This window comes from Pomacea canaliculata, linkage group LG6 (assembly GCF_003073045.1).
Source record: "Pomacea canaliculata isolate SZHN2017 linkage group LG6, ASM307304v1, whole genome shotgun sequence".
Classification (NCBI taxonomy): domain Eukaryota; kingdom Metazoa; phylum Mollusca; class Gastropoda; order Architaenioglossa; family Ampullariidae; genus Pomacea; species Pomacea canaliculata.
The window spans coordinates 30,535,037-30,790,503 of record NC_037595.1 but is presented as its reverse complement, the minus strand read 5'-3'; the positions used below and the strand labels follow the sequence as shown (position 1 = coordinate 30,790,503).

The 255,467-nt window shown below is 44.8% G+C and overlaps 12 protein-coding genes, 1 long non-coding RNA gene and 1 other non-coding gene across 25 annotated transcripts; 7 read left to right on the top strand and 7 right to left on the bottom strand.

Annotated features, from left to right (window-relative positions):
* Nucleotides 1-47,672: 47,672 nt before the first annotated feature.
* On the bottom strand, nucleotides 47,673-59,652 carry LOC112566123 (G1/S-specific cyclin-D2-like). The gene is made up of 5 exons (XM_025242087.1): nucleotides 58,819-59,652; nucleotides 57,427-57,642; nucleotides 54,881-55,040; nucleotides 52,186-52,319; nucleotides 47,673-51,832 (listed from the first exon to the last, which is right to left on the bottom strand). Exons 1-5 carry the CDS (start codon nucleotides 59,014-59,016, stop codon nucleotides 51,647-51,649), a joined length of 894 nt encoding a protein of 297 aa, XP_025097872.1. The 5' UTR covers nucleotides 59,017-59,652; the 3' UTR covers nucleotides 47,673-51,646.
* A 78,376-nt stretch (nucleotides 59,653-138,028) lies between these two features.
* Trnag-ucc lies at nucleotides 138,029-138,100 on the top strand. The gene has a single exon. It is a non-coding gene; the product is annotated as a tRNA-Gly (tRNA).
* Nucleotides 138,101-141,112: 3,012 nt separating this feature from the next.
* On the bottom strand, nucleotides 141,113-164,829 carry LOC112566641. 4 transcript variants are annotated; one of them, XM_025242915.1, is made up of 19 exons: nucleotides 164,741-164,829; nucleotides 162,079-162,572; nucleotides 161,630-161,778; nucleotides 161,336-161,479; nucleotides 160,757-161,093; nucleotides 160,202-160,489; nucleotides 159,792-159,848; nucleotides 158,950-159,087; nucleotides 158,497-158,624; nucleotides 157,699-157,852; nucleotides 156,521-156,622; nucleotides 156,158-156,283; nucleotides 148,467-148,642; nucleotides 148,217-148,345; nucleotides 147,736-147,902; nucleotides 147,250-147,369; nucleotides 146,880-147,036; nucleotides 146,183-146,375; nucleotides 141,113-143,703 (listed from the first exon to the last, which is right to left on the bottom strand). In XM_025242915.1, the coding sequence occupies exons 1-19, from the start codon at nucleotides 164,818-164,820 to the stop codon at nucleotides 143,522-143,524; spliced, it is 3,321 nt and encodes a 1,106-aa protein (XP_025098700.1). In that variant the 5' UTR covers nucleotides 164,821-164,829; the 3' UTR covers nucleotides 141,113-143,521. The 4 variants fall into 4 exon arrangements, with proteins under 4 accessions (XP_025098700.1, XP_025098701.1, XP_025098703.1 ...); XM_025242916.1 differs by lacking the exon at nucleotides 164,741-164,829 and adding an exon at nucleotides 164,216-164,604; XM_025242918.1 differs by lacking the exon at nucleotides 164,741-164,829 and adding an exon at nucleotides 164,082-164,163.
* A 3,720-nt stretch (nucleotides 164,830-168,549) lies between these two features.
* LOC112566354 (PLAC8-like protein 1) lies at nucleotides 168,550-176,139 on the top strand. 4 transcript variants are annotated; one of them, XM_025242508.1, is made up of 4 exons: nucleotides 168,550-168,700; nucleotides 172,193-172,582; nucleotides 173,078-173,214; nucleotides 173,495-176,139. In XM_025242508.1, exons 2-4 carry the CDS (start codon nucleotides 172,267-172,269, stop codon nucleotides 173,585-173,587), a joined length of 546 nt encoding a protein of 181 aa, XP_025098293.1. In that variant the 5' UTR covers nucleotides 168,550-168,700; nucleotides 172,193-172,266; the 3' UTR covers nucleotides 173,588-176,139. The 4 variants fall into 4 exon arrangements, with proteins under 4 accessions (XP_025098293.1, XP_025098291.1, XP_025098292.1 ...); XM_025242506.1 differs by lacking the exon at nucleotides 168,550-168,700 and adding an exon at nucleotides 168,735-169,324; XM_025242507.1 differs by lacking the exon at nucleotides 168,550-168,700 and adding an exon at nucleotides 169,565-169,899.
* A 535-nt stretch (nucleotides 176,140-176,674) lies between these two features.
* On the bottom strand, nucleotides 176,675-180,613 carry LOC112567006. Its single transcript, XM_025243439.1, has 2 exons — nucleotides 180,153-180,613; nucleotides 176,675-177,843 (listed from the first exon to the last, which is right to left on the bottom strand). Exon 2 carries the CDS (start codon nucleotides 177,809-177,811, stop codon nucleotides 176,675-176,677), a length of 1,137 nt encoding a protein of 378 aa, XP_025099224.1. The 5' UTR covers nucleotides 177,812-177,843; nucleotides 180,153-180,613.
* Nucleotides 180,614-188,483: 7,870 nt separating this feature from the next.
* On the top strand, nucleotides 188,484-190,915 carry LOC112566356 (alpha-crystallin A chain-like). Its single transcript, XM_025242511.1, has 3 exons — nucleotides 188,484-188,721; nucleotides 190,204-190,380; nucleotides 190,605-190,915. Exons 1-3 carry the CDS (start codon nucleotides 188,587-188,589, stop codon nucleotides 190,731-190,733), a joined length of 441 nt encoding a protein of 146 aa, XP_025098296.1. The 5' UTR covers nucleotides 188,484-188,586; the 3' UTR covers nucleotides 190,734-190,915.
* A 603-nt stretch (nucleotides 190,916-191,518) lies between these two features.
* LOC112566355 (asialoglycoprotein receptor 2-like) lies at nucleotides 191,519-194,062 on the bottom strand. The gene is made up of 5 exons (XM_025242510.1): nucleotides 193,919-194,062; nucleotides 193,262-193,353; nucleotides 193,063-193,153; nucleotides 192,689-192,911; nucleotides 191,519-191,948 (listed from the first exon to the last, which is right to left on the bottom strand). The coding sequence occupies exons 1-5, from the start codon at nucleotides 193,971-193,973 to the stop codon at nucleotides 191,912-191,914; spliced, it is 498 nt and encodes a 165-aa protein (XP_025098295.1). The 5' UTR covers nucleotides 193,974-194,062; the 3' UTR covers nucleotides 191,519-191,911.
* Nucleotides 194,063-194,574: 512 nt separating this feature from the next.
* On the bottom strand, nucleotides 194,575-196,790 carry LOC112566722. The gene is made up of 3 exons (XR_003099685.1): nucleotides 196,288-196,790; nucleotides 195,914-196,028; nucleotides 194,575-195,330 (listed from the first exon to the last, which is right to left on the bottom strand). It is a non-coding gene; the product is annotated as an uncharacterized LOC112566722 (long non-coding RNA).
* A 222-nt stretch (nucleotides 196,791-197,012) lies between these two features.
* Nucleotides 197,013-198,740, top strand: LOC112566085 (perlucin-like protein). Its single transcript, XM_025242034.1, has 5 exons — nucleotides 197,013-197,131; nucleotides 197,383-197,468; nucleotides 197,639-197,729; nucleotides 198,075-198,288; nucleotides 198,518-198,740. Exons 1-5 carry the CDS (start codon nucleotides 197,074-197,076, stop codon nucleotides 198,540-198,542), a joined length of 474 nt encoding a protein of 157 aa, XP_025097819.1. The 5' UTR covers nucleotides 197,013-197,073; the 3' UTR covers nucleotides 198,543-198,740.
* Nucleotides 198,741-199,160: 420 nt separating this feature from the next.
* On the bottom strand, nucleotides 199,161-205,366 carry LOC112566083 (low affinity immunoglobulin epsilon Fc receptor-like). Of its 2 annotated transcripts, none has more exons than XM_025242030.1 (5): nucleotides 205,209-205,366; nucleotides 204,762-204,853; nucleotides 203,216-203,303; nucleotides 202,839-203,061; nucleotides 199,161-199,229 (listed from the first exon to the last, which is right to left on the bottom strand). In XM_025242030.1, the coding sequence occupies exons 1-5, from the start codon at nucleotides 205,318-205,320 to the stop codon at nucleotides 199,208-199,210; spliced, it is 537 nt and encodes a 178-aa protein (XP_025097815.1). In that variant the 5' UTR covers nucleotides 205,321-205,366; the 3' UTR covers nucleotides 199,161-199,207. The 2 variants fall into 2 exon arrangements, with proteins under 2 accessions (XP_025097815.1, XP_025097814.1); XM_025242029.1 differs by lacking the exon at nucleotides 199,161-199,229 and adding an exon at nucleotides 202,361-202,455.
* LOC112566084 (perlucin-like protein) lies at nucleotides 200,238-207,513 on the top strand. 3 transcript variants are annotated; one of them, XM_025242033.1, is made up of 5 exons: nucleotides 200,238-200,379; nucleotides 200,615-200,700; nucleotides 200,878-200,968; nucleotides 201,314-201,527; nucleotides 201,767-201,977. In XM_025242033.1, the coding sequence occupies exons 1-5, from the start codon at nucleotides 200,322-200,324 to the stop codon at nucleotides 201,789-201,791; spliced, it is 474 nt and encodes a 157-aa protein (XP_025097818.1). In that variant the 5' UTR covers nucleotides 200,238-200,321; the 3' UTR covers nucleotides 201,792-201,977. The 3 variants fall into 3 exon arrangements, with proteins under 3 accessions (XP_025097818.1, XP_025097817.1, XP_025097816.1); XM_025242032.1 differs by lacking the exons at nucleotides 201,314-201,527; nucleotides 201,767-201,977 and adding exons at nucleotides 206,757-206,970; nucleotides 207,257-207,513 and having other exon boundaries at nucleotides 200,239-200,379; XM_025242031.1 differs by lacking the exons at nucleotides 200,238-200,379; nucleotides 200,615-200,700; nucleotides 200,878-200,968; nucleotides 201,314-201,527; nucleotides 201,767-201,977 and adding exons at nucleotides 205,630-205,785; nucleotides 206,023-206,108; nucleotides 206,309-206,399; nucleotides 206,757-206,970; nucleotides 207,257-207,477.
* Nucleotides 207,514-208,781: 1,268 nt separating this feature from the next.
* LOC112566082 (sodium/potassium-transporting ATPase subunit beta-1-like) lies at nucleotides 208,782-215,301 on the top strand. Its single transcript, XM_025242028.1, has 5 exons — nucleotides 208,782-209,374; nucleotides 210,225-210,335; nucleotides 210,650-210,822; nucleotides 212,272-212,388; nucleotides 212,657-215,301. Exons 1-5 carry the CDS (start codon nucleotides 209,032-209,034, stop codon nucleotides 212,927-212,929), a joined length of 1,017 nt encoding a protein of 338 aa, XP_025097813.1. The 5' UTR covers nucleotides 208,782-209,031; the 3' UTR covers nucleotides 212,930-215,301.
* A 6,105-nt stretch (nucleotides 215,302-221,406) lies between these two features.
* Nucleotides 221,407-229,761, bottom strand: LOC112565637 (pre-mRNA-processing factor 17-like). 2 transcript variants are annotated; one of them, XM_025241207.1, is made up of 14 exons: nucleotides 229,563-229,761; nucleotides 229,165-229,251; nucleotides 228,086-228,215; nucleotides 227,299-227,373; nucleotides 226,635-226,774; nucleotides 226,248-226,344; nucleotides 225,702-225,916; nucleotides 225,327-225,474; nucleotides 224,734-224,849; nucleotides 224,390-224,523; nucleotides 224,160-224,236; nucleotides 223,874-223,974; nucleotides 223,435-223,478; nucleotides 221,407-222,999 (listed from the first exon to the last, which is right to left on the bottom strand). In XM_025241207.1, exons 1-14 carry the CDS (start codon nucleotides 229,725-229,727, stop codon nucleotides 222,822-222,824), a joined length of 1,707 nt encoding a protein of 568 aa, XP_025096992.1. In that variant the 5' UTR covers nucleotides 229,728-229,761; the 3' UTR covers nucleotides 221,407-222,821. The 2 variants fall into 2 exon arrangements, with proteins under 2 accessions (XP_025096992.1, XP_025096993.1); XM_025241208.1 differs by lacking the exon at nucleotides 229,563-229,761 and adding an exon at nucleotides 229,325-229,486.
* Nucleotides 229,762-230,258: 497 nt separating this feature from the next.
* On the top strand, nucleotides 230,259-253,137 carry LOC112565636 (wiskott-Aldrich syndrome protein family member 2-like). Of its 2 annotated transcripts, none has more exons than XM_025241205.1 (8): nucleotides 230,259-230,415; nucleotides 241,993-242,103; nucleotides 243,133-243,340; nucleotides 243,818-243,971; nucleotides 244,416-244,545; nucleotides 245,032-245,133; nucleotides 245,551-246,619; nucleotides 246,961-253,137. In XM_025241205.1, exons 2-8 carry the CDS (start codon nucleotides 242,041-242,043, stop codon nucleotides 247,143-247,145), a joined length of 1,911 nt encoding a protein of 636 aa, XP_025096990.1. In that variant the 5' UTR covers nucleotides 230,259-230,415; nucleotides 241,993-242,040; the 3' UTR covers nucleotides 247,146-253,137. The 2 variants fall into 2 exon arrangements, with proteins under 2 accessions (XP_025096990.1, XP_025096991.1); XM_025241206.1 differs by lacking the exon at nucleotides 230,259-230,415 and adding an exon at nucleotides 240,751-240,884.
* Nucleotides 253,138-255,467: the final 2,330 nt, after the last annotated feature.

The following is a 255,467-nucleotide window of genomic DNA, read 5'->3' as shown; positions in this document are numbered from 1 at the left end:
CACTCCTAAGGAGCAAGCTTCTAGTGCTTAAGAACAAGAACAAAACATGGACAACATGCGAGGGATAGGAAAACAAATAGCATATGAGCTATACAAGAATAAACAACAGTACTAACAGAATAAAATCAAATACAGAAGAACCCAAGAACAAGAGCTGAGAGTAACATGATATTGCAAAAGGAAAGCTGTAAAAGGAACTGGCATTATGGGAAAGGTTGTTAGGAGTAATGTTTACGGAAGAGGTGTGTTTTCAGTCCATGTGTAAAGGATTCAATAGTGGGTAGGTGGCAGATATGGAAAGGGAAAGAGTTTCATTGTTTCACTGCACAATAACTAAAACTGTGGCCACATGTTCCGGTGACAGTAAGAAGATGAGTGGAGTTGTCTAGCTGGAATGTAAGGGAGCATTTCAGAGAAATAATCAGGGCAGGTGCCAGCAACAAAATTAAAACAGCACGGACAGTGCAGAAAATGAAGGAGTTGGGTGGCATGGTCCTGTTTCCTAGCTCTAAGCACCAGACGTGCAGCAGAGTTCTCTACTTTCTGGAGTTTGTGAAGAAGGTATACAGGGCAGCCAGCAAGCAAGGAGTTGCAGTAATCAAGTCTGGATACAACAAACGCACAGACAAGAGTGTTGGTAGCTCATGTAGACAGAATGTGACAGATGGCGCTGATCTTGTGTAGCTCATAATAGACAGACTGACAAACAGCTGTAACTTGTCTATCATAATAGACTGACAGCTGTAACTTGTTTAGCAAGAATCATGTCTTCCGTGACAATGAATACCTGGTTTCTGATGGAGGATGCAAAGGTGATGCTTTTTCACCCACCTTGATGTGACTTGGTGGACAAATGAGTGAAGATGGATTTGTTCTAGAACAGGAGGGTTTCCATCTTGTCATTGAGTTTAAGTTTGTTTGTTACCATCCAGTCTTTGACATCATTAATACAGACTTCTATGGTGCTGGTAGCAGAGTGAGACAGCCGGTGGAATGGAGCAGTACAGCTGCATATCATCATGATGAGAAACGTTGTGAGACTGGATGCAAGATGAAAGTAGTTTCATCTATGGAATAAAAAGAACTGGACCAAGTACTGAGCCTTGAGGGATGCCACAAGAAAGTGGAGCAGGATGAGATGCTTGACCACCAAAAGCAAAGTCTACGTCCTATCAGTGAGATAGGAGTTGAACCATGCTTCTGCAGGTCCAGAAATCCCGTAGAGGGTATGTAGTCTATGAAGGAGCAGAGAGTGGCCATGGTGTCAAATGTAGCAGACAGGTCCAGTAGAGTTAAGGCAGAAATATTACCGCTGTCAAGGGCACATAATATACCGGTGTTCACTTTAATTAAAGTAGTTTCAGTTCTGTGAAAAGGTCTATATGCTGTCTGAGCATGAGGGATGATCTGGTGCTCTTGTAAATAGGTACAGAGCTGTCAAAATTACTTTCTCTATGATCTTTGAGAGAAAAGACCAGTTTGAAACTGGGCAATAATTGTTCAGCACATTGACGTGGATTTCTTAAGAAGTGGCTTCACCAGGGCATTTTTAAACAAAGGTGGTAAACATCTGATGACAAGCTGACATTTACAATGCTTGTGATGGAAGGAAGTAAAATATCTCAGCTCTTAAGAAGAAGCCTTATGAGTATTGGGTCTAACTGGCAACTTGTTGGCTTGGCTTTCAGAATAATTGCCTTTATATCTGCATCAGAGACTGGTCAAAATTTGGTCAGAGAGCATCCCAAGAGAATATCACAAGAGATGCTGTCAGGCAACAACATCAAGTCCAATGTCTGAAATCTTGTTAGCAACATAGTCACAAAACACTTTCGACAACTGTGAAGCAGGGTAGGCTGTGTGCAGCGGCACTGCCTTGCCGATTCCAATCATTCGACTGCAGATGTCGAAAAGTGTCTTGAGGAGGTGCAATTATTTATTTGGGCCTGGAGATATGATGATATAATGTGGAAGTGTCTGGCAGTATAAATATATAGTACATGAGCTTCAAAGCTTAATGATGCAAAATGTAAGTTGAGTCATGCGTGCAAAACATGCTTTGATCTGCATCAGATAGCAAGCAGGGATAGCTTTTGGGGGACTTATCTGAGCCTCTTTATATATATATAAAATGCTACATACAGCAGACAGGACATACAAGTTTCAAGAAGCTAACATGTTTATGGATAACAGCTAATAATAACATTTCAAATATTTTATCCATCATCACTACATACAAATGTAGTTGAGCTGCTTTTTTTTTGTTTGTTTTTTGTTTTTCCTTGGCATTTTATATTGTGTTGATCAGTAAAGCTAATAAGTAGTGGTTTGCAAAATTTGGGAAAATAGTATTGATAGTATCTGATTAATACATTATCTAATTTTCTATTTAATTCTACCTATTAGTTGAAAAAAAATGAAAGTAAACTAACGCTGATATAGTAATGCTTTTATAGTTCTGTTTGGAAGGGGAATAACTGTCGGGTTTTATACACGAGATATTCATGTTAAGGTTTACCTCCCTTGAATCACAACTTTCAAAATCTGGCTTCCCACCCCCCACTCCCCCTGCAAAGAACGAGAGAAAGGGTTCCCGGGTACATGAGATTGTAATGTACATGTAATCTCTGATATCAAAGCCTGAAAGTCAATTTGTTGACGAATCGCATGCCTACATGTCTGTGTGAACATGCTCTGCCAACGGGCGACATCACCAGGTCGGGATACCCGGATACCGTGACCACGGACGTGTACAGGTTAACCACGAACTAATATCCGTCCATGGGTTGACTGCTGTGTGTCTGCCGATGCTTAGCCCCTTGTTCTCTGTTAGTCTCGGCGAGCCTAAACAACAAATATGACTAAACCGGAAGCTTTGTACACACCAGCCTCGTTTTAGTAGTTAACTGGAAAAAAAATCGTCTGAGAAGCAGTCCAGTAATACAATTTCGTGCTTTTACTCTCGAGTAGGAGTACATGTACTCCTAGTTTCAGGATATAATAATAATATTATGAGCAGTCAGAATCTGTCTGTTCCTGAGATTAAGAAACAGACATGTCAGCCAAAATGAAAATAACTCCGCCGTGCCACATCTAAGGTCAATACAATTCGATAAAAGTATTTTGTCAACGAACCTTTTATTGAAATCTTTAATGCGCGAGTGCCTTAGGATATACTACAGCACTATTTGCTGATTTGGTGAGAAAAAAATGTGCAAAAAAGCAGTGAAGTAGTACCGTTGCTGATTGAAGTGGAGGTGGAAATACAATAATTATGTGTGCGTCATGTTGCTGATTAAAATGGTTGAGGAAACAGTCGATGGATTTGTTCAAATGACATCGTGTAGACTGTACAACAAATCGCTGAGTCGGTGACCTGTGCAAAGTTCTGCTCCAGCATCTCTGTACAGAGCTCTTGTAGCACAGAAAGTTTGAGGTCCGATGTGCTGAATGCTCAACTAGGAAGGAATGAGACAGTGAGCCAGCCTCACTCACATCCCGACGACCTGTAGTCACTCGCGTCGAGTGCTTGGGAACCAACCCCTGGCTGACTGTTGAGGCCGAAGCCGGCAGTAAATCGCCCGCGACATGAGCTTCTGACAGTTTCCTGCCTTTTGTAGTCACTCTAACCAAAGATAGTAGTCTACACTCTACATTCTACAGTATCTTTGCTCCAACTCTCCAAGGAGGTCAGTTATGGACTCCAAGAGGCGACTTCATGCCCACAGGGCCCCACAACTGTTAACTAATCAGTTATCACCAACTGAGAGGGTTGTATAAAAACAAATATATTATGCATGATGTAGCCGTTTAGAACTGATTGAAAAAAAGTATATCTTAGTAAAAAAAAATTACTAATAATTCTGTTCTTCACTATTATTCTCTATTTAGCCTTTTCTGCGTTCTTGTACTTGTTATTGACATGTTCTTATATTAATTTTTTTAACTGCGACCCTGTTTGAATTACCCTCTTGGCAAAATAGTTAACGAGGCAAGATATTCATCCAACAGCCGACATGGATCTCACCGCTAATGTCTCTCAACACACTCCAGTGACAATGGATGCTGTAATCATGGACTGGACCATGGACCGGTATACAGCGCCATCACGCTAGTACATCGCGTACTTCTCGCTTGGCTCTCGCTCAGCGAGACTCCATTGTGATGGCGATTCTTCGAGACACTCGTCTCCTTTAACATTTCCTCAAGACAATAAAGTGACAGGAAAGTTTGTGTCTCCTTTTTTTTTTTTGTCAACTGGTCGCACCTTGAATATACGGCGACAGCTCCACGTGAGTGAGATGATACAACATGGCGATCAGCTGATGACCTCAGACTCTTGAGACAAACTGTCGTTATCACTGTAACATTTGAAAGGTTGACGTCATCACCTGCGAGTGACTTCCCTTAGTTGGGGTAAAGACTCCAGTTTTGTGAGAACCAAAAACTATAAAGCCTAGACAGTTTTGAGCTAAGTGTTCAGAAATGTGACTGCACCTTGTGCTAAACATGGACATAAATTAAGTAGTGGGTTACCTGTACTCGCACTTGTTTCTTGTTAAAAACTCTGCGTTAGCTCAGGTAGCTGACGAAGTGCAAGTGATGTTTACAACACGTGACCGATGAGCCGTCTGTACAGACATCGCTCCACCAACTCTTTAACCAGACATTTTCACCATGGACCTTTAGTCTTGCACTCGTGTTAGACTGTAGCATATCTACATAATACATATTTTATAATATGATAAAACATCATATAAAAGATATCTATCTTCCATTTTGTTAGGTAGAGTGATGTGTAGTTTTCAACAAACTAGACAACATGAATGTCTTTCAGTTCATTAAGATGTTCATAGAGTGCGAGATGTCATATTTGACTGTTGTTGCGACTATATTGTCATCAAGTTTGTCAACCGATCTCTCTCTTTTTTCAACATTCTTCGGGCTTGTCAACCAGTGAAATTTGTGTGTGTGTGTGTGGGACGTGTACTGTGAGCTGTGTACAGCCTGACAGGAAGTCCATCAGTGTGTACTAGAGGTGCGTACACTCGCAAGCCTGTCAACGTCAGGTGAGCTTTGCCTCCGCTCGCTGAGTGTCATGTAGCGGCTGACTTCAAAGAGCCCGTTTCACTGCTTTCAGGTGTGTTTCCTGTCCAGTCTGCGATAACTGTGTATGGGGCAGATAACCCTGCACCCCAGGCGAGGTGATAGGAGCGTGCTTGGTGACAGGTCGTGACCTCTGACCTGTCGACCCGGGACAGTTGTAATTTGCTGCATACAAAACAGTTTTTGAACCTCACCCACACCTAGGATGGGGCAGTTAGGTGGCGCAGTAGCAATCATAACAGAGCTCGTCACGGGCCGTGCATTTATCTCCCAGTGTGCAGCTATTGGTACTGGCCGTGGGGGGATGTCTCCTCATTTCTTCGTCTCTCTTCAAACCCCACCTACCATGTAGATTGGAAGAATCACGTGAATATCAAGTAGACCAATCAACTCATCATCTCACCATCCTGAAGTATCACATCAATAGCTCAAGCCTTTTCCGGTTTCCCTGCTGATGGTTGCCATGGTCATCAGAAATTCTTCATTATACTTGGGGTGGGGGGACGAGCACGTGACCGCTGGGCTCTCAGTGGGTGGCGAGGTTGGGGTGGAGAATCCCGCTTTCCCCCCAGCCAAGCGCTGAGCTTGACAACTTCTTCGGATGTGGCTTCACGATGGTCTCCTCATCCATCACAGAAGATCAGCCAACGTCTCGCTCATCGCCCTCTGTCTTGCTTCCAACCCTCGTTATTCATATTCTGGTTCCACTCCCGTCTCATGCCCTGAAAGGTCGCTGGTGACGAAATGGTGTAGGAGAGAGAGAAGCAGATAAATATCAGATTCGTCTCGAGAGCTGCAGGCCTCCAAATAAACAACAATAAGTGAAGGACAACAAGTGCGCTGGGGACGCGAGCTGACCCTTGTGCCACCTCCACCAAGAGAGAGAGAGAAAGAGCGAAGTCTAGGACATTCCAGTCCCTAAACTGATTATAGATATTTTGTTTCCATTATCTAAAGACAATTTTCTTCTAGCAAGTGTTGCAGTCTCTCAGTTTTTCCCACTTCACCGTCCGCATCTTGGAACGCAGATATGTCATCTAAACGTCGTTGGTGACGACGACATGTAGTGTATTCATCTTTCCTGATGGAAGAGCCATTCAAATTACAGATCATTCCATATTTCATCTTAGAATCTTTGCTTTTTTTTATGAATCTCGTACTTTGTTTGTTGTCTCTGTATGTTATGTCTGCACTATCGGCGGTATGTAGTACTTAACCCTTGAAGTGATCGTCATCATCGCAACAGATCCAAAGGTTGTCATCGACTCTCTACCACAACTTCCCTCCAACAAATGTTTGCAGCACAGTCCTCCCCTCGAGCCTAGAGGTTGCTGGGATCGTTGGCCCACACCTCGCCAGTCTCAGATTGTCTACTGCTGACCTCTGCACAAAAATGTCCGAAAAGGGTGAAGGTCACATATCAAAAGGTTAAGCAAACATTTCCTGTGGACTGCTGACCTCTGCCCTCTGACTGTCAATCATGTAGAAGTCGGGCCTCAAGGCCACCCACTTTCTCTGTGTTCAAGTGCCCGTCGGGTCTGGCTGGGTGCATGAGGGAACTTAGTTTAGTTTATTCCTTGTCGCTCCTCTGAGGAGCGTAGGGCCGCTGAAGGAACTTAAGTATGAACAAACATTTCTCGAAGACTGCTGCCTTTCAAGCATAATCCCGTACTTACCTGAGTCGGACAGTAATTGCTAATTCAGACTCCCTAGGTTTCAACTGAAGAGGGAAAAAGATGAGAGATGAGAGTTTTACGTGGATGTTTATAAGATGTTTGAAGAGAAAGTTCTTACCTTAAGACGGAATCCATTTCACGTGAACGACGACATGGAGTTGTAGGCAGGATTTCCATTCCGATGGCCCCAACTTCTTTTAACCTACCTACTCCTCCTTCTCTGCTCTCCCGAACTGTTGTCCTTGCCTCTTTTTCTGAGCAGTCGATGTGTTGGAGAGTGATGCAAACAAGTCTTATTTGTGGTCTTTAATAAGCAGTCGAATGTCGCAGTCCTCCAACTTTCTTCTTGTTCACATTAACGAGTGTTCAAGACAGCTTGCATCCTTACACGTACTCAGTGGAATGTCCCAAAGTGAGGGAAATGTTCCTGTTGATAAAGGTGGAAGTGAATGTTAGCAAACTTTTTTATTAATTGTTTGTAACGAGGGCAACCCCGTCATTTTCAATAGGCAACATGCACACCCCTTTGCTGAGCATACACTCGGCTAAGTCGACCTTAAGTCCCAGTCGCTTATAAGTTAAGTCACACTCATGCACACGAAAACTCCGTAAGCAGGTGGTAGAGGGAAACAGGACAGACACCAAGACTGGGATTAACGTGAAGTTAACAATCTACAGATTACTGATTAAACCAAAGGGATGGGTGATAACACCGTTTACATGCTTTGCCAAGGACAACATAGAGCTGAACTTGTCTGATAGACAGAGCGACAGACAGACAAACTCTCGTCAGACTCCTGATCATCCGTGCGTCTGTCAAATACATGAATTCAGTACATGGCCTATCCCGGGTATCTGATGCACACAGCACACATGCTACTTAAAACATTACTAATCACAGCAGACAATATTGTGTTCTGTGTCTTATTTCCGATCTGTTAACATCGTTCGCTCTGTCTGAGGGCCACAAAGCAGGAGAGAGCGCGAGGTGAAAAAGTCGACACACCATGGTGCTGCACTCTTACTGAGGTTTGTGTCGAAGCAATGTAAGGTAGAAGTCGATGAAAAGCGTGACGTTCACGTGGGGCAGTGGGGGTGGTGGTGAAAAGTCGGGGGCAGGGTGGCTGATAGGACGAGGGCGGCACGAGGAGGGCACGCGACGAGGGGGGAGAGGGATGGAGCCTGTGATTGATGACGGGTGGGCTGGGCCACCCTGTGCCGTCTGGGTCCCAAAGGCAATTACTTGAAGTTCACCTGACTTGCTACAGGTAAAGTAAAACTAGGGCAAAAATTTCCACCTGCTGCTAACGACAGGTGAGCTGCCGAGAGAGGCTCGGTTAGGGTTGGGGCGCGAGCAAGTACGGGGGTCAGCTGATCGCACCTCCAGCCTCCACCTCGGGCTGTCCATGGAGCACTGAGTGCACGTGCGATGTGCCGGCAGCCGGGTACAGACACACACACACATGAAGCGGGTACTTAATGTAATGAACGTCCTCTACGTTAACCTTAATGTCCCTGGCAAGGCCTCAGCTCGCTCATCAAATCATCGTCACACGTGGCGCCGGCTATTGGTTCTTTCGTCTGCCACCTGCCTGGCGCGCTGCTCCCTCCACGTAGACGGTTTTTTAAATTGAATAACTGGGTATGAAATTATTACATGACATTTAATCCTCCACACAGTTACACTTGCAACATCTTTCCGGTACAGATAGTTTGGGCCACACGTGCAGGGTAGACGTTGACCTCCTCCCACTCCCCCACCTTTTTAAAGTAAATTTCATGTGATGCGCTCAGCGACTACAAATTACTTTTCGACAGTTGGTTTCAAAGTGTTTGCCTGAGGTAGCGTGAAGTTGAGAAGGAAAATAATAAAAAGGGGGCAAAAAACCACTGTTCATTGAGGGTGCGTGGCAAACACCTCCAGAGTTGGCAGCAGGCACGAGGCGTGTCAAAGGTCGTGTTCGCTCGTGCGTGCTGTTGGTTGAAGCGTAAAGTGTGAGCACCGATCGTGGAGTGAGATACACGGAGTGTGAGATACACGGAGTGTGCATCTCACAACTGATCGGCTACAGCAAGCTCCTTCCTCACACAAACTCACTGTGGTCACTAATGACAGCGTGTGCGTGTGTGTGTGTGTGTGGAATTTTTTTCTGTTTTTCATTTTAAAGACAACACATTTTTAAAAAAAACAGAAGAACGCTGATATGGGAGTTGATTGTAGCACGCCACCTGTCACAAAGTCTCGTCCTTTCACTGTGAGCCAATGGAGAGGTAAGCATAACGGTTCTCAGCTGCCGCGCCTGGGGGGATCCCGCACCCCCCACCTATGGATGATCCCCACCCCACCCCTTGGTGGTGGTGGTGTGTAGGGGGATGCACTGTAACCCTGATGTCTGTGTGACCTCACAGTTACCTCGTGTACAGCTCGTCATAAGATGTTGCAGACATCAGCACAACGCCGGAAGTCACGGGTACTTCTACCCGAACACGTGGAGTTTGCCTGAGTACGCTGAAGCTAATTAAAAGACTGAGTACAAGCGTTGACTCATTAAACTTACACACTTTATTCACGAATAAACAGGTTTGAGTACAGTTCTAACCACTGTCAACTCATGGACAGCAGAACTGAGGAGACAAAGAAATAATTTCTATATTCAAACGATACACGAGGTTTTGACTGAAGAAATGATTGTGTAGAGTGTAGACTGTAGATACAAGCAGCAACTGAGAGCGGACTACTGTACTTGTAGGCTCCGCATGCCCCTTGACCTATCGCATGGGTATTTTCACCCAGTCCTTCCACACAGGTACATCGGGTGGGACGGGGGTCACGGACAGCCTGGTGGGTGGGACAAGGCCAGGTAGGTGATTACCAACAAGAAAAATAATAATAAAAAAGGCGACGGAAGAAAGCGAGATGTGAAGCGTGCCTGTGGAGGAAAATGGATGGGTGCAGGCCAAAGGTCACGTTCCGCTTTTCTCCTTTTAGTTTTGGTTTATAGCCTCCCTCTAGCCGCCACCCGTCGAGTCCCTTCTACCACCCGGTCCGCATTCCTACGAGTAGCTCGCTCCACCGGAGAGGGAGCACAAAAAAAAACAACAAAAAACCAGCAAAGATCAATCTGTTTTTCTGTAGCCACAGGAACTCGTGATATTTGATAAGAATGGCTCTACCCACAGATGAACTGGACAGTAAAGGTCAGCCTCATCTGGTCAGCCCTGAGCGGATGAGTTGGGTTTTTTTTTGGGGGGGGAGGGGGGAATTAATACAAGTAGGAAGGGGAAACAATGTCGTCTGCAGGTCAGTCACATGACCAAGAGGTGACAGAGGAGCTGCTGTCTGACCGGATGAAGGCTTCCTCCACGTGACCTCAGTGACCTGGACACTCCGGACTAACGGAAACTTGTCTTCAATCATTCCGTTGAAAACTGAAACTGTGAAGCCTCGACATGGTGTACTGTAGACCGGGTGCAAACTACGAAAGACAGACGCAGTTAGGGTGGCAGGCAGGTACCCGAGGCCACAAACAAGTGGGACACCACTCGAGACAACCGTAAAGTATGTGAAGTAGGACAGTAGGTGAGCTGCCATCACCGGGTATCAAGACCTCGGTTATCTGCAACAGCATTTGTGTGAGAAGTGCTGAGTACAAAACCTCTCTCTCTTTAGTCGAACATTGAATTTTTCCTTTTTTCCTTATACATGTATGAACAATTCTCAGTCACAACTTTCACGAAGACTCGTCGACGACAATGCGAAAGGGCGATGATGTGTGGACAGTCGTATCCATGGACACTGGATAATCTGTTATTATTGTTTGTTATCGACATTCACACTCATATCAAACGACTTTCAGTAATTGGACACAAGGTGTACACGAGTACTTTACTAAATGTTCAAGTAGATCAAGGTTTTATTTAATGCTGCAGGGTTGGAGCGAAGCCATCGCATTCTTCTGTCGTTCATACAAGGAAAAGAAGAAGAAAACATTGTTTATTGGCTAGATGTGTGTGGTGGTCATCTGTCTTACTGACACTGTCATTTTGTTTTACTAATTTACGAATTTTGGCAAATGTGTGGTGCCTTCTAGCCTGCAATGGGCTTTCTTCGTTGGTCAGTTGACTGCTCTCCACTGTCGTCAACTGAGCGGTCATCGGGTTTGGCTGAGGATTATGGGATTGTTGGTCCTGTGTGTTGTGCGTGGGTTATCGCGCTGTGCTTACATTATCTACTCGTTGTGATTGTAATCATTATACAAAGATTATTAGTTGACCTAAGCATGTTACCTGCCATGTCTCTAATCCACAGAATCGTGACTGCAGCCACAGCACTGACAGCTCCAACCTGTCGCACCATGCAAAGGTATGAAGGAAGTGTGTATGTATGAACGCACACACACCCACACACACACTAGCATGTGTACTATAGAAGCTAAAAAGAAGCGAGTGTGTGTCTACACTGTGCTTGACTCACCTCGGGGTGTGTACAGCACGTGCAACACGGCAGCAACAAGAGTCAGCACAAAGAGCTCACAAGTCGGGTGGATGGCTTTCACGCCGTGCGCCCACCTCGGGTGCCTAGAGGGGTTAGGAGTGGGATGTGTACTGGTCGGCCAAAGCTGGGGGAGCTCAAGATGAATGACATTCCAGGGCCTTGCGGCGCTCACCCTCGCCTCCCGTGATACGATCTCGTCTTTCGTGGACCGACCGTCCATTCATGAAGCGCCGCGCAGCCATGGGGAGCTGAGGGTGAGGTGAGGGTGGCGTCTCTTGGGCACCCACCCTGCTAGCAAGGGCCTTCTCGTCGTCCCAGCCTTCAAGGCAGGTCAGGGTGAACCCTGCAACCCTCCGTGTCACGTGTTGAGCAGGGCCAAGGGGCGCTGAGGGGGTTGAGAGTCTCCACAGGAAGGGAGCCAGAGAAAGGCAACTGGAGGTCGATCCCTTCAGCTCTACATCCGCCGCTGTTGTTGCAAGAACTCTCCATTTTGTTGAGTGCAACGACGATACTTACAAACACACCACGTGATATCACCCGACAAAGTGAAAGTTTGTGGCAGCAAGCAAGGCTTTTGTGTGTCTGTGCGTGGGACGGGTACACCCAGTCAGGACACTACCCTGCATGCGTTCTCACCTCGCCCACCTCCTTTCACTCTTTACTACCAAATGGCTGCACTGTTGTTTAGCTGTTTACTTTATGTCAGCATGTTTGTTGTGTTGTTTGCTGTTTGCTGTGTCGTGCAAAGTGCAGGTTGCTGTACACAGCTCCAGCAAGGACGTGAGACTTAGTTCTTGGTTGTCATCATCACAGGTCTCTCTACAGCTGTTGTATCTCCCTTCTCTACTCTTCTTGTTGTTTCCTTCCATCTCTCTGCTTATCTAGCCGGCCATCCATCACTCTTGTCTCTGTGTACCTACACATCTCACCGTGTGTAGGTGTGTGGCCGTACACGTGGGGGTGTGAGGGTGTGAGGGAGGGTGGTGATAGAAGGAGAGGGGGAGGCTGGACACGTCCTCCATTTTCTCAGCACACCGCTCCCTGTCCACTAGCAAGTCCCTGGAGTTTGTTCAAACTTTCTGAATTGGTGGTGTGGGTGTTAAGATAAAGTGTGTATGTGTATGTGTATGTGTTTGTGTATGTGTATGTATATGTGTATGTGTTTGTGTTTGTTTCACCAAGTACACCTGACCTTTATTATGTTTGTTGCTGAAGCAGCAAGTCCAGTCCATTTTTCACCTGTGGGCCATTTCTCACCAAACTGTCTCGGACATCCAGTCTCTGACAACTGATGGCGGCTTGTATCTCTGTCTGTCGTCCCCACAGGCCACAACAACATCATCTGTGCATCACGTGTGTATAACATCTCCCACAGAGCGAATGTTTATGTCAACAAACGTGTTTCGCTGATTAAACTGTCAGAGAGGACCAGCCGAGGCCACTGGCAGGAGGAGATGGTGTGGAGCCCGTGTTTGATAATTTCATAATTGGATTGTTTAAAGTAGTCAGTCCTTGTGATGCGGACATGGGATGAACGCTCCTCACGCTTCTAAACATCACCGACACACACCCACGCAGTCCACGAGCAGTCACCGCATATATATATAATTAATATTACAAAATATAACTAGATACACTGCAGCTCTTCTACAAGATAGACAACTCGGGAAATGTAACTGAGATAAAGATATGGAGGAAAGGAAGGAGAGAGAGAATAATTATGAATACAAATAGTTTGTGAGGCCTTTAGGTCTATTGCAAAAGACAGATAGAGGAAGCACCAGTAATTTAAAGTTATGAGGTCTGCTGTAAAACTGTTTTGTTGCTCTCTCAGACATGGGCATCATACAATGAAATTCATCCTTTTCATTGACAGGAGACCTGGGGACATCTTCTCACATTGTTGTAGACTGCTTTGTGACATAATGTCTAAACTTCCAAATGGCAGTGGCGCCAGTGCATTGCTGGTGAACATATTGCTGTCTCAGTTGAAATACATCTCCTGTGTGACCTCTCTGTGTGATCTCTCTGTGTGATCTCTCTGTGTGACCTCCCTGTGTGATCTGTGTGCTGCCAACCTCATGGACATTGTTGTTGGCTATAGAATTCTGTTCTTGCCAGGCCAATAAAGAATTGTCATTGTCGTTGTCATTGTCATTGTATTTGTATTTGTAGCCAACACCTCCCACAACTAATAAAAGGCGGGTAGCTTCCCAAATCACCGTGTATCACTAGGAGTAGGTGTGCATACACCCAACAACTGTTCAAAGTGTATGTGTGCACTTTTCAAGTTGCATACACACCAGAGAGGGTGGACATGACATGTCATACAACATTCACTGAGGCCCTGACGTCTGCTCTGTAGCACGACTGCGCTGACTTGCACATTAAATAATCTGGAAGTACTTTTTCAAGGGACAGAATCAAATGCTTTTTCAAAGTATTGCTGATATACTTTAAGAAATATTCTAACACAGCGTCTGACGATGGCACAAGTTTAGGATTGTCATACCAAGAGGGGAAAAAAGATATTCCGTGGCGAGATGCGATCCTCAACTGTCGTGCTACACACACCACTGTGTGGACTGCACTAACCACTCTGGTTTCCTCCCTTCCCCCCCCCCCCCCGATCTCTCCAGATGTTGCTCGGGACCACACCCGAGAAAAGAGAAGCAGTCTCTCACACCTACAACCACGTGACCGCCATTGTAAGCCACATCGGAATGTCGACTGCTGGGGGCTGGGTGTCACCGTGTCGGTGTACTTGAGTGTATGTGTCAGGTGTGTCAGGTGTGTCAGGTGTGTCAGTACAGGACCGGACTATGACTGAGAGGTGTTACAGGTGATTGAACAGTGTCAGTGATTAGAAATGTGTGACATGTGTCAGCAGGAGGAGTAGCATGATTAGGGTGTGTGTGTTGCGCGTGTGTGTGTGTCACTGAAGTTTATGTGCTGCTACCATGCACTTCAAGCTGTGTATGTGCATCCGTAGGCTGTTGATGTGTATCGTGTGACAGAAGCTCAGTTGTGAATGTGAACGCCCGACAGTCCTTTGTGGAGGATAGAAGTCCGTTGCAAGTGGCTGACCGTTACCATGAACGCCGGACAAAATGATTTCAAAGCTTCTACTCCCTTGGACCGAGCCGTGGCCGACCTGGGTTGCGATCCTGGCCTGTAGGATTAGCACTACAGTCACTACAGTCACTACAGGCACTACAGTCACTACAGGTGGCAGCCACATCTCTCACCCTGTACCTGAGGTCTGGAACATCGACACTAGCGACTACTGTCAGAGGTACAGGTAGATAGGGTAGATACCATGCCGAGGGCTGAGCCAGCGCTTCTTGTCGAATGTCTTGCACCTGAGATTTCAGTTGAGTAGTTGTGTCGTCTGCTACACACAGGTGCTGTCCTCTCACCTGCTCTCATCGTGCAGTGTGTCCGTGGTCCTGTGTGCGAGCTCTCTCCCTTGTACACTCACACCTGTATTTTATTTGTGTATGAAGTGAATAAAGTGACAGTCAGGTGAGAGCGTGAGACGAGAGCCACGAGTGTCACACCGGAGAGCGCGTCTAGTTATGGAGTTCACTCCCTTGAACCATTGCGTTACACCAACACTGACAGATGTGATAGCGTTACCTCCCCTGTTGCTTCATCACAGGAACTAAAATCATCTAAACTGACAGTCCTCCTCCTTCCCCCACTACCCTTTAAAAAGGACGAAGTTTGTGAGGGTTTTGTTCACTGGGGAAGTTTGCGTAGGACGACATTTGGACTTGACCACTCCTCCACTCCTTCACTCCATCCTGCAGGAGAGATTGCTTATCTGCCCTGAGGACAATGCTCGTCTTGAGCCTCGCCACACATCTGGCAGCCGTCCTCTATCACAGCCTCACAATAGAAGCCTCCTCTGTTGAAGGCGGCACTGGGAGGATTAAGAACTCACCCCCACAACACTCTCTTACATCGTCCGAGGGCATCGACAGACACAGGGTCCGGGTTTTCCCACACCACGTGATCAGTGAGCGTGAAGTTATCGGAGGTTAGATTATAGGTGCGTGCACACACTGCGTGTACTTGGTGTTATCTGCAGGTCTTGTGTGTGTGTGTACTGCGTGCACCTGTGGCCTGATTCCAGTCTTTTCTTGCCCCATCTACTGCAGTGCCGCGCTTTTCCTTTGAAGTCAGTGACGCAACAATCCAACGGTCAGATCAGTATGCGGCCACACGGCTCTGGGAACTCTTAAAAGTCTCATGTAGTCAGCAAAGAATGCCCGTCCTCCCACCTGTTCGCTGCTGTTTGTCCGTCCGTCTGTCACGCATGATCTGTGCTAGTGTGGAGGTATATAGGTGTGTGGTGCTGGCGCTGCTACCTGTAGTCACACGGACGCCAGTCGCTTGTAGCAACACGTTCCACGCTTGGCTGAACTTTGACTGTCCAGAGGTAGGAGACATGCGGTGCAGGAAAGAAAAGTCAGACGGAAGTGGAGAAGGATAGGGTTGACTCCGTTTTGCGCATGTCTACCATGTCAACCGCTTCCGTTCACTCTTTAACCTTTTATCTGTTCGTATCGGAGAACTGTGCCGGAACCGGAGCCGATGGGCATAGATAAGTCAGAAGTGGAGAACTGTAGAACACGGATGTGTAGGGATTGCAGTAACCTTTGCTGACCTGTCAGGTTGATGTAAACCGCGATAAGTCCACCACAGACACGCCACTACGTCATTAATAACAACAACAATATCACAGTCTATAGGTAGGCACAGGCAACACTGGCAAACTGCATGATGATGATAATGATGACTCATTGATGTTAAGAGTGACCTTCACCTTGTTTTCTGTCAGTGGCATGAAGGTGATGTCGTGACCTGCTGGTGGACAATCAGACAGTTGACAGGAACGAGCATTTTGTCTGACATGACTTTTGTCTCTCTTGTCTCTCTTGTCACTCTTGAATCTCTGAACTTTACCAGCTACTAGTTGTAAGAAAGACAGTGAGGACATAAGACATAAGTACAGTAGTCAGCTCAAGGGCCTCAGACACATGTTGGTCTGCATCAGCATCAGCATCTTCATCAGCATCAGTCAGATGAGTGTGAGCGACATGGTTCACTGAGATACCTGATGTCAGTCATTACAGACGGGTGTGCACTCACACAAAGCTTGCTGTGACACCTCCACATTGTGAAGCCACTGTGACACACCATCTCACATCTACGTGACGACAAGATGGCGCTGGTGTGACAGTAGAAATAAAACGGCCCAAGAAAAGATGAAAAGTGGCGCAGACACAGAATCCATTCAGGAACATAGGAAATATGGTACAGATATACTGATGAACACTAGACACACAACTTCACGCATATCACTTGACAAATAGGAAAAGTAAGGGAGAGCAGTCAGGCTGCAGCCAGTGAGGGAAGGGACATCACTCTCGTGACCTGTAGTAATCGTAGGGTAATACCAGTGGCCATTCGTCAAGACAATGGTAGGCGTGACACTGGTCACAATGGACAATGGCATTCTTCCCGTGGAGGTGATGCTGATGTCACGCTGCTGTCTGTGACCCATGGCAAGCTGATCCTGTCTCGCTCCGTGGACTTGCAGGAGGATGGTGCCACTGAGGACAACTTGCCCTAGGTACACGTGTCGTGCAGGAAACTAATCAGTGAAGGAGGGGACAGCACATCTCTGAAGTTTCACAATTTGGCCACCTGTTCACATCCTGTCAAAGGCTTTTTGAAGATCAGCCCATGCAGCAAGTACTGGCTGGTGTTCGTGGAATGAATCATCCGTCTTGAGACAGACACACTACCTGTCGTCTGTGCTGCGGTGATACATGAAACCTTCCAGTTCAGGTATCGGAATATCTCTGACTTCCAGATGGGCACTGGTTGGTGAATCGTTCTGAGGTCCTCACCACGCAGCTCGTCAAGCTGCTTTCCTCTCTTGTTGCTGCCAATCACTGAGTTTCTCTCTACACCTGTGCAGTTGTTCCCGTTAGGTCCCTCGCCAGATGACCCAGGACTTAATGGTCCAGGCTGGTCTGATTACATCTCGGCTGTACGAATTGTCTGCCACCCGTGACCCACTACCCGGATAGCCTGGTCCAGCTCGTGATGCTGGCGCCATGATGTGTTGGAACTGACCGACTGCAATCTGAATGTAAGACACTAAGTCTGATGGCGGATGGTGTGGACATGGAACGTCTTAGTAAAGTCACTCATTCACGGGGAGGGAAACGCTGCTGCAACATGTACAACCTGCAGTAATGATGCGGTGAAGGTGAAGGTGAAGGTGAAAGCGCTGCTGACAGCTGCGGCACAAAAAGGAAAATCGTGTGTCAGCAGCAGACGGGCTGATGGGTGGGTTTCCGGCATTACCCTCGACTCGAAGTGTTCCTAGAATGTGAGCGTCAACGGCTTAGGACAAGAGGAAATGCTTACAAGTAAGAGATAGAGATAGAGTGAGAGAGATGTGTGTGTGTGCGTGCGTGCGTGTGTCTGTGTCTGTGTGTGGTGCGCGTGCGCATGCGTGCAGTACCCACCCTTCTGTGCGATGCAGGGAAGTGAAAGTGAGGTAGTCAACACTTCACGCGGGAGGAAAAGGTTGGTGTATGTACAGTTTGCTGTGAATCACATCAGTGACGGTGAAGGTGAAGGTGAAGGCTTTTCTCACAGCTACGGAAAAATGAAAATCGTGTATCAGCAGCAGATATGCTGATGGGTGGGTTTCCGGCATTACCCTCCACTTGAAGAGTTCTAGGAATCTGAGTGTAAGCAGCTTAGGTCAAGGGGTTGGGTGCATTGGTGTTTTTACGCCGAGTCAGAAACTCAGGCAAGCAGTCAGCTCTGTAAACATGCCACGTGCAGAGAAAGAACAGCGTGCCCGAGACGAGAGCTGAACCCAGGACATCTAACTTTCACTGTACTGGTGACAGGCGCTCACCGTTGCGCCGCTGTAGCAGCTTAGGACAATAGGAAATGTTTAGAGACAGAATGAGCGAGAGTGTGTGAGTGTGTGTGTGTGAGTGGTGTGTGTGTGTGTGCGTGTGTGTGAGAGTACAACTACCCCCTCCCTGTGTGTGACGTGCCAGGAAGTGACAACAGACAGACAGACAGAATCACGCTCTGCTATTGGCTGTGGATGTAGGCCATGATGACGAGTGTTCACTGCAGTGGCCCCGAGTTCTGGGAATTGCCGGGCCGCCTGTTCGCGGCCATATCTGACCGGCCACGGGGCGCACGCTCCGGACATCGACCTCGGCCAATCGGTCATCGAAACACAGGCGCGGGTCACGTGATGCAGTGCGGCGCGGCGACAGGCCAGCGGCCATTGTTTCCGCCACCTTGCTTCCGCTGCGTGTAGACGTAAGCTGTGAGAGAGAGAGAAGGAGGTGATGAGTGTGTGAGCGCCATCACATGCTAGAACTAGAATAAAGTCGACGGCAGGTTACTGAAGAGGTTGGCTAAAGGTTATTTGTGATTAAATGTGTTTTGTAACTCCATGTACATTGTCTCGTACACTTGAGTAATGAGTCTCGTGGACAGCATGCTGCACCACTTGTGTATTTTGTCATTTGTACAGACCAGGACAGACAAACCTCATACAGAAAACGGAGAGGGAAGGGGGAACTAGGCATACAAAGACTGAGAGACGCAGGCCGGCTTAAGGAAAAATACATTTAGATAAATAAATGTTAGACGGACGCAAAAACATAAACACGCATATACTCTTACAGTTCACACTTTCCGTTACAGTCGGACACACACACACACAGGGACAGATCAGTAAACTATTTCAAGTATCAACTGTTCCACAAAGATGCCAAAGTAGACTGAGTGTCGCTGCTTCTTTCAGACATACACCATCGGGTACGGGTACGGGTACACTCACTGTGAGAAGGTCCTTCACGGTCTGTTGCTGAGCATGAGAAGACCAGGCAGAGGCCCACCATGGAGGCCATCGTAGGGGCATCTACACTCTACATTCTACAAGCTTCCACAAGGCTGGCGGCTAACATCGATGTGGAAGGCTTGGGACGGAAGGCGGATGACGTGGCAACTGTAGACGGCGGGTAGAATGAAGGAGTGAGTGTCTTCACCTGCTAATGAGGAAGATGGCGAATGGTGCAGGAAGTCAGCATGTGTATTATTTTAAGTGCAGTCCTTTGATTTTTTCTTTCTTGAGATTGCCCTTTGCCCTTTTTTCCCTTCTGACTGCCGCTCCTTGTGTGTGTGGCTGCCTGTCTATTGCTGTGTATAACTATTTACTTCCACCTTTGTCATTCTTGGTATCAAGGGAACTAAGCAGACATGCCCACACATCAAATGTCCGTGCCGCTCAAATCACGTGTCAATGTTGTCCATCCAGTCGTGAGCAAGTGGCTCTCAGGGTCAGTGGAGGGCATAACTTGATGTCTACACTCCAGACAGGTAAGTCCAGATCAAAGGATGGCGCCGCCGGTCTGTCGGTATGGTCCAGGTAACCCCACCTGTGACGTAGACAGCGCCACACCGATGTCGTTAACACCGTGAAGACCTGCAGTCGGCAGACGCCACCTGGTGCACCGTACAGACAGATGTTGAGTCTTCATGGCTTGGACAACACAGTCAGCGAGGTGTGAGCACCTGTGGAAGTAACTACAAAACATCTTAGAACTGCTGTAAACACAATCCAGTTATAAACAACACCAGGTATGTCGACTTGTATACACACATGTGCCAAGAACTCTACACATAAATATAGATACACTTCAAAACACAGGTTTGTTTCAAAACACTCCCCGCCCCCCCATCACTAGCGTTATCATTGTTTATTTACTGTTTCTACACGCCAAAACACAATCAACAACGACACACGCCTGACGATGCTTCCAGCTACCCGTGCTGCCCACCCGACTCTCTCCACCACCTGTTGCCTGTCTGTCTGCTGCTTCTGTTCCCCATTGGCTGTCAGGGCTAATACACAATGTACAGAGCATCTAGAAACATCTAGCATCTACTCGTCACGCATGCGCTCTCGCACCGGACACTCTAGGCACCAAGGCTTGCGTGTGGTCAGGTTACCGGGTCCGATACCGGGTGGCTACCTCATATAAATGGTTAGAACTTTACATGTCTGTTTATCCCCCGCGACAGGTGAACCGCATCTTGCCGTGCGAACCTCACAGAGCTAGACTACTATATGTACACAGCATCCTGTCAACAATCACAGACACGACGATGGCGGCCTTAGTGTGACACTGTCACAGGACAACAGGTGTTTGTTGGTACAAACAGTCGAGTCAACACATTAGAGAACTTTGAGCACTGAAAGTAATGAATGCATAGATCATTCTCTCTCTCAGGTATACACCCAGTGGTGGCTGCACTCTGACCTTTGCGCGTGTACCTGGCGCTGTCACGTCACTGCAGGTATGTGTGTGACACTGAGGGACCAGGAGCTGTGATGCAGTTTGCATTCCCACATGGCCTGACCACCCGGTGTTGCTGCTGAGGCCAGCATGTGAACATGTCAATCAGATGCTTGCCGGGCTTAGTGGGAGCGAGGCCACAAATTTGAGGAGGATTTGGTGTGTTGACTGTGCTGTGCTGGCTATGGGCACTATGCCGACTATGCGGCTAGCTATCCCATTCACATGATGGCCGGTGAGGCCCACTGCTGGCCTCCCTGCCTCCGCAGCTATGTAAGGGTGTAAGGGTGCGGGGCTCAGAGGTTCCTGACCTCAGCAAACTGTCCTCCTCACGTGAGCCTGCAGCCTGCTGTCTGCTCCAGTCTGGAAACTTTGTTGTATCTGTTGCGCCTGGAAACAACTATCCTGTATACTGGAAACTATGTTGTATCTGCTGACGCCTGGAAACAACTATCCTGTATACTGGAAACTTTGTTGTATCTGTTGCCGCCTGGAAACAACTATCCTGTATACTGGAAACTATGTTGTATCTCTTGACGCCTGGAAACAACTACTGTATCCTGTATACTGGAAACTATGCTGTATCTGCTGACACCTGGAAACAACTATCCTGTTTACTCGTGTCTGGAAACTAGTGATCTGTCAGTGCTGTGATCATAAATCGTCACGTGGTTTACTGACTTTGGAAAAGCGCACAGCCTGCTGTAAATTAGGGAAAATACGCTAGGTAAATCGATGATGATGATGATGATGATGATGATGATGCAAGGGTCAGAGCTTGTTTCTGTACACACAGAAGCCATATTGTTCACATCCCTGTACGGACAGACTCGTTCTGCTACACAGGGCTGATATGATTTCGACACAGACTTTTCCAATAATGACAATAACATCATCGTCAACATCATCACCGTCGTCTAAGCTTGAGACTGTCGTTAGGTTAGAAAGATTTGAGAGCTGCGTTAATCTCAGCAACAAAAGCAACCAGTCGCCATGACCACAGCCACGTGACAGCTGCTGACAGTCGTCACAAAGAAGCACCTTCTTCATCTGCCACCGCGGGAGGGACCAGAGTGAGGACAGGCGGCAGCCTCCACCTCGTCTGTGAGCATTGTGGAGGACAGGCAGTCAGCATCTGGCAGCAGACATTTCCTGTCCAGCCTCAATAGTCTGCGGGAAAGGAGGAGGTAAGAGTGTGACCACGACTGCCCCCAGGGTAGAGGGCGCTGCGTGTCTGCTACATCTTTCCTGTCCTCAAGTCTCATCAAGTCCCGCGTGTGATGACAGAAAGACTGCAGGAGACTTCAGAGACAAGAACACTGCTATGCATATTTCTACTACTTACCTGTTTATGCTCACTTAATTTTTTTAAATTTACCAATCTCGAACCAGAGGGCGCTAACGTCACGACGCCATTGTCGGTTAATAAGAGAATTAAAGCGTTTAAGATAGAAATTAAAAGTAGGGTCAGTTGAGTTTAAACCTGTTCTGTTCTGTTTAAACAGTTCTGCAAGTAGTTTCGCCACATCGGTGTGCACACGATGCAGAACCACCTTTGTACCGTCAGGGTGAGTGCATGCAATCCTCCTACTGACCACTGCAGGTTACATGGGGTACGTGTGCGGGTGTCCGGGTGTACCCGCATCTGTATTTGTCTTCATTTAGAATGGAAAGACTTTGGGAGAGATTGTGTTGGGCGTTTGATTGTTTGTCGATTTGTTTAATAGAAGGGATGATTGATGTGTGTGTGATGTGTCAAAGTTAGAAGTCATTCACATTCACATTCACACACAGCTGCTACCTATGTACCTACAAATATTTGATAATGGTGTGCTTGGGCTCAGCGCTCTTTTCTTAATAAAGCTTAATTTAATTTAAAATTGAAATTAATTATTTAAAATAAAGTATTATCTAAGCTTACACAGCAGCTATGATGCTAGTCGCGATGTGACTCGAGCACAAACACAGAAGTGGAAAGCTGTTCAAGCATAAAATCCATTTTCAAGAAACTCTGATCTTCATTGTTCAGTGTAAAAACTGTAAATTATCAGATAATGTCCGACAGCCTTCACCGTCATTCAGAGTTTTACTGACTGCGGGGAGAACAAGATTTCTCACAGATAAAAACGAATTAAAAATTGTCTGAGGTCAACGATGTTGCGAAACCGATTTGGTTGGCGTGGTAACCATATCCAGTGAGTATGGCGTGGCGATGACGACGATGATGATGATGATGATGACGTCGTGCGTGTACATGCCGGATGCTGTGTACGTCACTACGGGTGACTAGGGGATGGTGGAGCAGCGCGCCTTCCATGTCGTCAACACCAGAAGAGACGGGGCAGCAGTTGCTGGTCAATATTGTCCTTCAGTGGAAATTCCTCACAAAAGCCACTGACTTCCGGTGAACATCATGACTGGAGTCACGACAAGGTCTTCTTGCTTTTTCCGTAGGCCGGCCATAGCGGGCAGGGGGGGCACAGGGCAGAGAGCTGAGGGCTGAGGGCACACGGCACAGGGCAGAGGGCAGAGGGCTGAGGAGGGCCCAGGGAGTCCCTGACCTGTGACAGCTGCAAGTGACGGCTGGGGCGGGCCGTCAGCCCTCGCTAACACACCGCTCCGCGCCGGCGCTCCTTTGAAGTGCTTGTGATGTACCTGCCATTTATGTGGCCCACAGGTAAAACCAACAGGTCGTCAAGACCAGGGTTCAGGACACGGTGGAGGCCAGGCGGCCGGGGGTCTGTTTTTGATCATACAGATTAACATCAGTCGTCACAAATGTGATGGAAAAACACAAAAACATCAACAGCCGGAGGAGTGTGAATACAACTGGATGCTGAGGACAACACAGAGCAAGTCTAGCAATGCCGGGTGGCTGGCAGACAGGAGGTTACACGGGTGTACACTGAAATACACATGTGTACTGACTATACACATGTCTACACGTGTACTGACTATACACACATGTCTACAACTGTCTAAACCAACACTCAACTGTCTCTATATGCGCGCTGTGTAGAACTGAAAGAAGGAGCAGGCAAGTGGTCAGACGAAAGGTCAGTAAAAAGGTTGGAATGTTTGGTGCGCCTGGTGCGCGACATGCTGAACTCGCGCGCCATGAAGCTGTTCACGTGACCACGAGGTGGGTGGGTGGCTGAGGAGAGCAGGGGGGTGGGCACATAGCAACATGTTTCCGCGCCTGGGAACAATGTCTAGGCTAGTGGCAGCAAACTGCTAGCATGGCGGTCAACAGCGGTTGTGTGCCTGGTGCTGCCTCGCCGCCATCAGTGTCAACACTCGCCCTCAACAGTTCCTGCTCGCCCAGCCCCTGCTCCGGACCCAAGCAGGCGTCCTCTTCCACACTCTTTCCTTCCTGACAGTTTCACTGTCACCCGACTGTCTCCATGGCCGCATCACGTGTGCGGCTGCAGAGGGAGGGTTGTGACGGGATGCGCTGGGCTCGCGAAGTCGTAGTCGTAGTCGTTGGCGTTGTCAAGGAAGCGTCTCTGGCATCACACAATACCTTAAACATTCGGGTCCCGTAGAAAGTACATGGGACACATGCCCTTCATCAGGGGACCGGTGTATCTATGGCATTGGATTAACTGACAAAAGACAGGGAGCACGATGGAATGTTTCAAGGGAGCACGATGGAATGTTTCAGCCAGTCTGTAGCGACACGCAGACTGTACCTACTGGAGTTCAATCATCGAGAACGACACAAGACTTCAATTCTGAAATGTCAACTCATTTGCGGTGAAGGAAGTGGACGAACAAACCAAAAAGCAAGAATTTATAGTTTGGAAGGTGAAAAATAACTTCAAACATGCCGCCTGCCGGCCCGTGGGCAGGACTGTGACGTGGACAGCCTTTAGGGTCAGCATGCACGCGGAATGTCAAAGGTCATCGCTCTCTCGTCGCCACAGTCCCGCTACCACAGCCTCGTCTTACACCATGAGAAATGTTTACTGCAGTCAAAACAGCATGTTTATCTTTGTTTATTTACTGTTTCTACATCATCTGTTTATTGGAAACAGTTTAAACGACTGACTGAACGCCGTCCCTTCACCTGTGTGAATGTCGTGCCGCTCACCTGTCTGTCAGTCCCGTGCTGCTGACCACGATGTTTGTAGAAACATTCTGCTCATCGTTTGAGTATATTATAGTCGGGTATCGTCCATTACATTGACCTGTAGTGCTCACACTCCTTACACTACATTTGTAGCCTGAACAGTGTTTTAAACTGCGCGTGCAGCGCCCTCCGTGTGTCACTAAGTGCAGTCAAGTCCAAGAGTCAAACACATTACAAAATGTCTTCTGCGTTTACAAGTTTGGGTATTTTAGACTGGTTGAACTGCTGACAGACGGGTGGTCAGTGTGACGTGGTCACTACACCGTGCACCCACAGCGACTGGCGTGCAACCACTTGGTGACCAGGTGTGAGGAGACAGCCTCACAGGTGAGGACCACACGGGCCTACAGGTATGTGTGAGGGAAAATGGAGACGGGGGGGAAAAAAAACCTGACAGGAATGTCTACCCGCCTTTTCCTTCTCACTTCTCTGCCTCCGCTGGCCCAGCATCACGCTACACTGCCAAGGTCAGGGGTCAGCACAATCAGGTAGCTGTCCTGTGGTGAACTCAGTGTGATGTGATGCCGCTGGCTTGTTATTAGGGGCCTGACATCCTGCTGGCGTCCTCCTCTAGTGACAAAGTACACACCTCACTCTCTCCATCCAGTGTTTGGCTGCTGCACACGCCGGGTAGCCTCACCTGACTGGTCAAAGTCGCCACCCGGGTGTCGTGCACAGCAGGTAACGGCTAAGGCTGGCACCACGAGCTACTGTAGGCTGCAAGTCGGAGGTCGCTAGGTTCAGTGCTTGCTGGTCTAAAGGAGATTATTTTCCCGCCTTTGAGAGGAAGTTATGGCGGTTGGGGGGTCTGTGAAACACGTACACGTCAATGACGGTATTATATATATATTGTCAATGATGATGGCTCAAAATAGCGCTCCAAGAATGTACGTCACAGCTGCTTTGATCTCAGCACTGCCAGGTGTAGTCGGACTGCAGCAAATCATCAGAGGCGAGAGAGCTGATGACAAGCCAGTGACGTGTGTCATCACCCTTGTGACATCTGCATGCGCCTCCCTGTCCTCTGTGTCCCCATCTCTCCAGCATCTGCTGACTCAGGTGAGGGGGAGGCTAGCGCGTGCAGCCATGTGTACACGTCACTGCCGATGGCGAGGATTGTGCTGTAGTGACGACACACTGGTGTAGTGACTGCTGTAGTGACGACACACTGGTGTAGTGACTGCTGTAGTGACGACACACTGGTGTAGTGACTGTACTCTAGTGACGACACACTGGTGTAGTGACTGCTGTAGTGACGACACACTGGTGTAGTGACTGTACTCTAGTGACGACACACTGGTGTATAGTGACTGCTGTAGTGACGACACACTGGTGTAGTGACTGTACTCTAGTGACGACACACTGGTGTAGTGACTGCTGTAGTGACGACACACTGGTGTAGTGACTGTACTCTAGTGACGACACACTGGTGTATAGTGACTGCTGTAGTGACGACACATTACTGTGCTCGTGTACAGCACCTCCAGCGTCACGTGACTCCACTTGTGTCCACTCACCACAGCACGTGTAACACAGGACGGAGAGAGCGTGTAATCAGACGAAGGAAGACTTACCTTGCATACCCATGACGTATCACGCACACTACACACGACAAGTCCCAGCAGATGACGATGACGACGAGGATAAAGAGATGTGTTGGAGAATCGAGTTGAGAGGAATGTCACTGACAGTCACAAAGATGGCGGAGAAGACCGTTGTTCCTGCTCACGTGACCATCATTTTGTTATTGTTTACAGCCACTGCTGTTCTCTTATCTATGACGTCATTTTGTGCTGTAGGTGACGTGGACTAAATGACGTACACAAGACGTCAGCCACAAGACACCATTGGTACAGGAGACAACACGTGACCTAGCACACCGCACTACCGTAGTCTGTGTTGTCATGTGTTGGTATGCGTGTCTGCGCGTTATGATATCTGTGAGTGATTCTCTCCCTTTGCTGTCCCGCTCCGCGATCTGTCGTCTGCTGTAAGTAACGTCTGCTGTACACACGGCGTCACGTGACAGCTCAGGCCCCCACACCCAGCATTCCGCCAGTGTCGCGCTGTGACCGTGACCTAGTTTCCGCCCTATATTTAGCCTGCAGACGGTGCACTCACTGACCCGCTGTGTCTCGGGCCGCGCGCACGGCAAGTGAGGCCCTGTCTGGGGGCAAACATCCAGCGAACCATGGTAAGCATCATCAGCAGTCTTCTCTCCCTCCTCCAGCTCATCCACATCTATTCATCTGCAACGTTCGGAGTGTCCCGTGTCCCCAACGACAAACGAACAGCGCTCAGAGACAGAGAGAGACAGAGAGAGACAGAGATGGAACAGTTTGACGGTTTGTCAACTACGTCACGTGCTGACTCGTCACTTTGCTCTCCTGCTGCTCGCCTCCACGTTGTCAAGCTTCTCTCCTGATTCTCTCTGGACATCAAAGGTGGGCAGGTGAGACGGGAGGAGGGTAGGCACCTGTAGGTGTCCACTAGCGACAACGCGAGGACGTGTTGCTGTGACTGACATTCACAAAACATCTTCAAAAATAAAGTTGACATGTTAATGAACATGACGTGAAAACACTCCAGTCACTGTAGGTCTGAGACTAGAAATGTACATCACCATCTGCTCTATGTACATCAGTACATCAGTATGGCGCACATCCCTCCTCAGGCCCGGAGGATCGTTTGTGGAGGAATGTTGCTGCCCCAGCTCTCGGCCACAGTCAGCGGACTAATTATGAAATAAACAGTTTGGACTGAGTGTTTGTTGTAGTTGTGTAAGTTGGTGGTTGGTGTTATATTTTGTGTTGTGTAATTTAGACCGTGGTTTGTTGTGTGTAATGTGTATGTCAGATTTATTGTAATTGTGTGTACAGTTTGGTTTATTGTGTATGGTGTGTACATTGCGATGTTTATTGTGTATGGTGTGTACATTGCGCTTTTAGTTTGTATAGTTTGTATTTTAACCCCGGTGGTTGCGTGCACGTGCTGGCAAACACCTGAACACGAGGAAGGACCAGGTGCGTCATTCTCCTGCAGTGTACGTCACATCACGGGCATGTCACCCGATGTACGGCAGGGAAGGAATAATTTGTGGAACAACAATATGGCGGAAACTTCAGAAAATCTGCTGAGAACTGGAATCAGTGGCGAGCATCACGTAATTATGACGGATGGGGCGTCAGACCACGCGCCGTAGTATTGACGACGTTGACACCTTGATTGACGAGCTGCACCTCTCTCCTCCGCGCCAGCGAGTGTTGAAGTAACCGTTGATGTAGTCACAATCAATTGGGTGTTAATGACTTCACACCTGGCGGATCCTCTGGTGGCAGTTTGAAAGTGTGTAAATTATTAAATTCACAAAGACCGGCCTCCCTCTCTACCGCGGGGCCCAAACATGGGTTCCAAACATAGTTCCATAGTTCCATAGTTCCAAAACATAGTTCCAGTCAAGCAAACTTCAGCATCATCTCAAAATAAGTTCGAGTCTATTGCATAAGGTAGATGTTTCACTCCACAGCCTCTTTGTCAACATGTCAACATGTCCAGTCTGCGCCTGCTTACCATGGATGCCTCTAGAATGAGTTTTGTTTGGGATGCTCCAGCTGCTGACGTCACATCCGACATGTCGTTCTTTGACTGGATCCCCTGCCCACATCTCCATGGATCCCCTGCTCACATCTACACGGTTCCTCGGTTATATATTGCATATTTTTCCATTTTTCTACACGTGCGTGTCTATCCGACCTTTCATGTGTCTGTGTTTTCAGATGACGAACGTCATCACTGGTGGACCACTGAGGACCGGGTGCGCCATTGCCAACACTGAGCACGGCCTGGTGTCTGTCCCGGGATTCGTGCTTCAGTCGCATTCACGGGGGAAGACGGGAAAAAGCTTCAACAGTTTTATGGAATTCTTCCCGTCAAAATAAAGGAATACTGTGTGGTGTGGAATGTGGATGGGCGAGCGAGAGTAAAACATGCAAGCACGTCACCTTTGCACCCGACTCGGCCTGACTGTTCCTGTCTGAAAGCTGAGTCATACACAGCTCCGCGACATGATGGGAGTTGTAGACAAAGACAAGCATGAACTAAAGTGACGGACTATAAAGTTGACGGAATGTATCTACATATCTACGGCTCTGCTCTCTCTTCTTATCAACGGAAAGACAAAACCATCCATCAATCATCATCACCACCATCAAGAGTTTAGTAAAGTGCACTCATTATAAACTCTTGACTAGATGATAAGTTGATAATAATCAACAAAATATTTGCTGCGTATGCTTTTTTAGTATTTATATATATCCACGCACGCGAGAACACACAGAAAGATAGTGAACTGAACAAGAAAATAAAAGCGAGCATACCAAAGCAGAAATCTTGGAAAAAAATTAATCAGATTTGTTTAAAATTTCATTTTAAATATTTCTGAGAAAAAAAGCTATTGTAACCTTTCAAAGTGAAAGAGAGACACACAGAGACGAAAAAACAAAGCAAAAGTCAGTCCATCAGTTTCTCTTTCTGTTTAAACACTTCTAAGAAAAAAGATATTTCCCGCCTTCAAAGTGAATTAGAAACAATTGTTAATAAAAATGGAAACATTTAAAAAAATGTTGGCAACAGCTGGTAGCCTGTGGACAGACCGTGAGGGCCTTCTCTTTCTCGCTGGCGGGCACCGAGTAGATCTCACAGCCAGCGGACACCCGGGTAAAACTAGATTAGAAGGTCAGGGTCCGTCATGGCAGGTTGGATGGATGGACTGGCTACAAACTAACCTGTCTGAGCGAGGAGGAGTCAGAGGCCGAGAGAACCTGACCTGGCCACTATTGTCTGGCACTGGCGTGGGATGAGGTGTGGACCGAGGTCTGACAGTCCAGTGACTGCTGGATGACCGTTACAAGCTGTCCTCAAGCTGGGGTCTGGGTGGTCGCTACCTCAGGTCACTCACCTTGTCAGACAGAGGGCGCAGGAGACAAGATAACCGGTAAACCGAAGACTGGAAATCTCGCGAGACAATCCTTGCTTCGTCCTGCGAGATAAGGTTCTTGTCTGAGGGCGGGCTGGTCAGCGATGCCATGGCAACGGTCTGGAGGTAGTGAGACCTCCCAACATCAGCAAGGTGAAGGTCGCATGGCGCCCGTGCACTGTGTACTCCCACACTCGTCATGTCATCACTCCTCATGTCATCACTCGTCATCTGTGCGGGAACTGTTAGGGGAGTGTGTATCAGGATGTTCTACCATGGCCTTGACATTGTCGCTCATTCTCCCTACCTTGCGTGTGTGTGTGCGCGCGTGAGGAAACCATGGTAACCGCGGTACGAGATTTTAAAAAATCAGACTGCAGGCTCGAGCCTAGGTCTCTGTAAGACTTGACAAACTGTGAGGCCAAAGCCCAGGCTGTGCGGATTGTAGCTCAGATGCCTTATGACAACACAGAACAGATTGAGAACAAAGTCGTCCATTTACTGATACTCTGTCAGTCCTGGAAGCCTTTTAAACACCTCGAACAGCGAACTGAATGCCCTTGCAACATTCCTGAGCAACTTTCCAGTCTTACAGTGGATTCCCTCTCACTGCGACATCCCAGGCAATGAGACAGCTGACAGACTGGCAAAGGAGTGAGAGATGTGGGCCAAGTGACCCATCGGTATCCAGTCGAATTAAAAAAAAAATGTCCTTCCTTTTTTAATCGTTGTCCACTAAAGTGATTATATACCTAACAAAAAAGTCGGGAACAACATTAGGCTGATGTATGGCCTCATACAATACGGGTACGCTGAGCGTTTACCGGGATTATTTTCAGTCTTGACTTTGAGAAAACGTTCCAACACTATAACTGCAGCTGTATGCTGAAATACTCAAATCAGTTTGTTTTAGATAAGGTATTAGATAATAGATGTATCTATTTTATAAAAAATTAAGTTAGTTTGACAAGTTTATAATAGAAAGACGATTTAGTCAATGCGATTCAGTCTCATTTATCTGTTTACCTTTTTGTAGAAATTTTAGAACTTATAATAAGTGAAAACAAAAGAAAAAAGTAATTTCTGTAGAAGGACACAAAAATTGCAATTTACAGATGACACCTGAAGTTTTATGACATAAAAAATCTTTAATCATACACCAGGTATAGTAATTAAATTTAGTAGTATATCACGACTTCTAGCAACTTTTGACAAAACTGAAGAAGTTAGGTTTTATAAAAAAACCTTTACAGCAACATTTATCACACGCACTTTTCTAAATTTATAGTGGAATGCACCTTTCATTTCTGAATCACCACACCCATGGGTTGACTAGCTTTTCTCAACTCACTAGTTTTAACTAAACTTTTTACTTGTGGATACTATTTCCAAGTCCTCCAAAGCAATAGACTGAAGGTTTACAGCAGCTGTGCTACAAATTTCATTGGGATAAAAAACCTAGTGTGACTGGTTGATGTTCAATGGCAGCCTCCTGGTGTCACGTGCTCACGCTCGGTGGTGACCTTCCTGTGTGACCTTCCTGTGTGACCTTCCTGTGGTGCTACCGTCGTCAGTGGTCGCTGTGCTTGGTGTACCTGGTGTAGTACAAGTGGAGCAGCACCAGCACCACACGGAGGAGTCAGCACGCAGATGTCTTTCAGGTGAGAGAGAGAGAAGTGAAGTGTACTCACTCTTTAGACCTGGCGGCCAAGGCACTTGTTGTATGGCGATGGCCGGCGGCGGGGAAGAGGCAGGTGCCTTACAACTCATTGTTGGTGCGAAAATCGTGACGGCTTGCCCCCAAACCTTCTTATTCTCCAGTTGCCATAGAAAGTGCCTTGGCAAAGAAGAGTCGAAAACAGCGGGAGGCGGCCTTTGTTGAATGTCCCTCACGAGCTGAGGGCAGGGGAGTGGTTGTAATCAAATGTTGGCAAACGCTGGAGGTACACTATCCATTAAAAGAAAGAAAATAAAATCCAGGAGTGCTCAAAAGAATAGAATATTGTACACTTTCTACACAGTTCATTCGTGTGAGTGAAAGACACTCGTGTATAACAACATCTGTAAGATGGCGCTACTCTCACCGCTGCCAAAAAAAAAAAAAAAAAAAAAAAAAGAAAGAAAGACGCGAAGATGAAAATCAGATAATGAAGATAGTCCGTTGATACAAGTAAAGAAAAAAACACAAATAAAGGTCTGTGTGTACGGGGAAGGAAAAAGGAGGAGAGTGGGATAGACAGACAAAGGGAGAGAGAGACATAAAGAGATCAGTAACAGGTAAGGAACAGGTACAAACATCAGTACCCGAACTAACACCACCACCCGGTGCAAGTTCTCGTCTTTCTCCAGCAGGACTCTGCTCGTGAACGCGGCCAGCGCCACAGACGATGCATTGAACACAGCCGCAGTGAGGAGGACATATTGAAGGTTCCAGAAGCCCAGGGAGGAACACAGCAAACTCCAGTAGGACAGGCCTCCACACAAACCATCATTTCATTTCCAGCTTTGTGACACTCGGGTGGGCGGTCAACGGGGGCGAAAACTAAATTATGGGATGTTGCTTCCATTGACACTGTGGCAATGGAGGAGAGAGATGCTGTCTTCTCTGATTCTCTGGTGATAAACACCGACAACATTTTGCTTATTGATGAAGCATTTGCTTACATTTGCGCTTCCATGTAGATTACCTAGATGTACGCACATTAAAATGTCAGTCACTCCACACCAGAAATGTCATTCTCCGTATTTTGCATTTGATGAAAATAAATTTCAAAAGTTAACCCAGCAGCTTGGTGTGTAACGGATGAGAGCACGAAGAAAGATTACCATTGTCGTTCAATTGCAGTTACTACCTTGAGAATGGGAAGCAGAGGTGCAGACAGCAGGTGGACACCTTAATTAAGTGACTAAGTGGAAGTACAGGTGAACTCGACAGGTGAGAATAAGACAGGGCATCCGAGTGACGGGACGAGGGACGAGCTGGTGCAAGCTGCCTCATGCACAGACTTCCGAGGTCTGTGGACAAAGACAAACATGGATATTAATCTGTACTGTGCCTGCAACTGTCCCAGAAACAACGACAACCTGTTGCAGTGACAAGTCGAGAAAGCTTAGAAAAAAAAATGACTGGGAGTTCGACGGCAGCACCCCTTTAATTTCTTCTGTGACACACCCTGACCTGACCTGACATGACTTTCACAGCTCTACTGTCACATCCATCCCTCAGATAGTGTGCCCCCACAAATGCCCCCACTTTATTGTTGCTGACTTTTCATGGGTGGCTGCAACATTTACAGAATGGCTGTCTTCAGAGATGGTTGAGACACAGTCGATGGCCGGTGGTCGTCGGTGCAGGCAGCAGGTCGGTGCTTCCAGTGGCAGAGTTCGTGACCACCATTACCTGGAAAGGAGGCCAAGCTCGCTACCCCACACTTATCATGCCTCCTTGCCCCTACAGGCGACCACCTGTCACGGTGGGCCCCATCAGCTGTCTGCCCCAACTGCTGCTCTTTCTCCCATCGCGTCGTCTGCTTTATCTTCTCTGCTCCACAGCCTCTACCTTCTCCTCGTCTGCTAAATCTGTCTAAATAATTCTCTTTGAATTCCCATCACTTGATCCATCCGCTGAACTTCACGCTAATAAATACCCGGCTACCCGACCTCCGCTGGCCCACCCACTTGTCTTTTTAGGCTTCTCTGCCCCCGCCTCGCTAATCTTTCATCGTCTCTAAACTACCACCTTCGGGACCCCTACCCGATACGCCGAGCACTCTTCCCTGCACATATTTCGCTACCCGTCGACTCTTCGCGCACCCGCTTGACACAATGCCTTACCCCAGCGAGGACAAACTTCTTAAAGTTCCTTTACTTTCGGCCGGGGTCAAAGCGGAATGGCTTGCTGCTTTCTCCACAAAGAAGATTCTTTTTCACCAGCAGCACAAAGCCGGCGGCTGATGGCGGGTTCACGACTGTCCTCACAACCTCTTCTCCTCTTTCCCGTCCACGTGAATTGACAGGCACGAGTCTCTGATTGTGGAGGGCCTCGACAGAGCGAGATGGGGCGCCGAGGAGCGCGAAGAGTCTGGCTGAGGGAGGGATTTTTTTTTTTTTTTGTCGTTCGCCTCTTTCACACTTGGAGACCAGCTCTTGATATGAAATCGGTGGTCTTCTGCAGAGACTCCACCGGCCCGTACAGCTTGTTGTGCAGGGTCTCCGACTGTGGCCACGTCTCTTTTCTCAGGGCACGGAGATTCCCACAGTCCTGTAGGATGTGTTCTACAGTCTGGTCTGCCTCTCCACAAGAGCATCTCGGGGACGGCACTAGGTGCAACTTCCTGTGTAGGTGGTGAAGCAACCTGTTGTGCCCAGTCCTGAGGCGGAAGATAGCGACCTGGTCCGGTCTGGACAGCTGATGGTAACTGTCCAGTGGTTGCTGTGGCCTGTACAGAGACTTAATGATGGTTTTCATCTCTGACATGTTGACTGCATTGTCTTCTTGCTCGTCCTCTGCACCCAACTTAGCCATCCTGTCAGCTTCCTCATTCCATCTATCCCGCAGTGTGATGGAATCCACTGCAGAGCCGTTCTGAGGCACTTGATGTTTAGCAGCGCGGCTTCCAGGTCTGGCAGTTTGTTATTGTTGACTGCCTGCAGCACCGACAGAGCATCGTCAGGAAGACGACCTGGCTGTCATGGTCTGCTCTGCTGCTGATGATGTTTGCTGCGTGGACCAGGGCTTCTACTTCTGCTCTATAGTTTGTACAGTGGAGGCCAGTTGGTATTGCTGCTGCCTGCCACTGTCCATTTGGGAACTGGATGTACACTCCGGCCCCTCCCCTCTGGATAGCGTCTGTGGCTGACCCGTCTGTGTAGGCCCTTATCCATGATTCCTGGGGGTACCTTTCTTCTAGCATGGCTAGCGTCAGGGCTCTCTTGCTCACGTCGCTATGCTCATCCTTTGTTGTGAGGTGAGGAACTGTGGTGCAGATGGTAATGTTCCCTGTTCTGTCTTTCCAAGGAGGAGGATCGAGGTAGAGAGTCGGTACCTGGACCTGTGCAGGAAGCTTTGTTTGGTATTTTCTGTGTAGTGCCTGCGTCTCTCGCACAAAGCTGGATCTTTTCAGCCTTCCCGAGGACAGCTGTTTCTGTCTGGCACTCATCAGGTGGTCTTCACTGTGCCTGTACTTGGTGGCCTGCACGAGTGCTTTGCATTCCCTTCTCTTGTTTAATGGGGGTATGCCTGTTATCTGCTCCATCTTGTCTATTGGCGTAGATCTCATGGCGCCTGTTATGACTCTCAGTGCTTGGTTCTGCACCTTGTCCAAAGTCTGAAGGTGTGACTTGGCTGCTGTCATCCAGGTGCTTGATCCGTACTCAAGGTGTGGTCTTACAGTACCTTGGTACACGGTCTTCAGGATCTTTTCGTTGGCGCCCCAGTGTGTTCCTGCCAGCTTTCTCATGATGTTCAGCTTTCTTCTGGCTTTTGCTTCTGCGTTTAGGATGTGTTGCTTCCATGTCAATCTTTTGTCAAAAGTGACTCCCAGGTACGTCTGCTGTCTTCAAGTGTCAGTGGAGTGTCTCCCAACTTTAGTCTGCCAGCTTGCGCTTTGGTGGAGAGAGAGAAAGAGTGGCTGTTGTCTTGTCACGGTTGATGGTAACGCACCAGTTATCTGCCCAGGCTGCCACTTTGTCTAGTGCAAGCTGCATCCTGTAGGTTGCTGTTGTTGCATACTCTTCTGAGCACCATATGACCAGGTCATCTGCATACAGTGCTGCTTGGACTCCCCTTGGAAGCTCTGGTACCAGGTCGTTGATGAAGAGTATGAACAAGGTCGGCGAAAGTACTCCCCCTTGTGGTACTCCGTGTCGTAGCAGCACCTTACGGCCACAGTGTCCGTCTACAAGCACCCTGGCTCTTCGGTTGTGCAAGTAGGACTTGATCCACCGGTACATGTTGCCGCTGATGCTGCTTCGCTGGAGCTTGACCAGGAGTCCATCCTTCCAGACCTTGTCGAAAGCCTTCTGCATATCAATGAAGACCGCTAGGGTGACCTTCTGGGCTTGGAAAGCATCCTCTATGACCTGCGCTAGGTGCGTTGTCTGATCTTCGGTGCTTCTGTATCTTCTGAAGCCTGCTTGTTCTGGGATGATGATGCTTTCAGATTCCAGGTACCACTGCAGGCGCTGATTGATGATGCGCTCTATGGTTTTACAGACGCAGCTATCAGGCTGATGGGGCGGTAGCTCAAGATTCGTGACTTGTTCTTCCCTTTTTTCAGAACAGGGATCATCCTGGCTTCCTTCCAGCACTGAGGTACCTGGCCTTCTCTCCAGCTAAGGTTGAAAATGTCCAGTAGTTTAGTGAGGGCTGTGCTGCCAAGGTGTTGTAGCATCTCATTCGTTATGTTGTCTGGACCTGGAGATTTTTTCTTCTTCAGCTGTTTGATGGCATTCTTCAGTTCTTGGATGGTGATATCTTGCTGCATCGACTCATGGACATCCCCATTTGTTTTCCTTTCTTTCTCTTCTTTTCTGAATTCTTTTTGCAGATGCGGTGGGATGGTGATGCTGCTCTCCTTTGCATATGCTTGCGCAAATGCATTTGCTGCTGCCTTATCTGTCAGTGTCTGTCCATCTTCTTCTTCAAGGGTGATCTTCTGTCCCTTGCTACCCTCATCATTTAGTGCCTTGGTCAGCCTCCACAGCTTGGTGGTGTCTCTCTCCATATTCAGCCCTGCTGTCTTTTCTCTCCAGCTTCTTCTCTTGCACTCTACTTTTGTTCTTAGCAGTTTGGCATTTGTTTCTTGCAGCTTGATGTTGTTTTCTTGATTGGGGTTGGTTTCTGCTTCTTCTCTGGCTTTTGTCAGGTCATCGTGAGCTCTCTGAAGTTCTGCTGTCCAGTACGGAGTGTAGTCCTTTCGCACCCCTCGTGGGATAGTTTCTTTGGCTGCCTTGATGATACTGGCATTGAAATCTTTGACGACGTTGTTGATGTTTAGTCCTTCCACCTTGATGTCTTTCGTGAGCTCATTTGTTCGTATTCTGAACAGCCCCCACTGTGCCTTCTTATGATTCCATCTGGCGTGCTGCGGGGTTCAGGTGTCGTACTTCCTGTGATGGTAAGGAGTACTGGGCGATGGTCACTTCTCCCAGCTGGTCTAAGACTGTTCTGCTCAAATTCTTGTGGATGTCGTCTGTGCAGAGAGCCAGGTCTGGTTTTGTTGTTGTGTGCCAGCGGCGCGAGTAGAAGGTTGGTGGATCTGTGGGGTCGTTGACAAGGATTAGATGGTTCTCGTCTTGCCAAGTTTCGATATCTTCTCCTCGCTTGTCAAGGATGTTGTATCCCCAACTCTGGGACTGGCTGTTAAAGTCTCCGGCGATGAGGAAGCCGCTGTCTGGAACCTGGATAGTGTCAAGGGACAGCATCTTGTCACTGGGGCAGTAGTAGTTGATGACATGGAGGACGCTGTTTGTGATGGTGACCTTGACTTCTATGTATTCTGCCTCGTCCATGTAACTTTTCGTTTCACTTGCATTCATGTTGTTTCTGACTAAGGTCAACACTCCACCTTTCTTTCTCCCCTGACGATCACTCCTAAATGTCTGGTACCCTCTGATCTTGAAGGGCTTTTCTTTTTGTAAATGGGTTTCCTGTATACAGCAGATGTTAATGCTGTTCTGGTACAGGAACTGTTCCAGTTCTATTTTCTTGTTGGCAACCCCTTCTGCGTTCCAATGTATGATGTTGATGGGGTTGTCCTTGGGTTTGGGGTACTCTGGCCAGTCGCTTTCCTTCCTCGTCCCCTGGCTCCACGAGACGAGTTGAAGGACCTCCAGTAGCTGAGGTGGGCTCCTTTGAGGCACGGAGCCCGGCACTGCACCTGCCTGGCGGATCTTCACAGGGCGAGCACCATTTCTATCGATACTGTCTTCAAGTGGCATAGGCAGTTTTGCGTGGTGGTGTGGTTATTTCAGGGTGCGCCTTGCGGCCCACCACCTCCGACTTCAGCACTCATGGACCACTCTTTGTCTGGTCTCTACCCTTCGACCTGTCCGACTTGGGTGACCCTGCTAGGAGCTGATGCTCCTGTCGGCATAGCTCTTAGGGTCATCGAGACACGCAAGCCCCCCGACCGCGGCAAGGTGGTGATCCAACAGGGGGGAGGGAGGGATGATGGAGGTAGCAGGAGGGAGGGTCTCCGAAGGTTAACAGTACTGTAGTGAGACCTTGCACCTGTATGCCGATGAGACGTGACGTCAGTGACCCCATCCTCACCCACAGCGGGCTCCGTGCACGGCACGAGAGTGGCTCGAGGTCTCCACGTCTCTCCCCCCCCCGACCATCCTCGCTCACCACCCCCACCATCCTCTCTCACCCCCCACCCCCGACTGTCTGGACGCGTGCCGAAGCACCTGCCATCCCACGCGCCGACAGCTTGCAGCGTTGTGATTGGTCCGTCTGGAAGCCAGAGCCCCGTATGGACAAACTCTTGAGGTCCTTTGATGTGGGTGCCCATAAAGTAGGTGCTGCTAGATGTGTAGATTACAAATAAAAAATGAAGCGGAGGGAGTAAAGGGGCCACGGGGTGGCTGGAGGAGCCGGAGGTATCTCTGTGGGTGTCGGTGTCGTCACGTGGCTGTGGGCTTTATGCTGACAATCAGCAAGCACACGGGAGGAACAGTCACATGAATGAACGGCATCATAAATAGCGGCGGATGCGACAAGTCGAGATAAACAGGTGACGGGGCGACACTCGCGCACACTCTCGGCACGTGACGCCCACTGTGACGCCATGCGCTGAGGCAGAGAGAGAATGGTGCGTGTAATCCCAACTATTTGTACCTGCATACAGAACACCTTGACTCCACCAGAGAGCAGTGCTCACTGACACACACACCTACTGTAACTGATTCAACCACACGTCACCGGTATCCCCACTACTAGTCCCGGTGTAAACCTCGAGGACACGTCACCAAAGACTGTATTGTAACGACTACCTGTCAGTCTACTGACACCAAGGTTCAGCCTTGCGTGAACTCACAGGGTGTCAAGTCTCGGCCAGCCACGATGAAAGCCAACATCCGGAACCACATCCAGCGGAGGACGAGCCATGCCGAGGTTTCCAACAGTATATTTACCATCTGTTTGTTGCTAATTTAAAAAAAAAACTTTTTTCGTTATGGAAAGCGTTGTCCACCTTCCCTCCACACCGACTTAGTAATCATTCATCCATTAAACACAAACAGAGCTAAAAGCTCTAACCCTAACCTAAACCTTGCACCACGAGACCTCACGTGCTCTGCTCGTTCTCTAATGTCTGCTCGTGCCATGACACTGCTGTGGTGCTGGCTGTGGGCTTGAAGTACGATGCTTACATTCATTGTGTGTGGGAGGGGAGTGGAGGTAACCTGATTACAGTCACGTGCTCTAGTGCCATAAAGTAGTCTACCTGTCGAAATAAAATACCTGTGCAGCTACAACAGCTCCGACCTCCACGTTGCTATGGTAGCCAGCGACTGTCTGTGAGTCTGTGTAGATGATAGAAGGGAGGATTATTTCTACCTGTGCTGGGAGGGGAGGCCAGTGGCCGGCAAGTACCTCGGGTGCGTATGTAGGTGACTACAGTACCTCAGACCAGAAGGAAAGAGCATATCTAGACTTACACTTTAAAGGGGTATCTCTCGGAGGTAAGGGAGAGACCTCCCCCCCCACAACCACCTGCCAAGTTCCCTGATACTGTGAAAGCGTCAGCGGTTGTGCTAAGGTCTGGAGTCCACCAGCAAGGTGTCCACCCAGTTTACCCTCACCCACCCAGCCTTACTTTACCTGGGATTCCGTCAGAGACTGAGTCCCTCGCACCCTCTTCCCCCACCTCGAGATCTTACCAGCTGACGGCCACTGCATGCAGCGCGCGCACCCACCTGCCACACTCACCGGGTGGATGGTACGTGTTATCGCCACCCGACTGCCTTCCTCACGTTTCGCACGATTGGTGGTGGTGATGGTGGTGATGGTGGTATGCGTGTGCGGGCGCGCGACCCCGTGTGGGTCATGTCTGACGAGTGCACAAGAGTCACGGCTCATCTTCAAAGGACACCTACCTGTCTCCGCACTTTGTTCTGCAAGGTTTCGTTGTCGTCTTGTCCAGTCATTACAGACGACACCTCGTAGGCTGTCGCTTCCACTCGCAGCGGCAGGTGACACCACGAGCCCAGGTGAATGGGTGGATGGGTGGCGAGACCCGCCCACGTGCACAGTCGTACACACGCCAAGCGGCAGGGAGAGTAGGGGGGAGGGGGCTGGTAGTGGAGGGGGGCAACAAGTAGCGGGGCAAGAAGTCTACGGGGCACGACAAGTAGGAGACCGGGTGGACCAGGTGAGCGCGTGTCCCCTACAGTTTCTACTATCACAATGCTATTGTCGAGCGCGTGCCCTGCTTCTCTCAGGGTCAGCACGCGCGCACGCGCAGCGGGTAGCAGCGAAATGTTATCTGCCTCTACCCTCCCGTCGCCGTGCACCCTCCCTACAGCTGCCTCCACCCCGCGATCTGCTTCGCTCCTTCCTGCAGCACCGCAGACTTTCGCCGCTTATCAGCCCACGAGTGATGCCGACAAAGGTGGGCAACGGGATGCGCGTGCGGGACCTGAACTGACAGGTGAGAGAGCGGTGTACAAGAATGGAGGGGAAAGGTCACGCCTGCTGCTCGTCGGCACGGACTGCATGGGGTGTGCACGTCCTGTCCGACCCCCGCCTCTACCCCTCTCTCCCCCTCTGTCCCTCCCTCTCTCTGTGCAACAGACGGCGAGGCTACAAGCGTGCTAACGGGACGAGCGGGTGGAACAGGTGGCCCACAACTGTTAGACACCCAGCCTCTCAAGACTCCACCCGAGGCTGAGTAATAGTAGTGATAACAATCAGTCTGTCAAAACACACTTTCAAACAGCAGTGTCGATGAAATAAGCACACACACACACAGCACATCGAATAATAACATTCAGTATATTCAAAAATTAATACAGAAGGATTGGAGAAATGATTGAATTCGATTAAAAAAATATGACCTTTGACTGGGAAGTGACTAGTTAACGAGTTATTTATGGAATATACAGGAGCCAGAAGAGTAAGGCACTAAAATGAGGAACGTATCATAGTAAAGTCATGAACACCGCAAATATATTATTATGGTTAAGTTCTAGTGCTGGTGTTAACAATAATAATAACAACAACAACAATAATAAATATTAGCATCATTACAAGAGTTGTATCCAAACACTACACCCTACATAGCGACATGTCATCATGTCATCATACTCTGTCCACCTACAGTTCTACACGCATATCCGGGTCTCTGTGAAGTTCTCAACCAACACAACTTTCATCATGTAAATCTGTCGATTAAAATCAATTGAAAATAGCATATATATATATTTAGTATTTCTCGATGCACACATATCTATATCGACAAAGAAAGCTTTCATAGTCTTTTGTTGACTCGTTGTAATAAAAAGAAACGCACTGAGCCATTAACAAGCAGTCCCGCCCACATTGTCTAACAAGACAAATGACGACAACAACAGATGACAACCTCCACAAGTTGTAAATACGACAACTAATTATTTGTGCTCTCGTCCATGTTTCCCATCCCAAGGTCCCTCCACACTGTGCCGTGGCCCCGTTCCTACACGCAGCCTTGTGGCGCCATCTGCCTGCGATAGGTTTCTGAAGGAGCCACGCCCCCTCCCAGTCTATTACCACGCCCCCTGCCCTGCAGCTGACGACAAAGGCGCCACCTACAGCTGCACGACACGGGACGTCACCACACTAACGGTGCCGTGGGCACAAACACCAGGCAGCGATCAGCAGCCCCGGAGGCAGTGGACGACCTCGTGGTTATCAGGACCAGTGGGCGGGCTGCAGCCTCCAAATGCCAAAGGGCTTCACACGGTCCTCTGAGAGTTACCTCCTCCTGGCCGCTTGTTGCCCTTGCCAACAGACCATAATCTCTCATCTCCATCCGTCTTTCTTTCCACAGAAGAGCAGTTTCGAGTGTTTAATTGTAAAAAAAAATATATTCCAATTACTTGAATAAAGACATCGAGACCAGTGTGTTTTTGTTGTTGTTTTTTGTTGTTCTTGTTTTTTGTTTCTTTTTTTTTTTTGACGGTCTGAGCCAGAACTTTCTTCCTGTGAAATTACCGATATCTTGTCACTTATAAAAATCGCTTAAAAAAGTTAACATGAATGAAACATGTGCAGGTAATTTTTAAAAAACATGCGGCAGCCCAAAGTCGTTAAACATATGCAGCAGTTGTTGTTGTTGTTGTTGTTGTTTTTTGGTTCAATCTTAGAAGATGAATAGTTTTCCTCGGCAGAAAAGAAAGAAAGTTCTTTGCTCGAGCTCCCTGTCCCATCCTGTCAACTCGGAGTTGAATAGTCACAGGCCCTATTGTCATCTTCCGCTCGCAGCCTGGCGTGTCGGGTAGTCGGCAGCTGCAGCTGCTGTGGCTGTTACCATGGTGACAGAGTCTGGATGTGTGGTTATTTCTAAGTGTCGGAATCTGCAGCTGCCGTTCTCGGCGTTGACGCAGTGCCACCCGATCACAGGGAAGGGGAGGTGGTTACAGCGGGTGGTGGTCACGTGCTGCAACATCGAAATCCTACAGTCAGGGTAGCCTCTCCTGGGCACAGTGTGTGGGCATGCCACCCTCCGTGACATGCATAGACATGCACTCGCTACAGTGTATGGGCATGCAGGCCTTACCACGTGGTTTGGGCATGCAATCCTCCAGACAGGTAAAGGTAAAGATTGTCCTCCAACCATTTTCTTTTTATTGGTCTTTGAGAAGTGAGGTGTTACAGACTTCACTGTTACCAGATATCCATCATACCCATTACTGCCAGCTGGGTCGACTGGTGAAAGTCTGTATCCACACGGGTATCGAACCAGTTCTCCTCGCTTGGCTAGCCGCCGCTCAGCCCCACAGACAATGGACTTGCAATCCTCACACATTGTGTACGTGCTGTGTACAGACTGAAGCACACACATACACATACACATACGCTCGCGCTCTCGCAAGAATGAAAACATTTCTACAAAGAAGAAAATGTTTTTATGCTATTCTTACATACAAAAGCTTTGACTTATAATACCCAGACAATGATGCACACGTTTATACACGTGTACCAGTTGTATACAATGTATATTTATTATTACGAGGAACCCTGATGATATTTATAAACTTAACTAATTATAAAGGATAATGTTATGCTGATTATGAAAGACGATAATACTTTAAGGCAGAATGTCAGAGAAGAAAGAAGCTAAAGTGAAGGAAGAAGATGACTAAGATAAAAAAAAAAATCTCATTATATGTTTGTATGGTTTGTTATTTGTTTTAGGTTTGTCTTCGCGAAATCCTGTCCCCGTGTCACACAGGTCGTCCGCTGACTATATTCCTGCCTTTCACCCGAGAGCCTGGTGTTTCTTTGTGATGGAGGGGCGGTGTTTGCAGATATTAACGGCACCACAAAAAGAAACGGTGTTGAAAAGACAAGCCAAGAGGGCAGGTGATGAGCGGTGACGTCCGCGCCTTTGTCCGCCATGTTGGAGGCAGATGCCCCAGCCCGCCCTCAGTTGAGGAATGCAGCATGAATAGCAGGCTCTGTGCTGCCATTTCTGAAAACACTCGCCAAAGGAGTCGAATCCGCGACACTTTCTGAATGCCATTAGTCCTGGCTGCTGCAGCCAATCGACAGCCCGACATCCAATCAAGCTGACCTATCGGACTGCGCCGTCTGGCTCACGTGACTCGGAGACGGTTTCAGGAGTGTCACCTGCCGCCTGGGAGCGTCTGTGGATGAGTAGAGCGAGCAGCCAGAGGCTGGACTGTGGTGTGGAGGGCTGTACTCACGGAGGGACCCTCACAAAGGAAGCGCTCTGATGGCATGCGCGACACCAGCGCCGTGAACAACGACCCGGCATCTGCTGTCAACTGCCAACCAGTCTCCGGCACAGTGAGCCCCCGGCACCCTCACTCTCACAGACAACCTCTTTGTCCAAGAGGACCCAAGCAGTGCTGGAGGTGATGAGGGTACGGGGGGCCGCTGTGATAATGAATATAATTAGTGGGAACAGCAGCAACTGACGCCGCTTCTGATGGTGGTGGCGATGACAGCAGTATTCGTGTTGGAAGTTTGGGCTTTTCTGCTCCCTAATTCTCTGTGCTTTCTACGAAAAATAAAAATAAAAATCGTCGAAGTATTAAATCGTGATAACTTTCTTGAATAAGAGCAACCAAAACTGCCGTAACTGTCACAGTTCTCAGCAGACGACCAACGGCTTTTTCTGGCTAATCGTGCTGCTTCGTTAGTGTCTACATCACTTTGTCTTTTACTGTGAGCTGCTTTGGACGACATGAGGTCCATGAACAGATTATTAAGATATAAAAAATGTAGCGTGTGAGAAACTCAAGAAAAGTTTATATGAGTGTAAACAAAACACGTGGACACGATCCCCGCAAAAGAACAAAATACCAACACAAATCTTGTTGGCAGCAACACCATGAAGAAACAACGAATCACTAAATGAAACAGAAAGAAAAAACAAATATAATCAATGCTACAAGACACAATTATAATGAATAATACAAAACACAATTATAATGAATACAAGACACTGTCAGTGGCGGGCCGTTAGTAACGGTGCAGGGTTTGTCATCAGAATCACTCAGGTGTGCAGAGGCTCCATGACAAACATTGCAGACAGTCTTTGTGTTTATGTTTCAGATTCAATAAACACTTGTGTTGCAATAAGTCATTTAATGCTTACTGAGAGTATGGAGGTTTGTGTTAAATTATGCAGACGTTGAGACAATTGCAGACAACTGTCACTCATCAGGCATTCATGTTACCATGTTACCTGGGCTCAAGTCCATTCATCTTTCAGTGTCGGATTTATGTGTTGTGGTCTAATGTGGGACAATATTTCGGTCATGACGGGGTCAGGCGGGAGGTCGATATGGCTTTGGGTCGAAATGACTGGCCCACAGAAGTTGTTTTGTTTACCAGCTTTGCACATCAGTCGGTTGTGCTTGATTAACGATCTTTTGCAAAAGTCTATGTTTAAAAAAAAAAAAAAAAAAAAAAAGAAGATTCTTGTGACCGACTGCCGACTGTTTGTGTTATCCTGGAATCACGATTAAACAATACATAAAGTGATTTTAAAGAGCCTTGACGGGTTCAGGTGTATCCGTCGATTGCTCTTACCTGGGAGCTGACTTCCCCTGTCGATATTCAATCAAGCGCGACAATGGCGAAAGAAGTAAGCAAGGCAGAGCGAAAGCGTAAACGACAAACAAGCAGGATTAGGATCTGGTTTTAAGAGCTTTATTCTGAACATTTAAAACAAATAAATATGCATTTACAGGTGTTGGAAGTCAGGGTTAGTGGAATGTACACAGACTGATTTCCTCACTAAGACCCTGTCAGTCACGACTTGATTGTGGAGGATTCTAGCAAGTCCTAACAGAGAGGTTTGACTGTATATAGTTTGTACAATGATGAGAGGACAGGAGTTTATCCACTGCCCACACCACGTACGGTCGGTGGTTTAAACCTTGTATTAGAAACGTCACTTATACGCTACGCAACATACGAAGTTTCGGAATTTAGACTCTAGCACCAGGTGGTTGCCATTGGACTAAACTGTTGACCGTGGTAGGCAATAGCTTCAAGCCCACGAAAAGGTCTTCGTCATTAAAATTATTATCAACTGTCTTCTGGAGGACGAACATTGACGATTTCCCGACGTCACGCGGGGCAGACTGTGACGTACCACCTCCTCGGTGTTCTCTCCTGTCACACGTCACCGAGGTCAGCACACCGGGAAAAGGCTGATAGTACGAACGGGAAGAGAGAGATGGGAGGAAGGTGGTAACACCGAGGGTTGGAAAAACTACGTAACATGGGATGGACACAGAATAAGTTTGTAGGTTGTGTTGAGGTGCTGTTCACATTACAAGCAAAATGCCATTCAATTGTTTAAAAGAGAAGAAAATTATCTAAAATTAATTTTAAAGAACTGAATCCACGTGTTCCGGTGAACAAAATCATGGTCACGTGGCAGTCAGTGAGGCTGAGAACACTAAGGTCAGTAAATAGCTCCTTCATTAAAGCCACGTGTCTGGCTTCCCATAAACACTGTCACATGGCGGACTTCACACGTGACCAGTCATTTCAGCAGATGGTTGTTGACTTGAAACACAGGACTGATATGTGAACTGCTGTATACAGCTGGGGAGGGGCAAGGAGGGGGCTATGATGCTAGAGAGACTAACGGGACAATACATAGTTGCTATGGTAGCGATTGTCTCTCAGTCAGTCAAGCGTTTTGCTGCACAAAGCCAGTCAAGCGCATCTGACAGTTTGTCTACACAAGGCGCCAGCCTCCTCCTCACAACCCACAGCCGTCTGCGCCTGTAGTCATGGAGACAAGATACATCAGCATTCCACTCTCCCCTCCTCCTACCCTGGGGTTTCTTTACCTGCGCCCAGTACTGACAGCCCTAGCAAGGTGTGGAGTCCGACTGTGGACTGTATTCACACCTTCACCTGTCAATTAGCACCTGACCTCTGTCAGCGCCTGCTTGCACGAGGCACAGCGCGTGGGTCCTGAGCTAACCCCGAGGTAGCCTCGTACTTCGTGACTTAGCCGCTGTTGCCTCACATTGGGCTTGTGGCTGCTAGACTCCTACACTTCACACTCACTGAATTTAGTCAACAGTACACTTGACACAGTTTAAATAGGTGCCAGAGGAACTACTTTATAATTTACACACACACACAGACAGACACACCTGTGAAAACCAGAGCTGAACAATTGATGAGAAGGGAGGCATAACCTCTTGTACCTCTACCCTAGTAGTCACTCGACCTGCCATGGACAAAGCTATTCCAGGTAAATATTTACCGAGCACTACATTGTGTTGTTGTGTGCGACAATGTTATTGCATCACGAGGGTCATCGGGTCAGAGATGAACAGTCTCACACGAGGCTCTAGTAAAGGTCAGCCATGGTTGTAGATAGAAGTCAGACAGACAAAGCTACCTTACACAACTATTGTAGCCTCTCGGGTATCGGTTAGTTCACATGTGTGACTCGGGCAGGTGAGCCACATACACAACATAGGTGAGGATAGAGAGAAGGCAGGTGGCAAGTGACGGATTCCTACTATCAATCAAGCAGGCGGTGCTGTAGCTCTGCCTTTGTACACCCCACAACTCACAGAAGCACCTGAGGTGTGTAATGTGTCTATTTATAGACAGTGACATCACTGCCCGAGGTGAGGGCCGGCACCGGGAAACAATGCCGCTGGTGGTGTGTGGTGGTGGTGGTGGTGGCTGTGCCCCGGTGGTACAGCGACTGCGACACACAAACACCACACGCCAGGTCAGTGACCCAGTCGCTAAGAGGATTGTGTGTGGCTTTGCCTACAGTTCACTGGTTTCGAACTCTCCGGCTCAGGGAAGTCAGCGCTGAGACAGACTTACCCAAAGGTTAGAGATGAAGAAAGTGGGTTAGCCTGAGATGTCATCTACACTATCCTCTATCACATCGTTGATGCGCGAACGCAGGGTGTTTTTTTCTCGGTAATTTGTAAGATACTGTATAAAGTATGAGAGAAACATAGTAGTTATAAATATAGGAAGACAGCGGTAATGTAAGTATTTCACATTAGGGCCAGAAATAGATGCCAGAGACCAGTTACTGAAGTTTCCGCAGCTGTTTCCACAGTATTTTGCAGCTGCAAGAAATAGAAAATAAAAAACGTTGACACGCGACCACACACACAAAAAAAAGCCAAGCTGGTAAAATTCTGTAAACATTCAAATTTTATTTGCGTACTTTAAATTTATTATGTACATGAAACTGTACAAACATAATTCCATATTGGCTTCCGAAAGATAGCCGCTAGTTACTTAACAGCTCCTCAACAAAGCCCACAGCAACGGTCGTCGTCGTAAACACATTGTGTGCATCGTCGACTGGACACGAGAGGCTACGAGAAGGGCAACAAGAGTAGCAACAGCAAGCAGCTATCTTTCAAAATCAAAAATCTCCAAAATGCATGGCTAACGGCGCATCTGGTGTCACGGGACTCCCCGTCTTGCTGACAGACGAGTGTGACGTCACAGCGCGCCACAAAGGCATCGACGTTTTTCATTGGTCGGTAAGTCCGAGCCTCGCATCTCGAGATCCACACCATTTAAACGCGTTAATAACATTTCATCAATTAACAAAATCTTTCTTTAATGTCGAGCAAACACTAGTCACCAAACATCTCACACAAACGACTTCCCGTCGTCACGGTCGCTGAACTCGACTACAACGACTGACGAGGGTTCGCCGCTCCATCACTTTCTTTCGTCCATCAAATATTGGTTACATAAAGGTCGTAAAAAGTACTCCCAGCTCAATATAGTCTCTTCATCAGGCTGCTAGGTGACACCACCAATACAGACACATAGATGCTGAACAGCAATCACCGCAAGCTCCGTGATATTGAAACGTCAGTCTGTCCGCCTGATGCACCCGTTTAGTCTATTCCTCCGGCTTTTGTATCACAGACAACATTCTGACCCTGCCTGAAAGACACGTCTTCCACAAACTTCGACTTGATTTTCTGTCAAAAATGGAAAGAAATCTGGAGGCACTCTACACAAATATACAAGGCATACGTGTCAGAACGTCCTTAGCTAGCACTATACACGTAGAGGTCTGAGGTAAATGACATTTTAGATTATCTGTGTCGCGGGGGGCACGTGCTGTGGCTTATAACACAGGCACACAGTCGTCTATCACCTAAAACCTTCATCTGGCATTCTGCTCGCCGGCAGTTAGTCGCTTTAAAAATGAACATTCCAGTGCCGTCAACAAACCGACAGCTCGTTGCATTTTTCTGCACGTCCACATGATTCATCATCACACACACACAAACTCTCACAACAGCTGCACCATGGAAGGCTGCACACGTTACAGCTGCTGACGGCAGACACAAGTGCAGCCAGACCAGCCAGAAGGTGCGTCAGCGCGACTGACACAGCTGGCACGTGATCAGGGCGTCAGACATGTGACTCAGCTGATGCCATCTGCAAAAGTGCACGCACGTGTTCCGCAAGGTCATCCAAGAGTGAACTGTTAGGAAACACAGAAGGACTGCAGTGAAAAAAGACACGACAGAAATTTATCTGAACACATGACAAAATGTCGGCGTGAAAATATGGCGCCCTATGTAGAAAAAGTCAACTGGACAGAGGGGCGTGGAAACAGAAATACCTCTGATTCCCTCCGCCCCTTCCAAGCAAGCGGCAAGGTACATGTATACATAAGTGGTTCTTGAAATACATCATTAACACAGTACACAACTGTCGTGTCAACTCTCCTTTCAACCAGAATAATTTATGATACTACAGGTAAAAAATACTGAGTCATTACACTTGATCCTTGCTGCCAACACTACAAGCGGTTGTTATGCGTTCACTGTGGCGATCCCTGGCCTAAGCGTGTAACAAGTTCAGAAAAGGTTACTTCAGTCACGTGGCTAGTCAGAGGGCAAGCACGTGGGGCATACAGAGGTAGAGTGGACAGCGCACGGACAGGTGTGAACCTTGTACAAGTGGGCAAGCGTGGTATGTAGCATCGGACAACAGTGATAAACACTTGTAGGCTTTGCAAGGTCACAAGCAGGGTCAGCCCGGTCATGGTCAACCTCACCTACCCCCTCCCCACCCGCAAAATACCCCCTCCACACCACTCTAGCACTGTAACCCAATGACACAGGCTGGTGCTAAGTTGAGTACCAACAAAGGTCTCAGGCTAAGTTAGAAAATGAAACGGATATGCTGAAGAATGAAGTAAAAATGCAAAGACGAAATAGATGAACAAGATTTCATGGTTACACGAACTAGAGTTGGGAGGTGACTGGAGAAGGTGGCCTGGATGGGTGCGGCCAGTCTACAGTGCAATCGGTGGGACAAGGCAGCAATGCGTGCTCTCACAGTTATCAAATATTTTACACATGTATTCCAATGTTGATAAACTGACATTTTAAAATGTCATAAACGTGTAAAAGAAAACTTCGTCGTCTCAGAACCTCAAAGTATAAACTTTCATTAATTTGCACACAATCAGAATGTGCAATGATACCGTTACTTCATATCATTGCACCTTAATGAAAGTAAGCAATAGTTATTTCGGCCTCGAACATTAATGAAAATACTATATACACAGAAAGCTAGTCCCTTTCAACATAGTCACTTGCTTCATATTGAACACATTTTTTTGTTTTTGAAAAATGGCCAAAAATGGCCTCCTCAATAGAAGAGACACACATCACAGAAGTCTTGTTTTGTCCTTATCACAAAGTTATAATAGCCATGACACTCTTATTGATATTACACAAGATGTGTCACGTTCACATACAAGCCTCTGTCACACAATCCAACACAGTTTTAAGAGTACAATGTTCATTTTGTCCTTTCTTGTTTGTGCCACATGATAATTCATCTGCAGCAGTTTTTACCTGCTTTGGTCGAGTCTATCTTAGTCTCCTGCCACCTTCATTGTTTCAATACCTGAAGATTTCCACACATGAAGAGCTTAAAATGTTCACCACAAAGACATCCCAACCCTCATCCATTTCCCTCCTCCACCACCAAACCAAGGAAAAAAAAAATACAGGCACCAAAACATCGTAACATCTTTTCAAGTCTAGCTACTGGTTGCAAAAATTGGTGATCGAACCAATCAGGTTATTGACAATGCTCAAGTAATACATTCTGTAAGTTTTTTTTTTTGTTTTTTTTTTAAAAAGTGTAGTGCAAACCTTACGCACAAACTTGTTTTAAAATAATGTGGAGGAATAAGAACTAAATTTCAATCTCGCATCCATCCTTGACAATGTGTTTACTGTCAAACAGGTTTCAGTCATTAAAAGTTGATTTCCACATCTATATGACCATACTGTCACTCGCCGAACTTCCACACATTAACTCTCAGCTATAATTAACAACCACAAGCTATACGTGCAGTCAACACCGACAGCCATCTTGTGATAGCCTCATGACCAGTCCTTTAACCCTCTCAACAGATTTTCTTTTAATAAGGTTGTAAGAGATTATGGACAGTAGACTAGGATCTGGTTCTACTTTATGATCACTGTGGGGAGTAGACCTATACATCAGCACTTGCAAGTAACAGCATCTTCTTCAGTTCCCTCTGTGCTCCGTATCATTTGGTTTGAAATTTGTGGCAATGGCCAGACCTCATCCATCACATCTTACAAACATCTTCTGTCTTGGAGAACACACACAAAAGGCAGATGATCTATGGTGTGGTACTAGTAACTAACAAACCACCATCTCTTGGCCTGTATTACTTTTTTGGCCAGCAAGTGTTCTCTCCTCAAAGTTTTTTCAGTGTAGGCGAGTTACTCAAAGGGTGTTGATTTATTTTTAGAACTACCACTTGAGAAAAAGGAAGTGTCCAATTTCACCAAAAGCTTTTGTTATAATTCATTTCAATTCATGGCTGGTAATTACTATGTATCACCTAAGCTTTTGACGGGTGTTGCAAATGTAGATTTCCACTGTTGTCCTCTTGGCAGAAATGGACTGTCCTCTGATTAGGCGACAGTCTGATTTTCCTGTCACATCAGGGTGATGTGGCTAAAGTAGTCTTTATCAGTTCCCAAAGACTGAGAGGCAATTAATGTAATGGAAAAATACACCAACAGCCACAAGTGTGTGGCTCTCTTTTGGTAAGGAGAGTGGCTGCACGTCTGGCTGGTTCAGAGAAGCAGATGACTGTTCTCTTCATCCACCACCGCAAGGTTGATGTCTCTCACATCTGTTGGTGTAGTTGCCTGCTCTGTCATTGTGTCCGACTTGGAGTCCAAGGATGTGCTCTGATTCAGGCTGGACAGACTGCTTGTCACCAACTGTTCTATGAGTTCCTGGCAACCCCGCAGGCAGTCCTGGAAAAAGCAGGAAATCAGAATGTCAGACAGTTTTGAAAGTGGACATCCAGCACAGCAAGCATTGTCTCTTCTACATTACCTTCCCCTTACAGTTGCCTACTCCAACCCCAACCTTAAAATAAAAAGCAAGGTTTGCATGGACGAACAATAACTTCATAAATGCTGTTGTGGCCAATCTGTTGAACCACTCTTATTTTCTATCATCAGCTTAAAAAAAAAACAACCTTGAAGATTACTGCACATCTCAACTATTGCTGTGTAAACTGGTGGCACTGGGTTGTGTGAGGGGGAGAGAAAACATCTGTAACAAGTTTGCCATATATCTGCTACATATCACTCATGCAACTTACTATTTCTATCCCTGTGATCTTGTGCAGACGTTCTGTCAGCGACCCATCATAGGAAGAGCCCAGCAAGCCTCGGATTGCAGCCCCTATGCAGCCAGCAGCAATCATTGATGGGGGGAACAGCATAAACTTGCAGTCTGTAAAATAAATACACAATAAACTGTAAACATAACAAAAGAAAGCTATTCACATAAACCTGTACTCTGCGATACACAAACAAAAGCACAAAATAAACAGCCTGCTGCACAAACACTGTCACACTCACCGAAACTTAAACTAGTCTGATTATTAAATTATTTATAAATATAATCCAAGTACACCCCTCTCCCCATGTCGATAATCTAGGAAGCAGGTGAATAAAATCCAAATTCCTAGCAGTCACAATAGCCAGATGGGAGTTTTTGCAGGAAAATATCTGTGGCCATGCATCATGCGGAGCTCGCAGGCTATGTAAGGGAGACAACTCTTGGCGTCCTCAGCTTCCAGGGAGGGCGAGCGGTGGGCGCTGGTGGAGATGCTGTAGGTCACGTGCCATCTTTACCTCCTACACCAGCAGTGACTGTAGCAACCACCAGAATGCATGTAACCAAAAGTTCACACGTTTCCTGCTGCATCAGGCACACACACTGTGACTGCAGACCTCCAGTTGCAACAGTTGCGGCGACAGGAATTTACCCGAGGGTCGCCACCATCACGGATCCTCCCGTCGCGCTGAAGTGCGCAATATCACCGTCGCCATGTTTGCTTCACCCACGGCACCTGCCAGTGCAGCACCGCAGTGTGGATGTCAACACACACACATATATCACATCCCACGGCCTGCGGATCTGTCGTGACGTGGCAGTGGAAACTTGCAACACCTCCACATCACCTCCGCCTGAATCCTGCGACATCCTCTTCAGTCCTTTACGATTGACATCCGTCCTGGCCACTGACACAGCTGTGCCTGGCTGCTTGACACAGGACACAGCTGTATGGCTGCACGACACACGACACAGCTGTGCCTGGCTGCACGACACACGACACAGCTGGCGGCCTGTCCAGCTGGCAGTCAGTGGAGAATGCGACTGGATGCTTGCATTCGTCGTGGTTGCCGCTGCACCGCGCGGAATGTTGTGGGTAACTAGGCCGCCGACAGGCAGACAAGTATGCGGTGGAGAGCCCAACGTCTGGGGTCAGGGGTCAGGGCGTGAACTCAAGGTCGCTATGCATGTGTAGGCGACGTGTATGCCGCTCGTGCTGTGCCGGCCTGTCTCTCCATATCGTGACGTCAGTGTGTATTTCAGGTGTGCCATGTGTTTACTCATGTCTGTACCTGCGTGCTGATGTGTCCGCCAGCGCGTGCACGTAGACGAGAAGACGGTAACAGCAAGACGTCAGAGGAAATACCTGGGGTGTGTGAGGGTGAGGGTGAGGTGGGGTCAACGTGTCTGACCAGGTTAATCACACGGCGACACGGCGGAGACAAAACACATTAAAGCCTTACTCATCTCTGAATTGTGAATGAACGTTCGCTACTCCCACCCTTGCAAGGGGGTGTCTAATGGTTAGTCATCGCTGAAACTGCTGAAAGTGCAATTTGATTTTTAAACAAAGACTAAAGAACGCGAGAAAACTTTTATTTCAAGACTTGCTTATGAACCGATGCTAGCAACAATGCTTGGTTGTCACTGTCCTGTTTGTGTTTGCATCTGGGTAACTGGCAGTGGCGGGCATCGGGTGGCCAGAAAAACTGTCCACCCTCGGTCACACGTTAACGACAGTTCCATCAGTTCCCCATGACTAAAACATTTCTAGGCACGAGGCTTTCACAAGTAACCATGGACAACACTGGCATCCATAACATCGTTTCCGATTTCAGATTACCGACAAAAGCGGGATTGACAAACCACCTCTTTTGCAAGAATCAAACAGTTTGGCGATTGTGTAGAAACATTTGCCACCGCGACAAGAGCTTGCGAGTGAGTGGGAGAAATTATTCAGTGTTGAAGTCAAGTATGGCTCCGACCCCGGAACACCAAGCCGGCCGACCGCCGCGCCGCACCACGCCGGGATGTCGCAAAAGGAACATCCATCCCCTGCCGCCCTGCGCCCCCTGCCTCCATCCCCTCGCTGTTCTCGTCATCGCCACCTGACATCTCGGACACACTCGGCATCTACTGGGACGTCAAGCCTTCTCTCTCCTCTCGTCGCTTCTGTTATCCATAACTGTTTCTGCCATCGAGTTTACAGCTTCAAAGCCAACAATCTGGAAATGCCTGTTGTCTGTATTTCTCTCTTTCATCAGTCTTTTTTAACTGTCAAACCATCGGTAAAGCCACGTGTGATATCAAGGTTAATTATACATTCCACCTCATAGGTCGGAACTTGTGATCATGGCGTGCGTGGCGTGAGTAGATGTGAGCCTTGGCTCTGTGTTCTCAGAAACTAAGTAGGCGGGTCGTCGTCACCTGACACTGGCAAGTACATCACTAGAGATATCATCCATCAGCAAGCAGCTCGCACTTACTGATCAGCTGTCACGTGTCGCAATATTTCCAGCTTTCCTTTTTATTTTTATTTAAGGGACCACAAACATCATTTTCTAGCTAGTCCATCTACATTTTTTTTTCCAACACTAAATGTAATAACACGAAAAAAGACGCAAAGTCAAACGACACAAACATATATTTACACAAATACTGAGAGTTGTGCTTACCTGTAGCACAGAGGGCCATGAAAGTCTGCGCGTGCTTTTTGACAGTGTGCACGTGCGCCCGGTCCAGCGGCAGGCGACTGGTGATCTGCACGAGAAAGTCATGGGGCGTGACGGCCGACAGGTCCCACCTCAGCACGTGTAGGATCTGTGACTCCATGTCCTGCACAGTCACAACAACAACAACCACATCACGTGACGTCCTACAAGACTACACTCGGCGAAATGTCTCAGTCAAGGCCCACTGCTACCCGCCTTTAATCGTAAAACATCAATGGACTTCCTCTCATTCCTACTACTCTCGGGGTATTGCTATCTTCTCTTAAACACGACGAAGCTAAAAACTCAACCTGCGATCACCGACGAGGGCCGAGGCCGACGATGTCGGATGTTTATTTGCCAGACGACGGACCGTGTGAATGGCAGTTAACAGAGCCCCGGGGTATATCACCACCGGCGAAGAAATTACGAATCGTTTGTTTTGCTTTCATTCAGTGATGAAGTCTGTCCCTCCCACACACATATGTATATATAGACATCTTTGTTAAGGCGGGTGTAACGAAGCCAGTTACAAGAGATAAGTGAGCGACCGAGACATGACCGACACGGTTAACAGCACTTTATGTTACAGAGACGTTCTCCGCCATGTTACATAACAGCTTTTTAAGATGCTGACGTCATCCCTCATCACAGAATGCAGTGTTGGTGTTGAGAGCCGCGCGTGCAGAAAGTGCAGGGCGAGCTGCTCACTCACTCGCCCTCGGGTTACAGCGGAGAGCCGCGATGGCTCGCCTGTCAAGAGACAGCTCGTCAAGCGCACATGCGCACGTGTCAGGCGCAGCGCCGCCGCGTCCAGATGTGTGCAGACTGGCCTGACCTCGCATTCTGATAGCGGCGCCACGATGGAAGGAGTCGAGAAACCTCAACAATGATAAGACTGTTTCACACAAAATAAGCTTCATGTGCAAGCTTTGCAAAGATTGCGCCTACAACAGCATCCACCTCACACAAGTTGTCGGATGCACCGGACATGGGGAAAGTGGGGGTGAGGCTGGCACAAGCTGCCAGACTGTGATCTGATTTCAGATTTTTGGCTAGAACGCGGCAAAAAATAAAAATAAATAAACAAAAACAAAGCTGCAGGAAGAGAGCCTACATAAAGTTAACACTGTACAGCGGTTTAATGAAGTGCAAGTAGAGGGCGGCGAGCTGTGTGTGAAGTTCGGCGACATGATATGAAATGTTCACAATGTTCTATGCACACACACGAGGTAACTGCACTAACACCACCGATAATTGGGCAGCAATTAAAACACACACACAGTCCCATAGTATGTATGTAGCTTTTTATTTACTTTTTAAAGCTACGAAAGCACCGTCCCTATCTTATCAAGCTGTCAACACTACAGGACAGTCGCCAAGCACTGTTTTCATCTTGATGGCTGGAGTTCTAACCACCTGCGAGCCCCGCTGCCCGAAATCGACAAAGTGAACAAAGTAAACAAAGTGCGCTCACACCGACCATCCCAGCCTCGCCATTGTTCACACATGACGGACTGGACACGAGGGTTCTGGGCATCACAGCCACAGCGGACTACACTGGCCAGTGCTGGCATTTGGCACTGGACACACCACCTCCATCATCCACAGCTGTCAGAAGCACCTCCCACGCCCAGCTGTGTACTCGTCAGTGATGGAGGTTCACAACCTGCGTGTGCACCCGAGGAGAGGTCGGCTCTGTGCCTACTGGGCATTACCGGCAAACCGATCAGAGAATTTCCACTGCCCACACTATCGCCCACGCCACAAACATCTCCTTTGTCACAATTCTCTTCCCACAACAACACACTGATCGTCACCTGGCTGAGACTTGAAACACTTGTTCCCTCCCTTGCACCGCCCGCACCCCGTGTAACGCTCTAACACCTTGGTGATGCCACTAAGGTAAGAATTCATGTTATAAGCTTACCAAGGCTAACATATGCTAGCCACTGTACTTCACAGACACCGTATCGACCTGCGCTCTTGCATCGCCACCACCACCACCACCCGCCCTGTGGGGGTTTTCCCCCTCTTGGCTGATTCACATACTTTCACTACCCATGGTGCACAGCATACCTATCTCGCCGTGTAACGCCTGTCGCACTCCACTGTGTTGACTAGTCCGACACCCATCCACCCGCCCACCCCCGACTCCGCCGCACCCGACACCAGCCAAAGTGTTTTTCTGTTACGTCAGCGAAACCGACAATCCGAGTCGGGGTGCTTATGACATCAGAACAGGTGGGAAGTACAGGGAGAGATGAGTTCTTTTGTTGACTAATGATTGCCGCACACATGATAAGCTTTGTCAACTGTCTTATGTTGGCCACCCGCCTTAAGTAAGTCGGAGGTCTGCAGGCATCTCTCTCTCTCCACACTCTCACAGCTTACTGAGCTACTTGTCCCAGTCCCAGCTCTAATTATATAATGTGACCCACATCCCTAGAGCCAGCCACTATTGATTGTACAATTATTATTACTGATAACTAATGAAGAAAAAAAAGTACCCTCAAGTCCGACTGGGTGATGGAGTTGTCAGTGTACATCACCAGTTGCTCTGCCATGATCGGGTAGGTTTCCTTCAGTTTGGAGGCAAGGAACATGCAGGCCGCCCCCAGGCACTGAAGACGATTGCGGTCAATACTTTGCACACACAAAAATCTGTCCAGATAGTTCATAGCCAGTGGAAACACCTCCTCCTCCATGTTCTGCTCGGCGCAGACCTGTAGATGAGACACGAGAAGCTACACCTATCACCCAGTACAAATGTATATATAAAAAAAATGCGAGTGGGTGACTAAGCTACGGGCGTTAAATAACTGAAACTAGTCTTTGCGGCACCCAGTTAATGAACCCATCAGCCCCACAAGCAACCCGCACTTGCCACTTCAAGTCCGAGATCGCACAGTTCCCATATGTCGTCCAGCCCCACTGACCTCCCAACCCCACCCCCGCCGCCTCGCATCAGAACAACTCAGAAATAAAGAAGTCGTCTGCTACAAAGGGCGTAAGCTTAGCACGAGCACGTCAGTCAGAGGTCAACCGAATGTGACGAAAACGTGGAGAGAAAAAAAAGAACAAATAAAACTTTTTTAAGTTATCCAAAATATTATTAAACTACAAACTGAAATATTTGAACAAAGCACAATGTACCCGACAGTCGGGTGTCAAGAGAAAATCTCAATGGAAGACACGAAAAAGTTAACTAGCTGAAATCCGTCTTCACAGTTTTTCGCCCTCTATACACTCATCTCAGAGTTTCTAATTTATGCACCTAAGAGATATACAACAAAATCTCCGACACACTTTAAAAACTACCGCAGAAAGCATGGAAAACTGGTGAAAACGTGTATAATTATGCTCAGATATAGAAAAGCGCACTTTGCTTCTTGTCTTTTACAATAATAAATTAAAGTCAATATTTATAAGTCACCAGCATTCCACAGGGAATTCTTTTTCTGTCTCTTTCCGACAGCGCCACTGGGTAATGTTGGCAAAATGCCCAGAGAATTGACCGTCCGTGGGAGTAGCATAACTATTAGAATAATATTCATATCACTATGCAAAATGCAACTTAACAAAGTATAATTAATGCACTTTCTGCCAAACTGGAAAAATGCACACTTGAAAATTGACTGTATGAAATATGCACTTGCCAATAATGTACATGCCCACTTATTTCCCGCCATGTTGAAACTGAAGGAATGCGGCCCGACATTTGCTCCAAAAAAATTCGAAAAAAATCTGTACATGAAGTTTTCAAAATGTGTTTTATATAAAAATCGAAACGTAAGCCTCTTCAGAATCGATTTCGAGCAGTTTGGTTCATTGGATTTTTGCTTTTTAATGCAAAAATAAGTGATTAGTAAGGTGACGTGCACAAAGTGAAGATGGCTTACCTCTGCCATCCAGTCTGAGACCATCTTGCGCATGTAGGGACGAATGTCCTTCTGCACACACTTGAAGTAGCATGTCGTCGGCACATATCTATCCTCCGTGGACAGCAAGTTCTGTAGAACACGGTTGTCTTTGAGCAATACGGGATCTTCGTATGCTCGGTTCACAACCCCCGACTCGAGACACAGGAGGCGCTCCATAGCGAAGTCTCCACTGGCTTTCGTGCCTCCGCCTGCTGACAAGCACCACACTCACCCTGGTGTTAGCACCACACACACCACACCAACACCAACACAGCAACTGCAGCACAAGTGGACAGGCCGAGGTGAAGTATGAGGTAGATAAAAGCAGGTTGACGCTCGGGAGGTGACGATCCACCTTCTCTGGCCCAACGGCTTCCACCACTGAAGCATAGGACTGCGCCCTCGTGCTTTTAGTCCTCTGACCTGCTGACGGCTCGCGCATGCGCACTGCAGGGACAGCGACTCGCAGCGCAGACTATCCGCTGAATTATGACAAAATCAGCCTTCAAAACAGCTTGTGGCCATGTTTATCGATGTCTCAACTTTAGTTTTTTCCATAGACGTGCAAAAAGTGGACAGTTTCTGTCAGCATTGGGCGTTTGATCGTTTTCTTCCCCGCCCGGCCTGTCTGATTTATTATTCATTAGGCAGTGAATGAAACAAAGGCTGGTGCGGCTAGCGAGCAGGCTGTCGACACAGTGCGAATGAAGTGCTTTTCCACTCTCGCCTGATATCAAACTAGTGCATCCACGATACGAACAGGTTCTGATGACATGTCGTGTTCATCTTAGTGGGTGTCGGTGGTGAAAAGTCCACTGGTCTTCTGCTAATTTGACTTTCTTCGTTGTCTTTTACCGGTGCAGGCTGCAAAGTGACCTAGATGTGTAGGATGTTTTATTTGCATGGAGTGCATGGAATTTCACGTGGAAAACATCGTTATGTGGTTCCAGTACTGCTTGATATTAGTGCTATCGTTAGGGATGCATTTATAGCGTTAAAAACTGATTTTTGCTGATTTTTTTGCGTTTGACCGGCGGAGTTGCCCAGGCTATAGACTATTTTTAGGGTCTTCCGGGCTCCTTAAAGTTTGAGCCAATCAGAAAAGGTCTAACGTTTGAAGCTCAGTCAATGAAATGAGGCTAGGGTAGTGGAGTACACTCCAGCGTCGTGTATGAATGAAGTCCTTTCTGCGCTGCCCATCACAGCTTGGCTCCGCCCCCCTGCACGCCGCGTGGCGACAAGCTTGAGGCTGGGCGGAGCCTATCGCTACCTGCGGGCGTCGTTGATTGGTTGAGGCGCCGCTAGCGCAGCTGATGGTGCGTCAGGCCAGGCGGGGCGTCAGCTACAGGCGCTGCGTAAGCTGCCGAGTCAGCAAACATCGCTGTTGGCGTCGCCGCTGATGGAGTCGGTTTGCGGTGGAGTGAACATCCACAATAGCGGTTACAGCGGCTGTAGTCTGTGTCCTAGGTCCTCGTCCACCCGCTTCAGTACCCGGCGATGTCGCGTGCTGACCTTTTACACGACAGCTGTTGACAGCACGCGCCTGACATGGAGTACGTTACATCTCGGTGTGAGTGGCTCAACGTGTCTGCTGTCGTCATGCTGCACATGGGTCTGTCTAACTGTGCAACTATCTGCACTTTAGTGCATGAAAGACACGTGGACGAACAAACCTCAAGCAGCCTGCGGTGAGCGAACGAGCACGTGTCACCATGGGCTGGAGCTGGACTAGAGACATGTCATGTCACAGCTGGTATGACATGTCATGAAGGGCCGCTAGCATACATCAGTACAACAGTAATGACTGCGATCTACACACAACACACAGTAATGTTAGTACTGGCACATTATAAATAGTAACTTTTTCTTCCAAAAGTAAAGGTAGAAAAATACTCGCAGGTACTGTTGTAATTATTTACCCAGGTAGGCAGACACGCATCACTAAAATAAGAAGCGTGAGGTTGAGGTTGGTTAAGTCGTACAAAAGAAGGGGTTCACTTGGTCACGTGCAGTCACGGTGCCGGTGAAGTGAAGCAGAGCGAACGTTGGAATCTTGACAACGTCCCTCATGTCCTTGTCACACTCCAATCAATCCTTTTTTTTTCGGGTGGGGGTGAGGGTGGCTGACGGAGGCCGAGGAAGGGATGCAAACCGACATTGTCACTATTGCTCATGAATAAAAATGGAGATGGTCCATTGCTCGTATATTCAGCATCGCTTTTACTGTAATGAATTAATTATGTTATATCCCTCGCTAATAAAAGTAATTTAGCCGAACAAGAGGAAACCATAGAAATTTTTTTTTGAAAAAAAATCTGATAAGCGGATCCTGGCAGATGAGGATGGAGGTGCCATTTCCGGGACTGCGGGGAGACACTAATGCTACCAGCTGTCCAGAGGGCGAGAGGTCAGGTCATCTCTATCGTCACCTGCTAGTGGCTACGAGGTGAGCTGACAGCCATCATCCCTGGCTTGACCAGTCGTGACGCAATAGTTGGCGGCCACTGACACTGACTGGTCAACCGTGATGTCGCTGTGGTCTAGACACAGAGAAGGATACGTGACTTTCACCCTTGACCTGTTCCAGTCACGCTCCGAAAACAAGCTCACAGGCGTTAACACAAATCACAATAGACATGGTATATAAGATCCGTGTCTTTCATCAATACTATTAACAAAGAAAACGGAGACATTCGATTTCTCTGGGTTCCCTCCCATATTGAAATAAAAGGAAGGAAGAGGCCGATACTCTAGGTAGATACTCTAGATACTTACTGGTGGTAAAACAAAACTGAAATCACCAATCTACACATTGCTAGAGAAAAGTAGCCACAAGACTAACAAGAAGCTGGCAAACCATACAAATGCCGGTTTATAAAGACAAAAGCAACATTAAAAAGGAAACTATATCAAACTAAAGGTCCTTTAACAGTAGAAAGTAATGTAGCACCTACATGTAGAGAAACATGTAGAAAACGACAACATCAGAGATCTGGCGACCAGCGCATTACCACCATCACGGACTCAACACCAAGAGCAAGAGACCACAACAGGAAACGACGGCACCAACAACAGTAAACAACACCTACGACCCTCCTTCCACACCTCCCCTACCCCTTCCCCTCCTCTACTCCCCGTATTTGCCCAGATCCCCAGCCTGTCAGTGCGAAATCGCATTTACGTGGAATTAGATGAATTTTTTTCTCTCCCAGAATCAACAACAACAGTGTGTTGTAGTCGGAATGGGAAAATAAGTATTTATGTATACATTGTATTTGCGACATGTAATATGTAAATAAAGGATTTTTCCTTCAAAAAGCTTTAAAAAATAATCTAAGGTTGATAGGGTGGGCAAAGATTGACAGAATGTATTTCTTTCAGGATGGTGGTCCCAAGAACATAAAATCCTTAAATTTCCACTGCATCAGAATATTTTTTTGAGTGTTCCGTAGGTAGGAAAATCCACCCAGCACAATGTAATAAAATATCGGCTGAATATAGTCTACAACCACGTGACTGTGATCAACGCCACTGATCTCAAAGGGAGACAAATATAAAATTATGCTATGATAGCTTGGTATGGAGCCCCACAGCCCCGCTGATCATAACGCAGTACTCGGACTAACTACACCTCGCACTCAGTTCCAGAAAACACTGTGCACCACATCCACCCTCAATACCACCACCCGGCGCTTTGCTGTCAGGATCAGAAAAAAAAAAGTCGACCGCATCTGGTTTATTTTCGAGTATCGAGCGAGGAAGAGCGAGGTGCTGATGGGAAGGAGACAGTGTCTGTGTGTGTTAAAAGGAAAGAAAGAGAAACAGATGAACAGATACAGACTAACAGAGCGAAGGAGGAAGTAGATGGGTGTCTACCCCCCGCCCCTGGCTGGTGTTGGCGCGGGACTAACCAGGTGTTGGTGCTGCACGTGCTGCGCTGTTTGTGTGCGCAAACACGGGGCGATGGTGTCTCCTCCATCAGCTGTGCACATCCCCAGTCTCTTCACCTGCTGCCTCAGATGACCGCCTCCTGACTTTTCCCTCAGTCTTCCTCCCACCCCAACCACCCACATCCTTCAACTGACCTCTCATCCTGTTTCCTCACCATCACCACCTCTACCCACACAGTGCGCGTGCGCCTGTGCGATTTTATCTCCTCGACTCACTGATTAGTTAATGTTAATGATCTTGTTCTTCACATTATTAATTTTCTTGTTAACTAAGTAAAAACTTTGCCAGCAGCGCGGGGCCTAGGCAGGTCAGTAACGGCCACAGGGTAGGATGCTAGTCTGGCAGTGGGCCTGAGGTCCGTGATGGGGGTTGTACAAAGTGCTGTCCCACAAAGTCTGAGAGTGTGGAGGTGTCAACGTATGGCCAGTGGGGAGGAAGCCTGGGATGCCTGCATGCAGCTCGACATGTCTTTTAGTTTCCCCCATGTGTCATGACACAGGACACAGGACACAGGACACAGGTAGGTCCAGACACAGCCACGTTCAATAACACGCGCAACAGAAGTCTCGCTTGAGTAAACTATTTACGACACCTGTGGTAGCCTGACCTATATCGATGGGGTCACGAGTCACGCCGTAGATTGTCAACCCGCAGGTAAACTACAGGTAAGGCGTGTGACGATGCTGCACGCTTGGCCTGAGGCCGCCTATCACGAGCGCTAAGTGATTTCTGTGCGTCGCAGTTGCTTGCCTGGTGTGGAGGGTCAAGGGTCGCGCACTTGTGAGGTGCGTGGAACGCGCCGCCGGCAGGTGAGTGTGGACAGCGCCGACGCGGAGCGAACCTGAGGCGCAGAGACGGAGCGGCATGCCGCGCGGCAACAAGGCGGGAGCGGCGGTGCCGGCAGTCCAGCGACGACGACGCCAGCAAAACACGCTGCGACACGTCTGACCAGGTGACGACAACAGCATGCAAATGTTCCCGCGCTGTGGCGGCCACCATTGGCAGCCATTTTTGGCGTATTTTCTTATGCAACGTGGCGCGGAGGGCCGGCCACCCCATTGGCTCGCAGAGTCTGCGAGTCTGGACTTGCCTCCCTGTAGAATTCCAGGCACGGTGCTCACACACACACACACACGGCGGCCGATCAGTGGCCGCAGAGGTAGTGGAGGGACCATTGGGGGGATCGGGGTAGGGTGGGTAGTTGCCGACCCTGATTACGGGTAGATCGTTGGCTCCGTGCGTCACGGACCGGGCCAAGAGCGAGCTTGTCTGCAGATCAATAAGGTGTCAAAGTCACCTGCAAGCACGCCAATAATTAGGTCACGACACCAGCACACCTGTGTACAGAGAAAGTGGGTCAAGATTTCTCAGGCCATGTTTGTTCTTAGTACATTCCTCCCCTGTCAGGAATGTTCACAAGAACACTTGAATGTGAGCTGAGTATGTTGCTCACTTGACTGAGCAGCGGTATTGTGAGAGATGCTGTTAGCAAGACGAAATGTCGGAGTTTGTTACTATTTGTTTTGTTTTGCTTAATCACAAACATTAGTTTCTTGGGAAAAGCTTTGTAAGACTTGCAAAGGGAAAGAGACAGAGAGACCTCATCACCTTCCTCACCCAAAGTGTTCTCGCCAGTTTTAGTTGCATTGTTTATTGTGAATATATTTCCCGTGAGAGATAAGTAACTTATTAAATATTATATTACTAGACTTAAAAAACTTCCTTGTCCGTCCGTCATCTCCCCTCCCCCTTTTGACGAATATTGTTGACAATATAATGAAATTCACAGAAAACAGGTCAGTGAAACTCATGGTAGTTGCGCAACCATTGCACTTGAATCACCCAAACAAAATCCGACTGGCGAGCGAGTGAACAGTTCGTAACGACAGTCACGTCACAGTGACGTTTCCTCTCTCCTGGGCTTTGAGCCCCACAAGCTGTCCACCTACACCTACACCTACACCTCCACCTACATATTCACATTCACATTCACACAGGCCTGGTCATGATGGCCACTGACATGTAGGCCGATGTCAGCAGGCAGGACGTCACCACTTGTCAGTGACCAGGAACTACAGGTGACATCACGGCACAAGCTCTCCCCGGCTCTGGACACCGTTAGAGACGTTGGAATGTCGGAGATGACGTAGCTATGCTATGCTACAGTGAGCTAACGAGAGAGCAAACACACGCACTGCTGCCAGTCCACTGTTTGTAACTGGCGGTGACTACTGTTCACTCTACTCTCCAGGTGTTCACACAAGTGCTGCCATCACACTTTCCTTTAAAATGAAAACAACGGTCTTGACCTGACTGCACTGCACCGGCTCCCAGTTTTACTGGCATTGAGTATAAAACTCACATCCTGTGTTACACGTGTCTGAGTAGCTTTGCTCACTCCTCACTTCATTTCTTCACTCCGTCCTCTTCTCTCCGCTCCTCCGACACTATCAGGTTTACATCCCGGGAACCAGACTTCTTACATTGGTTCGCCTTGCTTTTCTGTGTCTGGTCCTCTTCAAAACAACTGTTGTACATTTTGTCCTCCCGTAGTATGTCTGTGTGTATGTATCTGTGCGCGAGAATGAGTTTTTGAGTTCGTTCATGTGTGCGCCATGAATTGCTGTTATCACGACTGGGCGGCTTGTAAATACATTATTGTTAGTATTGTCTCGAGTAAGACATTCCGTCCGTCGTCAGATGAGATAGGGTTTTTTGTTTGTTTGTTTGTTTGTTTGTTTTATTTGATTTTGCAGGAAGATACACTAAAGTTTAACCTGCTGTAATCAGAACCATTCACACGATGTCAGCGTACGAACGGCAGGGCAGTGAACCTGATCACGTGACGGGACCTACGGGAGCGACACACTCCTCACTGACACTCCGGTCGGCTATTATTTTATTGTTACCTCGCAATATTATTCGTCTGTTGATGAGGCTCGTTGTGAAAACTAAGCATCACATTCAGAAGACGAAGACTTACAAAGGAACAGGAGACGAACGGATCTACAGCCAGCCAGACATCCAGACATCCAGACACACATCCGCTGTCTCCAGTCTACAGACGCTCGCTGCAGCTATTTTGGTACTTTCCCCCCGGGTACCAGCAGCTGACTACAGCAACATTGTTGACATTCCTCGTGAAACTGTGTCAGATCATGACATCTCTCCTGAACAAAGTTGACAGTGGAGCTTGCTGCGTCCTGAGTGTAACCATGTCACGTGACTACCAACTGACACGGTGTCCTTGAATAACGGCAAGATCAACAATTTTAGGTGACTACCAGGGGTGAGAACTCTGATCGTCAGCAGAAGTCAGATGCTGGAGATGCTCAGCTCATTAGGATGACGATGCACCACCACAGCAACCAGCCACCAGCTGACACCAAGGACAGGTGGCGCTACACAGTTCAAACCCTGGCAGCTCTGTCTCCATCACAGTGCAAATGTCATCCACACCTCATATTTCTCAGCAACTTTTCAAATATCGCTTACTCAGTCCTTCGTTCTTCTCCTCTTTCTCTCTCTCTCATTTCCTTCCTTTCGCTGCGACCTGCAAGGAGTTTATAAAATACTTGCTTGTCTGTCATGGCGGCGATGAAAGGTCTCAGGGAAGTACATCACACAATTATTACCTTGTCCTTTGACTCTCAAATATCCCTGAAGTGAACAATGATGAACAGTTTCATAATCCAGAACAATACCTAAATCTCCCACAGTTTCGTAACACGAAAATAGTCAGGACGAGGTGAGGGGCGATGGCTCCCGGTCGTCTAGTCCTCGTCGTCGTAGTCATCTAACAACAGATCTGCTTGTGAAATATTTTACAAGAGTGTTGAGGATATGTTTGAGCTGAATTCTTGATACATGAGGGTAGATGCTGCAACTGAGTTTAATTCCGGAAGTGGTGATGGCGGAGGTTCATGAAGAAGTAGAGCAGTACTGAGAGAAAGTAGTGATGGCGAGACTGTACACGTCACATGCAACATCACTGTACCACTGCGCTACCGGGGCCTCCCTGATGTACATCGAGAAGATGGATGTGCATGTAGTGTCACCAGCAGTTCCTGTCTATATTCTACTTAAGGATGTCAGCAGTGGGTGAGGATGATGGGACCAGTTTTGTATCCTACACAACTACACAAGACATTGAACTTGTCTGTGAGCCAACACCTACCCTAGCCTGCAGGCACCCAGATACCACCCAGTCTCTGCTTCTCTCGCTCTAGTCAGCTCGGTCAACTTCTCACCAAAACAAAACCGTTCTCTAGTTAACGGAAAATCCTTTTATCTCAAATCGAAAACAGGATCTGGTCTGGCAGACGAGTACAAGCCTGAAGCAGGACCTGGCTCTTGGATTACCCAGAGAATGGCGTGTGTGTAATGCGGGTGGAGCATGACAATGCACCCCGAGGTGTTGGCGCGTCATCCACCCGGTACCGGATCACTGACAGACCCACCCGCAGTGCCTCAGTCTTCACACCCACTAAATCGTCCTCACCTTGCACGCGCCTGTCACTTTCCGTTGCAGACATTATTCTGTGATTAGGGGAGGGAAGGAGCCTTTGGCGGTCTGGTCGTTAAAGAACCCGGATGTGACTGACGGAGCGTGACAAATCGCGACACCGTAAGAGGTTTGATCTGACCGTTATTAACAGACAACACAACAAGTACCGTTATGCTTTCATCGATAGCGACACGAGCCTGTCAACCACACAGACGCCGCGCCGCCAACTCCACCTTCTCAGGTTACCTCCCTTTTGTTAATGGCGCGGTTGTTGTTGTTGTTGTGGAACTGGTAGATCGACTTTTTTTTTTTTTAAAGGTTTGTTTGTTTTGGCGGTGAAGTGGATAGTCGAGTGGTTAGAACGTTGACGTCCGGACTGAGAGCTCGTTGGTTCAATACCCGATTACCGTAGCAACCTCTCCTCAGTGGACCCAGCCGACAGGAACGGGTACCTGACTCAATCAAGGTTGGGGAAGGTAAGAGCGAAGGCAAGGTGAATAAAGACAACATACGTCAGCCTGATTGCCACCTTCATCCGATGAACGTGTGGCTGACATTCCACTTCCCGATCTCGTCTGTGCCCCCCCGACAATCCCCCGAGTTCACGTAATGTGTCCACTGTGGTCGTCACTACCCAGGGTGGCTGTCTGCTCTACCTCCCTTGTGCAAAGACCCGAGATACAGATAGATACCCGCCATCTACATGGTGGGGTGGGTCTCTCGTGTGATGTGTGAATGTCGCACGCAAAACATTCCATGATATCCAATAACAACTGTCAACACTGCCCTGGCATCAGAGTCGTCACATGACGGGGTCACCCCGTGACGTCACCTGTGGTCACGTGGCTGTCAGGGGCGAGCTTGGAATCGGCCTCAACATTGTTTGCACAGGGCCTCGCATCATAGTCATTATATATATATAGACACACGACAAGTTACACGGATGTTTTAGTTTCACACAGATACATAATTTTATTAAAGTTATTGAAATTCTTATTCACCATACTTGTTAATATTCGATTTTTAGTTACAATGAGTAACTGGCGTTTATGTTTCAGTGTCTTGTATTGTGTCTTGTAATTACATTTTGTTTACAAACTCAGCAACAGTTTTATCTCGTGGTGGTTAGCAATGTATTGCACTCTGGAGTCGAGAATACATAGTTCTCCTCAGAACACACTCATACCTTAGTTGTTTTTTTTTCGTCACAAGTGTGAGAAGGAAATAAAGGAAAAAGAAAAACGGAAAAAGCTATAGTAAATCCCTCTCTCTCCCTCCATTTTGTGATGTTATTCTATTTTTCTGCTATCGAGGGATGGCCCTAGATACTTTAAGTACACTGTATGGACATGTCTTTAAGACAAACATTGAGACAAATAAAGTTGCTGCTACCTTGACCTTTAGTCTTGCTGACCCTGACCCTCATCACATAATGGAGGCTGAAGGCGCTTCGCCATTGTGCTCATCATGTTATCAGCAAATGTGCAGTTGATAATGAGACAGGAGTGCATCAAATGGAAGTCCTCCCAAACCTCTCCTAATTCGCACGAAAATACATTGATGTGTCGACCTCTGAGCACAGAGCAGGTGGGACTTTCCCCTCCGCCAACAACAACAACAACAACAACAAGTGCAGTCTGACAGACTGTCAGAGACATTGTCATTGATACAGTGGCGTGTCCACGATGTGTGCAATGTCTGACATGATAGCTGTCAGAGCTCAATGTGTGACTACGAATGTCAGACAGGCTGACAGCAGTTAGAGCGTGACGTGCTCTGGGGATCGTGACAGCGAGACGTCACTAGTGTGACGAACACTGACAAACACGTGACACGTTCTGTGCCATACAGGACCACAGACAGGTAGGGCCCAGCAAGAGCAAGGTCTGGCCAGTAAGTGATTACGAGGACTGCGACCATTGCGAGGTGGCAACATTATTGTATATCCAAACCTTTCACACACAAAAAAAGGTTCGTCGTTCTTTTCTTTTTCTTTATTCTTTTTGTTGTTGTTGTTGTTGTTGTTGTTGTTGTTGTTGTTGCTGCTGACTGAAGCCAGCTGTGCGGCCAGCAGACCGCCGTCCATGTGTAGGAGAGGCGAGGACGGAGCTCGTGCATCCAAATTCCCAGAAGTGAGCGGAATGGTGAAACACGAGTTGGTGCCCAGAGTTGGTCATGAAAATCCTTGTTGACATGTTCATGGAAAATGTGATTAACTCCATGCAGCTCTCGAGAGGACGGATGCCTGACGAGTAAGGGGTTGGGGATTATGTATTAATAAGATTGTTGTTGCTATCTTTTCCTTTCCAAGGCCGCAGCGGCTTTAGCATTAAGCCTCAAAAAATGTTTCATTGACAATCCAGCAGACTGTACATAGATGATAGGTTAATAACCCGATGTCTGCCTTACATTGGCGGTGAGTCCTAGCAGCCTGGTGATAACAGTAGTACAGCCCTGTGGGGACTGGGAGGGACTGACAAAGACACAAGCACCGCCAGTCCACTGCGGCTGATAACATATCACAGCTGGTGATAAATGGTCTCAGATGTGGGGTCGGCAGTGGAGGTTCTTGTTTTGTTATCACTGCGCCAAGTAGTCCGCAAACGACATATCAGTCGCATTCTCTGATCTTTCTATCGAAATACTCCGCTTTTGAAATGAGCGAGGGGGGCTGCAATCACTTGCTGGAGATAGGCATGGGGCTGAACATTGTCACGGGGGCTCCTTGGGGCTCAGACCACTAACCCTCGGGGTGATGAGCCTGCCCTGTGAGCCCTCTGACTGTGTGATCGATGACTTGACATATCGAGGGGATCAGTGTGAACTCCCAATGGCCGGGTGGTCGACAGGACGCGACAAATGCCAGCAACAGACCCTCAATTCTGTTACAGCTGTTAGTGCTTTACGACAAGTGCCCTCTTCTTGAGCATCCACCCTAAATTATAATTCATATTATTGTAATCTTCCAGCTTTTCTGACCATAAAATGATCTTGAATATAGTAGGAAAGGGTTCATGTTGGTATTTTTCTGTGGAAATTGAAACAAACAAAAAACCCTAGGGTTTACAGCACCAGAGGCCCACCGGTTCGATACCCGACTGGAGCAGCACACCTCTCCCCTCCCCCAGTTGGTCCCCCTATCAGGAACGAGTACCTGAGTGTCGGGCAAGGTGAAACAGCGAGGGTGAGGTGGCCAGCCCTATTCACACCTTACAGGTAGTCTAAACTCCGTAAACAGAAATAGGGAAAAGCCGTTTATTCACAAAACATAAATCATACACGTGAAATGATTTACAGGACGGTGTCAGTCTGTTCGCCATCGTGTTCAACCAACATTTCACGGGGAAGATACGACACCACAGTCCATGCTAGTGTTGACATCATGTTGACCGATCCTGTATTTTCTAACCACCGGAAGGTTAGGCCGTGAATAGCCGTTATCTCCCCAACCCCGAGGTGTACCCCGTCAACATGTCTGTCGACATTCTCGTCTGGTTGTGCAGGTCACTGACGGAGGTGCGCACTAGAGCGGCTTGTGGTGCCGACAATGACACCAAGACAAAAGCAGGCTGATCACGATGAACCACTCTACGTGCCTGTTGACGAGTTGGCAAGAAGCAGTCAACAAGCTCACGCCACGTCTCGCGAGGTCACGTGACCTCCAGTTTGGTAGCAAATGCACCCGAGGAGCGAGGGAGGGACAAGAATTTATTACCCACTTTAATTTTTTCCCCTTGTCGCCTGTCCTGGACAATTCGTGTGTCTATCGGGGTTTGCTGGGAAGCGCCACGCACCCGGAATGTTGGCTCTGGTGGGTTACTATACCCGGGTGGCAAGTGAAAGTCGTTAACGACCATTGGCACTGAGTCAACGACCGCTAGACCAACCCATTAGTTGTAAATATAAGCACCACACTCGGTACATACACATCACGAGTATATGGCGAACCAGTTTTTTTTAAGTGTTTTTATTTGTCGTTAGTGACTGTCTGCAGCATGAAGGAATGAACAGAGTACAAGTACAACTGTCGTCTTTACCGCTTGTGGGTGAGATTGAGAGCAAGTGAGAGTTGGCTTGATGCTGGGGTGTGTTTGTGTGTCTGTGTACAATCATGTATGTGTGTGTGTGTGTGTGAGAGAGAGAGAGGGTGTGTCTGTCGGTAGATGAATACGGGTACGTAGGTACGTAGGCTGAGAAGATTCCGGACTGATCCTATTCTTTCTCCTACCCTGCGCTCTGATTCACCCCTAAACAGTTCTGTATGTGGTGTGGGTCACCTCAGTTCTTGTTGTACTGACCTGTCTCTCTGTCATTTTAACTCTCTTCTTCCGTTGTTTTGTCCTTATTTTTTCAATTTTTTTTACTCCTTCACTCTCAAGTTGCATTTCCTGTAAACAAAGTTTCACCCGAGTTACTCAAAGGTGCTTCAGCCCTGAAGACAACCCTCTGGGTATTTCAACTCTCGCCCACCCCACAACCCTGGCGAGTTCGTTTTTTCAGTCGCTTGTCTTTGTTTTAACCGCAGCAGGAAGGCGGGAAGAAAGGAGGGAAGTGCATGTAGATGGGTGACCACAGGTACACTGATGCCAGCGCCCCCTGTCAGGAGTGCAGGAAGGTATGAAGTGTGACAACAGACCAACAGCTAAGGGTCATCCAAGGGACACGATGACTGCTGTGCCATGGGATATCCGCCATTGTGGGGAGGAAGCACTGACTCAGCCTCCCTCACTAGAGAGCGCCACCAAGTCAAGCACTCCTTCCGAAACATCAGCGGCCAGTGAGTGTGCTGTGAACATATTTTACACTTCCTTGATTACAAACTTTTCTTTCATTTCATTTCACGAGTGAAATCATTATTTCTAACCACTTCAACAACGTCCTGCTTTGTGATGCTCCCCCTACCCCTCCACAAAAGTGTCCCCCGAGTGCTGTGACAGTTAAGCAGACGCCTTTTTTTTTTTTTTTTTTACAACTTTCGAATCGTCAGACAGCCAATCAAATGTTGAAGTTTGGATTGCATGGTTCATGCACCTGCACGCATACCTACGTTGATACCTGCTGCCCATCGTGCCAGTACCCGGGTACCCGCAGGACAGCAGGCAGACAAGTACCCCGTGAGGGGAGGGCAGGCCCCGAGGCAAGTCTCCTTTGACCGAGTGGATTAGGGGCCAGAAGCCTGCAGACTTTCTGCAAGTTGTGATCACCCTCGTGACCAGGATATCAGGCCTTCGTCACGAACTCGCCATTCACTTGCCTCAGTCGGAATGTTTCTACCCGCTTATCGCAACTGCCGTTAATTCTCTCTTGACAAATCGTCTCCACAAAAATCAAACTCGCCAGAAATGCAGTCGCGTGAAAAATCTGTAGTGGCTGACCCCAGGTCATCGCTGTTTTCTTTGTCGGTGATCACAATGTTCTTCTTTGTTTGTTTATTTGTTTCTTTCTTTCTCGGACAGCCGCTGTCAGTGTGGCAACGTCAGCACCATCACGACCACTACCACAGCACCAACGTCAGCACCATCATGACTACCACAGCACCAACGTTTTCACCGTCTGTCAGACAGAGATGCAACTCGTGCTGCTGGCCTCGGTGAAGTCAATGAGGAGCCTGTCACATTAAAAACAAAAGTAGTTGAGTTGATTGCGCTGAAGGTAGACTAACTTCTGACAAAGCGTCCATCTCGTACCTGTGTGCCAGGTGTGCAAGGACAGGTGTGCAGCGACAGGTGACAGTGTCTCAAAAACTGGACACTCGAGCATGTGTGCGTGTGTGCATGCGTGCGTTCGCGTGTCCGTGCTTGTGTGTGTGCGCATGCTCACAAAGGTGTAGTAGAAGCCTACCTATCAAGGTGTGTGCTCGAGTACCCGTGTATGTGTGTAAAGCGGGTAGAGTGCGGCTGGTGCTGTACACATGCGCTAATTAAATTAAGCTGAGACCAAATATAATGAGTTTGGTTTCTAATTACTGCTGATGGTTGTGCGCCGCAAGAAAGGTTTTTACTGATCTAGTGCTAAAGGTAGCGATATCAAACTGCTGGCGACCTCCCACCACAGGTAAAGTTCACAGGTGACGTAGAGCAGTGTTTGGTGATTACCTGAGTACAGGATTAATGTCAGGTGGGGGACACGTGACCCAGGCTTGTACTGCAATCCTCTAGAGGTGGTGTTGCTAATCTGCTGTCAGATTGTCAGCCCCCTCATTCACTAGAACCCCCGTCCAGCCTCCCACACAATCACGCACGTGCACAGAGAGAGAGACAGGGAGTGACAGAGAGACAGAGACAGGGAGTGACAGAGAGAGAGACACACACAGAGCATTGTGACAGATATGTTTTAAGGAAGTGTGTTCATATTGTGACTTCTCATTATTTTAAAACAACTTGTATCCACTAACCCACTTTTTTCACCCGTGTTTTTTCCCGAAGATGTCGCTGTACAGCGAGGTGCAGTTGTACAGGGGAATGTTGTTAGTGTGACGGTGTCACGTGACCTGTGAACACGGGGAACACAGCTGCAGGGAGAGAATGTGAATGTGAACAAGTTAAATGTGAATTGCTCATTTTATTAAAAATGATTAAAAAAAAACTTTTCTCGCGTGGGTTTTTTTTGTTGTTGTTGAGGTTTTCGTTTGTTTTTATTTTGTTTGCTGGAGTTTTTTTGTGTTTATTTTTTTTTACATTTAGGGGTGAAGTACAGACTGAACCTTCTGGCTGGCTGACGCCATTCGTTCATGCACACCAGCGCTCACAACAGCATTGTCCATCTCCATCCTCCGAGAATGTAACGGACAACTGCGTAGTAGAGGGGGCAAGAGGGGATGGGGGAAGGTTGACATCCGGTGTTGACAGTTTGTTTTTAGAAAAAGCTTGCGACGCAATTCAGGGAAGACCACGTGCGGGCCGGGCAGTGCTGACACCTGGTCTAGAGGGACTGGGGTGGGTATATTTAAGCCCGACCATGAGTGGCCAGGGGGCGGCTGATGATAGTTTGGTGGATTTGTGGTTTTAATTCACCGACTGGACGATCTCTGTGGACGTGATACTGTGTATGTATTACGGGAGAAGTACTTTGTGGTTGTACTATCTCTGTGGACGTAATAATATGTATGTATTACGGGGGATCTACTTTGTGGTAGTACCATCTCTGGGGATGTGATACAGTGGCTGTATTACGGGAGATGTACTAGTGCAGATGTACTACTGTGGATGTACATCGTGTTTCTGTAGTCCGCGTCATCGCCGTGGGAGCTCTTTGGTGAGAGTATCCGGCCGTGCAAAGTCTTGGGGGCCAAGAAACTGCACACCGACGGAGTAAGGAGAGGCTACCCTGCCCTTCCTTACGCGGACGTACCGACCACCACCAGGGAGGGTGCCTGGTCATCTGAAACTAAATCATCGCCGTGGGAGCTCTGTGGTGAGAGCAACCGGCCGTGCACATTCTTGGGGCCAAGAAACTGCACACTGACGTGGCGAGCTGGAGCAGTGGACTCGGCAGTAAGGGGGCTTCCTTACGCGGACGTACCGACCACCACCAGGGAGGGTGCCTGGTCAGCTGAAACTAACCGCCGGAGGAGGGATGGTTTCCCTCTTAGTTATCCCAGCTGCATATTGTTCTACCCCGCCTGACAGTAACTTATCGGTATGGTAAAAACACTCTTTTATCATTTATGAAACTGTAGAAGAAAGGATTAAAGTGGACTAAAAGAAACCGGGACTGGAGAGCTGCAGGACTAAACGTTATTAACATGTTGAACTTTGATGGTGTGTTATTATGGCAATTCTTCATTTGATGCCGTGTGATTCCGGCTGAGTGACATGTTAAACTTTGATGGTGTGTTATTATTGTAACTTTAAATTGGTGCCGTGTGGATTCCGGCAGTGACTTGCTAAAACTTTGATGGTGTGAACGTGATGGAGTGTTATTATTATTGACTGTGGATTACTGTGCATATTTTGTCTACTTGTAAAACTTGTGTTTGGTTCTAATAATTATTGGTGCCTCTAAGGAGGGACGCCCACCCTTAAGCGATCTTATATTGGTTTTTGGAAAGAATGCGCATGTCTGCGGATGGTCCGTGACATTTGGTGACCCCGACGTGATCGCTTTAGGGTGAGGCTGTACGAGCGAGCCGAGTTTACACTCAGTCTGTTGAAAGAGTTTTTACCAGCATCTCGTGCTTTGTTTTGTTCCCGTCTCCCGATTACACGGGTCTGCCGGCGTGTATAGTTCTGCCGACAGAGAGGGCAGTAGGACTGGTCTTGCTGTTAAATGTGTCTATTTTTCCCAGCTCTAGTGAATGTAGCCTAGAATCTTTAATTGTGTGTTATTTGTGTGTGGGCGTTCCTTTTTGAATTAGACACGTTTAAGTTGTAAATTGATGTGAATGCTACTGTTCATGTTTGGACTTTAGCATTATGTTCTTTTAGTTGCTATTTTTGGACAGTAATGTTAACTGGAATTAATTTTGTGATAACAATATTGTTTGCAATAAGTCTTATGTTGTGAAACTGCAAAGATATTATTTTGTTATTCTATTATTGGTGATTATTTTGACCAATTGTATTGCTTTTGTAAATGTACATTTTTTGTATATTTTTGTTCTTGAGAAAACATGGAGTTACCGGACGTAGATAGTTTTATAGCCCAGGGACAGAAATTTGGCCTATACTGATAGTGACCTGGAAAAGTACGTCCAACAGTGTATAGAACGTTTTGATAGATATAAAGAAAAGAAAGAGAAAAGGAAAGAGAGGAAAGAGAAAGAGAAAGGGAACAAAAGGAAAGAGAGGAAAGGACAAAGAGAGAGAGAGAAGATAGGAAAAGAGAGAGAGAAGAGAAGAAAGGGGAAAAAAGAGAGAGAAAGGAGTTTGAGTTAGAAAGACTTAGGCTACAAGCAGAAAGCAGGACAGAAGGGAAGTAGCTCAATCCACGGGGGGTCCGCGTTGGTAACCTACCCAAACTTCCAATCTTTCGTGAGGATAAAGATGATATAGACTCTTTCATCTTTAGGTTTGAAGCGCATGCAACTGCTCTTAGGTGGAGGAGCCGCGATGGCCTTTGCTTATGTCAGCTCTTTTACAGGTGAGGCTTTAACCCTGTATCATGCACTTTGTGCAAGTGGGTAGCTTGATTATGAAACACTCAAGCGGGAACTACTTCAAAAGTACCAGTGTACCGCGGAGGGATTTCGGGAACGATTTAGATCCATCGACCCGAACCGCAGGAATCAATGCGGCATTTTTCTCTAGTTGTCCGGTTTAGCAAACCGTTGGATAACTTTAGCCGAGGCGACAAACGTATGATGGTCTTTTGGACCTCATGTTACGAGAACAGATTCTCCAGAGGCGTAGCGAAGGAATTAGCTGTCTTTCTGCAAGAACGTGAATTTAAGTCCGCAGCCGAGATGATAGCAAGTGCAGAGAAGTACAGGCAGGCGCATGCCAATAAAAGTATGGCGAGGAGAGCCGAGACGTATCGCGGTTGTTAATACCGGGGTGAATAGGCGTCCTCAGTCACCCAAATCAAGGCTACCTAATAGGCCGACTAGTTCTCGTAAGTCTAGTCCTAACAGAGCCTATCCCAATGGAAGTAGTGGACCGAGAAAGCAAGGAGATGAGGTATGCAAAAGATTTAGAGAGACCTCACTTGCTTTGCTTGTAATGAAGTTGGACATTTTGCCCGTGAATGCCCTCAGGTTAGATGGAAAGGTAAAGCGGAAATATCTACTCCTGTAGTAGACGATACTGGCGATATCTAAATTTGTCCCGGGTGGAGTGGGACCAATTTATTCCGTAGACGTAAAAGAAAGAAAAACTGTTAAATTGAGTTTTCCGTTCTTTTTTCAGGAGGGAGGAAATGTAACGGACAACTGCGTAGTAGAGGGGGCAAGAGGGATGGGGGAAGGTTGACATCCGTGTTGACAGTTTGTTTTTAGAAAAAGCTTGCGACGCAATTCAGGAAGACCACGTGCGGGCCGGGCAGTGCTGACACCTGGTCTAGAGGGACTGGGGTGGGTATATTTAAGCCCGACCATGAGTGGCCAGGGGCGGCTGATGATAGTTTGGTGGATTTGTGGTTTTAATTCACCGACTGGACGATCTCTGTGGACGTGATACTGTGTATGTATTACGGAGAAGTACTTTGTGTTGTACTATCTCTGTGGACGTAATAATATGTATGTATTACGGGGGATCTACTTTGTGGTAGTACCATCTCTGGGATGTGATACAGTGGCTGTATTACGGGAGATGTACTAGTGCAGATGTACTACTGTGGATGTACATCGTGTTTCTGTAGTCCGCGTCATCGCCGTGGGAGCTCTTTGGTGAGAGTATCCGGCCGTGCAAAGTCTTGGGGCCAAGAAACTGCACACCGACGGAGTAAGGAGAGGGCTACCCTGCCTTCCTTACGCGGACGTACCGACCACCACCAGGAGGGTGCCTGGTCATCTGAAACTAAATCATCGCCGTGGGAGCTCTGTGGTGAGAGCAACCGGCCGTGCACATTCTTGGGGCCAAGAAACTGCACACTGACGTGGGCGAGCTGGAGCAGTGGACTCGGAGTAAGGGGGCTTCCTTACGCGGACGTACCGACCACCACCAGGGAGGGTGCCTGGTCAGCTGAAACTAACCGCCGGAGGAGGGATGGTTTCCCTCTTAGTTTTATCCCAGCTGCATATTGTTCTACCCGCCTGACAGTAACTTATCGGTATGGTAAAAACACTCTTTTATCATTTATTGAACTGTAGAAGAAAGGATTAAAGTGGACTAAAAGAAACCGGGGACTGGAGAGCTGCAGGGACTAAACGGTTATTAACATGTTGAACTTTGATGGTGTGTTATTATGGCAATTCTTCATTTGATGCCGTGTGGATTCCGGCTGAGTGACATGTTAAACTTTGATGGTGTGTTATTATTGTAACTCTTTAAATTGGTGCCGTGTGGATTCCGGCAGTGACTTGCTAAACTTTGATGGTGTGAACGTGATGGAGTGTTATTATTATTGACTGTGGATTACTGTGCATATTTTGTCTACTTGTAAACTTGTGTTTGGTTCTAATAATTATTGGTGCCTCTAAGGAGGGACGCCCACCCTTAAGCGATCTTATATTGGTTTTTGGAAAGAATGCGCATGTCTGCGGATGGTCCGTGACAGAGAACCATGTGTGTAGTCACCCGGGACTCACCCCCACCCCTACCCGTGCAAGTGTCCCGATCTTCCAAAAGCGCTAATTAATTCTCGTGGCACCACTTGATCACGTGATCAGCCGGACACAGCGCTTGACGCTCCTCCACGGGTTGACAGAACTGCTGTGCACTCTGGGGACTATTTGCTACCCGCACTTACAGTTTCTAAATGATGATGTACCCTGTCCTACCCAGAAGTATCCTGTCACTGGGTATTCACACACGTGACTAATTACCCACCAGACGCCATGAATCTACCCGAGATGATCATTCAGCCGCTGCTCTTTGTGGCGGTCAGGCGCACACAACTTTAAAATATTCTAATTTATGAACTTTTATTTACTTTTACTTTTTAACTTTTTATGACTTTTGTTTTCTCAAACCACAGGTGGTGAACTTGCGATTAGGGGTGACGGGGTTGGGGTAAACACTGTACAGCTTTTCTCTCATATCTGAGAATTCTCCCGACACAGACATTTGTACTTATTAAATAAACCCAGCAACCTCACACAAAGGTTAATTACTCTAGGACTCTAGGTCAAAGGTTTCCACGACTGACCTCAGGACGATGTAGTCTAATGTTACAAAGACAACACAACAGACAACAAACCGTCTGGTACCGAGCTGCTGGGGTAGAGCATCAGTTCCACATCACCGGGTGGGACCTCATACCCGACTGCTGGGCCAGCCAGTCAGTGTATAGATGCCTTGACCATCAGTCTGCTGGTGTGGCTGTAGTTAATGACTATAGTTAATGACTATGAACACTCATCACAAGACATGACTAATGCTAAATTAAAATAATTAATAGGATTGCTGTGCTTTTCTCAGATTTACTGAGAGCAGAAAGAACAGAGAGAAGAGATTAACTTGCGGCTGTCTGTGTCGGTGTGACCGAGTGCGTGTCCGACATGACTGCAGGTCAGTGGGTCAGCAGGTTAGTGTGTTGTGGGGTGGATGGTGACCATAGGGTGGCCAGTGACATCCCACACATCATCTGTCTGAGGACTTAGCAGCCCGGATGTCGTCTGCTCCAGTGGATTGTGAGGCGAGAGAAGGAACTGCGCGGACAGCAGCTGCTGGACCCACTGTGGGCTGGACTGCAGCAGACGATAAGATGCGAGCCGGCTGGCCGGCTGGCTGGCTGACTGGCTGGCGATATTAGCCTCTGTATCTGTATTAGCTCGAGTGTGTGGTCTCTCTGTTTGTGTGGAGTGACCAGCATCCTTGGTACTTGCTGGGTGACACGTGTCATTAACAGTTTCTCTTCTTCATCCTGTTCTCCTGTTTGCTTGAAGTACAGGCTGTACAGGCAGGTAATATTGACTGTCAATACAGGTAATTAAGCACCAAAAGTAAATGCAGGTAATTAAATACAGGTTGTTAATACTGGTAATTAGTATTCGCAGCCTTTGTGGGCAACTGATAATCATTTGGAGAGAAAGAGAGTTCATTACTGTGACAACAGAGATGATAATGATGTGAAGATGACAGCTAGTGATGGCGTTGAGAACGATTGTTGGAAATAAATAAAAAAGACGGAAAGAGAGAGGAAATGAAAGATTAAGAAGACAATGATTAATGTTAATAACTAGTGATGGTGGTTGAGGAGATTAGGAGAGAGGTATAAGCGATGAGAGAGATCATGCGATTACTAATTAAGGGTTAAGGGTCAGTTCTATTCATGGAATTCTAAGTGGATTCTCCACGTCCCGACATCGTGGTCACACGAATTGGCTTTGTACATTTTATAATATCTATAGTGTATACCAATTCCCCTCCCCCAGACAGGTAACATGATTTCCCAAAAATAAAAATCACAGCAAAGCAAACTCACGCCGTACTTGGAATAATAATAATAATAATAATAATAATAATAATAATAATAATAATAATACCCGCAGCATCACGACCAAGATAGCTCGCATAGTAATTATACACAGTCTAATTTTAGCCAAGATGGCGAGGACATTGTATTACAAGAGACAAGGCTGAAAGGTTGATGGGGATTTGCTTTCCTAAGGTTTTTCCTTCACTAAGTAACGAGCAGTAGACGACACAGGGATGTACGAGATGGAGCGAGACTGAACGAGATAGAGCGAGACTGAACGAGATGGAATGAGACTTTGCGAGACTGAGCGAGACTGTGTGAGATGGAGCGAGACTGTGCGAGACTGTGTGAGACTGTGCGAGACAGTAGGGAGAAGGGGAGGTTGTACGTGTAGAAACTCGCTGTGACGCGCCACGTTTCCAGGCGTCACGTGCAGCACAAAGGTGCAAAGGTCAATCCGTTTAGACGAGCGAAAGCCGCTTACATCAGCTTTTGTCGCCTGAGTGCGGCTGTCCTTCCACATCAAGAGATCGATGGCGCGGCGATGACGTGGCGCTGGTGTCCAGTGCCTCAGACAACACACACACACACACACACGTCAAAGCACACACACACACACACGCGCTTGTGCACGTGGTCCGCAGTGACAAGATGACGCCGGTTAGACAGCCCCAGAATCTTCGGACGTCGCCAGGAGGAGTTGTGGCAGTGATGATTTGCTCCCTCAGCGCATTTCTACCATGTTAAACAGTCCACGCTAACCCTGATTATTATGATAATTATTAATTACTTATTTTAACATGTTTTCTGCAAACAACATTCTAACCTTTACATCTTGTTTTTTTTAAAAAAGAAGGCGAGTGTAGTAATTACACACCTATGCCATACCAACAGAAGTAAACAGTAGTGAGATTAAGATAAATCAATGATGACAGGTGGTAGCATCCAGGTAAATCGTAATAAGCGTGATACAAATTCAAGTATTAATAAATGTCATACGTGTTACGGTGAGCAGTAATGAGAGTAATCCTAATGCAGGTAAATATTAGTGAAAATAAAGCCTTTCACATTCACAGTGAACAGATGATTTATCGTCCAACTGCCATACAGACAAACTCCAGTAAGCAGACACAGGGTCGATGTGATCATGTGCGATTGTCATGTCGTTCATTCTGTCTTTGTATTTACTGTGAGATCAATCAGTGATCAATAATGTTCTTTTCCTGTTTCTGGGTGTGCACACGTCTCCACGGGTGAGCTCGGGTGGAGCAGATGACGAGGCAACGGGTGTAGCGACCTCAACCGACGAGAACATTGTGGGCTGACCACATTCTCAGAGCAGGTTGACCTGCAGGTTGACCTGCTCTGCTAAGACCGTCACTGACGTGGCTCATCCACCGGTGACCATTTCTGGCAAAACTTAGTCGGGTGCGTACCCGCCTTTGGCGCAGACAAACACGTGGGCAGTGAACACAAACCTGTGACCAGGAGTCAATCTGCCATTGGTGGAGCCGCTCACCCACCTCGGGTACGGCAGACAGAGAGCCCCGCTGTCAATCATGTTTCATCATATAATTATCTAGATATATGTAAGACAGACAGACAATGCTCTATACATCCCACAATTAGCTGACAACAATTCAAGGGTCAAAAGTTCAACATCCTCCCTAGCTTTATGTATTCTTGGTTTCTCTGAGCCTCGCTGTGGAGTTCGTCTTGACACTCTCGAGCCTCACGTGCACACAGCCACCCGTCCCCACACCCGTGCTACCCGTGCAAAGTATTTCCTCAGCTTGCCAAGGTCACCAGAATGTAGACGGGTGGAGTGACAGAAGGCAAGAGAGACGGCCGTGAGGATCAAGAAATAACCTGAATAATCATCGTCTCGTCACCTGAAGTGTTGACACAAACAGTGAATGAGACTTTGTAGGTGAGACCGTTTAGGCTTTAGTCTCCATCCACCCGTGACATACCCAGCTGGTCGCATCGAGGACGGGTGGACTGAAGGACAGACACTTGTGTTTGTTGGGTGAATGGTATCGACTGTCACCGATACCCGACTCTTGTACAATGCGATCGTCTCTTGTGTTGCGTCACTGGCGCTACAGGTGTGTGGTTCAAACACCTCGACATCGAGCTCTACACCTGTCGCCCGGTGCTGGGGTTGCACCCGTGTGTGACCGCAGACCCCAGTTGAACACTTATCAATAAACACGCCTACTCACTTTTTTCCTTTTTTTTGACAAGCAGCCAGGTAGCAACGAGATATCTGAAGGGTAGACTTCAAGAAAGAATGTGAACAAGTCGGTCACATGTGACGCACGTGCGACACGGGGTGGCATGGCCAGGTCTGTAAGGGTCTACATGTTCCCCCGTCACTGATCGTGTTCGATATCAGCCCCATAATAGTAAGACATCTTATCTGCCAGAAAAGCCGATCAGACCTGCAACCTGATACCTGCACCCGACAATCTTGACAATCATAGTGTTTACATTTCAATTATGGCATAACGCTGGGTATTAATGCACCCGGGACAAGAAACGGTCTTCACAGGGAATCGTCGCTTTCTTCGTTGGCCCGAGTGAATGATGTGATCTTATCAGTGTGTGTGTGTGTGTGCGCGCGTGTCTGTGTCTGTGTGTGTGTGTCTGTGTGTGTGTGTCCGGTCTCATAATGTCGCAATCCACATTGCAGAGAGCGATATGTCATGATGTCATGTTGATGTTGAGTACAAACAATCTTGTGTCTGCTGACGTGTTGTTCACATGTCTATGTAACGTCTGTCCCCAGGAAGCTGACTGACAGTGACGTGTTGTGATGCTGTGAACATCTTTGTGTGTGTGTCGTAGTCAACAGTCAAAGTGTTTGTGGAGATGAAAGCAGTGCTGATGGAGTCACGGAGCTCCCCCATGGAGGAGCCTGCAGTGTAGTAAGTGTCAGAGACACAAGGTGACGTGCCACTGACAGACATCTGTGAATGTCTGGCACCACTGACAACACCGTGTGACAGCGACACCCGGGCCTCCACCCTTAGTTCATTTCTTGTGGATCCACTGGGCTGTGGGCTGTGTACTGTGGGCTGTGGGCTGTGTACTGTGGGCTGTGTGCTGTGTGCTGTGTGCTGTTGGCTGTGGGCTGTGGGCTGTGTACTGTGGGCTGTGCTGTGTACTGTGGGCTGTGTGCTGTGGGCTGTGTACTGTGGGCTGTGGGCTGTGTACTGTGGGCTGTGTACTGTGGGCTGTGAACTGTGGGCTGTGTTACTGTGGGCTGTGGGCTGTGTACTGTGGCTGCTGTGCTGTGGGCTGTGTACTGTGGGCTGTGGGCTGTGGGCTGTGTGCTGTGTACTGTGGCTGTGGGCTGTGTACTGTGGGCTGTGTGCTGTGCTGTTGGCTGTGGGCTGTGTGCTGTGTACTGTGGGCTGTGGGCTGTGTGCTGTGTGCTGTTGGCTGTGGGCTGTGTGCTGTGTACTGTGGGCTGTGGGCTGTGAGCTGTGGGCTGTGAGCTGTGGGCTGCTGCAGGTCGCAGCTTATCGTCAGCCACGAGATGTGGGTGGCTGTACCACCAGGGACAGTACGCACACGTGTGTGTGTTTGTGGTTCTAAAAAAAGTCTCCATGTTTATCATTTTATATTTTAATTAGTGTTACTCACTCCGTCTTGAAAGATGTTCTAGTCCAGATGTCATGACCTGAGATTATTTTTACCTATCTCTACACGCTCCTCGCTCCCTCCATACCCCTACCCCTCGTCTGCCACAAGAGCTAACCAGTCTCAAAACTCTTCATTTCGTGTTTCAGAAAATGCGAAAGGTACCCGTGACTCTCTTTCAGTCTACAGTTTAAAACTAGGAAAAGCAAAATATTTGTAGCAGTCGCTCAACATGTTTTTCATTCACCTTGATGATTACTGAACTCCAAGGCGCCTACATCACGAGATGCTGTGAGGAGGGAGGGGAGAGTGCACAGACCGTGGAGTAGTTTCGTTCTTCACTAACAGCAATTCGTTAGCATCTTTGTGACAAGGTTGTGGGTGACTTGGTGGCCATACTACAGTCACTCAGCCTCACCACCCTTCTCCCAACTTCCGTTGACACGTGCGCACGGAGCAGCCAGCATCACTGATGACACCAGCGATGCTCCAGTGCAGGTCCGCCCCCACCTACCGGAAGTGAGACATGTTACTCCAGCAATGGACGGAAAATGTGAATCATTTTGGCATTGAACGAGTGTAAAATACTTCAATGGCGCACTGCTGTAGGAGTGAAACAAGTACATGGTGAATGAGATTGTCACTGGATTGTCATTCATCCTTTGGCGTCCTCCACACTCCACAGCTTGACCTCTCGTGTTGTCAACCTACACCTCGCCCTCGTTACACTTTTATTGGGTTCTGGTCCACTGCACTCGCCCTCGTTACACTTTTATTGGGTTCTGGTCCACTGCACTCGCCCTCGTTACACTTTTATTGGGTTCTGGTCCACTGCACTCGCCCTCGTGCAACTTGTTGATGACTTGGTTATGTTGGTTGCCAGAGTCTTTTAAATGTCAGGAGCCTGGAGTTTGGTTGTCTTGGTCACAGACATAATGTCCGTAACTGCTGTGTGTTTGGTGTCAGCTCTAGTGACGTCACATGACATGGCGTCACGCCTCGCTTAACGACGTCACATGTCAGTGCAGTCACGCTACTGTACTGTAGTTTGACAATATTGTGATGCAACTGTTATGTAACAGCAGCGTAGTCTGACTGTAGTGTAACAGGACTGTAATGTAACTGTAGTGTGACTGTAGTGTAATGATACTGTAACGTAACTGTTATGTAACAGCAGCGTAGTCTGACTGTATTGTAACAGGACTGTAATGTAACTGTAGTGTAACTGTAGTGTGACTGTATTGTAATGTAACTGTGTATACTGCCAGCAGACCTTGACCCTCACCTTACCTGACCTGCACACACACACACACACAGACGAGGCCCACTGACCTACTGCCCCCACACAATACGTATTAACCTGAAAACAAACGGTGACAATATTGGTGTTTGTGTTTAGTCTTCCTCAATGTAACTCACTCAGGAGGAGGGATGTGAAACTGAGACACCACGACGTGCGACTGAAACCGGAAGTGGCGTGAATCAGCCCTATAAGCAGGTCTTGAGATAGATATCTGCAGCACGCCAGCCCAACAAACAGTCTGTAGAACATTTCACGCGCCAGTCCGTTGGCAGCACGCAATGTAAATACTCATGTCTACCCTTGCCCACCCCGAGTACATGTTGTTTTCAATGTCGGACACTAGTTAACATGTCTACTGTTAATGACTGAAACAAAGTCTTACAGCTGTTTATAGGACTGCGCACTAAATCATACGATTCGTCATTGGTGTGAAAACAGCTCACTCTCTTCCTTAAGCCTCATCCACCTTTAGAACTGAGAGAAGTGAACCACGAGAGACTTCACAACTCAGTACCGAAGCCTCTGTGTGAGCATCGCTGTGCACCCAGTGCTTCTGTCCTGTGGTGACCTCCTGCACCCGGTCACACAGCCAGTCAAACACTTGGTCTCACTGGCTGACAGACCAGTAAAACACTTACAGTCTCACTAGTCAAACACGTGGTCTCACTAGCTGACAGACCAGTAAAACACTTACAGTCTCACTAGTCAAACACGTGGTCTCACTGGCTGACAGACCAGTAAAACACTTACAGTCTCACTAGTCAAACACTTGGTCTCACTGGCTGACAGACCAGTAAAACACTTACAGTCTCACTAGTCAAACACGTGGTCTCACTAGCTGACAGACCAGTAAAACACTTACAGTCTCACTAGTCAAACACGTGGTCTCACTAGCTGACAGACCAGTAAAACACTTACAGTCTCACTAGTCAAACACGTGGTCTCACTGGCTGACAGACCAGTAAAACACTTACAGTCTCACTAGTCAAACACTTGGTCTCACTGGCTGACAGACCAGTAAAACACTTACAGTCTCACTAGTCAAACACGTGGTCTCACTGGCTGACAGACCAGTAAAACACTTGCAGTCTCACTAGTCAAACACTTGGTCTCACTAGCTGACAGACCAGTAAAACACTTACAGTCTCACTAGTCAAACACGTGGTCTCACTGGCTGACAGACCAGTAAAACACTTACAGTCTCACTAGTCAAACACTTGGTCTCACTGGCTGACAGACCAGTAAAACACTTGCAGTCTCACTAGCTGACAGACACTTGTCTCGCGAGTAGAACACAGGTAGGTGTCGGTCTGAAGTGTCTCCCTCCCCCAGGCCCCAACCACCCATCTGTCTGATGCATATACATATACATATACATATACATATACATATACATATACATATACATATACATATACATATACATATACATTATTTAACTCTGTATATCTCTGCTCTCGAGTGATCACAAGGTATGCTGACAAGGACTGACTACAACAACAACAACTCCCGCCATCGGACACAATGAAGTCAGACGTTTCATGTGACCAGCCTTTCATGCTCATCGCTCATTTCTGGGAAATGAAAAAAAAGCCTTACAGACACCCTGCCTGCTCACCCGAGGGTGAGAGAGATTACAGAGAGAGGACAGAAATATAGAGGAGACATACACGGGTGTGTATGAAGTGACCACGTGTTTATGGCGGCGGACAAGGGAGGCAAGTGATGAGGGCGGTAGAGGGGCGCACGTGCTGACCAGACACAGATGGACGTTCTTGATGCCTAGACATAGACAGTGGGTAGCAGGCCACAGACACCAGTCACCAGGACACGTAGACATAGATACCGGGTACCAGGACACGTAGACACTAGTCACCAGGACACGTAGACATAGATACCGGGTACCAGGACAAGTAGACAGCGGGATCTCGGATAAGTGGAGCGTGCAGCATTGGGTATGTGTTCCCAGAGCGTACCCAGGGTATGTCGCGTGCAGGCACACGCACCCTCTCATGTACATCTACACAGGACAGACGTGTGTTGGCGCTTGCCTGTCATCTTGTATCCATGGCTACAAAGACGAAAAGAGGACTGGGTGTGTGGGCGACCTTTGACCTCAAATGTTCTGCATGCTTGGATGGAACTGACCATTGACACTCAGTCTCAGACTCAGTTTCCTCTGATGTTGCTAAACGCACCGCCACAAGTTCTTGTACACAAGACGGCGTCGGGAAGCTAAAGATAGAAATTAAATAAAAAAATTGTAAGGTATGAGAAACAGACGACAACAGCGATGATGATAATGACGACGACGACAACGTTTAGCTTGAATGAGAACATTCCTTAGCACCTGTGGAGGTGGCGGGTGGAGGAGGTGGTGGGGTGGGGTGGTGCAGCGTGGCATGCAGGCCTCTCAAGGAGGAGAATTTCTCACTCAATCACACGAACTCATCTTCCCAGGGCGTGCAGCTCCGCCGTCACAGCGTCACAGGGTGACGTGCGGAATGTAACCCTGCAGATGACGTACACAGCGCCCCAGGGTCACGTGACCTGATCGCTGCAGTGTCCTACCGTCACGTACGCACGCACCGCGGTCATTGATCTTCATGGCTGTCTCCTGGTCAGGACACCCTCCGCCATAGAAAAAACCAACAAACAAAAAGAAACTCAATCAAGTGCAGCGGCCAGCAGCTAGTCTGTTAGAGTGACGTCACACTTGTCTGTGATCTCTGGCGACACGCATCGCTGACCACCGCTACCCGCGCTCGTCATGGCGGGTGGATCACGTCAACCAGCGCCACCACGTGGAGCAGAGCCGAAACTCGAGCATCCTACGTGAATTGTTAGTGATCATAATAGTCGCTCTTTCACACACACACACACACATAAACACACACACTACACAAATACACACACACAGAGACACACACACAAACACACGCAGCACACACACACAAACACACGCAGCACACACACAAACACACACACACACACATCTACAGGTACTAGAAGACATTTGTAGACAAGAGGATTCCATGGCTGAGGAGGAAGGAGAGACGGCGCTCGCCAGTGTGAAGCCAGAGAGACAGATGGACATGTTTGTCGCTAAATATTATTTTGCAGGAAATTATTATTTTGCTCGCCACGAGTGCGGTGGGTGCACAAAGGACGAAAGACAGCAACAACAACCCTGACGCCATTTGAAAGCCACTCGTCCACCCGAGTGTCGCCTGCCTTTGTCCCCCTCGTCACGGCGATCGTAGGTGTGCCTTTTATCGGGTAGCGGCTCTCCTGCACCCGGCGCTGTCTATGTGACCCTATAAATGATGTTTACATCTACCTTCACTTTGCTTTCTCTCGCTTTCTCTCTCTTTCTCTCTTTCTCTCTCTCACAGAGAGCAGTGCAGCTCCAGGTACCCAAGGTGCCACCACCGACAGGGTACAGACACGTTCCCTGACTGTTCTCCGACACACCTGTTTGCTCAGCTCTTCAGTCTGGAGATTCCAGTTGAATGGAGAGTTTGGCCGTTGTGTTCTGCGACCCTCTAATAGCTCACTGCCATCCACCCCACTGCTCCTCCCACACACGGGTGGCGGCGGTGTTTGAACAGACGTGGGGCTGAAACAGGAGCGAGTCACAGTCAGGGTCTGGGTGTTGGTGGGGAGTTGGTGGAGGTTGTTTCTGGGAGTGGTCAGAAGTACTTCGTGCCAAACAGTCGAGTTCTCTTCCACCCTTCTCTCTCCTTCTCTTTACCTTTCATTTTGGTCTTAATATGTGTGTGTGTGTGCGAAGAAAAGAATGTGAAGGAGAGAGGTAGTCAGAGACACACGGTGTCAGGCACACAAACAGTCAGCACACAGACTGACAGGAAGACAAGCATGCACACACACACACACACACACACACACACACACACACACACACACACACACACACACACACACACACACACACACAGACACACACACAGACAGACACACACACAGACACACACACACACACACACACACACAGACACACACACAGACAGACAGACTAACAGACACCAAGGTGTTTCTCACGTTTACAGAGCAACATGTGTTGTTTCATGTGTTTTAACATCTAGAAATGAGCGAAGAACTGGTATTTGCGAGTTTCCGCGATACTTGTGTTCTGTGAAAGTGTGAATACACATCAGTCAGCTGCTAAATATAGATGTCACGTGTCCACAAGCTTCTATTCTTCACGGGAGGAAGTGAGTGAATGCAGCACAAATGAATCAAAAGACTCGGCGTTCGATTCCTGCTGTCCCACACCCTTTCCCCAGACGTCTCGGGTGCTGGTGTTGTTTGCACCAAGGTGTGGGAGGCCGCCGCCTGTTGTAGTCGTTGTATGCAAGTGACCTCCGCACGACTGAACACGACCTTTGCCTGGTGCTGACAGAAATAACACAATATTGGAGAATATTACTAAGCATGGCTTGGTACCAAACATGTGTGAGCAGTGCTTACAATGTCTACAATGAGAGGGAAACCAGTCGGCTACTGATGATTCCCCGACAGGCGGGGCAGGTCACCATCTTCACACTGCCACCGCTAGTTGCTGGGGGAGGAGAACAAGACAATCCTCCTGTGGATGTGGGAGGACACACAAGGTGCCGCACGTGTCATTCACATCCCCCTGTGGCTCCCTTGCCCACTGATATCAAAGCAAATCGTTCCTGGAGGCAAACATAGTCTGACAACATCTATACACTCAAGATTCACAATCTTATCAGATGAGAATCAATGGCAGATGACCAGGCATCCTGACAATAGTGGCTTGGTGGCTTGCTGACACTAGAACACAGCCTGTCTGTGGCCTGTACATGTTTACTTGCGCAGACCTCTACTGTACTTCTTCACATTTCTAAGGGGTCCCAGGCTAACTCTAAGCCAGTCTAAGGGGTCCCTTTACTAAGTTGAAAAAAAAATCAACAAATCAACATACTTTGTTCAACTGCCTTTCATGCACACAAAGCACTGTAATGTCTAGTCAGAAACAGCGAGATTTCTGTGCCATGAAGTCTGTGCAAGCATCTGTGATGAGCTTATGCTCACTGTACTTGGGGTGCTCACGTTCTCTCTGATTCTGAGACGATGATTTTAACCACGCTGTCAACGATGGAACTCTTCCCCGTGAGGGAAAAAAGTCAGTGCAAGGGAAGTAACTCTCACCTTGTAGCAGACGACAACAATAGATTGGTCTACGATGTCCGACACTACACTTACCCAACTTTGTATGTTCTTCGCCCAAATATGAAGGGGTCCCTGGGACCCCATTGATGAAAATTGAAGGGGTCCTCTGAACTTTTAATGCGTACTGTACGCAATTTTTTGTGTAAGCAGAAACCCTGATTACTTTGTCATGTACCCGGGATACTTCTGTGTCATGTACCCGGGATACTTCTGTGTCATGTACCCGGGATACTTCTGTGTCATGTACCCGGGATACTTCTGTGTCATGTACCCGGGATACTTCTGTGTCATGAGCTACAGACTAGTGACAGCCGTGTAGCGGTACAGGTGTGTACTGTGTGTATTAGCAGATTAAGATAACCACACGAGGTTCATTGGTGTAATTAACTGAAGGTCACTCACCACAAGCTTTATGCAATTACTATGCGTGTGTATGTTTGTGTTTTCAAGACGAAACCTACAGATATATATATAATATATAAACACATGTGTGTATATATATAAACGTTTGCAGGTGAACTTAGCTCACGACATCAGTCATTCAGTGCCACACGTGGATGTCAGGCTGTGAACCTCCCCCTGTGTTCCTCTCTTACACCTTCATTCTGTTTGTTTGTTGATGAGCATCTTGAGGATGGAGGACACAGATCAGTCGCAGCTCGGTGACAGGAAGAACACGAGGCACACCCTCTGTATTGTGTCGCCTGACTTTTTCAGTATCTTTGAAGTTTTTTGTTGGAAGGATCAGAGCATGTCTGCGGATGTCTGACTAACTTTAGTTAACCCAGTACCACAGAGCTGGGGGACAAGAGGCTGCCTGCTGTACATGAATGTGGTCTTCCATCACAAACATTGCGTCCGTGGGGGATCCAGTCCACCATCATCGACATCTGAGTTCCCCTTTATTACCAAAAGAGAATAAATAACACAAGTAGACCTTGGACAACATTTGTGTGAAGTCTGTCAACACAACTACACAACTACACAACTACACAACTACACAACTACACCCGCCATGTGAGCAGGAAAACCGCGCTGGACACCCGGTTCCGATGCCGGGGTAGCCGCCTGGTGGCATTGTCCTTCTTTGTTTTGTCCGTCATCCGACACCAGCAGTCAGTCAGTCAGTCGTGCCCTCCCACTGGTCCAGCAGCTGCATCCTCTGTCAACTGCAAACAAGTGCACGCACATCTCGCATCCTACATCTCCTCTCGTGGGCTGATAACCCCGGCGTGTCTTCCTGTTGATGGTAGAGAGCGGGTAGGTGATCGATGCTTTTTTTTCACCTGTTCTTTATGCAGTGTGTGTGTGTATGTGGTCTGTGTCTGTGTGTGTGTGTGTGTGTGAATTCATTGGAATTTATGCTTAGAAGATGTAAAGACTATATAAGGTACCAATGTACCAGGAGTTCACAGCCCACAAAACCACGGAGCCTGATGAACCACTGACCTCTCAGATGATCCTCCCAGTGGTCAGTAAACTGTTACAGCGAGTTTAGTTTTGAGAAATGTCTCCAGAATGCAGTGCCTATCATCGAGAGGAAATAAAAACTTGTTTGTGGGTGTGCACGACTGAAGATGACAGAAGAGAAAGTGAAGTGAGCAGCACGAGGCTCAACATCACATGTGAACGTGTCGGTGATTGATACTCAGACAGTAGCAGCGCATGCGCGACATGAACAGTGACAGTCATTGTCATTCCGATGTTACATCTTCCTGTAAACAATCGTTCTATAAATAGTTTCACGTAGTCTAGCCGATGTTTACCCTACTCGCCTCTTGTTCCTTCCTCTCCTTCCTTCATCCGGGTCCCTGCAGAAGTGAGAGATGCGTGAGACACTTCACTCCTACATTCCCAGAAATCAATGAGCGAGGTCAGGAGACACAGAGTGTGGTGGACAGTAAGTCTTTGTATTTCATATAGACATCAGTGAAACATGTAGAGTACCCGATATCACAGGTAGAGTGCTACCCGATGCACCACAACAGGTCTGTAAGGACCATCGCTGTTTGTAGGAGAATTCTCTATTTCAAAATTCTGTTCATCTAGTGGAATGCAGTGAGGTCTGACGTGGATTCTCACAGCTGATGTACACCCCAGTGCCATGGAGGGGTATGGGCAGCAGTCACCTGAACTACCAACGTCCCTGTGGATGTATTCACTAAGCGAGGGTGAGCAAAATGCTCAAATTAAGAAAAAAGTTGTGTTTTCTAACAACGCACAAAGGACACGAGATTATTTGGGCGACTAAAGTTTTCTCCATTCTGGCAACATGTCTGGAACACTACAAACCACCTTCCTGCCATTTAGTTACAGTACATCTCCCTCCCCCTCCATCCTACCTTCCCAGGTGGCACGGTGCAAGCTGCTGGGACCTTGATGTTGTTGGTGAGTTGATGTGGTTGATGAGCTGTTGATATTGAAGCTCATTTCAAAATAGAGAGACAACAAAAAAGAAATTTGTATTTTTCCCAAACTGCTGGTTAGTCTACTGACTTGGCTACTGTGCATGCAGCCCTTGTCTGGCGCCTGGCAGTGGTGAGCAGTGAGCAGTGAGTGGTGAGTAGTGAGTAGTGAGTGTAAGTGGTGAGTGGTGAGTGGTGAGTGGTGAGTAGTGAGTGGTGAGCAGTGAGTGGTGAGTAGTGAGTGGTGAGCAGTGAGTAGTGAGCGGTGAGTGGTGAGCAGTCAGCAGGGAGTGGTGAGCAGTGAGTGGTGAGTGGTGAGGAGTGAGTGGTGAGTGGTGAGTAGTGAGCAGTGAGCGGTGAGTAAGCTCGCCCACCACGAGTGTAGAGTGTAGAGTGCAGGTAGTTGCCGGCACGTCTGGTGTTTCCGGTGTCTAGACGTCAGTCAGCTCATTACAATACAATGCTTCATGTCCACACAAAGCCGCATCGCGAAATCTCGCAAATGTTCGTCTACACACGCCCCAAACAACAGTCAGTTGAAACAATGTGCAAACGTCTTTACCAACACCTCAAAAAAAAATAAATAAATAAAATGAGAGAGAAAGAAGGAGGAGGAGGAAGAGTTCTCCACGGAGCGCAACACAACAATGGAGTCAGGTCATCAGAGATGCCTGGTGATGAAAGCAAAGAAGAAATGTCAGCGAGTGAAGGTTCATATCGCACGAGCTTTGCCAGGGCGACGTCAGTATCGTCATCCGGGTCATCACGCGAGGTGTGTCAAGTCACGTGACCCAGCTCACCTTCCGGTACGCCAGTGACGCGATCCATCTCCGAGACTGATAGGCTTGTGACGTGATCAGAATGATCGTGCGGTGCATTATCATACATCAGTGACGTCACGAAGGTGTGTGTGACCGCCAGATGCTCACCTTCACTTTCTCTCCAGTTCTTGTTCTTCTCCGCTTATCTATCGTTTGAAACAAAACCGAATATTGTGTCTGTCTTTTGTTTTTACAAAAAAAACCTCATTTCTAGTCTTTACATCTTTTCTTGTTTATTTGTTGTTTTCCTGACGACCTCCTAGCTGCTTGCCTCGTGACTGGTCCTCGCTTATGCAAGTGTGTGTGTGTGAGTGAATATGCTGCGTGTGAGCGTGCTTGCTCACGCACTCCAACACCTCGCCATCCTGCTGCTCACCTGGCGCCTGGCCATTAGCCTGGTTATCACTGACTGGACTGGAACGTCACAAGGTGCCACAGTGAGGCTGGATGTGACGTCACGTCAGGAGCAACAGACGATGTCACTGGTGTACCAGCCGGCGACGTCACACCACGCTGTCCTCATTCAGAACACGTCTCCTCAGTCCTCGCCTCGCTCTACACTCCAGGCAGCATTGCAGATGACTGACAACTGTTGCTACAGTCTTGCTGCCCATTACATTGTTGTTGTTTACTGTCTTGGTGTTCATCTGCTTTCTCTTCTGATCTCACTTGTTCCTGTCAAAGACTTACCTGCTTGGTTTGTTAGCCTGTTAGTCTGTTTGTTGGTATGTTAGTTTGTAAGTCTGCTAGTCTGTCAGTCAGTCTGTTAGTCTGTCAGTCAGTCTGTCAGTCTGTTTGTTATTCTGTTAGTCTGTTAGTCTGTGCGTCAGTCAGTCAGTCTGTTAGTATGTGAGTCTGTCAGTCTGTCAGTCGGTCAGTCTGTCTGTCTGTCTGTCAGTCTGTCAGTGTGTTAGTCTGTCAGTCAGTCTGTCAGTGTGTTAGTCTGTCAGTCTGTCAGTCAGTCTGCCAGCCCAGCTTGCCACATCACTGCGCCTGTGGTGAGCACAGCGCTGTGCACACTATCTGACTGACTGACTGACTGTGTGTACAGCAGATCAAACACAACTTTCACTGACCTACTTCCTAAACGAGGCGATAGGGTAGCCCTCCCCCACAGGAAGTGGTATGTAAATATTTAGGTTGTTCACTAACAGAAACTTAGGTCGACGACCTTCTATCCTTTTGGGGGCAGAGAAATCTGCTTGTACACCACAGTCGCTAGCAACCTCGACATTTGATAGGCTGTACGTCCGTCTTCCTCCCTCCCTCACTCACTCACTCACATTTCGACTGAATTTTGAGAAAAGACGAAATAATACGAAGTTTGTACAAAAAGAAGCTAGTGGGATGTTTGTGTTGTTTATCTTGTCTGTACCGCCAGGTAGTGAACGTATCACAACAGATTATTTGTGGACGGTAACAACACGGTTTTTTTTTTTCCATCGTCTTTTCCTCGCTGTTTCTTTTTCACCGAGTAAGATGATGATAAAAGCGATCAATGCTTATCCCCGCAACATGCAAATGACATTATTCCTCCTCCCTACACGTGGACAGTGGCGATATATTTGTACAGGTGTCAGGTGACATCGATCAGAAGACGTGAAGAGAAAGTCCCACGCGAGGTGAGGAGCAGAAGGTAACAACAGCAGATCCGAACCCTCACCTGATGCAGACAGGTGAAGGTGGCGAGACTTTGCCGAGCTAAAGGATACCTGTGCCGCACTCACCTGTACCTCACTGGAGGGCGGATACCTTACGTCTGGTCATGCTGCGTGCGTGCACGTGGACAGACACACGGACTCGTATGCAGACACATGGCCAGTGTGCACACCCACCCTCTGCCCTACTCCTCCCTCTCTCTCTCTCTCAGTGAAATCATTTGTATGGAGGGGCTTAGGAGGGGCGGAGGTTAGAGAGAGAGAAGGGCAGAGAGCCATTTGCTTCATCCCGACACCTCAGGTAAGATGCGACTTTGTTTACCTCATGGAGCAGTTAGCAGCAGCTCTGTACTGAGTGACACAACAATCAACAAAAGCACAACACAAACCTCTCCTCCAAACAGACCCTCGTCCAGTCGTCGTTCACTCACTTTATCTACATTCATCGCACACAGCAACATTCACAAGTCGCACGGCGGACACGACGGACACGACGGACACGACGGACACTGCCTCCGTCTGCTGGTCCTGCACCCAGAGTCGCCTCCCGTGGAACTGCAGACATCCTCCTGCCACAGTCTGGAGGCCACCCAGGGCTGGCTGACTGGCTCAACAGGTGTGAACAACACCACGTGACCTGCTCTTGTAAACGATTGTACAAACAGATGAACGACAGGAACAACACAGTCTTTATAAGGGATGTATAAAATAGCTGATGATATCTACGGGAGACTGAGAGAGACTTCAACTTCCGGAGAAGGTGGCCATGTACACTCAGCTTCCTCCCACTCTCTCTTCTAAATACAATCAGCTGTGTGTGTGGGGGGGGAGGGTAGGAGGGTGGGGAGATATAAATAAGAGAAAGAGAGAGGGGAAAATGGCGACTGAGGAGGTTGTGAACCACCTGCACACCGCGTGACAAAGAAAGCGGAACAGGTGCAAGAGGAAGTTCAGCAGACGACCTGTAACTGCAGAACCACGCCGACCCCCGCCGACCCCCGCGTATTGATAGCCGCCTGCAGGACCGGCAGCAGATGTTCCCCCGGCTTGTGTGGATGTGAACACAGACTGTCACAGTCACGTAATATCCGCTCACTTCTGTCTTCCTTTCATACTGCCACGTGTTCCACGTCCCGTAGTTAGCGTGCAGCACGTGGTCATCGTGCTTCGTGACGTCACGCGGGCTTTTCATGCGTCACACAGCTCCACGTGACAAACTAGCGCCGCGAGCGGAAAACATTATTCTGGGAAAAAAGTACATTACATGTGAAATGTTTTCTCAGCCATTATCACATTGACAAGGATGAAATGGATTGGATGTAGCTTGACCTCCTGACCTTCCTACTTAGCAGTCGTGTTCATTGATACAGTGAACACTGTTAATGGCTGAACTGGAATCGTCTCAGGACTGTTCAGTGGTGATAAATATTCTTAATACAAGTTGCTATTATTTCAACACACCAGTAAGTCATTTAGACGTTTATGTGCAAATCATTTGAAGACAGAAGAAAGAATGGAAGTAGTCAGAGCGGAGGTAGTCAAACAGTCAGAAGGGAGGTAGTAAGCAGAAGGGAGGATAGTCAGAAGGGAGGTAGTCAGACGGGAGGGAGCAGCTCGCGTGAGCACTCTAGTTGTTTGTGGTGACGTGCCGGGTGCCGTACATCACGAGGACCTCAGGCCGGGTCAGCAGGTGGCGCCACAGTCTGGTCTCAGACTCGCAGAATGCCGACCGCCCAGGAATGCAGCCCACTGTCCGCTGGCTACAGGCGAGGAGTTGTTTACGTCTCAACAACAAAGACGACTTCTGCTGGCATGTCGGCACTTGTTGCTTTAATCAAGCCACTGTCACCTAAATCCTCATCCAATACCGTTAGGTCTCCTGCTTTCACTCTCTCTTTCACTCTCTCTCTTTCACTCTGTTTTTCGCGCGTTTTTGGTGGGTGGAATATTTACTTTAACAGCTTCACAGTTTTCCTGTTAGCTGTTTACGATGTACATGATGGTCGTCACAACGTGGACATCGCCGTGTAAACATGTTTGTATGTGTATGTGTGTACAACACGACTGTCAGAGTATCAGCGATGTGTTGATGGGAGAAGATATAATAACATTGTAGTTTGTAAACATGTGTTGTACCTGAGTATTGCACTAGTGTGTACTCAGTGTTGTTAGTAAGTCACATCATTATAGTTTGTAAACATGTGTTGTACCTGAGTACAAGTCACTGACAGCTCGTTGTTCCTTCTCTGTGGTCTTGCTTTCTCTCGGTGTTTACTCTTTCGCTTCATTTTATTGTTGTTCGCTTTCTTCGTGTTGTTCTTTTTTTCTTTCTTACTGACAGTGGTTACAACCTGGCCAGTACTCGTGACCTCTTTACACGCCGACAGTGAAAGTAGGTCAACTTGCTGTTCACCGTGTCAGCGTGTAGTCTGACCTCCTTGACCACGCCGTGACCTACATGACAGCTGCACCACACACCACACACCACACACCTGCTGTTCCTGTCTTGTACACATCTTGAAGTACACGTTGCATGCGTGTAAACAAACCTCGACATGTGTATGTTGTACATTGCCTGCTCTCCACGTACACGTGTCTGTACACAGCATGCCGGGACACGTGTATGTTGGTGTACACATGCCACTGTGTTGTCTTGCTACACCACAGGCACGTGATGATGTAATACTGTGTGATAATGTGAGTGATAACAGCGCATTACAACATGGCTGACGATGGTGTTTCACTGTGTACAGTGAGGTGAATGACGAGCGGATGTCACGATGACTGGTGATGCCATACTGAGAGGTGTGACTGCTCACTAGCAATGCTCAGTGACACACTGACACAATGACACTCACATCAACAGACTCGAGTGTCGCCTGACACCTGGATAGGCTCACCTCCCACCTGCACTTCCACTGAAGGTAAGCGCTTCATTGTGTTGAGATGTCTGTCTGTCCATCAGTTTATACTTTGTGTCTTACTGTCTGTTCTTTTACCGTTTGTACTTCTCAATGTCTTCTTCACTTTACACAGTCTTCTCTTCACATCACAGTACTTCTCACTCTGAACTTGACAGTTTATACTTCACATACTGAACACACTGTACTTCACATCGCAGTACTTCACAGTCTGTACTTCACATTTACGACCAGTCAGTCCCGGGACCTGTCCGTTCCGTAGCGACACATCAGCCGCTAAAAGTTGAAACAGAAGACGGAAGTGAAGAAAGTAAGAAGGAAGGAGGACAGGAGCGCCGCCATACTCCTCCAGGGGGCGCTGGTTGGCACTGAAGTCCATCACTGACCAGGAGCAGCGGTCGTCTGCTGGCACTGACCCTGTCCGCTGCGCCATCGTGCGCGCTGTCAGGCCGTGTGCGCATGACACGATGCAAGGGAGGTAACTGGCGGCACGTCTAGCACCGCTGTCCCCCCCCGTGATAACTTGTCGGCGGGTGGTTGAGCTTCTGTCGTAGGCTTCAACCTACTGATAGCGTGGGCGGCAGGGTTGAGCCTAGTGTCAATACACAGAGTTACTGAGTGCTTCTCGTGACATGTCACACTAGTGACACTGGGCTTGTGTCAGACTAGTGACAGCTGGGTTGTGCTACTGTTGTGACATGTCAGACTAGTGACAGCTGGGTTGGACTACTGTTGTGACATGTCAGACTAGTGACAGTGGGCTTGTGTCAGTCTAGTGACAGTGGGCTTGTGCTATTGTTGTGACATGCAGCGTCAGCACACCGATGAGGGGACTGGGTTGAAGGTGGTGTAGCAGCCAACCTAACAGAGCTGTGAGACTCACTACCTACTGACACACGTCACTACACGTTATACTGGAGCACGTGCTGTGTTGATACCACTGTGTACCGCCAGGCGACGCTAGCAGCCACATCATGCAGCAGAGCTAAGTGTCAGTAAGTATTTCAGTTTTACACGAGCGACAGCCGCTATGTGACACTACTGGAGACAATTTCAAAACTACTGTTGCCGTGTATACTAACCACAGGTTACAGCAGCAAGTGGCTCTGCTACACACGAGTGACCTTTGAACCTTTGTCGCGCGGCCCTGATGGCTTTGATCTCTGCGGGTGGAAGCATCAGCCGTCAGTCGGTATGAACACGTGTCAGCGGCTCGTGTCGCAAACACCAACACTTACTGCAAGTGCCAGCCAGAGTGTATACCCCCTCAGCCCTCTAGTCTTTGAGGCATGCCAGTCGGGTCACGTGGTACAGACTAGAATGACCTTTTCGTCGGCATGTTTCTAGAACCTTTGTGCGCGTCACTGCTACAGTAAGAGGTGGGCACACGGTGCAATGATGACTATTCATTACTCACGAGCTTATGTCCACAGTGGCTTGGGAACCTCCCCTGTTCACCTCTCCGTCAAAACCTAGTCCATACAGTTGTCGTCGTCGTCGTCGTCGTTGTTGTTGTTGTTCAACGCGGTTATTTAAAGTTTGTACACATATTTCTACATACCATTCCGCTTGTAAAGGTGACATACGGGTACCGGTTAATCTTAGCACGATCCCCCATACACTGCCACCCTCTCGTTTCTTATCTACAGTCTTTAGATATAAGTCTAGAACACACCAACACACCAGCTGTCACCCACGCCCAACACACAGGACTGCCTGACGACACGCACTGGCTCACCGACAACAAGGACTGAGACTGGAGGGCAGAGGTCACCCACCTTCTGACACTGAGCTCGCTACTTCAAGGGTACTGAGTAACACGAGGAACTACTTGTTTGATACAGACTTACTGAGTGACATACGGGTAGACTACAGACAGGCCGGGTGTCAACAGCCCCGTGGGTGTCACGTGTAGAGACGAGCTCTAGTCATCTAAAAGCGCAGTCTAGGCGCCACAACCATTCCTCCATCTTTGTAGACAATGTAGACGATGTAGACGAGAGTTGTGGTAGACAGATGCTGGCTGTTTCATCACGAGCATCGTCTCACAACTGCCGAGCATCCGGCAGCTCCAGGCCGAGAAGAACATGGGTGAGCTGCTGACCACCAGACTGGAAGAGCAGCACGGAGATGGAATTTAACGAGACTTTAGATGTCGACATTTACTGTAAATGTTTCGCTTTCTTGTACTGTCAAGCAAACCCTCGCCTACTTGGAACACAACATTAGCTACTTCAATAGTTTGTAATCTCTCTCACATAATGATAAATAAAATTAACGCACACAAACATGGAAATGTAACATCCCTCATGGCGTCTGCCCCACGGACTGACAGATCGTCGCTTGGCTCTGAATGAAGCTGGTGTCCTACCTCGACACACACACACAGACTCGCTTGGCGGTAGGTTGTGTGTGTGTGGTGGGGGACAGGTCACGTGACACACACTGCGTGAGTTCCGCGCGCTAAGAGCCCCACGTCACGACAGGTGAGAGACCACGTTTGTCAGACACGACACCGGACACCCAGGACACCGGAGCAGACCAACAGACACCAGCGCCGGACCACCTCCGTCCTTTTGATGTCGTCGACCTGGTGTCCGCCACCTTGGGATCCCCCCGGGTGTTCATTTGCTTTGTCACACGGTCCCCCCTGCCTGACGTGACTGACATGCGCCTTCACTGTGTTTAACAGTTTGCTTGGAGCCCGGCTGTGAACTGGGGGCACAGGTAGCGGAACCCGGGGCACGGGACGGGGGCACATACCTGCAAATGTTTCCTTTCCAGCCCCAGCAGCTTCACCAGGGTTGGACAGAAAAACAACGAAACTAGTTGGCAAAAGTTTTCTTCTTGCTAAAATGTTGACACATGTACTGACATATTCTGAGGCCTCATTGGTGAGGCAACGCAAACTAGTAAATAAACACTCTTCTGTGAAACTCTAGTAGACCTACAGCTGGGTTTATCAACACTTGAGTAGTAGGGAGACCTACAGGTACGGTTTATCAACACTTGAGACCTACAGGTATGGTTTATCAATATGAGTAGAGATGAGACCTACAGATGACTACAGTTGTCAGTTGATACTCGTGTTGTGCTGTAGCTGTTACAGGTTTACACGTGTAAGTCTCCCAATAGTCCAATCCTGCTCATGTTGGTGTCTGACTGAGTGCCGCAGGATTCTAAGGATTCTAAGGATTCTGTGGAGCTCGTCTCGATGTTGTTGCTGTTGCTGCGGATGTGACGTCACGTGTGTTGTGTTGCGCACGTCTTGAAGCTGGTCTGACTGCGCATGCGTGACAGAGGTAAACAAAGCACTTGGTACTCAGCATTTCCTCCCAATCACAGTGGCCTCGATGCCCCCGCTCTTATCTCCGCCCGCACACTTCCTGACAACTAGAAGTCTGCCAAGCGTGGCAGCACTATCGTGAACCCTTTGATGTCAGTCGGCGCCAACGGTCGGTGGACAGGGGTCAGCACAGCAGATGCTGGCGGTCACGCAGCACGGACACCAGTGGATAGCACCGACTCCACCACCCCACGTGCCTGTGACGTCACGAGGGCTGCCAGCGGCGGAGGCTGGCGGTTACAGGGTGGGAGGGCACTCAGTGAGGACGGGGAGGGACAGAGATGAGAGAGACTGTCAGTACCACCAAGAGAGACTCAGTAACACATCCTCACCCCTATCCCCCACCCCTCTTGCTTCCCACGGATTGTGCGGAAGATGGACAGAGGCGCTGTTATCTCAAGTCATCGGCGACGACGACAGACGGACGATGCCGTCACACAATAACTTGAGTTGTCTAAATATTTCTCGATGTTGCCGCGTGTCAATAATTGTAATCGCAGTAACAGTAATCGTGTATTTTAAACAAACTCAAGTAAACGAACTCAAGCGCCAAATATCACGAGAAACAATCACTGAACATGTCTGACTGATTGCTGCAATGACAGACTTTGTCATTTACTGACACTGGTGACAGTTTATAGGTGTGACACCTGTCACGCTTGACTGCTCTGTGTTTTCTGACTCAACGCATTTCATTAACATGCAAGCATTTCGTTACAACACTCACACATGGTCACTCATCAATAAAATAGATATATAAATATATAAAATGAAAGATTGACTAGAATAGTATATATATGAAATTGTCAGATTCAATCAACATTTTAATTTTAATTTATTATTCGGGACAGAAGAAAAGCTCACAACAACATTTCATCGCACATGTGTCACGAACAATTTCTAAGAGCTTTATAATACGATTACATAAATAAACAAAAGCAGTGACGTGGATGTTACAAGACCATCGCTGGGGTCACGTCACCTCCACTGACCAGCACTCGGTGTCACAGATCAGCTGTGTGTTTGTTGTTTACTAACATCAACTAACTATAAACACTAAAAGCAGGAACTGGTCTGGCTGTACAGTAAACACGATGATTGCCATTGCGTTCACTGATGTCAGTAAATAAAACTTGTTTTTACAGGAGGTGTGTGTGGGGTGGGGTGTAGTAGAGGGTGTGATGACGAGCTGTGTGAGAGATGTGAGTGTGAAGCTGTGAGATGCAGAGACTGTTAATGAGGTGTTCACAGCTCATCACTCAGTCGTGGCCGGGGGATCACTGCATTCCATGCGGCGCTGACCACGAGGAATGTGGCGACAAGCCAGCAACTTTCACCACCAGACATTTACATCACGTGAATCATCGACACTTAAGTCAAATTGCCATTCTCGCCATGTGTAATAGTCAGGCAGGCCTGGGTAAGTACTCGCACCCCCCGACTCCTGACACTGGATGGCCGAGTCTTGAATGGCGGCCACGTCAGCAGCCGGGGGAATGCTAATAAGGCTACAGCCTTCATTCATGGACACGTGACCCTGTCACGCTTGCCTGCTCCGACACTAGGCACACAGGTCACTGGTCACCACCACTGGCTACTGTGCTGGTAGAGAAACTTTTGTTGTTCACTTCTCTTTTCTCTCAATCTCTTTCTCTTGTCTCTCCATGAGTGTGTGTGTGTGTGTGCGCGCGCGTGTTAAGTTAAACATTTCACAAGACTTATTTTTGCGTCAGTTTTGGGTTAGGTCCGGACGACAACAACAGCAAAAAATAACTCGTCAGTCTTAGAAGAGATCTGAAGCACTACTCCCCTCCCCCATCACAGACAGACAGACAGACACACGTGACCGTTCGTCTTTCTCACCAGACGTGTTTCGTCTCTAAAGCAGAGTTTCATCGACGCTTGGATGATCAAAGCGATAACCGTGACGTTTAAAGTTGGAGAACGTGGAGGCGAGGTCGAGGGCCGCTTTATGACGTTTGCCTACGTCACACACCAGCGAGGTGTTCGTGGCTTGTCCACCGACTGTTGCTTATGGCTATTATGTTTTATTACTGACTGCATTTTAGTACCGGAGGGCACAAGACGTGTCACAGGACACAGGACACCAACTGGCCCACAAGTGGCCCACATCTCAGTCAGAGGACAGTCAATAGAGTGTAAAGGTCTCACTAAGCCTTGCTTCTCTATGTCGGAAAATAATTCACAAAATAAGAACTAATTAATCGGCTATTAATTGGTAAAATGGTAATGGCATCCACAGTCTGGGGCGAGAAGAACAATGAACAGAGTTCACTGGAGTGTGACGGAAACACCAAGTGCACCAAGTACCAAGCAAAAGACGTCCGTCACCACGGACCATGTTGTAACAATGTAACGGTTGGCATGCCGTTGCCTCACCTTTGCTGTGACCTGTACACACACACACCTCAGCCACTCAGCCAGGTACCTCTCGGCTCACACATAAACAATTTCCGTAATAACCGACTAGTGAGAAAATATCCCACACAGAAATAAACTGAAATGTCTACCGACATTCACACCTGACACAAGTCAGTAAATTGCACGCAGGTAATTATGTAAAATTAACGATGTGACTTCTAAACTTTCTGATATAGAACTTCAAAGTACACCCCGGGTGTAAGGCTATACTCCCGAGGGTATCTGTAATGTTTTCTCCCTCAGACCACCTGTCAGTTTGTTCACCTGGCCGCGCAGTAAGTTCGCTCGGGGTGACAGGTGCCAAGGGCGCTACGACAAACGACGGTTAGTGACGTCGATGTCCTGGTCTCAGGTGACGGGTGGACAGGTACAGTTACCTGTCTGTGGCGCTTGAATAAGAGAGAGAGATGTGTGAGGTCGGTCTGCATCTGACTGTCGAGAGCTGATGATGGCGACTCATCGCACGAACTGTCGGCAGGTCTGTTGAGGGGCTTCTGTAGATGCACATCACAGAGAACTAGCAATAATGCCGATAATAATTATTATTTTGTTCACGTTAGACCCACTATTCGATACCTAACTGCTATTCAATGTCCAAACTATTTTAATAAAAATTAGCAACTTTTTTTCATTATTATGTAGAAGATCCAAAGTAAACGTGAAGCTGTCTCTCACTCACTCCACAGACTTTCTCCAGTCGCTGAGCTTTTGTGAACGAGAAAACCACACGAGGCCGGGTGCTTTGTCAAAACCCTGCACCCGGGGATGCGGCATCAGTCACAGCTAGCACACGTTCACTTCAACAGATGTTAAAAATCCTTTAAAAAATATTTTAAAAAGTTCGTGGGTTTGGGTTATAGGCGGCTGGCTGTTTCCTACAGAGAGTGAATGAGCAGTCATCTGTGTAGGGTGTTGACTACTTATTGGTGGCTTGACTGTCGGGTACCCTGTTGGTGACGCCTAGTCCACCCAGTAAGGTTCCAGTCAACGTGGGTGAGTCATTGCATCTTGCTCAGCTGCCACCCGGGGACAGTGTCTGAGAGGCAGGCGCAGCGGCATGTGGGGTGGCGGGTGCACCGGATGTCGGGTGCCTCGTGGGGCCCGTGTCAGTCGCCGGGCGCGTGCCGGGCGGTGTCTTTGTCTCGTGCAGGCGGGGAGGAGGCCGGGTGGCGGGTGGTGCAGCGAGCTGCTTCTCCAGGCGATGGATGGCTCGACTCCACTCCGCCCCGGTGTTCTTCACATACTTTACGAGCCTCGTCGGCGCGCGCATCGCTGCTGCGTGTGTCTGTCTGTCAACAACATCATTAGACTGTGCAGCATCTCCCCCCTCCTCCTGCTCCCCACCCACCTTTCTGTGCCGGCGTGTGTGTGTGTGGAGGGCGAGGATGGTGGGTGTGTGCGTGCGCGTGTGTGAGTAAGCATCTTCACACTAGGTATTCACGATGTATTCATGCACATATGTTTGTCTACCTGTTCGTGCACATCCACTTGTGTACCTGAAGTGCATGGATACGCATGGACCGCAAGCACGGAGGAGCTGGCGATGGGGAGAGTGGGAGGGTTGGGGGATGGGAGGAAGGAGGGAGGAGGGGAAAGGTCCTAACGGCGCTGAGGCCTTGACGATGAAGCCTGCAAGTCGGGCGGGGTGGGTGCACGATGGATAAAAAGACTACCGAGGAAGTTTGGGAAGCAATGAGGGGTACATCGGAAAGAGGAGGATGTGAGAATTTAGGCCATCTGGGAGCTGAATCAGCAAAAAAAAAAAAGTAAAAGTGAGAGGTGGCGGGCTGCGATTGAGACAAAGAAAGTTTAGCGAGTGCGGCTGCTGCTGTGCTGCTGACTGAAGTCTGAGGTGTGTGTCGGTGTTTACTGATACCCGCGGTACCCGTCGCCAGATGTGTGTCGGTGTTTAGTTGAAGACACAACACACATCGCATACGCATCTTGCTGCCCGCAGACGACCACCAACGGCTCGGCACACTGACCGACAGGGGGGAAAACTGTGATTACAGCATCGTTGTCATGACGACAGATGTAGATAGCCTCCATTTTTTCCTGACAAGTCCTGAATCACTTGCTACAAACACCATCAACTATCTCATTTTATCAAACTCATTTCATCAAACTGTCGAAAAGACTGAAGGGACCGTTAGGGTCAGTCGCTCTGCTGATCGTCAACTGTCGTCAGACGACAGTCAAAGGTCAGGGATGCCATCAGTGATGACACACACCGTCCATCAACTGTTTTTGTCGCTGGGTAATCACGAGACCATTTCAAAGAAGGACTGAAGGATAAAAGTATTTTGTAAACACATTTCCGCTCCATCAAGGTGTTGTGGAGGCGCTTTGCTACACCAGTCAGGGTGTCCGATGCTTGACATCACACAGATGACTGAACTCCATGAACACGATGACAGTGAATGAAACTGCTGAAGCAGGCGGCAGATGAAAGTCGTGTGTGCTTGTGGATCCATCATCAATTACGAGTCCCTGAGCAGAGAGTGACAGCCGGGGTAATGAAGAGAACAGTTCCGCACAAAAAGTAGTGGGGTCAGGATGGGGTGTTGGTGGGTCAGGATGGGGTGTTGGTGGGGTCAGGATGGTGTGTTGGTGGGGTCAGGACAGTAGGAGGCTGGTAGTCGATGAAGAAGAATCACAAAACCGTCACAGACATCGGCAAACAGTCGACAAGAGTGGCAGACAGAGGGAGGACATGCACAGGTGGACAGGACCAAACATCCTCGGACACTGACAAGATGTAGAAAAGGAAGACGGACAGAACCACCTACAGAGGGTGAGGATAAGGAACATCATTTGTTAGCCATGTTTTTCCTTCTGTCTTTCCCTTGTCTTTCCATCTCAGTTCATGTTGTAAGACGCCGTCTGTTCGTCCTGCACGTGCACTGAGATGCTGTGTCATCTGTGTAGGGTCATAGGTCGAGATGTCCTGTCATCATGAAGAGCTTTACAGTCACACTGTGAGAGAGAGACAGAGAGTGTGTGTGAATGTTTTGATGAAAGAACGAGAAAAGTCAGTGGAAATGGCGCTGGCGTCTGTAGGGACAGTGCTGCTTCTTGGCGACTTCCGGTGCTCGACCAGAGGCTTTGTTCTGGTCAAAGTTCAACTGACAGATTGTATTGGTGGCCACGTGACTGAGGGTGGGGCACGAACAGGAGGAGCGGATGAAGCCACAGAAATCGGGGGACATAAAGGGACCACTCGGCCCTTCTCTATCTTCCTTTGTGAATGAAGGTAGTCTTACACCCGCAATGGTAGACCCTCAAACACATCTTACATGTGCTGACACACACTGATGTAATAACAGTCTCTCTCTCACTCTCACTCGCGCACGAACACACCGACGCACACAGGGGAGAAGAATGCGATCCCCCGGGCTGCTGACAAACGCCAAAAGTAACCCCCAATTGACGAGCCGTGCAACCCCAGCAGCCCCGTGTCTGTCCGTGTTCCTCTCAAATTCTCGGCCTGCAACGTCCGACGTCTCCTTCTGGACCGGAAGTCCGTGTTTTGTTAACCTTTAACCCGCTGATGACCTTGCCTGCTCCCTGTCCTGTACTCTGTGCTTCTACAACCTCACCAACCAGCGACACAACTTCACCCTGCGCTCTGCTGCTCAACGTGGCTGTGTCCATCTTCACTCAAGTTTTTGTAGATAATTCCTCTACATGTTGCCGACAATATGGCGCCTGTGTCTTGTTGCTGCGCTGGTGATAACGAGAAGAAACGTCGATGTGGATGGCGATGATTGGGCTGACGACTGATTTTGCCTTTTGTTTCTTGTTCTATTGGTGAATAAAAGATAGACGGGGAATATTCTTCGTGCAGAGAGCATAAAGACGCTTTTATTGGTCAGTTCCATGAACATGACATACTCATGTCTACTGAAGCTTACATTAACCCTGACACAACGATGTCACGGAGGTGACAATGTGATCATGTGACCTGATGTTTTTATTACCATTTGTTTTCTCTTTATTTGTAATTTTGAAAATTGTTCTCTTCTTCAGATTTTGCATTTTTTCCTGTCGCTTCTCTGTGAAGACAAAAGCAAGCAGCAGCTTTCCCACATCTTGAGTTGCCTGCACGAAGGCCGCGAAGTTATCTCCCTTACCTTCTGCCAGAGCCACCAGGGGGCGTCAGACATGAAGTGCTTCTCCTACAGATGTAGGGCAAAGTAAGCATGGCTGAGAATGAGCTCAAACAGGTGTTTTTATAATCCCTCCACTTTTCTCGGGTCGCTGGCGAGGACTAGTGAGGGCGAACCCGGCGGTAGTCAGGCCGAGTGGCAGGAAGTGACGTCACACAGCGCACTACCTGAGCTTTGGCGGAAGAGAACTCAGGGGGAACATGGACTGTACTCACAGCGGTTCTAATTACTCCTTCTGTAGCCTCTTCTGTCTTCAGGATGAGTCGTGGTCTCGGAGATACTGAGGTGAAAATGGAGTTTGCTGACGTCAGAGTAAAGGACGAGAAGAGTGGAGGAGAGGACGGCGGTGCGACGAGGCGGAAGGAGGAATAAGAGGTCCAGCTGACGTCCCCGTTAGGACATTGTTTCCAAATGATTAATTCCATTAAAAGAGTTTTTATTTCCACTTCATTTCTTGCATAATGAGTGTTCTGGAGTCTGGAGAGGCAAAAGGCGACAACCCCATCAGCGACTGTCCTCCACCCTTTCCGTTTTATTTATCCCTTACATTCTTCGTGTCCTGCGTGAGTTTTAGTTGTCCTGCTACACCGGAAAATGTCAAAGCCATACCGGGGTGTGGTCCAGAGATGCGCGAACACAAACACAACACAGAAACTTCCAGAACTTTCTTTGTACACGTGTATAGTCACATTAAAGCAAAAGTTTATTTGCGTTTACACGAATTGTTTGATGTGATGAACGGAAGGACGACAATGCACAGTAGTGGTTAGCTATGTGAACCTACATTGACAGCTGCAATCAATCTCTTTCAGGTGAACATGTTGCAAATAATAATAATAATGTCTAGTACATGCATCCCAGAATGATCACCCACAATTCAGTGGTTTGTCCACGTGACACTGGTTGGTGCTGCAGTGCATTTGTGGTATTTAAGATGATCACACACTCCGTTCTCACTTTGGTTTCTTGTGTAAATAGTTGCTCGGTTGTTTGCTGCATTAAAAGTCATAATATTCCAGTGGCTCCCATGTCCGACCTCAGTGAGATTATCACTCACTGCGACTAGTGAACACCTGTTCACACACCTACCATTCCTTCCACATGGGGCCACGTGACCTACTCACCTGTGAGTCAGCCCCGCACGTGACTAGGGAGGCAGCAGGACAGGTACTACAGCAAGCAGTCCTGCCTGGTGTTGGCCACCACATACACTGGGGTAGATGCTCCTCCTGTACCTTTGCAGTCTGTTTGATATGATCCCCCGAGATATTCTTGTCTCTATATATCTTCGGAGGAAATGCGAGTTACCTATTTTTGGATTCGCCTTTCGCCTGTGGCGAGATAGCGGGAGGGCGTATCCGACGGGCTGGCGATAGTGGGATATGAAATTCACCGGAAGCTGTCTGTAGAGGACCACCATGATGGCCACCACAGCGCCTACAGACTCATACTTTCATGTGCAGGGTATCGCCAGACACTTGCTTATTTATTTATATAAAAAAAAAGTCGGCTTAATTTGTTTTAGCCCACAATAAAATATTATCTTGTAGCTTCTTTTTAATTTCGTTTACTTTGGTAAGGTTTAATTTGGATTTGTTTGACCATGTTGCCAGGCATCACCGGCAGCCGACATGTCCTGTCCACTTCTGCCACAGACTGCAAGTCATTCAGACATGGAGAAGTCTGGAACATTGGTGGCTTTGACCCTTAGAGAGCTCTGTGACCCTCGTGTACATGTCACCAGTGTTGTAACACTAGTAGAGTTGTAATGCCGGTGTATCTGTGGGTCCAGACAGTCCTGTAACAGGTGGACTGGCAGCCGAGGTAGAGCTCCATCCCCGAGGATTTATATAATCCGTGGTCATGTGACTTACAACATCTGTAAGTGTGGGTAGATGTGTACCTCCGTCAGTCAGCGTGTTTCTCCAGATGGCAAAGCAGAAATCAAAGAGTTCTTGACTTGTTGTATGACGTTCCTCCTCTCTAGTGGGGGAAAGAAGGGCTCGACCCAGGGGAGAGAGGGAAGGAGCGCACGCGGTGCCGGATACCCGAGAGGTCAGGGTTCACTGATGGTTTCCATTGCCTGACAAGTACCTTCCTCATCCTCCCTCGGCCAGAGAAGAGAGATCAGCAGGTGATGCACTTTACCGGTCATTCCGCTGATGGTCAGCTGCCAATGGCTGTCGTCTGACCGATTCTGCGGGCGGCAGTGCTTTGGGAGGAGCTTAGAGTACATGCTTGGGTACATCCACAGACAAGTACAAAATAAACTATGTTCCACTTTTTGAACCTTTACTTCTTCTTTGTAGCGGTTTTGACATCTTCGGTCTTAACCCCTACCCCCCTGACCTTCATGGCACTCTGCAGGGTGAATCCTGGTTGTACCCTGGTTGTATCCTGGTTTCATTCCAGAATGTAGTCGAAGCCATTTACACAGTCACTATTTTTTTTCTTGATATTGGAGTTCTTTAATTGTATTTCTGATTTTCTCTTCACGTTCTTCTGTCGCTCACAGCGCCGCCATCCGACAGGACAGCAAGCGGCAAGAGGTGATGCTGTTCCGGCGGCGCGTGCGCCTCGTTCGCGGTGCGCAGGTCCATGGAGGGAAGGAGGGAACGGTGTCACAAACTGTCTCAACATTCCAACCTGATGTGTCATGCGCAGTCAGACACAGGAAGCGGGCAATGCGAGCGCCGCCTAGCGGCATTACAGAGCGTAATCACTCTGGCGTGGTGTCAGCAGTGGCCTTCACCTCCAACGACGGACACGCTCCCCACCAACCTCCCCGCGCCCCCCGCCATTTGCGTTCCAATCTTTTAACGAGGGATTAAGTCTGACTCACGCGCTGCCAGCGCTGCCTGCTGTGGTGTGCATCCCCATCCATCTCATACATCATCATCATCATCATACATCTCATACATCACCATCATCATCATCGCCATACATCTCATCCATCAATCATCACCATCATCACCATACATCTCATCCATCAATCATCACCATCATCGCCACTCCCACGCTGTAGTTGTTGCCGCTGAGACAAGCTGACAGTAAACAACAACACGAGCCTCGCTACCCGCAGTTCGCACGGACTGCAGCAGTTCTGCTGACGACAGCATCAGTGCAAGTGTTTGCCGACTCGCTTCACTGGCCACCGGGGCCTTGGCCTTGCCTTGGACTCGACCTCTGGCATTCCGTAACCGCCGAGACATTGGGCACGGCAACCACACGGCTTGTGTGGAGTCAAGTCTGAGTACCAGCCAGTGTCATCCAGTGTCATCCACTGCCATCGAGTGCCATCCAGTGTCAGTGCAGACCAACCCACTTTCTTTGCGAGGAGCAAGTGTCACATGTCATGTCTCAGTGACTTGCAATGATGTTGATGATGGCGGATAATCTGAGGACGAGTCTTTTGTAGCCGCCATGAGGGTGTTGACGGGTGGGCGGTCATAGAAACGAGAAGCACTCACTCGCTGGTGAGAAAATTGCTCTTCGTATGTCGTAAGGATAGTAAACTGAGTGGTCCATCGTGTCTAGAGAATGGAAGAGGAATCAAACCTATTCAAGCATGGTTATTTCCCTTCTCTGATAAATGCTGCTGCAAGCTGGACATAGGGTGTCGTCCAGTCACCGGGGTACGTAAGACCAGCGACCTTCTCCAAGTCGTGTTCACTCTGTCTAAGGTGTTGAGTGTTGTCAGAACTTACATAAATTCAAGAGGTTTTTTTCCCCCGTACTCAAATTTATGGACAAACGTTTCACGGTTTAAATTATATTCTACACTCATGGGTTTGACACGAACCCTGGTGGTTGTAGTCGTGCACAATCCTCTAATGATTTGAAAAGTAAGACACATTCCTCCCTCTGTTTTTCATGAATGTGTTGCACCGTCTCAGACTGTAGCAGCCGACACACGCGAACACAAGGACAGACACATCACGGACACGGACCACGACCACCCCTTGCAGTACCCGAGGTTGGTCCAGCGGCAACAACTCTGTGATGCGAGTGGCGCCCCCTGCCAGCGCGCGGCTATTTCGAGAAACTAGTTCCCCTTCTCTATTTTTACTCTAACCTTTGGGCGCACCGCGCGGCGACACCACGTGACCGCCAGAGACAGCGTTTCATCCTCCCACGCCCTTCTCGCCAGCTGATTCCCTCCCCACCGCCACGCGCCCCCCACGTCCCCCCCGTGCACCCACATGTGGGGGAGGTTAGCGCCGATATGTTGTGATGTGGCGGCTACAGCCTCAGCCTCGCTGCGGGTCGGAGAACGAGTTACAGCAACCCTCGCCAGCAGCCACCGGGGTTGGTGATGTACAATGGAGGTGGTGAGGGCTGCGAGGCAACCCTCCACATGGCGCACACGTCGCCGGGACTATTTTCTGTGAGGCTTTCATTGAATGAGTGGAGCGGCACTTACTTACCTACACGGCTGCCGTCCAGTCAGAACTGTAAAGAAGCAAACGAAAGAAGGAAAGGCGGGATGTAGATAATAGATGAGTGGTCATACATCAGTTGTAGCACGACGCCTACACCAGGGGTCAGAGGTGAGGCTGTCAACCCACACGATGAGGGCGTCCAGAGAGCATCACTGGACAGTGACATAAACAGTCAAAGGTCATGGAGAGTGAGGTGCCACCCGTCCCGTACTTGTCTTTGTGATGAGGAGGACCAGACAGCGGAGCCCGGGTGGGTTTGTGGTGGGTGGGGCGAGGTGGTTCACCCTAACGCATGTCGACACAGACGCACGCACGCAGACACACACTCGTGCACGTGCCGCCATTGCTAACACCGCTTTAACTAACAACACCACTGAAGTGTGGATAACACACACTTATCTTCTCTTTCTTTTCATTGCCAAGGGTATGAGGAATACTTCTGTTAAAATATTGTCTTCTCTAGACCCTCCCAACAGATCATCTCAGTCTCACGGTGGTACCAACAGGTCATGGTCCAGTTGTTGCTCTAACAAATCTGTCCGAGCTGAAAGCAGTATAAGTCTAGGACCGAATAAGCATGGCGGGAAGACGACAAAGTGAAAAGAATAAATATTCTTTGTGCAGTTTAGCTAGAAAACACTTCTACACCTCCAGTGACCTGTCAGCAACAAATATCCATATCCGCCTGCCTGGCCACGCGTGACTGACTCTGGTATTCCTTAGATCGTCCCGAGTTCAGTGAGTGCTGAGACCATAACACTCAAGTCATTATCACACTTTTGTGTACAGCTTTCTCACTTCTTTATTCTTCTTTCGTCGCTGCATTCATTTTTGATGGCTTTTAGTTTTGTAGACTGAGTTGAATGTGAGTTTAAGTCCGACAACAAACAGCTTTTATCTTGTGTTCACAGTGTGGGCGGCGCCGTGGTTGTGAGTATAATGAGGTCTCAGCATAATGAACTCTCAGTATAATGAACTCTCAGTATAACGAGGTCTCAGTATAATGAACTCTCAGTATAATGAGGTCTCAGTATAATGAACTCTCAGTATAATGAACTCTCAGTATAATGAGGTCTCAGGAGTATCAGGAATGTGACAGGTACCGCGCCATGACTGCCTGCGGTGCTGCCCAGTGTCACAGGTACCTGGTGTGTGCGATCTGTTTATTATGTTGTTGTTGTTTTTGAAGGCATTGTTGACTGGTATGTTGAAGTAATATTGTATGCCTGTGTGTTACGTGGGGTTACCCCGGGGGTCAGATACAGTGTTGTCGACCTTGTTGTGGTCTGTGGGCTCCCTCTGTGTGAGGGCTGTGGTGGGCCTGGAACTCTGTGTGGAGGGCTGTGGAGGGCCTGGAACTCTGTGTGGTGGGCTGCGGTGGGCCTGGAACTCTGTGTGGAGGGCCTGGAACTCTGTGTGGAGGGCTGTGGTGGGCCTGGAACTGTGTGGAGGGCCTGGAACTCTGTGTGGAGGGCTGCGGTGCCATGGTGACGTGACGGGCCAGCAGCTGGCAGACAGCAGCAATTAGCGAGGCTGAGTCTCGGGCTGTGAGGGCGAGAAGCGACATTTACACATGTACAGCCGCCAACCTTTCTACCAGTCAACTGACAGCGGCGCTGGAATCCTCCTCCAGCGGAAATGTGGCTGAAGCGGTTGTAGACTCGGCAGAAGGAGTGAAAGAAAAACACTTCGATGTAGAAAAGAAGCCTTTTGGAAATATTTACATTTTATCTTATATTTTTAAACATTTTTAAAACTAGGTTACTAGCCTATCTTTTTTGTCGTTGCGGGGTCAACTACTTATGAGGAATTCAACAGGTCAGGGTTGAAGGTTGAACACTTTGTCACAGTTTGATTACCACAGTCACAGTTTGACTATCACAGTCACAGTTTGATTGTCACAGTCACAGTTTGACTATCACAGTCACAGTCTGATTACTACAGTCACAGTCTGATTGTCACAGTCACAGTTTGACTATCACAGTCACAGTTTGAGGGCTGTGACAACATTCACATGCCGGCATGGACTCCCAGATGAGGCTGGAGCCGCCGGCAGGACGAGACCATCATTCACAGCGCGTGAGTCACAAAGACTGTTGCAGCTCGTGAGGAGATGGCATCTCGTCTACGTGTCGGCGTGCCACGGGAATAAGACAAAAAATGTGGGTTATGGTTGGTGAGGAGCGAGCGGCTCTTCCATCTCGTGTGCGCCGTCCGAGAAAGTGCGAGAAGAGCGGAGACAAGGGAGGACGTGAGCGAGCAGTTGTTGGCATCAGATGCGGGGAGGCAGGAGGCTGTGAACTCGTGATGAAGTATGACAGACTGCTGGCACTCCACGCCACCTCTCGCGGACTGCCACACACGACGTCACACTGCGAGAAGTGACGCACTTCCTGGCGCTGAAGTCACGTGGTAGTGATGTGTGTGTGATGGGTACAACGTCCAAGAATGGATGCTGTGGTTATTCACTTTTTGTCATCTTTGATGATTTTCTTTCACAGCTTCATTCGCTGGTGACATGACTGAAAATGTCGTTGATGTCGCCAGACATGACACTTTGTGAGTGTCTCTGTGACGTAACAGACATGTCAGTGTTTCCAGTCTGGCAGCTCGTCTTCTCCATGATGCCGGGTGTCTCATGTAGATACAGACCGCGGTTCGCTTCACTTCACTGACCACACATGACACGCTAGCCTAACGATTTGCTAGTTTGAAAATTAACAAAAGACAGAATAACCTCCACAACTGTTTTCACTTGTCTGTCCTTTCCTTCCTCTTCTCTACAATAATGAGTGTGAGGACAAGACATTCTTTGTCAAAGACAACGACATTGTCAATAAAGAAGTAGATTACATGCATCAATGACGAAATATTTTCTACTAACTAAGACACACATCTACACATATCTACACACATCTACACACACCTACATACCAACAAGTGTGGTGATGACATATGTACAAACGCTTGCACATGCATCCACACCCATCCGCCGCCCCCCTAAGCCCGGCAGTTGTGGGAGGAGAGGCGGGAGGTGTAACCACGAGCAGGAGTCTGCGGGCGGGCGACTGGAGGAACCGCCTGGCAGTTGACATTCAGACACTTCCTGTGGGCCGGCGCCACCACAACAGCTTGTGGGCTTTCTTCTTGACCTTTGCACCCCGGCACTGGGGGCACCCACACCTCCACTGACTGATCTCAGCCTCACAGCCGCTCACAGCTGACAGTTCAACCGTTGTACAAGTCTTCTACAGGCTGGTCAGCACATCGACGACTGACACTTCAAGTAGAGGAGAACAATGTCACAAACGCTGTTCACAGAAAATGTGATGAAAGCAGTGAACCCCTTCACCAGGGTTAGTGATGTATGTGACATGGCGTGACACAGCTTGTGACAATCTTTGGTCTGTCGGATAGTGCCACCAGCTGCACAGAATGGTCGTCATTTCTACAGATGATAAAGTACAAGTTATACATCACAAATGTTTTAGTAGTTACATAACAACACATGCTCTCTTCGTCCTTTTTGCCGGCAGTTGAGGTTCCCGGTGCCGCCGACCTCGGAGGACATCTTCTGTCCACAGAGTGTAAGTCCGTAGTGACAGCCATCGCTTCTCTCGGGTGCGGGGCTCATCTTCCTTCCCCACCTGCCTGCCCTTCCTCACCCCTCGATGGACTCACAGGTAAATGAGGCGGAAGTAGCCCTGCGCCATTGTGGCATCGAACCGTCCAGTAAGCGCGCCTTCAGGTTCGAACCAATGGCTTTGACCTACAAGTCTTCAGGCAGCAGAACCAAGATCCGGATCCGAGTTCGCCATCGCTGTTAATGAACCCTCACACTTTCTGTCCTGTTGTTGTACTCGCCCTGTGTGTGGATGTGTTTACTGACTGTAAGAGTATTTACAGATGGAGCTTGCAACAAACACTGAAGTGAGGTGGTTGGTAAGAACAGCCTTCAGTGGGACACACGTTGTCTGTGGGAGGTTCTCCTGTACACCAGCAGATTTCTCTTCAACCGTTAATCATTAGCAATAATAATGAAAATGTCTTCGTATTTAGAAAGAAGCTCACAGAAAATCGTAATGACATCTGTAGTTTTTTTTTTCTCCCTACAAGATCAGAATTACTGGGTTAACTTTTATGTGTTAGTGTACACAACAATGAAGTCGTACACAAACAACAGCACAAAGTACAGGTGTGTGAGGCTCACACATTTTGAAAACAAAACAATTAATAGATAGGTTAGAATACTTTGTCGATGGCGAGAGAAAGCCAAATGTACCCTGTGTACCCTGTGTACCCTCTGCTCTGTCTGCCTGTCGCTGACATCTAAACCAATCCTAGATAGACTGTGAGACTAATCACCGGACATCCAGACACCAGTAATAAAGTGAGAGAAATTCAGAGAGCCACACATTGATACACTCAGTCCGTCACTCTCTCCAACCTGTCCATGGTTGAACATCAGTCAGTCGGTCTGTACGGCAGTCCGCCATTCTGTACGAGGTTACTCTGTGTACAGCTAGTCTGTAGGTTTGTACAACATTCTGTACAACAAACAATCTTACCCTGTACAGTGAGGCCCTCTACACTCGGGGCTTTAACCCCCGGGCAGCTGACCACACCGCCCTCCCGGACTGAGGACATCGTAGACGGGACCAAGCGATGAGCAAGTGCGAGCAGGGTTAGCAAAACACTTTCTCTCTCTCTCATTCCGCTGTCCTTGACACTGGTCAAGGGAGCGACTGTAGGCCAAGAGGTCTGACACTTGATGTGGAGCTTGCCTCCTCCTCCTCCTCCTAGCGGGGGGTGAGTGAGGTCAGATGCCGGCCACCGTCAGCCCTGGAGTGCGAGTGGCACAGCGGGCAAGCGACTGTTGCTATCCCACAGTCGTCTGCTGTTTATTAAACCGTTTAACTGCAACTAAGGTTCTTCTGGGGATACACCTTGTTACTGTATGGATGATAATACAGCGAGTTGTTAGTCCATTATTGTCTTATTATCGCTGGATGTGCGCGCGGGGCGGCCTTCACATATCTTCTGCCAACCATCCTCGCAGAAGAAAGAAAGAAAAAAAGTCAAGAAGGAGGAAAGTTCCAGCCCCCTACTGACGTCGACCTCGTGCGGCACCACGCCTCTTGACCCACATATGAGGATGATAGCGAGGCTCTTGCCTTCACCTTCTCCCCCTCCCGCCTTCCTTCCTTCTTTCTGCTGGTGAATGGGCGCCTAGGCAACACACGTGCACGCGCTCCACGCACACCCACCGGGAGGAGGACCCACCCACACAGCTGATTTATGAGCTGGAGCCTCCGACTTGAAGGCTGCATCCGTGCCACCACTTCCAGACCTCCACTGAAGACACTGACTGCTGCTCACCGTTTGTTCCCGTCTGCTCAGTCCAGAATCTTTTTGGTTTCACTCACAAGCCTTGTGTCCACCCTGGTGTCCATCCATCCGCTTACTTGGACTTGTGACCAGTGTCAGCTCCCTGTGTTTGAACTTCGTCCCCTTTGACTTGCACAGGTCTGCAGACAGGCGATGAACAGCAGGCAGGAGCGCAGCACTAGAGAGACAACTGTCTTCAGGAGGGGCACCGGTAGTGTCGTGTAGTGCAGGTAGTGTAGGTAGTGTCGGTAGTGTAGGTAGTGTCGTGTAGTGTCGGTAGTGTAGTGGGTAAACACTCGCTCATCACCACAATGAGCGACTCAAGGTTCAAATCTCGCCGTGGCAGCTTTTCTGTGACACCTGTCTTCAGGGCTGGGGTCGGGGGGGGGGTTCTCTGGGTCCTCCGGCTTCCTCTCCCCCGCGTCTCCCCCATAGTGTGAATATAGAGATAAACCAAACCAACCCTCCTCTGGATGTCTGCTTACCCGCCCTTTCCTTTCTTTCGCACAGATTAAAACTGACAGTAATTAAAATGGTGTTAATTATGTCAATCAGTACAATCACAGATGTCACAACAGTCGCCGATTGCCTCCTCGCACAATCTAGTAGAAACAAATCTCCCAACTATTTTTCCCCTACAAAGCTGCCTACCTGTCCTCTCACCCGGTCAACACACAGGTCAGCTTCAGTTGCTAACTCGGGTGGCGTCACAGTGTCAATACGGGTGTTGTGGTATCTGTACACTGCACACACCCACACGGTAGTGGCGGTGGCCACGTGGGCAAGTGTCACAGCGCACTATAGTACATCTCCACCTGATCATCACAAAGAAAATTCCCCTGTCAGGCGCGGGTTGCTGTTTCGTTTAGTGAGGTCATCATCCAAGGGTGAGAAGCTCCCCGCGCACCTGTCCGTTATTTGCTGTCACGTGACTTCACTCCTGCGAAACAAAAGGAAGTCTATGTGATCTCAGGGCTCAGGTAGTCTTACCGGAATCTACCTGCAGACAAGCTTTGTATCCTTCACCCGAACAGGTGCACGAAGCTGTCGTCATGTCGTCAGTGACAAACGAAAGTAGTCTGCGAGGTTGGAAACGAGGTGACGCGAGGGGTCAAGGCCGTCAGCGAGGGGCACGTGCGGGGGCGTGGAGGAGGGGGAAGACAGAGAGCAGGTGAAGGCGGATGCTCGTGTAACTGTGACGAGTGTTTGTCATCACAAACGTGTATGGGGGGTGGGAGCTGGAGCTTGGAGCTGGTTGACACCCCGGGTATCGCCTCTAGCGACGACTGGCAGTGAGAATGTAGACGTCACCTTTCATGAAAACCTTGTCCTGCGTTTTGCGGCGCCACAAACCATTTGGTATCTGAGTCTGTCGTAAAAATATGGAAAAGAACAAGAAGACGACGACGATGAGACGATGACTAGCATTGGGCCAGTCTGTGACAACGACTGTGGTGTAGCAAACAGCTGACAGTGTGACTTTGACTGTCACACTGCATTCACAGCAACACTACAAGCTTTAACCCCGTGACGTGCGATCCTCAGCCCCGACAACAAGCGATGTAGCGACGACAACAACGACAGCTGGAGAAACGTCGGTCAAAGGGACACAACTCTGTCAGACCCGATAACCGCCATCCGCCGCTTGACGCTGAGCCTCCGCCTCCGCCTCCTCCCTCCGCGCATCTACGGTGCAGCTTTATTATGATAATAATTATTATTATTGTCGGCACAAGCTTACACTGCCAGTGACCCACAATGGACTTCCTCAGAGAAATATGGAGAACTGCCAAACACATTCCGACTTGTGTGATAAAGTGATCAGGTACACGTCACTGTCATCAATGTGTCAGAGACAGAGATGTGTCTACAGAAGTGTGTACACGATACACGATATGTAAGTCAGCTAGAGACGTGGTCAGTCAGAGAAAACTACACAGTGACTAGAGTTAGTTGTGTACAGACTGAGATATTCGATAAAGACAGAGATAAGTGTAAACATAAACAATGACAGCTACAGCTACGTGTAAACAGGTAAACAATGACAGCTACAGCTACGTGCGTCACATCCACCAGAGCGCTTGTCACTGACGTTGGGTGACGTGGCACGTACAACTGATATCAGCACAACACGAATGACATCAATGACACGTGGACACAAACAGGTGACACGGCCCACGTGTCAGTGATGTCAAGAAAGTCTCTCCACCCAGTGCCAACATCTGACTCGTCTACACCGTGAGGTCACCATGTGACCCTCCTCACACCTGCAGGCTCCGTGCATCCCATCGCTAGTACATTCACAATTATCGTCTCCCTCCTCTCGGCTACCAAATAAAATGAAGATTTGACCAAACTGCCCCTCCTTAGCCTCGACACGATTTGTGTGAGAGAACAGTTGGCGTGGCATGGCCTGACAATGTCTAGCACCGGCTGCACGTGACCAGCTATCAGACTCCACACACGGGTGTGCACGTGGCCACCCCAAGTAAAGACACCCAACACCCGCCTGACTGGCAGCCGTTAATCGTCGGACACACTTTCCCTGCAGTGAACTAACAGGTGTGTCTGCCGCCAGCAGGTAGACACTCGCTCGGCTGGACAAGGGCCGTGACCCCAGCATCACGTGCAGATGACGATGTTGACAGACGGGATGTTGGTGACTGTCATCGCTGTCATCGCTGTCCACACTGCTGAACCACACAACTGGCATCACCCTAAGACATTTGCACACTTAGTCTTGGGCTGAAGTAAACAACAACATTCTTTTGTTACAGATGTTTTATGAGTTCGTCCAAAGCCTTGCGCTGTCTATTCCTCCCTCACGCGCTCTGTCTTCTCACTAGAGGGGCTCAGCACGGGTTGCTGATGTGACATGTGAGGCAGCAATTAGTCTGACACGAAGATGTGGGCGTGGCAGTGACCTGATGTCATGTCATGTCTTCACGCTCCTGCCGGCGGTTCCCAGGCCTGGCGGTTGGCGGGTGACGTCACAGGTTGCCAGACTGGATGCTGGGAGGCCGGCTGTGCGGCCGGCAGGTGCAGGTACTTTTGGCCGGCGAAACAGGGTCACAAGCAGCGAAGAGATTAAACGGGTGTTTGTGACAACTGTGCATGCTGTGCACCCGGTGAATGAGAGTGTGCGTGCCTTGCCACGGCAAACAGGGCAAGTGGGGCTGGTACCACTTTGCCGAGTGTTCCACTTGACTGACAACACAACCTTGTGACCGACACCCGGGGTTTTCCCCAGTCGTACCGAGCAGTGCCTGTACCCGAGCTGTGGTGTCGCTAACAGCATCTCCAGTCGATGAAAGACGATTTTTACAAATGCCATGACAATAACAAAAACATTTAAAATATTGTGATCTCAGACTACCAGACACGTGACACTTGATAAGATGTAGATGGCCTGTGATAACAGGTCAAAGGTCAAGACTATGACAACTGTACCCTGCGTCTCCTACTGCTGGTAGACCGCGGAATGCACAGCAGCGCCTCCATTGCGTGACGTAGTGTGACGTGACTATTGCTCACTGTGACAGCGGTGTGACGCACCGACGGCCAGGAACCCTGGGACTGAGTGTGCGATGTGTTGCTCCATTCATTGCTGTGTCTGTGACCAGAGCTGTGACCATGTCACGCACCTTTCCTTTCTCTACAGCGCCAAACGTCACAGCCTGTTTCACTGCAATGCTGCTCCTGGCCTTTGCGTGACGTGCAGCTTGTAATGGAAGACGACCTGATGGAGGAATTTGACTCTGGGGGCGAGTACCGAAAACTGAAAGAAGCGTGAGAAGGTCTGATAACACGGGGTCACAAGGTCACATCTACCGACTCTAGCAAACAATCGAGGTCTGGTGACGGGTACTTGGCTTTGTCTCTGTGAGGTCACGTGACTGTTCTTCTCATCGTCATGGTCACACCTTCAGTGCCAGCCCGTGTGTCTCCAGACTTATGTCGGTAGGTTTCAACCTCCCTTACATCACCAATGACAACTCAGTGACCACACCAGGTACTCAATGTACCCAGACTGTCAACACTAGCCAGTAGGCCGACATCATGTCACCTGGTCACACTGTACGTCTCCTGTGACGAGAGCTGATTGTCGTGACCTCCATGCTGAGGTTTACACCAGGATGTCCACTTATCCTCCTGTCATCGGTAGGACCTGGCATGCTTTACACTTAGTTGTTCCTTCTGTCAATTAACAATTAACAAAGCTGCTTATCTTTGAGCAAATGTGTGTGAGAGGTTCTCTGTGAAAACACACAGTGCTGTGACTAGCAGTGCACCTCTTGTGTCAACAAAGGTCGTGCACTCTGACTCTAGTAGTGGGTTTACTGATTTTTTTTTTTTATTTGCTTTCCGAGAAATTTCAAAGTAGCTCCTCCTACTGACATCATTGGACTTGACTGTGGGTGTACAGGGCGCCTGCTCCCCTTGTGAGGGCAGCTAGCAGTGACTAGTACACCGAGGGTAGCAAGAGCAGATAATTCTGGTGATTAAGTTATCTGGATTATCTGCTCCTGACAATAGCCTCATCGCTTTCCCACGCTCCCCCCCATTAGGTATTCGCCGCCTTCCTCATACCGATCGTAAAATATCTCAGCAGGTACATCGATAGTCTTGATGGCAAGTCGTGTACCTGGCCTCGCGCTGCTGCTCACAGCCTCCGGCAACGTAGCAGCTCGACCGTGCAGCGGGGGTCGTGACCTCGCCCTGTCTCGCCTGACGGGACGTAGTCTTGAGTGAGACACAGGACCCTTGACCCCCGCCCACACAGCCCCATCCAGCCCCTTTTCTTTGTTTTTGCTTTACAATGAGTCGCGGGGCTGAGACGAGCGTGACGACAACACGGAGGAGCATTAGCCGACATTCCTTGTGTTCACAGGCTGTGGGTTCTGCACCGTCTGCACTTTGTACAACTGGTGCAGCAAACAAATCAGCAAAAGTTGTTGTTCTCACAAAATACAGATTACGGATGCCTAGTGTTTGTATTTCTATTTCCAGTCTGTTTGTCTATCTGCGCATTCACCTGTTTATTCTGACCTGACACATCGCCCTCTACAGGTATGCCGAGAGCTGCGAGACGGTCACCTGAGAAAGACAGAGAGAACAGATAGACGGAGAAGAAGTTTTGAAGTTGAACGAACACGCTCACCACGGACCTGCCCTCAGTTGGCTGTCCTCGGTCTCTGCCCACGGATCGAGCCCCTGTGGAAAAGGGGAATCATCAGGTGTTTCCGCTGTGTGATGTGCTAGTACATGTACCGATGTTGCTTTTGGCATGCGCGCTGGCCCGACCTTGTGTGGTTTATTTAGTAGGAAAGTGTTTCTACCTTGAGATGATTTCACTCTGTGTGGGATGGGGAGGGAGGAGGGTAGAAACCGTAGGACCCGGAGTAAACCTCCCTTACCCAACCCTGCGTACAGGTGTCACATACAGAGTTCCGAGACGAGATGTGAACCCTGAGTTTCTCACTTCAATGGTGACCAGTGTTTTCACCTCTACATACCCGGCGCCCCACACCTCAGGTGGCCAGCACCCCTTCCCGTTATATCACCTCTGCCCTCCGGTAGAGTGGACCTCCACTCCATTATAGCATGTTTATCACAGATAAACAATTTTCTACACCATGTGAAGGGGTGCAGCCGGCAAGGTAAAGAGATTATGGCGATATGTATTACAGTTGCCGGCATTTGCTTTTCACCTGAGCGAGGCCACGGAACGTTCCACGGGCGGCGTAGGACAAGCTACAAGCCTCGAGAGACTGAGACCTGTTGACGAGAGGACTGATAATCCACACAACTATTTAACAACAGGCTCCAAGAGGCTGTAGCGCAATGAGTGAATGGTGTTCAAGTCCCACCAGAAATGTGAACAGAGTAGGGACTAAGGTACCCGGATGTTGACACGAGTACACGTGTCCTTTGACCTGTTCTCTGACGTGCAACGTGTAACTTGTGGCCTGTCAGTCACCTGCACTCAACACAGTTTGAAGTAATACTTCTGCACAGGCAGCATGGTTGACTGAACAGTTACAGCAGCAGTCTTGCAGCCTGTGAACTGTGAACACAACTGAAGCTGAAGACAGGACGAGAGAGACAGTAGCAGACAGTGAACTGTGAACTTGTAGCACACCGATCACCACCAGGACAGATGGCACTCGCTAGCAGACTAGTAACGAGAAATAAAGATAACAGTAAGGTAGGTAGAGGCACTGAACAGCATCAAGATGAGGTACAGGAGGAGAAGAGACTCGCGTGTAAAGTGACTGTCACGTGTCAAAGTCTTGCTACACTCGCCACTTGGCCGTCACGTGCTCTCAGGTGGCCAGGAAGCGGTTGGCGCTCGACCCACTTTCAGTGTTCACTGCTCACTGCTACGCACGCCAGGCTGGCGTCACTGCACGTCACTGGCCACGCAGACGTCACTATATTTAGAGCCGGCGCACCACTCCAACAGCCGTAAATAGCTCAAGGGGCTGATGGCAGCAACATCAAGTGACAGTGTCGATGTACTTTAATGAGAGGACATTCCACCACACAGTCTGGTGTAGTGATACACGTGAACACGCTGCTGCTGGTGGTGCTGGTGGTGGTGCTGGTGGTGGCAGGCCCGTTCTTAGCCCCCGCGGGGCCCGAGGCAAAGGGCATGTGCGGGGCCCTCACGCCACGATCACACGGTTTTAGTTGTGATCTAAAGTCACCTTTTTCCTCAGGGATATCTTGTCTTTTATCATTGACAGCACGCTGTATACACATTACAACATAAGCCTACGATTAATTTATTTGTAACGTTCGTCAATAGCGCGGGGCCCTAGGCAGATGCCTCGTCCGCCTGCCCCTAAGCACGGCCCTGGGTGGTGGTGTCGGCGTCGTGTGCTGATGCATCTTGTCGATGATCTTCAGGCTGAAGCCAGTGTGTGTCGTGGGAGCTCGTTGTCGCCATGAACTTGCAGCCTGCGGGCACCTGAGTGACCTGCAGCAAAGTTTCCCCACCTCCAATAGTAACAAAACTCAGAGAAAAAATATCCGACACGAGTGTTTTGATGTGTGACTGTCAGGGAGAGAGAGAACTTTATTTGTTTAGTAGACATTTGTCTCACCCTTGGTCTTCCAAGGTAAAGCACACGACAATGAAACGAGAACTCAACTAGATGTGACAAACGACAATGTTAAACAGTCGGGTGTGTGAGAAAGTCTGACACCCGCTGTCCGTGACCGATGTCCTCCGCGATGAGACTTGTTCGATGTAAGGGGAGGGTTCAACTGATTGCATCCACCTACTCCGCCACCCTCCTTCTCGGCTACAAGTCTCGTCTGTTAGTTGGAACTTCACAAGTCTTGATTATAAAACTTTGGCACTGACTTGCACACGGAGTTTATCTACCGACTGGACTAACTCATGTCAGACATTTCATTTCGCGAGTCCAGCAACTTCCTACCTTCCACCCACTCACCTCACTCATGTCAAAATTCTTGTTTACCCGAAGCAATGTGACTATTGAGCTCTCGAGACCCTTGACCCTGAGGTAGGACTGTGACAGCACGAGGTGAGTGAGTCACGGGCAAAACATCACGAGCTGGAATGTGATTGATGTTCGTCACAGACACACTGGAGGACAGGTGGCATCCATGGCCATGAACTGAGGTTGGTGTGAAGACAGTGAGTGTAGTTCACACTTCTTGTTATTGTTATTGTTAGTAGTAGTGTGAGGACAGTGAGTGTAGCTCACACTTCTTGTTATTGTTTGTATTAGTAGTGTGAGGACAGTGAGTGTAGCTCACTTCTCATTATTAGTAGTAGTGTGAGGACATGGCGGTGTTGTCTGCAGCAGTCGTACAGCCAATGGTCAGCCTGCACCAGGCAGCAACAAAACATGGCAAACAACTGCAAATCACACTTCGCCCTCGTGAAAACATAAACATTCTTGCAACATGTAAACATAACAACTTGTCCACTTGTCCACTATCAGCAGGTCCCCGATCTTTGAGTATCACGTTTCCATGGAGATATTTGTCTGGGGTGAGGGGGCAGTTTGTCTTTGTTTCTGTTTATGTGGGCGTGTGTGAGTGTGTGTGTGTGTCTGTGAGTATGTGTGTGTGTGTGAGTGTGTGTGTGTGCGGGAGGGGAGGTCTCTTTGCCTATTGTCACACAGCCTTACATTCACATATCACATTTCACGACATCAGGAAAGTACATATGTAAATGCACAGGGTTAGGAGGATGCTTGGGTTTATGGGGAGAGGGGGGATCAGACTCCATCTTGACTGTGAGCAACGTTCACATTCTCGTACCCTCGGTATGTTTGTTGAGGGGGCAGCTTACCCTCCCCCCCCCCATGGCTCCTACGCCACGTTCATGAAGGAGAAACACTCAGGTAAGCGAGTGCAAGACGAGTGATAAGCAGCACAACGTATCCTCACCTGCCCCTCACCCGCCTCCCCCCACCCACAGTGCCCTCGCTTGTGAGGCTTGGGGAGGGGGAGGACCGGTGTCAACAAGTCTTTCCTCAGAACTTGCCCACGTCAGGGTTTTCCCGTGATTACCAACAACTTTCCTCCCTCGCTCCTTGCTTCATTCCACAGACAAGTTTCGCAACTTGTCCTGGCGACGTGCTGATAACATGGAGCAGAGGGCTCGGCCCTCCACACACAGAGGGCAGTATGTTGTGTGAGTGTGTGTGAATGTGTGTGAGTGTGTCAGTGTGTGTGTCCGTTTGTTGTTTCTATGTGTACATATGTATATATGTCTGCCTGTCAGCGCCTGATGAGTGGCCCGACCCGCAGTTGCACAAACATTCCCACCCACATTCCCACCCACATTCCCACCCACATTCCCAGCCTCAGCAACACTCGGGGGGACGTTAAAAGCCAGTTTACAAAAATGTCGCCGTCAGCAATGTCGTTCTTCACATTGCCATGTCAACATTTTATGAGACTAGAAGCCTAGAGACGACGGAGACTTTCAGGAAATGTACCTGACAGGTTGACTGCAGGTAAGACCTTTGACCTCATTCACACCGTCACTACCTTGACCTCACCATTCACCTCTTCACTGACATCCCGCCTTCTTCAGTCAATGGAGCGTGACATTGTAAGCATCGTCTCCACCCGACAAGATATGAATGAGTGAACACAGTGAACCGCTTACATAGATACATGTACACACTTTCTAGTTGCAGGAGTTGTCAACAAAGTACATGCGTGTAAGAACAAATCACAGCAGAGGAGGAAAACAAAGAGGAAGATGCCAGTAGATGTAACATTGTAACAGGATTGTAACAGGCAGTAACATTCACAACTGTTCCACTGTGTAGCCTTGTGGAGCCACTGTAGTGCATCAACTAACGACAGGAACTACGGTGTCACGTGACCTGTGAGGGTTCATGGCCTTGGCATCTACTATTTTCCAGACGTAGATACACTGACTACGTCACGTGTGTAGTCTACCACAGTAGAGGTTAAAGTTGAATAAATACTATAATAAATACTACTCTGAGGGAGAAAACGTGGAGGTATACGGTAAGTATAGTACCTGTACATCAGTACATGTCACGTGACACTAGGATCAGTGAACCCTCCTCCACCTGAGGTTTTCTTTGGTCTCGGGGACTGAAGGTGGGGTCAGCAAGGTCAGCAAGGTCAGCAAGGCTACCCTAGTCTGAGGGTCAGTGTGTGGTAGTCTTAGACTGGTGCTGAGTAGCACAGTCTGCAGTCTACAGACTAATTCACTCAAGTACGATGTAACCCCGACATTTATGGCAATATTTATTGCATGAGATAAAGATGGCGGGACACAAACAATGTTTAAACAGCAAGTACACTTGTAGTAAAATACAACACTGACTGTACCTCCCTGTGCACGTGCCCTGACGTTTAGTGGGTCAACGGGTCATGCAACTGCCTCCTTCCCTCAGGTCCTGAGATCTTCTCTCTTTCCTGACATTCTGACAGACTAGCCCTCTGTTTGCCGCCTCCTCTCTCCTCCTCCTCCGTCTACTTCAGTATACGTGTGCATCTCACAAACACTTTATACTCGCGATTGTTGGAAAGAAGAGCACTAACTAGCACTAGCACTAACTAGCACTAAACCTGTTGCCCACAAGGCAATAGCACAACCTTCTGAGCCTGCAGTTCCACTGCCAGACATGGCCAAGAATCAACCTCCATCCCTCGTGCTCACTGCTACAGATGTAGCTCAGACATCAGCACTGTTGTACCCCTTTCTCTCAGATGCACCCTGATTAAAGACATTGCACACTAATGAGCAGCAAGCTGTTCTCTGAACATTCTAGAAATCCTCACTAAAGTACCGTTGGTCCCATCGTCTGGATTCATCCCACGATTCACTTATTTTTGTCAGACTTCGTAAATTTAATGCGAGACAGAAAGTCAACATGTGAACAATAATACAATTAAATGTAAACTATAGGTTGTGAGCATAAATGTAATGAAAGGTGATCTTGAGTATCAATGCAGTTACAGGTGAACACCAGGTACTCAAGTCGCCTGGAGGTGAACTGTCGGAATGTGTAATTCCCCAAACAAGGTCGGGTAGAACGTGTGGCGGGTATCCTAGCAATCTCATTATCAGCACTGGGATATACTGTACACTACAGTCGGGTACCTACAGTACTGCACCTTTGTCACACACACCACCCCACATTCACACAACTTATACCTCTAAATATAGCTACATTCACACAGGCAGTTAATAATACCCTGTGAACAACACGCACTGGTGTTCACTTTATATCTTTTTCAGTTTTCCTGTGTGCACAGCGCTCGTGTCAACAAAACCATGCAGAGACCAAATATCTCTCTTTCCTCCAGTGTCATGGCCCCTTGGTCCCCTCCCTCTCTCTTTCCCCCCTCATTCTCTCTCTCAGGCGTGGGAGTGTGCTAGAGGTGACACTCAATACCTGCCTGTATTTTTACTCCCCTTACCTGACACAGCACATACCTGTATCCAGTGTGAAACATTCCGGTCACGTGGGTGTTCTTACCTGGAGGGGACGGGGGCGAGGCGGGGAGGGTGCTGACACACGCTGGCCTCAGACACTGAGGACAGTACAGGTGATCACCTCTAGTTTGCATCTTTGCTCTGACTTCAGAAACATAAACTACTGGCTTCTTATTGGGCTCCAGTGTTTTCTCTCTCCTCCCTCTCGTCTCCAACCGCCGAGATCGGGGTTTAGGAAGAACTGTCGACCCAGGTGAGAGGAAGTCTTGGTTTAGACCATTGAGAAATCCATAGCAGGTCACACATAGTAGGTCACACATAGTAGGTCACACATAGTGGGTACAAGGCTTCAGAGAAATACTGTTGTAGTCTGGGCATGCGCTCTGCAAATGTTCCTACATATAACATATAGTGGTGGTGTAGGGTGGTGTGAGGCGGTGTTGGGTGATGTCAGCAGGCCTGGGATTTACAGCAAACAACAACAACCACATGGATAGATGGAGCGAGGCAGTCACCATGAACGTCTTAAGTTCTGAAAACAAGTCAGGGAAGCACCTTGTACACTCCAACATACATTATCGCTGACTGACACACATGTTGGTAAGTCAGTCAGTAGTTTCCACTGATCAAATGATAGACAGGAAACATAGACTAGAAGTTTCATAGCAAACACGACTAGTGTCGGGCAGACATGAGCACACACTCACACACTCACTCACACACACGCACTCACACACACACACACACTCACACACACACAGGGTGTTTTGTCGGGTGGAATGTCGTGCCCATCCATGTAGACAAACTGTAGGTGAGTAGCTTTGGTGGGTGGACCCGCTGCAGTGACTGTGAGTGAACAGTGAGGCCTCACCTGTCGTCACCAAACACCTGGCAGTGTCGCCGTGCTGTCAAGTAGCGGTAATCTCAGGCCACCGAGATATCACGGGGTCAGAGTCTTGACCTCACGATACAGACTTCCTGTCGTCAGTGCATTTACCGGAAAGACAGACGACCCACGACGACCACCAAGGCTTTCTCAGAAGTGATATTCCACCTACTGTACAGGTGCCACCCGGCTGCCGCGCGGGGAATGCTGGGATACGATCTGGGTATTTAGTCCAGTCAGTGGATATTTGAGGTAGCTTAGTAACAGGGTGTGGGTTAGTGGTGGGAGGACGATTACAGTCTGAGTTAGGGTTAGACGAGCAGAGAAATCTTTATAAATAAAGTTGCACGAGTTGGTTTAATTCTGTGTACTTTCTTGTTTTAATACTTGCATGGTGGTTTTTGGATTAGCTGAAGTTGTCTCCCTATTTATTGTGAAAATAGAAGTTCTGTCTGTCGCTGTGGTCGTGCTGGTCGAACCGTGCATGCCAGCACATTTCTCGTGCACTTTGGTCAGCTGACATTGCTCTTGTCCCCATTGCAGGTGTGAAAAATAATTCCACATGCAGGCCATGGGGAGTGTGAGGGTCACCCTGCTCACCCTCCTATAGGACCTCACTCTTGTCCTGTTGACGTGCTTGTGCTGCAGGTTATTTGCTTATTGATCTGTTTATTTATTTATTGTTTTATTTTACTTCAACTCATATTAGATTTTCTGACATCTTCCTCTCCGACACCTTCCAGCTAATGAAGCATTGCCATGGCAACCATCCTTTACAAATATTTCCGACGACACAGAGAAAATGGTTTCATCTCTTCTTTAAAGGTGGAGGGTGTGTTACAAAAGTTCAGTCTTGTGAGGGCAACCATACTGTTTGCTCACTTATGGGCAATGACAATCCTTTTGTGTCCCTCTGAGCCTCTTAATACTGTCACGTGGTCGGGCACCGAGACTGAAGTTAATTAACTACATGACAATGTGTGTTTTACTTCATCCATTTAGAGGCTGAAAACGAAAAAGCAATGTGTGAAAAAGGACAATAAACACGAACATAATAATACATGGGGGAACTGTACGGAGGAAAGTTTATGTAATAATGTGGGATCCGCGCAGCAGCAATAAAATAATAAAATCAAAGAAAAGCAGGGGTCAGGGAGTGCACGTGGACTCAAAGTACTTTGTGATTCGAAACTCATATTAACTTTCAGGGCATACAGGAGCAACAAAAACACACAGAACAACATCGTGCCATCACTGATTATTGAACCTGTAGGACACAATACAGACGCAGTCGTTGTTGCATGCAGTCCATGGGTTCATTCCTCGCCGCCGGCAAAGCCAGGTCTGGCCTCATCATCGGCTTTGAAGTGTTTTTATTTCTCCCTTGCCCTTCGCCCTTCAGCAGCCACGATTTTTTTTTCTCCATCAGTTAATCTGACGATCAACACCTGCACAGCAGTTACCTGGGCATTTGATTTTCAATAAGTGCAACAAAGTAAAAGTCAATGAATCCCCGCCGGCAATGATATGCAAGCATTATTTACATGAACGCGCTGCCAAACATAAAATGGAGATGAGTTCACCAGGGCACAACGGTCGTGAAGCAGGCAGGGCAAAGAGGTTGTTTACAAGTCCTGTTTACTGATGGACAGAGACATGTATGGCTGCACTCGCCCTGTGCACGCATCATTAAGAGCATAATTTCTTTGGCTGACAACAATATAATATTGGTGCACACACCCACACAGACGAGTCAGACACCCGAGTACAAACACACACACACGCATACACTTGGTCCCTGACATAGGAATGTGCGAGTGTAGTCGGAAAGACTGGATGACGAATACACGAACACAAAGACAAACACACAGACGCATGTGAGAGAGAGAGCGACAGCAACAACCAACAAAACTGTTTACTTCTTGTGCTCCACTTGCACCCAGGTACAGAAACCGTTAGCAATATTGTAATGAGGTCTCGTGACGAGACAAGAGGTTATCAAAATGGTCATTTCCTGCGCGTTAGGAGAACTGATCAGTAAAGTAGAGGTAAATCTTGGGTTTATGACCCCCGCTACCGCCGTCTGTTCATTCACTACCTACACCCCCCGTGTACCCTGACTCCCCCGCCACCCACAGCCTCCCGGCCACCTGCCACGTAGTCTCGCACCCACCGCATCCCACATCGCCGGCTACCTGCCTCGAGATCTCAGGTGATAAACGAGAGTGGGGTGGATGGGGTGGCTGGGGGAGGGTGAGTTCAGCCTTTGTTGTGTTTGTAGGTTACAGCCAAGGGTGGCTTTACTTTCTGTCTTTACTCACAGTTCGTCACGTGATCAGTTGCTGACCGCGCACCCAGCCGCTCCTCACCCTCGTGTTGGGGCCTTTCATCTGATGCTCATCTTCTGCTTCATTTCAATTATCCAACGGGCAACGGGCACAGTCTGGCACAAATGCTATTGCACAATATATACATACATGTGTATATCTATCACTCTTTTTTCATGTATCTAAAGGATTACACAAATTACTATGACTACTGGGGTGAGCCGATTCCGTGGCAACCAGGCTTCCAGACCGCATTTCTGTGTAGTACATAAGGCCTGAGGAGTCCCACAGAACAATCACACGTAGAGGGAGCACGACTACACACCACAAGAGAGAGGGAGGGGCAGAGGGAGGGCAGGGGAGGGACACTTACCACCACAACATGTTATCGAGAGGCTGGGGCGAGTTACGAACATCAGCAGATAACACCTTCAGTGGCCACTTGGTCAGACCATCAGTGGAGTGTGCACACCTGAAGCACACCTGTAAATATTTGTCAGAGGACCAGTGGACAAACCGAGGGAAAAGGAGATTCTTGTATGAAAAAAAGAAAGAAGAGACCGTTCAGCTGTTTCTCGGTACTGGGGGGAGCATTCTGAAGTAACACCGGTCGAGGTGACACTTGAGTGTCGGTCACGGGGTCAGGCGACTTCCTGTGTGTTGAGAGAGAGTTAAGATCGGGTGGTGGGGCCGGAGAGTACCTATACACAAGTGGGTAAACCCCGAGACTGAGTAGGATGCCGGTTGCCGGGCGAGGAGAACACGCCGTGTACGGGTGCACAGAAGATTAAAGACCTGACTTGCCGCGTGCCACGAGGCTCAGAGAAGAGCAGAATGATTATAATTTTTATTGAAATGAAAATGTCCGGGGACGAGTCGTATCTCCACCTCCAGCGGCACAAGGCCGCCGCAATCCTCCATGATCTCACATCCGGCGTGTCGGAGAGAAATTTAATGTCTTGAACTGACCCAGACAGAGAAAGGCTACTCTCTGACACTCATTTGAATTTCTCCAGACCCCGGGTAACCCCAAGTAAGAGCGGCGATGGTGGGTGGGTGGGTAGGAAAGGTGCGGGGGGATGTCTGAGGGGGAAAGCAGACGGTAAGTGAGTAGTAAAGTGCAGGGTTGTCCGAGAGTAATTAAATCATTAAATTCACTTCAGCTGACACGCTGATGCCAGGTCGGGTACATCACTGCAAAGCACCAAACTCTCACCAGACGCCACCAGCAGAGACAGAACAGTGCCCGAGGTGAGATGTGAACTCCGGACAGCCAGTCCTCCCTGCATTGGTGACAGGCGCTGACCTTTGCTCCATCCCACAGCGGTAAAGACAAAGAAAGACAAATAAAACAACTACATTGTAAAAAAAAACTTTTGTAGAATAATGACTTTAGCCGTTGGCGCCTGGTCGGTCCCTGGTCCTGAACAGACAATCAACAGGGTCTGGACACGTGGTCAACCTCTGACCGGACAGCATCACGTGAGTTGTTGACGAGGAGGAGCTCAAACAGGAACTGCTTGTGTCGAAAGTGAAACTTCTCTCTCCGGCCATGAATAAACTGCTTGCTTCATACATTCAAGATCCTGTTTTGCCTTAAGGAAGACACACTTGAGTTGTATTTGCCCTTTCTTGACCTTTTTTCAAGGAAAAAAAAACACTCTAACTCTTTATTTTTCTTTGATTGACAATATCTTGTCAACTAATTTATTCGAAACTGTAGCGCCACCAGCATGTACGATAGTACAGCCAAGCATGGGATGCCTGAGGGGAGGGTAGGGAATGAAAGAAAGGTAGACCATGGCGCAGTCGTTGCCCTTTCTCACGCCCGCCCACAATTGTATTTAACCAGCTACTTAGAAAGGTCAGTGCGTTATAATAACAATAACAACAACAAGAATTTTTAAAAAATCATCCCGGCATAGAACGAAGGTAAACAATCTGCTTGCAAGGCTGCATGCCAGGTGTTACACCAGCTATTCCTCCTCATGACAGTTGGAAAGTAGAAGTCTTCACCTGGTGTCTTGCTACAACTTCGTGCAAGACTTTATGTGCACCTGGACTTTCTGCAAAGGTCAGAGTGCAGACCTAGATAGGACATCTACCTCTGTGGTTAGAATAGGAAATATTTCACAACGCCTATACCTTCATGCCTCTGTAGCTTCAAACTCATACACATGCGAGCAAGCTTACCTGCTTCAGCAATCTATCTTTAAAAAAAAAAAAAGCTAACATAGCAATTGCTACCTCTGCCCCTGAATAAAACAACACTTTAACAAAACAAAAAAAATAAAATAAAAGACTTACACTCGTGTGCAACAGAGTTTTAGAGTAAAAAAAAAAAGGAACAGTAGATTCTATCTGTGACAAATACCTCCACAGTGAAAACGAGATGATGATGAGGAGGAGGAGGAGGAAAGTGGGAGGATGGCGACGGTGGTGATGTTGATGCTGATGGTGGTGGTGACAAGGACTAGGCAGTCACTGCAGCTGGTGGCGGTTGGGTTCAGGTGTTGCTCTGTTCATCTCCTATGATCTCAGACGAGTATTTCAAACACGAATCTTGAAGACGAAGACTGTTTCCCACGAGTGTAAACGAGGGCGACACATCCTGCAGGCAAATCACATCTTACACAAGCGGGTCGGCTACCTGGGGTTGCGGGCATTCAAAGGGCACATCTTGACACTCAGGTGTAGGCCTCTGGAAAAGAAAGTGAAAATACAGACACAGGACACAACCCAGAACTAACACACCCGACTGATTTCAAGTATTAAATTATTTGGTATCGTGAACAGTATGAACTGGAGTCACAGTGTTTAATACAAGATGTTTGTCTTGACTGTAATCATCACACAACTCCATAGCTCGTGACAGTTGTTCAAGCTCCCAACGCTCTTATATTTTCTGAGTTAATTTCTGTTCATGTTCGTAGAACTTTCTTGCACTCACTCAGCCTTTCGCTATCCTTAGTTCAGATATAGATGTTGAATAAATAACTGGTGTTGGGAAGCTAGCGGATGGCACTTGTTGGAGCATCCAAGGTCAGGAAGGTGTGTGAAGATCGTGAATGAGACACCGTGGCAAGATGGCGGCTCACTAGATGGCGCTGACAACGACCGTCCTCCTACCCTCCTCAAACATTCCCTTCCCCACAGTCACTAATATCTCAAACATTCCCCTCCCCACAGTCACTAATATCTCAACATTCCTCCCCACAGTCACTAATATCTCAAACATTCCCTTCCCCACAGTCACTAATATCTCAATCATTCCCCTCCCCACAGTCACTAATATCTCAAACATTCCCTTCCCCACAGTCACTAATATCTCAATCATTCCCCTCCCCACAGTCACTAATATCTCTATAGACCAGCAGTGAAGTGCATCTCTATAGACGAGCCACCAGGTGCATCGTATTTCGCTCAGCAAGTCAACTGAAGGGAGGGACGATGTGAGCTGGGGACCCGAGGACAGGTAAGTTCAGGATGAGAAGATTGCTTGCATACAGAAAGATAACAGTTCCACCTGTGAAATGTGTGATTGATCTATGGACCGAGGCTGTGTGAACAAAAAGTGTACAAGCGTGACGTGGCCGTGTGTCACAGACTGGTGCACTGACGAGGGACGACCTTTACAAGTGTCACGTGGCCGTGTGTCAGCACGGGTGCACTGAGGGACGAGCAGCTCACGCCCAAGCCTCGTGGGAAGGACTCAGCTCGCGAGTTCACGCTGCTGGCCGTCGGTCGCCATCCTTACTGTACTTAGTTGTGCACGTGTACATTGTTTGAAAACCGCTTTGTTGCCACAAACAGATGGGATCATTTAAACACCACGTGTCAGTGTGTGGGGCGAGGTTGTGATTGTTTGTGCTGACGTCTTGCTGACAGACCACGTGATTTGATGACAAGTAGATGCTGATTGTAAACAGTCCCACGGCACGGACACACCACGTGACTGACCAACAACAAGGTGCCAGTGTAAATGTCGCATCCAGTATAATGACTGTTGTCATGTTTTAATGTTGATGACAGGATGAAGCGACAAGAGTGTATTCACACTTGAGTAAACATCACCTGCTGTAATGAACCCTGATGTGAGTGGTACATCGTGTCAGCAGTCAGGTGGAAACCGGACTCAAGAAGTATTTGTGTCAGTAAGGTAAGGTATCACGAAATAAGAGATGACAAAAGACAAAGGGGAGACAAGGTTTGTGTCTGACAAGCTGTCATCGTGATGGCGACAGTCATCAGACCTCAGTCCTGTCCAGGATGCCAGGTCTCTTTATTCAGGTCAACGACACATGCACTCCTCCCTCGTTACATTAAACTCATCGCCGGCTATGACGAGCGCCCCAGTTGTTTAATGGCTGTAATCTCGGTTTACGAAAGTCTCCTCTCATAACATTTTTTATCTCGTCTGCTCCAGTGACCCACTTCAAGGGGGCAACCAGAGCCAGGCAGGCGGAGGTGCCCCCCCGTGAGACAGCAAAACTCTTGGTGTAGTCATGTGTGTAGGTGCGACTTCAGCATCTCACTAACATCGAGGAATGTGTTTTTCTCTCCATCAGCGGCCATAAAGTAAGACTTGAGTTACCAGGCCACTGACTGAGACATGATTGGATGTCACGTCCTGCACTTGATACAGTGAACCATTCACTCCGCGCGTGGAGCATTGTATTCAGGGCAGAGCAGATTGTAGCGGGTACATGCGCAGCATCTGAGATTGAATGAAGAGAAAAGCCTCCTACACTGTCACGTGAAACTCCTTTCATACTCACCGGAGCCTGACAACCCGGGGCGAGGGGCTGGCAGGAAGCTAGCAGCACCCGGGGTGAGAAAGTCAAGACGTTAACATCATTTGCAGACGATCGACAGACGAAGACTGAGAAGGCGAGGAAGATATGCGCGGTGTCGTCTGCTAGCAACATCAGGATGCTATTCGCGGAAAGTTCGCTAACTGAGAGAGAGAGAGGGTGGAAGAGGAATTTAGGAGAAAGACAGAGACATGTAGGAAGATGTCATCGGTTTGAAAAAGGAAGGGGGGCAAATTTCATGATAGTGAACGACGCTCACTTTCTTGCCTCCTCAGTATTTTTTATTTATTTATTTTGGAGGGGGAGGCTGCCTCCTTGTCCGTGATACTCCACTGAAGAGAGAGAGAGAAAAGAGAAAATACACACACACATAGTTGCACGACACAGTGACGCACATCCAAAGGATGACTGCACTCTTCTCTCTCTCTAAAGCTGCTGCATGCTGAACACGCTGCTGTCCTCACAATGACAAGTAATAAACAACACACGTGTGTCGGCCAGTGTGTACCAGTGATTCCATCTGAGTAGTTGCTGACGTCACCAGACTCCAGACTCGCGTAACGACGGTGGCGGAAGTTCTTGAAGGTGTCGGCTGTACTTGGTGGTGGTGCCGACAATAGCAGACTACAAGTGGGGCAGTGGTGGGGCAGTGGTGACCAGTGGTGGGGCAATGTGGGGCAGTGGTGGGGCAGCAGTTAGAAAACTTATACTTCTACATGCATACTCAATCTATTTGTGTCGCGACGATGATCTCAATTAAGAACAATTGATGAGATTTTTAAAATGTCTTGGTGTCGGTTTACAACATGATGCCATCATCAGCAGAGGATGAATAGTCTTTTCCGTGTTTTCATCTTGTTGTTACAGTGGCGACTTGTTGAGTTTCTAGAGCATCGGATGCTGACAACCAGGATGCTTTCCACAAACATAATTCTTCTGGTGGCGAGCGCTTCCAGGGGCGTCGGTGGTGTAACGGTTAGCATGGTTGCCTTCCAAGCAGTCGACCCGGGTTCGACTCCCGGCTGACGCATGTTTTTTTTCCGATTTATTTTTATTTATTAATTTAATTTTTTTCATTTCGTGATTTTCGTGCTTTAGCTGTCGAAAGAGCACTCGTGGTGTGTGGCGTATGTGTGACATACCAAGTGTGACGCCGATTTGACCAGGTCAAAGTTCGCTAAATCCTATCATGTAATGGTCGTTTTACCCACCCGAGACAGCCTCCCCCAAGACAACATTTCGTATAGCTGGCTATTGTTCAGATAACAACTACATGCTGGTGCAGCCCAGTCGGTTCTCTTTAAACTACACACATGCACAAAATGCACATTGTGCAAACATATTTAAAATATAAAAAAAACACAAGTCATAAAAATGTCTTTTGATCGTTGATGGCTCACACGCCCCGAGAAATCCTCTGGAGGGCGGGAGAGGTTCCCGATGGTGAGATAACATCATTGTGTCACCAGACACCTCCAACGTGGCTGCCGCTGTCATCTCGCTTCTTCCAACTCTCCTTTCATCAATCTGTTAGGAAGGCAGAAGGCGGAAACCTTGACCAGCGACTTACAAACAAAACGGTAAACTATTATCACCACCAATATAACCTACCCCAGCTTACCTTCCCCTCTCCCGACCTCCCTCAGTACAGTAAGGCCACGGACTGTCTGGACTTGTCACGTGGTGTGCTGCCTCACTCCATGGCTCTCGCCAAGTCACACCTCTGTGGATCACTAGTCACACGACTAGCACCGGCTGATTGCCCTCACCTCGTCACACTGACCTCTAGTGTCGTTACAGTCACGTGGTGTAATGCATGTCGCGGTCAGGTGTAACGTGTGACGTAACCACGCCAACAACAGCGACCACCGGGCTATCTGCTGTTCATGAGGGGACATGGTGGAGTCACAAAAAAAATGACCATCCCCCCAACCCCATCAACCGTCTTGTTGAGCGAACGACTCCATCACCACCATGTGACGTGCTCAATGACATCTGATAGTACCCGGGGTACATTAGTAGCTGGCTCGCTGAGCACCAGACTTCTCCAGTATCACCCGTGACTGACAGCTGTGATAATTCGGGGTAACCTCGTCATGGTGGACCGTCCTTTGTCGCCGCAAACCTCACACAAGAAAATTGTTTTCAGTCCTGCGCAGGTAGAACTTGCTGCTCACCCTGACAACGGCCGGCAGACACCGAGACTGAGACGAGCAGAGGAGATGATGAGGGTAGAAGCACGCGGAGTGTTTAGTTGACAGTCATCGCCTGTGACAGTGTGGGCTGCCATTGACATGTCTTTGACCTCGTGTGTGACCGACTGACGACACTGCAGTGACAGGCCGGGGGAAACATTCAGACCTTGCAAATCTCGTGTCCTCCCTCAGTCGCTGTCGTTGTCCTCTTTATTGCGGTGTGACCGCGCGGTGTGACGGTTGCCACCAAAGGTCACCGCTTCACGACCCCGGCTTCCGGCCAAGGTGTTGGCTGCAACTGAGATGAAAACGTTGACACCGCTTCACGGTGTGAGTCGTACACGCCCGCTACACACACCTATGTAAATATTCATCTCGTAAAACAACAAAGCAGTCGAGACTCCATCCAGCCTGACACAGCAACTGTGTCACACATTCCTCGCCCCCAGCTTTTAAATACCTGGGACCCCCCCAACCCCCCTGGTAACGTTGGACCTGAATATTTCACATGCCAGGTGACCTCTGAAAGGCTTCATTATTTTTGTACATCATTATATTTGAAGATTCTCACATTTTCTCTGTTTCCCGCTACTCCAGCAACGCGTCGGCTTTCATTTTCTCTAACATTAAAGTTGCGAGTTCTAAATACACAGGTCTCCTCTCCGGTCACAGTACAGAGGCTGATATTTTCTACAACCTACAGCAAACCTCCACCCGGCACTGGCTCATCAAATTCAAACCTCGAATCAATTTTTAGAAACAACAACAACGACAGTCCGGGTGTAGAATTGCAACATCCAGTCATGTAAGTGTACATCAAAGCCGCCTATCAGTTTATTCTAAACCACGGGTACGAATATAAGCGGCCTTGGCATTCAGTGGCAGTCCTCCAAGCTGACATTTCACACACTTACACACAACATCGGGGTTCAACCTGGGGTGTACTGCAAGTCATGGACTAAATGTCGAGGTTGGTTTCCATGTTGTGGCCAACATACAGACATAACTACGGTTATCACCTCAAACGACGCCATCAACAAAGAGAGGAAGATGTGAAAATATCAAAAGCTTCTTTCAACCATTTCTTTCTGAACCACTTCGAGACAACAACTCGTCTTTAAGGACCACCCTGGTGTGGCGTTTGGCGAAAACAAATGTTGAGGGTTTGACCTCTTCGGAGGTCTAGGTTTGTCTGGACTTGAATGCCTGCTTTACAAGTGCTTTTCTTCATTAGTAGTCCTCCCCTTGGTTTCCTGTTAGGCTAAATTAACACACAGCTGGTTTTACTCTCGAATTAAAGGTTCTCACCCTCACTCTCACACGACACTCAATGCTTTAGACCCCGACATGATCTACCCCGAGTGTCGGGTGGTCCAGTGGCACAACGGTGAGCGCCTGTGACAGGTACAGTGAGGGTTGACTGTGGTGAGTTCAGCTCTCGTCTCGGGCACGCTGTTCTTTCTGTGTGTGGCATGTTTACATGTGGCTGCCTTGTCGTATAGTTTTAGTTTCTGGCGGTGTAAAGAACCGATTCCCCACCCACACACTTTCCCTTTGAGTCGACTTTTGGCGTATGCGCCCTTTGACAATAATTATAACACATCCGTGTGAATGTCGGGACACGTGAAGTAGGCAGCCATGGAAGTTAATGTTTAAAAAATCGTCCAGCAAGCTCAACACTTGACTGAAGACCTCACGTGAGGCTCTGTGCTACATCATCGCCACTCATCACTCGCTGATGACATCCCACGGACAGCGACTGGCCTTCAGTGGTGTGGTGATGTCAACATCTGACACACATCTACACAAACTCAGTCTTAAATACAGAAAACACCACAACTGATGGCTATGGCAGAGGGTTTTTAAAAAATACAAGGTCTCTGTACATGTCCTTTAATGGTTTACAATTCAAACAAACGGTTATTTAGACAATCGTTGACAGTTGTATGGCGGGAGGGGATGGTAGTTAAGCCGAGAAGGGAGGGAGATACAGATGAGGTGGGGGAGGCAATAGAATAGTTGAATGAAGCAGCGGTGACTGTCGGAAAGGTCAGCACTGTGCACCCGAAACACAAGGTTGAGTACATCACCACAGCCACGACGCTTGTGTCAGCACGTGCAATGACCGTGCCGTGACTGGACTGACCTGGCGATGGTCACGTGAGCTGTTGTGACCTCTGACTTGTCCTGCTGGCGGCTACATTCTCTCTAATAAGTTCTGCCCCGCGTGCACAGACTGTTTATGGTCAGAAATCAAGGGGCAGTAGAGATAAAGTGGAAACTGGACTAAAGCTGTCTGATGCACTGGCCACAGCGAGCTAAACAATGCCAACGTTGGGGTTCAATTTCTGTCGGATATTGTGCATTTTTTCGTGCACTTGGTTAGTTTGGTTTACTTTTTTGGCTTCTTATAGAGCTGTGTGCGCACATACGTGTGTGTGTGTTAGAGGATGCTTTAACTTCTTACGGGTACATCAGTGTTGATGTTAATGTTACGACTTGCATTACATTTTTTTAAAGGGTGTTTTGGGTTTTGTCTTGATTTGCGTGTGTATGATTTTTTTTTTGTTTTGTTCTGGCAGAATCTGAGCAGAGAAAATGCTCGACTGCGGTCTGCGCAGTGCAGGGGAGAACGACGTGGAGAAAACAAGTCATGTCCCGCCCATTAGTAGTAGTAGGAGTTGTTTGTGACAGCGGAATGTGAGACTGTGTACAATTGTATAGTTAGCCAGCTGTAGTTAACAGTATTTATAGGTAGACAATAACTATATCAATCGCCTCCCCCCAACACACACGTGTACAACTGTCATGTTTTCAGGGCTCACCCTGTTCTCTGTCCTGACAGTGGTCGGAAGGAGATGAATGGAAAGACCTTGGGTAACCGTGACTCAGTGTGATGAGTAGCACAGAGAGCAGTTGACAGTCCACAGACAGCACCGACAGCAACAACAGACCGCAGTGTCACTCGCTGGCAGTAGCCAAGTAGATGATGCTCAACAGATCACTGATGCACTTGTATCGAGGAGAAAACCAAGGACACACTTGCTAACACGTGTGTGAAGTATATTCACGTGTTAGTCTCTCTTAAGCTGCAGAAGACTTTGTGACCATTTGAGTACTGGAATACTGACGTGACACCAGTGACTGGCCCTTTCACATAGACACAGAAAGCTGAACTTTACTGTTGGACACCAGAAAGTTGACTGTAGTACACTCTCCACCATTGTACATTCTTTGTCCTGACGTGCCGTATACACGACGCGACTCTTTTCTTGACTGTATATCCATGTCAGGCTGAAAACAGTTTCCAGCCCAGCCTTTAACAGTTAGTTCTTTCACTCTACCTAGAAGAATGGTTTGTGTGTTTGTAGCCTAACGACTATGACAGCTATTACAGCTGTAGTCTGTTTCGATGTGTATTGCCAGTTAGATGCATCGCTTGTCATACAGCAACGTTCTCTGGCTTTTTAATTTCAATTGTCATGAGCTAGATATCTGCGACATTCTCTCTCTCACACTGGGACATTCTCTCTCTCTCACTCGCACACTGGCACATTCACCCTCTCACTCACATACACTGAGACATTCACTCACTCAGTGCGACATTTCACTCACACACACACTGCCACCATCACACTCTCTCAGGCAGGTTTTCCAATCACTGAAGTCAGCAACACGTCCAGGTAAGCCATGACGTTGTCCCCCAAACCTCCCAGATTACTGCCCCCACACCTCTGCGCTTCACGCTGACAGAAACACAACAGCAGCAGCACCTTCCTGTCCGCACTGGGAATGTTGTCCTGCTATGGCTCCCACGAGCGTGGTTTGTTATAATAACTTATTCTGTACATCTGTAGGTCAGCAGCGCGGCGCCGTGTCGTCATCTCTGCGGTTCGGACACCAAACTGACTAGAACTATGGCCTGGTGAGTAGAATCGCTCCCTACACCCACATCCGGGAGACACGTGTGGCCGGGCACTAGCATCACGTGATCCTATCAACACATTGTAAGCAGCTTCCCACAGACCGACACAGCTGAGGATAGCAACGTCCGTGCGCACTTGTCTGGTTTTTTTTTTCCTTTCTAACGCGCATCGTGAGAAGTATGCAGGGAGGGAGAATGTTGGGACTAGAAACGTTGGTGAAGTGGATGAGGTCAGCTTCTCGCCATGTTTACTGTGATGTCCATGCTGCCTGTAAACAAAGCACACTGCCGTTATGGCGTCCAACACCTGGCACCTGACGGCGCGTCGTCATCACAACGGCCCCATGGTGTCCGACGGCAGGTCTACCACCTCCTCGATGTCGTCGTTTGGAATTATCTGGATCGTACCGTCGGCCATTGCCGAGCCGTCGGAAGTGTCAATCACGTGCGCCGATGACGTCACATCCGATATGCTGCCTTCGACGATATGATCCTCGGAGAGCGTGTCGTCCTCTGCAGCAAACACAGGAAAAAAGTTACATTGAGTTACATTATAGGTCTTTGCACATAATGACACAATCTGTCAGTTACAGTCGCAGTAACAGAAATGTTCAAGCGAACACACAAACTATTAATCACAGTCTGTTTTGGTCAAGCACAGTGGCAGTAACAGATATATTACAGTGAATATCTACATGCTAAAAAGTCTGTGAAACATTACGTTTCTTTTTTTCGGCCTGCATGCCGGCACTCCTAACTTGATATGCACATTTTTTTTTAACATTTAAAATGACGACAGATGAAAAAAAAAAAAAAGAAAATAAGGGTTCACAGAATTTCTGATCACTTTCAAGTAAACATAAATTATTGTTCTCGAGAAAAACAAGAGACTGATCTGACGCGCCATCGCTAAGCATAATGCCCGCTGTTCAACCCCAACCTGAGATCGAGGCTGGTGGAATCTGTTTCGCGCCACCACCCGCCAGCCGGTGCATACCCTGCCTTCACGCCGACACCTCAATTCTTTCCCCCCTCCTCTCGCTGGTGTCGCTCCCTTCCACCCAACCATCCACGCGCACGCTGGCGGTTACATAACAGGAAGCGGCTGTCAGTTCCACGCTGCAAGGTCTGTGGCACCCGGTGAAAAGGCCAAGGAGAGCGGCCGTTATGTCTGCTGTGTAGACGGCCGGGTGCATGCAAGTCATGGACAGCAGACAGGCCGGGTGGTGCGTTCAAGTCATGGACAGCAGACAGGCCGGGTGCATGCAAGTCATGGACAGCGGAGAGGTGGGCGGTGCACCCGGCACAAGGCAGACACTGTCAAAGCCACTAAGCGTGTCCCAAGTCTCACAAAAGATTCGTCACTCAACACACAAACAATTTTTGGAAAACGTAGGTTTTGAACTATTACTCTCGAAAAACAGGTTTGCAGCAGGTTCACTCAATAATATCCTCTCAGTCAATAATAACACAGTATCCAGCAGTCAGCTACCATCAGTCCATCACTGACCTTTATCACTGGGGTATTTTCGAACAAGACTTTTATGGTTTGTGCAAAGTTTACAAGTCTGATATCTATTTTGTCTAGCATTCTCTGTCAGCTGGCTAGATGCTCTAAATTCGCATTTGACGTACACCTACTATGTGCAACAGCGAAAGGCAGGCTGACAAACAAATAACAAGAATCGTTGCTATCAAGACGGAAAGACGGAGAAAGAACTCCGTGAACACGTGCATGCAGGCCAGCCTCCTGGTAGCTGCTATCTGCTCGCTGTCATTTCATTAACAACAATAAGACAACAGACTGGTGTATAAATCACTAACATTATAACCTTTGTTCGACTTGACACAAACGCTCGGCCAGTGACCAGGGCTGGTGACAAAGCTGGCATCCAGTGTGCACGCCATTAACCCCTGTGACCACATCCTCTCACAGTGGTCAGACCAGGACCAGCCCGCATGACTGCAGAAGACTATGACCAGGAGGGCGAGGCAGTGGCGGGTCTGTGACTGTTGTACCAGTGGGACCTCTCCGCACTCATTAGCAGTTAAGTGGTCAAGGCACCACGCGGACGGCCGAACGCCAGTGACCGTTTAAGTAAAGAATGACTAATTCGTAGCTGATGCAGGACAACGGCCAGCCACGTGTCAGCTTTGGTACTCTGATGACGTGGTGAAGGTTAGAGGGAACAGTGGGTATGTCGATGTGTAGACGTACGCCTACGCTATTAATCAGGACTACACCGGATACACTTTTTTTACTTTTATACACACCATTAATTAGGACCGCGCTAGGTAAGCTTCTCGCTTTTCTTAATATGCTATTCATTAGGACTGCAGTGGATAAGCTTCTTTCTCTATTATATATACACACAAACCATTAATAGGACTGCACTGGATACACTTTCCTTTCTCTAACACACACAGTATTAATCAAGATGTTCAAGATGTCCTACGCTCGTACTACTGCTATTTTCTATTTTCAACAGTCAAATGACATAAGATGGTCTTCTCTGGCCATACGCCCCGGCACGACACCTTGTTGAAGACTATCTTTCAAGCCACCTTGGAGGGTACTCGACGCCGCGAGAACTGACTTACGAGCGTCAACGACTGGACAGTACAGGACCTGCTGACTATACAGGCGTGAGTGGTGGGCCCTCTCAGACACTCATCAAATCAGGACTGCACTGAATACGTTTCTCAACTGAATACGTGTATATAGATAGAGACATTCTATTAACTACTAATTCAGGCTTCTCTCTCATATGTGCATCTTTGCGTCAGCGTTTTTATATGAAACTGAATGGACAAGCTCTGCCGCGCAAAAGCTGTTGCTATGACAGCGTATTTGCAATTCTGAGATCTTTATTCAGAATAAGAAAACATTTAGTAAGAGACAGTGAAGTTAGAACATCAAACAAACCGCTGAGAATCAAAGCAAAGGTAGAGAGATAAAATACAGCCTTTCCTCACTGTCAGCCCAACTCACCTGCCACCTGTTGGACCGTGATGTTGACCTGCTGGCCGTCCAGTGCAATCTGCTGGCCGTGGATGGTGATCTGGCCGTCCAGTGCCAAGGAGGACGGGATCTGGATGGTAGCCTGGCTCGTGCCACCGGTGGACGTGGCGATGGCAAGGGCCTGCTCGATCATCAGCACCTCACAGTTCTCCTTCTGGTGTTCCTGCACACAGCACGCACACGTGTGGAGCTCACACAGACCGACACGCATGTCTAACCTACAGACGCTAACCTACTATGTTTGGTCACTGCAAATCTTTGCCATAACAAAACAAATAACGGGAACAATCAACTGTTTAAAGCGGCGAATTATGTTATGCACGGGTGAGTGATCGCGCGCGCTTGTGTGCGTACATGCGCCCGAGCATGCATTGAATTGGTGATGTTCAAACAAAGTCTGCACTTCATGGCACAGCATACAGCTGTTCTGCATGTCCAGGCTAACTTAGTGCGTAAGCACACCTTTACTCTCTTACTACAATACTGCTTTATTTCCTGGACATTGTAGAGAACAGGAGGCGTGAGTAAAGCTACAGTACTGTGTATCCACATGACTGGAGGAACAATGTGTATATACAAGGATCATTAAGCTTACCAGAACTGAGCACAAGCTAGGCAGCAGGACGCAGTCTCGTGGTGAGGGATACAAACCGGAAAATACTCTTACCCTGAGCTGTATGTCGGTCTTGAAGGGCATGGCGCACTTGTCACACACCAGCGTCTTGATGTCCGCGTGCTTGCGCTCGATGTGTTTCCGTATGTCTGTGAAGGTGTAGCCGTAGAAGTCACACACGCCGCACTTGTAGTCCCTCTGTCCATTGTGCCTGCAGTAACCCCACTTTGCGTTACACATTACATCTTCATGAAGAACTTGCTATACAGTATACACAATACATCTGCAGCAACAAGAACTTGCTTTACACATTACAGCAACAGCAGACAAGTGTTCACTGTAACTGCAGTAATAACTAAGTTGCCTGCACATTACCAAGTGTTGGTAGCGCGTGACTACAGACTGTGCTCGGGTGTGAACAGACCTCTTGACGTGCAGCTCTTTGTTCTTGATGTGTCGGAAGGCCTTGCCACACACCTCACACACGTGTTTGGGGTCCTCGTGAATAAGCAGGTGCTTTGATATGTCTGACCTCTCGCATCCCCTGCACCAGACAATCAGTCAATGTCAAGATCTGGACATCGACCTCAAGGCATCATTTACTATGGGTTACTTCAAATAAATACTATATATATACAATTATGAACACAAACATCTACATATATACCCCTCTCACACACACACCACCAAACAACCACCACCATAAAAAAGGGCATTTGAAAGAAAATGAGATGTAATGTTCTTGCCAGAGACAGCAAGTCAGTCTGTGAAGGCTGAGAAATTCCTCACGGAAGCAGTTGACCATTATGTCAAGTGAGATGCGCTAGATGGTCTGGAAAGAATACATTTTATAAAACCCAGTTTAGGAGCTAGGCGAGGAAAATCGTCTGAGAACAATATGGCAGCCTACCTGTAATCACAGTGCGGGCACTTGAAAGGTTTCTCGGGATCATGGATACGCAGGTGGCGCTTTAGGTGGGCCTTGCGCGTGAACTTCTTGCCGCACACGTTGCACTCGAACAGCACCTCCGCCGGCATGTGCACCATCTTGACGTGCATCTTGAGAATGTACTGGTCCTGCCCAAGACCAACAGACACTCGTCTACAGACTATCAAACATGTGTGTCGGACCCACAAACAGTAGGTTCCATGTGACACGAGCAACACACCATCGGTCCCCCATCACATTACTGTGGGACTCGCACTAGGTTCCATGTAACTGGTCCCACATGACAGGAGGAGGGTGGGCCTACTGCAGAATGCTTTTGTATTATAATGCATGATGGTGTTATAGGACCTCGCTGTCAACATACTGTTAACACGCTAAAACTAAAAGAATCGTACTACATGACATCGATTCCTCTAGTCTGTTAGGCAAGCAAGTGGCTGACCTTGTACACCTTCCCGCACACCTCGCACGTGCAGCCTTGGGCGTTGTGACGCATCATGTGACGCTTGATCATGTAGGCATGCTCCGCCATGAACTCGCACACGTCACAGATACAGCGCGGGTGGTTCGCCTAAAGCCCCGAGAGTAAGAACAGTTTAATTACAGGTGTCAACAAATTTTTTTACAATCAATGATAGGATTGCCAATCAACACTACTTTATTCACTCTCTTTCTTTCTCTCACTCACACACCTTGAAATGCTGGAAAAGGTCGTCCTTGTCGAAAGTGACATATTGACAACACTTGCACTTGTAAGTGTCCTCGCTGTGGGCGGCAATGTGGGCCTGGTACTGCTGGACGTAGTAGCCCTGGAAGTCACACTTGGGACATTTCAGTTTCTCTAGTTCACTCTCAGAAGACTTCAAACCTGCACACACACCGTATTACAAATAATCCGGATATACCGCCTTTCTTCATGCCCATAGTAACCCACCACCCTCGTTTTAACCATATACACCACAATGTTGACTGATTCCCCTTTCTTACCATACAGTAGACAATGTGGACTAACCCTCTCCATTTCTTACCAAAAAGTAAACACTTCGTGGACTAACCCCACTTCCATACAGTAGACAATGCGGACTACCATCCTTTCTTAGCATGCAGTAGACAATGTTAGAAGACAGAGTAATGTGACGGAATCATCAGTTTTTAATGTTCGTTTCACTCATAGTCTCAACTCCCACACATGCACGTGCATGTGCACACAGCCTAACTTTTCAACTTAATGTTTCTTGTGGACACAGATGGGCGTAAACAGATCATCCTGCTGAATGTTCCCAGGGGCCGACAACAGTCTGAGCGACTTGAAAAGCCGCAAGAACAAAGAGAACAAGACAACCCAGCGACAATGACGCACAAGTATTAGTCGAACAATGGTTGAAAGAAAAAGCCAAGCAGAGGAAGGGAGGAGAGAGTGATGGACAAGAAAGGAAAAGAAGGAAGGAGCGAGGAGCGCCCGACAACGCCCAGTTCAGACAGCCTGGTATATTTTCGAACAGGACACAACTGCACTCGCGACTCACACACAAACAATGGCAGATCAAAGCGTTCAGGCTGTGTGCTAACAGAAACAACCTGAGATGAATGGTTTATTTCTTTTTGTAGGCGAGTCGGGGGAAGCCGCGATGGCCGCTAACATTTCACTTGTATGGAGCGCAGATTTATTAGCAGCAAGGCATGGCGGCGGCAGGCTACGGGGTGCACGGAAATTCTCTTTTAAACGTACAAGAAAACACAAAGACTATGGAACTGTCTTGTTATTTATATATATACAAGGCTCGCACTAATATTCAATATACGACTACACTCTCGGAAAAGACAGTCCATGTATGTGTGCTTACTTTCAGCAAAGCAATGTTAGTGACAGATGTTCTGATGTAGTTTCTGGCTTCTGCACGTCCGGCTGTCTGGTGGGCCCTGCTGGTCCCCTTTGTATACTATCAGCTGGACCCTAGTCTCACTACCCCTCAATAATAGCTCAACACGTAGTTAGGTGTTAGGGCTCACAGATCATATATATATACACATATAGGCATATAGCGGACCGCAGCTGACTCAAAGGCCCATACAAGAACACCGAATGCCAGGAAAGACATGTGAAGACATCACAGCCCGTATTAACACATCACACCATTATTTGCCAGCCAACTTTCGATCCTTACAGAAGCTGTCATTGTTGATAAGATGGTGATTTGGTGCGTGGGTGAGTGGGACAGTGAGAACACACTGTGATGGCAGTGCTGTGTACCTGTGTACCTGTGTGCCAGTGATGCCAAGCACGGCAGCGCCCTCCACGACTCCCACCACAGCCCAAGATCGCCTCCCTTCCTTCCTCTCCGACAGCCGCATGGCGCTGCATGGAGGACGGTGTGCACCCAAGGCGGTGGCAAGACAACGAGAAGTGTGTGTGTGTAGTGAGAGTGACTGTGACACCACATCACCGACACCGTGTGACACGCTGGACCAGATAACACAGGACACATGTCTCGTGGAGATCGGCCTGGGTGTCGGTGTGTGCGTGTGTGTGTGTGTGTGCATACACCAGAGCATGGCGGGGCAGCAGTACATGTACACAGCGGTGCCAGCAGGCGTCAGAAGCTGAGAGTAGCATCGTGCTTCCTGCACTGTCTTCCTGTTGCTGCTGCTTCAGCAACGACCTTGCCAGTGCGGTGGGTGGCAACAGGGTCGTTGGATGGCAGAAGATAGGACATCCCCCCTACCCTCACAACTTTCCCACACCGTAGGCCCACGAGTCCTCCATTCATTCACAGCCGCGCTCACGGACCCAGCAAGGCTCCCAGCGTGCATCCTTCTCCTCTCCTTCTCCCATCCACCACCCCACCAGCTCCGCTGCTTGCCTCTCACCCTACCTCCACCCGCTTCCTCCAGCCCCTCCGAACTACTTTCCGCTCAGCTCGCATCCTCACCCAACCCTGACACCCCTCCACCCCAGGCAGCTAGTTTGTCAATGAAATTCTTCTACTGTCCTTGCCCTCAATGAAATTCTTTTCTCTGTAAGTGCGAGCGCCGCCAACATCCTAACCACGGATGACCACTCAGCTTCCTGGCGGCTCAAATGCGTTTTATACAATTGTATAATATACAGCTTGTGATATACTTTCATCACTTGGCCAGACAATCTAAACAAGGCAGAGGGGGCAAAAACCAGTCAAACGTGATAATACACACAATTATAGACTAACTGATGTCCTCGGAGCCACTTCCGTTGTGGTGAGGACGAGCGTCTGCGATGAATTCCTGCAGTTTTATTTCTCCCTGCATGACTCATGCTGGACTAGCCCCGCTCTGATGACAAGGCTACAGGAGGATGTTCTACGTTCTACTTTATTAGACTTGGTGACAAGGCTTTGAGAGAAAGGATGTTCTACTCTATTAAGTTTGCGATGTATGCCAGGTCTTTCCACAGTGGAAGTGGAATGGCGGTAGCAGGGGCCAGCAAATATAGTAACATGCACCCCGCACGCACGCACGCACAAAAAGCACAGGGAGGATAAGGGAGGGGAACCTGAGGAGCGCGAGAAAGGTCCTGGTGCGGAGTTCATCCTGTGGGCGGGGAATACTTGAAGGTGGTGCATTCCCTCTACCGTGCACTGTCAATCTTGATTCCTGGCCTCTACCAATCTCAAGCGCTGACTTCCTTGCAAAGAATACTGTCGTATCTAGAGTGATCTATTCAATACATCTACGTATACAAATATACAGTATAATACTCTATCATTAGCAAGCGAACTCAGCGTTGTGAAATACCGGCCAGCAGACGAGGGCGAGTAGTTTCCTGAGAAAGTAAACAGTGTTGTCAACAGATGTGCTGACTGCGCATCTCTCTAGCGCCCACATGGCGAAGGGTTGAGGGACGGGGAACTGGCACCAGCTCACCCCTACCTTCACATGATGAATTACCAAGACCTTAGTAGTCAGCCACTTCGTACTCAGTAATGCTCTGAGGATTGTGGACTACAGACACTTCTAGCTGAACTCGTGGTACAGCGGAGACACAAGATGATGTGCATGACCACCCACACGCCACAGCCTCCGCTCTCCCCATCATGGCATAGCACGCACGCACGCACGTTTGCAAGTTTACCTGCACGCGCGCGCGCGCAGACACAATCTTCCACATTTGATCCCCCTTCCTGCCGTGTCCCTCTCCAACATCCAGCCACCCCTCCCAGTCATAATCCCAAGTCTCGGTCCCATCTTCTTCGTCCTCTTGGTGTCTAGCGCGAGCGTTATAAGGGTTCACAAGTACAGCGCGCACAGCTGATAGAGGTGAAAGGTCAGGTCAACGGGGTCTTGCTTTCCTCCCCTCCCCTCTCCTCCCCCGCTACGGCGCAGGAAGCACGCTGCAGATGCCCTCCCCTCCCCTCCCACTGTCGGCGCCGTGTGGAGCCTGTCACATGGCCGGTGGTTCACCCTGGCTGGAGCCGGCAGGCGCTGGGATGAAGGGTGTGGAATCACCATCACCACCACCAATCGCACGCCACATTTACATCCTCAGTCTCTGTCTGACAACGGATGTGACAGGCGGCATACATAACACCACGCTAAGCAGTTTCTCTAGCTTACAGCAACATTCTGCCCCTCCCAACAACAACTAGTCTAAGCTCTGGGCCAGTGTAGACACACAAAACATCAATTGCAAATGCAGCCTGCACTCAAGGATATAAAAGTAATGTAAGAAAAAAAAAATCCGAGATAACAAAAGAAAGACCGCTAGGAAACCATTACTTCCACACTTTTCTTTATGACTGAGGCTCCTTTCACCTGGGTGTCATCCCCACCACCCCCACCGTGTTGTGTGTGTGCTATTATACCTGTCAGTGTATGCCGACTGACTGTCCTCAAGTACCCAGTGAGGGGAGCGTCCAATGTAATAAAAGACAGTCACTCACCAAGAAAGACCGACCCAGGGAGGTGACAGCAAGGTGAATGGCTGCGTTTCCGCGTCATTCGATATGGAAGTGGCGGAGGTCAGGGGTGTGTTCTCAAGCACACACACACATACAGTACGTGTACTGACGTTGATGCCCTCCCCCTGCTCACCGCCAGAGGCCGGGGCCGCCTCACACAGTCCCATGACGGAGCGTGATAAATGCCAGTCTCATGGCGGCACCGGTGCCAGCGGCTCTGGTGGCCAACAGATACAAGAGCTGCGGGCAAAATGATAGTGTGGGCGCGAAGGCGGAAGTGTAGTTCAGCCGATTATGTGGATAACTGAAATCTGTTTAATCCTCCCCACAGCCCTCCCCTCCCCCCATAGCGTGGTCTGAATAAACTTGAGCTCAGCTGATATGGAGCACAAAATATGGATGTCTGCAGTCTCTCAGAGCTTGTTACTTCTGTCACAAGCGAGCACGCACACACACACACATTCCCACGCCATTTACACAAGCCTTCTCTAGGGGTGAAACATTCTGATAAAAAAAAAACAACCCAAGAATGAAACAGAACTGCAATGCTGCAAAGTGTGTGCACTAATTGCTTTACACTCATTTCATGGAGGAACCCGAGGCTTCAGTCCTGGGAAGTTGTATGCTTTGGACGAGCAGAACATGTTTCACACGGTTGCCTGTGTCAGAACTGACATAGTGTTCCTCTGTAAGACAGGCAACACAGAACTGTCTTTAGTAAGACAACACACGCAAGACACCGCTGTCTCTTCGAGTCACACGTAAAGAAGTACAAAGGAAAGCACACTCCACAAATGGGTGAACTGTCACACATCACGAACTATACGTCTGTGGATGTGCCTTCTGTCCAGTATACTGTGAATCTAACTACAATCCAAGTTCATTAAACTACAATCGCTTGTAAACTGCAAGGAAAGTGATAGACCCAAGCAAAAGTATGATTGTTTTCATGATTTCAGACGACAGACCCAGCGCACTGTACTGATCACAGGACCCGGCGCTTCTTCTGTAACAAAAGACGTCCGCTCCTGAGGTGGTAGGTAGATGGAGGTGCAAGGGAGGGAATACAAGTCAACTAACTTTCAGGACACCCGCAGTTACATACCCTAACAAAATTCACAGCTTACAAATTTTCCTAAACCTACAGACGTTTTTTGATTTATTGGTAAATTATAAAACAGTCCTCTTGAAACTAATGCTGCCTAATAGCAGAAGTAATTACGTTGCACAACGATGCATGTTTTAAAACTCTAATGAAGATTAACACCATTAACAGCGCAGATACATTTATTTGAATACTGTGTGTGCTGGTGCATTTACTGTTGGTCTGTTAATCGGCTCCTCATATCCTTTAAAGGCCAGCATCAAATTTAGCAATGATAATTTAGTAAACATTTTGTAGCATGGATCAAAATGGGCTTGCTCTTGTAAAAAGTAATTTCTAAACAGTTGTCATTGTATAATGCTCAATAATATCTCTAAAGTTGCCCATGGTTTAGCCTTGGAGCTCTAGGAACAGTAAATCTCATACTGATTTGATCTAAGGAATTAACTGGCATTTCATGCAAAAATAATTAAGCCCAAATATTGCTCAGGTTCAGAAGTTAACTTCAAGCAAAAAAATCACTAAGATTTGAGCCTTAATGCAGCTTTAACCACAAGTACTGCTCGGTATAAACCCTTATTTTTAACATAAAATGCTAAAACCCAGTAATGCTTGGGGTTAATGCCAAGAAGTTTATGTGCTTTAATAATGCTTCCCAAAGGATGTGCATCTTTGATAGAAAACATCTCAAAAACCTTACTGGAGACAAAGAATTCATTAAATGTTTTTAAAAATTATTACCATTTGACGACAGGTTTGGATAAAAAAAATTCCATAAAAATCTAAACACATAATTATATATCATTCTCAACTGTAAACACTGACCTGCTGCACATAAAAGTTGTAAAAGTGTAACACCACTGTCAAAACAGTTATAGTAATACAGGAAATGCAAAATAATACTAGTTCTGATGGCAGCCTCAAACAAGTACATTCAGAATGTCATATATCTGTTGCCCCTCATCACCATTGATAACTTTGAAATCAAAGTTAGTGAAAGAAAAATTAAACCTTCTCTCTCAAAGTAATTAACTCAAAGTTGTTTATAAGTTCAATTACCTTGTAACAGCATCACTGACAATCTTTCCCTGGACACATAAATCAACTAGAGGATTGGAAAGGCAGCTACAATATTCACCCGTCTTAACACTTGTGTGGCAAACAATCTCAAACTGGTGATCAAGATGAAGATGTACAATGCCTGCATCATCAGCATGATGCTGTATAGAAGTGAATCATGGACCACATAAGCTACTCAATAAAAAAGATTCAACACCTTGCACCTGCAAAACATCCATCAAATTCTAGGAATATCCTGGAAGAATAACATATCCAATGGCAAGACCCTGTCTTGTGCCGGCCTTTCCTTTACTCTGCTTAGACAACACAAGCTATGATAACTAGAACATGTTCATTGCAGGGATAATGGGTGCAGCCCAAAAGACATTCTCTATTGCAAACTGGCATCCAGGAAAACTACTGGTCGCCCTAAACACGGACTCAATAACTTTATTCCATTTTCTCCATCAGTAGTACAGCTGTATGTGGTGCATGTGCACGTTCTAGTGTGTGTGGAAGCATCAGTGTCACTCATATTTGTGTAAAGCTGTTGGAGGGGTGGGACCATATATATGTGTGTATTAGAGGGTTGGACTATTGTTTCTATATCATGTTTATAATGCTGTAATGATGTTTTGATTTAGAAAAAAAATTCTTTTTGTTTTGTTTGTATATTTTTTTTTTTAAGGCCCTTCGCCCTCCTGGGGCATAGGCCATCGACTACAGTCTTAACTGTTGTCGATGTTTTGGTAGCAAGGATTTGTTTTACGGGGTGGGGGTGCTGGCCCCACGCCCAACCCTCCTCCTTTTTCAGCCGGGCTTGGGACCGTCCTTGGCGGAGGGCAGCCAGCCCTGTAAACAGATGCCACGTGCAGAGAAAGAACAGCATGCCCGAGACGAGAAACGAACTCAGGGCAGCCAACCTTCAATGTATTTGTGACAGGCGCTAACAGCGCTAACTGTTGCGCCACCGGGCCGCCTTTGTTTGTATATTCCCAGAAGAATTTTGTCAACTCAGTGTGAGATATCAAGCACTTTTGAAAGACAGAACTTTTAACTTTGTATGTAGCTCTTTTCTCCATTTAATCCATTAGCAACTTTGAGATTATTTTTGTTCTGCTTAACATCTTTCTCACTTTCTGTCTGTGCAATTAGAGTGCTTCACAGGCATATTATAAAATATAACGAAGCTTAGCACACCCTATCTCTAATAAAAAGTACTGCAAAGGTTGGTGCTAAATAAACAATTCACTAAAAGTTTTATTTGTTATCACACAAAACTTACCAATCTTGACTGGATCTTTCTTGATGCCAAACATTGGCAGAAGGTTATCAGGTATTTGTATCACAGTCGGTTGCTGACTGTCCCCGGTAGCACTGGAAGTTTCGCCTTCATTGCGCTCTTTTTCACCTAGAGGTCACCAAAGGGAAAAGGGATTGAGTGAAAAATGATCCATGGAGTAAACTTCAGCATGTGGTTTGCAACCATTGTGACATGGACTGAACAATCCTTCAAATGGATCTGCAAATCCATTTTGAAAGATTTAAAGCAGCAATGTTTGACATACAAGAATCTTTCTTTTAGGATTTTGTTCTCCTCATGTTCCTTAATATTTGATAATTAAAGAACTTGATCTGTCAGACCAACCTGCAGAATCAAGACCTTCTTGTGTGTCGGACGATTCTCCTCCAAGTGGAAGTAACTCTGTTTTCATACCGGCAGCTAAGATACTGCTGGTGTTGTCAAGAGCTGAAAAAGAGGTCAGTCACATGTATACTCTCTTCATGGTCTTCAAACTGCTGAGCCATATTACAAACCTGAACTTCTGCAGGCCAAAATACAATGAAGAAATTGACAATGAAGAAAAAAGCTAATGCAAGATTACATGATCATCAGCCTTCTTTCCAAACAATTATCTGTTGCATTTTATGCAGTTCTTCCCAAACAAAAATACATAAATTTCCCAGAAAATACAGGTTACCGGTAAATATAGGAAGTACAGGTATTTCAACATTCATTTAACAAGACAAATTTCATGGGATAAATAGAGAATAAGGCAATTATTCTATAAAAATATCATGAAGTCAACGAGCAACATAAGCAATTATACTTGCATAAAACAATACACAACTTTCCTTGGGTAAAATGACAAGACATGCAATTTTATGTGCATAATATGTTACATAAATGCCAATGTCACTCAGCCCAGAAGTGTTTGATAGAAAAGCTTTATGTATGAACATGAAAACACGTAGAAAATGAAATATAAACAGTTTTGCATCTACCTCTTTTAACTTCCTTGACCTTAACTCTCAGCATCACTTAGACTGGGAATTTTATGTCAAAATTTGGTTAACTTCAAGCAGTTCTTGGTATATGACATCAAACTGAAGTTACCTTAAAGTAAAACTTGGGGTTAACTGTTTCTACATAAAATTCTGAACTAAAGTAGTGTTTGGTGTTAACATCAAGGAGGTTAATTTATATGCACAGTAATTTAAACAATCATATTTCTTGTAGGGCAAAGTAAGTTAATAACATGATCTCTTAAACTGCAACAAGACAGGAATACGCCCGCAGCATTACAAGAATAAAGAAAATTTATCTTGCGCCTTTCTCTTCAACCAGCCAGGCTCAAAGAACTTTACACACATACACAAGGAAACACCTTTTTAGGGAAAGCATCAAAAGTACATCTTTCTCCATGGACACACATGAACATGACACCTGCAAACAAACACTAGTCAAATATCTGCAGCATGACACACTCATCACACTGCTGCAAGACATAGCCAACACACCTTAACATTACACTGGTCACATACCTCCAGAGGAATCCAAAGATAGACGCTCTCCGTCAGGGCCCAGAGTGAGTGTTGTAGGCACTGCTGAGACAGACGATGGATCATTCACAGAGACAGACTTTGGCACAAGTTGCTGCATAGTGCTTTTCACATGAGTCTGAAATCCTGGGAGGCTCTGCAATGACAAGCAAATGGAACCCTTCTAACAGACACAAAAATTGAATAAGATATCAGAAGATTTTAATATCCTTTAACCAGCCTATGATGGCCATGGCTATAAAGAGCTCTTCATGTACTACACATGGAGTCCAGCTAGAAGTGTAAGGCTTGCCCATCATTTTCAGGTATCTAATAAATGCCTTTTCAGTCTTCTGTATTGAAACTCAGTAAGTTTGGTTTATTGTTCCAGATTTCAAACTTTCATTAGAAAATGATCAATTTTATGTTTGACTGAAAAAAGGAAAGAAAATAAAAGAGGAAAATACAAACACTTAAAAAAATCAACCCATGCATTTTCTGTCCTTTGTTTAAGCATTTAAGAATGCTAGCTCATTTGCAAAGCAAGCTGTGCCATTCACACTGGAATTTCTGCACAACATCAAAGTCTGAGAAAATCTGTTCTTCTACTTTGGTCAAACTGTAGAACTGGGTGCTGATAGCAGCAAGTGGATATCAGCAATGACAACCATGACAGACATCTCTAGCCATAAAGATAATACCAAAAGTAAACAAATTTCATATTTCTGCATTTTCCCTCATTTCTCTCAGAAAATGAGGAAGAATTACAGAAAAACTTAGACGTGATCAACCATCACAAACCTGCAGAGGTGCCATGACAAGTGTCTGCCCATTTGCACCTGGCAGAATAACTGCTGGAATGGATGCTGGAGTGCTGCTTTGACCTGCTGCTGGGTATCGCCTAGGTCGACCTCGTCCTCGCTTCACAGCTTAAAAAAAATTTTTTACAAGTGTCTTTCTTAAATTAAGATATATTTATGCTCCAAGACATGTGTCTGCAATAAACACATTGACTGATAGGAAAAGACTTCTACAAACTTTTTTTTTTGGTGCAAATGAAGCAAAACAACAATACCATTTTCTTCAAATGACAAGATTTTTGTTTCTCTCAACACTTTCAGTAATGATTAAATAGTTATTTACTTGGTTAAAACATTTACACCATCAAACAGATTATCTTCCCATTTATGCAGAAGATTTCAGTTTGCGTTAAACTGTTATCTGGCATTGTATAACTTTAAAAAGATCACTTACGCATCATAAAAGGATTAAATGGGGTTGTCTCCTTCTTGACTTTCTGCCGCCGTATATTTCCATAAATGGTAACATCAGGGTCTTTTTCATCATCAATAACACTTTCTTCTTCACTAGATGCTTCCAGTACATCATAATCTGTTGTTATATAAAAAAAAGCATGTAAAAGAAGCTATAAAAATATATATTTGAAAAAATTAATTTCTCAAATGGCTTAAACACAAAATTAAGTAAGTAAAAATAAAGTGATAAAATATTACTTCAATGCCTATGTACATTAAAGGTCTCATCCAAAAATTAAAAATCCTCTTCAGCTTCAACTTGCTACACATGACTGATAACTTACAGTGAGGTCTTTTTTCCCCTTCTTTATAAGAGGGTCTTCTCTATAATTTCTTTAGAAAGAGATTGGTATAAAAAAAAAAACACAAGAAGTATGCTGAAGTATCAATGATCACAATATTACTGATCCTGGTCCAAAGTCTAATAAAAAATCTTACAGGAGAACAAAGGAGCTGTAGTGTCCAGTTTATTATAAATGTCTCACATAAGACCTCAAGCCAAAACTCCTTTATATTTTCTTACTCCCAACAGCAAATCATTAGCATTTTTAAATCGACCTAAATTTCTTGACATGATCTAGAGCTCCCTTGATTTATACACTTTCGATACAATGAGAAACTTTGCATCAATATTTGTTATGTTTATACCTATATTTGCAATATTCATTGTTTTTAACATCATAATTATAATCTGGCATTTAAGATTAAATCAAAACTGTCCCATCTTTTGAAAATACTGCTCTTTTGCTTACACATTTCATGTTTCTAGGTTTTACTCACCATCAAACACTTTTGCTTTTTTCCGCTTTCTTCCGCTTCTTCGCAAGCTGTCAGGCCCTAAAATAGACATTTAGCATTTATGATAGTTTTTAAGGATGGATAAGATTGTTGTAAATATTTTTTTCAGAATTAGTTTAAAAATGAGATGCCCATGCTGCAGCTATTTTTGAGAAATGTTTTAAATCCGTGTAAAAATGGCATCACACTGTGATTATGACTAATAATAATAAAATAAAGATGAGTTAGTGCTTTACCCTACTATTAAAGGCAGGCTCAAAGTGCTGTGCCAAAAAGAGAAAAAAAAGACTGAGAGAGCATGAGAAATAGCAATAATATGCTGCAAAACAGTGACCACACACAAGCACATCGTCAAGAACACAATCAAAGAAAAAAATCAACAACAAACAAACCTGCATTTGATAATTCAAGCAAGCCTTCAGCTGCACTGTTCTGATCACCAACAACATAAGTACTTGGGGAGTGAGCTTCATCAGTGTCAGTTTTCCCATTGCTGTCAATCACAACTGTAGAGGCGTTTGTGGTAGGTGTGAGGGTGGGGATGGTGGGAGTAGTTGGCGTAACTATAATAGTGGAAGAAGGAACAATAGGTACAGGTGTATCAGAATGTGGAATGATTCTGAAGTCACATTCACTGCTTTCACTTCTTATCTTCCTTGGACGGCCTCTTCGTTTTTTTCCTGTAAAAAACAATATAATAATTTTAAATATAGGAAGCATCTCGATTATGATGCTTCTCTTCAGGTTCATGGATAATCAGAAGTGACAATACTTTTGACAATTGGAGGAGGCGGGGGAAACAGATGATTGGCGAATTTAGTAGATAGCAGATTACTTATTTACATTAAGTAAATTATCAGGCGTTCTGCTGTGCATTCTTTGCAGTATTGGCTGAGCTGAAAACTGCCAAGAATAAAGAAAAATCTCAGCAAATTTATTATGCATACCCTCTGGAGGAAGAATAGGATATGCACATAGCTGTTTAGTCTCTGGGTTCTGCATCAGAAGGCACTTTTTGCCATTAATCATGACTTGAGTCCGCTCAGTCACTTCAATGGGACAGTTCAGGTCTGGTTTTGGATCTGGTGGGTCTTGCCTGGGAATGGTGGAATCTGATCCTAGCACTAAGGCTTCATGATTCACAGCTGTAGCTGTACTATCAATAGCAGCACCATGCAGCTCCGTCTTCACTTGTACACGGGGGCTCTGCAAGTGTTCCACTAGTACTGTTCCTTCTGTGGTGTCGTGTATTGACTCATTTCCTTCTGTTTCATCTTCGACATTCTGCAGCAAAAGATAATCAATAAAATGACAGGTGAAAACAAATCTTACATAAAATTATTTATGGGAAAAATTAAGATATAAATGTTAAGATTCAAGCAGCACATTAAGTCCCCCATAAGACATGTCTCAACTTCGAACAGCTTAACCGTTATTCAGTGCTCTAGGGTATATGTCAAACACGTCCTTTAAAACCAATGCTGGAAGATTTTGCACATTCCAAAGAAAAGGTGATATTTCTGTACCTGATCTGAAACTACATGTATATGAGAGCTAATATCCTCCTGCAGAGATGCTGCCGTGCCATCCACTTGTGAAAAGTTCACCAGACCTTGCACAACTTCTACTGGCAAAGTCTGAGTGTCTACAGAATCGTCATCTCGAGAGACCTGGAAACAAAATGCTTCTTAAAAAACAAATCAGACTTCACTTTTCTGTATTGTCTGGAGCAGGAAATTTTATTCCATGTGACAAATCAAAACACAAATAACTGTACATTTATTTTTTTATATATTTTAATAATAAAGTAGAAAACAAACCCGTATGAACTGCTGACCAACAATCTGATATGTGCCATCAGCTAACTGCACAGCCCCTTCAAGACCTTGCTGTTGAAGAATGATCTGTGTTGCCTCTTCCAAACTGAGGGTGATTGTCTCCCCTTGCTCACCTGACTCCATGCTGTCAGCTACATCCAAAAGAACTAGTTGTCAGTCTTTGCTAAATGGCTAATCTATTTTAATGCTTTGATCACGAACATGCATATCAAAATGTTTTGAGACTTTTTAATGAATTTTAAGGTCAGATAATTGCTGTAATATTTCTAGCTTCTCCTGATGTAGTCTGTACGACAGTCCATCCAAACATTAAAGTCTTTAAAAAGGAAATTTGGGGTCTAAAGATATAAAAGGATAATAAGCCAAAAAAGTTTCATGTTTTTCATTTAAGAAAGCATTTTGATGTCTGATAAAACTCTTTCGATTCTCACCTGTTGTCACAATACCACTCTCTGACACTGCTCCTGATTGAAGTCTCTGATAAGTGACAGTCAAATCTTCACCATCGTCTATAGCAGTTGTCTCCCCAGTGAACTCTAACTCTGGCATTGTGTGCCTTGTAATGATGTTTTCGCCGGGAGATCCAGACATGATCATTGCTTCTCCAGTTGCTCCGGAAGTAGCAGATAGAGTGTTGCCAGACAAGACAAAACCATGTGCAAGGGCATTGCCAGCACCTTGCTTTGTATCTGATTGAATAATATACATCTGCTGGCCAAACGAAATGGCTCTTGAAGTGACTGGCATACCAACAGGAACTTGTGACTCTGTGACGATGACAGACAAAGTACCCATAACACCATCACTGACTGAGTTTGGCTCTAGAGGTATAGTTGTATTGTCTGTGAACAGCTGTCCTTCACAAGCTTCTACCATGTTGTGTACTTGCACTTGAGAATCAGTCTCTTCCCTGGAGTCCATATTGCTGGTTTGTCCAACATGGTACAAAAATACAGTCACAAAATCATTTCTACATTTATAAAGAAATGTAATGTCACTGGTAGTTTAATAATAATGCTAGTGTTAATGGTTGTGAAAATAACAGTAATTATACCATAATGGTCCTTAAAAAAAATAAAACAGTAAGATTTAGAAAGCAAAAAAGCAAACTTGTTTTTCAACTGCAACCTCTAGTTACGGATCACAAACCCTGATTATACTGCTACCCTTACTTCTTGCCTCAATTTTGTGTTTGATGGATGGGGGTGATAATGAGTTATGATTGTAGCTCTATATTTCTGATTACATAAACAAGGTATAGTTGTGTGCATATACACTTGTATTTATTTGTGTGCAATATACAACTTGAAAAAACTATTTTTTTTTCAATCCACGCCATTCAGCAGGAAACATTAAAACAAGAATGAATGAATGTGGCAATTGATTTTGTGCTCCACTGCATAACTGCACTTTAGCAAATACATTTGCAAGAATTTTCTGGAACTGTTTTCTGTTCATCTGACCTTTATTAATTTATAAACATGCTGCCAATAAAACTGAAGGATACATTACATGCTTTGGGTTTTATTTCCATCAAGGAAAGTAAAATGCTTTTACAACTTTATTTATCCACAAGGGCAGTTACATATACAGACCGACCTCAATAAGTCGAACTCAAAGGGACCCGAAAAAAAATTCGACTTATGGAGTTTTCGAGTTAGGGAAAATGGCGTAATAGGCGCAGGTATTTGGCCAGGAACTAACAATTAATTTGATATAGGGAGGTTTTCAACTTAGGGAAGGTCGACTTATCGAGGTCCGACTGTATGATGTATGGGTGCTCATTAGCTAGCAGCATACAGCTGAGTACATACATGTTAACCACAGTTGGTACACTATATTAGGTCACCTCAGGCTAACACATCACATCCAGTGGAATTAATTAAGAGTATGGGATATGGAATGAATGAAAGAGTTGCAGTGATAGTTTGCTCTGCACACAGGCATCATGAACTGCAAGAGTAAAAACTCACATGGCAACACATGATCAGGAATAGTAAGGATACAGGATGCCTTCCTAAAGATTTGCTAATTGGTTAAAACAGACAAGTCCTTCTGCTTGGTTTTGCTAACCCATTGATTTTTAACACTCTAGATAACAATGACTAAAAAAAATGTGCATAACATGTAGTAGGAAATACAGATGTGCTGACTTGCTTTATATACTTCTTTGTGTAATAGGTTTTCTTTTCTACTCTGTTATTATTTATCTTGATATTTCCTTGTCTTGTATAACTGCCTTTGTAAGCAAAAAAGCTTGCTGCCATAGTGCTCAATCAATAAAATTGGAATAACCCTTCCCCTCTTAATAAACACCACTCGTGTCTGTAAGTCATATTTGTTGTGCTAGTTTTGCTGTGACTGTTATTTCCTTGATGTGTAACGCATGTAATTAGGTTTCTCATACGTTCATCAATATGAGAAAAATAGGCACTTTCTATTCCTTTTGATTTGAGTGTGCGTGGGATCAGTCAAAGCGGCACACAGAAGTTCGGCGACGAACTGCCCCGAGCCCTACACCTGCTGCCACTAACAATCACTACATGAATCTGTCAATCTCTTTAATACCTTACGGAGCAAATGTTTATTGGCAAGAAAAATCTTTCTCGCATTTCACACAACTTTGTGACAGCATGCATTGCTACAGTCTTCGTAAGAACATTTAGGTTTCGCGGTTCATGAATCGCTCTTAACTACCCCACAAACAAAAACAGCAAATTAAAGAAGGGAGGGCTGACGATAATGAATTTTGTGATTGGATAACAAAATGGCGGACTGCGAGCCTGCAACATTTTGCCCGAATAGCTTACTAAAGCGGCAACCAAAGTTTAATTGTCTACGGATCAGTCAATAAACTGTGACCAGAGGAGCAAAAAGTAAAGAAATGATTATATGGATGTTCAGTTCATCTAAAACGATCAGTTTTTCTGTTATAACCGTGTGAAATATTTCAAATGCAAATCAACGTGTTCATTCAGCCCGAAGCGTAGTCCGGGCAAAATTGTTTCGCCCTGCTTATTGTAAGACCATATTTGTTGATATTTCTGGTAAATTAGTCATTTTATTCGAGATTATGTATTGTAACATACTCACCAAAAATGGTATGCCTCTCCTTTTGGCTGAACAAAACACGACGGCAAACTGAGCGTTGTACAATGACGAGCTAATCCCATAATAGTAAATTCAAGGGAGCTAATCAAACACTTAGCAAGAAATAAGTGCTTCAAGTGCAGGAGTTTCCACCCTTTGGTCAACGTACGCCGACTGATATAAATTTTAAATAAGGAAACACACAGAAGCCTCCAGAAACAAATCAAATTAATGGTTAAGTCTTCTAAATGAATGGGCTTAGAGAAATATTCAAATGATAATGTATCTTTCCGAAAGGTCATAACTAGTAGACTTTATTGTTCTAAGCTTGAAGAAAAAAGTCTTTGCAGGGTGTGAGGTTGGCACTTAGTGTACCATCATCTGATCGAACTTAATTCATCCTGTAGAAAGGCCAACGTATTCTGTGACGTTGGTTGGTGCCAGACTGTGCCTCTCCAGGCAGCTACGAGTGATTTGCTGTCCATAGTTTCAACTTTGTTATTGTAGAGAAAGAAAATGTGACGAGTTGTAATACAGGTGTTCCGAGCTGCGGATTACAGTAAGTGTATACAATAGTTTATATATAAATATATGTTTCAAAGAAACTTATACCTGTTATATAAATACTTACTGAGCCGCTGTAAATATAACTGTTTTTTGCATTGTTGGAAAGCGCGTCTCGAAGTAGACGATACAATTTATAGACAAGACCACAGGTCGGATCCCAGTGAGGACTACGAGGTGTGAAATCTGTTTTTGTATGGCTACACACAGACACACACAGATCGAGGGTGTTATTTGTAATTCTTTATTCGTCTCGAAACAATTTTCAATGCCAGTAAGAAAAATGTACAAACGAGAACACACTCTTTGTAGAACGAAAAGTCTGTTGCACTCTTTTGCGATGTGAACTTCGTGTTTGTCTGTATAAACCTCGGTGTTGGATATCACAGCGATTAAATTTCACTAAAATTACAATTGTAATCTTCAGTCTTACATTTAAAGCTCCAGTCACCTTATCTTCTTGTTTTTATGGAAACAGTCAAACGGATTTATATTGTCCTTGGGATCGAGAGACGATCGAAGGAAGATTATTTTAATCCACTCCTTTGTCAACATGTCCACATCTTTGCTTGTAACTGTCTGATCATGTCAATGTTTGGGATCTCAGAGATAGGTGCTGAGGTGACCTTTATAAGCTAATCCTATTATATATATATATATGCGATTATACGCTTCACACAACAGAGTTCTGTGTATCAGAACGACTTTTTTTTTACTTATCAGATAAGTGAGACACTGTAAGTCTCAGCGTCTTTGTACACAGTCTTGAGGACATAACGTGTGGTGATTAAGTTACTGCGACTCTTGGCTTCATAATGTGGGGCAGGTGAGACAGGTGAGGCAGGTGAGAGAAATGTACCTACGCAAGCTCCAAGGATATGTTTCTCTCAGCATGTGTACATCCTTTTATGTCGTATAACTCGTGTTTAGTAAGGTGACCAGACGTCCCGCTTTTGACCTCTTGTCCCGCCTGCTCATCAGGCGGGACGCCCAATGTCCCGCTTTCTGGCTTTCTAGCAAGTCCATCAAATGTCCCAGTTGTCTTTAAAAATCACTTTTTTTCGACGTTCTTTGAGGGTGACGACACCATCATCGGCACGTGTCCCGCTTTCGCCCCCGAAACGTCTGGTCACCTTATGTTTAGTCAGCTCGGTATGTGAAGCACGGTGCTGACCTCTCGCGTATAGTGTTACGGAGCAGGTCGAGGACAAACACTTTCGCAACTAACAACCAAACACAATCATTATATATATTTTCGCTAAGTTATATGATATAATCATTATTTTCGCTTTTTAGCATGACAAAGCCATCTTGTTCATTTAGTCCACTGCCCGAGAGGTTAGCGTAAATTTCATTTATTACTCTCAACAGATTTTTTGGTTTGTGTGTTTACTTGTTGGTTTTTTGTTTATTTGTTTTTTGTTGTTTTTTTAGGTGGGGGAGGGGGTTACATTTTTTCCCGGGATTCGGGAATGACTGCGCCAGCTGTTTCCGACCATCTATAGTTTCACGTGGCTACATGTCAGTTAATGATGGATTAAACCATCAGGTCGACTCCAACAGCCGTCAGCAACAAATAGATTATCGTGCAAGCTCGGTCCTCAGTGATTATAATGGTTTATTTAACACTCGCGACGTGTCACCCTCGCACTGCGATGTACAAATAAAGGTAAGTTAATGGGGTGAGCCCCCGGGCCACCCTACACTTGACCGATGGACTTGCGACTCACCTGTCAGGTCACTCCACGTTTCCCTGGTTACCTGGCTGATGTTCGTGGGGCGCAGGGCCAGCAAGACACATGTTCGGGAGGAATATATATATAGTCATATATATATATTAAATATATATAGTGATATGGTGGGAACATCAAGTTCAAAGCAACAAAATAAACACCCTCCTCCTGCGTGCTTCTGTCATCACAAAACATTTGTAGGAATATATTGTCATTGACCCCAGCACGGTGTACGTGTGAGGGACGACCGCTTTCTGAAGTAGTCTTGTGTGTCTGTGTTGTCTGCTCTTTCAGCTCAGTTTATTACCTATTTGCTTTCCTTCGTGCCGAGAGGTATAGCATCCGGCGCTAAGGTCAGGTCACAAAAGGTCATAAAGGTCACACGTCTGTATGTCGTTATACAGAGCCAAGCAGCTGAAGCATCACTTCTCAACCACTATCCTCTCCCTGTCTTCCCATTGTCCTATAAAAGGATCGAAGTATACTTAGTATAGTTTGAAAAGATCTCGAAAGAAATTGAATTAAAATAGAAGACTTGATAAGTAGATGCACTGTAGACCATAGTTCTAGCACCATAACATCAAACATCTCCCAGGCTTGTGCTTCATGCAGGTAACTATACAAGTCTTTAGCTTTCATCCTGCTCACTATCGCCGCTGATCACACCCAGCAATAAAGGATCGAGGGATGACTGTACACCCTGGACAACAGGTGCGGCCGCGCGCTGATGTGTACATGAAGGCACGAATACACTTAACGACATGTAAGTAATTAATATATATATAGAATATAGTGCTGTAACAAGGTCACACAGGTCTTTACAGTCAAGAGAGTTAATCGATCCGCCTCCTCTTCCTCATTTCCCCGATTTTTCTCCTTATCGTTTTCCTCCTTGTCCTCTTTTTCTCTTATTATTTCTTTGTCCTCTCATCCTTCTTTTAGTTATCCATTTTTTTCTCCTCTGTAAAGTTTATTGTTCGCTTTTCCACAGCAGTCTTTTCTTCTGTAGCTGCTCGGGTGGGTATTTCTCCGAAGGCGATGTAAAATAGAGGATTTAAAATTCAGCAATTAAGATCAAACAAAACAAAACAAAACAAAACAAAACAAAACAAAATAAATAAAATAAACCGCGTTCGGAAGCATAAAATTGGTTTTTCCTCTAGCTGTTTTCCTTTGTGTAACTCATAATATAGGATTATGAAACTAAGGTCGTGTTCTGCTTGCTGATATGCACAGGTAATCAACCAAGGTAAAATATCGAGTAATCTGAAAAATTAATGGACGAATTTTTAGCCAAATTTGGATTTTCTTTTGTAGCTCGTGGGGACGTTGGTGCCTGAGAGAAATGTCTTCATCTGCCTCACCTTGTCTTTCTTATCTTTTCACGACGGCTAGCGTCTTCTCTCAGCCTCGCTCTTGTTTGACTTCTCCGTCAAGAGTTGCGCGCCCAGGGGAACGCGTGTGGGTGTGGGTGGGTGGGTGTGAGGCCGGGGGAGGGGTGTGGAGGACCTGCGGGATGAATTTTGTGTCAGGGTGACGGTGTGACTGTGGTTTGACTGTCCTGGATCGCGTGCGGGGCTCAGTCGTGTTCGTGGAAATGTGAACGTCCTCACCCACCCCTCTTGCCCCAGACTCACTGCGTGTTGCGCACCCGTTCAGTCCTCAGGTAAGAAGCTTTTTACACACCGATATCTATCACTGATGTTTATCACTGATGTTTGACGTCAGGGGCGAACTCACGCTTGGGACTGTGGTCTGTACCGACATCATGTTGTGCATGGCAAACACCCTCATGTCTGTGCATTTCTGTGGACGGACCGAAATTCCCCGAGGATAAATATTTTATGAGGAAAACGAAATATTGCAAAGTGGGGACTTGCGTTGAGCAGTCGTGCAAATAAAGGTCCAAACAACACGAGGACAAGGGCTGAGGGTGATTTCACTCTTACACATCCGCCACTGACTCGACACCAGCACAGAAGTCAAAGGTTAGCTGACACACCTGGAGGTGGTTAGTCCAGGACCCGTTACAAACCCCGTCTCACGTGCCACGTTGTGGGTTTGGCATCTGCAACTGTATGTGGAAAGCTGTGGCTGGCCTCACTGTACTTATTGTGTACACTTCATGTGTTGTCGCTCCGACCACCAGCGCCGCTGTAGGTGTCCGCCAGGAAAATACTGGATTTTTCAGCTTTACCTTAATTTACACCAAGAGACACCTGGGTTCACCTTTACATCAACAGGTCTATGGTCAGAAACATATGCAAAAAGGGACAACACTAAAGCTGCTGTGAGTACGATAAAGCAAATTGTTGATAAGTCCCATGGGGGCTGTTGGGGGGATCACTTGTATATCTGACATCTAGTAAGTCTTGAGTCATTAGTGGTCTTGGCTTTAATCAACTGCTTACTTACCTCCAGATAGAAAGTGCGTGCGTGTGTGTGTGTGCAAGGTGTTTCCGAGATGCTGGGTCGTGGTGAGGACATGTCATCTCTAGGAATGAAGTGTCTGGACATTGTGGTCTGAACCTTCCTCCCTCACCCGTAAAGTAAGCAAGCGGTGTCAAGGGTCATGTGTCACATCCATGTAAGTCCAGGGGTCATGAATCACAGCCATGTAAGTATACGCCTCGATGATGTGTTGCAAGAAAGCAGACCCTATCGCTGCACCCTCGGTAGGAAGTGTGTTATGAGTAGATCGAGTACACACACGGGTGACAGCTGATGCTGGGGGAGCTTGGTGCCCAGCCACGTAGTGCACCTGACCCACAGGTGTGCAGCACACACCCACGACGTGCAGCCACGGGACTGCATCACAACTTCGATACGAAGACTGTTGTGTCCTTTCAAATCAGTCGTTAGAAGGTAGGGAGGTAGATTTTTGTATATCTACATGTTTCGCATTTTAAAGATGAAACAAGAGCTTTTGGTTATATTTTCACACCCAGTCGCTAGACACAGAGACAATACTGACAGGTAACATAGCCCATAATTATAGTCTCTGCTCTCCTTTTGTCACTCAGGCAAGTGAACACGGAATGAGGCTCCTTGGATGATGAAGTTTTATTTCATTGACGAGATCACGATGTCTTGTCAACTTCCAGGCCACTAGCTACGTTTGTGTGATTTTTGATAATTCTGGGACAGTTTATTTGTTTATTATTTATTAGCCTCATGTTAACACCACAAGCTAGAACTGCTTGCCCTGCGTCTGTCGAGTGGGGATGGAGGAATGAAGGATGGCCTGAATGAATAATATTACGTTGATAAACAGGATTACACTATCAGGTTAAATAAACTAAACAACCCAACTTAATTCGACAAGAGTCCGATCATCTCAACCCGCGCCAGCTGAACCCTGACCTGGACAAAAAACGAAGTCTTTAAAGATCCACTTTTGGAGACTGCTAAATATTTCATGGAGTGAGTGAAAGACTAGCGGCAAAGTGCGCAACACAACACACACCTGGCAGGTGATCCCTAGAAGCCACTTAAGCTAGTCAAGAAACAAAATGCCGTTACCGTCACGTGACCAGTCACGGTCAGTGGCTGTCCTGCTACACTGTGTTGCTAGGAGACGCTGGCAGGAGACGGAGGGGTAGGGATAAGCTAAACTGATATACAAACACAAAGGGTCCCGCTACCTAGTGCATCTCACATAAGACAAAACAACAGGTAGCCCTATCAGCTATGTCATCTCTCATGTCAGCAGTACGACTACATAGGGTCGCGGCCATGAGTTAACAAATGATGAACAAGTGAAACCTTTTATAACAATTATACGACCACTATATCCCCTTTGATATCTGAAGCCACGCCGACCTGGTGGTGGAATGTTGTCTTTGTGTTCACCAAGTTGAGTGGAGGGAGGAGGGGGCGCGACACCCACGCGGAGAATGGAGTGAGGCGAGGCTGTTGGTGGAAATGTTTGTCCTTTACCTGGAGGAGGGGCGTGGAATGCTGAGGTCACTCTGATCTTCCTTTCATATTCTGTCCATGATGTGTGTTATTACACACCCCGTGAATCGTGTACTCAGGGGAAAGAGAGAATGATTTAACTGGAAGGAAACTGACTCCTGTTATTTTCGATTTCATCATGATGACACATGTTGCTTCACAAGTGAAGACAGTGAGAGCACAATGGTGAGAAAAGGGACTTGTCTATGTCATGATGTTTATGTTTATTGTTTGAATCTCCAAATGTGTCACAGTGTATGTAGTAACATATCCTTGTCTGGTGTGGTCTACATACCTAGTGCGCGTTCACTTGTGATCATTCAGCTGTGACACAGTCTATGTCCCATACCGTGTGTGTGTCACACAGCTTTAATTGTCACACAGGATGTCACGCTGCTGTATTCCATGGTCCATTGTGCACAGCTGTGTAACTAGCTGCTCTGGAAGCTATGAACAGTTCACAGGTCGTTCATGCACTCTTCCTGTTTGTTTTATTGCTTACAACAGAGTCTTCTCATGCGTGACAATCGTTTCTGTGTGTGTGGTGCTCCCATTGCGTGCCCATGGTTTTGGATTTCTGGTTGTCGGGAGGGGGAGATGTGCTTTGATGAAAGCATTTGGTCCAACGTCGGTGCCATGGCAACGGGGCTGCCGCGAGTTCTGCACGTGTCTCAAGCAACCAAGCAAACAAGGGAGGGGAGGGCAGAGGATACCAAGCTGAAAAGTAAACAATGGAGGGAGGGGCACAGGCTATCAAAGATCAGTTTTCGTGATGGCGTTCTGCTCAGTGCTGGCTGGTTACATATTAAGGGGGGAGTACTCCCAGGATAGTTCCTCCTGCTTTGTGTGGGGGGTTCTGTTGCACCTGTCAACACTGTCCGAGTTCCCTGTGAAGGGCACACCATGCTCACCCTCGCGGTGTTTTCACATCAGTGTGTCGCCACCAGGTAGACCTACACACAAGATGTTAACTGTTGCATCGCCATCGACTGGATTATAGAACATATTATTTTAGTTAAATTTGACAGTTTGGTAGAATAATATTCAGCAATGTCAGCTCCATCTACATCTGCTGAGTGAGCTGCCACAGGAAACAGACTTTCAATAGTACTTTATAACACTATATTCCCTCCGCATATTACACGTGTCCACTCTGGTCTGTTCTGATAATAAGAAATAAGGAAATGACCGTTTATTGCAGAAAATCAAATGAGCAGATCGGCTCGGAAGGCAAAGATGTAAGCGGACCATTGACAGACACAGCAAGTAGTTAGCATGGATATTTACAGCAATGAAGAGCCGGGTATCTACGTGAACTATCAGGCGCCAGTGGAAGCTGATGACGACTATGAGTATGTCCCACCCCCAGCGACACCCTCCAGTGTCATCGTGTCGCAGCCAAGCACAGGACAGGCCAAACCCAGTGCCAGACCCAGCGAGGGCGGCAACGGGGTACATGTCCCACCCGCGACTCAGGGTTCCACCCGTCCTTTCTCTGTCAACGAAGGCAAGAGAGACTGGTCCACAGACCTCTTCTTATCAGTGACAGGAAATCCACAAGAAAAGTCCTTCTTTGTAAATGCAAAGCAAGGTAAGAATTCATCTCAAAGAACTCTGGAATTAAATTTTCCCCAGTACATGAAGTAAGTTATTAATTGTTAAGCACGTTAGTAGTTAAATAATCTGTTTACAGACTGCGATGCTTGTATTCACCTTATGGTAACAAATCCACCTACCGATGTCAGTGTTTTCTCTTACGTTTGTGATAAAGGACAAAAGCAACGCTGAGATCACATAATAATACACGAGTTTGCTGTGAACAAGTTTTTTGAAGTTCGTACTGTAACAGGGTAAGATTCGGGCTTTTCCCCAATCTCTCCTCAACAACACAAAAGACAACGCTCTCGTTGATGATTCTTCTTTCCAAACACAGGGGACTGATCAACTCACACGCTCACAAACGAAAGCAGTCTTTTCCTCCTACTCATTCACTCATTCACTCTCTCGTTTGACTTAAAAAGTGTTTTTTACTCAATGGTATAATAAAGTATTTGTACCTATTGACCTTCACACCCTGGGTGCGCAGCATTTCACGACTGCGGGTGCGTGTGGTGCATGATGTGTCACGTGGCCAGACGACTGGGGGATGCTGAGTACCTGCCCTTCCTCCCCTGCACCGGGCCGGCCGTTCGCTTTAAAGTTCGAATAGTTGGCGGAATAACGGTAAATAGACACTGTCTTCTCTGCTGCTTCTGCCTGTCTCAATAAAGAAACCATGTGCTATCTTCAAAGAACAAAAGCAACTTTACAAAATATTAAAATAACAATTGAATTTATAAATTGCATTTCCCCGTGTGTGTGTGTGTGAGCTCAACTCGCTGCACACGAAAGACTATACGAAGGAATGGACAGTCATATAGTTGTGTTTGTTGTTAAATATATGTTTTGACTCTCTGTAGCTCCTCCTGTTGTCAACTGACTGTTGTTCCTGTTGTTGTCTCAGGGTTCTCTGCTCAATGACTGCCTGGTGACCTCGTGCTGCTGGCCGTGCGCCGTGTGTCAGATGCACCGAGAGCTGGAGATCATCGGCATCTAATCCTTCACTTCGCACCTGTCGTCACGGCTCACCTGAAGCGAGTCAGGTGTGGTGAGGGGCACAGAACTGAATGAAAACACGCACACACACACACACAGACTGCTGTGTAAGTGGATAATCAGAATAACGGAGAAAGACACTAAAGTTCAAATCACTCAACCGTGTCCTGTGTAGAACAACCTCTAGTGAGCCTGTAAACACTTCTCAAAGATCCGCTTTATGCTGAAGGAACACTAACGATGCAAGGTTGTAAAATTTATCTTCAACTATTCGAATTTCTATCACTCAGAGGAGAGTCATGGTTGGATGCCAGTTTGTCTTCAAACATTGCCTACCTTGTTGTGTATTTTGTCATTTCTGCACTTTTGTTTTGCAAGTCTTTTAACAAAATACAGACTAGTAACTAAATGTTAGTGACAAATTACAAGCATTCAGATCTCACTTATTGTCAGATAACATGTCAAGATGTGTTTAAAGTGTAGCGGCAAGTGCAGTGAGTGTTGTCAGGGTCGTGACCTGTCAGGGTCGTGGATGGAGGCTACAACGTGTGTCATTGTGACTGGACCCTTTGTGCCAATATTTTGGTAACAAATAAGGTTCCGAAGAACAAAAACTACTTTTTCACACAAAGCCAGCAAGAAATACATCTACAAATGCTTGTTCCAACGGTCAAACCATGTTAGATAAAAAGTTAGTGGTGCATGACTTCCTGACAACGCATTTTCTGTTTAGTAAACATGTAAACAACAGTTGTTTACCGTGCTCCAGGCCGCGAGATTCATGATGTCAAGACTAAGGACCTAGTTATGACAAATAGCCAATTATTACATTAGATGAAGATCCGTGGCCAATACCATGTCTGTCAGGAGGTTTGTCAATTATCCCAGAGAGAAACATTTATTATGTAGTACAAATCATACACATGTACAAACACAGCTCATTCTTGTATCCACCTCATACTTTAATAACCCTACAATGGAGTGTCTCCCTCGCTAACAAGCAAGTGGCCAATGAGTTATATTTGACTAGAGTGATATACAATATCAAGGTTGATATGCTTATCAGGCGCTTGATAACAAGATGCACATTAGACCTACATGTAATCACACCTGACAGAGTGTAAGTGATAAGTAGGATGAGTTCACTGTAGAAATGAGCAGACACAGTGAATATATTTACTTAAGTCCCAGTACAACATCATTTTCATTCAAGAATGTTTTTAATTCCGGTCCCAACTTGGTGTCACATTGATGTGAATTTTCTCCATACTTAGTAACTCTTACGGTTTGATAAATCCGCGAAATGCATTTAAACATTGGATGACTAGAGGTGGAGATAAATACAACACAATACTCCATGTCAGTTTGACAACCACGACCAGCCACTAACTACTGTAGGTTGATGACAGAGTGAGACATTACCTACAGACCCACACTTCTCTTCATGAGTCTGTTACACGAACTGTGAAATTTAACAATACACCTGCTCGGGAGAAATTCTAAGAACAGGTGGATATATCCACTACATTCGTCATTTTCTATGAAAAAATAACTCGAAAAAAGAAGCAAGCATTTATTGTATGTGTATTTAAACAGAAGTTTGAGATTCTTGCACTTTTTTAGTATATCTAACAACTCTATAAGAAGGTGGGGCTGTCTTTGAAGCGGCATCAGGAATGATTTCTTTACACAAAACCGATTTCAGTCTCGTGAAGAAACCCGCGAGATGATGTGTTCCTCGTGGATGGCGGCGGCTGGAATGTCAGTCACACCTTGGCTCAGCCTCCTCACATTTGGCGGATTAGGGCTGATCGTAGGATATGTTTGGTAGATGTACATTAGGATGGAGCATGTTTACTACTGATGTAGACAAAAACATTTTTATTTTTCCATGATACCTGTCGCACACCTTTTAAAAGAGATGTTTTAAAGTCAATAATCATGTCGTCTTTTATATTTAGACATTTTTACAGTATTTACACAGCAGAACAAACAACTTTGTATAGCAAGTGGAGACATCGTTTCGCTAAAACATTCATATATAAGTATGTATCAGTATTGTGTATGTATTTTGTGCTTGTTGTCAGATGAGAAAATTATTCGCCTTCTGAACATTAATCATGTAAAAATGTAAGCCTGGTACCTGCTTAGCCTGGTAATCGTGCATAATGACATGAAATCCTAGAAAGTGGTCAGAAAGGTTGAAGACTAACTGGCGGTTGTGCTGTTTGCTGCATATGATGAGATATTAGCAATATTACATATCCACATCAAATTAATGTATGATGTACTCCAATCAACCGCTTTTTGAGTTTTTCTTTAAGAGTGCATAGGGCTTCTGTAGAATGAGAAGTCAGCTTGACATCAATGTGAGAGTCACCTATCATCTTGCAGGTAACGAACACTCATTTAAAAAAACTGAGGTTTTTGCAAGCCGGTGACTTGCAGGAATAAGTACACTTGACCCAGTGTTATCACAAGAAATGCTGTTATTTGAATGGAGTCTATTTATATATAGAAGATTTCAAAGAAATAAACCAATAAAAAATGTAATTTCCTTTTTAAAGCTTTCACTGACATTGAAAGTATACATGCGCGCGTGTTTGTGTGTGTGTGTGCGCGCTTGCTTATTGTTTCGGTTGTGTTCGGTCGTCACGTGTCTTATTTTAGACATAAAATGTGTGAGGATGCTGGGTTTTATCTGTCTCGCTTTGGAGGAAAATACGTTTGGATTAAAGATTGATGGAACAAGCACTCACAATAACAGTGCGAATCAGACGACTCTCAACAGTGCCATGTGGTGAGGACCTACTGATGGTCTCCTATGGCCGGGACACAATCACAGATGTAAAGTGATATTCTCGAAGTCATAACACACTCGCAGACACACTGACATCTGACAGCCAGGATTGTCACAGACCCACTGGCATCTGACAGCCAGGATTGTCACAGACCCACTGAAGTCACGTAAAATGTAACACGGTCACATCCCCATTGGTCGCCATTTTGACTGTCACAGACCCATTGCTACTTTACAGTCACAAGACAGGCACAGGCCTACTAAAGATTGTCACCCAAGACACCCGAGTCACGACACAGTCACAGACGACTTCTTATCAGAAGCAGGGACCGCCATCTTTGCCTTCTGCCTAGAAGGCGCTGACGTCATGTCCGGCAAGGCGCCTCCAGAAAGCTCACGTCTGGGCAGCAGCCTGGAGGGCGGCGATGACGAACGCTCACGAGGGAGCCTGAAACTACTGGCAGCCACAAGTGGTTTGGCGACTGGTGGCCCAGTGGGCCCTGCCAGCCAGTCACCACGAGGAGACATGGGAGATGTGGCTCTACCTGCCTTGTGGTGGGCGCTGGCATCTATTGACAGCTGACGTTGACCTGAAGAGGTCTTCTCCACCCACTTCCTCTTTGACCATGATCCCGAGAGAGCCACACACAGGCCGCAGGAAGCATTGCCGTGACGACAGCACTCGGGCTTTGTTTGCACATGTCCTTTCTCAGACAGGAAATGAAGAGGTCTTGGATTCTTGGCAAGTTTGGTGTCGTCTGGTGCAGGACAGTGGCTGGCATCGTCTCGTCGAAGAGGCAGCTGAGGTTCCTGATGTTTGCTGACTTTGGTGGTCCTGCGAGCATTCCGCCTCCCAGGCGACGAGGACTTCTTGGGCGATTTCATGTTAGAAAAGTAGACCTTGACGGGGCCCAGGTGACGAGAATACACACAGATGCTACAACCCTGGGGGCACGGGAGGGACAGTTTCATGGTGTACCGAGAGTCTGCGTCGTCTGCAGCACCATTTCTCCGCCCCCCTGACCGCCATTTTTTCCTGGAGCTGGGTTCCTCGAAGGTGTAATGAGGTCGCACAGTTTGTGTGTAGCGAGCCCAGATCTCCCCAGGGTCGATGGAGGTTTTCTCTGGAGTCGTGTCCTTGTCTGGCAGCGCACCGTCGGACCACCACACCGCCCGCCTGCCGCCCTCGTGCACCCTGTCCTCGCCTCCCGCAGGCCCCCAGAACATGCGGTCAGGTGACCATGACGACGCGCGGGACACGGGGGACGGACTGCACGCGGTGTACACCACAGTCGGCTGACGCAGGACCGGAGACCGCGACGGCGTGGTGCTTGTGACGCTGCTGTTGGTGGCGTTGATGCTGCTGCTGACGTCGTGGTGAGCAGGATTCAGTGTCGAGGAACGCCGATGTCTGGAGTTGATCATTGTTCATGACATGTCGGATGGTCTCCCTGCGTCTGGGGACACGAAAACGCAATCAGACGTCATCAGTCACTCAGTCTGATATCAGTCACTCTTTGACGTCAAAGTAAACTTTCTAATATCTGCCACTCTTTGACGTCGTAATAAACTTATACCTGTCACTCTATGACGTCATAATAACAGTCTGATATCTGTCACTATTTGACGTCGTAATAAACTGATATTTGTCACTCTTTGATGTCATAATAAACTGTCTGATATCAGTCACTCTATGAAGTGATAATAAACTTATACCTGTCACTCATGACGTCATAATAAACTGTCTGATGCCTGTTATTTTACGAAGTCATAATATAAATATAATATAAACATCTGTCCATCACTCTATGATATTAAAACACTTGATGGCGATCTGATAAGTTCACCGTGTGAACTGTGTAAATGTTTACATCAGCATGTAGTTTGTTTACATTGTGGGTGGATACGTTAGTCGCTCTACGTATTCCATGACTGCATGGAACAAGTTTCTGGAACTTTCTATCTTTAAGAGGGTGGTCAGCAAGTAGCAGTCAGCAAACACGTGGACACAGAGTTGAGTTGAAGGGCGTTGGACACAAGAGCCGGAGTCTCCACCTGAGATTTCCTGCGTTTGGCCATTTCTTACAGTCTGGCACTCACTCCTGTGGTGTTTATGCGCAGTGGTCACGTGAAGCTGTCTGTCAGAATGACATCCGGGTGGTTAGTGTTACGAGTCATCTACTAGGAAGGAGCTTTCAAGTGTTTCAAATATAACAGACAAGAACATCACCACTCCTGACCCGCTGCTACATCGTTTGTCTTAACTGACTTTCATCATGTACAGTCTTACATACCTGGGAGTCCTCTCTGTATGATGTCATACTTGTGCTACTGCCTCACTCGTGCAGTTCTTGAGCTCATCAGCTACTCACTAAAGGTGTGGGAGGGGAGGACGGGGCGGACAGACACACTGTTTACTCAGCTTACAGCAGGCAGCAGGTCCCATACACACCACAAACAAACTACTTCACAAGAGGATTTACAGCCAAGCGCCATCTTAATGGCCGCCGGACAGAGTAAACAGAAGATAACTTGACACTTCACACACCATCTCCGGTCGGCTCACCTATAGGACCGACCATTTCACTGACTGCACTGGTTTACAGAATCTAACAAACACTTTCGTCTGCTTTGTTTTGTTTTTGTTTGTCTCGTGATAAGAACAGGATTGAGGTAAGGAAAGCATTTCATCTCATACTCTAACCGAGTTCGGAGAGTCTGGACAAAGAGTCAGGAGGCCTTGAGGTGGAACTTCCAATGTTGTTATGACCATGTGTGTGTGTGTGGAGGGTAATTCGCTCCCATGTACTTGTGCACGTGCCGGCGCTGAGGTCAGTGTGTGCTGAGCCAAATCACTGATGGACGGTCAGGAACGTGCATAATGCATTCCCTCTTGGCACAACCAAGAGCAATAATTAATTCGCCGACCATTGATGCTATGTGAATTAAATACGCATAACTCCAAGCGCTAGCGATCTCCTAGGGTTACCTGCTCTTACCTGCAGCATTGAATTCCGCTCAAGGTAGCTGCACACACGCAAAAAAAAAAGCAAAGAAAGAAAAAAATGCTAATTCTCTTAAAGGCTCATCGAACTTTGCTGGAATTAAGTGGTCTACTGGGTCTAGAGTTCATTCCATTCACTTTGATTCGTGAACTTGAGGTCTCGTGATTGGTCCAACTCCGTCTTCCTGTAGAGTCCTCTCTTGTCCTCTCCTGCAGTTCTTGGTCCTTCGGGAGGTGATTGTGATGATGGTTCTTGTATTCAGGGTAGATAGGACTACTATGGCTCTACTACATCGTCATGATGAAGTAAGGGAGGCAGGTGAAGGCTCGCCATAGACAGTTTCTACAGTTGCCTGTGAGGCTGGCGATGTTAGCCTTATACACATGTATAGTCACAGACAGTAATTAAAGACACTCAGTGATGTGCAATCACGGTGAAAACGATTGCCATGCATAGTGTGAGGGTTGAATAGAAGAGGTAGTCCTCTCATATCAAGCACATTATTCTTTCTTCGTCGTGTCCATCTTCATCGATCCCTGAGATAATTACACGATCAAGGTATGAAAGTAAGAATCGTCACATTGGAAGTATCGGTCAAAGCTGAAATTATTTACTCTTTCTCTCGCGCTTTAGTCTCTGTTTGTAAACAAAGTATCAGTGTATATATCCTTTAGTATCCCTATATAAACATCTGATAAACATTCTGATGTCCTGCTGACCATTTCTGTCAGTAGTCACGTGTCACACCTTTCAGTCCTTACCTGTAAACATGTAAGCCGACTTGTTCTGTCACTGGACACTGTGTCTGTCTGTAAACATGTATGTCCTGCTGATGTTGGCCACCTCAAGTGTTAAGTGCTAACTTCTGTCTATAAACATCTGTTCTGTAAACCTTGTCCACAGCCAAGCACTGGGTCACATGTTTCAGTTTGCAGCTGTCAAGTTCTGTCTTCCGGTGGTATTCGCCTTCACTGACCACTGTCTGTCACTCCTGTCCTGACACATCCATGTTGACGTTTGGTGTTGCTGGACAGTTCTCCGTGTCTCGTAGACTTCCTGCTGGTGACTGGCAGTTGGCCCGGCAGGCCAGCGCGTGATGACGTAGCAGGGAAGGCAGCGCCACCTGGCGACCAGTCGATGGATGGCGGGCAGACGACTGGGCGGGCGCTGGAATACTCTCAGTCATCGTTCACCATCAATCATCTGCAGTGGTGCTGGCAGAGCTAACGACTTCTGAACCCAGCAGGCTACACCGGGTGTGCCACCCGACATGTCTGATTTGTGGGTGCGTGCTGTGTGTGAGAGTGTGTGAGTGAGAGAGAGAGACAGACAGTGTGTGTGTGTGAGTGAGAGAGAGTGTGTGAGTGAGAGAGAGAGACAGACAGTGTGTGTGTGAGTGAGAGAGAGAGAGACAGACAGTGTGTGTGTGAGTGTGAGAGAGAGAGAGAGAGACAGACAGTGTGTGTGTGTGTGTGTGTGAGTGAGAGAGAGTGTGTGAGTGAGAGAGAGAGAGAGACAGTGTGTGAGTGAGAGAGAGACTGAGAGAGTGCAAGAGAGAGAGTGTGTGTGTGACTGAGAGACAGAGAGTGCCAGAGAGAGAGTGTGTGTGCGCGCGTCACCAACCGTCTATCAAGCATTACCTTTAAGCCATTCACTCCAACTATTATTGAATGGCACAAAGGATCCTTATCAAGACCTCAGGAAAGACGATACCTGTACACGTGGCTTTTGATGTCAGCAGACCTTGAATGATGCGTGGAACCTGTCTTTAAGACAATAAGTACCTCCTCACCCAACAGCCTGCAGCGGTCCGGGACATTTCAGGTTTTTTGTTTGTTTGTTTGTTTTTTGTATTTTTTTTTTTAAAGTAAAAATCGCGTTGTTCACGTGTGAACTCTGGACTTGAACTCTTTACGTTTTGATGATGAGATTTCTGCAGGCTCACCCACCACTCATAAATTGCCGGCTCAATGGCTGTCAAAATCGCCGGCCTGGCAATAAATGAGCACCCAGCCGCTGGATTGCCTGCAGTTTCTGTGTATTGACGGCTGTGCCCTGGCCTCCACTGGCCTGTAGTGTAAGCAAGTCAGCCCTGGCTGTATGCACTTGCAAATGAATGGCACACAGTAATTAATTTCTGATTGCAAAGCCGGTGGGCGGTCACAAGCTCAGGTCTGCTCCTGAGCTCTCCATCACACATTGTTTGTTCAAAGATGGCATCGACACACCAGGCTGCTCATGAACACCAGGCCACGGAGCCGGTGTTGCCATCCAGCAGCCACAAAAGCTTCACTTCAAACTGATGAAGTATTCATTCTGTCGCAAGACTGATCAGGTTATTTATTAGACATGAAATTTACTCCAGCATTTTAGTCTTTACTAGGAAGGTAAGTACTGCCAAGATGGCTGCTGTGAATTGTGTTTACGAACATTATTAAAGCAAGGGCAAAGAAAAGATGTCTTCATGTACTTTTTTGTCACCAGTCTACCCCTACCTATCACAAATATTTTTCATCCTTTTACCGTCAGGGCGTTGAAACTCTATGTTTCATCTGCTTACTAACCAGTGTAGAAGTATTTGTAAACAAGCTAAACCCAGAAACTCCAGAAAAGCAACAGAAAGCTTTGTGTACTTTGGTAAAGCAGACTGACAGAAATAAAATTGTGCAACAGAGCGTGACGATAAATGCCCATCAGGCAAACTGTGGAGATGACAACAGCCCCAAGCTAATCATGGCAGCTGTCGTCGCCGCGGAATCGTTGGCGGAGGGCAGGTTTGTATTACATCAGTCGTCAGGGAGGTAGTTATTGGAGGAGACCCTAAGTGATGAGAGCTAATGAACTGGAAAAATCGCTCGGAGTAGCGGAAATATCTTCTGTCTTTTTTCTTGGGTAGGAGCATTATCTCATTGACTGTATCGACCTCGGCAAGATGGCCATGAGGGTGTCGGGTGACAGTAGATAACTCCATTGACGAGAGAACAGCAGTCGTCAGCGATAACCCAGGCAACTGTATCCCATTCAGTTTGTCTTTAAACCGGAGTCTGTAAGTTTTAAAACATTTACAGCGAGTGACGTGTAGCTTGTTATTGTGTAATAAAGTATTTGTCATTCTTCGCGATTACCACCTTGAAGACAACGACGATAATCACAGTGAAATGAACAAAATCAACAACTACAACGATGACAAGCAGTTTATCTTATTCTGCGAAAATCATGACAGGACGATGTGCATGACAACAAACACAATCAACAGTCTGACATCTGCGTCTACATCATTCTTGCTCTCAAACCAAACAATATCAGTGAAGACAATATTTTCTCAGAGATCGTGTGACAATGGAATTGTCAGCTTCGTCTCCTTCTCAGGTGAGTGTTAGTGCTGCTGTCACTGCTGGTACAAATGTGCTGTCAGAGTTTTGTTTGTTTGTTTGTTTGTTTGTTTGTTTGTTTGTTTGTTTGTTTGTTTGTTTGTTTAACCTGTCCAATGTCATTTCCATAACACTAGTAAATTAAAAAAAGGACCTTTATGATGGAAATTCCGGGTGTAGTTAAGAATCTGTGGTGCGGTGCTGTGCCCACTGACCTGCTATACAGGTGTGACAGTCACCAGGAGACAGGCTCACCTCACACATGTTTGACAACACAGATATCACCTGCTGGGGTACCTGCACAGGAGTCCGCACTGACTGATCGATTTGTCGATAATGTAATTATTATAAACTGCTGTTTGCTTCCTATTCTGTCAACAGCACTGTTGTTGTTGTTTTGTTTTTATCTTTTAATTTTTGCTGGTGTGCATATAGTGTTAGAGAGACGTCTGCCTGCTGTGTTCATGGCTGGATGAACGGATCAACTGTCAACCCCGCTTTACCCAGGTGTGTGGAGGTGGGCTTCTGTAGTTTTTCCAGGGAAATGTTTGTTACAAAAAGTCAGCAGACTATTGGCATTGTGTTAGAAATTAGTAATGCAGAAAACAGAACAGATGAAAGATGTCTGAGAATTCAGGATAGAATAGTTTCTCGACTGAGTGTTTGTCTAGGAGGAACCATGTAACCACCTGCTCTTGGTATTTTGTACTGTTTGTAGTGGCTTCCAAGCCGCCAGCACCTGCAGCACTGACCTCCACATCATAGGTGAGAGCCGAGCATCAGTTTCAGCCACAAATTCACAAACAAAACCTTGGCTTGTACTGTGCCTCGTTATTGTCAGGCCCCATAATAGCATTTCGAGGCCTTCTGAATAACTTTTAGAATATTTATCTCTCATTTGTCAATATTGTCACCTTTTTACCACCTCGCTAACCATCTGCCTATCCATTTATCTATCCATTAGTAGGTTCACCCATGCATTCACATCCATTCATCCAACGTCTCTATCAATAATAGTTATTACAATTCTACCATGATGTCGACAACTCATAAGAAATTGGTGTTGACACTGCAAAAATATAAAGATGTGTAGGAAAAGATCGTGGTCTGAACACTTCCAGTGTTGGCTCTTTCTGCTGCTGATTTTATTTCATTTGATGTCATACGTGATATGTTCACACATGAACGAGCTTAGCAAACACAAAGTTTCCAAAACAAATTAAAAAATAAACATAGGAGAGTCCAGGATGGACTGACTTTCAGTTAACACCGCTTTGTGTAAAAGTGAAATATGTTTATAACGGAATTAGGAATCAGGATTCCCGTGTGAAAGCATCAATTCTAAACTTTTGCTGTTTTCCAGAAATGATTGAGTGAAAGTAACAATTATCAAGAAGAAAACTAGTCATTGTTCGTGTCGCGAGAAGCTGGCCCCTGGTCAGGGGAGGGTGTGTTATAGGACACTGTCACCTTCATGTCTTCAGGGTTCATGCTTTTACTTGTATCGCTCGCATTAGAAAGGTTATCTTCTTTATCGACCCCTTCGTCTTCCTCCTCCTCAAGCTCGCTGTCCTGGTCCTTAAGCCCTGTGACGTCAGACGGGGGTGAAGTCCAGTCGCAGACGGAGGGCCTCTGGGGAGGAGCAGTTTTCAACGAGCGAAGACGAGACTGGATGTCGTGGTCAGTGAAAATGACCGGAAACAGGAAGTCCCGATGCAGATTGATTGCGCAGCCGCAGTGCAGACGGTGCTTCTCGTTGAAGAGGTTGGGGGGCAGGGTGGCATTCAGTCGTCGCAGCCTGTCTGGCGCCACGAGAGTTCGAGGATTGACGGTGACCCCGGGGTAGAGGGCAGCTTGTTCTTGCTGCACTTGCGCTGATCTGCGGATCTGCGAACAGTCCGAGCAGACGGAAGGACCGAGAACTTCACAGTGAACCACTTTCATGCAAGAAAAGTCCTTTGACTTTGACCCGGATGTTGTTGCAGTTCGCCCAGCGTAGGTGAGTCTCGTCGCTGCACTTGCCGCTCGGCTATACAAAGCTTTGATTCCTCGTCCAAGTCTTCGATCTTCAAGTGGGCGGACAAAATGGCGAATGACTCCTGCTTCATCCTCGATTCTTCCTTCCTTTTCTCGAAGCGCTGCTGTCCAGCGAGCGACGTGCCTGAGCTTCCCTCGTTCCTTTCCAAATCAGTGCTGCAGCTGCTGCGCCGACTGTCGTAGGCCTCCCTCCTGCTGCACACGGACTTTGCCACAAGTGTACGGGTGTATCCCAGCGACTGGTGGCCATTGCTGACCCGCTGGGGTACGGAGTTGTACACCCTGGCCACACCTGCGTTGTTCATGCGGAACTGGGCCCGTGCCGCGCGGCAAAGCTTGTTCCCGCTGGCGGAGGATGGATTGTCGCACCTCTTACCTGCAGCAGGTGAGATGTTGCTGCTGTTGCCGCTGCTGCTGACAAAGCTGCTGAGCGCGTCGACGGTGGCGCGGAATAACGCTTTCTCTCGCTCGATGTCTGTAGAGTTTAGCACCGGGTAGATTCCAGCTCCCAGGGGTCTGCTGCGGACACCGCAGAACTTGTTTTTGGACGGGTGGGTCTCCTGGCCAGCAGCAGCTGCTCGCGCGCTGTTCCTGTGAGATGTGAGCTAGAATCTTGCCAGTGTCCCGTATGATGGGGTACCACCCCATGCTGTCTGTCGAGGGCGCTAGGCACCGTCTGGGGACGCATCGGGTGTGTCTTGGGTGTTTGCGTGGAAGACAACACCCTGAGGTCGCTTCTCTCCCCTCTGTCACCGAGGTCATAGACAGTCCCTTGTCTGCAGGACTGGTGTTTGGCCATCCACGAACTGCTGTACTCTTCTAGGCCAATCATCACGAGTCAAGTTTAGTTGTTAACAGAGTTCTGTTGTTGTTGTTGTTGTTGCTCAATGTCAGCCATTGGCGTTTGTTCAGACCAAGCAGCTACGAGGGGAGCTCTTCCTTTGGCAGTTCTTTCCACTAACAAGCAACTCTGAAAATGAAAGCTGCAATTAGCAGAGTTTTCAGACGTGCTCTTTGTCTGAACGTTCAAGATTGTGATGATACATTGTTGATTAATGTTGTGGACAAAGGATGACATACAGCGAGCAATGACACTCACCATCTGTCACGCATGGCCTCAACGTGCTGCTCATTGCTACAGGTGACATCGGACAGCCTCTTAGTTTATACTCATAGTAATATATTTTATAGTCTAGAATGGCTTATTTGTCTGGACTCATTCTCTTCCAGAGATACAAAAATATTCCATCTTATGTATTGGCGAAACTTACCGCACAAACACACATTTTACTATACAGCCAGTAAAGTGCACACGTTTTATATGTTATTGTATTTTACCATTCACAAAGTGTAGCAAAAGTTATGCTATGTATTTTGATGTATGTCCTGTGCACCTGGATATCACATGCAGTTTTGCACCACAGAGCTTCATCTCTAACAAAAGGAAGCTATTTCGCTCTTTGATCTGTCCGCGAAAAGGTAATAATTAAACACCTCATTTCAAACTTCCAACAAGAATTCTAAACAAGCGATATTCCGGGAGCGGCGATAGACAGACAGTTGAACGGTTCAGAGCACTTTCACAGAACATGTTTGAACTCAAACTTTCCATCTGGTGAGTCAGCGCTAGAAACACGAGCCGTGCAGGCACCTGTTACACAGGTCGTGAGGTCGACACATGACCTTTGACACTCGTAGACTGCCTGCCACAGGGCCTGGCACTTTCAGCCGAATAACCTGCAGTACTTGTAGACTGACTGCCACAGGATCCTGTGTCTATCACAGAGGTGCTGAAGGTCCCGTGTGCTGACATTTTAACAACGAAGCGATCTGTGAATACCTCAGTCAATCTATGCTACCTTCACCTGTAACGCTCTCCTACACACCTGACATCATCTATAACTCGTTACTCAGTCTGAAATGGTCTGTTATCATTATTTACTTCTATGATTATCCATGATTACTATACTTTAAGGATGCAACCATATTTAGATGTTACATTTATTATCATAATGTCAGCAACATAAAATTGTTGTTAGTTGATTTGTGTGCAAGCGCGCCTTTCTACCTGTCAGCTTTTTTACCAGAATCTAATCAGGATGAATTCACGCTCGTGTATAAATCATTTTTTAAATATCTTCTCTCAGGTGAGGACAAAGTTGTGGAAGCCGGGTAGAACACATTTTCCCACACTATGTTTCCCTTGTCGCCCACGACGACAGCCAGCAATACTGAAGCAATACTTACAAGACTCTAGCAGCACCATCTTCACAATCGGGGTCGCTGACCTCTGGTCCCACCTGTCCACTGTGGCTGTCACCGCTGGTCGCTGCAGGTTGACAATTCCAGGTCCTGTGTGGCGTCTGTCTCGCGTGTGGCGAGGTGTCGTGCACCTGTCGTCTGACGTCGAGGTGTAAATGTTACGGACGTACAGGTGTGGCTGGGCCGGTGCCTCCAACTGAACAGTCACATCACTCAAGACTTAATCGCCCGACACAAGCACTTCGTTGACCAGCAACTTATCAAAACTACCCTCTGGAGAGGCTTTATCGGTGGCTGTCGATCACTGATTAGTTCTCTGCACAAAGACTCAATGGTCGCCAGAGTTCAGGACAAGTTTTGTCAACGCGCGTAGTGTACATGGCCGTAGGTGGTATGTGTGTACAATATTATTTCATATTACATGCTTTGGTATCCGAACATAACAAGTTTCTGAAGGTGCCAGTTTGGAAACTTGTATCGATGGACGAAGATCGATAGGAACTGTGGTGGCGTCTGGTGAGGTGACGGGAGGTGCACACCCACCACCCTGCTCCCACCCTTTGATATCGCGCCGAGCAGTCAGTCGACCTTGTCCTGGCGAGAGTGAAGTGTTCATGGTGCCGGCCTGTGTTTGCTCAATAGCCTTTAAACGGGTGTTTTAAGTGCAGCTGGGTGCTGTGCTGTGTGCAGGCCACGACTGAGAAAGTTGGGTGTCCGGACAATGGAGCTCGTGGGGGTGCAGTCACAGCGAGGTCGGGTAGGGGCTGGCATTGAGTGGAGCAGAGCAATGCTAGTCTATCAAACAGACAGTCACACCCAAAGACTGACGTGAGTGTGAATAGAGGCCTGGCGCTGTTATTGCAGAGACCGAGATAGTCTCTTATTATTTACTAAATAAACTGAGAAGTACTAAGCCCAGGCGGGATTAACGAGCGCAAGTTACGTGTACATGCGCGTGCAAGTGTACCAACATATATAGTGATTAGTATATACAAGTAAACACAATTATTTCGTATAAAATTTAAGAATACTGATATTTTTTTCTTTTCTGTTCTTTTGGTTGTTTTTTTTTTTGTTTGTTTTTTTTTTGGGGGGGGTTAGGGTTTTTTGTTTTGTTGTTGTTTTTTTGGCAACAAATGACTCACTTTATTAAGAATTGTTTGCAAAGAAGATGAAAGAAATGTTCATTTTAATTCTCGCAAAACAACCTTTATAACAAAATACAGTTCTGCTATTTCTATTAATTCAATCACGGGAACTAAAAAAGAGAGTGTGGGTTTATGATCATCGCTAAGCTGCGTTAATCGTGTCGGAACGAAGTTTTCACAGACTCAAGCTCGACTCCATCACAAGGCGGCGTCATATCAGTGTGATGCAAGCTGATGGCGTCTGTGATAAAGAGTTCCAGGAGCCCCAGTCTGTGGATGGCGTGCCACAGGGTGACTGTGAATTGTGACGACTGCCCCACGACAAACAGCTGCAGGAGGACATCTACCAGGTGATACAAACAGACAGCAGTGTCACCATGGTTTACATCTCACGTGTCCAACGGCCTGACAGCCGCAGACGAATCCTGCAGCGCCGCCAGCATGTAGTCCGCTCCCAGCATTCCCCGGCAATCATGGCAGAAAGATCCTTGCACCCATCTCTTGGCTCAGAGGTAAATAACTGTCAATAATGTCACCACACAGCGTGATAATGCTTGACATTTGCTGCTTTTCTTCTCGCCATCATCTGTGAGTTACTCTACGTTTGGAGTTGTAGACATTTTACAACGCCCCGAGCTCGCTGTGACTACAGACATTACGACATTTTCGGCACGTTGCTATGGAAACCATTCTCTAGACTCAACACAAAAATGTTCCAACTGTAGTAGTCAAGATCTACACTCTGTTTGTAAAACCAAATATAAAGCATAGATAATATAGAAAACCGTCAGTCTATTTTAAAAACTCATATCTAATGTTACATCTGAGTCGCAGACAAAACTAAATTTTATTCGATCTTTCGGTTTTTATATTTTCTCAGTCTTGAACGATCTTCTAAAAGTCACTGGAGTTTTTTTCGCCAGTGTGTGTCAGTTTTTACACAAAATCAGCTCAAATAGTGTTTCACGTCGTCAAGTCGTGGATGGAGCTAGCTGCATTGTTATCTGCACATCGCTGTTATCATCGTCGTTAGATCTGAGAGTCAGCACCGCGCTGATCTAACATCGCCAACGACCAGCAGGCAGTTTGAGCGCATGGATACTGCAACTACAGTAACACCACAGCCACGGCTTGTGACTACAGTCTCTCCACCTGCTACAGTCCACAGCTACTTTACACAACATCCACCAGCTCATCCAAAGCTTATTTAACATTTTTTATTTAGTAACTTCTTAATTCTGACATGCTGAGAAAGAGAATTAAAAAACATGTAAACACACTTTTTGTGAGTGTGCGTCGGTATTTTATCCATCAGAAGCTTGTGGATATATGGAGCTTTTGATGAGGGTGGTCAAGATTGCTAGCGACATCATTAGCCAGAGCACTAATTGACCTGTACACCAGGGTGTGATGCTGTCAGTATTATTACAGACCTCTCACCCACTGCATCATCATTTCCAAACGTTCCCCTCGGGCTGTAGATGGAAACACTTGGTTGTCAAGAAGAGTGCTTTAGTCACGTCCTTTGTATCTACTGTGGTATTTCTCTTGAACTGGGCTAACAACGTACCGTGAGAGAGAGAGAGAGTGTGAGAGAGAAAGAGAGAAGGGGATTTAAGAGTGAGTGAAGTAATTGTGGAATGCGACTGTATCTTGGTTAGTTTATTGCTAGAGAGCTCCAAACAAAGACGAATATCTATATTTGTTGTAAACACATAGACAATAAAGATGTATTCATTGTAGAAATAAGCAATAATTTTACAACAGAAATATTCTAGGAGCCGAAAAATCTCAATTTTTCATTTTTAAAATTCTTATTCATTTTTTGAAGAAAATTATAAAGAGAGTTTTGACTGTGCTGTGTATCATGTTGTGTGGCCATACTGTATCATCCTGAAGTGTGACTTTGTTGTGTGGTTATGCATGTGTCACGTGCTGGGTCATTGTTGTTTCATCATGTGGCATTACTATACAGGATCCCACTCTGTGTGCAGGTGACGACCACCGATAACGATTTTTTTGTGCGCATTGATGTCAAGCACTTCACACCCCAGGAGATCACCGTCGGCGCCAGAGGCCAGAGCCTCAACATCCACGCCAGGCACGGTGAGCGCCAGGATGAGCACGGCATCATCAGCCGGGAGTTCACTCGTCAGTACATGCTACCCCGGGTATGTCATGTCTAACAGTCTGGTCTGCGTGGTGTGGGTAACAGTGTGTAGTAAGAAATTTGACTGTTAATACCAAAAGACACCAATGATGACGAATAAGACGAAGAAATGAGCCGTACATGTCTGGATTGTTTGATGCATCCCCTTTACAGGCCATTTCCTAACTTCTTCATTCATGCCGTGTTTCTCACAGCTCTCTCTCTGTCTTTTCTCAATATGTGCAGCATGTTGACAAGAGTGCGGTGACGTGCTCCGTGAGTCCTGATGGGGTGCTGACTATCAAGGCTCCAAAGCTCGCGCAGGGGAATGGTTCTCAGGAACGAATTGTGCCGATAACACAGGAAACCAGCTAACACCGGTCCCTGCGGAAGAATCTCGTTGCCACCAGCAACGCATCTGCATAACGTCTTTTAGTAACAGCTACCCCTCCTCAAAAAGTCTATCACAGCCACCCATCAGCTCGAAGCCTGTTTGTAACAGTGATGCTGAAACAACAACCCCTTTGCACATTACCTGATTGTAATTAGCACTACCGCAAAAAAAAGCCTTTATAATAGGCTCAGAAAAGGTTCTTGAAACAAAAATACTCTAAAAAATATCTGTAACAGTGTGAAATCCTGCTTGAAGCACCTACCCTCTGCCACACACCTGTTCGTAACACTGACCTTCTGCCAGAAGCCTCAGCAAGAACCACGAAGAGCTTGTAAGAACCCACCCACACACCTGTAGGTGTTCGGCAACTCTACCTGTAAATCTGTAAATAAAGGTTGACGCTACACAGTGGTTGACGTGTTTTGTGAATATATCTCGTCTACCAGCTGCCACATCACTTTGTCAGTCTATCTGTGTAATGCAAGTTGCTTGTTTTATCATAGTTTCAGTTGTTCATATTTTAACTCACACTGTTAAAGGTTCTTTATCTAAATGATTTGTTCGCGTCTGAGAACGTTTGACCAGACATCTACATCGAGAGTTACGTTATCAGTCCATCCGCGGAATGAAACTGAAGATGAAGGCACGTGATCATCCTTGACAGAAATCTTTCTACAACCGAACTGGTGAGCGTGGAAGTCGTAGGATGACATCAATACTAAATTATGTATAGAGTTTGTCTCAACTAACACAATAAAAATAAGTATTTCAACAAATTTAATTTGTTTAATGACCAGTTGACATGCCATATACAGTAGACATCATAGGTAGGTTTACAACGCTTGTAAGTACATCCCCAACCGAACAAATCACTTGCTTCAGAAGACAAAATAATAATTGTACGTCACGTTTGTAAATTGTCTTTCTCACTCATCATCTGCATGCAGACAAACGGGTACAAACACAGACTTGTATTATATATACGTTCATGTATAAACGTTAAAAATACAACAACACCCGAAACTGAATGTGTTAACATATAATGATACACGTGTACGCAGTATGTTGTTTAAGTGAAATACTAATAATATGCATGTAATGTGTCGAAATACAACAGTAACACTGTACATGTCGCCACCACAGCTTCCCTCCTGCTTTTCTACCCCACCGGCACCGGCACGTCGAGGGAATCATCTCTGGAAAAAAAGGACAAATTATGATACGAGTCAACATTATTTAAATTGTCAGATATCGTCGAGCCGTTTTGAAAGCCAACGTCCAGAACAACAGTAGTTTCTTCACTTTATTAAATGTTCTCCTTTTCGAAAGAATTTGTTTCTCGTTTCAGAAAACCGTTCCAAGAGAGAATATGCGCCGTGATTCCATTATTCTTATGGGAATAAATCTTATCTCGTTCTGGAATTCCTGAACCCTGTAAACTACTTTGCCTAAATAACATTTTGTAGCATCTTTGTAGGTCAGTCATAATAATTATAACAACAGGTACTTTGTTACTAACCACCGAGTCTTGTCATGTCTTTGTTTAGTCACGTGACGTTTGCTGTCCTCAGAGTGTTTTAGCTTCGTTCGCTCATCGTGTTTATTCAAAAACGACGTATAGCTCCCATGTCAGTAATTTGATAGAAAACAGGAACTTTTAAAGCTGACATTAATTTGTATAAACGATGCTTGTGACGAAATGTGAGATAGCAGTCACGTAAAGCTTTCCTGAGTCACGTGGTCCCTACGTCGCTGATAAAGGTCCGAGAGCATCTCGCAGAGCTCAGTGATGTCTGTCCTCGTGTCTCTCTTCACGTCTGTCGCTGTCTGTCTGTAGAATTGTAATACCACTTTCAAATAGTCAGCTATTCAAATGCTCAAAGAAAACGTATCCCGGCCCTGACATTTTCTGCCAAAGGAAGTAAAGGTATGGAACCTCATTTCGCAGACGAAGTAGGCGGTGGTGCTGCAGGAGTTGTCGTTCCAGTGCCAGCTTTTGCCGATGTCCAGCATCACACAGTCTTCACTCTCTGGACCCGTGAAGTGGTTCGGCTCGCCTGCCGCCCAGTCCGTGAAGATCACGGGTTCGCCTTCCGGCAGCCACGTAAACTTTCCCTCCGAGAAGACGTCAGTGGCGGCGATCCACACAGAGTGAGCAGCTGAAATAAATATATAATAAATAAACAAACAAATAAACAAACTCTAGCCCATGTCACTACCACTACGACTAAAAATAAAAGGACAACAAAACCATAACGACTACTAGCCCACAGACCACCAGCCACACCACAGACCAAACGACGTGCTCACCGTTGTGGCTGACGACCAAGCGTTTGACGAAGTCATTTTCGTCAGCTGACTCGATTTTCACCAGGTCTGCACTGACCAGACGACACATTTCCTGCGGATTATAGCATATTTGTTACTGGTGGAAGGTTAGGGTTAGGGTTAGGGTGGGGAACTTACTCCAGCCGCAACACATTGAAGGCAGTAAGAGTCACGTGATTACCTCTGCATCGGTCCACGTGACCTGGTCAGCTCCCAGCATATAACACGAGTTGTCGTAAGATGTCCACTCGTTGTCGCACGCTTGACCACCACCTGCATAAAGACAGACATGACCACCACCTGCATAAAGATGTCATAAACACACACACACACACACATCCTGCTCACAAAACAGATTTGACCACAACCTGAAGACTGACCAGGGAGAAGTCTACGGAAGAATTTCATCTTGAATGCTCAGAAGTCTTTCTCTCCGTCACCGTCAACGGTGTCCACGTCTCGCGGCTGCACAGCATGATGGGAACGACCAGGGACTTAGGTTGAATTTTGAAGCTTATACACCTGCTTTCATTATTTTGCTTAGCACTCTTTTCATTCAGGATGTGGCTGTCGAAGACCTGTTCACCTGAGCTCCTTCAGGCTGTGAAACCGGCCTGAGACGATTGTGTATCACCTTCAGCTTAAAACATCACTCAGATGACTGATCAGACTTACCTAGCGCCCACTTGGGTTGCCTTTCTTCGTGTCTCCTGAAGTTTGAGACACAGTTCAGCGAGTACCTCAACTTTACCTTCAGGTCATGGTGGTGACTAATAAACTAAGGCTACTCAGCATCATAAACCAACAGTCAGTACTCGTGTAAACCTGTTTGCCTCACCAAGTAGCAAGAGAGTGGTGATGATGGTGATGTGGATGTATCGTGTCTGTACCATGGCGTAGCTTGTGACAAGTCTGTGGACAGCTTTCAGTGCCGTGCCTAAATAGTTGGCGAAACTTTTTTTTTCAATATATCACATTTCACCTTCCAACACCCAAAATGAAAACAAAGATAAAAGCTGACACGAAAGTAAAGATTAAAACTGAGTAGAAAACAAAGATAAAAAATTGTCACAAAACAAGGTAAAATCTGAACTTCTTAAAATAGCCTCGTAAAGTTGAGTCCACTACATGGGTCACCTTAGACACACCTTCTTGTGGTCACTTTGGTAAATACAGAGAGAAAAATACAGTGTTCGGGGCAGTAGTCATTCTTTTCATTGTCTCTTCACATTTGCCCCCAACTTCCGTTCCAACAATTCTGCTGTAACTGCGGCATCTAAATAATGGTAAACTTACATCTAAATAATGGCGAAGTCACTGCGCCCTGACTTTGGACACAAACAATGAGTGTTCTCACCTGACTACAAACGGGACATGACCTGCAGGTCAACTCTGGTGGACAGACGATGGTCAGCGTGCTCGCTAGTCTGTCACTACAGTTTGTCAACACTGTGCAGCTTCGGCACTCTGCACGGTTGGGAACGACCGTGAGGAACTCAAACCTTCAGTGTGTTTCATCAAGATACAATAGAGGTTAATGAGTCAATTAATCTGAACTTTTATTTGTATCTTGGCTCATGTTGTCACTTTGTTTTAAAAACATTGTGACCTAAAAAATGTTTACAACTTCAATTACATTGAAAACGTTTTATTAGATTAGTTAAAATGTATGAAAACAGATTAATAACTGAATATGATTTTAATTGTGAAATAAGCTTAAAATACATTTTTGATACAGTTGTTTTTAAGGAGCACGTGTTTATGTACTGGGGCCTTTGTCGGTGAAGCAGACGCTGGAACTCACCCCCCGAGCTTCCATTGCCACTGCGCAACTACCCCTCGGGTCACTGCTATTGACTTCACATCTCTACTGGTCAACAAGCGTCCAGCTGTATTTTTCTCATTTTATTTGAATGACAAACAAAAACAGTCTGATAAAATGTCATTCTACGTCTTATCTTGTTTTGTTGACAACATTGCCATTTTGCGGGATAATTTCAAATCAAATAACAAGAGATAACAAGTAATTTTTTAAAAATTCAGGACGGCCAGTCAACGAAGTCTTATCGCAGGTTCTGGAGTAGCAGTAAGTCCTCCCAGACTCGACATTTTCCAAACAAAACAGATGGACACTGCGGCGATGTTTACTGCTTTGTGATCCTGTACAGTGGTGGAACCTGCCACCTACAACTGTTAGATGAACTGATGAAGCTGCTGGACGTGCCGACTTCTTCAGGTTGACAGAGAAGACTATTGAAACAATGGTAGAAGTAAAATAGTACGATGACAACGACGAAATTTTGTATTTTATTCGATGGACACAGATAATTCTCTAGTCTTAGAACAAGCTTGCTTTTTTGTGCTTCCTGCAGGAATTTTGTCAACTATTCGTCATGGCAAAAGAAAATGAATTTTTAAAAGGCGTTCCCAGATATAGAGACTGCGAGCAAAGTTATTTTTAATATTATCAGGAGAATTGAAAATCGAAAAAGTCATCTTAGAGTATAATGGAGAATATTTAAGTAGATTACTTCAATAGTTAGTTTCCTTTTAAAAAAATCAAATGCATTTAAAATAATTCCGTGACTATGTTAGCATAATTATTCAATCCGGCACTCATCTGTCAGACGATTTAATGTGGTTGGGAGACACACACACACACACACACAGAGGCATACACGCATACACACGCATGCAAACAAAAACTACACTCACTTGCGCGAGTACGCATGCGCACAGATCCTTGGGAAGACGTAACGAAGGTCTTAATTAAGAGACTATAAAGGCAGAAGGAAAGTAACACTAAAGGATATCATGAAAATCACGTGGTCACCTCTGCGTCAATCCATTAAACTCTGTCAACTGCCAACAAATCAAAGGAGCCAGCGAAGGATGTCCACTCGTAGTTGCATGTTTGACCACCACCTGCACACAGATTTCGCCGCCACCTGCACACAGAGAGACTTGACCACTAAATCCCTTCAGACTTGACCCCAAACTGGACGTAGACTTAACCACCACTACACAATGACAGACTTGTCCACCAGATGCAGACAGACATAACCAACAACTGCACAAAGATTTCGCCACCACTGGTACAAAGATGGACACACAGATAAACTTGACTTCTAAGTACATTCAGACAGACCCGACCACCATTTGCACACAGACGGATTTACCACTTCACAGACGTGATCACCAACTGACTTTTGATTGCTTCAAAAAAGAAAAAGCCTCCTGCTGTTTCAAGAGACGGAGACATGTCAGGAGACTTTTGATGGAATGAAGGTTGCAACAGTTCAGTACATTCTGGAAATCTGGACAACAGCAAAGCTCTCTACAAGAATGGTGTCCCTTGTCATCAGACGGTCTTGACAAGTAAAATAAATTGATGGGCAATGATAGAATCATTGCTTATGATGGACAGATCCGTTGGACCATGGTGATGCTGATGGCAAGACTGTGACGGCAAGATGGCGTTGGCAATGTGATGTATGCTGTCTGTGCCATGGCGGTGGCTTATGACCAATTTCTGGACAACGACTAAATATTGTGCAAAACATCCTATTGACACACTTCATTTTGGCTCTGTACTTATTTCCTTACCTCCGGCATGAAATAAAAGATAAAACGTGATATTAATACAAAGATAACAGCTGGTTACCTAACAAACTACGGTTGCATTTTAATGTAACTACGTTCAATTTAGAAGACTTCCCTTAAGTCAATGTCACAAACATTTTTTAGGTCTGAAGTCTTCTTTTCCCTTGTCTTCTTATTCCTTTGATCATATATCTGTCTTAGGGGTTAAAACGATTGAAGAAGTACAAACACAATAAAAGAAGATAACGGGTACCAATTTTTGTCCTTGACTCATGACAAATCTTATCAGAGGCTGCACACTCCCCCACTCCCCCAACACACAAGTATAAAGGTAGACGCACGCTACTACAACAGACTGACTATTCCTTCAGTCTATGATATTTAAGTGAAATGATGTTGACAGCAGTCATTGCCTTAGCCGTCGCTTGGTCTTGTCACTCATTGGCGGGTAAAGTTGGTGTTGACATACTCAAATAGTCATTTACATTTTTGATAGGATGGAGGCTGCTTGCTGAATTGATAAAATTCGTTAAACTCTTTGGATTTTTGTTTTACCATTTACTTTTTTATTCAGTAACAGTTGAGGACAATCTACTGCTGTTGGTTCTATTTGTTTCACCTGTGTAAAGGCACCCATGACAGTCTGTACTAACACTCCCGATACAACCACCCCCTCACACACTGCTGTCTTATTTTCAGCCCCCCAATGTCCCCACGGGTGGTTTCTCCACCAGTCGTCATGTTACGGTTTTGGCAGTGAAAACGTCACGTGGCAAGACGCTCAGGTAAAATGGCACGTGAACGTTAAGGTTATAAAGGTCAATCTATTGTTTTCTCACTCGAGGATATAGGTCCACAATGAAAAAACGTAATATTAATATTTTGGCTTTTGTCTTTTACAGACAATGATTAATTTACAATCTTAGAACAGACATGATCTTTGTTTCACTGGCAGGACTTTTGTATGCTGTTCGGCAGCAATCTGGCAGAGATCGAGACCCACGAAGAAAACGAATTTTTGAAGAATATCGCGAGAACTAGAAACTGTGAGAGGACTCCCTTGAACCTCATTATTGAAGTTGTAGTGTGAATTAACATTAGAAAAATTAGGTGATATTAGGGTGTCATCTAATTTTATACTATTCGAATATTTGATTTAACATGCATTTCATGTATTTGCAAAAATTAATATGCGTATACATAATGTGTAAAATTACATATAAATTTGATTTGAAAGATGTTCTGTGCTTCTGGTTGGCTGCACCATACTATGCACATACAACAATCATGCGCATGTGTTTACCCTTGCGCGAGCTCGCGCGTGTGTGTTTGTTTGTTTGTCTGTCTGTCTGTCTGTCTTTCTGTCTGTCTGTTTGTTTGTTTGTTATCAGATGCCTCTATGTGGGTGGGAGGCACTGACGAGTTCTCAGAAGGTTTTTGGATCTGGACTAGAAGTCAAGAGCCGATTGAGTTTTCGGATTGGCATGTCGGAGAACCGAGCTTGTCATTCTATGGTGAGAACTGTCTGATGTTATACCGACCTCTGAACTACCAGTGGAACGACGAGAAGTGCAATGTTGCAACGAGGTTTGTCTGCGAGAAAAGGTAAGTTTCAGGCCACAACTTTCTGAAAAATTCCTCTAACTAGGGGAATTCTCTCTCCCTTTACTTTCCACCTCCTCCTTCTTTGCTGCACTTGCTGAATGAATGAAGTTATAGGAATGTCTTCTCATACTCAGTACTCATTTCTGTTTAGTTCAGTCAGAACAACTTTGCTTCGATTTTCTCTTTAACGATGTTTTTCTTATATTCAATTTTCTTGTAACTTGTGCAGTGCTGACGAAGAAATTATTGGGTGAAGTAACAAGAGATGTGAAGAGAAGATGACTTCTTGGAACAGCACGATTCTCGATGGTGCTAGTGATTTCATCATCGAAATGGTCACCAAAAAAGTTCTTTTTCCAATCACTACTATGACAAATAACTGTATGTACTGTATTAAATAATTTCTTGTAAAGAAGCAATCAAGTCAGTAAATTGTTATCAGCTTCACGTTCTTTCTGATTTCTGAGTGATTGTCTTCATGAGTTCATGAGTCATTAATGAATAATTTCGATTTTAATTCGACTTCCAAATTTGCTCTGAGTTATAGGATTTTTTAAAAATTTAAATTGTGATCATGATCTGACAGAAAGTCATGGCATGGCATTCGAGCAGAACCAAACACACACCATCGCTCATTCACACATATGATGTGTATTCACATGTACACGTGCACATACAACACACGCTGGTAAACAAGCAAGTATTCATTCTTACACATCCACATGACGAAAACAACACCATGACAACATTCTGGTGCTTTAGTGTATGTAATACTGTGTACACACGATGTGGAGACAAACAACATGAGGACAATAGTGTTATGTTTATGTTTATGTTTATGTTTATGTTTATGTTTATGTTTATGTTTAATACTGTCACACAGCAAGTTGGGATAAACAATGGTTTCCGTCCTGGTTCTTCAGCCTACGATGGACAGATCGCTGAAAACAAATGCGATGAAGATATACAAGTTAACATTTTTAAGCGCGAGAGTTCAAGTTTATTTTGATCTTGTAAGTAGATGACAGTGATTCACTAAGATAAACTCATTTCCAACAAAGTCCTGATTGTTAATATAAAGTTACATGGAAGTGATTATCTTAATGTCATGCTTTACAAAAGTGTGAAGTTATCCACACGTTTACAATTGAAGCCGATGAAATGGTTTGTTTACAAACAAACATCAAAAGTCAATGATTGAGTGTCAGGCTGTGTTTGATGAATAAATATTTTAGAACTATAGGAACCTGATGCAGTTTTATTTGTAGATGTGGACTTCAGAAACTCTTCTTATCCTGCACTTTTATTTTAATATTTGACGATGTTGGACACATTTTGACACAATTGTTGTACAATCAAGTTGCCAATCAAATTCACATTCTACATGATGTGTCTAGCTAGAAGCAGAAGTCTGCAATGCAGCACAGTCACCATGCTTCTCTTTCTCCCTAAACATCGTCCCTCCCTCTCTCTGTCTGAAATACCATCGTGGTGAGTCTCTCTCACTCTGCCTCTGTGAGTTGTGGAACAGATTGCTGAGTACTTCTTACATGGAACCCATTGAAACCCTGCTGACAACCCTTTTTTAAACTTGTTTTGTTGCTTTGTTCTCAGAGCTTACCTGAGCTGACATTTCTTCTTATCTTCTTACCTCTGGCATGAAGAAGATAAATCCAGACACAAACACGCATATAAAAGTCTAAACTTAGCGAACTACATTCTATTTCGAGTGTTTTAGTTGACTGTCTGGAGGTTATATACAATTGTTCAGGACAGAAGTCTTCTTTGCCTGTAATTTTCATATAAACCTTTGATACTTTTCATGTGTGTGTGTGTGTGTGTGTGTGTGAGGGTGGAGGTTTATTTCTTGAATACTGCAAAATAAATTAAAAAGAGATAAAGGGTATGATTTTTTGTTTTTGACCCAAGACACCAGTCTTATCAGAAGCTGCACACACATACACACCACAAATATAAAGGTAGACCCAAGTTACTATAACCATTGTTCAGTCTATGACACGCTGTTCAGTGAAATGATGTTGACAGCAGTCATTGCCGTGGTCGTCGCTTGGTCTTGTCGCTCATTGGCGGGTAAAGTTGGTGTTGACATACTCAAATAGTCATTTACATTTTACACTAAAAACATTGATAAAATTCGTTGAACTTTTACTTTGGATTTTTGTTTTACCATTTACTTTTTTATTCAGTAACAGTTGACCATCTACTGCTGTTGGTTCCATTTGTTTCACCTGTGTACAGTGCACACATGACAGTACTAAAACTCCCTATACAACCACCCCCTCACACACTGGTGTCTTATTTTCAGCCACCCAATGTCCCCACGGGTGGATTGCTTACCAGTCGTCATGTTACGGTTTTGGCAGTGATAATGTCACGTGGGCAGAGGCTCAGGTAAAATTGCACGTGAACGTTAAGGTTATAAAGTTCAATCTATTGTTTTCTCACTCGAGGCTATCGGTCCACAGTGGAAATATTTTAAGTGCAGAAAAAACATAATATTAATATTTTGGCTATTGTCTTGTACAGTCGCTTATTAATTTACAATCATGATCTTTGTTTCACTGGCAGATGTTTTGTATGCTGTTCGGCAGCAATCTGGCAGAGATCGAGACCCCCGAGGAAAACGAATTTTTGAAGAGTATCGCGAGAAATAGAAACTGTGAGAGGACTACCTTGAACCTTATTATTGAAGTTGCAGTGTGAATGTAACATTAGAAAAATTAGGTGATATTAGGGTGTCATCTAATTTAATATAACTCGGATATTTGATTTCTTTTACAAACTTAACATTCATTTTATGTAGGTGCAAAAACCAGTGTGTGTATACATAATGAGTAAACTTACATATAAATTTGATTTTAAAGATGTTCTGTGCTTCTGGTTGTTTGCACCATACTATATCATAGTACAACAATCATGTGCATGTGTTTTTATTCTTGCGCGGGCGCGGTCGCGCGCGCGCGCGCGCGCGTGTGTGTGTGTGTGTTTGTTTGTTTGTTGTCAGATGCCTCTCTCTGGGTGGGAGGCACTGACGAGTTTTCAGAAGGTTTCTGGACCTGGTCCGGAAGTCAAGAGCCGATTGAGTTTAGGGACTGGCATGTCGGAGAACCAAGCTCGTCACATGGTGGAGAGAACTGTCTGGTGTTATTGAGAATTGAGAACTACCAGTGGAACGACGAGCTGTGTAAAGTTGCAACAAAGTTTGTGTGCGAGTTAAGGTAGGTTCCAAGCCACAACTTTCTGAAAAAAATCCTCTAACTAGAGGAATTCTCTCTACCTTTACTTTCTACCTCCTCCTTCTTTTGCTGCACTTGCTGAATGAATGAAGTTATAGTCTTCTTATAGTCTTCTCATACTCAGGACTCTTTTCTATTTAGCTCACAGTCAGAGGAGATTTGCTTCGATTTTCTCTCTAACGATGTTTTTCTTATATTCAATTTTCTTGTAACTTGTGCAGTGCTGACGAAGAAATTATTGGGTGAAGTAACACAAGAGATGTGAAGAGAAGATGACTTCTTTGAACAGCACGATTCTCGATGGTGCTAGAGATTTGATCATCGAAATTTTCACCAAAAAAGTTCTTTTTTCAATCACTACTATGACAAATAACTGTATGTACTGTATTAAATAATTTCTTGTCAAGAAGGAATAAAGTCAGTAAATTGTTATCAGCTTCACGTTCTTTCTGATTTCTGAGGGATTGTGTTCATGAGTTCATGGGTCATTAATGAATAGTTTCGATTATTATTCGACTTCCAAATTTGCTCTGAGTTATAGGATTTTTTAAAAATTTAAATTGTGATCATGATCTGACAGAAAGTGTGGATGTGAATGGCATTCGAGTAGAGCCAAACACACCATCGCTCATTGCGACATATTATGTGTATTCACATGTACACATGCACATACAGGCACACGCTGGTAAACAAGCAAGTATTCATTCTTACACATCCACATGACGAAAACAACACCATAACAACATTCTGGTGCTTTAGTGTATGTAATACTGTGTACACACGATGTGGAGACAAACAACATGAGGACAATAGTGTTATGTTTATGTTTATGTTTAATACTGTGTCACACAGCAAGTTGGGATAAACAACGGTTTCCGTCCTGTTTCTTCAGCCTACGATGGACAGATCGCTGAAAACAAATCAATGAATGCAAATGCGATGAAGATATACAAGTTAACATCCTTAAGCGAGAGAGTTCAAGTTTATTTTGATCTTGTAAGTAGATGACAGTGATTAACCAACATAAACTCATTTCCAACAAAGTCCTGATTGTTGATATAAAGTTACATGGAACTGATTATCTTGTCCCACCCCTCTCTCTGTCTTAAATGCCATCATGGTGAGTCTCTCTCACTCTGCCTCTGTGAGTCATGGAACAGATTGCTGAGCACTTCTTAAATAGAATCCATTGAAACCCTGCTGACAACCCTTTTTAAAACTTGCTTTGTTTGTTTGTTCTCAAAACTGTACCTGACCTGACATTTCGTGCAGAAGGAAGCACAAGTGTCGTACCTCATTTCGCAGACGAAGTAGGCGGCTGTGGTGCAGGCGATGTCGTTCCAGTGCCAGCTCCTGTTCTCGTCCAGGATGACACAGTCTTCGCTGCCAGTGCCTGTGTTGTGGTTGGGCTCGCCTGGAGCCCAGTTGGTGAAGTTGACAGGTTCACCTTCCGGCATCCACACAAACTTTCCCTCCGAGAAGATGTCCGTGGCACCGATCCATGTCGAGATGGCAGCTGAAGATCAGGGAACAGGTCATGCAAGACAATCACGGGACCATGTCATCAGTGACCTTTTCTTTGCATGTATTTTGTAGTGTAGACTATTTCTCCCAACACACACACACAGTCACAGAATGAAATCATGGATGTCACATTGACTCTGACTTACAGTGGCCGGAAAGGAAGCGACTGATGAAGTCGCTTTCCTCTTTTGAAGTGATTTCCACCAGGTTTGCACTGAGCAGACGACACATCCCCTGTAAGTCAAATATGCGTTACCTGAGTCCGTGCCACAGATTATGCCACTTAGTCAAACACTAGCTCTAGTGTGATATATTGTGCTATTTTGTTCAAATCACATTAGACAAGTGTAACCACTGAGCTCATAGTTGAGTCCAAGCATTCCATTGAATTGCACCTATGAGTTGAGCCTGATTGTATAACTCCTGGCATGAGAACATACATGGGAAATGGGGAAACTTTATGTACTTAATTTAAGTTACAATCTGTGGAAGTGAAAAACCAAATTATCCTACTTGGAAAATAAAAAAAAATGTACAAGAAGCTGCTGCAAGTAAAGAAATCCATTACAAAGAATAGCTGACAACCCTGAAGGAAAGTTCCTCTGACCACAAGATTTTCTGCTATTTAGTAACATCCATGAGTAAAACATACCTATTGAGATTTGTACAGACACTTCAGTGACAGTTTTTGATACATTTTCAAGCATGATGGTAAGCAAAGAAGATTATAATAATAATGTTAAGCATAATAGTGTTGTTGATGATGATGATTGTAATTTACAGGAGTCATTAGTGAGGTAGCAAGTGTTGCCCTTTCATTGAAATACAATAAAGTAACTGGGTCTGATGGGTTAATGTTTGAATTTTAAACATTCTTTAAAAACCATTAATCCTTTTCTGTTGTTGTATTTTAACTAACTTTTAGAAAAGGGTGTGTTTCTTGGGACCTGGCTGAGTGTTTTAACTTCCCACAATGGCTTTAACAAGGTGAATTTGCTATTAGCAGGACATGTCAGCAATGTGTTTTTACACACAAGAGCAAATGCATGTTTTCTTAACGATTTTAGTTTGTTAGTTTGTAAACCTTGGTCTTTGCTGTTTGTATTCAGTCAAGATATACTTTGGTTGGTCTTTGTTACAGTGTTACAGTCAGCTGTTTGCTCATACTGTAACCAGCGCTGTTTTCCACACATAAAAGCAATAAACCATTGATTTTACCTGTTGCTTCCATTATGTCTACTGTTTGTATACCTTCAGTCATGTACAAACTTTATGTCTACAGTTTGTCTGCCTCCAGTCATGTTTAAACTAGGTTATTTCTGTTATTGGGCTGCAAACTGTAGCTGTTTATGTACATTTGCCAGCAATGGTAGCTAGCATTAATTACTCAAGAGATCGCTCTTTGTTTGGCAGAAACATATCTGACCTTCACATGCTGCTCACATCGTTTATCTCCTTTCACTAAACTATAAACTTCAGTCACTTCATTTTGTGAGAACAAAATGTAGATGTTGCACTGTACCTCCCTCTAGTGGTGGGCGCGAGCCACTGAATAAGAAAGTCTGATCTCTTGCTCTCTCTTTCTTACACACAGGTGCACACATTCTCAGAAAAAAGTAACGAATGTCAAAGTCACGAGAAGATAAAAGCAGAAAGTAACAGCAAACGATCTCACGAAAGTCACGTGGTCACCTCAGCGTCCGTCCACGTGACGGCATCAGTTCCCAGCAAATAGCAAGAACCAGCGAAGGATGTCCACTCGTTGCTGCATGCTTGACCACCACCTGCACACAGAGAGACTTGACTACTAACTGCACCCAGAGTTCACCATCATTTGCTCACAGATAAACTGTCAGAAGGAGCCATGGGTGGGTCAAAAAACATTTTCTTGTGTCAAAGCTGGAGACACTATTTATTAAAGACCTTTGAGAGGATGGAGGCTGAAGCGTCTCAGTTCTAACTGAAAATCTGGACAACAGCAATACTCTCTACAAGAATGTCATGTCCCCTAGCATTAGATGATCTTGTCAAATAAATGAAGGTGGTGGGCGACGATAGAATCGTTGACTGTGGTGGATGTACATACTTTCAACTATGATACTGATGGTGAGAGTGATTCGTGTGGAATGTTTGCCTCACCTGTGACGGAAGCCAGCAAAAGGACGGCGGCAATGTGGATACGTGTTGTTGTTAGCATGGCTGTAGCTTGTGACCAGTCTGTCAACATGCTCCTAGATACTGTGTGTAACATCTTTGCCACACACTACATTTTGACACTGCTTATCTTCTTACCTCTGGCATGAAGAAGATAAATCCAGACAGAAACACGCAGATAAAAATCTAAACTTAGCGAACTACATTCTATTTCGAGTGTTTTAGTTGACTGTCTGGAGGTTATATACAATTGTTCAGGACAGAAGTCTTCTTTGCCTGTAATTTTTATATAACCCTTTGATACTTTTTGTGTGTGTGTGAGCGTGGAGGTTTATTTCTTGAATACTGCAAAATAAAATAAAAAGAGATAACCGGTATGATTTTTTGTTTTTGACCCAAGACATCAGTCTTATCAGAAGCTGCACACACATACACACCACAAATATAAAGGTAGACCCAAGTTACTATAACCATTGTTCAGTCTATGACACGCTGTTCAGTGAAATGATGTTGACAGCAGTCATTGCCGTGGTCGTCGCTTGGTCTTGTCGCTCATTGGCGGGTAAAGTTGGTGTTGACATACTCAAATAGTCATTTACATTTTAAGTTAAATCCAATGATTAAAGTCGTTAAACTCTTATTTAGGAGTTTTTGTTATCATTTACTTTTTTATTCAGTAACAGTTGTGGACCATCTACTGCTGTTGGTTCCATTTGTTTCACCTGTGTACAGTGCACACATGACAGTACTAACACTCCCTATACAGCCACCCCCTCACAAACTGATGTCTTACTTTCAGCCCCCCAATGTACCCACGGGTGGATTCTCTACCAGTCGTCATGTTACGGTTTTGGCGATGAAGACGTCACGTGGGAGGGCGCTCAGGTGAGGTGCACGGTGCAGGGCATCCGAGGGTCACGGTCTCCATGGTCAATCTCTTGTTTTCTGACTGGTCTCTGTCTCTAGAAATATAAAGTCCGCAGTGAAAAGATTTTAAGTACAGAAAAATCTTATATATTAATATTTGACAGAAAGTATTATTTTACAATCTTAGTACAAATGTGTTCTTTCTGTTTCACTGGCAGGAATTTTGTCAGCTGTTCGACAGCAGTCTGGCAGAGGTTGAGACCTCCGAGGAAAACGAATTTTTGAAGGGTATCGCGAGAAATAGAAACTGTGAGTAGAATTTCTTGAATCTTGCATCTTATTATTGAAGCTGCAGTGTGAGTGCAACATTAGACAACTTATGTGATATTAGAGCCCTCTATAATTTATATTTTCTGCCTATTTGGTTTCTTTTACTATTTTAACATGCGTTTCCCTTTAGTGTTGTTTGTAAACTATACATAAATTTGATTTAAAAGACCATTTTTGTGATTTTGTTTCGCAGCATCATACTGCACTATGGTTCATCAATCATTTTCTTTTGTGTTTGCATGTGTGCGAGTTTTTCTGTGTGTTTTTTTTGTTTTGTTTTAGTTTTGCTTTTTCGGAAGGGGGAGCATGATGAAAGTTCTTGCAATCTGTTCTCAGACGCCTCTATGTGGCTGGGAGGCACTGACGTGTTCTCAGAAGGCTTCTGGATCTGGGCCGGAAGTAAGCAGCCTCTCGGGTTTGTGGACTGGCACACTGGAGAACCCAGCAACAGCAGGCCCGGGGAGGACTGCCTGATGCTGTACAAGTCTGTCAACTACCAGTGGAATGACGGACCTTGCAACACCGCCACAAAATTTGTCTGTGAAACCAGGTATGTCATGGGGCAATGACATTTCAATAAATCTGATGTCTGTCATCTCACTTTCACTGTCATCTGCACTATAACTGTCAAGCCAAGCATGCTTTCTCAAAGCCGTACTCTGGGCTCCATTCGTGCGATGTATGTCGGGTAAATGGCAAATGCCTTAGGGACTGAATTATGAAGACAGACGTGTCTGATTTTCACTCCTCTTAGCAATAATCGACTTGTTTTAATTCCATTTTGAACGAAGTTTCTGTGGAGTTTTGACTGTCTTTTCTCCTTCTGATTTGCACAGTGTCGAGGAAGAAATCGTTGGATAAAGCATCACACCAGCAGCTGATGAGTATTTGTCGGTACATTACTCTAAGCTTTTATCTTCGAAATTTTAATCCAACAGTTCTGTACCCAAACGTATGACAGCTTACAAAGTAGGTAAATACACTGCAAGTAATGTCTTTGTAATTAATTTTCAAGTAATGAGTCAGCGAGTGAATAAATGAGGAGTTTACTGTGAATCATAGGTTTCCGAGTGAGCTCCTAAGATAAGGAATAGTTTATGACTGAGCATAAGGGAGTTGGTGAGTTAGTGAGTGAATTAACAAGTTGATAAATGAGTAAAATCACGAGTGAAAGAGTTGATGAGAAGAGCGTTCATGAGTGAGTGAACAATGTCAGGAACGACGAAACTGGAGTCTTTTCTAAGCTTAATCACACCATGGCGCCTTCTAATAACTTAAATTTAAAAAAAAAACAAAAAACAAACAAACAAAAACACTGTATCACTATAAATGATCATCTTTTTACCATGTTTGAAACCACGCACGCACATATATAAATAAAAGTGAATATCCTCAGGATTAAAGAGTGTCCAGATTAAGAGAACATGCAAACTGGCGGAGAATAGCAAAATGAGAGACATTAAGAGGGTCCTGATCGTGGTGACCACCTCTACAGAGACCCTGTCAGTGGCCAGCAATTGAAGAACATCCACATGTCGTGATTGCCACAATTAATTAACTTTAATTGCACACAAAAGATATTATCTAAGGACCATATCCGAGCCTATATATATCATTGTTACCTGCCTGTTCGGTTTCTTCTTTAAAATAAATTACGACTGGTACGTGTCTTAGTGGATACATGCGTGTGCATCTGTATGTGTGCACCTAGATATGAATGTGTAATGTTTAAAAAAAATTTGTGGTTGTTTTTGTTTGTATATCTTTGAGTGTCTATATTGTCTCTCTAAGCGCGTGTGTGTAAGAGAAAGAGAGAGATTCTTTATTTTCCAGTGCCAAGAACTCTGTACATAAATATACATACACTTTAAACCCACAAACCCACAACTCCGACACCATGACCCTAAACCTTAACAGCAGATATGAACAATCATTACATTTACATATTAAAAGAGAATTCGTGCTGACGGCCATGGACTAATCAGAACGCAACTGACAATACCCCTTCCCCCAGCCACACATCTTCACCACAGAACCCCACTCTGACACCATCCCGATCACCACCTACCAAACAAACTGAAGAGAGAGAGCGTGGAGGGCAGACGTGACCTTTGCGTACCTCACCTGGCCTGAACACGTGACTCAGGAGGCAAGTCCTGTGACGCAATCTGTCCGTTATGACTGTTTTGATGAGAAAACCCAACCATCCCTAATAAACATTATTACAGTTTATTTTTTCTTATTATTCCATGGGACTAAATGGAAAAGAAGTAATGAGTTTATTTTCGGAAATGAGTCATCAAGCTGTCCTAGCACACCTGTGCGTCCGCTGAATGAGACACGGCAGGTGGCGCTGTCACACCGGAACAACACACCTGAGCTTTGCCGATACAGGAAATGCCTTGTGCCAACTGAAGTCATCGGATTGAGTTGTTGTACCTAAACTGTGGTCATTTCGTCCTTTTTGTGAAAGCTGGACACAACTTTGTACACAATCGTCGGTCAGTGACACGGTGTACACTATCAATGATCTAAGGTGCGCCACGACGAGGTGTGTTGTTTCTCCAATCAGACATCAGAATCTACGTTTTGATCACAGCAATCAGTCGCAATGGCTTGGAAAACATCAGGAATAAGCCACAACGGAGTGTACGACCCTGTCACCACAACGTCTGACCGGGTGTTCATCAGGGACCCTGAAGATGATGGCAGCCACTGGACGGGACGCACTTACGTCACTCTGAGAACGTACCACACACCTGCACTCAAAAACTTTTACAGCAAAATAAAGAGTCGAACCAGTCCCAGGTGTTTGCTGATAGGTCTCATCGTTACTCTTCTGCTTCTGCTTCTCGTCATGGTCATTGCCCTTTCGTCACAGGAAAAAGCCCACGCCGACGGTGGACATGCAACTAAACCCTTCATGTATGAGCAATGGGTGAAGAAAGAGACAGGTATGCCCTACCAGTGGTGTTCTTTGTGTGCCATGATGTTTGTCATATATGTATATACTTATAGTGGGCAGGACTGTTTACTGAAATGGAAGGAGAGAAGGTCATGTAAGGGGTTATATAACCCAGCAGTACAACTGCAGCTGCTTCTCCTCTTACCCTTAAACATCCTCCACCAAACGATTTAACTGAAATGCAAAGAAAAAGGTCGAATTCTGTCAATCCCCCTTTTAGTCTTTTATACAAAGAAAATTTAAAGAACATCCTAGAAGTTTCACTAGGGATTAATGATTTTTAATGTCATACCTTATTGACGTTTTACCGTATGTATCATTCTGCATTTTTCTGCCAAGTGTTTTGTGTTATTTTTATTGACTTTGGGTTGTATCCAGACCTGTTGCAAATGTTGAAGGGGAGAGAGGTTACAAATTTTGCCAGTGTAACACTGTAAATTACATGGGGTTCCTGTATATTTATGATAATTAGAAGTGAGGGATTCAATACATTTATATATCTGAACATATCTATATATGTATGCATCATAAGATGTTTTATGCATTTGTCTATGTGATTTACCTTTTTGGATAATTTTTAAGCTGTATTTGTATGTCTTTTATCTACTAGTGTTTGTTTCTTGTAGATTGTAAGCATTGTCCAACTTGTAGACTTTCCTTAGCAGATTACATAATAGGAAAGGGATACTGTACTTGTGGCAACAAACTTGCCTGTCAGTGATCACACTGACACTGATGAGCTAATCCTTGAATTTCTTTGGACATTCACCATTTGATCTTGTAAGAAGGTGATGCTTTAGAAGGTTGTTCTCAGGGTGTACTTTTATTTTATGTTTCAGGGTTAAACTTCTATCCTGTTGGAGAGGGCAATAGTACCTACATTCGTTACAGTTTGCACAGACCAGAAGAGATTGATGATTACACTGCCAAACTGGACATGGCCACAAAACGTAAAGCAGGGGAAGTGGGGGAGGGCATAACATTGTAATTTATTATATTATAATTATATAAATATTCTTTTTCATTGGGTATTGTCAATATATGCTTAAGGTGTCTAGATCTTGAATTTCATGTGAAAATATACCTAACAGTCTTAAGGAAAAATACTTGAAATACATAAGTACAGATTTTTACCATTGGTAAGTGTATTTCATATTTGAAATGTGAGGGCATTTGTTTAATGTGGTGTTATTTATAAAAATTACTTTCATTGCAGTATTCATGGATAGTTTGTTTTATTCTGTTGTCATTATTATTTTTGCAGGCTATGAGTCTCTTCAACAGATTGGTGATGATTTTGTTGACTGTAATACAACTTATGCACCATCTGACAAAATATGCCGAGAGACGCTGCAGGACTTTGGTGGAATCTGCAATAGTTATAATAAATATGGTTTTAGAAGGGCCACACCTTGTATCCTGCTTACGTTAAATTTGGTAAGATTTACTTTTACTTTACATTGTGAAATTTAATAAGTTTTCTGCAGTTATTAAAAATAAATCTGATTGTATTTTGTCTGCTTCTATACAGCGTTGTCCAGATTTAAGCCTTCAAGCTCAAGGTTTTATTTGTTTTGAGGTTGTTATTCTAGTTTTTTTTTTGTTTGTTTGTTTGTTTTGTAATTGATGACATGCATGTTTTTTTATATAGCACTTTCATGCTTTTCAGTTGACTCTCCCTATAGACATGCCTGAGTGCACATGCACACACAGATATTCATCAAGTTTTAGTTCTGCTGTCACAGGCTGTTTGATAGACAGAGCAGCAACTCAGATGCTACAGTCTATAGTCTATTTTTTTCCAGATCTCCTGAGCAAGTGATACCCCAACAGTGTATTGTTTTTAATGTTTCGTTGTTAAAGTAGCTGTCTAGAAAATATTAAAATGGGTTTGTAAAGAAGTTCCTATCTGTATGAACCCTGCAATTAAAGTAAACAATACAGGGGAAAATTTATAAAAATAAGAACTATATCTTTGTGGCTGCTGCTATAGTTATTTTAAGATATTCTTAATTAAAGTTTACCCACCAATAATGACCAGATTTCTAAGATCTATAGGACAACTTTAATTACAGGGTTCAATCTTAGTGACTATTGCTTTTTATGCTTACATATGACAATCTAAGCTGATGAGCTGTAAATAATGCTATATTAAATTGGCATTGATTATTAATGTTTGTTAAAAGTAGCAGAACAAGAACACACACAGAGATATGGAATTCAACCTACACCAGAAATTTAGTTCATCTGATATTTAAAATCTAGTCTATATTATAAATATGATGTCAGTCGCTACATTACTCATAACAAGATGAATAATATATATATATATCAATAAAAAATATAATTCAAAAATATGTATCAACTGTATATGTCACAGAATTAAAATAATATAAATATAAGCTTAATGAGGACCAATTGTGCAAAGGCCTGTTAATGAACTGACCAAGGAACTTAAGGCAGCTCATTCATCACCATTTGCGAAGATAACTGATATAGCTCTAAATTTCATCAACTAACATGGCGCGATAAAGAGACCTTGATAATGTATTATTTTATTTCCATATTTAAAATAGGACTCATTCAGAGTTTTGAAAACTAGCTCAAAAACATGATCTTTCCATTCTCTCGAAAAAAGGCGACTTTGTTTACCCCAGTTAAGGGAAGTCACAGTTAACCACGTCAACCTTTTAAGCTTCATAGCTTATGCACTGCCAAAGAAAACAACATATACAAGCAGTTTTAAGTATGCTTTGTTCATTTGTTAGCTTCAAAATACTCAAAATGCACGAAGCCATGATTAGATAAAGAGTGGCTAATTTACAAACTGCAGTGGTTCCTACAAGAAGTTTCCTTGATAAAATTTTCATGATGAATGATTTTCAGCCCCTAAACACCAAGGTCCGTGCTATTCTGCCAAAGGACCATTTATATGTGGAAGCAGAGAATGCTCTTGGGGATGACTACAGTCCAGACTATGTTGGCGTCACTTGTCAAGCAGCTGTAAGTTTTCTGACCTTAGGGGATAAATCCTCTTTCATTGATTTGTTAACCTGTATGCATTCTAATGTAAAGTCTTATGCTCAGATGAGAGCTCATCTGAGACCTGATATCCTTTTCCATGATGAAGCCAAGATTTTTTTCAAATTCATTTCATTTTAATATTTTGCTGCATATAAAAACTTGTATTTAAGCATAAAGATGTCACCAGACTTTTGATGCTGTTCTTTGTTTTTATGGCATTGACAGTAATTTTTAATCTTATCTCCAGACTTCAGAGGATGCTAAAAATGTTGGAAATTCAACTTTACTGGATCACAATAAGACCATTGTGTACAGTCCTGCACATGGTTTCCTGGCAAAAGCATATGACACCACCAGTGACAAATTTCTGCCACAGGCTGTAATGGTCCATTTCAATTCCATTCTCAACTTCCATGATGTTCACATCACCTGCAAGGCTTGGGGAATAGCATATACCAGCCAGAACGAAAACATTAATCAGGAACCATTTTCTGCTTCTTTTGTTCTCCGCATTGAGTGAGTGTAAAACTTTGGCTGACAAGAGCCATGTAAGGGAGATTATCAAACTGTGCAAAGGTCAAGTGGATTCTACAGACTAATGGTATGGAACTTGCAACCAACGTACTCATCTTTCTTCTAAATATCATTTAGTTTTCAAATCTTTGTAAATAGGATTTTAACTGTTCATTTCTTCCAATTTACCTCTGATTAGTTGAATACAATTAGGAACATGTTTTTGTCTGGAGGTTTGCGGCATAGAGCAAGGCATCTAAATGTCTGAATGAAGCACACATAGAATAGCCTGCAAAACTAATTTTTTTTTTTAAATGCTAAGATGCAGAAGACTTGCACAAGGCTTCAGTTGCCAGCCACACAAGAAGTTTCTGGCTAATTTTATGAGTCGGTTGTGTGTGGTTATTTAAGATGCCTTTGGCATTTTAGTTCCTGTTCTGTCAAGAGTCTTTGTAACATTCTTATATATACTATAACATACTATTTTTTTCTGTCTAAATAAAGAAAAGACTTTAATTGCTTGAACTATGCAATGTAGCATGAGTTTATTTTACCATACTGTGCATTACAGTTATGTGCATGTTCTCTGGTAACTGTACAACTAGAGAATGTTTGAAAGTGTCCAAGCCACTCAGCCGAGATAGGTGGGTGTGATGAGATTGTATCACACACAGCTTCAAGTGAGTCTTTATAAGCAGCATATGCAATATCTCTGTAAAACCTATGCCTATGTTTTAAAGATTCCCTTCGAAATTTTAGACATTCCTTATTTTTTAAAATTGCATTTTAAAAATTATATATCATGTAATATTCAGACAAGGTTTTTCATTACATATCAAGTGTAACAGAATAAAAGTTTTTGTTTTATTTAAGTTTCTTTGTTAGAGTATTATATTTAACCCATTTGGTTATTTATGAATAGTCAGTTCCAGAAGAAATGCAATTGATGTAATTTGATTACGACTTAACAACTGTATTTTTTTCACTGTTATTTGTTGAAGAAATCTCATATGCTGCCTCTATGTAAATGTGTCTTAATAATTTCTCTTGTGAATAAAAAAAACTTGAATTGCATATGGTGAATAATAACCTATTCCTTATGTGCATACCAGCCCTGGATATTGCACCCTATGTATTTCTCATATTAACTATTGAGAATTCCAGATTGTGCATTTTGTACATTATCCATATGTTTTTACATGTGTAATTATGTGTTTGTGTGAGCTTTAGTTCAATCTTTGTAGACCACTAAGAAACTCTTTATTCAGATTGAGAATCTGATATGTTGCTGAACTATGCACTCAGCAGTGACTTTTATGCTAGAGAGGTGTATGTGGTAGTCAGTGTCATACCAGTGATCTTTTCCTGGAGGTAGGGTAAGGGTGAAGAGTACACTGGACAAATTGCTTTGTCGATATTTTTCTTATGGTTGAGAAGACTAAAAGGTACTAGTGAAAGAATATTGCAGAATGAGTTATATGTTATTGTAATTCAAATGACTAAGATGCTTGAAACAGAACTGCATAAATCTGCTTTTATATTTTATAGTCATTCCTCACACATTTTTTTTAGCTTCTGTGTAATTATAAATAATTCATGTTGTTGTAAGTAGTACCAAGCATATCTGTATGTGGTGTGTAAATGAATGAGGTGGTGAATCAAATCCTAGTTGCAAGCACATAATTATCTTTTTAATAATTTTTTTATTTAAAAAAATCAATGCTTACTACAAAAAACCCACTGAAGTTTTCTTCAGTCACTGTTGTGAATGTGCTCAAACAAAAACAGAAATATGTTACCTCTCACCTCTTAATTTATTGGATCACCTGGTTAAGAAACTGTCATATATTTCAAAATAACTATTTCACTGTACTTTATTTAAACTGCCAGTAATTGAGTTTTCCTAGTGTTAATTTACTCTATTTAATAACAGGTAGATTTGAGACTGTCAGATGTCTCTATGTCGTCCTTTCTTTCCTTGTGTTGCTATTATTGTGGTTGTTTGATTCTGAATTAAGTCAGTGATATATTTTCCCTGTCCAAAATTAATCAGTTCATAAACAAACACATTTCATCAGATGTAGGTTGCAGTGAAAAACATTGTAATTTTAAAAAATATAGTATGTATTCATCCCAGACCGAATGCAAAAGTGATGAAAGTAACGAAATGCTTTCATTATATAAAATGTTAAGGATGTAACCAGAAAAATAACAAAAGAAAGTTTTCTATATGTCTGAGATAAAAGAAAAAAACATGTGGGTCATGTCTTGTCAACATCCACATAAGAATCACACCACTTTCTTCCTCAACAACCTGTGCCTTGTAAATATATGCCTTTTCTTATACCTTTTTTAAAAAAAAAACTTTTTCAACTGAAAGAGCTTTGTTGAAGTATGCATGTGTGGTTGTTAGAGCATTGCACTTCTTTCATTAAGACCTTGGTTTTCACTTTGTTGCCTCATGAACCATTTTCACAGTCAGAAAGATCTGAAAGAAAAGAGGGAGAATAGTTGTATTTAAAGGACACAAATGTTGCTTCCCATTTTTCCCCTCCCTTTTTTAAAAAAAAAAGTATAGAATATGAAAATGGCATGGGCTAGTGAATCTCATCTGTAATAAAGGTAACATCTTTTCTTCAGCATATTTTTCTCATATCTGCAGAAATGCTTACCTTGAACTTTGCAGGATCAGTACTATTAATCATTATCTCACCACCGATGCAAATGAAACTCTTATCTGTGCCTTTGTGCTATCAAGGATGGACTACTGTAATTCTCTTTTAGCTGGAACAAGTATCTTCTTGAGAGACTTCAAAGGATCAAGAATAATGCTGTCTCATCTGCAGACCGTCTATATATGAACACATCACCTATCATACGCTCTCTTCACTGGCTGCCAGTTGTGATCATATAGCCTACAAACTTTCAGTTTGACTTACTCTGCTCTTTCTGGAACTGGTCCTCGGTACCTCTCTGAACTCACTCCCATCTGTACGCCAGCACAACCTCTTTGCTCATCTTCTGGCACCAAGCTTCTGCGAGTCTCATTAACTAAGACAAAGATGTATGTACAGAGGTCTTTCTCCTACCCAGCCCCATCAACTTGGAATGGATTACCCATCAGCCTTAGTCACTCTGATTCTCTTATTACTTTTAAGTCTAAACTTACAAAGCATTTTTTTTTTAGAATGAGGACTTCACTGTGACCCTGATCATGCATAACATGTGTCTGTAATTTACTTTATGAGTAGTGTCTGTTGTAGAAGTGAGCATGTCTGTTATATGTGAATATATGTGTATGGTTGTTTACGATTTAGTCTATGATTTATGTAAAGCGCTCTGAGCAAAGTGTTTTAGAAAGGCGCAATATAAATCCTCATTATTATTATTATTAACATTTAATGTGCTTTTCAGCACTTATTATTTTGTACGTGCATATATTTTAAGTAGTGAGTGTTATTAAAGTATGCAGTCCTATGCACATTTTTAGTGATATTACTAACATGCCTACACTGTGGTTCAGTCAGCAATGATGAGTGTTCTGAGTTTACTTTATTAATTGAATAATGAAATTGTAATGCAGGTCTTTTTCCTTCTCATTCATTAAACCATCACTTTTCCCTTTGTCTTTCATCTGGTGTTTCCATGGTTACAGGTCTTTGTATAACTTGAATAGTGCAACTGATGCGGCAATCAACCCTTTGTAAGCCATAATAAATAGTTGTATACTTCATCTTCTTGCACAACTTACTTTTTCATATGCTTTTTAATATTCAATGTGGATATATTTTACTGCTTGATGCAAACTTATCTGTTTATATATCTTGCTTTGTAAGAAACTTAAAAGGTGCATGTTAATGAGTGTCAGCTGTTTTAAATTGTTTGCAAGTCAAAAAAAAACAGAAAAATGTAGTCCCATGGTGTTTTGGTTAGGAAGTGAGGTTTTATAAATTAGGTTTCAAGGTAGTGCCCCTTGTCCCAGCCTGATTGCAGAGATGGTGTTAAGGCTATTCGGGGCATTGGGCAAATAGAATTGTGGATCCTTTGGAAGCCAGTACAACATACGGCCTTGTTAGCACAGATTCCCTATCAGGCGCAGGGCAGGGCCTTGGGCGGTCTGCTCGTCCACCCATAACACCGACTCTGCTCGTTGCCTCTCTTTCATCTAGCCAGATCCAGCTTAAGCTGTGCCACTCAAGCATTGAACTGGCTAGTGGTCATACTTCCAGCCTTGGACATCGGTTCCTTAACCACTTATTTATTCTTTTCCTCTGATGAAGAATGGGGTAACATGTCTGAATGTGCTCTAGCGCTTTTTTTCCCCAGAAATATTCAGTCATGTTTGCTTGCACAGAAAGATAATGCTAAAGTGGACTATCCATGAACCATATCTGCATGTTCATAAATTGGCCATTATTGACATCTGCTTTCACTAGCTGCCTGAGTTTAGTGCTGCAGAAATGACCAAAGCTGTTCATCTTCTAAAGATGTACTCTGTGTTTTTTCCAAGTCTCAAATTACTACATTGTGTATATTTTGAAACTAATACATAAATACCTTTTTAAATTTGTAAAACCTTCAGTTAGCAAAAATCCAATTTTCATGTCTGTACAATATATTAACTTTTTCAGTTTTAATTTGGTTATTTTTCTTCTTTTGTGTTCCCAGATTATTTGGTTAATTTGCAAAGAGTGAAAAATTTGTTCATGAGATGCGAAAAAGTACCTAGGATTGCATTTTTTGTGTGTACATACACATGCTTGCATGCATGTGCACAGGTTTTACTGATGGTGAATTCCAGAATACCTCGTCACCTGAACACATTTCTTTCCTAGCTCATGGCTGTCATTCCTTGCATATGCTAGTCTTAAAAACCACATATGGTTACTTTATTTCTGTAGTAAGTATACATTGTGTTAATTTATGTATGATGACTTTTTCCATAAAGTTTGCTTACAGTGTTGCAACCTTTCTCTGTAGATGATAGTTAACAGAACGTATTATATCAAGCAGTACATTTTTTGTGAATGTTTCAATGAACCAGATGATAATTTTAGCATGTACATGAATCCTTCGTTGTGCTTTAACATATTTATTTCATACTGAAGACATTCCAAATCCAGTCATGATTAAAAAAAAAAGCATGTCAATGAGCATTTAATAACAATTCTTGATTTGTATTTGGATGTGAGCACAATGTAATGATATTCCAAACATTGAAGCCAATAATTCACTCAAAAGAATGCCTCACTTGCATGCTATGTTTGTTTTGAATTTTACACATTCTAATAAAAGTTGCGCTTCTTGCATTTGACACATATGGGGAGGGGGTGCAAAATAAAAATGTAAAACCTGGTTATGTATTTTTTTTCTTTTTTAGAGACTAAGGTTCTTTGATTTCTGCATGACACTTCCTTAATAATAGTCGTAGATCAAACAGTCCATTATTTTTGTGTGCATTTGAATGGCCCAGATATTTTGGCATTACAGGAATTATTTGTTATACTTCATTGTATTTATTTCATGCCTTATGAAGATATCTAACCATGTTATTGAAAAAAAACCATGTAAATTTAATAACAATTTTTGATTTGAATTTGGACAACAAAATGAAATGATATTCCAAACATGGAAGCCAACCATTCACTTGCCTTAACAGAGTGCCTCACTTGCATGGTGTTTGCTTTGAATTTTACACTTGTTGTTTATGACTTGGTGAGGGAACTAGAGTGCAAAATAATGTAAAACTTCAAATTGCATTTTTTAGCACTTTTTGAAGTCCTTTGACTACTGCCATAAACTATCCATGAAGTTTCTGACAAAATTTCAAGGTTAATATTTTATTATAAAGTGGAAAATCTCATGTAACTTCTTTTCATGGACCACTTCAAATGGTTGACTAGCAGTCTCAACTGTCACATCTGTGCTATCTTGCTGCTTTTGGAACTGTGTCAGCAGCATAATTTAATTCTTTGACAACTTTTCTGCTAGTACACCACAATTTTGAAACTCTTGATGCAATTGCCACTCATCATTTTGAAGATAGGAATGCAGTCTCAGGTCTGTTGCCATTGGAACATGTGTTACCACATAAGAGTCTTCGGAGATCTACAAATCTCTGGAGTCAAGTTACTCCATGTTTTCTGCCGGGTTTCCTGTTCTACCTCAAATCAGATATCTAAACAGATCTCTTCTCGAGTTCATCTTTCCCCGCTTGCAGTCTACTAGCCTTTTCCTATGCCAAACCCCTGACTTGTTTTATGGGCAGATTTTTCCATGTTTTATGTCTGTTATTGTGTCTCTAGCCGGTTGCTTGCTGATATGTTTTGGTCTGTGTTATGTACATTTTGTATTGGTTTCAGTGTTTTGTGTTCTGAAAATGTAAAGCTCATTGAGTGTACAGTACAGTGGAGGTATGAGCTAAATAAATCTGCTGCATTATTATTATTGAGAGAAAATATGCTAGTCATAAAGCATTTGCTTTTTTTAAAATAAGGCAACACATACTGCACAACATTTCATTCCCAAATTTTTGATGACAGCGTCCCATCCAGCTGTAGCCATTTTGAAAGTTTCCGTTGAGATTCACAAGACAGATATGCAGACATCATCATGAGCTTTGAACTTGTTGTACAGCTTGGTGCTCTTCCAGTCCCAGATGTATACCTGCATCACCACAAGAGATGTAGCTTTTGAGTTTTGATAGAAGAAAAAAATAATATAAATCCTACAAGAAAAGCCTTAAATATGTAAAAAATGGTGTGTTACTTAACTATATCAGTTTCTGATGCAGGAAAATTGCTGACATTTCAAATAAATCTTTGTCAATTTATGAACCTAAATTAACCCATAAAAATGTTGCTTCTCGGACTCTTTTTCTCTCAACGTCAGTAACTGTAAATGGCTGGAAGGGGCCAGTTCGCTGTCATTTTGTCTTGTCTATAGATCTATGTCTACTTTTGGTGTCTTCTATTATCTGTGATGTTTGTTGCACCATTCCCTCTGCTATGGGGTGTTCTTCAACGCCATTGCTACGTCATTTTTTAAAAATTTATTTTATTGAACGGTCCACTCTACATGACATTTGTGGATTTTGAGAAGGCTTTTGATTTGATAGAGGAGGAAGCCATCTGGAAGTTGATGCAGCACTATGGATTTCCTCCAAAGTTCATTGTCATCATCCAGCAGGTGTATGAGGACTCGACATGCCAGGTGATCCACAACATGAAGCTAACTGTCCCCTTCTCAGTGAGGCAAGGTTGTAAGCTCTCACCGACAATCTTCCTGATCGTCATAGACTGGATCATGAGAACAACCTCTAGCAAAAACACGGGTGTTCATTGGACCTTCGCCAGGCAACTTGAGGATCTTGACTTTGTGGATGACATCAGTCTGTTGTCCCACAAGCAGCAACACGCATAGATAAAGCTCACTAGACTCTCAGAAGAAGCAGCGATGACTGGCCTGACCATCAACATTAGGAAGATGTAGGTAATGCTGGTCAACAACAAGTAAGAAGCCCCACTCCAACTACATGGGGAATGTATTACAGAGTCTGAGCATTTCACCTAGCTGGGCAGCATAGCAAAGATGGAGGTGCAGAAGATGTAAGAAGTCGAATAAATAAAGCCAGGCTTGCAATCCACACCCTGCGACCTATCTGGAACTCCAAGGCATTATCTCTACACACTAAGATCCGCATCTTTAAAGTGAATGTAAAATCAGTCCTTCTATATGGATCTGAGACTTGGCGTGTGACAAACACCATCACCAAGAAGATTCAGACATCCTCAACATCAGATGGCCCGAGATCTCCAATACAGACCTGTGGGAGAGAACCAACCAAAAACCTGCCCGCAAAGATTCAAGAAGCAGAAGTCGGGCTGGACTGGTCATACCTTGTGAAAGCCAGCCTTCAGTTTAACAAGACAAGCTCTGGGCTGGAACTCACAGGGAAGGCGCAGGGTTGGGAGACCTAGAAAGACATGGAGGAGATCAGTCCACAGCGAGGCGAGCTGGCATGTTGTGATCCCAAATGGACAGGGACGCCCAGAACCAGATCCGATGGCGGGTTGTAGTTGTGGCCCTATGCTCCACTGGGGGTGATTAGGAACAAGAGAAGATGGCTTCTTTGTTTTGCCATTTTTTTTCTTCTTTTACTTCACAGGATTATGAGCCTACTTCATGACACTTTTAACTTGTTCAGCATTGTGGACCATGCTGTTCTCACATTCTGATTTACAATGTCCCTTGCTGCATGTTCTGTATTTAGGTTTTGGATCTGTGCACTTCAGTCATGTCATTTGGTGATAGATGCACCTTGCTGTATGTCTGTTTCTAGACTGCTGTCGAATTCCCTTCATAAGTTTTCTTATATGTTTATATATCTTGCTTAGCTCAAAACTTACACGTGAACAAGGGTCAGCTGCTTTAAACTGTTAGTGAGTTTAAAAAAAAAAAAAACCAACCAACAACACGTGCACAGAGGTAGTCTCATGACTTTGAAATGTTTATTTACAGTGCTGATTTTTTTTCATTAAAAGAACTAGATATGACACAGATCACCTTTTTCATATGCTGTAGCATGTCTGATCTTGACGACTATGCATAGACTTAGTTTATAATTCACAAAAACATAGCGTATCTTTCTTTCTTTTTTTTTTTTACATTATTTTAATAGTGCATACATCAAAGAAAAGTTGAATGACAAACCAGTCTATGCAAAGTCTTGGCACAGTAAGCTGGGCTATAACAATACATTCTTAACTCTTAGTCTCTGCGTTGAACGAGGTAGGGTGATGGCCCGGCGCTCACTTGTCTCTGCGTTGAGCTACCCCATGTGACATATTGTAATCTCTCTATGCGTAATTAAAATGAAAACATAAGGGAGGCAAGTACAGGAACCTTTAGAAGTTGTTCAACTACAGATTACTTCCCTTCAAAGGTTGGAAAAATCCACCAATCAGGTATTTTGTTATGTTTGAAAGCAAGCAAAGATTCTGTGTTTAAGCGCCATCTTCAGTTCAACATGGATTTGTACTCAAACAACTGAAAAGAAGAAAGCAGTAAGTAATATTTAAATTCAAATGTATATTCAAAGAAAATATGTTTGTTCGGTACTTTATGTTTGTTTATATCGTGTAAATGATTTTTGTTTGTTAATTTCTAACGATTGACCTACTTTTCTCTGTTGCATACAGTTACAATCTTTCGTTTGATTTTACCAGTAAACAAAACCTATATTTCTTAAAATGTACACCATGTGAATGAAAAATGCTCTTTAAAATGGAGTATCACTGATAATTGCCTACACTGAAGATTAATAGATAGAAATTTTTAAAACCGGTCGAAATTTCACTTTTTGCCTCGCCAGCTGGTAGCAAAGCGCACTTTCTCCTATGCAGAGAAAGAGTTAAGAAAACTTGATCTTATGCTGTGCAGCAGGTCCACAAGTCTTGCACTGGTTATAGCCCAACTTACTGGCCCAAGACTTTAAAAGATCAAGTTTCCTTAACAATGTATTGTAGCATGCATGGTTAAAACACTTTGCATGCACTGTTTCTTTTACAATTACATATCTTTTCAGAATGTCATTTATGTGTAACACAGTTCTTGCTGATAGAGTAATGATATCTTGATACCTTAATTACTATCCTATACTAAGTCACCATATTTACTGTTACTGACAATGTTGGTGATGACGAAACATTTTTGTTGGTTTTTTTTTATATTTAAACACAGACATATTCACTTGTCTCATTCATTCTTCACAGTTTTGAATTTCTTGTTTAACCAACGTGCACATGATTTTCAACTATAAATTGGTAAGAATGAAAAGAAGGGTATTATTATCCATGTCTAAAGTCAATCAGTCCTAACCAATCACCAAACACGACACTTCAGTCCCAATATTTGATAACACCATCCCATCCAGCAGTAGCCATTTTGGAGGTTTCATGTGGGTGCCACAAGACAGATATGCAGACGTCATCGTGTGCTTTGAACTTGCTGTACAGCTTGGTGCTCTTCCAATCCCAGATGTATACCTTACCGTCTGCATCACCACAAGAGATGTAGCTGTTGGGAAAAGAAAAATTTATATCCCATAATAAAGGTACTAAATATGTAAGAAAAGGTATGTTACTTAACTAAATTAGTTCCTAATATGGGAACATTAGTATCAATTTATGAACCTTAAACGTAAATTTTGCTTATCAGACTTTCATTATCTGGGTCAATGTAAATGGCTGTAGAGGACCAGCTCTGTTTTGTCTCAACTAGAGATCTACGTTGACGTTTGGTGTCTCCTACTGATTTGTGAAGTTTGCTGCACCATTAACGTGGTTCACAATCAAATCTGTTTTCAAGACCAGCCATTAGTTTTTTCTTTTTGTGCAGCACTTTAAGCCTGCCTTTGATGATGTGATTTTTGGGATAAAGTGCTACATAAATCATTTTTATGATTACATTATTACTATTAAATGCATTTCCATATAACTGCTTGTAATATACCTCATTTCAGGAGAGAAGTCAATTCCGCAAGCATAACCAGCCACCTATAATAATGAAAAAAATGATGGAAAATTAATATAAAAAAACCACCAACCTTTCGGTAGATACATTTACTGTTTCACCGCTTGGTGCATTTGAATGCGCAGACTTAATATTGGAAAATTGTGCGTGCATACCTTGTTCAATGATAAATACACATGACAAACCATTATCATCAAAATACCTTAAAAATAGCACTATCTGCTGCTAGGGCAACAATAATATTAAAGTATATGAGGTTATTAAATGCACGGAGAACAGAGCCTCATTAACTGTCAGAAGGTAAGACTAGATCATATTTTAACTCTTTCTATAATTTTGGCACCTGTGAATGAGAATTTTCATAGCTAAAGCTCAATTGCATCAATCCAGACTAAGTTAAAATTTGTAACAGACTTACCATATGGCCTTTGAAAGCTTTTTTACGCATAAATTTAAACCGGTTGAGGACATCAAAAACGCAGATTTTGTTGTCCATAGACTGACATGCTAACCATTTTCCTGAAATATTGAGAAAATACACCAATTAAACTTAAATATGTTCTGAATTATTATAATTAAACTTTTGAACGTTTTTTTTTTCATTCACAACGTACCCAGTTTTTCTATCCAAATTATGTTTCTTTATTCAACCAATATACTATCATACAATCTAAAAAGTGATTGCATGTGGACCTATGACTCACCATTTGGGGACAATGTGACTGCTGGCATTGAGTGCATAGATGGATCTGCAATGTATTTGAAATCCACAGGAATATCCCTGCAAAAAGAAGGTAATGTTTATAGCAAGCCTTTTCAATTTTTTCATGAATAGATGTGATATTGACCTCAAGGTGACCTTGTCACAAACTGACCTACAAGCAACATAATAACTTATGCGTTTAAGTGTGTTGATAAGAAAAGTATTACAAACCATTCCCACACACGGAGACTCTTATCATCTGATGTGGAGACAAAACGCCGATTCTGGTCTACAAAGGTGATGGTGTTCACAGCCCCAAGGTGTCGATCATACTCTTGAACAATTTCTCCAGATCTGATATCCCACTGCACATTAAGAACACCATCACCACACAAAACAAAAAAAATACAAGAAGAAAAAAAATATCTTATAGTCACCAGAAACTGCTGGTAACAATGTGTTTAAAAGCTAGAAAAATGCACAACACACATGTAGGTAAGGTAACATTTTTGGACCATCAAATTTTTCAAATCAATATTATCCTTAAGATACTAGGGATACAACTAGAGACTTACGCATACAATCTTCTTATCAGAGGTTCCAACAACAAATAAATGTTGTTTTTCCTCTTCTGGGTGAAACTTAATGCAGTATGGCACCTTCCTGCTGGTGAACCTGGCCTTGCATTGCCCTATTATTAACCAAGACATAAAAGCAACCACAGGTCACATTATACTATGTATGCAATATGATGAAATTATACTGTTATTATAGACTGAGATATAGTGAAGCAACCAATTGTCACATAACCCTAAATAGGCAGATGGTACAGAGAAATATAAAGCACTGTGGATCATTGGTTAAGATCTCGCAAGTAGAATACACCATTTCTCTCTGGACAAAATAATAAATGCAAAATTTGTAAAGCGCATACTCACACTCAAAGGAATATACTCTTAGTGCATAACACAATTTAAGGGGAAAAAAATGAAAGAAATTGTTTAAATGAATAGGATTCTATCTCCCTCAGTTTTTTTAAATGCAAAAAGTCATCTCACAGGTAGAAGAAACTTTCTATTAGCCTTGATGTGCTGTCATATAAATCTGCGTACTATGAATTATTGGAAACTAAATTTTCAAGTGAAAGCGAAATTGTAAAATTATATACCTGTTTCTGTGTCCCACAGTTTGCAAAACCGATCATAGGCACAACTGAGAAATTCTTTTCCATCATTATTGAAAGTCACATCTCTTACTGCTTGTTTATGACCAAGGTAGGTCCGAACACAGCGTCTGTTGTTATACACTTCCCATATCTGAAAATGATACAAGAAAAGCCAATACAACAATATATTTGGCCTTGGATCATAAAATGACAAAAAAGTCTTACAGCTAATGGTGAAATATTAAAAAATCAATAAAAATCACATCTAACTACATAAAAAAAGAAAATAGCAAATTTTATATACTTTTTGAAAAAATAAATGCAAATCCTTATAAATTCTGTGACAGATTATAATTATTAATAATACAAAAAAACTACCTTAATTTTTGAATCCATACTGCATGACAAAAGAAGATGTGCATAATGAGGAAACCACCGGATAGCTGCCACACCCTTTGTATGACCAGTCCACGTGTGGATCTGCTTTTTGGGCAGAAAGCATTTTTCTGGTGGCTCTTCTGATCTGAGGTTAACCCCAACATCTTGAGGAGGGTGCAGAAATGAACGACCCTGGTAGTCATAAGGATCTTTGACTGTAACATTTCAAGAGGTTAAAGCAGCATTGTCATTTGCAAGACTCAACAGTTAAGGTTTTATATTTTTGTTCTAAACATTGGTAAGTAAATAAAATTATATGGAAAAATTGTAATCTGCATGCTTGGCATCTGTTTTTAAGCAGCTTGTGCTGTCACACAAATCTTTCTATCCAGCTCTGAAATTCATTATCACAACAAAGGCAAGTTAATAAATAGTACTGCCTGCAACCATACCAATGAGCACATACAAGATTGTGTTTACTTTTTTTAAGATCTTTACCTCACTGGTGCCTAGTCTTGTAATCAAATATTTTCTTTCATTACTTACTATGCAGAGTTGTCTTCTCCTCCACAGACTTTTCTTCAGTCTGGCGGCCAGTCTTGCTCCGCTTGGCTAAAATCTCATTTAGTTCCCTTTGTTCATCCTGCACAAGTTATGAGTGAAACTGTTGAGGACTATATTTATTACACCTAAAAGGAAAAGGCAAAAATTCTTGTTGCGCATTTTAAGCACATGATAAATTAAATCATAAGCATGCTCATGTGTGATTAAGTTAATGCATTCTCAAAAGAACCCCCCTCCACCATATTAAGCAAAATCTTAAACAGGCCTTTATGTTCTCCTGATCTTCATCTGACTAACCCTGTTACACTAGATAGTGAATAAAAGGTTTGCCTTGGCTCTACTGATAGAGTGGCTGATGTTATTGCTTACCTCACTAGGTTTGATGACTGTTTTCTCATCAACATATTTTGCCCAAGGTCCTAGATAACCCGTAACATCACTAGGATCTTTATTTTGTTGTCTTTTCCTCTTTTCAGTTGTCTGTGGTTTAGTTTCAAACACAGTGGCACCTGCCAAAGTCAAATTGTTTAAAGATGATGGCATGCAATAATGTATTTCAAAGTAGCTTTAATTACACAATTAAAAAAAAAAAACAAAGGAAAGTTTACTTTTAACGGTAAAGGAAATCCAAGGGCTGGAAAAATGTCTGATGAAATGGAACTCTCTCCCTTTCCATATCCGCCACCTACCCACTATTGAATCCTTTAAACGTGCACTACAAACTAATCTCTTTTGTAAACATTACTCCTAACAACCTTTCCCATAATGCTAGTCCTATTTCACACCCTTCCTTTTGCAATATCATGTTACTCTCAGCTCTTGTTATTTGGTTCCTCTTTATGTTTTCTGTATTTGATTGTATTCTTTGCTTAGTATGGTTGTTTATTCTTTCATAACTCATGTTATTTGTTTGTTTTCCTGTCCCTCATATGCTGTCCATGTTTCGTTCTTGTTCTTAAGCACTAAGAGCATGCTCCTTAGGTGTGTGAGTATGCACTTTACAAATTTTGCTTTTATTGTTATTAAGACATACCTTTAAGGCTTTCAGCAGCCTGTGTGTCACCAATCGTCTCCATTTCACCACTAACACTGGGATCAACAGCATACCCTACAAGCAAAAGGTGAAAGTGAAATTCCGTAATTATACACTGATTCTCAGTATTACAATTGCTGAAATGAATAATACTGAACAATACGTCACTGGCTAACCCTGCTTTGCGATACAGATTTTTTTTTATTTACATAAGACAGTTAATGGAATTGTTAACAAAAAGCTAGAGGTTACATGTCTGCTCTTAAAGAAATTACCCTTTCCAATTTAAGAACTATATAACTTTCAAAAGATATCAGAAACAGGAGCCTAACTACACTATATGAAATTCTATAACACAATTCTCATTCCTAACAAATACTAATTAGACTAAACATGAAGATGCGGACAAAACACAATGAAACTTTTACTCAGTATGCACGAGGAAACGACCAAAATAATTTGAATTTAATTGTAGATTAATGCACATTGTAACAGATTTTCCACACAGAATCAGTTACAAGTTATGCATTGTGCTTACTTGAATAAAAATAATATACCACTTTAAAAAAGCAATCTTTTAAGAACTTATAAAGAGATAGATGTAGAAAGATAGAGAGATAGTGATAGACTTGGTTTTGTTTTTCTTTCTTCTCATACTTTCATGTCAAAATAAACCAAAAAACTGCTCAATGAGTAAAGCAAAATAAGTGTGGCAGCAAGTAAATGAATAGGATGAGGTATATTCAGTAACATTACTTAAATAAAGAAGAAATTAACAGCTACACACCATAACTTGTAAATGTGCGACGTTGATTTTCAAACTGAAAATCATTGAAGTGAGATGGTTCAGCAAGTCCCGCTAGTGTGTTTTTAACCGCCATTGCCTGTTGTGTCTTATATGGGTGGGCAGGTCCAACCTGACTCGCATCATAAGGTAAGAGATGAAATAGGCATACAAAGATGTAAGTACTGCTTCTTAACTATCAGCTAATGACCATATCAATGTATGAAGGAAAAAAAAAGATGTACAGATCAGCAAATCAGCCTTTTAAAAAAAAACACGCGAGAAATATTTCACTTTCAGTAATACAAATACTGTCATGATCAAATCTAAATATACAGTGTTCCCTCGCTACTTCGCGGTTCATATATCGCGGATTCACTACTTCGTGGTTTTTTTTTTGGAGTGAAGTATCGATCGATACTTCCGCGCTGGGAATTATCGTTCTACAAAATACCAAAGATATTTCAACAGGAAAAAGATGAAAAATGAAGCTATATTTGTATTTCTATTAAAATACCATGGTTATTTTGTAGATAGAAAGAAATAATTGTGTATGAGAAATCCATTGCTATGCGTAAGCGACGAGCCATGATTGTTATCTCCCATCTTGCAGGCAGTTCGCATCAGTTGTTTGGGTTTCTCTGAGTACAGTTATAATTTTTTTTACACTTATTTGTTATTGTACTGTATTAATACCATGATTAATATATCACTTTCCACTCACATGATATTGTTTTACATGTATATATTATTATTGCATGTATGTCCCTATTTCGCGGAAATTCGTTTATCGCGGCTGATCATGGCACCTATCCCCCGCGATAAACGAGGGAACACTGTATGAATATTGCTTCCTATGGGTAGAAGGTAAGGGAATACGTTATCAGAATCAACTTGATACTCTTTAATATTAAAATATATTAATAATATTAAAATATTTCCCGATAACTGTATGGAAATTCCATTTTCTATACAAAGGCTATAGAATTTTATCAGTATAAAATCTCTCTTCACTTCTTTGTTAGTCTAAAAAGTACTTGAAATGCAGGATGCATTATAAATACACCTGAACCTCAATTTACCTCTGGCGCAAAGAGTTCTTCATATTTTGGATTGTATTTCACTTCCTTTGTTGTAAGATCAATATGACGCAAACCACTGGAGTCCATCTGCAACGTCAGCATACAGTGAATACCCAGCAGTAGTTTAAGCCTAAATAAAAATATATAAAAATCGACGTACCAACTCACGTGTAAGTGGCCCTATGCTCCTCAAAGGAGTAACAAGAAATAAACAGAAAATGCCAATGCACGTGTATAATCGATTAAACTATTAACAATAACATCTATAGCAATACCGCCATCGTCGATAATCTCAGCTGCTCGGTCAAGCTAAAACTATATTCCCCTCTCCCCTACCGAAACACACTCAAAAAGAAAAACCCTTAGAGTAACTTGAATAAGACAGAAGAGTTTCGTACATTGGATTCCACTTCCGGAGCAGCTACAACAGCCATTATGGCACCAGTCGCTTTACCAGAATCAACAGGCTTCAAGTGTGCATTATGTCCATCGTATTCTTTTTTTTCTTCATCAGATGCATCAGAATCCGAATCGTAGTTTTGCAACGATAACAGCCCTGCCATGATTGCTATTCGCAGTAAACATTTTCTCCTGCCCTGCCGTTAAGTTAAAAAAAAAAATTTCATGCTAAAATAATATTAACATGTTTGCAACATTAAGAATATTTAATTAATATTTTAGATAAATAACTTCATGTTTCTATACTTTTTAAATACTGGATAATTTAATTAATCTATGTTGTATGTACATGGGAGTTTTCGATAGTACTTAAACGCGGATGTAACATCTAGTGAACGAAGACGATGAGAAGAAAATTGTCTACGAAAGGAGACATGAATTAGTTTTGATGTCATTTTTTTTTCTTTCCTTTTTAACTTATAGTTTGATTACTTTGAAAAGTGGCATAATGTTATTCACAAATGCTGTATTAATTCTTACACGTTCCATTTTCTTAGCGACTAATACGAGCCAATGCTAAGGTCTTCACTATTTAGTAATTATGCATATTTTAATACGCTGATTATATCTGGGAAAGGGGAAAAGTCGATAATTATGGTCACACAGTTCCGCCTTGACTATGAGCCGGTTACCATCCCCAACCTCCATCCCCTTGGGCTTGGGTCTCGCGATTTCTCGTGTTAACATGCGAGAAAATCGCCATTTTGATACTTCCTATTCGTAATGAAAATGAGCTACCCACCCGTGTCATTGTATGTTCCATCATGAAATCTGTAACTACGTCTGTCATTGGTACGTATAATAGTTTTATTATAGTGTTTATCTGCCGTAATTATTATGTTCTTTTCTAAGCAGCTTTGAGAGACAAGGACTAGAGGACTATGTGGGTGTGCCCTACTTCTCATAGGACAGTAGTCTGCTGCCTACTGGCTGTTTCGCTTGTTGCAGTGTCTCGTAGATAAACAGGATAGGGAGAATGGCTGAAAATGCAATATTGTTTCTTTAACTTAAGATTAATTTGCTAGAACTTTTCTTTTCTTCTGGTAACTGCTCTCGTTTAGGTTTGTCGTGGCGATATCGTTAATTTGGCTGGTGTGCACTGTATACAGTATACAGTAGGCATGATCGAGTTATCAAACGAAAGAAAGGTGATAACGATAGCCCGAGATCAACTGCATGAAATAGAAGCACACATGTAGTGTGAGTTCTCTGTGATACCTTTCCCTTGTTTAAAAAAAAAAATCGTCTGCGTGTGTCTGCTATTGAGGATATAATACCATTAGCTTCCCTCGTGTTGATCATGTTCACAAATCAGGAGTTAAAATCACACATATTGCCAAACACACAGGGATGTGTAAACATCTACACCCATCTCTTTACACAAGGATGGATATGTGTGCATATAGTATGCATACATGCATGCATACCTTATAGTCAATATATATTTGCAAAAATTTTAATTTGCACAGTTGTAAATGCAATTTACTATCCAGTTATTATTATGTCACACTTGTAGCAGGTTGTAAGTATGCTTTGAAAAAAATCAGGAGAGATTGTAAAGCAGTTCTGTAATCTCTTTCACTTACCTTCTCTGGTGTTTTTTATTTGTGGCGATGTGCTACATTGTTTGACTTCCTTAAAAATCAGACAAAATTAAGCAGCTGAAAGTAACATTCCTTAGCTTTTAAAGAAAAATGTTAAAAAATCTTTTTAATCATGTGTCAGCTTATAAAAGTCATTGATGTTAAATTAAACATAGCCAACAAAATAATAATCATATTGTATTTGTAATAAGTAACTTAGTATTATGTAGGATCAATAAAACTGATGGGCAAGAGGTGGTTAGACATAATAGTTGAGTAGTTTGTAATGTGATTACTTCAAATGTGAGTAGTTTTTAAAACAAGACTTTTGTAACATTTGTAACAAAAAAGTTAAAGCTGTGACCATTTTGACAATATAAATGTGATTTAACTATATCCCAGTCAGTTTTATAATAATAATACAATTTGTATAGCACCATATCCCAGTCCCATGGACATTTACAGATTTCAGCATTGCTGTATGATGTGACTTTACCATCTTGTAAGTTGCATAGATTTAGAACAGTTCACTCATATGCATGCATTCTGTGTGTGTATTTGTGTATGCATATTTATGCATTCATGCTTTTAATTTAGAGAGATTATATATCATAATGCTATGACCTGGAGAGAAAAGGTTAGAAATTCCCTGGTGAAAATTGTGTTTTAAGGAATTTGTTCGCAGCTTCTTGTTGATAATAAAAAATAGTATCAAACAAATGTATTAGTAGCACACTAGTCATATGTTGTTTGACAGACATTGCCGTCCTGGAGACTGATATTGTGAAATAGAAGCTGATTATAATAAATCTTAGTGTCAGAGGTAAAGTGAAGACAACTACTGTCATCAGTTTAAATAAGACTAGTGCAGCAGTAGATTTCAGCAAATGCAGAGAGGTTAGAATCAGCTTATGAATAAGACAGGCAGCATAATAAGCATGATGATAAAGAGTATTTTGCTTATGTTCCTGCATGTTTACACAGAATCATTTTTAAATCAGATTTTCTGTTTTTCTGTCATTTGGTACTTATTTTTTGCAGTTGTTACGAAAGGCTAACCTGAGTTCATATTTAGTGTCATTTTGGGGTTAATACTGACTGTTGTTGCATCAACTTGCAGTGACTCAAGGTCACACAATTACTGTAGTCGATAGCATAATGAGTTGGTGGCTATAGAATCGCAGGCCTACTTTAGAATGACTAGGTAGTACTTAAGATCAGTATTGGTTAAGTCCTAAGCCATGTGACCTGCCTCCATAGTCCAAGGTCTAATCAATAATACTTGCATTCATATGATACTAGCCTAATGTTAAGTGGTCTCTGAGTCATTCTGCAATCTTGCTGGCTTTCATTTAGGGATACTTTGCCACTGCAATTTTGAAATCTGGTTTATTTGGGTTAGTTGATGTGCATAGCTTTTCTTTTAGAATTGTATATTTCTGTATATTTCTATAATTTTAAGATGCGGTTTGGGTTTTTTTTTTTGGAATTAGTCACTTGAATGAGCAAAATCTTATAAACGGTAAATATAAGTTTGCCTTCACTAAAGGTAGAACGTATAGCATCTAGCACACCATTAAAACTGGCTGGCCAGCTTATCTCTATCCATGTTTTGAGTAAATAAACACTTTCCTTATAACTGTTTTGGACCTTAGCATAAAATGGGGAATATTGACTAATCTAGTTTCAGAGAGAAAGAGTGTGACTTAATGATGCCAGAATGCCAATACCTGCTTCCCTTTTCCCCTGTAACTTATAAAATCCAACTGTTGGTGATATAATTCATTCTTTTGTAGATTGAATGTGTAATTTCAGTGCTTAAAATAAATGTATATGCATCCAGTAAAAGGTTTTTTTTCAAATGGCCACTAAAAGTGTTCAATACACGTCTCTTGATATTGTGCTAGCTTTGTTTCTAGTAATCTGATGTGTATGTGTTCTGTGTCTTTTTATGTAATAAGTCTGGTTATATAAAACTATAAAAAGCGATACAGTGTAATTAAAGGAATAGGTAATGTGACATAGGTAATAATATTTATAAAGCTGTAATGACACTGCTACTTACAGGAATTTAGCTTGGGTCGCAGTCTATACAATATGTGATTATCACCATCCATGTCATAAATGGTTAGTTAGCTAAAGTCAAAGTTTATCAGTTTTATGTGGCTTTTTGGGAGTGCCTCTGCACCATTCTACAAGACCTGGACTAATGTGAAACACGATTTATTTCCTCTGGGGGAAAAAACTAGTTGTAGAATTCTAAAACAGGGAAGAAAAGTTATTGTGCTGTCAATGAATCCTAAGTCCATGACTTTTCTATTCAATAACTTGGAGTTAATGAAAGATTCACGACAATTTTAGGAACAGTTTCTATTACCTTATACTTTGGCGTACTAGGTGACTAGGTCAGCTGGTAATAGACATTATTTATTTCTGTGGTTACATTGAGACATTCAAAAGACTTGTAAGCTATTTGTCTTCCCTCCCATATTTTCTTCACTTATACCTTATTAATACTTTGAGAGGAAGGACATGGTTGCTGAAGAAAAAGACCTGTGGATGAAGGTCTGGTCAATATATACATGCCTCTAGTGATAAGGAAATCTAATCACACTCTGCAGATGAGGAGGCTAGTTTCTTCTTTGTTTAGTTTAATTAAAAAAAAAAGACTATAGTCTCCTTTTACTGTGGTAGACTTTTTATGTTGTTTAAAGGTAGATACTTTTATGTATATGTTGCACAATTATTTTACTTAGAAGGCAATGCTTTTTCTCTAGTCTCTTGTCAGAGTGGTAAATATACATTCTGGCTACTTTATATCTGAAAAGAAGGTATTGATCCATAATTTGACTTGTGAAATTAGGGCATAAAACTAAAATAGGGAATGGTAAGCTGTGTAGAAGAAGTGATCAAAAAAGGAGTCCTGTCCATCCGTGTGTGTGTGTGTGGGCAGTAAATCTTTCTTCTCTTCTGAGCCATTGTCCTTCACTTCTCTTTCCAGTTATTCCACTTCTTTAGATTTTTCTTTGCGATTTATGTTCAGTGAACTAATAATACACATTCAGTTGAATCTTGGTATGAAAAGCATTTATACAAAATTGAATACCCTTCCACGGGGTTAGAACCATTTGTTTTTGCAGTGAGCAACGAGAGATCTCTTACCATCTTGAAATCTTCTGTTTATCCACTGACTTGGAGCTTTTTGTATTGTGAATTTTTTGTGTTGTAATGTATTTATATTTATAGAGGGGGAAAAGGGAAGTTGGGGAAAAGGCTTTCATTTTGAATTTAATGAGCACCATTTTTACTCTGAAAAATACCTTTCTTCTCCTTGGAGGGGACCCCATTTATAAAATCCTAGAAAATCTCCAAATCGCAGAAATAACACAACAAATTTTATTGGTCAAATAAAAACTTTGAGGAAAAAAAAGAGAATTTTCATATTTTGTCATTTGTTTGACCTATGACCGATTAAATAGACACTTTAAATATCACAGGTTTTTTTCCCCTTGGATTATAGGTTTATCCCTCCTTAACTTTAGTTGCTAGCACCGTATAAAACCCAAACAACCTACCTACAGGTATTTCCTGGCATCTTTACAAGTTGGTCATTCTCAGAGCTAGCAGGTAGAAAAGTAATTGTTATTTAGATTTTATGCTACGCTGATAATTACTTAGCTGTTACAGAGTGTGTAAATATTATTTAAGGAAAATGGGTTAGCCGAATTCTTTCACATGGTAGGAACTATTCAAGTAAAAATGATTAAAGTACATTTATTATTGGAATATTATAGGAAAGATTTTCTAGAACGAGATATGTTCCAGTACCATCTCTGCCGGTCTCATGCTCCACTGGCTCCCAGTTTCTAAACGCATTCAGTATAAAATTAACATCCTTTGTTATAACTTGATGTAAATTTTATATTGGTATATTACAAGTGTTTTAATGGCTCTGCCCCGCCTATCGCATATCTACACACCGCCTCATAATCTCTACTTCTCTTCTACTTTCGTGCTCGTTTTTTCGTCTCTAGTCCTCTTAGTAACTGTCACTCCATATTCGTGGGAAACCAGATCTCACTTCCTTCAAAATGGCTCTTAAAACTTACTTTTAAGTAAGTTTAGTATGTGGATATGCCTGCACATGTTATTTTGTGTGTGCACCATGAATTGCTGTAGCAAAAATGGATGATTTATAAATACCTTATTATTAGTATCATTATTATCTAATTTTTAGATTTTGTTTCTTATAGTGGGACATATTAGGGTAGGGTATTACAGAGTGTGATTTTTTTTCTAGTGGTAGTTTGCATGTTGAAATAAAAGGGGAAAGAGCAATACAGATGAGGTAGTAAAGATGAAAATAACAGTAACAGGTAGATACTTAGGTGTAAAGGTGTGTATGTTCTCTTATATCATTAAGACAGTCAGTGAAAAGATAGTCTGAAACGATAAAGATTTGAGAGAAGAGTACAAGAGTCATTGTGACCTACAAGCAAATAGAATTTTTAGAGTGGTGACGGCAATCAACCCAATGAAAGTCGCATTTTGTGCTGCCTAAAAAAAGTGTAACATTTGGGGAGGTTTCAAAATCCCACAATAAAACTTGCAGGCAGCCAAAGCAAAAGCCATCCTGTTGTTAATGGAGTAAATATTTGTGTGATTAGCACAGATCCAGTATAATGAGATCGCTTTTGAAACAGGCAAGGTTGGGAGGGGCAGGGGTTCCTCTGTTTGATGTTTGGTATATTACCCATTTGAGGCCACTCTGAGGGTGTATTTTTCAAAGCACTATTTAAATGAAGCACTCTCTCACTGCATTGATTTCAGTGCCCTTATTTTGTTATGTTCCTAAATTTTGTTTGCTTCTGTTACCAATTATTGAAAACATAAGTATTTTCCCATGAAGCTCATGTTATGGATGTCTGCGATGCGACATACTATAAAATAAAGTTGAAGTGCCGTCTTTTAAAAAATCCTAGATATACATGTTGATTAATACAATTCGTTTTATTATTTTTGGAGAAAGTTGCCTCTAGTACTTGTTTGTGGCACACCTTCACACAAGCACAAAAGGCTGTGATAGGAGGGCTTACAAGTAATCTAGCCCCTAACAGTGCAAGTTCAAGGAACCTGAGGGCATGCAAGTAAACTTGCCTCAAACAATAGCCCAGACCTCCAGTCTCGCATTTGTTCTTAGGGCAAGGTGCTCTTAGTAAACTGGCCCTGAGGCACAAGCAGTGTGCCTGCCCTAGTGCAGATTGGGAAATGGGGCTTTTAGGGCCTCCTTCCTTCTTGCCAACTCTTGACACAGGGGCCATGGTATCACACTAGCACCCACCCATTGCTGGGTGGGGGCACCAGGGCCCCTTTCACCACTGTTGAGTCATAGGGGTAAAAAGATAAAAATTTAAGGTCATAGCTTCCCCTACATTTGATGAATGATGCATGGATACATTACATCCTTCTTTAAGACTATTTACAATCTCCATTTTCATTTCCTGTAGACAGTTACATCAAGTTTTTTTATTTTCACAATAATAAACATCAACAAGTATTTACTTACATCATTTGCAATAAAAAAAAATTAGCTACAAAGTATCAAAATATTTAGGGTTTGTTTTCATTTATTGCCATGAAACCAGTTTAAATTACTTATATTCTTGTTTAGGTTAATGAAGAGATTGAATTTTAAACCATTTTGCTACAATGATTAAAAGAAAATAAGTAACAGTTTCTCTGAAGAACTAGATTTTACATTTCATCAAGTCTTTTGGGAAAGAATTTGCATGTATGGATCACTGCTGTAAAAATGTAAACATTAAAAATTTAAAAAAAATTGATGGAAACAAAGCAATGACCACATGAGAAAACATTATTTTCACAATTCTGGAAACAGTCTGTACTATGGCTTTTCAAAGTTAAATTAAAATGTTGAAAACAAAAACAGTAAACTCTGTTACCATGAACCTTGTCAATACTTAATTTCAAAGCTTTGTAATGGTAAACTATACTGCTGCTAAACACTTTCTAGTGGCATTGTGAAATGTTTGTGACTATCAGTTTCATACCTTATACTAGGAAATGGGGCTGAGTTGAGCTATTAAAAAATAGAAATTATCAGAAATAAACAGGAAACTCAGTCAGTCAGGGCTGGAAGCATGGGAGGAAACCCATGGGAAAAAAGCAGGGCAGGGGAGGAGAGGGGCTAGAGAATGGAATGAGTCCACATGTGCTGTTCTGCTGCTGTACTTTGAAAGGGTAGGCACCCAGGTGCAGGCAGGGGAGGAGTGACGGATGTACAGCCGCCAAACAACTATCCAGCCAGGGTTAGGGTGTGTAATGGGGCATTACACAGCCCTTTAAACAATATTCTATATGCTTACAGATGTCTTTGCAGAACTATTTTTGGTATCAAGCAAGCTAAAATAACATTATAGACTGAATAATCAGATTCTGCTTACCTCATTTTCAAATTCTACTGTGAGCCTTAGAAGACAGCTAAGTGTACCTATCCAAAAGCAGTGCAATCTGCATTAGAGGGTGGAGAAGAGTGGCAGATGAGAGATTGTGTGATATTCTTACTCTGAAACATGGAGGGTGGGTTTTCTTTAAAAGTACTCAAATAATTATTTACTAGGCGCCTATCCTAAGAATCAAGGTGCACAGTCACACTAGGAACAGAAAAGTGTTGATGACAGTTACAGCAAGTGCATCATGGGTGAAAGGGAGAAAGCCTTATGTGAAACAAGAGAATTACAAAGCTTAGGTGCTTAGAGAATGACTAATAACCATGCCAGTGGTTTATCATCAGAAGCCTTGTAGCAGAGAGAGAGATTAGTGTGGCAGGGAAGGAACTCACTGTATGTCAGCAGGTTTTGTCAAAGGGAGTGCCATTTTATACTTAGACAAGCAGCAAGTCAAAGTACTTGGCTGGCAATTGTTCTAAAAATTAAGCATTCAGCGCAATGTAAAGTTTTTTTTTTTTCTGAAGGGACTGAAAAGCAGCTAGAATATCCAGCAAAAAGTGAATTACAATACTCAAGTCTGGAGAGAATGCAAAGTAAATAGTTAGCGAAGCACTTTATTGTGCATTATCAATATAATGTAGAGATAAATAGATGCTTGTAAACAAGTGGTAGAAGAAAAAAACCCAGTTATGTTTCTAACCAGGACAAGGAGGGGTGTGTTATATGTGAATAATTTAGAGTCATTCTATTGGAAGCAGTAATGTAAGCCTTTAATAATATGATCATTAATTAAGGAAGGTGACATGGTCAGGAGTAGGACTTTTGGTACATTACTGTTGTTGTTTTGTTTCTCATTTTGGAGCCATTAGAGTATGTTGGAGGTTTGTGCCACTCACTGTTGAATTCCTGTTTTGGATTTATAAGAACTTTAATATTTTTGCATATTAAACATCAGTTGGAGGAGGTAATTGCATCCTAGTGATTTTTTTTTTCTTTAAGAATGAGCAAAGCTATATTTTAAGAAGTAGGATACATCACAACAATGCATTGCCATTAGTAGATTTCAGGAAGTAGTGAAGTTTGTCCTGTGGGGAGTACTTTTCCCATGTAGTTAGTTTCTGAGTGGCGCTGATGGGGCATGACATGACTATATGGCAATATATACACATTTTAAATAGACTGAGTGGTGAGGCTAGTACTTTGCCCTTTTTAACTTCTGTTGTCACTGGCGCAAACGGCAATAATAGTTGTGCCTCATGACACACTGTCAGGCTAGCTTGAATTTCAAATGTGCTCAAGAGCAAACAGTGACACCTCACTAAGATGTGATTTGTATACTCTGCATTGTGCTGGTTGACATATTTAATGCTCCAGAGAGAGGGAAGGTGGGAAACTGGATAGGGTAATGTTTCACAGTACTCTGACTCATGAGACCACATTAGTCAAGCAAACCTGTGGTTTGGGACATTAAAGCTAGTCTCTTTCCCTAGGATTTTTTTCACCCCACTATTTGGAGAGCCTTTTTAAACTAACCACAAATTTCCTTAGTCTGCAGAATGAACCAACCACATCTCCACCACTGTTTCCACAATCAGCATTTCCCTAATTAGTGAAGCTTCCAGAAAATCTTGTTAGTGTGGCAGGACAGAATGTGAAACAGCAAAAGTGTAAAGCTACTGGTGCTTAATAAGCAGCAGGAAAGCTAATGACCGCTTATGAGGATCATGCATTTGCAATCTGTGTAGCTTTAGATCCACTTAGCTCTTCCTTCATATCTGACAGCTACTAAGATCCCTTCTCCCTCCCTCTCCTTTTGTCCTCTCTCTCTCAAAGTGAACAATTTTAAATTATTTATAAACAGTTCCTTTGAAAAAATTTACCACCTGCTCTGCCAAGGTCTTTTTCGTGTCCCTCTTTACCTATTCCTGATACTGACCAGTACTATGAAAGCTGTGTGTTTTCAACTCTTTATTCATGTTTCCCCCCACAGGTCATTTGAACATTCCCTTCCTTCTTTTGGGGGATTTTTTTTGAATGCTTAGTCTGTCTTGTCAGCACACCAGTCACTGAAGCAAATTGGAATTGTAGAGTTTGTTTCTGACTGCCACCTAGATATTTTCTGGCTTATAATACAAGGTGATGACAGTATGTGTGTCCATCTAATTCCAGTGGACTACTGCCTAAAATCTTTTCAGTTCAGGTGGAGGTGGCATTGCTATCATCTACAGATCATCATTTGCTAAGTACCTGTCATTCACAACTGCGTTATCATTCTCGCATATATCTTTTCAATTTATACTCTCTTTTTTGGCTCCATTTTTGTTCAGTGCTCCTGCTCCACATCTAAAGACCCCTTCATAGCAACAAGAATAAACAGTCTCTGCCTTTTTTCTCTGAATGTTATTATCTACTTGATTATAACATTGCATACTCAGCGGACTTCCCCTATCCCCCTATATACTTCTTGAGGATATTAATGTGCTTTTCAACACTGCGTCTCATCTTGACACCCACTGTCAAAATGTCAGAAATACTGCACACCTTCTGTTTCATGCAGTCGTTGTAACAACCAACACACAAAAGAGAATACAACTTAGACTGGATCATACATCAACCTGATGATCAGTTAGTGCAGTCAGTCCATGTTCTTCAAGATCTCTTGTCTGACCACTATTGTATATTGATTAAACTGGATTGTATCATCGACATCAGTGTTTGGACTCATTCTCTTTGCAGAATTGATAAACGAGCTTTCAAATCATAACTGCATCGAGCGCTGGACTATTAGATTGTGTCCTTAATATTATTGGTGTTAATGTTATTGATGATCATGCCTTAGTGTTTTGAAGTCAAACTTTGTCATCTGAAGCACACTTGGCAAGCTAAACATGTTTGGCTGAAGACTGGACTCACCATCCACAGAGCAATCTAAAACACCACGAAACAACTTATCTTCAGTCAACAATAATTAACTGCACCTCTTCCAAGAAGCTGTTTGATATATGCAATCGAATGACTGGACTTATCATTACAATACCTCTGCCTACTGCTTACCCTACTTCACAGCTACCACAAATTTTCTGTGACTCTTTCACTAGTAAGATTGAAGACATATAATCATCCTTAGACTTGATGCACATGACAACATCTCTTGCAGTGTTCTCCCCAGATGCTGTCTTACTGAGTTCGACCAGTCGCTGATGCGAAGGTGATTATTCTCAGAGCTAAACCAACAACTTGCTAGTTTGATCCAGTGCCCACAAGCCTTCTTCTAGAATGCTTAAATGTTTTTACTTCCTGTCTTAAATATTGTTACTTTCAGTTTGTTAACAGGTGTTTTACTACCTTTATTTAGGACGAGAACACTTTTTAAGAAGTCCACACTTGACATTAATGTGTTAAACAACTACTGTCCAATTTCAAACATGCCTTTATTTCTCTAAGATAATAGAGAAAGTGGTTTTGATTTAGCTGTGAAATTACTTACAGGAACACCACCTCCTTCCTCAGTTTGCATATCAATCAGCCTTTTCACAGTATTGAAACTACTCTTATCAAATTAACCACAGACATATTATTGCTCTCAACAGTGTTTTTGCCTTAACTCTGGTTGACCTGTCTGCTGCATTTCACACTGTCGAACCACTCTTTGGATCTTCTACATAATCTCTGGTTCAACTCCTGTCTAATCGATAGAACCCCAGACTGTGTTCGTCAAGTCAAACATCCTACTGTTTCTCTGACCTTCCCTTCCCCTACATACCAGCCAAACTACTCTGCTGTTCATCTGATGACAACATGCTCTCTATCCCAGCCACCAGAACAACCACACATGGTCACTGGATTTTTAGTTACTGTGCTGCAAAACAGTGGAACTCGCTATATCGAATGATTTAAACATGCACTAAAAACACATCTGTTCCATAAGCGTTACTCCTGACACGAATCACCATAGTTGTATATCATTGTGGTAGTTGACTAGTCCGCTTGCTTGTCTTTCTCTGCAGATTTATGATACACACCATTCTGTTAGTTCCCTGATTCCTTTTTATGTCTTCTATGTTTGTCTTTATTGCTTGTCTGCATAGCTATGTCTCCTATTGTTCTTCCTATTCTGTCCATGTCTCATACTTGTCATGAGCATATGTGCTATTTAAATCATACATATTAGTATTATTATTATCTTTTACCTACTTATATCAGTGTCTAAAGAAATATCACAGAGTGCACATTGGAAATGGGAAGGGGATTTTGCAGTTTTGGTTGGTTTTTTCCCCTTTACTTTTACTTTTAACAAATGTCTTTATTTATTGCAGGATAAGACTTCTCAAGCAATTTTGGCTGCTTGTTAAGTAGCCAGGAAAATGCCGCTGACAAAACGCATTATTGAACCGGTCAACATCAGCCGGGTTCATGTACCTTCACAGGTTTGTAAGACTAAAAAATTCAGCAGGAAACTAGTTTTAGTTCTATAGCTCTAGTTCTATAAATTTTTTACAGACCTAAACTATTTATAGAATTTTTTTTATTATTTGTCAGTTTCCCCACTTCTACAATTTCTAAACATTTCTAGAACTCCTTTTGGTATATGATCTCAATAATTAATAATTATAATAAAAGTGAATGTATAATTTATACAGATTAGTCATCATTATACTAATTATTTGTGAAACTATAAGAAATATAGTTTGAAGGGTGCACAGTAACCCTTTTTAAAAAAAGTGCCAGTATCAGCTACATGCTCACCAGTTTATCTGAGCTCCACTTTTGTATGGTCAGTATTATGATAGCAAGTACCAGGAAGGTACCAGCAGATAATAGGGAGAGTAGGGAGATCATCTAATCTGCTTTCATTTGAGGAACAATAACTTCAGGGACCTATAAATTCAAGTGTTTTTTTTTTTTTTTTTTGGTAACTAAAGCTCTTTAAAGTCATATCATAGTGGTTTTCTTTGTCATTTTCACTTTAGCCCAGTCATGCTTATTCTTACATTGTTTTGCTTGACTGAAGATCTAATGGTGAACTAACTCTTCATATTTTAGACATGATTTCCCATTGGTAAAGGAAAAGTCAGGGACATCACTGTCTTGTCTTTGCCGTGTAGTCTGAAACAGCTTGCCTTTCTCTAGCCAACATTACAGACTGCTTCTTAAAGTCTTTAAAAACTGTTCTCTTCCGTATAAACTGTTCTCTTCCAATTTGTGTGCCACCCTTCTCACTTCCACACTTTTTTTTTTAATTGCTGTATGCATTTGATATATGGGTAACTGTGTTCAGTTGTAATGGTTTTATGTCAGGTGCATGTTATAGTGTATGGGCTGATTGGATGGACAGAGTCATTTGGGTGTAATCAATTATTTTGTTGTTGTTGCATTCATGCCATGTGTTTCCCTGTCTTTGGGAGGTATGTATAAATATTATTACTATTATAAATGTTACTTTTTTTTTCTATCAGAGCATCCGCAATGAGCTGGAGTGTGTGACAAACCACACACTTGCGAATGTGATCCGTGAGCTCAGTAGCCTGAGCAAGCATGCAGAAGATATGTTTTGCGAGTTATCACAAGAAACCATAGCTGTCTTCAGTCGAGCCACACAGCTTCAGCGTCGCATAGAAGATGTGCAAGAGAAAGTTACACAGTTGAATGCAACAGTTGAAGAAGGTTAGTTCTTACATTTGTCTTTGAATACATTGGGAATAAAATGCACAAGGCTGGACCTATGATTATGATTGTGGCCTATGATTATTTCAGAAAAGTTTTTTGTTATTGTCATTTGTGCATCTTAATTAGTTTGCAGTTTGCTACATTCTATATTATATAAATAGTCTTTTAAAATGCTTAGCCAACAAAAATGCCGTTTCCTTTCAGTTATAAAATAATTATTGATTTTGAATAATTACATTAATCTATGATCCAGATATTCTGTATGATAAAAAGTACATTTTTACTTTACTATCAATATTTAGATTAACTCAGCAGACACTCTGGCAGACAATGATAAAAATTTTAATTGTTTTTGCATGCAGAACATAAGTGGTGTTGAAAACATTTTAATATACTGACATGAAGGATATTTTAATAGTTAAAACACGTCCAACACTCTGAGGATTAATTTACCAAAACGATTTTGTTATCTAGTAAATCTGCAGGACATTCACTTGAGAAAGCCCTTTAAGAGCTCTGTGATGAAGGAACAGCAGGTCATCTCGCGCAGTACTATTCCTCGCTCCATCCTTGACATCTACAGCAAATGTGACACTCCACCAGCACTTGATAAACTAAACACGTTCAGGTGCCAGAGTTTTGATATTTATTACTATTCTGTCAGCTTTACATTTTAAGAAAAAAAACTGTCTTCAAAATAAAAAAGGAGGAGGAAGAATAAGCCCCAATTACCTTAAGATTTAGATGATCATTTATGTTTCTTTCTGAATGTAGTTAAGAGATATAGGGCTATAACCATGCTGAATATTTTTTTAAGTAACAACAGATATTCAGAACGAGTGATATCCTTGTTTGTAAACTATGGGTTCACAAACTACCAATTAAGTCAAGCATACCCATATACTTGGCAAATCTGAATTAGTGCATTGTCACAGATGTAAGATTTTTCTCATTGTTAGAAGAGCGGTAAGTACTTCAGGACAGACTAAAGTTTTGCCAATAGTACATTTTGTTTTAATTGCCTCTTTATTTTGAAGAATTGAGTAGAATGTTATTGTTTCTGTCAATATAGGGAGGATGGAAAAGACAGTATGAAGTTCTACACAGATCCCACCTATTTTGTGGAGTTGTGGGTACAGGAAATGGACAAGCAAATCCAGGAGAACAAGACTGAACTCAGCAAAAAGCGTGAACGACGACGAGTAAGAATAACCATTTTGTGCTTTGTATACACTATAATTCTCTTATACTAAGAACTCATAATAAGAACTAGGACTGCTAACAGTTTGCAAGCTTTTACATACAGACACAGCCTCACCATTGTTCAAGATACTGAGCTTTCAGTGGTCAGACGTGAGTATCTGCTATGGGCATGTTTCTCTTTTGTTAACCTTTAGGGCCAGCATTTCCCAGGCCAAAGGCAGTAAACACTAACACCTTTGCCTTTTACACAGGATAACTTAATGGCTACTTTAATTATGTGACACACTCCTGTTTCTCAGCTGGATTGCTTACAGCATATATAGTCTTTCTCAGTAGGTGATTACCCAGTCTGTAAAAGTTATTACTTGAAATGTCATCTTTAAGAAATATTATTTTCTGCTACTTGGGTTTTTTAGGTCGCTTTGTTTGACATACTAATGTGCTGTGGGGTTGGACATGATAAGTTTCTAAACATGTCATTGCAGAGGCCTCGTACACATGTAGAGCAGAGAAGACCACGGGAGATTCAAAACAGCAAAGAGAAATGGAAGCAGCAAGCACAGGGAGTGGAATTCTCAGATTATCAGGTATTCATTACCTTAGCTTGCATCTGTTTGCACACTTCATCTTCCACAATAACAGGGATAAAGTTGTTGGTTATAATCTAGGATTGGATGCCTTCTTGACCATCTTCATGCTATCCTTTGCATAACACCCAGTGTTACCTTTGTTTACTACAAAACAAGTGGATGTTTTTAAGAATGTCATTGTCAGCAGTGTATTCAAAATAGAGTGTAGTGTATGATTTATACGCAGATTAATTTACTTTAAGAGATGGCTGCTTGAATGGCTTTGTTTTTTTTAACAAGGCAGTGTGGCCCAGAATTTCCTTTTTTCATTTTCACAATGTTGGAAAATGACTGCTGACAATTAAAAGGTAGTTGTAGAAACAATGTAAGGACAGACAGCTGCCTCTTTAACTGTAATGTAATAAATTGTGACAGGTGGGTAATGTTCATGAGCGTATTCATGGACAACCGAAGGAAGTGCAGAATATGAGGGACACCGCTGCGCTTCCACAACCTGGTTCCCAGCTCCATCCTGACCATCAGGTGCAGCCTATATCTCCTCGGCCAGCCTCACTCAAAGTTAACCATGCTCCACATTCTAATCAGTACCAGCATTCAAACCAGACACAACCGCAGTACATTGATGGCCATGAGCCCATAGCTAATGGGCCTTACACGCAGCAGTACTCAAATTTTCCGCAGGGCACAGAGCTTCCCAGCAACCACTACAATCCTATGCCACCATCTCAGATGGATATCCAACACAATGCCAGTGCAGTCCCTATTGGCTATCCCAATCATGATGCCCACACCACTTCGTCGGCCAATGCTCCTTATTCCCCTGAACACTCACGTAACCTGCACAATAACAGGCAGTCAAACCTGCGTAATCTTGGTAGTCCTCAGGGCCGACCTTCTGCACCCCCACCTGCTCCTCCACCTATACGGGGGCAGAGTCCAGGGTCACGAGAATCTCTTCCACCTCCTCCACTACCACCACCTCAACTGGAGGACCAGCAGGTCACAATCCAGCAGTACCCACCTCCTCAGCCCCCAAGTCTGCCAGAAAGCATGGGTTCTCCTGGTATGAATAGGGTTCAGAAAGGCTCTCAGCGCTCCTCTCCAGCTCGGCAGCCTCCGGTGCATTCATCCTCACCACTGCGTGCAACTCCAGAACAACTCCCACCACCCCCGCCTTCTCCTCCACCACCCATCTTAGATGGACTGGTGACAGACGCTTATACACACTTACCACCACCACCTCCATCCCCTCCCATGATACCCCAGCCCATTGCTGAACCACCTCCACCCCCACCACCACCGCCTCCCCTTCCCCCACCACCGCCACCCATGTTTCAGGGCATTATGAATGGGCCTGCAGACCAAGTGGACTCCGCATCTGTGTCCTCAGGTTCCACTTCCACTGGTGGTCGTGATGACCCCAAGCAGGCGCCACAGGGCACTGACCGTAGTGCCTTGCTAGCAGAAATCATTCAAGTGGACAGTAAGTTAATAAGATTAAAAATTGCACACAAAAAAATTGTTATATATGTGCTCTATATGTCTAAGGGAGTGCACGTTTTATATACTATGTAACAGGCAATTTATATATTAAAAGTTAAAACTGGAACATCACGCCTCTCTTCATATCTTTCAAGCTGACATGCAGTTCTGCAAGGATAACACAATACAGTACAAACATAAAGACATAAATATGTGTGTGTGTGCACACTTGGAGAAGCAAAATGTATGCATGAAACTTAACTTTCACAAGGTTTTTTTGTGCAGCTGTTTAAGTTTGGAGGAAAAAGGAGTCTCATTCACAATAACCTTACTTTTTAACAGGAAACAAGCGTCTTCGAAAAGTTGAGGCACGGGAGGAGAAAAAGAAGCAGTCATTTGCTGGAGGATTTGACATTCAAGCTTTGATGGAAAGAGCACGAGATATGCGTCGGCGAGTAATTGAGGATAGTGACGAAGAAGAGGATGATGCAGGGTCTGCAGAGGAGGACAATTGGGAGTCAGACTGACAAAACAGCTGTTGATAAATATGGAACAAATCTGACCATGTTTGCTGTTTTGACTTCAGATGTGAACTGACAGCAAGCACAGAAGTGGACCAGGATCTGTGAAATTTTCAGGTTATAGAGATCTGGCCAGCCTATATCTTTGTTTGCAAGCTGACCTTACTTAATCCAATACAAGTCAAAGTGTATACAAGTGTTATATCTGCTGTCTGAGTGAACTAGCTTAACTGAAGCTAAAACTGGATGGAGACGAGGTGCCACTTGAGTCGGTCACATGCAGTAAAGCTTATATGATTTTGAATGAAAAGAAAAATGCCATTTGGAAGAGTGTCTGAGTCCAGATGTCTGATAACTAGTAAGGACAGCTGCTGTGCTCACTTGCCTTCACTCAATCCAAGGTTTATGCAAGCATGCCCATGTGTCACTGCCAGGTGTGCACCAGCAGGTGGCATTATATGTTCTTGATGTTGGCATTTTATTTATATCTGAATAGTTGATAATAGAATGCAAGATAATATTAGCTACAAAGTGTTTGAAGACATCCAGTAACCTCGTGGGATAGAAGAAGAATGTTGATGGGTTTTTTTTTAAGATGCCAATTAAGTCAGTTGGTTCCCTCGACTCATACTTGTGCTTTTCAAGTATCTGACAGAGTTTCAGTTTAGTGAGCAGCCTCTGAATTTTTTCTTTATTTGTTTCCATGTTTTCTTCTTTCTCTAAAGAGCTAAGTGCATGACTAAAAAGTAACCAGAAAAGTGAAGTCATTGGAGTGGGTGGGGGTGAAACAGAAAAACAGCTATTGAGAGAGACCAACAGCTACCAGCACTTAGCAGTTGTAACTTTCACAACAATGAAAGGTCTTTGTGTGAAACGCATGCTTTTCTTCAGATTTGTGTGGTTTCTTTTTTCATCTTATGTTTTGGATATGCAGATGGCAAGAATATTGGTTTGCAGTTTCTCTCACTCCATCTGTTTGGAGTAAAATGGCTGCGTGTCATTTTGTTGTTGCAGAATGTCTGTTGTGATGTTCTGCTGTATGATTGTGATCAGAGACTGCACAGAATGGCAGGTAACCAGAGGAGAGCATTTTGAAAATGTCTAAAGTACTTCTTACTGACTTTGTTGGGCATTTCCTGGTTCATGTTTCTGTTAACTGTATCGAGCGAGCTACAGGAACTCATGAGTATCATTTGTAAAACTGGTAGTGTGTATGGGATAGAGCAGTGTATAGGGGATAGAGTAGTGTGGTCAGAAGTTTTAGGTTGGATACAGCAGTTATAAACCTGCTATAATGTCTTGAAACAAGAATGTATTCAGCTTTAGCTTGCTAGGGCATAAATGTGTGCAATTGTAGATGATAATTGTGATTGATAAGAGTTGTCTTCTCTGCAAAGAATTGCTCTTAGTAATGGATATGTGGCTGTTTCATGGGACTCATGCTCTCTTCTGCACGGTTACAGGCTTGTGGTGAAAGCTGGATGCAGAGGAGAAATAATAGCCTTGATTCTCCCCATCCAGCTTCAAAACTTTCAACGCTATTGCCTTCAACCATCCTGTATTTGTCGTGTTGCTCTGATTTATAATCCTCTGATTGAAATCACACATGCACTGCTAGGCTATGTGGAATCAAGTAAGTTAAAGCGTGTGCCATGTAGATAAAATAGCACTTGTTAAAGGTGATACTGTTGCAGCTGCTGCTATACATATAAGTGTAGCAAAGTAACAACACTTGTATAATTGTGTATTGTCTTGTTCCCATATTATCAGGTGCAAAACTAGTTTTCAATCAAAAGTTTCTAGAGTCCAGCTTTGGCATTACTGCTATGCACAGACTTAGGCTATTGACTGCAGGTGATAAAACAAAAGGCAAATGAGGATTACCAGAGAGTGTAATGTTTATAAGAAAAAAAAACCTTTATTTTGTAGCGAAGCTTTAATAATTTACCTTATATTATTTCAGTGGATGTTAAAGATCTTTGCACTTAAGATTGTTGGGAATATTTAAAAAGTTTAGTTTTGCTTTCTGTATTTTGTTGGCTTCTGCAAACAATAATAATTTGCATTATAAATGATGATGATACTACTTGTGTTCCATAATATTTGCTCCACAAACCTGTTTACTTGCTATAGACAAGTTTATCTGGTGTATTATGTTAATCAGAAGTCATAGTTTCTAGACAGTAGGATATGTTCTATGAAATGTTTCCAAGAACAGTAGTTCTTGTAACATCAAGAATTGTTTGACACATCAGCAACAGGTCTGATCGTGCCTGGCTTGCCTTTGGTAAACATGGTATTCTCTCATTTAGAGAGTGAAATAATAAATGTTCTGTGTGTGTGTGGGTAGATAGGGTGTGTGTGTGTGAGGGGGTAGATAGGTGTGTGTGTGTACATTGGGGTGCAATGAATGAGTGCAGCACACATTTTAATCTATTGATTTAAAACTTTATTATTATCATCTTTCAGTGCAGCAGTTTGTATGCATGTGCATTCTTTTTGATATTGTATATTGTACATATTTCTGCCGTTTTCTACCAAATATTAGGAGTAGTAAATACTTTTGTCTTGATCTCTTTGGAGATGCTATTCATGCCATGGGTCGTTTAGGGTCATCTCACTGTACTCTTGTCTTTATTGGTTGAGACAGCTGGACTGTTGCCCCAATGCGGCTTTTTTAAAATCTCTGTAACGATCTGTCGGGAAGATGGATCAGGTCATAATTATTTTGTAAGTTGCTGCTTTTTTTCCTTTGAAAGGGAGAGCATTTTTATTAACAGTATGATTAGAATAAAGAATTAAGCCAGAACTGTTGACAACAGTTGGCAAATTTTAAAAAGATTATAAATACTCATGGATTGATTAAGGAATAAAAATTTGTCTGGTATTGTTTCTTGAATAGATTTGTGCACTCACAGCATGGAGTGTGAGTTTTCTCTGGTTCTGGCTCCTGCTGGTAAGAAAACAATTGTTGTAGAAGATGCGAGGGAAGAGTCTGTGATATTGTGGGACATACGGTTGGTCTTAAAAGGGCTACACCTGTAGAAGACTTTAAGAAAATTATGTTAAATATTAGTTAATGTAATGAATTTAGAGCATACTCTAGATCTTGGCTATTGCTTATACATATATCAGTATGTGAAATGAATAATTCATTGTCCAGGACTTTTTTTCACTTAGAAGCACTTAACCCAAATCTTTGAGACAATTTGGGTGAATAAAATTCAGTTGTATTTTATAATTTTTCATAGAAGTTAGTAAAAGAAGTTGTTTATGATTTTAAAATTGTAAAATATTCCTCGAAGAATGAGCAAGAAGAAATGCTTAATAGGATGTTATTTGGAAATGTCTCATATTCTGATGCTATGGAGCATGTTGCTGGTTTCAAGTTCACTTGGTCATGTGACTGCAAATCTTTTCTTGCCCTTCCTGCTGTGCTAAGTCGCTGATTTTGATCAGGGAAGGTAAAGGACAATGAAAGGTTAGAGAAGAATTTCACTTTTTCATGCCAAGACATAGTGAACATAGTTCCCACAGATGCTACTTGCTGTGGGACCTTGGCCTTTTATTGATTGTATGAAGGCAGGTGCCATAGCATACACTTATAACAAGTTTGTCTCCTTCAAAGACAAGGTATTTAAAAGTAAACTTAAGATCTGGGGGTAAAGAGCTGGGTCTTAATATTACAGGCATTGAAGAGGATGCTCTAGGCTAAATGAATTGTCACAATATTTATGTACTAGCTGTCTTTTTGTGAGTGGTGATGAAAATAAGGGGAAAAAACTTGTAAAAAATGTCCCTGTATCTTTAGCACATCTTGTCCCCACATTTTTATCTCACCTCTTAAAGATCTGCATCTCAGTTTCTGGCTTTGGGAATTCTGTAATTGTGCAACAGAAAAAAAGTCTTGATTTTAGCTGTGGTTGCAACTGAGTTTTTGTCATTTATTGTAAAATATTCAGGATGGCATTAGTTTTGTAACTACAAAGAGAACAACTGTACTTTAGCTGGTTGAATTGTGTGGTCACTCAGAAAGAAAAATTGTTTTACTCTGCATTTCTGATATACAGTTCCCATTCAAATTTCAGATTTTGATCATAAAAAAAGTGTTGCAAGTGGTGTGGCTTTGTTGTAAATAGCTAGTTAACATCCGTCAGAATGTGCTGACTTTGATTTTGATTAGATTTTTTTTTTAAATTGATCGGTCCATGGGAATCATGGCTAGAAGTTACCATATTTCAAACATCAACATTCATTTGATGTTTTTATTTTCCAACAGTTTTAGGCCTCACACAGTATAGCTTACTTAGCAACTGTAGGGAGGACTACAGGCAAACAAAGCACTCTAATGGGTATAGTGAGAACCTAGGATAAATGTGATATTGTGAAGTGCAGTAACTCACATCTGACAAACTCCTATTGTTGCAGGCTTTGTGAATCTTGGCTGTGAAACAGTGTTCTGGAGTTGAGTGAAAGGAAGTGTGATATTTATGTTCGACAGACATGGTTTTCAGCAAATACTGAGTGAATTCATCGAGCTGGAACATCTGGTGAACAGGTTCTGTGGGAGTGTTGGATATATTTTGAATATCATTACTAAAGCCATGCACATCTTCGTGCATTTGGGTGGCCTGCATTCATTGTTTTGGGTAGAATACTTAACTAAAACAACTATGTTTTGTAAAATTTCAAAAAGAAAGTTTTGCTGCATTCTTTACTATCAGCTTCATGCATGTGGGTAAGATATTTCAAGTAAACACATGCACCTGCAAAAGTCTTTTCACTTGGCATAACTACTGTTCATACCTTGCCTACAGTGTACCGGCTACATCTCTTGTCCACATGGCTCAGTCTTGGACCAGACACGGCTCAGTGTGTGTGCCGATTTTAGTGCGTTGGACTGCAGGACCTCGGCTAGTAGTCTGCGGTCTCTCAAAGTGTATATCTCAGAAAGAGGAGCAGGTTACTGTCAAAGCACTTGTTTGCGCTCGTTGTCTACTTAGATTGTGGACACGTTTTGTAGGGTCCTGGGATGACTTGAGGATAACGGGGCAGATTAGTTGCATACAGATGAGGAAGCGAAGGTTAGCGGTTGTGCCAGGGACGAGTTTATTGTAGTCGCCATGGTGACGGGCAAGAAGACTGACACTCCCTGCCTCTCTGGCCAGGAACCCGAAAATATGGTCCAGCCCTCAGTACTCTCATCACTCACCTTCCCTTCCAAATTGAATTCGGGTGCCAGATTGGGGATTTGAACCTGACCTGCGGGTTCCGCCTGTTGACGTTTACTGTCTGGTGCTTGGTGTTGCTACAAACTGATGTTTTGTGTGAATACTGCATTACCGTGTGCGTGCATGTTGGCGTGCATTGCATGTACGTGTTTACGTGTGTTTTATCGGGGTTCCTTTTTTGTTTGTCACTTGATATTGTGTTCTCACCTTGAAACTTCAGTGTGTTTTTTTTTTTTTTTTTTTTTGAATAAGGCAAATCTCGAGTAAGAAAGCAAAACCCAGACAGAACTGTATTTCTGAAAAACGTCAGATGGTTATCGTGTTTCTTTTTGCCACATGCATCATGTTCAGTTTTGGGGGGAAGGGTCATTGGATGCCAGATTTTGAAAGTTGTTTTTTTTTTTTTAACCACTTCTTTCATTTATGCGCACACTCATTAGCATGCACGTGTCCGCCCACGCACGCACACACATGCATGCTGGTGCATCTACGTGTACGCACATGTGAGATAGCTGTACATCACAACTCTTGTTCATGACCCTAGCACAACAGCCAGAAAGAGTGGATTCGTAGCACTCTACTACTACTACTGTACACAAGAGTGTTTCCTTATTATTTAGTCTTTTATCTCCACTGATGTGTGCTGTTCTCTACCGTACTGCTTGCCAGTTTCTCTGACCACTGTACAGGTATTTTGTAATTGGCTGTATACCAAACTTGCTCACATGTACAGGTGTAATAAATGTAGACATTTATTCAGCAATAAATCGCTTCTTGGTGTTGTTTGTACTCGACAAGAACTATATGAACTAATTCTGCTTGGTACATATACAAAGTCATTGTTTTAAAATGAACCTTTGAAGACTAATGAATGAAGACTAAAAGTAATAAGGGAGTAAGGAAATCTGACAATGTGAAGCATTAGAGTGCGCTTGTACAGACATCCTTTATTTGATGAAGGTGGGACTGCGATGAATGGCGCCTGACCAACAGCGGGGCTTTGTTAGTCCTGTGAAAGCTTAGGATGAAAGCTTGATCATCGTGGGACCAAGTCCATTGATGTCAAGGGGGACTATATAGAAAAATTGTGAAAAACTGTCTTGTTTCTGCAACTCCTTCCGGATGAGGCTTAGAACTTTTTAAACGACCCTCGTACATGTAATAGCCATAGTTTTAAAAAAGCAACATAGTCCCGAGGATAGGGAGTAAAAGTAGCTTTGCGATACCAACATCGTGTTTTAGACAGAAGATTTTATTCAAACTGTACATAAGCTGTCGGCAGTTTTGTTGGAAATTACAAAGAGCAGACCTTTGTGAGATGCTTCTGATGTATTCAAACTGGAATCGTGGCCCACGTGACCGTGAAACTGCACTCTCTATCTCGAAGGTCTACTCTCCGAAAAAGAAATGTGTGACTGAAGACCTCTCGGACCTTTGGCCATACTCGGCTTTCCTTGTGACTGACCGTTTTAATTGGTTTTGAGAACTGGTCTGAAATGAAATTCAAGCCATAGTTTTCTACCTCAGCATCACCAGAATCGTCGCCACTACACTGTTAGTCTAACTCCATTGGCAGAGGGGTTTGATGTGAAGGACTGGGCTTCACACATACGGCGTTCACCTTGCGGAGACCGAAAAAAAAAGACTTTACATATGTTTTAATGATAAAACATACATTGAAAAAATGTGAAGTGTCAGTTGTGAATTTACTTTCGTGTTGCCTTTACTCTTGTCATAATATGTTCTTTCATCCTCGCAGCTTGGTCACTCTGTAAGCACCACAGTGTAGGAGCCATTTTAATTGTTCTTCTGTCTACGATGTCGCAGCTCTTCAAACATTCCTCGTGTCCGACAGAGGGTCGTTGACAACGCTTTGGTGGATCATGATGAACAGGGGCACATACATGAGGAAGTCAAAGAAGTCCAGAGACCTGAGGTATCCCAGTTTGCAACGAACTTCTTCCTCATGAGCAGGACTCACCCCTCCTGCTCGCAGTTCCACAATCAGCTGGTCCAGGGAGATGGTGTTGGTGTTGTTATCGACATTGCATTCCCAGAGAGTCTGCAATAAGACCAGGACTTGCCGACTTGTGCTTCTGTCTACAGTAACTTTACAACAGTTCACCAGCTAATGAATTTCTAGTGAACATGATATCGACGATCGGAGGTAACCAGCTACAAATCTATTGGGACAACAATTAGTTTAGTTTCTATTAAGCAGATGCTTTTCCAAATTAAGGAATTTGTTGTATATTAGTAAAATAAGACATGAAATGCGGCAACTCGTCAATGTTGCTGCCGGAGACTTACTTTGCACAAGAACAGTTTTCTTTCCAGATTTCTGTAGTCAAGTTCGGACATCATGTTTCTCGCCCACTCGCTAGAGAATATAGCAAAATAATTTAAACATTTTTCACATGTAGCAAAAGAATTTAATCATATTTTACACGAGGAATGAGGTACGAGAACTCTCAACGCACTAAAATGAAGAAGTGCTAAAAAATATTTTAAAATTCAGTTTTACGATTCCTTAGACTTGTGGTGTGTGATAATAATAATATGTAAAAGGCATTCTCTTTCTATTTTTTCCCACACATGCACGCGCACTCAGTACAAATAGTATTATATTTCCCAAGAAAAGAATGAAATTCGCCTTTACAAGTGCATTTCAAAATAAATAAATAAACGTATGGTTAAGGCTAATTTCATATAATATTCTCTGTGAGTGCGCCTTTATGAGAGTAAAAGAGACAGAATAAACAAATGCTGTTTATGTATTTTACATATTATTATTAGTCACACACCAAGTAGGTCTCTCTATAAGTGCATTTCAAAATAAACATTTGATTGTGAACGATTGCCAGACCTACATTGTAATGTCATCAAATTTCACATCCAGCATGAGAACTTTGAAAACAAAGGTCATGATGTTATACTATCATAATGTGTGCTTTTGTGTAAAATGAACTGACTCTAGTCTGGAAACACGCTGGGAAAGGGCAGCCAGAATAGAAAATAATTTCAGGTCCGTTCCTTTGGACATCTTGTGCCCCACCATTTCTAGCACCTGCAACAAGCCATTTTTTTTTTAAATCAT

Excerpts from the sequence above, each read along its gene's own strand:
- LOC112566123 (XM_025242087.1), bottom strand. The coding sequence starts at position 59,016 with ATGGAGCGCCTCCTGTGTCTCGAGTCGGGGGTTGTGAACCGAGCATAC. Across the intron at positions 52,320-54,880 it reads CATGGCCCTCTGTGCTACAG|ACTGCAAGTTTATGCTGTTC; the intron begins GTAAGCACAACT and ends TTTATTTTACAG. Across the intron at positions 51,833-52,185 it reads AGATCACAGGGATAGAAATA|GACTGCCTGCGGGGTTGCCA; the intron begins GTAAGTTGCATG and ends TGCTTTTTCCAG.
- LOC112566641 (XM_025242915.1), bottom strand. The coding sequence starts at position 164,820 with ATGGGATTAGCTCGTCATTGTACAACGCTCAGTTTGCCGTCGTGTTTT. Across the intron at positions 158,625-158,949 it reads ATTTAATCCTTTTATGATGC|CTGTGAAGCGAGGACGAGGT; the intron begins GTAAGTGATCTT and ends ATTTTTTTTAAG. Across the intron at positions 156,623-157,698 it reads ATCTTTGGATTCCTCTGGAG|CTCTTGACAACACCAGCAGT; the intron begins GTATGTGACCAG and ends CCTCTTTTTCAG.
- LOC112566354 (XM_025242508.1), top strand. The coding sequence starts at position 172,267 with ATGGATATTTACAGCAATGAAGAGCCGGGTATCTACGTGAACTATCAG. Across the intron at positions 172,583-173,077 it reads CTTTGTAAATGCAAAGCAAG|CATTTCACGACTGCGGGTGC; the intron begins GTAAGAATTCAT and ends CTGGGTGCGCAG. Across the intron at positions 173,215-173,494 it reads GAATAGTTGGCGGAATAACG|GGTTCTCTGCTCAATGACTG; the intron begins GTAAATAGACAC and ends TTGTTGTCTCAG.
- LOC112567006 (XM_025243439.1), bottom strand. The coding sequence starts at position 177,811 with ATGATCAACTCCAGACATCGGCGTTCCTCGACACTGAATCCTGCTCAC.
- LOC112566356 (XM_025242511.1), top strand. The coding sequence starts at position 188,587 with ATGGTTTACATCTCACGTGTCCAACGGCCTGACAGCCGCAGACGAATC. Across the intron at positions 188,722-190,203 it reads ACCCATCTCTTGGCTCAGAG|GTGACGACCACCGATAACGA; the intron begins GTAAATAACTGT and ends CTCTGTGTGCAG. Across the intron at positions 190,381-190,604 it reads GTCAGTACATGCTACCCCGG|CATGTTGACAAGAGTGCGGT; the intron begins GTATGTCATGTC and ends CAATATGTGCAG.
- LOC112566355 (XM_025242510.1), bottom strand. The coding sequence starts at position 193,973 with ATGGTACAGACACGATACATCCACATCACCATCATCACCACTCTCTTG. Across the intron at positions 193,354-193,918 it reads CACCACTCTCTTGCTACTTG|GTGGTGGTCAAGCGTGCGAC; the intron begins GTGAGGCAAACA and ends GTCTTTATGCAG. Across the intron at positions 193,154-193,261 it reads TCACGTGGACCGATGCAGAG|GAAATGTGTCGTCTGGTCAG; the intron begins GTAATCACGTGA and ends TATAATCCGCAG.
- LOC112566085 (XM_025242034.1), top strand. The coding sequence starts at position 197,074 with ATGATGTTGACAGCAGTCATTGCCTTAGCCGTCGCTTGGTCTTGTCAC. Across the intron at positions 197,469-197,638 it reads TCACGTGGCAAGACGCTCAG|GACTTTTGTATGCTGTTCGG; the intron begins GTAAAATGGCAC and ends TTTCACTGGCAG. Across the intron at positions 197,730-198,074 it reads TATCGCGAGAACTAGAAACT|ATGCCTCTATGTGGGTGGGA; the intron begins GTGAGAGGACTC and ends GTTTGTTATCAG.
- LOC112566084 (XM_025242032.1), top strand. The coding sequence starts at position 200,322 with ATGATGTTGACAGCAGTCATTGCCGTGGTCGTCGCTTGGTCTTGTCGC. Across the intron at positions 200,969-206,756 it reads TATCGCGAGAAATAGAAACT|ACGCCTCTATGTGGCTGGGA; the intron begins GTGAGAGGACTA and ends ATCTGTTCTCAG. Across the intron at positions 206,971-207,256 it reads AAATTTGTCTGTGAAACCAG|TGTCGAGGAAGAAATCGTTG; the intron begins GTATGTCATGGG and ends TGATTTGCACAG.
- LOC112566083 (XM_025242030.1), bottom strand. The coding sequence starts at position 205,320 with ATGTTACACACAGTATCTAGGAGCATGTTGACAGACTGGTCACAAGCT. Across the intron at positions 204,854-205,208 it reads TTTGCTGGCTTCCGTCACAG|GTGGTGGTCAAGCATGCAGC; the intron begins GTGAGGCAAACA and ends CTCTGTGTGCAG. Across the intron at positions 203,304-204,761 it reads TCACGTGGACGGACGCTGAG|GGGATGTGTCGTCTGCTCAG; the intron begins GTGACCACGTGA and ends TTTGACTTACAG.
- LOC112566082 (XM_025242028.1), top strand. The coding sequence starts at position 209,032 with ATGGCTTGGAAAACATCAGGAATAAGCCACAACGGAGTGTACGACCCT. Across the intron at positions 210,336-210,649 it reads ACTGGACATGGCCACAAAAC|GCTATGAGTCTCTTCAACAG; the intron begins GTAAAGCAGGGG and ends TTATTTTTGCAG. Across the intron at positions 210,823-212,271 it reads TCCTGCTTACGTTAAATTTG|CCCCTAAACACCAAGGTCCG; the intron begins GTAAGATTTACT and ends AATGATTTTCAG.
- LOC112565637 (XM_025241207.1), bottom strand. The coding sequence starts at position 229,727 with ATGGCAGGGCTGTTATCGTTGCAAAACTACGATTCGGATTCTGATGCA. Across the intron at positions 228,216-229,164 it reads AAGAACTCTTTGCGCCAGAG|GTTGGACCTGCCCACCCATA; the intron begins GTAAATTGAGGT and ends GATGCGAGTCAG. Across the intron at positions 225,475-225,701 it reads GTATGGATTCAAAAATTAAG|ATATGGGAAGTGTATAACAA; the intron begins GTAGTTTTTTTG and ends TATCATTTTCAG.
- LOC112565636 (XM_025241205.1), top strand. The coding sequence starts at position 242,041 with ATGCCGCTGACAAAACGCATTATTGAACCGGTCAACATCAGCCGGGTT. Across the intron at positions 243,341-243,817 it reads GAATGCAACAGTTGAAGAAG|TAAATCTGCAGGACATTCAC; the intron begins GTTAGTTCTTAC and ends TTTGTTATCTAG. Across the intron at positions 244,546-245,031 it reads AAAAGCGTGAACGACGACGA|AGGCCTCGTACACATGTAGA; the intron begins GTAAGAATAACC and ends ATGTCATTGCAG.